The 209,670-nt window shown below is 43.2% G+C and overlaps 7 protein-coding genes across 10 annotated transcripts; 2 read left to right on the plus strand and 5 right to left on the minus strand.

The window, feature by feature from the left end:
• Positions 1–37,024: 37,024 nt before the first annotated feature.
• prkci (protein kinase C, iota) lies at positions 37,025–99,044 on the minus strand. The gene is made up of 17 exons (XM_041896794.2): positions 98,725–99,044; positions 71,564–71,685; positions 61,445–61,534; positions 60,742–60,792; positions 60,530–60,615; positions 53,895–54,032; positions 53,649–53,712; positions 45,802–45,857; positions 45,494–45,670; positions 44,868–45,052; positions 44,461–44,596; positions 44,217–44,304; positions 43,895–44,020; positions 43,531–43,610; positions 42,929–43,018; positions 40,380–40,495; positions 37,025–38,519 (listed from the first exon to the last, which is right to left on the minus strand). The coding sequence occupies exons 1-17, from the start codon at positions 98,805–98,807 to the stop codon at positions 38,432–38,434; spliced, it is 1,776 nt and encodes a 591-aa protein (XP_041752728.2). The 5' UTR covers positions 98,808–99,044; the 3' UTR covers positions 37,025–38,431.
• Positions 99,045–100,097: 1,053 nt separating this feature from the next.
• phc3 (polyhomeotic homolog 3 (Drosophila)) lies at positions 100,098–118,753 on the plus strand. Of its 3 annotated transcripts, none has more exons than XM_041896792.1 (13): positions 100,098–100,145; positions 102,118–102,375; positions 109,457–109,639; positions 109,719–109,871; positions 110,113–110,202; positions 112,135–112,369; positions 112,617–113,483; positions 113,624–113,895; positions 115,807–116,050; positions 116,141–116,255; positions 116,657–116,798; positions 117,345–117,603; positions 117,851–118,753. In XM_041896792.1, exons 2-13 carry the CDS (start codon positions 102,160–102,162, stop codon positions 118,003–118,005), a joined length of 2,931 nt encoding a protein of 976 aa, XP_041752726.1. In that variant the 5' UTR covers positions 100,098–100,145; positions 102,118–102,159; the 3' UTR covers positions 118,006–118,753. The 3 variants fall into 3 exon arrangements, with proteins under 3 accessions (XP_041752726.1, XP_041752725.1, XP_041752727.1); XM_041896791.1 differs by having other exon boundaries at positions 100,111–100,202; XM_041896793.1 differs by having other exon boundaries at positions 100,111–100,202; positions 113,624–113,736.
• Positions 118,754–119,902: 1,149 nt separating this feature from the next.
• Positions 119,903–141,012, minus strand: LOC121581277 (serine/arginine repetitive matrix protein 2-like). 2 transcript variants are annotated; one of them, XM_041896790.2, is made up of 12 exons: positions 140,934–141,012; positions 136,108–140,316; positions 135,443–135,878; positions 134,375–134,445; positions 134,204–134,289; positions 133,994–134,054; positions 123,121–123,196; positions 122,971–123,018; positions 122,564–122,808; positions 121,977–122,186; positions 121,125–121,213; positions 119,903–121,010 (listed from the first exon to the last, which is right to left on the minus strand). In XM_041896790.2, exons 2-12 carry the CDS (start codon positions 140,251–140,253, stop codon positions 120,932–120,934), a joined length of 5,547 nt encoding a protein of 1,848 aa, XP_041752724.2. In that variant the 5' UTR covers positions 140,254–140,316; positions 140,934–141,012; the 3' UTR covers positions 119,903–120,931. The 2 variants fall into 2 exon arrangements, with proteins under 2 accessions (XP_041752724.2, XP_045080683.1); XM_045224748.1 differs by lacking the exons at positions 119,903–121,010; positions 121,125–121,213; positions 121,977–122,186; positions 123,121–123,196 and having other exon boundaries at positions 122,718–122,808.
• Positions 141,013–144,089: 3,077 nt separating this feature from the next.
• Positions 144,090–146,588, minus strand: LOC121581607. The gene is made up of 7 exons (XM_041897099.1): positions 146,495–146,588; positions 146,013–146,199; positions 145,704–145,880; positions 145,417–145,513; positions 145,037–145,190; positions 144,842–144,867; positions 144,090–144,685 (listed from the first exon to the last, which is right to left on the minus strand). Exons 2-7 carry the CDS (start codon positions 146,166–146,168, stop codon positions 144,663–144,665), a joined length of 633 nt encoding a protein of 210 aa, XP_041753033.1. The 5' UTR covers positions 146,169–146,199; positions 146,495–146,588; the 3' UTR covers positions 144,090–144,662.
• Positions 146,589–147,584: 996 nt separating this feature from the next.
• LOC121581276 (death-associated protein kinase 3-like) lies at positions 147,585–164,727 on the minus strand. Its single transcript, XM_045224890.1, has 11 exons — positions 164,293–164,727; positions 162,080–162,186; positions 155,302–155,523; positions 153,299–153,437; positions 151,535–151,664; positions 151,151–151,197; positions 151,009–151,058; positions 150,572–150,724; positions 150,255–150,300; positions 149,842–150,053; positions 147,585–149,689 (listed from the first exon to the last, which is right to left on the minus strand). Exons 2-11 carry the CDS (start codon positions 162,139–162,141, stop codon positions 149,374–149,376), a joined length of 1,377 nt encoding a protein of 458 aa, XP_045080825.1. The 5' UTR covers positions 162,142–162,186; positions 164,293–164,727; the 3' UTR covers positions 147,585–149,373.
• A 416-nt stretch (positions 164,728–165,143) lies between these two features.
• LOC121581275 (U6 snRNA-associated Sm-like protein LSm7) lies at positions 165,144–174,483 on the minus strand. Its single transcript, XM_041896788.1, has 4 exons — positions 174,418–174,483; positions 166,601–166,715; positions 166,269–166,340; positions 165,144–165,989 (listed from the first exon to the last, which is right to left on the minus strand). The coding sequence occupies exons 1-4, from the start codon at positions 174,421–174,423 to the stop codon at positions 165,847–165,849; spliced, it is 336 nt and encodes a 111-aa protein (XP_041752722.1). The 5' UTR covers positions 174,424–174,483; the 3' UTR covers positions 165,144–165,846.
• Positions 174,484–174,738: 255 nt separating this feature from the next.
• Positions 174,739–195,017, plus strand: LOC121581274 (signal peptide peptidase-like 2B). Its single transcript, XM_045224891.1, is given in 12 exon segments — positions 174,739–175,022; positions 177,180–177,296; positions 177,502–177,684; positions 181,381–181,470; positions 181,865–181,942; positions 181,944–182,005; positions 187,755–187,897; positions 188,465–188,544; positions 188,546–188,562; positions 188,787–188,805; positions 188,807–188,904; positions 194,886–195,017. Coding segments are annotated over 12 exon segments (1,035 nt in total). The 5' UTR covers positions 174,739–174,974; the 3' UTR covers positions 194,986–195,017.
• The last annotated feature ends 14,653 nt before the right edge of the window (positions 195,018–209,670 follow it).

The following is a 209,670-nucleotide window of genomic DNA, read 5'->3' on the forward strand; positions in this document are numbered from 1 at the left end:
ACTATCGGGAACAAAAAGTCGGACCACAGAGCAGGCTTTGGTCGCAGTATGGTAATAATTACATAACTAACTATGCAAGGAGGTCTGCGGCGATGCAAGCTTCACTACCCGTGATTCCTGCGTGGATTTACAACCAAAACTGACATTTTCCCCACGCAACAATTTCGGTTTTAGACAGGTTTTTAGACAATATTAATATTCTTACAAATCTAACTATTTCTCAAAAAAATATATATCGTTGAGATTCCCTTGCTGTTTTTTTCTCCATCTCGCGCAGTGTCACCCCCTTCGTAGCTAGCAAGGACACCGCGCACAGCTTGCGCTCTGCTCCATTCCTCCTCTCTCCCGCCCCCTTCTCTCTGGCTCGCCACGATGGCACTGGTATGCAGACAGCACTGATAATGACATTCACTGGCGACTAGACGGTCTATCGACCTAGTTAGTTACCTACGATTGCCAGCTAACATTAGCTGAACGTAGAACCACATACCCGGCTTGTAGCAGCAAGTTTAGCCGACATGAGAATTAGCTAGCAAAGGCTGCTGTGTGGTGTATTTTACACCACGAACCCCGATAAATACTTGTCTTTCGGGAAATTAAACATAAAATAGCGAATATTATGATAATCAAATGTAAGGAAACCAATAACGTTACAATTATTATGGCAACACATTTGAGGACTGCGTAAAAGAAAACAGAGAAAGCCAATTCGATAGCTCGAATTAGCATTGCTTTAGCTACAAAAATGTATATCCGAGCTGGGCAAACGGGGATTAGCGAGGTTAGGTTAGCATAGCCACTTCTGTTACACACCCTGCGCTGTGTGAAGCCATAGTAAACTAGCCTAGGCTAGTTAACAATTAGCGAACGCTTGTTAAAACCCTCAAAGCATGCCTCTATTTCGTTAAACCGTAAAATAATCCAACACATGATACATAACATTACCCATTTCATAATGTACATAGACGCAAATAAGGACGTACCGAAACCCGATTAAAAAGACTTGCCTGAATGAGATCGTTTCGGCTCCTCTTCTCTCGGTTCTCCTCTGTTCTACCGACCGTCAACAAGATGCAGCTAGAAACCACTACATCTAGAGCACGGCAACGTCACATCACTAATGGAGATACGTCACCCAGACTCGAATTGGGCATGTCACGGAAACTGTGCAGGTCTGTCTGTCTCGCAGTCTGGTTGGTTTGTGTAGACTACATCTGCAGTGAACAGAGAGAATGTTGCGCTCTATCTCACCGGCCATAACGATTTGTTTTGATTCCCATTCGTTCTGTCCTTGATGTCCAGACCTGTAATGTATGTCAATAGGTTACATATTAACCAAGGTTTGTGTTCTTTGTAAATGCCCAACTATTAAGAATATATTTTATTTAAAACAATTCGCTGTTTGCCTTTAATAATCAACATATTGTAGCGATCTTCGCTAAATGAGCCACGTTACAAAAAATGTCAAACTTCAGAAGGCTTTTTAAACCTAAAATACACTACAAGTTTTACATTTCCTGAATTACAGGGCGATCAAAGGAAGAGAATAGATCACTGCTGCTACCTTGCTTTCCAACCAATATGCATGAATTGAGGAGCAAACTGAGGTAGAGGTCAAATGAAGATCCTACACCTGTATATAGAGAATAGGGTACCATTTAGGATGTACTCAATAATGATTTATGCCTCTGACTGGGTTGCTGCTGCTGTGGCTTCCTCAGACTCAAGCCTGTATCATGGATGAACCATTGGCTGGGTGTTTAAACATGACAAGTGGGAAGGGAAAGGGCAATGGAGGTCTGAGTTCAGCTCTATCTATTGTCCAGATACTGTTTAAAGCCCTACATCCTCCTCGAGGACCTGAACCAGAAGGGCTAGGGGAGTTTTATACTATATAGGTGTACGTAAAAGGACTGTGTAATGTTTCATATTGGACTCACTTTCTATACACTAGGCAATCCCTTTAGGGGATTGGCAGTAAAATGTGTTACTATAAAGAGGAAAGAAAATGTTAAAAGTTCACTCTTCTGTCAGGCAGATATAGATCATTACAACATATTTTAGGTCACATTTCTTTGATTGTTAATTGTTTAAAGTAGCCATAGCTGACTAAACTCCACTCCATGGTGAAGGAAGTTTCTGATGAACTCCACCAACGGTGTGGAGCAGAGACCACCCACTGGGCACAAACTGGTCAAATCAACGTTGTTTAAACGTAATTTGTCAACGTATTGTTCTCCTCTGGAGAATTGATCTATCTACGGCTACCTTTTAGTCTCCCATCCACAGCTATGTTTCAATTCAACCCAGAATTCAACTAAAAATAGACAATACATTAGACCTAGAGTATGTGGACAACTACAAATACCTAGGTGTCTGGTTAGACTGTAAACTCTCCTTCCAGACTCACATTAAGCATCTCCAATCCAAAGTTAAATCTAGAATCGGCTTCCTATTTCGCAACAAAGCCTCCTTCACTCATGCTGCCAAACATGCCCTCGTAAAACTGACTATCCTACCAATCCTTGACTTCGGCGATGTCATTTAAAAAATAGCCTCCAACACTCTACTCAGCAAATTGGATGTAGTCTATCACAGTGCCATCCATTTTGTCACCAAAGCCCCATATACTACCCACCACTGTGACCTGTACGCTCTTGTTGGCTGGTCCTCACTACATATTCGTCACCAAATCCAGGCCATCTATAAATCACTGCTAGGCAAATCCCTGCCTTATCTTAGCTCATTGGTCACCATAGCAACACCCACCCCTAGTATGCGCTCCAGCAGATATATCTCACTGGTCATCCCTAAAGCCAACACCTCCTTTGGCCACCATTCCTTCCAGTTCTCTGCTGCCAATGACTGGAACGAATTGCAAAAATCTCTGAAGCTGGAGACTCTTATCTCCCTCACTAACTTTAAGCATCAGTTGTCAGAGCACCTTACCGATCACTGCACCTGTACACAGCCCATCTGAAATTAGCCCACCCAACTACCTCATCCCCATACTGTTATTTATTTTGCTCATTTGCACCCCAGTATCTCTATTTGCACATCATCTCTTGCACATCTATCATTCCAGTGTTAATACTAATTGTAATTATTTTGCACTATGGCCTATTTATTGCCTTACCTCCATAACTTGCTACATTTGAACACACTGTATATATATTTTCTGTTGTATTTTTGACTTTATGTTTTGTTTTACCCCATATGTAACTCTGTGTTGTTGTTTTTATCGCACTGCTTTGCTTTATCTTGGCCAGGTCTCAGTTGTAAATTACAACTTGTTCTCAACTGGCTTACCTGGTTAAATAAAGGTTAAATAAAAAAAATAAAAAACTCTGGTTGATTTCAAATTGAATGATATTTAGTGATATTGAATTTTGTTTGGTTATCAAAACAACCAAATATCAACATTTGAAGGCATGGACTCCAAAAATCTGAAGGGGCACAAAGGAAATAAGGATGGCTAGGGGTGGTGGAGAATTTTGCATTTTTCAAACACCTTAAACAGCTTTTTCCTGCACTCTAGAGCCATAATCATTATGCTTAATTCTATGTAAAAAATATGTTAATTTTTTTGTAGTTCTTTTTAAAAAGAAACTAATATGCTCCTCTGATTGAAAGGAATGTGAGTATTTAGTACATGTACAGTGGGGGAAAAAAGTATTTAGTCAGCCACCAATTGTGCAAGTTCTCCCACTTAAAAAGATGAGAGAGGCCTGTAATTTTCATCATAGGTACACGCCAACTATGACAGACAAAATGAGAAAAAAAAATCCAGAAAATCACATTGTAGGATTTTTTATGAATTTATTTGCAAATTATGGTGGAAAATAAGTATTTGGTCAATAACAAAAGTTTCTCAATACTTTGTTATATACCCTTTGTTGGCAATGACACAGGTCAAACGTTTTCTGTAAGTCTTCACAAGGTTTTCACACACTGTTGCTGGTATTTTGGCCCATTCCTCCATGCAGATCTCCTCTAGAGCAGTGATGTTTTGGGGCTGTCGCTGGGCAACACAGACTTTCAACTCCCTCCAAAGATTTTCTATGGGGTTGAGATCTGGAGACTGGCTAGGCCACTCCAGGACCTTGAAATGCTTCTTACGAAGCCACTCCTTCGTTGCTCGGGCGGTGTGTTTGGGATCATTGTCATGCTGAAAGACCCAGCCACGTTTCATCTTCAATGCCCTTGCTGATGGAAGGAGGTTTTCACTCAAAATCTCACGATACATGGCCACATTCATTCTTTCCTTTACATGGATCAGTCGTCCTGGTCCCTTTGCAGAAAAACAGCCCCAAAGCATGATGTTTCCACCCCCATGCTTCACAGTAGGTATGGTGTTCTTTGGATGCAACTCAGCATTCTTTGTCCTCCAAACACGATGAGTTGAGTTTTTACCAAAAAGTTTTATTTTGGTTTCATCTGACCATATGACATTCTCCCAATCCTCTTCTGGATCATCCAAATGCACTCTAGCAAACTTCAGACGGGCCTGGACATGTACTGGCTTAAGCAGGGGGACACGTCTGGCACTGCAGGATTTGAGTCCCTGGCGGCCTAGTGTGTTACTGATGGTAGGCTTTGTTACTTTGGTCCCAGCTCTCTGCAGGTCATTCACTAGGTCCCCCCGTGTGGTTCTGGGATTTTTGCTTGTGATCATTTTGACCCCACGGGGTGAGATCTTGCGTGGAGCCCCAGATCGAGGGAGATATTCAGTGGTCTTGTATGTCTTCCATTTCCTAATAATTGCTCCCACAGTTGATTTCTTCAAAACAAGCTGCTTACCTATTGCAGATTCAGTCTTCCCAGCCTGGTGCAGGTCTACAATGTTGTTTCTGGTGTCCTTTGACAGCTCTTTGGTCTTGACCATAGTGGAGTTTGGAGTGTGACTGTTTGAGGTTGTGGACAGGTGTCTTTTATACTGATAACAAGTTCAAACAGGTGCCATTAATACAGGTAACGAGTGGAGGACAGAGGAGCCTCTTAAAGAAGAAGTTACAGGTCTGTGAGAGCCAGAAATCTTGCTTGTTTGTAGATGACCAAATACTTATTTTCCACCATATTTTGCAAATAAATTCATAAAAAATCCTACAATGTGATTTTCTGGAATTCTTTTCCTCAATTTGTCTGTCATAGATGACGTGTACCTATGATGAAAATTACAGGCCTCTCTCATCTTTTTAAGTGGGAGAAATTGCACAATTGGTGGCTGACTAAATACTTTTTTCCCCCACTGTAGTTATTGCTTGCTTTTCTAAAGTCTACTAACCTTGCTAGCAGGCATGCCAGCTAAGATATTTAGACAAGCTAGCTACTCTAACTTGATTGAAAGCCTGAATTGGCTTCTTGGTAGCTAGTTATGATTGGGAACCTAACTGGGCTAGCTAAAGCCAACTTCATAAAATTAATAGGTGGCTAGTAGTATTACAGAGAAACAACAACAACAAACAGGACAAATCTGAGGGGGCACATGCCGTGGTGCCCCCTATGGGCATGACACCTCTGTTTGAAAGAGATGTATCTTCTGCTTGGATAGTTCCATCTGTGCCACTGACTTACTCTGGCTTTGATTCTAGTTTGTCTACAAATTTATAGTTGATATGTCTCCACCTCAACGAAAAATCTAAGTTAAAGAATAGGACTAAATTAAATGTGCATTTAAAGTTTGATTTAATTTAGTCTATCCGAGCAGAAGATACATCTCCTTCAAATGTTGAGATTTGGTTGCGTTGACAACAAAATACATTTCAATATCACTTTTGAAATACAATAAATGGCCTACTAACTTGTCAACAAGTTAACAAATCATATGTTGGATTCATGTCTCCAAATCAACCAAATATAAAAGTTAAAGAATGGGATTAAGCCAGTGGCTCAGATGGAACTATCGAAGCAGTAGATATATTTCCTTTAAACATTGATATTTTTTTGCGTTGTCAACCAAACACAATTCAAAACGACTTTTGTAATACAGTAAATAGCTTAAAGTTAAGACTTTCTTACAAACTAATGTAACATTCACCCTAAAAATAAGTAACACATCCATGGCCACATTTTGATGTTACTGTAACTATACATTTCTTCTTATGAAATAATTTATGTTCAAGATAGCATTCGGAAAGTATTCAGACCCCTTGACTTTTTCCACATTTTATTACGTTACAGCCTTATTCTAAAATTGATTAAATAAATAAAAATCATCATCCATCTACACACAATACCACATAATGACAAAGTGAAAACAGGTTTAAATAATTTTTTGCAGATTTATAAAAAATAAAAAACAGAAATACCTTATTTACATAAGTATTCAGACCCTTTGCTATGATACTTGAAATTGAGCTCAGGTGCATCCTGTTTCCATTGATCATCCTTGAAATGTTTCTACAACTTGATTGGAGTCCACCTTTGGTAAATTCAATTGATTGGACATGATTTGGAAAGGCACACACCTGTCTATATAAGGTCCCACAGTTGACAGTGCATGTCAGAGCGAAAACCAAGCCATAAGGTCAAAGGAATTGTCCGTAGAGCTCTGAGATGGGATTGTGTCGAGGCACAGATCTGGGGAAGGGTACCAAACAACTTCTGCAGCACTGAAGGTCCCCAAGAACACAGTGGCCTCCATCATTCTTAAATGGAAGAAGTTTGGAACCACCAAGACACTTCCTAGAGCTGAGCAATCGGGAGAGAAGGGCCTTTGTCAGGGAGGTGACCAGGAACCCGATGGTCACTCTGACAAAGCTCCAGAGTTCCTCTGTGGAGATGGGAGAACCTTCCAGAAGGACAACCATCTCTGCAGCACTCCACCAATCAGGCCTTTATGGTAGAGTGGCCAGACGGAAGCCAATCCTCAGTAAAAGGCACATGACAGTCCGCTTGGAGTTTGCCAAAAGGCCCCTAAAGGACTCAGACCATGAGAAACAATATTCTTTGGTCTGATGAAACCAAGATTGAACTCTTTGGCCTGAATGCCAAGCATCACATCTGGAAGAAACCTGTCACCATTTCTACGATGAAGCATGGTGATGGCAGCATCATGCTGTGGGGATGTTTTTCAGCAGCAGGGACTGGGAGACTAATCAGGATTGAGGGAAAGATAAATGGAGCAAAGTACAGAGAGATTCTTGATGAAAACCTGCTCCAGAGCGCTCAAGACCTCAGACTGGGGTGAAAGTCCACCTTCCAACAGGACAACAACCCTAAACACACAGCCAAGACAACACAGGAGTGGCTTCGGGACAAGTCTCTGAATGTCCTTGAGTGGCCCAGCCAGAGCCCGGACTTGAACCAGATCGAACATCTCTGGAGAGACCTGAAAATAGCTGTGCAGCGACGTTCCCCATCAAATCTGACAGAGCTTGAGAGGATCTGCAGAGAAGAATGGGAGAAACTCCCCAAATACAGGTGTGCCAAGCTTGTAGCATCATACCCAAGAAGATTCAAGGCTGTAATCACTGCCAAAGTACTGATTAAAGGGTCTGAATAGTTATGTAAATGTGATAAATATATATACACTACCGTTCAAATGTTTGGGGTCACTTAGAAATGTCCTTGTTTTCGATGAAAACATACATTAAATGAGTTTGAATGGGAAATATAGCAAAATGCATTTTCGTTTTATTGGCCAGTCTGAGATATTTTACATTTACATCATTTAGCAGACGCTCTTATCCAGAGTGACTTACAAATTGGTGCATTCAACTTATGATAGCCAGTGGGACAACCACTTTTCTTCTTTTTCTTTTTTTATTGGGGGGTGGGGTAGGGGGGGGGGGGTAGAAGGATTACTTTATACTATTCCAGGTATTCCTTAAAGAGGTAGGGTTTCAAGTGTCTCCTGAAGTTGGTCAGTGACTCCGCTGTCCTGGCGTCGTGGGGGAGCTTATTCCACCATTGGGGTGCCAGAGCAGCGAATAGCTTTGACTGGGCTGAACGGGAACTGTGCTTCCGTAGAGGTAGGGGAGCTAGCAGGCCAGAGGTGGATGAACGTAGTGCCCTCGTTTGGGTGTAGGGTCTGATCAGAGCCTGAAGGTACGGAGGTGCCGTTCCCCTCACAGCTCCGTAGGCAAGCACCCTGGTCTTGTAGTAGATGCGAGCCTCAACTGGAAGCCAGTGGAGTGTGCGGAGGAGCGGGGTGACATGAGAGAACTTGGGAAGGTTGAACAGCAGACGGGCTGCAGCGTTCTGGATAAGTTGTAGGGGTTTAATGGCACAGGCAGGGAGCCCAGCCAACAGCGAGTTGCAGTAATCCAGACGGGAGATGACAAGTGCCTGGATTAGGACCTGTGCCGCTTTCTGTGTAAGGTAGGGTCGTACTCTGCGAATGTTGTAGAGCATGAACCTGCAGGATCGGGTCACCGCTTTGATGTTAAAGGAGAACGACAGGGTGTTGTTTCTTTGCAGCTCTGCCTAGAAGGTCAGCATCCCGGAGTCGCGTCTTCACTATTTAATACTATTTAATGAAGCTGCCAGTTGAGGACCTGTGAGGCGTCTGTTTCTCAAACTACAGTTGAAGTCGGAGGTTTACATACACCTTAGCCAAATACATTTAAACTCAGTTTTTCACAATTTCTGACATTTAATCCAAGTAAAAATTCCCTGTCTTAGGTCAGTTAGGATCACCACTTTATTTGAAGAATGTGAAATGTCAAAATAATAGTAGAGAGAATGATTTATTTCAGCTTTTATTTATTTCATCACATCCCCAGTGGGTCAGAAGTTTACATACACTCAATTAGTATTTGGTAGCATTGCCTTTAAATTGTTTAACTTGGGTCAAATGTTTTGGGTAGCCTTCCACATGCTTCCCACAATAAGTTGGGTGAAATTTGGCCCATTCCTCCTGACAGAGCTGGTGTAACTGAGTCAGGTTTGTAGGCCTCCTTGCTCACACACGCTTTTTCAGTTCTGCCCACATATTTTCTATAGGATTGAGGTCAGGGCTTTGTGATGGCCACTCCAATACCTTGACTTTGTTGTCCTTAAGCCATTTTGCCACAACTTTGGAAGTATGCTTGGGGTCAGTGTCCATTTGGAAGACCCATTTGCGACCAAGCTTTAACTTCCTGACTGATGTCTTGAGATGTTGCTTCAATATATCCACATAATTTTCCTTCCTCATGATGCCATCTATTTTGTGAAGTGCACCAGTACCTCCTGCAGCAAAGCAACACCACAGCATGATGCTGCCACCCCTGTGCTTCACGGTTGGGAGGGTGTACTTCGGCTTGCAAGCCTGCCCCCTTTTTCCTCCAAACATAACGATGGTCATTATGGCCAAACAGTTCTATTTTTGTTTCATCAGACCAGAGGACATTTCTCCATAAAGTACGATCTTTGTCCCCATGTGCAGTTGCAAACCGTAGTCTGGCTTTTTTATGGCGGTTTTGGAGCAGTGGCTTCTTCCTTGCTGAGTGGCCTTCAGGTTATGTGGATATAGGACTCGTTTTACTGTGGATATAGATACTTTTGTACCTGTCTCCTCCAGCATCTTCACACGGTCCTTTGCTGTTGTTCTGGGATTGATTTGCACTTTTCGCACCAAAGTACATTCATCTCAAGGAGACAGAACGCGTCTCCTTCCTGAGCGGTATGATGGCTGCGTGGTCCCATGGTGTTTGTACTTGCGTACTATTGTTTGTACAGATGAACGTGGTACCTTCAGGCGTTTGGAAATTGCTCCCAAGGATGAACCAGACTTGTGGAGGTCTACAATCTTTTTTCTGAAGTCTCGGCTGATTTCTTTTGATTTTCCCAGGATGTCAAGCAAAGAGGCACTGAGTTTGAAGATAGGCCATGAAATACATCCACAGGTACACCTCCAATTGACTCAAATGATGTCAATTAGCCTATCAGGAGCTTCTAAAGCCATAACATAATTTTCTGGAATTTTCCAAGCTGTTTAAAGGTACAGTCAACTTAGTGTATGTAAACTTCTGACCAACTGGAATTGTGATACAAATAATCTGTCTGTAAACAATTGTTGGAAAAATTACTTGTGTCATGCACAAAGTAGATGTCCTAACCGACTTGCCAAAACTATAGTTTGTTAACAAGACATTTGTGGAGTGGTTGAAAAACAGGTTTTAATGACTCCCACCTAAGTGTATGTAAACTTCCGACTTCAACTGTAGACACTCTAATGTATTTGTCCTCTTGCTCAGTTGTGCACCGAGGCCTCCCACTCCTCTTTCTATTCTGGTTAGAGCCAGTTTGCGCTGTTCTGAGAAGGGAGTAGTACACAGCGTTGTACGAGATCTTCAGTTTCTTGGCAATTTCTCGCATGGAATAGCCTTCATTTCTCAGAACAAGAATAGACTGACAAGTTTCAGAAGAAAGTTATTTGTTTCTGGCCATTTTGAGCCTGTAATTGAACCCACAAATGCTGATGCTCCAGATACTCAACTAGTCTCAAGAAGGCCAGTTTTATTTTTTATTTAATCAGCACAACAGTTTTCAGCTGTGCTAACATAATTGCAAAAGGGGTTTCTAATGATCAATTAGCCTTTTAAAATGATAAACTTGGATTAGCAAACACAACGTGCCATTGGAACACAGGACTGATGGTTGCTGATAATGGGCCTCTGTACACCTTTGTAGATATTCCATAAAAAATCAGCCGTTTCCAGCTACAATAGCCATTTACAACATTAACAATGTCTACACTGGATTTCTGATCAATTTGATGTTATTTTAATGGACAAAAAAAGGGCTTTTCTTTTGAAAACAAGGACATTTCTAAGTGACCACAAACTTTTGAACGGTAGTGTATGTTGGTCTGTGGTGTGTAATGAGGAGCAAACAGACACTGCACTTGACACATTTGTGAAATTGCTTATTCCCGTTACTAATAAGCTGCACCCATTAAGAAAATGACTGTAAAAACTGTTAAATCCCTGTGGATTGATGAGGAATTAAAAAAATTTATGGTTGAGAGGGATGAGGCAAAAGTAATGGCAAATAAGTCTGGCTGCACAACCGATTGGCAAACGTATTGCAAATTGAGAAAGCATGTGACTAAACTGAATAAAAAGAAGAAGAAACTACACTATGAAACAAAGATAAATGACATAAAGAATGATAGTAAAACGCTTTGGAGCACCTTAAATTAAATTTTGGGGAAAAAGGCAAACTCAGCTCCATCATTCATTGAATCAGATGGCTCATTCATCACAAAACCAACTGATATTGCCAACTACTTTAATGATTTTTTCATTGGCAAGTTAAGCAAACTTAGGCATGACATGCTTGCAACAATTGCTGACACTACACCTCCAAGTATATCTGACCAAATTATGAAAGACAAGCATTGCAATTTTGAATTCCATAAAGTGAGTGTGGAAGAGGTGAAAAAAGTATTGTTGTCTATCAACAATGACAAGCCACCGGGGTCTGACAACTTGGATGGAAAATTACTGAGGATAATAGCGGACGGTATTGGCACTCCTATTTGAAAATATTTTCAATTTAAGTCTACTAGAATGTGTGTGCCCCCAGGCTTGGAGGGAAGCAAAAGTCAAATCATGCTACCAAAGAATAGTAAAGCTTCCTTTACTGGCTCAAATAGCCGACCAATTAGCCTGTTAGCAACCCTTAGTAAACTATTGGAAAAAATGGTGTTTGACCAGATACAATGCTATTTTACAGTAAACAAATTGACAACAAATGTTCAGCATTTGGGGCTCCCGAGTGGCGCAGTGGTCTAAGGCACTGCATCTCAGTGCTTGAGGCGTCACTACAGACCACCTGGTTCGATTCCAGGCTGTATCACAACCGGCCGTGATTGGGAGTCCCATAGGGCGGATCCAACCACAAAGACCAGGTAGATTTTCAAATGCCTCGCAAAGAAAGGTACCTATTGGTTATTAATTACACTTTGGATGGTGTATCAATACACACAGACACAGATACAGGCGTCTTTCCTAACTCAGTTGTCGGAGAGGAAGGAAACCACTCATGAGGCCAAACAGTTATAGAGTTTAATGGCTGTGATAGGAGAAAACTGAGGATGGATCAACAACATTGTAGTTAATCCACAATACTAACCTAATTGACAGAGTGAAAAGAAGGAAACCTATACAGAATAAAAATAATCCAAAACATGCATCCTGTTTGCAACAAGGCACTAAAGTAATACTGCAAAATAATTGGCAAAGAAATGAACTTTTTGTCCTGAATATAAAGTGTTATGTTTCGGGCAAATCCAATACAAAACATTACTGAGTACCACACTCCATATTTTCAAGCATTGTGGTGGCTGCATCATGTTATGGGTATACTTGTAATTGTTAAGGACTGGGGAGTTTTTCAGGATAAAAAATAAACGGAATGGAGCTAAGCACAGCCAAAATCTGAGCGGAAAACCTGGTTCAGTCTACTTTCCACCAGACACTGGGAGATGAATTCACCTTTCAGCAGGACAATAACCAAATATACACTGGAGTTGCTTACCAATAAGATAGTGAATGAGTGGCCGAGTTACAGTTTTGACTTAAATCTGCTTGAAAATCTATGGCAAGACCTGAAATGGTTGTCTAGAAATGATCAACAACCAATATGACAGAGCTTGAAGAATTTTGAAAAGACTAATGGGCAAATGTTGCACAATCCGTGTGTGGAAAGCTCTTAGAGACGTACCCAGAAAGACTCACAGCTGTAATCGCTGCCAAAAGGTTATTCTACAAAGTAATGACTCAGGGGTGTGAATACTTATGTAAATAAGATATTCCATTATTTCATTTTCAATAAATTAGCAAACATTTCTAAAAACATATTTTCACTTTGTCATTATGGGGTATTGTGTGTAGATGGGTGAATAATCATTATTTTTAATCCATTTTGAATTCAGGCTGTAACACAACAAAATGTGAAATACGTCAAGGGGTATGAGTACTTTCTGAAGGCACTGTAAATATAGCATCAAAAATGTTGAAAATCTCACTTCCACCTAGCTGATCATTGTCTGCAGCCGGCCCTGATCGTAGTGTAGGTCTAAAGAAACAGGCAGGGAGAGCTGTTAGCTCATCCGTGGTGGTCGGCGAACCCTCAACCTTCTGGCCCGTAGCCCTGCGCGCCATCGACTGTGCCACAAAAACATGCTGAAGTGGCAAAGTTGATATCCACGTTTATAAACACAGCGTCACGACAGTTATTGTTATTTGTGGTTGTAAAGATTATTTTGAGTGAATTATATGAAGGGGGAGGGTGTGCAATTTTCTTTACAGTACAAGGGGAGGGACTTGTGAAAATATTTTTTTACGTTAGGGGGGGTGCTTTTTTTTAATGACACCTCCAGTTGAGTGCATCTCAAATGGAACCCTATGTCCTATATGGTACACTACCTTTGACCAGAGCCGAATGGGTTTCCCTATGGGACCTGGTCAAAATTAGTGCACTATATAGGAAAAAGGGTGCCATTTAAGACACACATTGAAGACTCTTTAGCCTATACACTACCACCTCAGCCAACAGCTCTGTGTTGTTCAACTCCTAATGAACAATCAGCGCAGGTCATGTTATTGCATGTATGAGATTAATTTACTCCAAGCAGCAGCACACAGTGATGTTATTACAGGGAAATCAATGTCTTCCTGCTTGTGCTTTGCGGATGGACTGGAAGAGAGAGTGTGTCCCCCAAATGACACCATTCCCATACAGTGACCTACTTTTGACCAGGGCCCATAGGGACACAGGGTGGATGCTACGCAACTTCGGCTAAACGCTGCTGCTCTGCTCTTCTCTCACAATATAACTGCTGACTTTGCTGTCGTAAGAGAGCCAGCCAGGAAGCCACATGCAGCCAAATGGTGGTGGCTGGGGTTGTTTATCAAACCTTTATCATGCTGCTCACACACACACACGCACGCAGACACACAAACACACGCGCACACACACACACACACACTAACGTAGATACATGCACACACACACACACAAACATAGACAGATGCACACACACAAAAAAACATACTTGCACACACACACTCACACGCATCAGACAGTGACACCAGTGTGGGTCAGACAGACAGACATTTCGTAACCTCTCTCTCCCAGCCACCGCCTGATGACCTATACATGACAAGTCTCTGGCTGAGTCCCAAATAGCACCCTATTCCCTATACATTTTACATTTTAGCATAGTGATAACACATTGGAAATTCAACTAACTTTTGGCTGTCCTTTTGAGTAGGTGAATATAGCTTGTAATCTCATTGATCAACGTCTCAACCAAATATTACCCAATTATATATGTTGAAATGACATAGTATGCCCAGTGGGAAGACTTTGTGGAATTCAGCTCTGACTACATCGATTCGCCCCAAGGTCAATACTTCCAAAAATGTAAATTAGGAAACGCTTACCTTGTGCCTATGTTTGTCCTTCATAGTTGCGTGCCTTTTTTGTTTGGTGAAATCCAAACTTTTTAAATAAATGTTAATCAAATACAACCACCGACGGTTTCCTTGTTGAGATTCAGTTGGCACATGTGCATTTCCACTGAGTTGCCATTTTAGAGCAACAGCAATGAGCGAACAGTAGGTGGTTGTATTTGATTGAAGTTTATTGAAAAAGTATGGAAGTAACGACCTTGGGCGAATTGATGTAGTCAGAGCTGAATTCCACAAAGCATGGTCTCTACTCCACTCCGTTTGTGGAATTCATTAGTAATACCTTTACCATGGAGTGGAGTTTAGTCAGCTAAAGTAGCCATTAACCTCAAATTGTTTTATGGTCAGTTATGACTAAATATACATTTTCATCATGTATTTTTGTCCAAGCAATTGAAGATCTTCCGGACATGTCCAAACCCCTTTTCTCCAAAATGGAACCCAACCCATTTCTCCTCCTGCTGCCCCAGCCGAGAGAGAGAGTGTGTCCCAAATGGCACCCTATTCCCTACATGGTGCACTACTTTTGGGGCCCTGGTCAAAGGTAGTGCACTGTATAGGGAATAGGGTGCTATTTGGGACTCAGCCAGAGACTTGTCATGTATAGGTCATCAGGCGGTGGCTGGGAGAGAGAGGTTACGATACATGCTCCCTCGCTGTCTGTCTGTCTGACCCACACTGGTGTCACTGTCTGATGCGTGTGTGTGTGAGTGTGTGTGTGCAAGTATGTTTCTTTGTGTGTGTGCATGTGTCTATGTTTGTGTGTGTGTGTGTGTATGTGCGTGTGTTTGTGTGTGTGCATGCGTGTGTGTGTGTGTGTGAGCAGCATGATAAAGGTTTGATAAACAACCCCAGCCACCACCATTTGGCTGCATGTGGCTTCCTGGCTGGCTCTCTTACGACAGCAAAGTCAGCAGTTATATTGTGAGAGAAGAGCAGAGCAGCAGCGTTTAGCCGAAGTTGCGTAGCATTACACCCTGTGTCCCTATGGGCCCTGGTCAAAAGTAGGTCACTATATGGGAATGGTGTCATTTGGGGGACACACTCTCTCTTCCAGTCCATCCGCAAAGCACAAGCAGGAAGACATTGATTTCCCTGTAATAACATCACTGTGTGCTGCTGCTTGGAGTAAATTAATCTCATACATGCAATAACATGACCTGCACTGATTGTTCATTAGGAGTTGAACAACACAGAGCTGTTGGCTGAGATGGTAGTGTATAGGCTAAAGAGTCTTCAATGTGTGTCTTAAATGGCACCCTTTTTCCTATATAGTGCACTAATTTTGACCAGGTCCCATAGGGAAACCCATTCGGCTCCGGTCAAAGGTAGTGTCCCATATAGGACATAGGGTTCCATTTGAGATGCACTCAACTGGAGGTGTCATTAAAAAAAAGCACCCCCCCTAACGTAAAAAAATATTTTCACAAGTCCCTCCCCTTGTACTGTAAAGAAAATTGCACACCCTCCCCCTTCATATAATTCACTCAAAATAATCTTTACAACCACAAATAACAATAACTGTCGTGACCCTGTGTTTATAAACGTGGATATCAACTTTGCCACTTCAGCATGTTTTTGTGGCACAGTCGATGGCGCGCAGGGCTACGGGCCAGAAGGTTGAGGGTTCGCCGACCACCACGGATGAGCTAACAGCTCTCCCTGCCTGTTACTTTAGACCTACACTACGATCAGGGCCGGCTGCAGACAATGATCAGCTAGGTGGAAGTGAGATTTTCAACATTGTTGATGCTATATTTACAGTGCCTTCAGAAAGTACTCATTGATCATTTCTAGACAACCATTTTCAGCTCTTGCCATAGATTTTCAAGCAGATTTAAGTCAAAACTGTAACTCGGCCACTCATTCACTTTCTTCTTGGTAAGCAACTCCAGTGTATATTTGGTGATTGTCCTGCTGAAAGGTGAATTCATCTCCCAGTGTCTGGTGGAAAGCAGACTGAACCAGGTTTTCCGCTCAGATTTTGACTGTGCTTAGCTCCATTCCGTTTATTTTTTATCCTGAAAAACTCCCCAGTCCTTAACAATTACAAGTATACCCATAACATGATGCAGCCACCACTATGCTTGAAAATATGGAGTGTGGTACTCAGTAATGTGTTGTATTGGATTTGCCCGAAACATAACACTTTATATTCAGGACAAAAAGTTATTCTTTGCCAATTATTTTGCAGTATTACTATAGTACCTTGTTGCAAACAGGATGCATGTTTTGGATTATTTTTATTCTGTATAGGTTTCCTTCTGTTCACTCTGTCAATTAGGTTAGTATTGTGGATTAACTACAATGTTGTTGATCCATCCTCAGTTTTCTCCTATCACAGCCATTAAACTCTGTAACTGTTTTAAAGTCACCGTTGGCTCATGGTGAAATCCCTGAGTGGTTTCCTTCCTCTCCGACAACTGAGTTAGGAAAGACGCCTGTATCTTTGTAGTGACTGGGTGTATTGATACACCATCCAAAGTGTAATTAATAACCAATAGGTACCTTTCTTTGCGAGGCATTTGAAAACCTACCTGGTCTTTGTGGTTGGATCTGTGTTTGCAATTCACTGCTCAACTGAAAGACCTTACAGATAATTGTATGTATGTGGTACAGAGATAAGGCAGTCATTCAAAAATCATGTTAAACACTATTATTGCACACAGAGTGAAATATTTACTCCTGAACTTATTTAGGCTTGCCATAACAAAGGGGTTGAATACTGACTCAAGATATTTCAGCTTTTCATTTTTAATCAATTTGTAAAAATAATAATTAAAAACATAATTCCACATTGACATTATGGGGTATTTTGTGTAGGCCAGTGACAAAAAGTGAAAATGTAATACAATTTTTATTCAGGCTGTAAGACAACAAAATGTGGAAAAAGTCAAGGGGTGTGAATACTTTCTTAAGCCACTGTATAATTATATAAAATATATGCAACAATTTTTCCACCAACAGGTTTCTGTGCAAATGCACCACCAATAAGCAAAGCATACCGACTTCGGGCTCTTCAGCATCATGGTTTGCATTTTCAACAGCACAATCTACACAGTTTGGATGCTAGAATTATATTTTGGACGAACGTGCGCAGGTAGCCTAATCAGATTAAAACATTGTGACTGGTTGTGTTTATGCTACACATAAAAGTTAAAACATTTTTAAAGTTAAATGAGAAATATTTAGGCAATAGGCTATTGAAGTATTATGAGTTCTAGGTGCGCGAGGAATCGTCACTCTGATCAGAGAGGAGGCAGAGCCGCTTTGAGCTTTCCTGAATCAGTGGTGTATATTCATGGATGCCAAGGGAAGCCGGGCTTCCCCAAAAAATTTACCAAGAAAAAAAGAAAAAGCATGTAAAATAATGTATATTTCGTTTCTCTGTGTTTTCATAATGGCAAGAGGCTGAATGTATCTCACCGGAGAAAGCATCCGAGCGAGCGAAACAGCGCCCCTCTGTCTCTGTATGTGTACGCCATCTATCTAATGCTGTCTGGTCATAAAGAGTATGACATTGTTGCCGCCCGTAGCATTGAATGCAAGGGAAGCCATCGAGTATAATAATAATAGACAATCAGCGTTGAGCTAAACTGAGTGAGCTCAACTGTGAATGGTCCTGAAACACCAAAAAAAAGTGTGAAGGGAAGCCAGTTTGGATTTGGCTTCACTCCTATCACATCGCATCAAGAGAAGTACGTAATTGACAGAAACAACTTGAATTGTTGCATCTTGTTGTGTTGTTGTCCTCCAATGACTAGCTAGCTCAAATTGTCCTTTTCCTAAATTAGCCATTTTGGACTTGTGGCTTTACTTAATTTTCCGTACTGGCCAATGATTATAACAGTGATTCTGATCCAACCATACATTTATACATTGTGCCCCTGGACTGAGAGGATGGAAGTTCAATATGTAGCTAGATGTAGAAGGCTAATGTTAACTAGCTAACATTGCCCATGAAAGGAAGTTAAGCTAACGAGGAAGCATTTTAGCCAGGTAGCGTAGGACAACAAAAAATAAAAGTGTGTACTGTATGACAGTCATTGACTGTTTCGTCAACATGAAAGAGAGAAGGATGGCATTGGCTTTTCTCTGCAAGTAGGGTGAGTCAACATGTTTTTTCTACTTGCTTGCACGCACGCACGCACGCACGCACGCATACGCATATACACACACACACACACACACACACACACACAAATCAGAACCACGGACAGCCACATCATATTTAGCTTACATTGATTGGACTAAATTGTTTTTGGTATATTTTAGCTGTTATTGTATTAGACTAAGCATAGATGATTTGATGATATTGAAATGTTGAAGTTGAAATGATGCTGGAATAGTGGAGGCAGCTCCTGTTTTCTTTGCGACTTGCGGTAACTCTCTGTGGTTCTAAATCAATAGTTGTTTAGTAGTCCGAAAATGTCAGAAACATTAACTTGCTTGACCATGCTGTAGGTCATGTAACTGTTTGTTACATGCAAAAGCTTTGTGGACTTCACCGGACAGAGGTTGCTCTCTGGTTTTGTGATGAAACAAAGGTGTGATTGAATTTATTCTGCCGCTGTGTCTTCTTATTGTCTCGGCATTAGGCCTATATACTGTATCATGGTGGCAAGGCATATGAACTAACAGGTTATAGAGCAAACAACACAATTATCACAACACATAGGTTGTAATATGACTTTTTTTTCTGGCTTCCCCAGTGATTTTACCCACGCACCGCTACTGCTATATTGTGCACTTATTTTGACTAGAATCCTATAGTCAAAAGTAGGGATTATATATAGGGAATAGGGTGCCATTTGAGACGTAAACACTGATTATGATAATAATAATCTAGTGCATACTAGATTATTCTAATTGGTAGGTGTATTGGATTTGGCCTTTACTACTATAGTCCATAGAAACATTGAATAACAAATTGATAAATGGCAAAAAAGACAGTTCAAAAATGTATCATAAGAAATAAGGTTTTGAAGTGTTTGTCCTATATCTAGGAGATATAAGAAAGCTCAGGAAATATTTTATTTTATTTGACACATATTTAACATCTTATTTTAGTTGGCACAAAACACCTCCATACTTCCATTTGTTTGGATGGGATGGAGAACACTATCTTGTTCCTGAGAGTCTCCCTTTTCCATAGTGGGGTTGGAAGCTACAGACAGAAGTTGCCACATCAGCGTTACCGACTTCAGACGAGTCAGTGACACTTTGTATTTATTATGGATCACCATTAGCTTCTGCCAAGGCAGCAGCTACTCTTCCTGGGGTACAGCAACATTAAGGCAATTCATACAATTTTTAAAACATTGCAATACATTCACAGATTTCACAACACACTGTGTGCCTTCAGGCCCCTATTCCACCACTACCACATATCTACAGTACAAAATCAATGTGTACATGTGTGTATAGTGTGTATGTTATCATGTGTGTGTATGCATGTGTCTGTGCCTATGTTTGTGTTGCTTCACAGTCCCCGCTGTTCCATAAGGTGTTTTTTAATCTGTTTTTTAAACCTCATTTTACTACTTGCATCAGTTATTTGATATGGAATAGAGTTCTGTGTAGTCATGGCTATATGTAGTACTGTGCGCCTCCCATACTCTGTTCTGGACTTGGGGACTGTGAAGAGACCTCTGGTGGCATGTCTTGTGGGGTATGTATGGGTGTCTGAGCTGTGCGCCTGTAGTTCAAACAGACAGCTCAGTGCATTCAACATGTCAATACCTCTCATAAATACAAGTAGTGACAAAGTCAATCTCTCCTCCACTTTGAGCCAGGATAGATTGACATGCATATTGTTAATATTAGCTCTAAGTGTACATCCAAGGGCCAGCCATGCTGCCCTATTCTGAGACAATTGCAATTTTCCTAAGTCCTTTTTTTGTGGCACCTGACCACACGACTGAACAGTAGTCCAGGTGTGACAAAACTAGGGCCTGTAGGACCTGCCTTGTTGATAGTGCTGTTAAAAAGGTAGAGCAGTGCTTTATTATGGACATACTTCTCCCCATCTTAGCTACTGTTGTATCAATATGTTTTGACCATGACAGTTTACAATCAAGGGTTAATCCAAGCAGTTTAGTCACCTCAACTTGCTCAATTTCCACTTTATTTATTACAGGATTTAGTTGAGGTTTAGGGTTTAGTAAATGATTTGTCCCAAATACAATGCTTTTAGTTTTAGAAATATTTAGGACTAACTTATTCCTTGCCACCCACTCTGAAACTAACTACAACTCTTTGTTAAGTGTTGCAGTCATTTCAGTTGCTGTAGTAGCTGAGATGTATAGTGTTGAGTCATCCGCATACATAGACACTCTGGCTTTACTCAAAGCCAGTGGCATGTCATTAGTAAAGATTGAAAAAAAGTAATGGGCCTAGACAGCTGCCCTGGGGAATTCCTGATTCTACCTGGATTATGTTGGAGAGGCTTCCATTAAAGAACACCCTATGTGTTCTGTTAGACAGGTAACTCTGTATCCACAATATAGAAGGTGGAGTAAAGCCATAACACATACGTTTTTCCAGCAGCAGACTATGATCGATAATGTCAAAAGCCGCACTGAAGTCTAACAAAGCAGCCCTCACAATCTTTTTATCATCAATTTCTCTCAGCCAATCATCAGTCATTTGTGTAAGTGCTGTGCTTGTTGAATTTCCTTCTCTATCAGCATGCTGAACATTTGTTGTCAATTTGTTTAGTGTAAAATAGCATTGTATCTGGTCAAACACCATTTTTTCCAATAGTTTACTAAGGGTTGGTAACAGGCTAATTGGTTGGCTATTTGAGCCAGTAAATGGGGCATTACTATTTTTAGGTAGCGTGCTTCCCTCCATGCCTGGGGGCACACACATTCTAGTAGACTTAAATTGAAAATATTTTCAAATAGGAGTGCCAATACCGTCCGCTATTATCCTCAGTAATTTTCCATCCAAGTTGTCAGACCCCGGTGGCTTGTCATTGTTGATAGACAACAATACTTTTTTCACCTCTTCCACACTCACTTTATGGAATTCAAAATTGCAATGCTTGTCTTTCATAATTTGGTCAGATATACTTGGAGGTGTAGTGTCAGCAATTGTTGCAAGCATGTCATGCCTAAGTTTGCTTAACTTGCCAATGAAAAAATCATTAAAGTAGTTGGCAATATCAGTTGGTTTTGTGATGAATGAGCCATCTTATTCAATGAATGATGGAGCTGAGTTTGCCTTTTCCCCCAAAATTTCATTTAAGGTGCTCCAAAGCGTTTTACTATCATTCATTATGTCATTTATCTTTGTTTCATAGTGTAGTTTCTTCTTCTTTGTATTCAGTTTAGTCACATGCTTTCTCAATTTGCAATACGTTTGCCAATCGGTTGTGCAGCCAGACTTATTTGCCATTCCTTTTGCCTCATCCCTCTCAACCATACAATTTTTAAATTCCTCATCAATCCACAGGGATTTAACAGTTTTTACAGTCATTTTCTTAATGGGTGCAGCTTATTAGTAACGGGAATAAGCAATTTCACAAATGTGTCAAGTGCAGTGTCTGTTTGCTCCTCATTACACACCACGGACCAACATACACTACCGTTCAAAAGTTTGGGGTCACTTAGAAATGTCCTTGTTTTCAAAAGAAAAGCCCTTTTTTTGTCCATTAAAATAACATCAAATTGATCAGAAATCCAGTGTAGACATTGTTAATGTTGTAAATGGCTATTGTAGCTGGAAACGGCTGATTTTTTATGGAATATCTACAAAGGTGTACAGAGGCCCATTATCAGCAACCATCAGTCCTGTGTTCCAATGGCACGTTGTGTTTGCTAATCCAAGTTTATCATTTTAAAAGGCTAATTGATCATTAGAAACCCCTTTTGCAATTATGTTAGCACAGCTGAAAACTGTTGTGCTGATTAAATAAAAAATAAAACTGGCCTTCTTGAGACTAGTCGAGTATCTGGAGCATCAGCATTTGTGGGTTCAATTACAGGCTCAAAATGGCCAGAAACAAATAACTTTCTTCTGAAACTCGTCAGTCTATTCTTGTTCTGAGAAATGAAGGCTATTCCATGCGAGAAATTGCCAAGAAACTGAAGATCTCGTACAACGCTGTGTACTACTCCCTTCACAGAACAGCGCAAACTGTCTCTAACCAGAATAGAAAGAGGAGTGGGAGGCCCCGGTGCACAACTGAGCAAGAGGACAAATACAATAGAGTGTCTAGTTTGAGAAACAGACGCCTCACAGGTTCTCAACTGGCAGCTTCATTAAATAATACCTGCAAAACACCAGTCTCAACGTCAACAGTGAAGAGGCGACTCCGGGATGCTGACCTTCTAGGCAGAGTTGCAAAGAAAAGGCCATATCTCAGACTGGCCAATAAAAATAAAATATTAAGATAGGCAAAAGAACACAGACACTGGACAGAGAAAGATTGGAAAAAAGTGTTATGGACAGATGAATCAAAGTTTGAGGTGTTCGGATCACAAAGAAGAACATTTGTGAGACGCAGACCAAATGAAAAGATGCTGGAGGAGTGCTTGATGCCATCTGTCAAGCATGGTGGAGGCAATGTGATGGTCTGGGGGTGCCTTGGTGGTGCTAAAGTGGCAGATTTGTACATGGTAAAAGGGATCTAGAAGAAGGAAGGCTATCACTCCATTTTGCAACGCCATGCCATACCCTGTGGACGGCGCTTGATTGGAGCCAATTTCCTCCTACAACAGGACAATGACCCAAAGTACAGCTCCAAACTATGCAAAAACTATTTTTGCAAATGGAGGATTCTTTGATGAAAGCAAAGTTTGAAGGACACAATTATTATTTCAATTAAAAATCATCATTTCTAACCTTGTCAATGACTACATTTTCTATTCATTTTGCAATATTTCCTATTCAAACTCATTTCATGTATGTTTTCATGGAAAACAAGGACATTTCTAAGTGACCCCAAACTTTTGAATGGTAGTGTATATTCTTTACATCAACAACATAGGAATCACTACAAAATGTATTGTATGACCTCTTATACACAATATTAGGCCCAGCCTTTGGAACTTTGGTTTTCCTAGATATGGCTACTATATTGTGATCTCTTCATCCAATGGATTTGGATACTTCATTCAAACAAATCTCTGCAGCATTAATAAAGATATGATCAATACATGTTGATTATTTAATTCCTGTACTGTTTGTAACTACCCTGGTATGTTGACTGATAACCTGAACCAGGTTGCAGGCACTGGTTACAATTTGAAGCTTTCTCTTGAGTGGGCAGCCTGATGACAGCCAGTCAATATTTAAATCACCCAGAAAGTATACCTCTCTATTGATATCACATACATTATCAAGCATTTCACACGTTATCCAGATACTGACTGTTAGCACTTGGTGGTCTATAGCAGCTTCCCACCAGAATGGGCTTTAGATGAGGCAGATGAACCTGTAGCCATATTACTTCAACAGTATTTAACATGAGATCCTCTCTAATCTTCACAGGAATGTGGTTCTGAATATAAACAGCAACACCTCCACCATTGGCATTTCTGTATTTTCTGTAAATGTTACTTGTGGGGGTTGTAGAGCAAAACGGAGAACACCATTGGAAATGGTCATAATAGTTTGTAGTGAAAATTACAGTAGTTTTAGCAGGAGCGGACTGGGACAAGAATTTGGCTATGGCATTATATCCACACCAGCCCACATCACTATGCACCGCCAACTCACCCCCAGCCATACACACACACCCTATCCCCACACATACAACCATGACCCTACACACCATACTTAGACACAGGCAGTAGTGCTGACACATAACATTAGCAGTACAGTAGTGTTTCTCAACCATTTCTGTACCACTGACTTGACTGGCCAGACATGTTCCTCCTCCTCTTTTTTAACCAGCTCATGTTTAAAAAAATATAATATGTAAAAACACCACTTAGATACAACTCACCACTATAACTGTACCTCTGCTCTAGCCATTTTTTTTGCCTCCCTGTTGTGCTGTCTATCTGTCTCAGCATCTTCTCTGCTGTCACTGTGCTTCTTCTTGTTCTCTGTCTGTCTGCCTGCCTGTCTCCCTAAGTGTGAATTACTATTGCAGGGCTCCAGACTAACATTTTCCCCAGGTGTCACTGGTGCCACTAACTTTTACAGTTATAAAGTCACTTTTACATCTCATAAAGTCATTCATAGTGCTTTATTAAGAAGTATAATAAATAGACTACTAAGGAATTCAATAAATAAGTTGTTTCATCTAACACGTCCAAGCAGGAATGCATGATTAAATATATTTAGTTATTGTCATGAATTGGGTTGACAATTAGACTATAGTTTAATGTCAAAATAGGACATTAATTAAAATTCCAGAATTTCACTTTTTCCCTCAGAACAGCCTCAATTTGTTGGGGCATGGACTCTACAAGGTGTCGATCGGGTTCCAAAGGGATGCTGGCCCATGTTGACTCCAATGCTTCCCACAGTTGTGTGAAGTTGGCTGAATGTCCTTTGGGTGGTGGACCATTCTTGATACACACAGGAAACTGTAGAGTGTGAAAAACCCAGCAGCGTTGCAGTTCTTGACACAAACCGGTGCACCTGGCACCTACTACCTATGCTACCCTCCAGTCCCTTGACTTCTTGGCGCTGACGGAAACATGGATTACCACTGAAAACACTGCTACTCCTACTGCTCTCTCCTCGTCTGACCATGTGTTCTCGCATACCCCGAGAGCATCTGGTCAGCGGGGTGGTGGCACAGGAATCCTCATCTCTCCCAAGTGGACATTCTCAATTTTTCCCCTGACCCATCTGTCTATCTCCTCATTTGAATTCCATGCTGTCACAGTCACTAGCCCATTTAAGCTTAACATCCTTGTCATTTATCGCCCTCCAGGTTCCCTTGGAGAGTTCATCAATTAGCTTGATGCCTTGATAAGTTCCTTTCCTGAGGATGGCTCACCCCTCAGTTCTGGGGGACTTCAACCTCCCTACATCTACCTTTGACTCATTTCTCTCTGCCTCCTTCTTTCCACTCCTCTCCTCTTTTGACCTCACCCTCTCACCGTCCCCCCCTACTCACAAGGCAGGCAATACGCTTGACCTCATCTTTACTAGATGCTGTTCTTCTACTAATCTCACTGCAACTCCCCTCCATGTCTCCGACCACTACTTTGTATCCTTTTCTCTCTTGCTCTCCTCCAACACTACTCACTCTGCCCCTACTCAGATGGTAATGCGCCGTCACAACCTTCGCTCTCTCTCTCCCGCTACTCTCTCCTCTTCCATCCTATCATCTCTTCCCTCTGCTCAATCCTTCTCCCTCCAATCTCCTGATTCTGCCTCCTCAACCCTCCTCTCCTCCCTTTCTGCATCCTTGGACTCTCTATGTCCCCTATCCTCCCGGCCAGCTCGGTCCTCCCCTCCAGCTCCGGGGCTTGATGACTCATTGCGAGCTCACAGAACAGGGCTCCGGGCAGCCGACCGGAAATGGAGGAAAACTAGACTCCCTGCGGACCTGGCATCTTTTCACTCCCTCCTCTCTACATTTTCTTCATCTGTTTCTGCTGCTAAGGCCACTTTCTACCATTCTAAATTCCAAGCATCTGCCTCTAACTCTAGGAAGCTCTTTGCCACCTTCTCCTCCCTGCTGAATCATCCTCCCCCTCCCCCCTCCTCCCTCTCTGTGGATGACTTCGTCAACCATTTTGAAAAGAAGGTTGACGACATCCGATCCTCATTTGTTAAGTCAAATGACACTGCTGGTCCTGCTCACACTGCCCTACCCTATGCTTTGACTTCTTTCTCCCCTCTCTCTCCAGATAAAATATTGCGACTTGTGACGGCCGGCCGCCCAACAACCTGCCCGCTTGACCCTATCCCCTCCTCTCTTCTCCAGACCATCTCCGGTGACATTCTCCCTTACCTCACCTCGCTGATCAACTCATCCTTGACCGCTGGCTATGTCCCTTCCGTCTTCAAGAGAGCGAGAGTTGCACCCCTTCTCAAAAAACCAACACTCGATCCCTCTGATGTCAACAAGTACAGACCAGTATCCCTTCTTTCTTTTCTCTCCAAAACTCTTGAGCGTGCCGTCTTTAGCCAACTCTCTTGCTATCTCTCTCAGAATGACCTTCTTGATCCAAACCAGTCAGGTTTCAAGACTGGTCATTCAACTGAGACTGCTCTTCTCTGTGTCACGGAGGCTCTCCGCACTGCTAAAGCTAACTCTCTCTCCTCTGCTCTTGTCCTTCTAGACCTGTCTGCTGCCTTTGATACTGTGAACCATCAGATCCTCCTCTCCACCCTCTCTGAGCTGGGCATCTCCGGCACGGCTCACTCTTGGATTGCGTCCTACCTGACCGGTCGCTCCTACCAAGTGGCGTGGCGAGAATCTGTCTCCGCACCACGTGCTCTCACCACTGGTGTCCCCCAGGGCTCAGTTCTAGGCCCTCTCCTATTCTCGCTATACACCAAGTCACTTGGCTCTGTCATATCCTCACATGGCCTCTCCTATCATTGCTACGCAGACGACACACAACTAATCTTCTCCTTTCCCCCTTCTGATAACCAGGTGGCGAATCGCATCTCTGCATGTCTGGCAGACATATCAGTGTGGATGACGGATCACCACCTCAAGCTGAACCTTGGCAAGACGGAGCTGCTCTTCCTCCCGGGGAAGGACTGCCCGTTCCATGATCTCGCCATCATGGTTGACAACTCCGTTGTGTCCTCCTCCCAGAGTGCGAAGAGCCTTGGCGTGACCCTGGACAACACCCTGTCGTTCTCCGCTAACATCAAGGCGGTGACCCGATCCTGTAGGTTCATGCTCTACAACATTCGGAGAGTACGACCCTGCCTTACACAGGAAGCGGCACAGGTCCTAATCCAGGCACTTGTCATCTCCCGTCTGGATTACTGCAACTTGCTGTTGGCTGGGCTCCCTGCCTGTGCCATGAAACCCCTACAACTCATCCAGAATGCCGCAGCCCATCTGGTGATCAACCTTCCCAAGTTCTCTCACGTCACCCCGCTCCTCCGCACATTCCACTGGCTTCCAGTTGAAGCTCGCATCTGCTACAAGACCATGGTGCTTGCCTACGGAGCTGTGAGGGGAACGGAACCTCCGTACCTTCAGGCTCTGATCAGTCCCTACACCCAAACGAGGGCATTGCGTTCATCCACCTCTGGCCTGCTGGCTCCCCTACCTCTGCGGAAGCACAGTTCCCGCTCAGCCCAGTCAAAACTGTTCGCTGCTCTGGCACCCCAATGGTGGAACAAGCTCCCTCACGACGCCAGGACAGCGGAGTCACTCACCACCTTCCGGAGACATTTGAAACCCCACCTCTTTAAGGAATACCTGGGATAGGATAAAGTAATCCTTCTACCCCCCCCCCCCAAAAAAAGAAAAACATTGTAAAGTGGTTATCCCACTGGCTATAAGGTGAATGCACCAATTTGTAAGTCGCTCTGGATAAGAGCGTCTGCTAAATGACGTAAATGTAAATGTACTACCAAATCCTGTTCAAAGGCACTTAAATATTTTGTCTTGCCCGTTCACCCTCTGAATGGCATACATACACAATCCATGTCTCAATTGGCTCAAGGCTTAAAAATCCTTCTTTAATATGTCTCCCCCCTTCATCTACACTGATTGAAGTGGATTTAACAAGTGACATCAATAAGGTATCTGTAACGCCCTGGCTCCGGGACTCTGAATATTGAGCCAGGGTTGTTCATTCTTTTGGGTGTATTTCTATGTGTTAGTCATGTGACTCCCAATCGGAGGTAACGAGTGTCAGCTGTCGGCTCGTTATCTCTGATTGGGAGCCATATTTATTCTGTTTGTTTTCCTTTGGGGGTTGTGGGTTTTTGTTCCGTTATCAGTCAATGTTACTGTGGACTTCACTGGTCGTGTTTCTTGTTTTGTCGTGCTTTAACTAAATAAAGTACCATGTTCGTTTCACACGCTGCGCCTTGGTCTCCTTCGCTCCTAGACGACCGTGACAGTATCATGAAAAGAGCCGGTGTTCTTAATGTTTTGTACATTCAGTGTATATCTTAATGTTCACTAACTAATATCAGAGGCTAATTAATTTTTGTTTTAACACCTGAGGAAGTGGAAACTCTAAACACATTAACTAGATAGATAACTTTAAATATAATACCCACTGCATGTAGCCATGTATTCATCCAACAGTAAATGTAATGACCCCAAAAAAACATTGCAGTTGTAGGCTACTACCCATGAGACACAGGCCTATGCCCTCGCAATGGCCGGCGTGCATTTAGGGCGCACACCGCTCCATATCAAATATCTTGGTTGAAAAAGAGTTGCTATTGAGCTGTATACCTACAGAAAGCTGAGACCCTCCTCTCTTCGACAAGGACAAGGGGACGAAACTTTCAAAGCTGTGTTTTTCCCGTAGTTGCGTTTTTAAATGTTATATGATCAGAACACATTTTTATCTCGGGGGGAGAGGAGAGTGGCTCGCTCATCACAGCAGCAGGCTGCAGCGAGGGCACAGGTACAGAGGTAGGGCAGACACTTTCATTACAGGAATCATGAGGATAATGCACTTTACTGTATGACCAAAATATTTGAAGTTTTGAGTGAGGTAACAATGTAGAATGTGTTCTTTCTATGTTTATAGGCACCCTTTCCGTTTTTTACAATCCATGATCTTGGCTGTCTAACTGAGCAGGTCTCTTTGCTGATGCCCCCTTTGACTTTGAAAGTGAGTTTGTGTAACCTCAGCTCAGCCTATCAGAAAACCGTTGCCCACTGATCAGCCAAAGGCTCATTAGAGATGAGTATAACAGAGAAATCTTTAAATGCTTTATTCTAACAGGCCCATGGACCTCACCTTTTTCATTGTTTTATTTTTACCTCAATTTTTTGGGCAAGTGTGTGTCCATTTCGACCAGCCCACCCAACTAAAAAATGGTCCAGCCTTTTTGGCATTTGCCAGAATTTCCAGATAGCCAATCTGCGGTTGCGTTTTAGCTTACCTTTGACTGAAATATGTCAACCAGCTTGTTGGCCTTTTTCTCTCCCCTTGCATCTGGCTATCAGGGGAATTTCGGAAGGTTGTGGCTGTTTTTACTTTATGACAAGCCGATTATTGTGGTCACAGGGAACATCTCCGCTAAACAAACCGACAAGCAAATAGGTCTAGTAGTGGAGATTCAGCACCATGGATAGCGGCGCGGTTGATCAAATCCCGGCGTATCTGACTAGTCAAGCCTGTGCACTCGCTTTTGTTATAGTAACATCATGGAACAATGTTGCAGATGTCTATTTCCTCGATCCTGTTTGTGGACAGAATGTACCAGACATTTTGTTTACAGTGAGCCTCTGCCAGTACCACAAAGCTAGTTTGGAGATTTGTTAATGTGAGATGGAGATTGCCTTCAGTAACTGAGTGGAGAGGTCACTTGTAGCCTAGCCTACACATGAGTCAGAAATGCAATTTATAGAAGTCATGCAAGTAGTTGATGTTTTCTATTGGGGACTTTACGTTGAGTAGGCTAAATATGGTAGGCGTTGTGATAACTGGTCTAATGTATGAATGAAGCCAGAGAGTTGATATGTCAGTTTCATGCAGATATTCGCAAGTGCATATTTTGTATTTTTGCATTAGTGCAGCATAAAAATGTTAGGCTATATTATTGGTCCACGGGACCATCATTATTTTTCTCAGGAAAGGGGGAAGAGCTTGGTTGGGAAGTCCTGGGATACCAGTCACCGGTATTAAACCCTAAATAGCATATGTGAAATGTATTTATTAGACTGTTAGAATGCATTGGCTCAGAACTGGATCGCTAGATGACCAGCCTTTCTAGTGTTAATACACGATGTTGTATGACTCAGGGTCAGAATTCTACAAAGATCCTGCAAAAAAAAGGACCATATGCATTTCCGATAAAATATCAACCGAATGTTCATCTTATCTCCCAGGACAAATTAGCTAGCAATGTGCTTTATCAATTTACCAGATTTTGCTAACCGTTACTATGGACAAAATCAAGACGTCAATATTCTTGTAATGCTTCTTATATAATTAAATAACAACCGAATGTGTGGTTAATCACAGCAAATCCTACAATTAGCACGATAACATTTTTCTATCATTCCATACAATTGTATAGGATATATTATATATAGGATATTGATAAACCTCTGTGTCTATGGGGAAGATGTCTATGGATAACAATACAGTCGTGGTCAAAAGTTTTGAGAATGACACAAATACTCATTTTCACGAAGTCTGCTGCCTCGGTTTTGATGATGGCAATTTGCATATACTCCAGAATGTCATGAAGAGTGATCAGATGAATTGCAATTAATTGCAATGTCCCTCTTTGCCATGAAAATGAACTTAATCCCCCAAAAACATTTCCACTGCATTTCAGCCCTGCCACAAAAGGACTAGCTGCCATCATGCCAGTGATTATCTCGTTAACACAGGTGAGAGTGTTGAAGAGGACAAGACTGGAGATCACTCTCTCATGCTGATTAGAATAACAGACTGGAAGCTTTAAAAGGAGGGTGGTGCTTGAAATCATTGTTCTTCCTCTGTTAACCATGGTTGTGCAAGGAAACACGTGCCATCATCATTGCTTTGCACAAAAAGGGCTTCACAGGCAAGGATATTGCTGCTAGTAAGATTGCACCTAAGTCAACCATTTATCGGATCATCAAGAACTTCAAGGAGAGAGGTTCAATTGTTGTGAAGAAGGCGTCAGGGCGCCCAATAATGTCCAGCAAGCGCCAGGACCGTCTCCTAAAGTTGATTCAGCTGCGGGATCGGGGCACCACCAGTGCAGAACTTGCTCAGGAATGGCAGCAGGCAGGTGTGAGTGCATCTGCACGGACAGTGAGGCGAAGACTTTTGGAGGATGGCCTGGTGTCAAGAAAGGCAGCAAAGAAGCCACTTCTCTCCAGGAAAAACATCAGGGACAGACTGATATTCTGCAAAAGGTACAGGGATTGGACTGCTGAGGACTGGGGTAGAGTCATTTTCTCTGATGAATCCCCTTTACGATTGTTTGGGGCATCCGGAAAACACCTTGTCCGGAGAAGACAAGGTGAGCCCTACCATCAGTCCTGTGTCATGCCAACAGTAAAGCATCCTGAGATCATTCATGTGTGGGGTTGCTTCTCAGCCAAGGGAGTGGGCTCACTCACAATTTTGCCTAAGAACACAGCCATGAATAAAGAATGGTACCAACACATCCTCCGAGAGCAACTCCTCCCAACCATCCAATAACAGTTTGTTGACGACCAATGCCTTTTCCAGCATGATGGAGCACCTTGCCATAAGGCAAAAGTGATAACTAAGTGGCTCCGGGAACAAAACATCGACATTTTGGGTCCATGGCCAGGAAACTCTCCAGACCTTAATCCCATTGAGAACGTGTGGTCGATCCTCAAGAGGCGGGTGGACAAACAAAAACCCACAAATTCTGACAAACTCCAAGCATTGATTATGCAAGAATGGGCTGCCATCAGTCAGGATGTGGCCCAGAAGTGAATTGACAGCATGCCAGGGCGGATTGCAGAGGTCTTGAAAAAGAAGGGGCAACACTGCAAATATTGACTCTTTGCATAAACGTAATGTAATTGTCAATAAAAACCTTTGACACTTATGGAATGCTTGTAATTATACTTCAGTATACCATAGTAACATCGGACAACAATATCTCATAACACTGAAGCAGCGAACTTTGTGAAGACCAATACTTGTCATTCTCAAAACTTTTGACCACGACTGTACACTCTATGACACCTATGCTTATTCTATTGCAATTTGCTGCCCAGCTATCATACCCATGTGCTTTATGAACTAAGGAAATTAAACCAATAGACTACAGACTAAATGAATTCACCCCATGTCTTCTCTTTTAACCCCCACTCCCAGTGGACCTCACCTTGTCTTGATACTGTTTTATATCAACTGATTGGTTATTCATCTGTGTGTGTTTTGAGAGGAAGAGAAAGATGGATCTGGAAAAGAGCTGTACTGTGTTTGCTTGGCTGTATGATTCAACTTGAGTATGAAGGTAAGAATAGTGTATACCAGGTAGGTGTGTTTAAACTAAAATGGCAATATTAATAACCATTTCAGATGCAGTGTCGGTAAATTGAATGACACTCACAATATTCTACTGGAGATGAGATGCTATTACTATATCATTACAATTACTGCAGTAGCACACTATTGCTGAATCCAAGCTGTGCATCTCACAGCTCTATGTGGTGTGGGGGATGTGACGAGAATTACTCATTGTTGATCCATTGACAAAGGTTAATCACATACACTGATTTAACTGAGTTATATAATTAAGAGTGCTATTGGTTATAACAGTGTTGCCTAGACTGTGTTTAGCATGTAGTATGCAGCTGTCACGGCGTCAGTGTAATGCGGTAGACGAAGTCATGCGCAGGACACAGAACTCAATGAAAACGTAACTTTACTGAACACGTAAAGAGACAAGAAAACCTCCACGCAGAGAGGAACAAACCCGCTAACAAACGACACCCGAAACAACAAACAAACACGCACAGAGCACAATGGGAGCCACAGGGTTAAATAGGGAAGGAGTAATTACAAGATGGGAAACAGGTGTGAAACAATCAGACAACAACAGGTAGAACATAGAAACATAGAACACAGATCGGCAGCAGCTAGTACTCCGGTGACGACGAACGCCGAAGCCTGCCCGAGCAAGGAGGAAGGGCAGCCTCGGCAGAATCCGTGACAGCAGCACCTTGAAGTACATACACAGCGCATCCCAAATGGCATCCTATTCCCTATATAGTGCAATACTTTTGACCAGAGCCCTATGGTGCACTATATAGGGAATATAATGTGAGTTTTACTAAAGGGGTTCTAGTAGAACACTATGAGTTGGATTTAATTCAGCAATAAAGGAATCTCTCTAGGAACAGGGGAGAATAGTAGACGAGCAATTAAAGCAGGATGTTTTTCAGATCCTCCAACGCGATGCGGCCAGTTCGTCAAATTTCTGCCCTGCTAGAGCTGCCCCGGTCAATTGTAAGTGCTGTTATTGTGAAGTGGAAACGTCTAGGAGCAACAATAGCTCAGCCACGAAGTGGTAGGCCACACAAGCTCACAGAACAGGACCGCAGAGTGCTGAAGCGCGTAACGCATAAGAATCGTCTGTCCTCGGTTGCAACACACACTATCAAGTTCCAAACTGCCTCTGGAAGCAAAGTCAGCACAATAACTGTTCGTCAGGAGCTTCATGAAATGGGTTTCCATGGCAGAGCAGCCGACACACAAGCCTAAGATCATCACGTGCAATGCAAAGCGTTGGCTAGAGTGGTGTAAAGCTCAGCGCCATTGGACTCTGGAGCAGTGGAAACGCGTTCTCTGGAGTGATTAATCACTATTCACCATCAGGCAGTCCGATGGACGAATCTGGGTTTGGCAGATGCCAGGAGAACGCTACACAATAATAGTGCCAACTGTAAAGTTTGGCGGAGGAGGAATAATGGTTCGGGCTAGGCCCCTAGTTCCAGTGAAGGGAAATCTTAATGCTACAGCATTCAATGACATTCTAGATTATTCTGTGCTTCCAACATTGTGGCAACAGTTTGGGGAAGGCCCTTTCCTGTTTCAGCATGACAATGACCCTTTGCACAAAGCGAGGTCCATACAGAAATGGTTTGTCGAGATCGGTGTGGAAGAACTTGACTGGCCTGCACAGAGCCCTTTTTTTTTTTTTATGTCATTTAGCAGACGCTCTTATCCAGAGCGACTTACAGGAGCAATTAGGGTTAAGTGCCTTGCTCAAGGGCACATCGACAGATTTTTCACCTAGTCGGCTCGGGGATTAGAAACAGCGACCTTTCGGTTACTGGCACAACGCTCTTAACCACTAAGCTACCTGCCGCCATGGCAGTGAGTATTTCAATTGGTTATATTCGACTCCTCTCAAATCAAAGTTTGAGTTAAGTCTCCTTTATCCGGGGGAGGCTGTAGGAGCCAAACAGGTGCCTACATCACATGACCACAGAAGACAAGCTGCAGCAAGTACTGAACAAAACAGAATCCTGAACTGCGATAACCCCCTCAGTTTCATTGCAAAATAAAATAGGTTTAGAAACAGACAGACGAACAGAGACAGAGACGGACTAACACAGGCAGACGGAAGAACAGACAGATGGGAAGATAGCGAGACGAAGGGAAATAAAATGTTTATTTTGCGAAATCTGGGTTTTTACATCCTGTTACAGTTCAGTAGGCTCCTCTGGATGAAATCACACATACTCATCATCATCCAAGTGTTTTCATACAGTTTTCACCCAATAACAATATTACCAATCAATGTAGAGATCAATCATTAGTTACAGCAAATTCGATAAAAAAAAAAAGACCCTACAATATAAAGTAGCATGGTAAACATTCTGAAGTGTGTTTGTTCCTCCAAATCAGTCACAACATGGCCCCGCTAAAAACACTCTGGATGCAACTCCAATGGCACCCTATTCCCCATGTAGTGCTACTTTTCAGGGCCCATAGAGCTCTAGTCAAAAGTAGTGCTCAATATAGGGAATAGGATGCCATTTGGGCCACATTCTCTATACTCTTAATGTTAGTTAAATTCTTCAGCTACATCTCAACAGGAGAAATGGAATGTGTCCTAAATGGCACCATATTCCCTACATAGTGCACTACTTTTGACTGCACTATGTAGGGAATAGGGTGCCATTTAGGACATTTACTTTAAATAAACTATTCGGGAATATTATTTTTTTGCTGTTAAATGCTTTGTATTGATAGTGTTTGTAATTACTCAGATTTTAAGAAAATCTCATTCAAGAAATGTATCTTTAGTGTTGTCAGAAATGGCCCAAGAATCAGTGATGGTCCATTGTTTGTATACTGTAGCAATCAGATTTAGACTGACACACAGACATGGAATAGAGAAAACAGTAGAAAAAAAAAAAAAACAGTGAAAACAGAAATAAGACTTTCAGAAAGGCATTGTATAGTTAAAAAAAATATATATATTCATACGTAATTTCTATGACTAATATTAGAAAAGCACATCTTCCTACTGTATATACAGTGAGGGAAAAAAGTATTTGATCCCCTGCTGATTTGGTACGTTTGCCCACTAAATTATCAGTCTAATTTTAATGTTAGGTTTATTTGAACAGTGAGAGACAGAATAACAACAAAAAAATCCAGAAAAACACGTCAAAAATGTTATAAATTGATTTGCATTTTAATGAGGGAAATGAGTATTTGACCCCCTCTCAATCAGAAAGATTTCTGGCTCCCAGGTGTCTTTTATACAGGTAACGAGCTGAGATTAGGAGCACACTCTTAAAGGGAGTGCTCCTAATCTCAGTTTGTTACCTGTATAAAAGACACCTGTCCACAGATGCAATCAATCAGATTCCAAACTCTCCACCATGGCCAAGACCAAAGAGCCCTCCAAGGATGTCATGGACAAGATTGTAGACCTACACAAGGCTGGAATGGGCTACAAGACCATCGCCAAGCAGCTTGGTGAGAAGGTGACAACAGTTGGTGCGATTATTCGCAAATGGAAGAAACACAAAATAACTGTCAATCTCCCTCGACCTGGGGCTCCATGAAAGATTTCACCTCGTGGAGTTGCAATGATCATGAGAACGGTGAGGAATCAGCCCAGAACTACACAGGAGGATCTTGTCAATGATCTCAAGGCAGCTGGGACCATAGTCACCAAGAAAACAATTGGTAACACACTACGCTGTGAAGGACTGAAATCCTGCAGCGCCCGCAAGGTCCCCCTGCTCAAGAAAGCACATATACATGCCCTTCGGAAGTTTGCCAATGAACATCTAAATGATTCAGAGGAGAACTGGGTGAAAGTGTTGTGGTCAGATGAGACCAAAATTGAGTTCTTTGGCATCAACTCAACTCGCCGTGTTTGGAGGAGGAGGAATGCTGCCTATGACCCTAAGAACACCATCCCCACCGTCAAACACAGAGGTGGAAACATTATGCTTTGGGGGTGTTTTTCTGCTAAGGGGACAGGACAACTTCACCGCATCAAAGGGACGATGGACGGGGCCATGTACCGTCAAATCTTGGCTGAGATCCTCCTTCCCTCAGCCAGGGCATTGAAAATGGGTCGTGGATGGGTATTCCAGCATGACAATGACCCAAAACACACGGCCAAGGCAACAAAGGAGTGGCTCAAGAAGAAGCACATTAAGTTCCTGGAGTGGCCTAGCCAGTCTCCAGACCTTAATCCCATAGAAAATCTGTGGAGGGAGCTGAAGGTTCGAGTTGCCAAACATCAGCCTCAAAACCTTAATGACTTGGAGAAGATCTGCAAAGAGGAGTGGAACAAAATCCCTCCTGAGATGTGTGCAAACCTGGTGGCCAACTACAAGAAACGTCTGACCTCTGATTGCCAAAAAGGGTTTTGCCACCAAAGTCACGTTTTGCAGAGGGATCAAATACTTATTTCCCTCATTAAAATGCAAATCAATTTATAACATTTTTGACATTAGTTTTTCTGGATTTTTTTGTTGTTATTCTGTCTCTCACTGTTCAAATAAATCTACCATTAAAATTACAGACTGATCATGTCTTTGTCAGTGGGCAAACATACAAAATCAGCAGGGGATCAAATACTTTTTTCCCTCACTGTATACTGTACCTTTTTCAACGTACCACCAAGACATCATTAACATCTTCTCTTAAAATTTCTAGAAAATATTTGTTGGTCCTGTGTGAACGATAGATTGCATGGATGGTCTAATGTCTGCATAGACTAATAGGTCCTGTCCCAAATGGCACCCTATTCCTTATATAGTGCGCTACTTTTGACCAGGGCCCATAGGCATCCCTAGACTTAGCTAGTGCTCCAGCCCTACCCTTGTCCTACTTGCCACACAGTCAATTATTCTATTCACAGTTTGGTTGCATCCAAAATGGAACCATATTCCCTTAATAGTGCACTTTTCGTAGTGTAGTATACTTTTGTAGTGCACTTGATAAGACATAGGGTGCCATTTCAGATGTACACTTTGTCAGAATCTACGTTAGTGTTGGTTGGCTGCTGAGGTTCCAGTCAGTCACTACATCCTGTAGCCGTCTCTGTACCAGAGGTTGCCATGACAACTACTGTAAACGTAAACAATAGTGGGCCAACCTATGTGGTTCTGACAGGACACCAGGCTTGAAGACGACGTAACACTTTGGGACATTGGCCATCATACATAGATAACAGCTATTTCATTAAATAAAATGAGAAAAATATATAGATTACTGTTTTGTTTTTAAAAGGCTAGTGTTGTCTTTTTCTTCCTTCCTCTATAAACATGGTGCTGCAACAAAGCTAATAATACAGTGGACATAAATCATTAAATTGTTTTCAACCATGTCCCCCTGGTAATCTGGCTTGGAGCTAAAAGGTCTTGTTGGGAACCACTGGTCTAAACATATATCCATCCTTAATGATTTTTTATATGTACAAATAAAATATCCATCATACACCACCAAGTAGAGAAGAAGAGGAGGGTTAGTTAGTTCTCTGTAGACTGTGTGTCCCTCTTTCCCCTGCCCCTTTGTGTCAAGTAACCTAGGTACCCAAACACCTCCAAGCCTCATTGGTTACTGAGAGCAGGCTCCCTGATGACCAACGAGGAAATCAGTGTGGATTTGATACATGATCCAAAAATAATTAAAGAGAGAAGGTAGATTTTAAGGACTAGTGGTTATACATGGCAGTGTGGCTTCCGTCCAAAATGGCCTCCTATTCCCAAATGCACTACGTAGGGTATAGGGTGCCAATTGGAACGCGGCCACACTATGGGAGATTGGTTTGGCAAGTTAGCATCTAATGTCTGAGAGTCCCGGCGGCTCTCTCTCTCTCCAACAGCAGGGTGCCCGATGGTGATGTCATCGCTGGGTTGTCTGGTAACCATGCAGAGTTAACTAGCAACGTCGTCGTCAAGGAGACACGGCGTGCATCGTCCACTCACACACTCCTCAGACACACTCCTCAGCTGACATCAGGAGAGGGTTGATGTACTCAAACCCTTCGAACTCCGACTGATCGATCTTCTTCACTGCATCACTGCAACACAGACAGGAAACAGTTATAGGGGGGCCATATGACTATATTGATCAGTAAGTAAATCTATTTTCATACCACCACTAACTAATCTAGTAACCTGAACAGGCATCATAAAGCATTGATTTAAAATGATCCATGAAGAATGATGGACAGACGGACAGACAGAACGACAGACTGTATGGGCCCAGGTAAAACTTACACTGAACAAAAATATAAACGCAACATGCAACAATTTCAAAGATTTTACTGAGTTACAGTTCATATAAGGAAAGCACTCATTAGGCCCTAATCTATGGATTTGACATGACTGGGAATACAGATATGCATCTGTTGGTCACAGATACCTTAAAGAAAAAAGTTAGGGGCGTGAATCAGAAAACCAGTCAGTATGTGGTGTGACCACCATTTGCCCTCATGCAACGCGACACATCTCCTTCGCATAGAGTTGATCAGGCAATTGATTGTGGCCTGTGGAAAGTTGTCCCACTCCTCTTCAATGGCTGAGATTAGTTGCTAGATATTGGCAGGAACTGGAACACGCTGTCGTACAGGTCGATCCAGAGCATCCCAAACATGCTCAATTGGTGACATGTCTGGTGAGTATGCAGGCCATGGAAGAACTGGGACATTTTCAGCTTCCAGGAATTGTGTACAGATCCTTGCGACATGGGGCCGTGCATTATCATGCTGAAACACGTGGTCCTCTGTAGCTGAATTGGTAGAGCATGGCGCTTGTAACGCCAGGGTATTGGGTTCGATCCCCGGGACCACCCATACGTAAAAATGTATGCACACATGACTGTAAGTCGCTTTGGATAAAAGCGTCTGCTAAATGGCATATTATATTATATTAAATATGATTATATTATGTGATAGTGGCGGATAAATGGCACGTTAATGGGCCTCAGGATCTCGTCACAGTATCTCTGTACATTCAAATTGCCATCACTAAAATGCAATTGTGTTCACTGTCCGTAGCTTATGCCTGCCCATACCAAACCCCACGGCCACCATGGGGCACTCCGTTCACAATGTTGACATCAGCAAACCGCTCGCCCACACGACTCCATACACACAGTCTGCCATCTGCCCGGTACAGTTGAAACCGGGATTCGTCCGTGAAGAGCACACTTCTCCAAGTGCCAGTGGCCATCAAAGTTGAGCATTTGCCCACTGAAGTCGATTACGACGCCAACCTGCAGTCAGGTCAAGACCCTGGTGAGGACGATGAGCTTCCCTGAGACGGTTTCTGACAGTTTGTGCAGAAATTCTTCCGTTGTGCAAACCCACAGTTTCATCAGCTGTCCAGGTGGCTGGTCTCAGACGACCCTGCAGGAGAAGAAGCTGGATGTGGAGGTCCTGGGCTGGATGTGGAGGTCTGCGGTTGTGAGGCCGGTTGGATGTACTGCCAAATTCTCTAAAACGACATTGGAGGTGGCTTATGGTAGAGAAATTAACATTACATTCTTTAACATTCTTGCAGTCAGTATGCCAACTGCAAGCTCCGTCAAAACTTGAGACATCTGTGGCATTGTGTTGTGTGACAAAACTGCACATTTTAGAGTGGCCTTTTATATTCCCCAGCACAAGTTGCACCTGTGTAATGATCATGCTGTTTAATCAGCTTCTTGATATGCCACACCTGTCAGGTAGATGGATTATCATGGCAAAGGAGAAATGCTCACATACAGTGAAGTAAACAAATTTGGGCACAACATTAAAACAATTTTTGGGATCTTTTATTTCAGCTCATGAAACATGGGACCAACACTATACATGTTTTGTTTCTATTTTTTGTTCAGTATAGTTCGCTATATATGGTGCATTTTGGGACGCATCCTGAGACAGACAGATACTCACTCGTCATCAGGCGTGAGCTGGATAGGCTCGTTGGTGAATTGGGCATCAAAGTTGTCTAGTCCAAACTCTCCTGAGATGTTGGGTTTGAACGGAGGAACCACCTGCTTCTGCTCCATCTGAAACAACACAATGCAACGAGGTCAGACACACACACACACACACACAGCATTGAGGTCAAAGAGACATCCACACATTCAGAAAGTATTCAGACTCCTTGACTTTTTGCACATTTTGTTACATTACAGCCTTATTCTAAAATTGATTAAATATTTTTTTCCCCCTCATCAATCTACACACAATACCCCATAATGACAAAGCGAAAACAGGTTTTTAGAGATTTTTGCTAATTTATTCAAAATAAATATTCAGACCCTGCTATGAGACTCGAAATTGAGATCAGGTGCATCCTGTTTCCATTGATCATTCTTGAGATGTATCTACAAATTGATTGGAGTCCACCTGTGGTAATTGATTGGACATGATTTGGAAAGGCACACACCTGTCTATATAAGGTCCCACAGTTGACAGTGCATGTCAGAGCAAAAACCAAGCCATGAGGTCGAAGGAATTGTCCGTAGAGCTCCGAGACAGGCACAGATCTGGAGAAGGGTACCAAAAAATACTACAGCATTGAAGGTCCCCAAGAACACTGTGGCCTCCATCATTCTTAAAATGGAATAAGATTGGAACCACCAAGACTCTTCCTAGAGCTGGCCGCCCAGCCAAACTGAGCAATCGGGGGAGAAGGGCCTTGGTAAGGGAGGTGACCAAGAACCCGATGGTCACTCTGACAGAGCTCCTCTGTGGAGATGGGAGAACCTTCCAGAAGGACAACCATCTCTGCAGCACTCCACCAATCAGGCCTTTATGGTAGAGTGGCCAGACGGAAGCCACTCCTCAGTAAAAGGCACATGACAGCCTGCTTGGAGTTTGCCAAAAGGCACCTAAAGGACTCAGACCATGAGAAACAAGATTCTCTGGACTGATGAAACCAAGATTGAATGAACTCTTTGGCCTGAATGCCAAGTGTCACGTCTGGAGGAAACCTGGCACCATCCCTACGGTGAAGCATGGTGGTGGCAGCATCATGCTGTGGGGATGTTTTTCAGCGACAGGGACTGGGAGACTAGTCAGGATCGAGGGAAAGATGAACGGAGCAAAGTATAGTGAGATCCTTGATGAAAACCTGCTCCAGAGTGCTCAGGACCTCAGACTGGGGCGAAGTTTCACCTTCCAACAGGACAACGGCCCTAAGCACACAGCCAAAACAACGCAGGAGTGGCTTCGGGACAAGTCTTTGAATGTTCTTTAGTGGCCCAGCCAGAGCCCGGACTTGAACTCGATCGAACATCTCTGGAGAGACCTGAAAATAGCTGTGCAGCGACGCTCCCCATCCAATCTGACAGAGTTTGAGAGGATCTGCAGAGAAGAATGGGAGAAACTCCCCAAATACGACTTACAGTCAACCTAGACCAGCAAGAACCATGTTTCAATGAAATGAGCCTTATTTAAAAACAATAATTAACGTACAAATTCCCCTGAAAATAGTTTACAACCATTTTAAACCACAGAAAAAAAATCCTCTCTCTCGCTCTCTCTCTCTCTCAGCTGTGAGGCAGCCTGTGACTCAGTGGAAACTCCATTGTTAACTCAGACCCCAAACAGACAGGCAGCCTAAAGGGTATTGACCCAGCACTGCCACCCCTGGAGGTAGGGTAGTGCAGGGCAAGGCTGCCTGTTACGTGTGAGGTGAGACTGATGGGAGCGGGAGCCAGCTCAGCAGGGTAACATGATCCCTCCAGACAGCCAGTCAGCAGACAGGGCACACCAAACTGGGAAAAGAGGTCAGGCTGGTCTGGGACTAGATGCCTGTCTGGAGGCCAGCCTGTCTGTATCAGGTTGGAGTCAATTCCTTTTCAATTTGCCCAGCAATAGGACAATAACACGTTTCTGAATTTGAACATTGAGGTTAGCCAAATGCTGCTTATTCTCTGGTTGTGACCCTCTAACTACAACAGAACCACTGTGACCCTGGCCACTTAGTGCTGGCTTGTATAGTCCAGGAATAGGCTTAATCTGGGTCTGGAAAACCTGCCCTTAGAGAACCCATACATCCATGGTTAAATCAAATTGGCCCGTCTGGCTGCCTGGTGGGAAAGGACACTTTCTGGGCTTGTCTAAGGTGATGACCCGCAACTATGACAGACTGTCTGGAGGAGAGATTCACTGTGATCCGCTCTGATTGACCTTCCCTTGTTTACTAGCTTTTTGCTGTTTTCTATTAAACTATGTGGAAAGACAGTATGTGAGTAGATTTGTCTCAAGGTCCGTCGTTCACAGTGTTTAAGTTCATTTTCGTTGGTGAGAATTCTGCTTCTGCTGCTATGTTTGAATGAAAACAATGATCCCCCTGTCTCTGTATATATTGGTCATGATGCTCACCTAAAGACTAGATACAGTAGGAGAGAGATCGACAGAGAGAGTTGCATTAAAGAGAGAGATAGAAGAGGGAGAGAGAGGGCAGCAAGAGATAATAGACAATGACTCACAAGGTCCCAGTCTACGTTTCGGAAGAAGGGATGACCCATGATGTCAGCAAAGCCCGTCTGGGGATGACAGCCTAGCCGCTCCTTAGGTTCCTGGGAAGAGAGAGAGAGGGAGGGAGGAGAGAGGGAGGGATGGAGGGAGGGGGGAGAGAGGGAGAGAGGGAGAGAGGAGAGAGAGAGAGAGAGAGAGAGAGAGAGAGAGGAGGGAGGGAAGGAGGGAGGGAGGGAGGGAGGGGAGAGGAGGGGAAGGAGGGAGGGAGGGAGGGAGGGGAGAGGGAGGGGGAGGGGAGGGAGGGAGGGAGGGGAGGGGAGGGGAGGGAGGGAGGGGAGGGAGGGGAGGGGAGGGGGGAGGGGAGGGAGGAGGGGGAGAGGGGGGAGAGGGAGAGAGGGAGGGAGGGAGGGAGGGAGGGAGGGAGGGAGGGATAGACAATGAGTTCAAGAGCATAGATATGAGACAGACGAGGAGAGAATGAGGGAGAGAGCATTGATAAGGGAGAGGGAGAGAAGGAGGGAAAATAAAGGTTTGTTACATCATGGTCACAGGGCAGTGTGACATGACCTTGTTAGGATTGATCTTCCTGTGTGTGTGTGTGTCTGGTAGTTACCTTGTTGAGGAAGCCCTTGAGAACGCTGGCAGCTTTGACTGACAACGACCGAGGAATCCTGATCTGTTTTTCCAATATTACTACAGAGAGGAGACAGAGGAGATTAGACTTTTTACTTTTCTGAAACGTTGCTCTTTATTGAAACAGCTACTTAGTTAGGACCTAACTAACAAGGAAACAAAGTAATATTTACACACACACACATTATCATCCCAGAGCACTCCCAGGAAGTGAACGAGTGCAAACTCGTTGGAGAGTAGGGTCCTAGAGAATAGGACCCAGCCATCCAGTGTGTCAGCTGATATACAGAGATATGTGTGACTTACTTTGGAAGAGGTAGTTTTAAGTATTGTGTGTGTGTTACCTTGGAAGAGGTAGTCTTCAGTGTTCTGGTCTGGGTTGTCGGAGCTCCCAACGATGTCGAAGGGCGACCGTCCAGCCATCATCTCAAACATCAGCACCCCCAGCGCCCACCAGTCCACACTGAAACCTGAACCCACACAATTGACAGAAAGTCATCTAAATGACTTTACTTTACATTTCAATATAAATACACATAAGAGAACATGCTTGTAGGGTGCAAACAATGATGTGCATGGATATCTATAATGATGTGCATGTAATATGATTGTCTTCTGCTTCTGAATCTGAGGCAAATGTGCATTATTTGTAGCAGACAGTCTTACCGTAGTCCTCTCCTCTTAGTATCTCAGGGGCGATGTAGTTGGGGGTTCCACAGAATGTACTGGTGGTGTCTCCCGGCCTCAAGCCCTCCTGGAGAGCACAGCAGTCAGCACACGCGTCTCACAACGTAGAGGCATAAACACACACACACGTCAGCACACAAACACAAAAAGATACACACACAGTACACAGACAGACAGAAACACACAGGCATAAGCACACCCAGGGTCAGACCCAGACACCCACCTTGCACATGCCATAGTCAGTGAGTTTGATGTGCCCTTCAGACTCCAGCAGCACGTTGTCCAGTTTGAGGTCTCTGTAGATGATGCCTCTCTCATGGAGGTAGTTCAATGCCAAGCTGATTTCTGCTGAGTAAAACCTGACAGAGAAAGAGATGGAAAATAATTGGTCAAGACTCAAGCCACACACCCAGATACATCACCGTCTAAGAGCTACACAACTAATCACCAAGCTCTTCATTAGTTGAATCAGGGTCGTGTTCATTAGACACCAAACGGAAGAAAATGTGCCGAAAGGAAGGGACTACCAGGACTTGTCCAATAAGAAACGCTCATTTTCAATAGCAAAAGGTTCTGTTGCGTAACCTAGTGAACATAACCCAAGTGTAGCTATGACATCATTGTTCAAACCTGGCGTGTTCCTCGGGTAGCTTCCTCTGTCTCTGCATGTGGAACATCAGGTCTCCTCCGTTAACATACTCTATGACAAAGAACAGTCTGCTCTCAGTCTGGAAACAGGAGTGTAGCCCCACTAGGAAGGGGTGGTTGGACGCCTGCTCAAACACGTGCTTCTCTGTCTGGACCCAGTCAATGTCCTACAACACAGGGAATAACACACACAGGATGCATTTGGAAATCCAGCACACTTGAAATCATATCAAACACTTGCTAAATAAGCAGACATAACCAGTCAGCCATCTGATGAGGACAGACAGACGGACAGAGTGAAAGAGTGGATGTGACAGATCTCTATTGACGGACAGATAGAAATAGGTCTGGACAGAGCAGCCTTAAACAGACAAAATGGACGTGAGGAGAGTGAAAATGTCTGAAAACACAGTGAGTGGTTCTGCTGACAGGCTTCTATTGACGAACAGGTAACAATAGGTCAAGACAGAGCAGCCTCTCAGACAGACAGAGGAGAGATGGCACAGATGATTGATCAGGTAGTGTCTGTCAACGTGTCAGACCAAGTGTGTGTGTTTCTTGAGTGTGTGTGTGTGTGTGTGTGTGTGAGTGCATCTGTGTACGTTTACCTCATCGTCGTTGACCAGCTCCTTCTTGACGACCTTCATGGCGTAGATCCTCTCAGTCTTCTTGAGTCGGACAAGCAGGACCTTAGCATAGCTGCCCCGCCCGATCACCCTCAGCAGGTCAAAGTCCACCAGACCCAGACTGGACGCTGACTTCCCTGTGTCTCTGCTGCTGCGCGCCTAGAGGACAGAGAGGTGGACAGAAATAGGAATGAGACAAAAAGACAGGTTGCCATCACTCTCCCTCGCCACAACTTTGGCAACAAACACACTTCTCTCACTCATACACAATCTCAGTCCATCTTCCTCACCTCTTTCTCTTCTCCATTGTAGTTTAGACTCTCACTGGAATCTTTGTTCTGAGGACCTGAGAGAGAGAGTGACAGAGAGAGAGATAGATAGGGAGAGAAAGAAAGCAAGAGCAGTCACATATCCTCCTAGACACTAGAGGGCAGACCTGCCAACATTGAATAACTTTTATGAGTACCACTTCAGCGGTACCCCCGGCCCCGACGACGGTGCGCGACATCCACACCGCACCTTTTATAGCCTAATGATGTTGGCAGAAAACTGCCTCAGTAGGAATGGTAGGCTATAGACTTATGGGTATTTGGTAATTGGCTGCTCTTCAATTTAAATGTGAAAATCAGGGCTCTCCCTAGGATTTTCTGACAAGGTGGTGCTGATGTAGGCCTAAGGTTGGGTAGGGGGGAGATCTGGAGGGGGTCAGTCAACTTTCCCCTAAGGAAGTTGGAGCATTTTTCATTTTAGAAAAACCTGTAACTGCCATTTCCTGAAACCAAGAGTCTTAAATTATATCAAACAATCTAGCCAACACAGAAGTCTTGTTTGATCCAAAATGAAATTGAGGTGGTCTCAATGACACTTTCAAAATGTTCTAGGTTCAATTTGGAGTAATGATTATTCTAATTATTAAGTGTCTTTATGTGGATAGTCTAGTGTTTGTTTCTGAATAATTCAATTACTGGATGCCATGTCGTAGTAGTCTAGCTTACTGTAGGCTATTTGGATTATGAAACTGAACTAGGCCTATATGAGCTGACTACTAGACACCCTTAGCGGAAAGCGGATGTTGCCGGTTTTCAGGGATACAGTATTTTCATCCCCACTTCCGTTTCCCCTGAAAAACGGAAGTGGAGACTCCGCTCTGGCGTCCATCTACGCCTGCTACGTTAGGTTAACTCCTAGGCTACCATTCATTCAACATGCCTTGTCATTGGTGAACTGACGATTATCAAATCATTAGCAGCCTACTGTTGACACAGCTATATGAATAACTGATTAATTAACATACGCCTACTAATCTTTAACAGTCTAACATAACTTTCTGTGAACGACTGTATTAGCGGAACAGCTCTCTCTGCCATGTCTGTTTCCATCCACGCAGTAACACGCACTGAACTACTGCAACACCGTACATGTTTCCTTGTTCGTCAATGTGCTCGTGCTTACTACCGTTGCGGAGATCAAAGCACGTGTGGGCAAGAAAGTGTTATTTCTTAGTTGACTAAACGCTGTAGCTACAGTGGCTTCAGAAAGTATTTGCATCCCTTGACTTTTTACACATTTTGTTGTGTTACAGCCTGACATTTTAATGGATTCAATTGATATTTGTCATCACTGGCCTACACACAATACCCCATAATGTCAGTGGAATTATGTTTTTAGATTTAAAAAAATATGAATAAAAAATAAATGTAAAACTGAAATGTCTTTAGTCAATTAGCCCTTTGTTATGGCGAGCCTAAATACAGTGGGGAGAACAAGTATTTGATACAGTGCCGATTTTGCAGGTTTTCCTACTTACAAAGCATGTAGAGGTCTGTAATTTTTATCATAGGTACACTTCAACTGTGAGAGACGGAATCTAAAACAAAAATCCAGAAAATCACATTGTATGATTTTTAAGTAATTTAAGTAAACTGCACGTTCTGCCCTTATTCACAGATTCGTTTTTTTTCCAGCTGAGACAGCTTTACATATTAATGATACAAAGTAAACAACCTACAAATATGTCTGACGGCGAAATACTTGCGAGTGATTTGATGGTGCAGTTGTGGCAATTGCGCTCCAATGCCGCAAAAGAGAACAAGGAGCAGTTCGTTTGATTTTGCGACCACAGGGATTTTGCTGCCCACATAAACTCAGGTGTCCAAAAAAATAAAAAAATATCCTAAACAAAATTGGAGACGCACCCCGTTCCAGCTGGGCCAAATGGACAGTTATCTAACTAGAAAGTAGCTACTTTACTTTATTGAATGATCGCTTGTCATAAACCTCTATGAGTGGGACGGTTAGTGGGTTTACATTCACATTAACCCAAAACACTACATAGCATACAGTGGGGGAAAAAAAGTATTTAGTCAGCCACCAATTGTGCAAGTTCTCCCACTTAAAAAGATGAGAGAGGCCTGTAATTTTCATCATAGGTACACGTCAACTATGACAGACAAAATGAGATAAAAAATCCAGAAAATCACATTGTAGGATTTTTTATGAATTTATTTGCAAATTATGGTGGAAAATAAGTATTTGGTCAATAACAAAAGTTTCTCAATACTTTGTTATATACCCTTTGTTGGCAATGACACAGGTCAAACATTTTCTGTAAGTCTTCACAAGGTTTTCACACACTGTTGCTGGTATTTTGGCCCATTTCTCCATGCAGATCTCCTCTAGAGCAGTGATGTTTTGGGGCTGTCGCTGGGCAACACGGACTTTCAACTCCCTCCAAAGATTTTCTATGGGGTTGAGATCTGGAGACTGGCTAGGCCACTCCAGGACCTTGAAATGCTTCTTACGAAGCCACTCCTTCGTTGCCCGGGCGGTGTGTTTGGGATCATTGTCATGCTGAAAGACCCAGCCACGTTTCATCTTCAATGCCCTTGCTGATGGAAGGAGGTTTTCACTCAAAATCTCACGATACATGGCCCCATTCATTCTTTCCTTTACACAGATCAGTCGTCCTGGTCCCTTTGCAGAAAAACAGCCCCAAAGCATGATGTTTCCACCCCCATGCTTCACAGTAGGTATGGTGTTCTTTGGATGCAACTCAGCATTCTTTGTCCTCCAAACACGACGAGTTGAGTTTTTACCAAAAAGTTCTATTTTGGTTTCATCTGACCATATGACATTCTCCCAATCCTCTTCTGGATCATCCAAATGCACTCTAGCAAACTTCAGCCGGGCCTGGACATGTACTGGCTTAAGCAGGGGGACACGTCTGGCACTGCAGGATTTGAGTCCCTGGCGGCGTAGTGTGTTACTGATGGTAGGCTTTGTTACTTTGGTCCCAGCTCTCTGCAGGTCATTCACTAGGTCCCCCCCATGTGGTTCTGGGATTTTTGCTCACCGTTCTTGTGATCATTTTGACCCCACGGGGTGAGATCTTGCGTGGAGATTATCAGTGATCTTGTATGTCTTCCATTTCCTAATAATTGCTCCCACAGTTGATTTCTTCAAACCAAGCTGCTTACCTATTGCAGATTCAGTCTTCCCAGCCTGGTGCAGGTCTACAATTTTGTTTCTGGTGTCCTTTGACAGCTCTTTGGTCTTGGCCATAGTGGAGTTTGGAGTGTGACTGTTTGAGGTTGTGGACAGGTGTTTTTTATACTGATAACAAGTTCAAACAGGTGCCATTAATACAGGTAACGAGTGGAGGACAGAGGAGCCTCTTAAAGAAGAAGTTACAGGTCAGTGAGAGCCAGAAATCTTGCTTGTTTGTAAGTGACCAAATACTTATTTTCCACCATAATTTGCAAATAAATTCATTAAAAATCCTACAATGTGATTTTCTGGATTTTTTTCTCTCAATTTGTCTGTCATAGTTGACGTGTACCTATGATGAAAATTACAGGCCTCTCATCTTTTTAAGTGGGAGAACTTGCACAATTGGTGGCTGACTAAATACTTTTTTCCCCCACTGTATGTTTACTTATCACAATGTTTTGGGGATATTCTATTCTGCAATGTAAGGTGAGAAAGTCTACTGTCTCTCAACCTCCCCATCATAAATACATATGGCACATATGCTAACCCAGGGGTTCCCACGACCCCATTTGATATATGAAAAATTTTGCGACCCCACCCATGTGAAAACAGCCAATGTTTACTTTTTTATTTGGGGCTATGGCATTCAATTGAAAAACATTTTAACAGTATTTCTGATTGTCTTCAACTCACCATCACATCCTTTGAATGTGGGGCAGTCAATCGCAAATTAGTTTGACAATGTCTTATCTCACCACCACTAATGAATGGGGGTGCTTGATGCATGTCGTGTAGTAGCTTCTCAAAGTCTGGGGGCGTGGTCGACAGTGCACACCTCATCTCTGCGGTCACATCCAACCTGGATCGATATTTGGTTTTAATGCAGACGAGAGCACTGAATCCAACTTCACACATATGAGATGGCGAAGGGTAGCCTACCATGAGTTTTATGGTGCTTTCAAGACAACTGCGAACTCTGAAAAATTTGAGGTCAAATCATGATGTCAGTGATCTTTAGGTCGTAAAGTCAGAGCTATAGAAAGATGCCAGAGTTCCCGAGTTGGATGAACGTTCAAAACGATCTTTCCCAGTCGGAGTTCGTTTCTTTCCAAGTTCCCAGTTGTCTTGAACACACTGAAGTCTGAGATTTCCGAGTTCCCAGTTCCCAGTTGTTTGAATGTGGCATTAATGCTCAGAGGAAGATGGCAGGGTATTCCCTTTGAGTCAAGAACCAAAACTCCTCCGTAGTGACCGTGAATGCATTGTCTGCAGCATTTGGTCACATGACAGCTCGATCAGCTGTTCGATTTCACTTACCGGCATTTCAACTGAGCAGGATCACAGTCAAACGGATTGGGAATTAGGTCCGTCCAAAGTGCTCTTCCAAGCGTTGTAGGTGAGAAGTCACTTTTTTTTTTACATCCATTGCGAATGACAACAGTTCCTCTCTCAATTAGAAATATATTTTCAACACTCCCCCTCGATAACCACCAAGCCTCTGTATGAAATAAAACATTGTCATGCTCTGATACCACATCTCCACATAGTTTTGCGAACAGGCGTGCACGCAGTGGATGTGGTTTGATGTAGTTTACAATCGAAGTTACCTGCTGCAGTATATCTCAGAGTTCTGTACTCAGCTCTTTTGCCGCCAGTTGCTCTCGGTGTATCATACAATGCGTCCATATGGCAGAGGGAGACACATTCATAACTAGAGCGCAGAGGCCTGCCCTCCATCCCGTGATAGATAGAGCCCAATCTGTGCAAAAGCCCACCATTCGATCCCATATGGAATCTGTTTTTTGTCAATATAGCCACGCAGCACACTGAACATCCCATATGTTGTTTCATGCTCGGGAATCGTGAGACAGAACAATATGTCCTCGTGAATAGCATCCCCCGACATGTATAGCTTAACAAAAGTCAATGCATGGGCATCTCTGCCCTCACAGCTAAAGTCCATTTGGAGAGCATAAGCTGAGGAATTTAAGTCATTCAGTCAGAGTTTCCGCTTGTTTGCTAGCAATAGCATAAATTATTTGTTTGACAGTGTTGTCTGACAAAGGTATTGATGTGAGTTTGTACCCCTGCTTTCCTACACATTGTTTTCACCGGTTGGCCGGTAATATCAAAGTCTCTGCAATAGTGTATGGTTTCATAGCGTAGCAGGTCTAGCCATTCACTGTGAGAGTTCAGCGGTCAAATGAGGCCTTTTCCCATGATCTAAGGGCACTCTCTGGTTGAATTTAATATTTTAGATTTGAATCACTTTCAGTTCGATTTTTAAGTTTAACCACATTATACAAAGACGATATTATAATATACATTATTTTTTTGTATATACAGTACCAGTCAAAAGTTTGGACACACCTACTCATTCCAGGGTTCTTCTTTATTTTTACTATTTTCTACATTGTAGAGTAATAGTGAAGACATCAAAACTATGAAATAACACATCTGGAATCATGTAGAAAACAAAAAAGTGTTAAACAAATCAAAATATATTTGATATATTTGAGATTCTTCAAATAGCCACCCTTTGCCTTGATGACAGCTTTGCACACTCTTGGCATTCTCTCAACCAGCTCCATGAGGTAGTCACCTGGAATGCATTTCAATTAACAGGTGTGCATTGTTAAAAGTTAATTTGTGGAATTTATTTCCTTCTTAATGCGTTTGAGCCAATCAGTTGTGTTGTGACGAGGTAGGGGGGGTATACAGAAGATAGCCCGATTTGGTAAAAGACCAAGTCCATATTATGGCAAGAACAGCTCAAATAAGCAAAGAGAAACGACAGTCCATCATTACTTTAAGACATGAAGGTCAGTCAATACAGAACATTTCAAGAACTTTTAAAGTTTCTTCAAGTGCAGTCACAAAAACCATCAAGCGCTATGATGAAACTTAACTCTGCTGCAGAGGATAAGTTCATTAGAGTTACCAGCCTCAGATATTGCAGCCCAAATAACTGCTTTACAGAGTTCAAGTAACAGACACATCTCAACATCAACTGTTCAGAGGGGACTGTGTGAATCAGGCCTTCATGGTTGAATTGCTGCAAAGAAATCACTACTAAAGGACACCAATAAGAAGAAGAGACCTGCTTGGGCCAAGAAACACAAGAAATTGACATTAGACCGGTGGAAATTTATCCTTTGGTCTGGAGTCCAAATTGGAGATTTTTGGTTCCAACCGCTGTGTCTTTGTGAGACGTGGTGTGGGTGAACGGATGATCTTTGCATGTGTATTTCCCACCGTAAAGCATGGAGGAGGTGGTGTTATGGTGTGGGGGTGCTTTGCTGGTGACACTGTCTGTGATTTATTTAGAATTCAAGGCACACTTAACCAGCATGGTTACCACAGCATTCTACAGCGATACGCCATCCCATCTGGTTTGGGTTAATGGGACTATCATTTGTCTTTCAACAGGACAATGACCCAACACACCTCCAGGCTGTGTAAGGGCTATTTTAACAAGAAGGAGAGTGATGGAGTGCTGCATCAGATGACCTGGCCTCCACAATCCCCCGACCTCAACCCAATTGAGATGGTTTGGGATGAGTCGGACCGCAGAGTGAAGGAAAAGCAGCCAACAAGTGCTCAGCATATGTGGGAACTCCTTCAAGACTGTTGGAAAAGCATTCCAGGTGAAGCTGGTTGAGAGAATGCCAAGAGTGCGCAAAGCTGTCATCAAGGCAAAGGGTGGCTATTTGAAGATTCTCAAATATAAAATATACTTCGATTTGTTTAACACTTTTTTGTTTGCTACATGTGTGCTATTTCATAGTTTTGATGTCTTCACTATTATTCTACAATGTAAAAATAAAGAAAAACCCTAGAATGAGTAGGTGTGTCCAACCTTTTGACTGGTAGTGTAATATTTTGTCTTTCTCTCAGGATTTTGGAAATTCTCCCACGACCCAATTTCATATCAGGCAACCCCACATGGGGTCTCGACCCCTAGTTTGGGAACCGCTGTGCTAACCTGTAGAGCACCTAGGCCTATATGGTGTAATGGTAACACAATAAGAACACCTCGAACGTCAAGAATCAGGCTAGGCTACATACCTCCGCGCGCTTGCTTTGTCGCGTTCTCTTCTTAAACGCGCCTTTGCATTTTGGCACTGCGCCAGATCCAGTCAACAGCTGTATCTTTAAGTATCCTTTCTGTCCCCAAAATGTCCTTGTTCATATGTATCGTCGCATGCTACACACACGCAGCGATGAAAAGTTGGCTGTTGTAGTATTTACAGTGAAAACAATGAAATTCCTAGCAACTTAACGAGTCACATGATCTGTTTTTGCAGCCGTTTCAATACAGCACTATAGGGAGAAAGGGGGGGAGATGGCAAACTCCACTGAACTAGTTTCAATGTATGGAATCAATTGAGAATTTCTGGATTTTGGGTAAACTTCTCCTTTAAACCTTCTAATTCAGTCAGCCACCAGTAGAGCACCTGACAGGACTTAAGGCTGTCTTAGTCCTACTGGATCCAGCTTAGTGACGGAGGTCTGGGGACACGGTCTAAAGAAATAATTAATTTCGTCAAAATGACTGATTGTTTATGAGGATCCATCTTAGCCTACCAGGGCTAGTTTTCCTTAAAAAGGCAGTGTGTGTGAGAGAGAGTGTGAGCGTATGTGTTACCTGGCTGTTCAGATTGGTCTAATGGAGTGATGGAGGCCCCCCTATCAGGCCCCATGATAGGCTCCTAAAAAGAGAGCGAGAGAGAGAAAGAGGACATGTTGAGAAATATTGTGTGTCAGTCCTTTCTTAATGAAAATACAATGTGTAGGGCCAGGAGTTTTTCCGGGTCAGGTCATGTGAAAAGACCAGGGTAAAACTCTGGGCACTAAGTATAAGAGGCGGCACTGACCACTCCCTGTTCCTCACCTGTATCATCTGTCGGCCACACTCCACGGTGACCAGTTTGTGACACTTCTTGTGGACCAGCAGTTTGCAGTTGATGCATTTGTAACCCTGTCGCCCCAGACCCCAGATACGGTCTGTGCAGATGGCGCAGTGAGCTCTCTGGAAGACAAAGAAAACACACCTTTAGAGAGAAAGAGAGAGGTGACGAAAGAGAGAGGAATAGAGAGAGGGATATAGAGGGAAACTGTTAGATTAATTTGTATTTTAAGAATAATGACTAAAGGATTTCACCCCAAATACAGTATAAATGTGTAAACTGTGTTAGAATTATCAACCCACTAACAGAGGGGGGCGGGACTAAACATTCCAGGGTGAAGGAGAAAGGTGGAAACTGTTTAAGAAAGCCTATGTGTGTATGGGTTTTGGCACCAGAGCTCTCCATGAATAAAAATACAGATCATTCTTGCTGGTTGTGGACCTTGAATCATTTATGATTAAAACCAGAGCCTTACAACCTCTGGTAATGATTCAAGCTTAGGGTGAATTAGAGATAGAAATTCTCTTAACAGAAACAGAGAGTTAAAAAGTGAGGAAGAGAAAGAGCGAAGGATAGAGAAGAGAGAGAAAGAGGTGAAGGAAGAGAGGAAATGTAAAATAGATGGATACAGTGCACTCTAAAAATGAGGGGTTCAACAAGGGTCCTTCTAAGATCCTCAAAGTTCTTTGACGAACCTTATGGTTCTTGGAACTGAAAATGGCCCCCAAAAGGTTCTTCCAAGAACCCCATAGGAGGTGGGATTCATCGAGGAACCTCCTTAGTTGGTGGGGGTTCTTGCAGGAACCTAACTGCCCAACTGAAACATTTGAATTTGAAAGAACAGCAGGTGCAGGCACTTAACTGAAAAATGTTAAGAGCTCCTTAATTTAAGGTAAGGTTTGTCCCATGTATGATCTAAATTCATATTGTTTTATGATACCATCCATCTTTTCATTTTTGCGCAAATCTTTCTAAAACAGAAAATGGACACAATTCAATGGATATCAATCAACAAAGAGGTAAGAATATGTAGGCTATAAAAATATGTTGAAGGCTAGCTGTATTGGATGCAGATGACTGAACTGCTCACTTTTGTGTCTGTAGGTATACAGACGAGGAGGCATACAAAGGGTATGTCAATTGGTATTGGTATGTTATGCTGATCACATTTACCATCCTCCTCCCTTACCTCTTCAATGAATATCCCATAGGCCTCTACATTATGGACAAGGTATGTGTATAAAAACCATTATCAAAACAGTTTATTTTTTCATTCACATTCACCACAAAAACCAAGATATGAATTATGTCGTGTGCATGTGTTGTTAATTATCTGTATAATTTTAAAAAAATGGATTCACAGACTTTACCCTCCCTACACCTCTGATGAATATAACAAAAAAAGAAACAACGCCAAGAATTAATAAATAAATGTACTAAAACAATAACTTCAAAAACAGTCCATTCATCACTGGATTTCTTTGCTGTGCGGGAAAAGGATTTCATCCATCGTGCCTGGTCGCAAGCTCGCAGCTGGCTTCTCTCTGAAACCACACATCCATCTGAAGGTGATGCTTTATCCATTGGAACCACACAATTACAAGGTGGACAGTAGGCCTCTTGAAGCTATAGAGGAAATCAACAAGATCCACAAGTATTCTTTCACAATAGCTGGCCTTATGTTATCTGCAGTGTTGAGCTGCACTGTCCCACTCCGTGGTGGATAACATCCACTCTTTGTTTATGCAATGGGCTGTAAGGCACAAGTATCATATTTTTCAAAAATCATCAGTCCACGTCAAGTGTAATTGAGCCATTGTATTTACCCAAGTTCTCGCTCAACTTTTTTTTGCCTGATGCAGGACTCTAGTGCGATAGGAGAGACTGACAAACATTCACACCTCCCTTAATTTACAAAAGGATAGTCTAATAGCTTGGCTAGGTGTGAAAAATCCCCCAATTTGTACCACAGTTTAGACTACAGATAGATGCTGCGGTCAGTCAGAGTTAAGTCCTATTGTAAAGTGTAGCCTAATGGCCAAAATAGGGCAAACTTGCAACGTATTCGAGGCTTAAGTACTCTAAAGTTTTACATTTCTAACTCAATATCACAGACGAGATTTGCCCTAACGAAAAATTCATCAACCTCTACATACATATTAATTTACTTTAATCCACCTAATTCAAACGAAATTAGCTGTAGTACGAGGAGAGACTGCATGCTAAAGACAATCAGAAAGAATGTGTCTTTAACCCTGCATTATAATATAACTTATTTTGAACGAAAGCCAGGAATGAGTGACTCACTCAGCCCTATGCTGTTCCTGCTTCTGTTGTCTATGAGTGTTTGCTTAATATCCTACTCATTCTGTGATCACCAAGCCTCATGCAACTGCAAAATGTTGGAAAAAGCAATTTCACAAATCTGGCTGTTTTTAAAAACTTTGCTATGCTGTATTAAAGGCTTTACTTTTTTTCTTCTTCATTAGAACAGACTCTCTGGTATTACTTTATTCAGTATTGTTAACACTGTTAGAAACTGGCAGATAAAATATATTGTAATCTAACAGCACCTGTTTGTCATGCAACAGTATCTCCTCTTGCACTTTTGACAATGATTTTACATGAGGCCTAATTCACATGTTATCCCTAAAACACTAGGCTAATAAATAATCACATTTTTCCTTTTGATTATTTAATTAACCTATATCATGTTATTTCAAGTTATCCATTTGGAGCAAAAGCGATTTGGAGTTATTGAACGGGAGTGGCAAAATGTATTACAATTGAATTTGAATGAACTGAATGATGAGGATGAAGAAGAGAGTGATTGAATTTAGATCAATAGTGTACGAATTGCTCTTCCTCTGTCCCACGTGCACAATCAAAAAGACACTTTTTTTGTTTCTACTTTGTCAGAAGCTGTAACTGGACTGTTGTTACTGTAAGAGTTGTATTCTAAGAAACGAAAATGGTCTGTTATATTCCATTATATTCTTAAAATATATGTGTTGACTGCTAAATTAACAACTTGATGGCGAAGGTTTAGACATTTTTGCAAATGAAAAATAAATAAAAAACTGAAATATCTTATTTACATAAGTATTCAGACCCTTTGCTAAGAGACTATAAATTGAGCTAAGGTGCATCCTGTTTCCATTGATCATCCTTGAGATGTTTATACATCTTGATTAGAGTCCACCTGTGGTAAATTTAACTGATTGGACATGATTTGGAAAGGCACACACCTGTCTATATAAGATCCCACAGTTGACAGTGCATGTCAGAGCTAAAACCAAGCCACGAGGTTGAAGGAATTGTCCATAGAGCTCAGAGACAGGATTGTGTCAAGAAACAGATCTAGGGAAGGGTACCAAAAAATTTCTGAAGCATTGAAGGTCCCCAAGAACACAGTGGCCTCCATCATTCTTAAATGGAAGAAGTTTGGAACCACCAAGACTCTTCCTAGAGCTGGCCGCCCGGCCAAACTGAGCAATCGGGGGAGAAGGGCCTTGGTCAGGGAGGTGATCAAGAACCCGATGGTCACTCTGACAGCACTCCAGTGTTCCTCTGTGGAGATAGGAGAACCTTCCAGAAGGACAACCATCTCAGCAGCACTCCACCAATCAGGCCTTTATGGTAGAGTGGCCAGATGGAAGCCACTCCTCAGTAAAAAGGCACATGACAGCCTGCTTGGAGTTTGCCAAAAGGCACCTAAAGACTCTCAGACCATGAAAAACAAGATTCTCTGGTCTGATGAAACCAAGACTGAACTCTTTGGCCTGAATGCCAAGCGTCATGTCTGGAGGAAATCTGGCACCATCCCTACGGTGAAGCATGGTGGTGGCAGCATCATGCTGTGGGGATGTTTTTCAGTGGCAGGGACTGGGAGACTAGTCAGGATCAAGGGAAAGATGAACGGAGCAAAGTACAGAGAGATCCTTGATGAAAACCTGCTCCAGAGTGCTCAGGACCTCAGACTGGGGCGAAGATTCACCTTCCAACAGGACAACGACCCTAAACACACAGCCAAGACAATGCAGAAGTGGCTTCGGGACAAGTCTTAGAATGTCCTTGAGTGGCCCAGCCAGAGCCCGGACTTAAACCCAATCGAACATCTCTGGAGAGACCTGAAAATAGCTGTGCAGCGACGCACCCCATCCAACCTGACAGAGCTTGAGAGGATCTGCAGAGAAGAATGAGAGAAACTCCACAAATACAGTGGGGAAAAAAAGTATTTAGTCAGCCACCAATTGTGCAAGTTCTCCCACTTAAAAAGATGAGAGAGGCCTGTAATTTTCATCATAGGTACACGTCAACTATGACAGACAAATTGAGAAAAAGAAAATCCAGAAAATCACATTGTAGGATTTTTAATGAATTTATTTGCAAATTATGGTGGAAAATAAGTATTTGGTCACCTACAAACAAGCAAGATTTCTGGCTCTCACAGACCTGTAACTTCTTCTTTAAGAGGCTCCTCTGTCCTCCACTCGTTACCTGTATTAATGGCACCTGTTTGAACTTGTTATCAGTATAAAAGACACTGGTCCACAACCTCAAACAGTCACACTCCAAACTCCACTATGGCCAAGACCAAATAGCTGTCAAAGGTCACCAGAAACAACATTGTAGACCTGCACCAGGCTGGGAAGACTGAATCAGCAATAGGTAAGCAGCTTGGTTTGAAGAAATCAACTGTGGGAGCAATTATTAGGAAATGGAAGACATACAAGACCACTGATAATCTCCCTCGATCTGGGGCTCCACGCAAGATCTCACCCCGTGGGGTCAAAATGATCACAAGAACGGTGAGCAAAAATCCCAGAACCACACGGGGGGACCTAGAGAATGACCTGCAGAGAGCTGGGACCAAAGTAACAAAGCCTACCATCAGTAACACACTACGCCGCCAGGGACTCAAATCCTGCAGTGCAAGACGTGTCCCCCTGCTTAAGCCAGTACATGTCCAGGCCCGTCTGAAGTTTGCCAGAGTGCATTTGGATGATCCAGAAGAGGATTGGGAGAATGTCATATGGTCAGATGAAACCAAAATATAACTTTTTGGTAAAAACTCAACTCGTCGTGTTTGGAGGACAAAGAATGCTGAGTTGCATCCAAAGAACACCATACCTACTGTGAAGCATGGGGGTGGAAACATCAAAAGGGACCAGGACGACTGATCCGTGTAAAGGAAAGAATGAATGGGGCCATGTATCGTGAGATTTTGAGTGAAAACCTCCTTCCATCAGCAAGGGCATTGAAGATGAAACGTGGCTGGGTCTTTCAGCATGACAATGATCCCAAACACACCGCCCGGGCAACGAAGGAGTGGCTTCGTAAGAAGCATTTCAAGGTCCTGGAGTGGCCTAGCCAGTCTCCAGATCTCAACCCCATAAAAAATCTTTGGAGGGAGTTGAAAGTCCGTGTTGCCCAGCGACAGCCCCAAAACATCACTGCTCTAGAGGAGATCTGCATGGAGGAATGGGCCAAAATACCAGCAACAGTGTGTGAAAACCTTGTGAAGACTTACAGAAAACGTTTGACCTGTGTCATTGCCAACAAAAGGTATATAACAAAGTATTGAGAAACTTTTGTTATTGACCAAATACTTATTTTTCACCATAATTTGCAAATAAATTCATTAAAAATCCTACAATGTGAGTTTCTGGAAAAGAAATTCTCATTTTGTCTGTCATAGTTGACGTGTACCTATGATGAAAATTACAGGCCTCTCTCATCTTTTTAAGTGGGAGAACTTGCACAATTGGTGGCTGACTAAATACTTTTTTTCCCCACTGTACATGTGTGTCAAGGTTGTAGCGTCATACCCAAGAAGATTGAGGTTGTAATCGCTGCCAAAGGTACTTCAACAAAGTACTGGATGAAGGGTCTGAATACTTATGTAAATGTCATATTTCCATTTTTTATAAATTTGCAAAAATGTCTAAACCTGTTTTGGCTTTGTTATTATGGGGTGTTGTGTGTAGATTGAGGGGGAAAAAAACAATTTAATCAATTTTAGAATAAGGCTGTAACGTAACAAAATGTGAAAAAAGTTGTTCTAACAAAAAAAGGTTTTAAAGTCTCTAATACAGCCAATATTAAAAACAGTCAAATGCATATGTGAATTCAATCGCTTTAGCCAACATTGTTATTTCGTTTTGTAACTAAAATGCTTGACTGTATTTAAAGACATGGATGACTTGTATGCTGTGTGATGACATGAACAAATGAATGAATGATTGATTGATATACTGTATATTGAAGTAGGCCTTAATGTCAATAAGTAAGTTACGCTAAAACAGCTACAGTAAACAGGACTCTTAGGCCTACAGCTCCATGTCATTTCAATAACTTAGCTTCTCAAACATGCCCTCTGGTGGTCAAACTAGCATTAATGGCAACAACGGCTGACAGTAGAATACTATGACGTCATGCACTCCAACATGCCATTCCATTCCGCAAGCTGTGCTGCGGTATGACGCAACTTTTAAAGGAAGAACCACTGTATATATAGAGAGAGGGGGAGATAGAGAGAAAGAAAGAGGAAGGAAGAGCAGAATATAGAGAAAGAGAGATGGATAGAAAGAAAGAGATGGATGGAGAGGTAGCTCACCCTGTTGAAGCGTTTTGCCTGGAAGGCATGGCCACTTGCGTAGTAGAGCTTCCTCCAGCGTCTAGCCCCACGACGATATATAGACTCTGAATAGGAGCAAGAAACGGGGGTTACAGGATCAAGTGTGTGTGTGTGTCAGAGAGAAACTCCCCATCTTCAGAAAACAATTATATGGATATAAGAGAAAAAGGGACAAGTAGTTGTAGACTTACTGTCCTCTCCTGGACAGGGCATGCCAGGCTTCTCTGGGACACAAGGAAACACTGAGAGGAGAGGGAAATAACACCATTATGCCTACAACATTGCAGTCCCTACATCACACAAGTGCGTGCGTGTGCCAGAGGTGAGTGGTGGATGCTCTCTCATTAACTAGCATACTTGGCGCCCCACTGTGCCCTTCCCCCTATCCTCCACCTCTTGTTTCATCTCCCCCCTCATCCCCCTCTAGTCTCCTCCACTTCCACTACTGTGACCTTCACCTTGCCCTTAACCTGTGACCCTCCCTTCTATCCAGTGTTGATCCAGTGCACACGTGCACAGACACACAGACTACTCAGTAAACCCATGCCTCGCTAGGAGATGGAGAGGATCAGTGTAGCAGACAGAGTGAGTCATGTTTGTTATGTATCCATTATGTTGTCTGCCGTTTTATCCTTGTCTGCAATGTCAGCCCAGCAGCCAACATTCATATTTATTCAATTAATAAGTTGAATTGAATGTAATGGAACGTGAATGTCCTTAAGTTGTCTGATGTTGAATGTGTGTCTACACTGAGGATAAATTAAGTTTATTGAATTGAACGCAAGGCCAATGTATGTATTATGTTGTCTGCATTGTCACTGCACTGTCAGTCAAGGAATGATTTCCCCTTGGGTATAAATAAAGTTTATTGAATATAATTGAAGGTCGTGTTACCATGGATGATGAGTTCAGAGTCTTTATTGAGTTCATAGAGCCTCAGGGCTTCCTCCAGCTCCAGCTGAGATGATACTGTACACGGGTCACCTGGGAGGACAGTGGACACAGCAACACAACCGGTCAGTACAGCAACTGCATCTCACATGACACCCTATTCCCCATATAGCGGAGTTCTGTAATCATTCACCACCACCTTCTGTCGGTCACAAAAGCTGCTGTGTTCCTCAAGATCTCTCTTAGCTGATACATTTAGCTGTTCCCAGTTTAGAACAGGCGTCTATGAGGGAGTGTATGTGTGTGTTGGTGAGTTATGTGAAGGCAGCGGCTCAGTCTTGGCTGAGTTCATTATGAACAGTTGCAGTGTGTTTTGCAGAGCCTGTGACGAGGCTATTGAAGTATGGCTGGCTGGTGAGTGGTGATACATTAATTACTTAGGGCAGCCTGACCTTTCACTGAGTCCAACAACCTGACATCTTCATCTATACTGTGACACACACAAGCATTACTGTGGTACGACCAGCCCGATACTGAGGCAGGGCCAGCTAGCTGGATACCGCATGACTAGCTGGACAGATACTGAGGAAGTACAAAGTCTAGCACAGCTAGCTTTCTCGCATATCATATTTTTTTTATTTAACCTTTCTTTAACTAGGCAAGTCAGTTAAGAACAAATTCTAATTTACAATGACGGCCTACACCGGCCAAACCCGGACGACGCTGGACCAATTGTGCGCTGCCCTATGGGACTCCCAATCACGACCGGTTGTGATACAGCCTGGAATCGAACCAGGGGGTCAGTAGTCAAATCATATCAAATGAAATTGTATTGGTCACATGCGCCGAATACAACAGGTGCAGACATTAGTGAAATGCTTACTTACAGCCCTTAACCAACAGTGCATTTATTTTAAACAAAAAAAGTAAAAATAAAACAACAAAAAAAGTGTTGAGAAAAAAAAGAGCAGAAGTAAAATAAAGTGACAGTAGGGAGGCTATATATACAGGGGGGTACCGTTGCAGTGCCTTAGACCGCTGCGCCACTCGGGAGCTGCACAGCTATTTTCAGGTCTCTACAGAGATGTTCGATCGGGTTCAAGTCCGGGCCATTCAAGGACATTCAGAGACTTGTCCCGAAGCTACACGTGCAACACAGCATTCCTAACCTAGCCCACAATGTCTGCTGTGTGGATCTATTTTGAAGTTTCAAAGGAAGGTAACAAAAAGGCCATATGCAATGTTTGCGCAGCTATTATTTCCCAAGGAGGGGAGAAAGTGAAATCTTTCAATACCACAAACCTAATTACTCATTTGAAAGTGCATCACCCCCAGACGTTCAGTGACTACTTCCAACAACTAAACAAGTTCAAGTCCAGCAGTCATTTGAAAGAGTAAGAACATTTTGGTGAAACTCAAAGGCGAAATCCATTAACGCCAAGATAATGGAATTCATTGCCCTTGACATTCTACCGTTCTCTGTCGTGGATGATGTTGGCTTTTTCGCCGACTGGTCGAGCACCGGTACACTCTACCAAGCAGGCGCTATTTTTCAGATGTTGCCCTACCGGAGTTACGCAGTATTGTTTTACATTTTTCAGTCATTTAGCAGACGCTCTTATCCAGAGCGACTTACAGTTAGTGAGTGCATACATTTTCATACTGGCCTCCCGTGGGAAACGAACCCACAACCCTGGCGTTGCAAGCGCCATGCTCTACCAACTGAGCTACAGGGGATTGTTGAAACGTACATCCGTGAGCTACTTGCTATGGGGGTCACTGCTATTAGCTTCACGACTGACATTTGGACCAGCGATGTCAGCCCCATGAGCATGCTGAGTCTGACAGCACAGTGGTTCGAAGAGGATTTCGTACTGAGGAAAGCCGTATTGCATGCTCAAGAATGTGCTGGTTCTCATACCGCTGCTGCCATTTCAATGGCATTTGAGAACATGTTTGAAACTTGGAAAATCCCCAAGAACAAAGTACACGCTGTGCTATGTGATAAAGCACATAACATGACAAAGGCTTTGGAAGAATGCGGAGTTGCCAGTTTGCCATGCATGCCACACACGCCATTGGCAACAGGTAGGAAGATAGTGGGTCATTTTAAACACTCACAGCTAGCATACAGCCGCCTGCAAGCAATACATAAGCAGTACTGTTTACATGAAAGAGAGCCTGCTGGAACAAAAACGAGTGCTTGGCGTGTACGCAGCCGACTGAGTTACCTGCAACAATCAGTACTTTTTATTTTGTTTTATTTCACCTTTATTTAACCAGGTAAGGCAGTTGAGAACAAGTTCTCATTTACAACTACGATCTGGCCAAGATAAAGCAAAGCAGTGCGATAAAAACAACAACACAGAGTTACATATGGAATAAACAAAAATGTACAGTCAATAACACAATAGAAAATAGAAAATCTATATACAGTGTGTGCAAATGTAGTAGGTTATGGAGGTAAGGCAATAAATAGGCCATAGTGCAAAATAATTACAATTTAGTATTAACACTGGAGTGATAGATGTGCAGAAGATGATGTGCAAATAGAGATACTGGGGTGCAAATTAGCAAAATAAATAATGTAAATAACAATATGGGGATGAGGTAGTTGGGTGGGCTAATTACAGATGGGCTGTGTACAGGTGCAGTGATCGGTAAGCTGCTCTAACAACTGATGCTTAAAGTTAATGAGGGAGATAAGTGTCTCCAGCTTCAGAGATTTTTGTAGTTCGTTCCAGTCATTTGCAGCAGAGAACTGGAAGGAATGGCAGCCAAAGGAGGTATTGGCTTTGGGGTTGACCAGTGAGATATACCTGCTGGAGCACATACTACGGGTGGGTGTTGCTATGGTGACCAATGAGCTAAGATAAGGCGGGGATTTGCCTAGCAGTGATTTATAGATGGCCTGGAGCCAGTGGGTTTGGCGACGAATATGTACTGAGGGCCAGCCAACGAGAGCGTACAGGTCACAATGGTGGGTAGTATATGGGGCTTCGGTGACAAAACGGATGGCACTGTGATAGACTACATCCAATTTGCTGAGTAGAGTGTAGGAGGCAATTTTGTAAATGACATTGCCGAAGTCAAGGATCGGTAGGATAGTCTGTTTTACGAGGGCATGTTTAGCAGCATGAGTGAAGGAGGCTTTGTTGCGAAACAGGAAGCCGATTCTAGATTTAACTTTGGATTGGAGATGCTTAATGTGAGTCTGGAAGGATTTAAGCTCGTTTGGAGGTTTGTTAACACAGTGTCCAATGAAGGGCCAGATGTATACAAAATGGTGTCGTCTGCGAAGAGGTGGATCTGAGAGTCACCAGCAGCAAGAGCGACATCATTGATATACACAGAGAATAGAGTCGGCCCGAGAATTGAACCCTGTGGCACCCCCATAGAGACTGCCAGAGGTCCAGACAACAGGCCCTCTGATTTGACACATTTAACTCTATCTGAGAAGTAGTTGGTGAACCAGGTGAGGCAGTCAGTTGAGAAACCAAGGCTATTTAGTCTGCCAATAAGAATGCGGTGATTGACAGAGTCAAAAGCCTTGGCCAGGTCGATGAAGACGGCTGCACAGTACTGTCTTTTATCAATCGCGGTTATTATATCGTTTAGGACCTTGAGCGTGGCTGAGGTGCACCCATGACCAGCTCGCAAACCAGATTGCATAGCGGAGAAGGTACGGTGGGATTCGAAGTGGTCGGTGATCTGTTTGTTAACTTGGCTTTCAAATACTTTCGAAAGGCAGGGTAGGATGGATATAGGTCTGTAACAGTTTGGATCTAGAGTGTCACCCCCTTTGAATAGGGGGATGACCGCAGCAGCTTTCCAATCTCTGGCGATCTCAGATGATACGAAAGAGGTTGAACAGGCTAGTAATAGGGGTTGAGACAATTTCGGCGGCTAATCTTAGAAAGAAAGTGTCCAGATTGTCTAGCCCAGCTGATTTGTAGGGTCCAGATTTTGCAGCTCTTTCAGGACATCAGCTAACTGAATTTGGGTGAAGGAGAAGCGGGGGGGGGCATGGGCAAGTTGAGGCGGAGGGTGCAGAGCTGGTGGCCGGGGTAGGGGTAGCCAGGTGGAAAGCATGGCAAGCTGTAGCAAAATGAAATTCTCGATTATTGTAGACTTATCGGTGGTGACAGTGTTTCCTAGCCTCAGTGTAGTGGGTAGCTGGGACGAGGTGCTCTTATTCTCCATGGACTTTACAGTGTCCCAAAACGTTTTGATGTTTTCTGTTTGAAAAAGCTAGCCTTTGCTTTCCTAACTGCTTGTGTATATTGGTTCCTGACTTCCCTGAAAATTTGCATATCGCGGGGTCTGTTCGATGCTAATGCAGTACACCACAGGATGTTTTTGTGCTGGTCAAGGGCAGCCAAGTCTGGGGTGAACCAGGGGCTATATCTGTTCTTAGATCAACTTTTTTTGAATGGGGCATGCTTATTTAAGATGGAGAGGAAAGCACTTTTGAAGAACATCCAGGCATCCTCTACTGACTGAATGAGGTCAATATCCATCCAGGATACCCGGGCCAGGTCAATTAGAAAGGCCTGCTCGCTGAAGTGTTTTAGGGAACGTTTGACAGTGATGAGGGATGGTCGTTTGACCGCGGACCCATTATGGACTCAGGCAATGAGGCAGTGATCGCTGAGATCCTGGTTGAAGACAGCGGAGATGTATTTAGAGGGTAAATTAGTCAGGATGATATCTATGAGGGTGCCCATGTTTACGGATTTAGGGTTGTACCTGGTAGGTTCCTTGATAATTTGTGTGAGATTGAGGGCATCTAGTTTAGATTGTAGGACGGCCGGGGTGTTAAGCATATCCCAGTTTAGGTCACCAAGCAGTACGAACTCTGGAGATAGATGGGGGGCAAGCAATTCACATATGGTGTCCAGGGCACAACTGGGGGCTGAGGGGGGTCTGTAGCAAGCGGCAACAGTGAGATACTTATTTCTGGAAAGGTGGATTTTTAGAAGTAGAAGCTCAAACTGTTTGGGCACAGACCTGAATATCATGATAGAGCTCTGCAGGCTCTCTCTACAGTAGATTGCAACTCCGCCCCCTTTGGCAGTTCTATCTAGACGGAAAATGTTGTAGATGGGGAAAGGAATTTCTGAATTTATGGTGGCCTTCCTAAGCCAGGATTCAGACACTGCTAGAACATCAGGCAGAGTGTGCTAACGCAGTGAATATCTCAAACTTGGGGAGGAGGCTTCTGATGTTAACATGCAAGAAACCAAGGCTTTTACGGTTACAGAAGTCAACAAATGATAGCGCCTGGTGAGTAGGAGTGATACTGGGGGCTACAGGGCCTGGGTTAACCTCTACATCACCAGAGGAACAGAGGAGGAATATAATAAGTATACGGCTAAAGGCTTTAAGAACTGGTCTTCTAGTGCGTTGGTACAGAGAATAAACGGGGCAGATTTCCGGGCGTTGTGGAATAGATTCAGGGCATTATGTACAGACAAGGATATGGAAGGATATGAGTACAGTGGAGGTACACCTAGGCATTGGGTAACGATGAAAGAGATAGCATCACTGGAGGTACCGATTGAGCCGGTCTCCGCGTGTATGGGGGGTGGGACAAAGAAGCTATCTGAGGCAGGTTGAGCGGGACTGTGGGGCTTTACAGTGAAATAGTACAATAACAACTAACCCAAACAGCAATAGGCTAGGCATATTGACATGGGAGAGAGGCATAACGCAATCACAGGTGTTATTCAAGAGGGCTAAGACAACAACTGGTAATGGTGACGAAAGTTTGGGCTGAGGCTAAACAGACAAACAGGATGGGGTACCGTGTAAGGGAACAGTCCAGCGGGCATCAGATGTGTAGCTGAGTGATCATAAGGTCCAGTGAACAGCAATAGGTAAGTCCGGGAGCAGTTCGTGTCAACACTAGGAGGTCCCATCCGGTTGACAGAGAGGTGGATAGCCGGGAGATGGGCCTGGCTCGAGGCTAGCTCAAGTATAACTGGTGCTAGCTTTGGGACAAGTAGTGATTAGTGGTGATTAGCCAACAACAACATAAATTCGGTTGCAGCTAGCTAGTTGTGATGATCTGGTGTTAAGGTCCAGTGATTCAGTGATTCCGGCAGAAAATCCGAAATGCTCTGGGTCGATAATTGTCCAGGCTAGAGCTGGCTGGTAGGTAGTGCAGGCCACGGACAGTGGTGAAGACCGCTAACAGTGGCTAATAGCAATAGCTAATAGCAAGTAGCTGGCTAGTTTCAGCCGTGTGTTCTTGATAAAAGGTATGAAGAAATAATAGAATCCGTTCCACATTGGGTGAGGCGGGTTGCAGGAAAGTATATTTAGTTAAGGATGGAAAGTGAGAGAGAAATATATACGAAAAAAAAGTATATTTACACAAGGACGCACTGCTATGCCATCTTGGACTCTCATTGAAAACATGAACACACTCCTAGCTCCATTCGAACAACTGACTTGAGAAATAATCTCATCAACTGCGTCTGCAGCAGACGTGATACCCTCTGTCATGGCATTGAAACGCCTGCTCAACAAAACTGCCGACACAGACCGTGGGGTTAAAACTTGCGAAAGTACTCTACTAGAGGCTGTGAACAAGCGATTCGGTGGCATTCTCTCTGAGCCTCTTTACTGTGTCGCCACCATGCTCGATGCTAGGTACAAGGACCACTACTTTGATGCAGACAAGAAACAGTGTTTACGTGAAATGTTACAGTCACAGCTGGACAAGATGGAAACGGACACAGTGACAGTGCACACCAAGGAAGAGGACCCACGACAGAAGAGGCCACGGACAGACAGAGCTGAAACTTCACTGCTTGACATGTATGATGAAATTCTGGTTGAGAATGGAACGACTGAACAAATGAACAATGAAACAGCACAGCAAGTAAGTGAAAGAAATAAGTTTTGATTATGTTTTACTGGTAATGGGGACATACGTAAATGCCAACAAAATAATTTTTGGGTCAGTGTGTGTGTACAGTGGGGGAAAAAAGTATTTAGTCAGCCACCAATTGTGCAAGTTCTCCCACTTAATAAGATGAGAGAGGCCTGTAATTTTCATCATAGGTACACGTCAATTATGACAGACAAATTGAGAAGAAAAAAATCCAGAAAATCACTTTGTAGGATTTTTAATGAATTTATTTGCAAATTATGGTGGAAAATAAATATTTGGTCACCTACAAACAAGCAAGATTTCTGGCTCTCACAGACCTGTAACAACTTCTTTAAGAGACTCCTCTGTCCTCCACTCGTTACCTGTATTAATGGCACCTGTTTGAACTTGTTATCAGTATAAAAGACACCTGTCCACAACCTCAAACAGTCACACTCCAAACTCCACTATGGCCAAGACCAAAGAGCTGTCAAAGGACACCAGAAACAAAATTGTAGACCTGCACCAGGCTGGGAAGACTGAATCTGCAATAGGTAAGCAGCTTGGTTTGAAGAAATCAACTGTGGGAGCAATTATTAGGAAATGGAAGACATACAAGACCACTGATAATCTCCCTCGATCTGGGGCTCCACGCAAGATCTCACCCCGTGGGGTCAAAATGATCACAAGCAAAAATCCCAGAACCACACGGGGGGACCTAGTGAATGACCTGCAGAGAGCTGGGACCAAAGTAACAAAGCCTACCATCAGTAACACACTACGCCGCCAGGGACTCAAATCCTGCAGTGCAAGACGTGTCCCCCTGCTTAAGCCAGTACATGTCCAGGCCCGTCTGACGTTTGCTAGAGTGCATTTGGATGATCCAGAAGAGGATTGGGAGAATGTCATATGGTCAGATGAAACCAAAATAAAACTTTTTGGTAAAAACTCAACTCGTCGTGTTTGGAGGACAAAGAATGCCGAGTTGCATCCAAAGAACACCATACCTACTGTGAAGCATGGGGGTGGAAACATCATGCTTTGGGGCTGTTTTTCTGCAAAGGGACCAGGACGACTGATCCGTGTAAAGGAAAGAATGAATGGGGCCATGTATCGTGAGATTTTGAGTGAAAACCTCCTTCCATCAGCAAGGGCATTGAAGATGAAACGTGGCTGGGTCTTTCAGCATGACAATGATCCCAAACACACCGCCCGGGCAACGAAGGAGTGGCTTCGTAAGAAGCATTTCAAGGTCCTGGTGTGGCCTAGCCAGTCTCCAGATCTCAACCCCATAGAAAATCTTTGGAGGGAGTTGAAAGTCTGTGTTGCCCAGCGACAGCCCCAAAACATCACTGCTCTAGAGGAGATCTGCATGGAGGAATGGGCCAATATACCAGCAACAGTGTGTGAAAACCTTGAGAAGACTTACAGAAAACGTTTGACCTGTGTCATTGCCAACAAAGCGTATATAACAAAGTATTGCAATATGTTATAATGCAATATGTTGTATTACATTTTAATTTCCTAAATGAAAGATGAGATGTGTTGTAAATTTGCTCGCATTTTACTAGTCAAGTCAGTTGCGCACATTTGAAAAGTTTAAGTTGTGCCATTCTTAGCAGTTTATGACATAGCCACGAGCCAGTAATTTTTTCAAGCAGTTAAAGCTAAAATGATTAACTGCATTTTAGTTTAAACCAATATTTATTTCTAAGCATTTTTAAGTTTCTCCATACAGTCAAGATTGGATAGTAAGAAGAGCCAACCAACAACCATCTTTGTAATGTGGGGCAGCTAAAATATTTGTGTCATGAATATATGTTGTGCGATAAAATACATTCATGGATTTGTCATTTTTCTCATTTCTCATTCTCAAGTTATTAAACAATCTGTTCCTAACTGAACAAATGAACATATGACACTTTATTTCAACAATTTAACTGTACTAGAATGCTTAAAAAGGCCGCTAAAATGTTAAGTGGTCCTCTGTAGCTCAACTGGTAGAGCACGGCGCTTGTAACGCCAAGGTAGTGGGTTCGATCCCCGGGACCACCCATACACAAAAATGTATGCACGCATGACTGTAAGTCGCTTTGGATAAAAGCGTCTGCTAAATGGCATATTATATTATTATTTATTAAATATCGGTTATCAGCATTTTTTTTTGGCAAAGAAAATATTGGATATCGGTATCGGACAAAAATGCTAGCTAAGTAAGTGAAAAATATACTACGAATGATAGCTTTCTCACTTCTCCTTAATTTTGGAATAAATTAATTTGTTGAAAATAAATAGGGCTATGAACAATGAGTCCTAGGTTTTGTATTGAAGTCAATGTACCCAGAGGAGGACAGAAGCTAGCTGTCCTCCGGCTACACCATGATGCTACCCCACACAGTGCTAGAGGCTACTGTAGACCTTTTATTGCAAAACAGTGTTATTTGGTGACGTGAATATATTAGTATAGTTTTATATAAAAAGGATAACTTTTATGAATGTTCCACTATTTTTATTTGTATGAAATTCACCAAGGAGGACGGTCCTCCCCCTCCTCCTCTGAGGAACCTCCACTGTTTGGGATGCTCTGGATCAAAGTGTACGACAGCGTGTTCCAGTTCCCGCCAATATCCAGCAACTTCGCACAGTCATTGAAGAGGAGTGGGACAACATTCCACAATCAACAGCCTGATCAACTCTATGCGAAGGAGATGTGTCACTCAACGTATTTTTGTTCAGTGTACGTTTTTTCCTCATTGGACCTGTGTTTACAATGCATCCAATTTCAGTTTGTGTAGTTGTTGGTTTAGCTTTCTGTAACTGTATTGCAGTTCTGTAAACGGACATGCAGTACGGTCTGCATGTGTAGCAACATATTGCGTCATGATTGCAAGGTGTTCCAATATCTTTTCCAACTGTCCCGTTATCTGGTTTTAATATCCATTCTAGAATTCCCATTCTAGAATGCCCTTCTAGAAAATCAGAACCAAGTATTCAACAATGCTGTGGTATAATTTTTTATAGTATAATCTTTGAGAACTAACAATCACCAAAATAAAAGCTAGACAGTCAGGGAGAATTGAAAATTCCAAAAACAATGAATTTAGCAGTATTTGTTATTATGTTTGAACAAAAGAATAGCATTAGCCATGGCAAAATGCATATAATTGCAGGAAATTAGCTTAGATGGAGAGATGGATGAGAGATTGCTATATGGATGGAGGATAATAAAAACTTTAAAAAACCTTCTTCGTCGATCCACTTCATGGTGAAGAGCTGGTCATTGTCCATGGAGCACATGTCTTTGACCTCCCCGTACAGACCCTCGTAGGAGATGGATGGCTCAAAGTGTGTGATCATGATGTCCCTGGGAGAAGACCGGAGAGGGGGGGGCGACAGTCAGGGACAATACACTAAGTACACACACTTATTTACAGAATTGTTATTCTGTCAGACTTGGGCCCTGACAGTGAATCTCAGTAAGACAAAAATAAAGGTGTTCCAACAAATGTCCAGTTGCCAGGACAACAAATACTAATTATATCTAGACACTGTTGTCCTAGAGAACACTAATAATTATACCTACCTCAGCCTAAACATCAACACCACAGGTAACTTCCACAAGGCTGTGAACGATCTAATAGACAAGGCAAGAAGGGCGTTCTATGCCATCAAAAAGACCATAAAACTCCACATCCGAATTAGGATCCGGCTAAAAACTCATTGCCCTCTATGGTTGTGAGGTCTGGGGTCCACTCACCAATCAAGAATTCACAAAAAAATTGGACAAACACACAATGGAGGCAGCGCGCAGAATTCTGCAAAAATATACTTTGTGTACAACACAAAATCCCAAACAGAGCAGAAATAGGACTATACCCGCTAGTTACCAAAATCCAGAAAAGAGCTGTTAAATTCTACAACAACTTAAAGAGGGCGATGCCCACATATTCCACCACAAAGCCCAAACCTACAGAGAGATTAACCTAGAGAACAGGACCCTCAGCCAGCTGGTTCTGGGGCTCTGTTCACATACCCAAACAGACCCCACCGAGCCCCAGGACAGCAACACAACTAGACCCAACCAAACTATGACACGGCAAAAAGATAACTATTTGACACACTGGAAAGAATCAACCAAAGAAACTGAGCAAATTTGGAATGCTATCTGGCCCTAAACAGAGAGTAGACATTTGACATTTTAGTCATTTAGCAGAAGCTCTTATCCACAGCGACTTACAGTTAGTGCATTCATCTTAAGATAGCTTGGTGGGACAACCACATATCACAGTAAGTACATTTTTGCTCAAAGTAGCTAATAGCAAGGTCAGAGCTAGTAAGAAGAAGAGAAAGTTGAAAATTAAGGTGCAAGTCTTAATTCACAAAAGGCATTATTTTTTAAATGTTAGTCTTTTTTTGTTTTGTTTTTTTGACCACTGACTGACCCAAAATTAGGGAAGTCCTTATGTACAGACTCCGTGAGCATAGCCTTGCTATACTGCTGCACCACAGAGCATCTTTACTGGTTGCATCACCGCTTGGTATGGCAACTACTTGGCATCAGACCGCAAGGCCCTACAGAGGGTAGAGCGTACAGCCCAGTATATCACTGGGGCCGAGCTCCTTACCATCCAGGACGTCTATACCGGGCGGTGTAAGAGGAAGGCCCTAACAATTGTCAAAGACTCCAGCCACCCAAGTCAGACTGTTCTCTCTGCTACCGCACGGCAAGCAGTACCGATGCACCAAGTCTGGAACCAACAGGACCCTGAACAGCGTCTACCCACAAGCCATAAGACATCTAAATAGTTAGTGTTAGATTAATTTGTATTTTAAGAATAATGACTAAAGGATTTCACCCCAAATACAGTATAAATGTGTGAACTGTGTTAGAATTATAATGTATTGTCAACCTACTAACAGAGGGGGGCGGGACTAAACATTCCAGGGTGAAGGGGACTGAGAAAATGGGTTACAGGGGGCCTCCTAGAGGTGGGCGGAGCAGGGTGCCTTTGTGTGGAAGGAGTATAAAACAGTATGTATGTGTTTTGGGCGGGAGAGCTCTCCATGAATAAAGATACAGATAATCCTTGTGGGTTGTGGACCTTGAATCATTTATGATTAAAACCAGAGCCTTACAACCTCTGGTAATGATTCAAGCTTAGGTTGAATTAGAGATAGAAATTCTCGTAACAGTTAGTTACATAGCAAAATAGCTACCCGGACTATATGCATTCACCCTTTTTGCAACAACTCCTGACTTATCACATACGCTGCTGCTACTGTTTATTGTCCATCCTGCTGCCAAGTCACTTTCTCCCTACCTACAGTGCATTCGGAAAGTATTCAGACGCCTTGACTATTTCCACATTTTGTTACGTTACAGCCTTATTCTAAAATTGATTAAAATGACAAAGTGAAGAGGTTTAGACATTTTTGCTGATTTATTAAAAATAAAACAGAAATACCTTATTTACATAAGTATTCAGACCCTTTGATATGAGACTCGAAATTGAGCTCAGGTGCATCCCGTTTCCATTGATCATCCTTGAGATGTTTCTACAACTTGATTGGAATCCACCTGTTGTAAATTCAATTGATTGGACATGATTTGGAAAGGCACACACGTGTGTGTGTGTGTGTGTGTGTGTGTGTGTGTGTGTGTGTGTGTGTGTACAAATACAAATTTATATATACACATACATACATATATACACACACACACCACACACTACCGTTCAAAAGTTTGGGGTCACTTAGAAATGTCCTTGTTTTCGAAAGAAAAGCAATCTTTTTGTCCATTAAAATAACATCAAATTGATCAGAAATACATTGTAGACATTGTTAATGTTGTAAATGGCTATTGTAGCTGGAAACGGCTGATTTTTAATGGAATATCTACATAGGCGTACAGAGGCCCATTATCAGCAACCATCAGTCCTGTGTTCCAATGGCACGTTGTGTTTGCTAATCCAAGTTTATCATTTTAAAAGGCTAATTGATCATTAGAAACCCCTTTTGCAATTATGTTAGCACAGCTGAAAACTGTTGTGCTGATTAAAGAAGCGATAAAACTGGCCTTCTTGAGACTAGTTGAGTATCTGGAGCATCAGAAATTGTGAGTTCAATTACAGGCTCAAAATGGCCAGAAACAAATAACTTTCTTCTGAAACTCGTCAGTCTATTCTTGTTCTGTGAAATGAAGGCTTTTCCATGCGAGAAAATGCCAAGAAACTGAAGATCTCGTACAACGCTGTGTACTACTCCCTTCACAGAACAGCGCAAACTGGCTCTAACCGGAATAGAAAGAGGAGTGGGAGGCCCCGGTGCACAACTGAGCAAGAGGACAAATACATTAGTGTCTAGTTTGAGAAACAGACGCCTCACAGGTCCTCAACTGGCAGCTTCATTAAAATAGTACCCGCAAAACACCAGTATCAACGTCAACAGTGAAGAGGCGACTTCGGGATGCTGACCTTCTAGGCAGAGTAGCAAAGAAAAAGCCATATCTCAGACTGGCCAATAAAAATAAAAGATTAAGATGGGCAAAAGAGCACAGATACTGGACAGAGGAAGATTGGAAAAAAGTGTTATGGACAGACAAATCAAAGTTTGAGGTGTTCGGATCACAAAGAAGAACATTTGTGAGACGCAGACCAAATGAAAAGATGCTGGAGAAGTACTTGATGCCATCTGTCAAGCATGGTGGAGGCAATGTGATGGTCTGGGGGTGCTTTGGTGGTGGTAAAGTGGGATATTTGTACAGGGTAAAAGGGATCTTGAAGAAGGAAGGCTATCACTCCATTTTGCAAGGCCATGCCATATCCTGTGGACGGCGCTTGATTGGAGCCAATTTCCTCCTACAACAGGACAATGAACCAAACCACAGCTCCGAACTATGCAATAACTATTTAGGGAAGAAGCAGTCAGCTGGTATTCTGTCTATAATGGAGTGGCCAGCACAGTCACCGGATCTCAACCCTATTGAGCTGTTGTGGGAGCAGCTTGACCGTAAGAAGTGCCCATCAAGCCAATCCAACTTGTGGGAGGTGCTTCAGGAAGCATGGGGTGAAATCTCTTCAGATTACCTCAACAAATTGACAACTAGAATGCCAAAGGTCTGCAAGGCTGTAATTGCTGCAAATGGAGGATTCTTTGACGATAGCAAAGTTTTAAGGACACAATTATTATTTCAATTTAAAAAATGTATTTCTAACCTTGTCAATGACTACATTTCCTATTCATTTTGCTATATTTCCTATTCAAACTCATTTCATGTATGTTGTCATGGAAATCAAGGAAATGTCTAAGTGACCCCAAACTTTTGAACGATAGTGTATATATACATACAGTGCGTTCGGAAAGTATTCAGACTCCTTGACTTTTTCCACATTTTGTTACATTACAGCCTTGTTCTAAAATTGATTAAAATTGTCGTCCCCCCCTCATCAATCTACACAATACTCCATAATGACAAAGTAAAAACAGGTTGACATTTTTGCAAATTTATTTAAAATAAAAAACGGAAATATCACATTTACGTAAGTATTCAGACCCTTTATTCAGTACTTTGTTGAAGCACCTTTGGCAGCGATTACAGCCTCGAATCTTCTAGGGTATGACGCTACAGGTTGGTACGTGTGATTAGGGTAATTGTCCTGTTGGAAGGTGAACCTAAGCCTCAGTCTGAGGTCCTGAGCACTCTGGAGCAGGTTTTCATTAAGGATCTCTCTGTACTTTGCTCCATTCATCTTTCCCTCGATCCTGACTCTCAGACCCTGGCGCTGAAAAACAGCATGATGCTGCCACCCCATGCTTCACCGTAGGGATGGTGCCAGGTTTCCTCCAGACGTGACGCTTGGCATTCAGGCCAAAGAGTTCAATCTTGGTTTCATCAGACCAGAGAATCTTGTTTCTCGTGGTCTGAGAGTCTTTAGGTGCCTTTTGGCAAACTCCAAGCGGGCTGTCATGTGCCTTTTACTGAGGAGTGTGTTCCGTCTGGCCACTCTACCATAAAGGCCTGATTGGTGGAGTGCTGCAGAGATGGTTGTCCTTCTGGAAGATTCTCCCATCTCCACAGAGGAACTCTGGAGCTCGGTCAGAGTGACAATCGGGTTCTTGGTCACCTCCCTGACCAAGGCCCTTCTCCCCCGATTGCTCAGTTTGGCCGGGCGGCCAGCTCTAGGAAGAGTCTAGGTGGTTCCAAACATCTTCCATTTAAGAATGATGGGGACCTTCAATGCTGCAGACATTTTTTGGTACCCTTCCCCAGATCTGTGCCTCGACACAATCCTGTCTCGGAGCTCTACGGACAATTCCTTCAACCTCATGATTGGTTTTTGCTCTGACATGCACTGTCAACTGTGCCTTTCCAAATCATGCCCAATCAATTGAATTCACCACAGGTGGACTCCAATCAAGATGTAGAAACATCAAGGATGATCAATGGAAACAGGATGCACCTGAGCTCAATTTCAAGTCGCATAGCAAAGGGTCTGAATACTTATGTAAATAAGGTATTTGTTTCTTATTTTTAATACCTTTGCAAAAATGTCTAAAAACCTGTTTTCCCTTTGTCATTATGGGGTATTGTGTGTAGATGTGGAAAAATCATCAAATGTGAATACTTTTCCCGAATGCACTGTAGGTGCGAAGATGCATTCAAAATCCAAGTCCAGGCACTCGTGTGGGTTTGAAAGTTAAAAAGCCTTTAATGTGTGGCCAATAACCAATTGGCTTACACCTTCATCCTTATGCTTTCAATATATTACTGTGTGTTCTATTACATTCTGATGGAGTGTGAGCCCATAGTACTTTCAAATAGAGCTGGGACGATAAACTGAAAATTACCCACACTGCCCTCTTCCCCAAGCAATTTTGCTAACGTTGGTCATTTCGGAGATTAGGCAACAATGTTTTTTGGCTCTAAAACCAATTTTTGGTCAACAGTACTGTGCATGAACATGCCATGAAATAATCCCATAGAAAATCTGTGGAGGGAGCTGAAGGTTCGAGTTGCCAAACGTCAGCTTCGAAACCTTAATGACTTGGAGAAGATCTGCAAAGAGGAGTGGGACAAAATCCCTCCTGAGATGTGTGCAAACCTGGTGGCCAACTACAAGAAACGTCTGACCTATGTGATTGCCAACAAGGGTTTTGCCACCAAGTACTAAGTCATGTTTTGCAGAGGGGTCAAATACTTATTTCCCTCATTAAAATGCAAATTAATTTATAACATTTTTGACATGCGTTTTTTCTGGATCTTTTTGTTGTTATTCTGTCTCTCACTGTTCAAATAAACCTACCATTAAAATTAGACTGATCATGTCTTTGTCAGTGGGCAAACGTAGAAAATCAGCAGGGGATCAAATACTTTTTTCCCCTCACTGTATCTGGGCCTACAAATGGAACGTTTTTGAATGACATTACATTTACTGTAAGTCCAATAGCATGGCCATCTAGCAACAATATCACATTTACAGTTCGCAATCTAGCTAATGTGTTTTGAGTTCCCACTTCCTTAGATGGTAAATCTAGCATATAGCCTAGGCCAGGGTTGCCCAACTGGTGAGCTCATCATGTTTTTTGTTTGTTATCGTTTTTATAAAATGGAAATACCAGTCGATGTAAATACATTTGACTGGTAATGTTTATCGGTCTAATTTGCATAATTTCGTGGAATTAGCGTGTATACAGTATATACGTTATGTATCTTATTTACCACACTTTTTTTATGTAGCCTACTGGTTGTATGAATTTGGGATCTATCGTCCCACAACTGTCCCAGAATCTGTTTGGAATAGGCTATTTCTTTCACGATAAACTGACCAATAGAATAGGTCAACTTTTCTACTAAGGGGGATAGTAGATTGACATAGGATAGTGATTTTGCTGTTCGTTACTCATCTTGTTGGCTGACGAAAAGTAAACGTGGACAGTTATTCTAAAATCACATTTACATAAAATCTTCAAAGTGCACATCTGAATTCATTGTTACATCCTCAACCTGCATGTTCTGTTAACATGAATTACCATAATCTATGATTTCTGTCATTCTGAGCACCGTGAGTGGACACCATAATCAGGTTAAGTACCAAATGCATATGGGTCCGGTAAATTAAAATGCTGCCGGTGAAATTTCCGGCGCCACATTTTCCTAATGGAAACCCTATTCTTGCAGTCAATTTGCAGTCAAAAATTATTTGTAATTATGCACGCAGCTGAATATAGTTGATGATCCCTGGCCTAGGCCAATATGCACAAAAAACATGCAGGCAATTTAATTTCTAAAGAGACAAATTAAGATATGATTATTCTGGATCCTATTTTGACATGTTGCACATAAAAATATCCATCATGCATTCCCTGGACATGTTAGATGAACTAGCTAACTTCTTTCACGTCTTACTTGGCACTGGAAAAAGTCAGTCTAGAGCCCTCCGGCTAATGGAAAGGAACTGTGCTTAATTGCATTTAAAAAAAAAAAATTTGTTGCATTTATCGTTAGAGCAAAATTCGTCCATTTATTTTACGATATGACTTTTTGTCCATATTGTCCAGCTCTACTTTCACATCACATGTCAGTCAGGTAAGCAGGAGCTGAAGGTAGTAGAAGTAGGTATATCTGAACACTGCATGCTACTGCCATATGTGTGGCAATAAAGAATATGGCAGTGTACAACAGCGTGTGCAGATATTTCTACTCTTTAAAATTGTTGTATAGGCCTACATTACTTTGAAGTTCATAGGCTACTGTAAGTGAGCAACATTCTAGCCTTGGAATGACAGAGGTTCTGAGCTGGCAGAAAATTGGCTGGTATAGGCCGTCTCATAATCCCTCCCCCGCCTCCCTCTCTCGCTTCCTCCTTCATATTCTCTCCTTCTGCCTCCCTCTCTTGATTCCCTCTCTTTTTCTCTTCCTTAGTCACATTTTCGCTCCTCTCGCTTCCTCCCTCGCACTCTCTTCTACCTCTTCCTCCCCCTCCATACAGTTTGTGTTAATTAGTGACAGCACAGGAGGAGTGTTGACCCTCATTCTGGTAGCTACACTCCCACCTCTACAGGCCCCCACGTCCTTCTTAGCACCATGGCTGGTAGGAGCAGGAACAGACACAGACAAAGACACGTGTTTTCTCTCAAATGACACCCCATTCATTCAGCCACACAGTACTGTTACTACACTAGCAGAGCCAGTATCAATGCCAGTGCACTGCTCCATCTACGTGACGTCCAGCCAGGTAACTGGGCCTGGGCAGTAGCTGTTCATTAAAGTCGAACTGACCGTGTTTTAGCAACATTAAATCTTATTATAATCTGTTCATATACACCCCCAGAATGACAGTTTTTAAAACATTTTCTGACAAGCAAGCACTTAGATATGGTCATTTTCACGTTTTCATAAATTAATAGAATGTTTGGGAATAACGTATAGTATGGCATTTGTGATAATTATATAGCGGGCGTGCATTTGGACAACTAATAGAGACACTGAAGTAAATAAAACCTAATAAAAACATGTCATTACCACGACCGGAGTCTACGCAGACCGGTGCGCCATAGCCAATCAGAGCTACAGTAGGCCTATATGCAAATAAGCCATTTGCCACACGGGTCTGCCATCATTCACTTTGAACTGGGCACTTTGAACTGGACATCTTTAGAACGCATTCACCAAAAGCCACAAAATACACCTGAATGGATTTTTGCAAATATGTAAATACCACGGGAGGCCTCTTACATTTGGGAACTTCACAGTCCTATTGATCAAACAACCATGAAAAGGTAGGCTCTCTCTCCCTCAGTTGCGTATGCACACCTACAAGATCAACAACTAATGCTAGCCAGAGAGAGATAAGCTAAAATCTAACGAGGGAACATTAGATAAACCCTCAAGAAAGTTGGCTGTCAAAATTGCACTGAAACGATGGGAAATAGTAGCCTGCTTGTCCCTCTATAGCTTGCCTGCCTATGCATGCTTGTCCCAACCCACGTTTTGACAACTGAATGGGAACTTGCCTGCCCGCCCTTTTGATCGATGCCAAATACATTAGATTGACAATGAAGCGATATGCTAACTGTGGCTAACAGTTGTTCAAGTTCAGCATAGCTAGCTAGCAAAGTGATTCACATTTCTTGCTAGCTAACCAAATGACACCTGCATCTCTAGCTGTAGCTACGAAAAACGGATATCAGGGGGAAAGGTTTGTCCCCCACTGCGCTAACGACATGACATCCTCCCAGTAGCTAGCTAACATTAGGCTCCGTGTTTTTAGCTTGCTAAATAAATAACTACATAAATAGATACGATAGCCCAGGGGTGTCAAACTCAAAATCAGCCCCCAGGCCATATAAAAAATAACAATATAATAAATGAGGGCCAGACATAGCCTATTTGTTTTTACAAAAAAAATGTGTAACTGCGATCCAAACTGGCCATTGTTGTATTACAAAAAGTATGGTCCTTTATAACTTTTGTACACTTATGTACAAAGGATGCTGTATAGTATTTTAAGATATTAAAACAAAATATAAATAATATATTTGTCCAGCCTTTGCTGCTATGCTTGCAGATGTGCATAATATGCTGTGAACCTAATCAAAAAGTGTTTAATAACTCCAAATAACAAAAACTTAGCTATAGGTTTGTTGTAACATTTTTTAAAAAATGTGCACTGCATGGATCACCGGTGCAGTTGAATGCAGCATTGCTGTATGGCACACTCAAAATGTATTGGAGTAGCCAGCCTTGTCTACTGCTCAAATGTTGCTGTAATAGGCCTACATGTTTCTCCTTTGCATGGTGTTTTGTTGCAGGTTTTGCTTTGGTTATTCATTGTCAAGCTTTAAAAACCGAAGCCAGACTGCAACATTTTAGTAGCCTAGCTAGGACTGTAAACATTACACACGAAAGCAGCGCAATTGAAGTTGAATTCTCCAATGAGAGCGCATCAGGCTGTAATTTCATAAAGTATTTGACTCAACTGTTTATACTCGCTTGTGGGTCCTATTCGGCCCGCGGGCCTTGTGTTTGACACATGCGCTAGCCTGTTAGCCACGTTATGATTGACTTGTGATCATTGCCCTTGCTAGTTTGATTGTATTGGCATTCCCAGCCTCAGCTCCAGTCGGCCATTTTTGTTCAAAATATTAAGTCATTGAAACTGAAACAGTGCATACCGAATGGGTGGAGGCAGAAAACAATGTACCAGGCCAGCTATTATTTACAATCTAATAGCAATATTTTTGGGACTATCAAGAAATGAATTGGTAAATTATATTAATCATGCGTTAAACTGCATCCATCTAGTCTGCCAACAATGCCTGGAATTTTTAGTCAAATAGAACCCATTTTTAAATCCTCTTATAAAGGCGGTTTTGAAGTATAAACTGGACATTTTATATTTTTGACTGTTCCATATCGGCAAAGTAGTTCAAACGATGTCAGTTCCACTTTAAACACCTAGCTACTACACTGTGGTTAAAGTTTACCCAGCTAGCAGAAGCACTCTAACAAAGAAACTGCTGTTACTCCCCTACACAGAGCAGGTCTGCAGGCACTAGCGCTAAAGTCTCACACAAAACTAATGGATATTGACATGGATGGACAGTAAAAAACTAAAACAACCTCTAAGCCTAAATGAAACTGTTGACCTGCCTTGGGGCTGTGCCTGTGCTGTGGGGATAGCTACATTACAGTGACAATCACAGATTGTGTAATAGTTGCTCATCACTGGTGAGTAACAGAAGAAATGCCATTCTACAGTGAGGGAAAAAAGTATTTTATCCCCTGCTGATTTTGTACGTTTGCTATAATTTTAATGGTAGGTTTATTTGAACAGTGACAGACAGAATAACAACAACAAAAATCCAGAAAAACGCATGTCAAAAATGTTATAAATTGATTTGCATTTTAAATGAGCCTGTCAACTATGCCTCTGCCTATCCCTGTTCTCTCCTCTCCGCACAGGCTACACAAACGCCTCACACCGCGTGGCTGCTGCCTCTCTAACCTGGTGGTCCCTGCACGCACCACTCACCTGGAGTTCCAGGTCTCAGGCAGCCTCTGGAACTGCCGTTCTGCTGCCAACAAGGCAGAGTTCATCCCAGCCTATGCTACCCTCCAATCCCTCGACTTCTTGGCGCTGACGGAAACATGGATTAACACTGAAAACACTGCTACTCCTACTGCTCTCTCCTCGTCTGACCATGTGTTCTCGCATACCCCGAGAGCATCTGGTCAGCGGGGTGGTGGCACAGGAATCTTCATATCTCCCAAGTGGACATTCTCAATTTTTCCCCTAACCCATCAGTCTATCTCCTCATTTGAATTCCATGCTGTCACAGTCACTAGCCCATTTAAGCTTAATATCCTTGTCATCTATCGCCCTCCAGGATCCCTTGGAGAGTTCATCAATGAGCTTGACGCCTTGATAAGCTCCTTTCCTCACAGTTCTGGGGGATTTCAACCTCCCTACGTCTACATTTGACTCATTTCTCTCTGCCTCCTTCTTTCCACTCCTCTCCTCTTTTGACCTCACCCTCTCACCGTCCCCCCCTACTCACAAGGCAGGCAATACGCTTGACCTCATCTTTACTAGATGCTGTTCTTCTACTAATCTCACTGCAATTCCCCTCCATGTCTCCGACCACTACTTTGTATCCTTTTCTCTCTCGCTCTCCTCCAACACTACTCACTCTGCCCCTACACAGATGGTAATGCGCCGTCGCAACCTTCGCTCTCTCTCTCCCGCTACTCTCTCCTCTTCCATCCTATCATCTCTTCCCTCTGCTCAATCCTTCGCCCTCCAATCTCCTGATTCTGCCTCCTCAACCCTCCTCTCCTCCCTTTCTGCATCCTTTGACTCTCTATGTCCCCTATCCTCCCGGCCGGCTCGGTCCTCCCCTCCAGCTCCGTGGCTTGATGACTCATTGCGAGCTCACAGAACAGAGCTCCGGGCAGCTGAGCGGAAATGGAAGAAAACTAGACTCCCTGCGGACCTGGCATCTTTTCACTCCCTCCTCTCTACATTTTCTTCATCTGTTTCTGCTGCTAAGGCCACTTTCTACCACTCTAAATTCCAAGCATCTGCCTCTAACCCTAGGACGCTCTTTGCCACATTCTCCTCCCTGCTGAATCCTCCCCCCCTCCTCCCTCTCTGTGGATGACTTCGTCAACCACTTTGAAAAAAAGGTTGACGACATCCGATCCTCGTTTGTTAAGCCAAATGACACTGCTGGTCCTGCTCACACTGCCGTACCCTATGCTTTGACTTCTTTCTCCCCTCTCTCTCCAGATAAAATCATGCGACTTGTGACGGCAGGCCGCCCAACAACCTGCCCGCTTGACCCTATCCCCTCCTCTCTTCTCCAGACCATCTCCGGTGACCTTCTCCCCTACCTCACCTCGCTGATCAACTCATCCTTGACCGCTGGCTATGTCCCTTCCGTCTTCAAGAGAGCGAGAGTTGCACCCCTTCTCAAAAAACCAACACTTGATCCCTCTGATGTCAACAACTACAGACCAGTATCCCTTCTTTCTTTTCTCTCCAAAACTATTGAGCATGCCGTCTCTAGCCAACTCTCTTGCTATCTCTCTCAGAATGACCTTCTTGATCCTAACCAGTCAGGTTTCAGGACTGGTCATTCAACTGAGACTGCTCTTCTCTGTGTCACGGAGGCTCTCCGCACAGCTAAAGCTAACTCTCTCTCCTCTGCTCTTGTCCTTCTAGACCTGTCTGCTGCCTTTGATACTGTGAACCATCAGATCCTCCTCTCCACCCTCTCCGAGCTGGGCATCTCCGGCGCGGCTCACTCTTGGATTGCGTCCTACCTGACCGGTCGCTCCTACCAAGTGGCGTGGCGAGAAGCTGTCTCCGCACCACGTGCTCTCACCACTGGTGTCCCCCAGGGCTCAGTTCTAGGCCCTCTCCTATTCTCGCTATACACCAAGTCACTTGGCTCTGTCATATCCTCACATGGCCTCTCCTATCATTGCTACGCTGACGATACACAACTAATCTTCTCCTTTCCCCCTTCTGATAACCAGGTGGCGAATCGCATCTCTGTATGTCTGGCAGACATATCAGTATGGATGACGGATCACCACCTCAAGCTGAACCTTGGCAAGACGGAGCTGCTCTTCCTCCCGGGGAAGGACTGCCCGTTCCATGATCTCGCCATCACGGTTGACAACTCCGTTGTGTCCTCCTCCCAGAGTGCGAATAGCCTTGGCGTGACCCTGGACAACACCCTGTCGTTCTCTGCTAACATCAAGGCGGTGACTCGATCCTGTAGGTTCATGCTCTACAACATTCGGAGAGTACGACCCTGCCTTACACAGGAAGCGGCACAGGTCCTAATCCAGGCACTTGTCATCTCCCGTCTGGATTACTGCAACTCGCTGTTGGCTGGGCTCCCTGCCTGTGCCATTAAACCCCTACAACTCATCCAGAATGCCGCAGCCCGCCTGGTGTTCAACCTTCCCAAGTTCTCTCACGTCACCCCGCTCCTCCACACACTCCACTGGCTTCCAGTTGAAGCTCGCATCTGTTACAAGACCATGGTGCTTGCCTATGGAGCAGTGAGGGGAACGGCACCTCCGTACCTTCAGGCTCTGATCAGTCCCTACACCCAAACGAGGGCATTGCATTCATCCACCTCTGGCCTGCTGGCTCCCTTCCTCTGCGGAAGCATAGTTCCCGCTCAGCCCAGTCAAAACTGTTCGCTGCTCTGGCACCCCAATGGTGGAACAAGCTCCCTCACGACGCCAGGACAGCGGAGTCACTCACCACCTTCCGGAGACATTTGAAACCCCACCTCTTTAAGGAATACCTGGGATAGGATAAAGTAATCCTTCTACCCCCCCCCCTTACCCCATCCCACCCCCCTAAAAAAAAAAAAAAAAAAACATTGTAAAGTGGTTGTACTACTGGCTATAAGGTGAATGCACCAATTTGTACGTCGCTCTGGATAAGAGCGTCTGCTAAATGACGTAAATGTAAATGAGGGAAATAAGTATTTGACCCCCTCTCAATCAGAAAGATTTCTGCCTCCCAGGTGTCTTTTATACAGGTAACGAGCTGAGATTAGGAGCACACTCTTAAAGGGAGTGCTCCTAATCTCAGCTTGTTACCTGTATAAAAGACACCTGTCCACAGAAGCAATCAATCAGATTCCAAACTCTCCACCATGGCCAAGACCAAAGAGCTCTCCAAGGATGTCAGGGACAACATTGTAGACCTACACAAGGCTGGAATGGGCTACAAGACCATCGCCAAGCAGCTTGGTGAGAAGGTGACAACAGAACTGTCAATCTCCCTCGGCCTGGGGCTCCATGCAAGATCTCACCTCGTGGAGTTGCAATGATCATGAGAACGGTGAGGAATCAGCCCAGAACTACACGGGAGGATATTGTCAATGATCTCAAGGCAGCTGGGACCATAGTCACCAAGAAAACAATTGGTAACACACTACGCCGTGAAGGACCGACATCCTGCAGCGCCCGCAAGGTCCCCCTGCTCAAGAAAGCACATATACAGGGCCGTCTGAAGTTTGCCAATGAACATCTGAATGATTCAGAGGAGAACTGGGTGAAAGTGGTGGTCAGATGAGACCAAAATCGAGCTCTTTGGCATCAACTCAACTCGCCGTGTTTGGAGGAGGAGGAATGCTGCCTATGACCCCAAGAACACCATCCCCACCGTCAAACATGGAGGTGGAAACATTATGCTTTGGGGGTGTTTTTCTGCTAAGAGGACAGGACAACTTCACCGCATCAAAGGGACGATGGACGGGCCATGTACCGTCAAATTTTGGGTGAGAACCTCCTTCCCTCAGCCAGGGCATTGAAAATGGGTCGTAAATGGGGATTCCAGCATGACAATGACCCAAAACACACGGCCAAGGCAACAAAGGAGTAGCTCAAGAAGAAGCACATTAAGGTCCTGGAGTGGCCTAGCCAGTCTCCAGACCTTAATCCCATAGAAAATCTGTGGAGGGAGCTGAAAGTTCGAGTTGCCAAACGTCGCCTCGAATCCTTAATGACTTGGAGAAGATCTGCAAAGAGGATTGGAACAAAATCCCTCCTGAGATGTGTGCAAACCTGCTGGCCAACTACAAGAAACGTCTGACCTCTGATTGCCAACAAGGGTTTTGCCACCAAGTACTAAGTCATGTTTTGCAGAGGGGTCAAATACTTATTTCCCTCATTAAAATGCAAATCAATTTATACAATTTTTGACATGCGTTTTTCTGGATTTTTTTGTTGTTATTCTGTCTCTCACTGTTCAAATAAACCTACCATTAAAATTATAGACTGATCATGTCTTTGTCAGTGGGCAAACGTACAAAATCAGCAGGGGATCAAATACTTTTTTCCCCCTCACTGTATGATTCCACTCCACTCTTCTTGTGCAAAGGAAATTGGTATAGGCCTACTACTACTGTCGCCTTGTAACAGTCAGTCCAACCAAGCTGTATGAACAAAATAAGACTATACACTGAGTGTACAAAACATTAGGAACACTTTCCTAATATTGAGTTTCACCCCCTCCTTTTGCCCTCAATTCATCAGTGCATGGACTCTACAAGGTGTCGAAAGCATTCCACAGGGATGCTGGCACATGTTGACTCCAATGCTTCTCTCGTGTCAAGTTGGCTGGATGTTCTTTGGGTGGTGGACCATTCTTGATACACACGTGAAATGGTTGAGTGTGAAAAACCCAGCAGTGTTGCAGTTCTTCACACAAACCGGTGCACCTTGTACCTACTACCATAACCCGTTCAAAGGCACTTAAATATTTTCTCTTGCCCATTCAACCTCTGAATGAATACACAATCCATGTCTCAATTGTCTCAAGGCTTAAATCCTTCTTTAATATGTCTCCCCCCTTCATCTACACGGATTGAAGTGGATTTAACAGGTGACATCAATAAGGGATCATAGCTTTCACCTGGTCAGTCTATGTCATGGAAAGAGCAAGTGTTTCTAATGTTTTGTACACTCAGTGTACATGTGAGAGGTATAATATTCAGACACTCTTGGAGAAGGACATTGAGAGAATGTATTTTCTTTGTAGTTTCTGAGCAGTGTTTCTGCATTAGCCTTCATAGGGGTACTTCATTAGTTACCTATGACAAAAGTCATTACTGGGGAAAGTGGGATTCAGCCCCTTGCCCCTGTCGCCACCACCCTCTAAAACCCCAGCGGCAGCCCCATCTGCTTCTGAGCAGGTAGGTCATCGGTCACTGGTGAGCACCCAAGCAGGGAGACTGTTGATCAGTGTGCCCCTCTCCCCAGGCAGCACACCTAGGAACATCCATCTCTCTGTCACCACTGGGGGCATGTACCCTCAATCTCCATTGCAGTTATAACCACCCTGCTCTTCTGCACCTCTACAGTCCCTGTAGAGGTACTCCACCCACACCCACCAGTTTCACCTATATGTATTTAGCAGTGATGCACCGCAAAAAAACAAAAGATTTTAAAATAACCATTTTAAACATAAGAATGTAGAACATATATATTTTTTAATAAGAGCATCTCTGAGAACTAACAATCACCACAATAAAAACTAGGCAGTCAGGGAAAATCAAAAATTCATTATGAGATTATTATGGATAAGAGCGAGAAGATTTATTGGAAAGGAGCATCAAGCTCATAACCCTGCACTTTTACCACCCTGTGAAGTTCATCATAACTTCTCATCTGTAGCCTAATTAACTGCATGCTTTCCCGACGAGTCGTAGTAGGAGGACCACAACACATGTCTTCGCGTGACTCCAAGTTTACTTCGATATGATAGTTATTATATCAACATTTGCACATAAGTGTTTCCACCGACGTTTCTCACAATTAATTTAACATACAAAAAGATCTAGCGTATTTTGTTTTGTCGACATTTGGAAATTTAACTGATAAATGTTCTGTTTCCATCAGACCTGTCATGACATTTTTTTATCCAACATGTACTTTATGCACATAAAAAGGTCAGATGGAAACCTGGTTAATGTTAGAAAAAAGTTCGGTCCAAATCCGATGTTAGGTACTATATTTATTGAATATTAAAAATTGACAATTTGGGTGCAATCAATTAACTTAATTTCTCAGAGATCAAATTATATTTCAAAAATAATGCTGCAGGAATGCTAATGTTATGTTTCTAACAGAAACAATTTCAGAACAAATCAGATGGTTGGTGTCAAAAACCTCTTTCTTGTGCTTTTTGAGGTGGAACGACCCAGCTGCTGTAAATCTCAATTTGCCTACTCAGGAGCCTAGAGTTTCATTAACTATCTCTGTCAGTGATTTCAATCTTACAATCATGTTTTGGCATGATTATATGTCTCATTTCAAGTAACTAGCTGCAGGATTAAAGAAACATTCAATCATATAGCCTACTTCACATAGAAACCCAAATAGTATATAGATAGAAAGATGTGTGGGTGTCATGTATGCTAGAATGGAGGTTTAAAAACTACAGCTGCATATGCATATTAGCCGAGACAGCATATCTTACACATGACATACATTGCAATACAATCTTCTCTAAAAACAGCTGGGCAAAATGTATACGATGTGCTCTGCAATAAGATGACCAGAGTTTGATTTCTAAACAAGATGAGTTCTCAAAATGTCAGCAGCTGCCTAATACCCTGGTGGTCATGCATAATGAATATAAGGTATGGAGAACGATAGAGTCAGCAGGATTATAGAACAAGTTCAGAAATGAATGTTTGAGTTTCAAATACTAAATGTTCAGTGAACGTGAATACATTTAGGTGGTTTAAATGATTAGCCTCACCTAAAAGTTGACGGTGCCAAATTCTTGGCAATCCATTATTCTACTACTAACCATGACTGAGTGAGGCTTTCCATAATGTACATTTCATACATTCGAACAAAGAACACCCATCACATTTAGTGTTTCACCATTTATTGAGTACGGAGACAAATAGCAAAAGGTGTCTCAGGCAGTATTTTAAGTATCTAAATATAGCGTAAACTACCAATCAATGCATATAGAAAGAGAAGTGCTGTGGAGGGCATAATCTTACAATGTTGTAGTCCAGAAATGAGAGCTTTACCATCTATGCCAAAAGCCTGAGCCTCTGACGGAGACAGTAGAACTGTCAAAACTTGGAAAGATAGTAAATTCATGTTGAGCTTCCTTGACATCTTAGCTGCTGCACATTTAGAATTTGCCGGAACGAGTCGTTTCTATGCGACACGGCAACGCGTAGAAGCAGATAACAGCGCGTCATACAGTGCTACCAAAACAAAGATCTCCACACATGCAAGAGGCATATCTCACTCGATACAAAACACTGAGTTTTCAGATTTCTCTCTGGGGTTTGTAGAACCACCTGCAACTGGACACTGACATTTATAAAGATAGCTGTTTTCCAGAATCGAAAACGAAGAGATTCTCGCCAATACCAGGTTAGTTGAAGAATCTATCGTGCCGTTTTGTATAGGTGAACCTGTAACATCCAGTAATGGATACCAAAAAACTTTGGTTACATCACATTATCTGTTGTATAATCTGTAGCTAAGTCCAACTAGGCCTATTGACAGGGATAATTTGGCATTTCTTGTTTGTCAGTATGAATGAAATTAGTGAGTCCTGCCTTAATGACTGTGTTAGCTTCATAATACTTGTCCTATTGATTTTTGTAGTTTTAAAGTATTACTTGGAGTTGAAATAATGATAGCTAGAGCTCCCTGTCCCGGAATGACATGCTAGTGATAAAGCCATCTGCTCCTGCTAGCTAGTAACAGGTCTGTTCCTTGTAGCTGGCTATTTAAATTGCTACGGTTGCTGCGTTCTAAGTAAAGTTGGGAGTTATTTTACAGCTTGCATTGATAGTATTATGTTTCTATAACTAAATAGCTAGATTACAAATATAAAAAAAGACTTTACCCATGGCAGTGGTTGAACGGAGGTCTCTCTCGAGCTGTCACACGCTGTGTTTAGTACCTTAGCTACGGAGAACGTGATTGGTAGACGTGATCAGCAGAGTTGGTACCTGGATAGTACAAGTTTTGATTGGTTTGCTGTTTTGACACTGCCAACAAACGGAAATGTGTTCAGAATAAATATACACCTTAAACATTAAGAATACCTGCTCTTTCCATGACGGACTGACCAGGTGAATCCAAGTGAAAGCAGATATGATCCCTTATTGATGTCACTTATTAAACCCACTTCAATCAGTGTAGATGAAGGGGAGGAGACAGGTTAAAGAATGATTTTAAGCCTTGAGACATGGATTGGGAGATACTCAATACCAGGAAGGTGTTCCTAATGTTTGGTATACTCCGTGTATATGAATGTCATTCTCTTTATGGTGATGTATCCTAAATAGGTACACAAAGGCAGAAATATGCAATATCCTCCTTTGCATATCTGGATATTATTTTAATGAGCTCCGCCACCAAACAAGACCAAATTTGGTTGGTCCGGACCAAAACTGAACCAATCACAGACATCTATGTTTAACAACTTTAGACATCAACGCACAGCAAACTCAGTAGAATAGAGTAGAGTTCAGTACAGTATATTACAGTGTACTAAACTGTAGTGTGCTCTACTGTGGACTGTACTATACTTTTCTTTACCGTACTCTACAGAAGAACCGGACGGGGGAAGGAAAGAAAAAAGATACCAAGAAAAAAAAGACAGCAATAGAGTCCAGACTTCACACACTCTTGCTTTGACCACCAGACGACAGAAAGAGAAAGAAAACAGTTATCAGCTGAACATAACAGTATGCCAGTGGAAGGGAGGACAGTAGCAGGTGACCAAACTGTGATTTCTGACTACTATGATTAAGGCTTTTGCTGGTAGATGTTTTCTAAGACCTTTCAGGTTATGTCGTTATAGGACTCGTTTTACAGTGGATATAGATACGCTTGTACCGGTTTCCTCCAGCATCTTCACAAGGTCCTTTGCTGTTGTTCTAGGATTGATTTGCACTTTTCGCACCAAAGTACATTTATCTCAAGGAGACAGAACGCGTCTCCTTCCTGAGCGGTATGATGGCTGCGTGGTCCCATAGTGTTTATACTTGCGTACTATTGTTTGTACAGATGAACGTGGTACCTTCAGGCGTTTTGAAATTGCTCTCAAGGATGAACCAGACTTGTGGAGGTCTACAAATTTTTTTCTAAGGTCTTGGCTGATTTCTTTTGATTTTCCCATGATGTCAAGCAAAGAGGCACTGAGTTTGAAGGTAGGCCTTGAAATACATCCACATCTCCAATTTACTCAAATTATGTCAATTAGCCTATCAGAAGCTTCTAAAGCCGTGACATCATTTTCTGGTATTTTCCAAGCTGTTTAAAAAGGCACAGTCAACTTAGTGTATGTAAACTTCTGACCCACTGGAATTGTGATACAGTGAATTATAAGTGAAATAATCTGTCTGTAAACAATTGTTGGAAAAATTACTTGTGTCATGCACAAAGTAGGTTTGTTAACAAGAAATTTGTGGAGTGGTTTAAAAACGAGTTTTAATAACTCCAACCTAAGTGTATGTAAACTTCCGACTTCAACTGTGTGTATGTATGTATATATATATATATATATATATATGCCTTAGCTCCTATGAACTTCACGTTGGTGCTCATGGGTCCTTTTACATGGAAATTACCTTAGGATTCTACGGTACATTTGTATACTTTTCAGCCAGTAGTTCTGAAAGTAGCACTCACGAGCCAAAAGTGCTTCCTCAAAATTGCGTACTACATCACATACGTATATATAGTGTATGTGGACACCCCTTCAAATTAGTGGATTCGGCCATTTCAGCCACACCCGTTGCTGACAATCTCCATAGAGAAACATTTGCAGTAGAATGGCACAGTCATAGGATGTCACCTTTCCAATAAGTCAGTTCGTCAAATGTCTGCCCTGCTAGAGCTGCCACGGTCAACTGTAAGTGCTGTTATTGTGAAGTGGAAACGTCTAGGAGCAACAACGGCTCACACAAGCTCACAGAACGGGAACGCCGAGTGCTGTAGAGCGTAGCACTCATAACCGAGTTCCAAACTGCCTCTGGAAGCAACGTCAGCACAAGAACTGTTAGTCGGGAGCTTCATGAAATGGGTTTCCATCGTCGAGCATCCACACAAGCCTATGATCACCATGCGCAATGCCAAGCGACGGCTGGAGTGGTGTAAATCCTGCTGCCATTTGACTCTGGAGCAGTGGAAACGCATTCTCTGGAGTGATGAATCACGCTTCACCATCTAGCAGTCCGACGGACGAATCTGGGTTTGGCGGATGCCAGGAGAACGCTACCTGCCCCAGTGCCAACTGTAAAGTTTGGTGGAGGAGAAATAATGGTCTGGGGCTGTTTTTCATGGTTTGGCAAGGCCCCTTAGTTCCAGTGAAGGGAAATCTTAACGCAATAGCATACAATGACATTCTAGACGATTATGTGCTTCCAACTTTGGGGAAGGCCCTTTCCTGTTACTCCCCCATGCAACAAGTGAGGTCCATACAGAAATGGTTTGTCAATATCGGTGTGGAAAAACTTGACTGGCCTGCACAGAGCCCTTACCTCAACCTCCTTCGGGATGAATTGGACTGCGAGCCAGGCCGAATCGCCCAACATCAGTGCCCAACCTCACTAATGCGCTTGTGGCTGAATGAAGCAAGTCCCCGCAGCAATGTTCCAACATCTAGTGGAAAGCCTTCCCAGAAGAGTGGAGGCTGTTATAGCAGCAAAGGGGGGTCCAACTCCATATTAATGCCCATGATTTTGGTATGAGATGTCCGACGAGCAGGTGTCCACATACTTTTGGTAATGTAGTGTATGTGCAGAGATGTGCACCACGTCATTGCTCTCCCTCTACTGTGTTTGCATCTTGCTAGCAGTCACTCAAATGGCGAGGGGCTGAAACTCATTGGTTGGAACTCGAATTGCAAGGGGGCTAGCCAACATGGGGGAATATGGAAGGGAAAATGGCGCTGCACAGATACCAGTAAACAGTCTCTTTCAAACAAGGGATTTTGTGGATAATTGCATATGCACGTATGAACTACACATTGACACATCCAGCCCTAAGCACGAGGTAAAAAATAAAATAATCCTAGTCGCCAAATATCAGGAGCATGTCTTTAACCCTTTACACTTGTGGGAATTGGCCTATATGGATAGGGCTAAATTGAAATGTTTCTAACAGAAGAAATATGAAAAGCATGGTAGTAATAGAAAGCGAACAGTTTGGAGATCATGTGAAAATCATTAGACCAAAGTTGAGGACACCAGAGTTCACCTGACAAGACTGAATCCAAACATTACACTGTTGATTTTATGTGCATTTTACATTTACGGTACTTTGCGCCACATTTGTTGATAACGAAATCTGAAAATAACCTGGATACATTCAGTAGCATAAGAATATTCCTGGAAAATGCTGGGTAGGGGCACCATAAGACAAAATTATCAAGGGCTTGAGTGAGAGGACTAACTAGTGTCTCCAAGTGGCCACACACCTCTCCAAAGTGTGCAGAGTTCCTAAGTCATTTCCATGCACTTTTATGACTCAAAGAAGAGACTTCAACTATACTGACCAAAACTATAAATGTAACATGTAAAGTGTTGGTCCCATGTTTCATGAGCTAAAATAAAAGATCCCATGTGTAACCACGCCAGCCCAGGACCTCCACATCCGGCTCCTTCACTTGCGGGATTGTCTGAGACCACTGTAAAACATTTTGACCAATCGATTGGTCGAAAGAAAAGACTCTCGGTGCGTTCAAGTGCGTGTTCCGCTGCAAATTTTCTCACAATAGACAAACACAAAGGCTCATTATGTTCAGAACCACCCAGGGTATGACGCCATGTCATCTTGCAACTGTGCATCAAACATTATAAACTTTGACACTGTATTTGACATGAGTTTTATGATATGGAAATGTGAAGTGCACATGTGGACGGGTGTTTGGCTTGCTTGTATGATATCAAAGTGGTATTTATTAGAATCCTCAACGTCTCATCTTTCAAAATCCATAGAGTCCTCTTAAATTTACAGCAATTCCCTCACTCAGACTACAAAATGTTTTCAGGGAGGTATGGGGGTAAATTCTTGTTGCGTATGGTGCACAAGTTCAGAACAGCTGTCAGTCAAAACCAATACAGCACTATGAATCGCAAAGCCTGAGCTATGACGTAATTTACGGCATGTTACTGTACAGTCACTGCGTTCCAATTTAGACGCTTATCAGTGTCCAAATCTGCCATGTTCAACCCTTATATGGGTAAGAGTTTTATATGCTGCATCAGTTGGGCTACAGGTGATAATGCTTATTGCTAATAGCATACATGATAATATAGACCATGCATGGTCCAATATGGTAAATTGTACCAATATGTTTTTGGCATCATTTCTGGAGGTGTACATTATACATTTTAGATGGGGAGGGGGAGGGTGGGGGTGGGGGCCCCCCGCCCCGGCTAAACATGGTCGAAATGTTTTTACTTGTATTTTTCCATATATAGACAAACCCAATGCGTTTTAATAAAATCAACTACATGCTTGTCTGATGAAATAATACACAAATGACTCAAGAGGAAGCCAGAGATCAAGATAACCAGAAGACAAAAACCTTAACCTAACCATCCTCCTCCCACACCTGCTGGCTTTCGTAGATTCTGCCATTACTCTCCTGAAGTTGCCGGTAATAGGCTACACGAGGAGTTGGCAACCTTTCTCATGTGGAATGCCAACTTATCTTACCATTTCTACCGATCTGCGTGCCAGTTATAGTTTTCATATGCACATTTTCGTGGAACAGTTTCATTTAATTTATAATAACGTCTTCGTATCTCAATCATTGTCATGTGGTTAATCAAAATTCTATCCAAATGATACAAACCTAAAAAGTAACTTTTTTGCCCACGGGATAAGAGCTCATCAGGTAGGCCTATTTTATGACATTGTTTTCACTTTACCGGTGAGTGGTTATCGAAAGGGAGAGCTGGAAAGATTTTTCAAATAGGCTACACTGAGGAACTACTGTCATTCTCAATGGATGTAAAAACAGACTTCATTTACTTGCCGTTTGAAGTGAAGAAAAAATTACTTAGTGGTGGTGAGTTAAGACAATCAGAAATACTATCAGATCACCAAATGGGCACAATTATAGGCCTACATTTGCACGCAGGTCAGGTATCCTAGGCCTACTTCTATGCGTAATCAGGTGTGGGTCCTTCCTCAACATTGACAGGAGCGCTCCAAACAAAAGACAATAAATAAATTGACAAAACTCGTAAATGGAATGAAATAAACCAAAACTTGTTTCTCACAAGTGTAGCATAGGGTGTGCGCGCTGCAAACAATGTGACCACTCCAACAATGAGAATGGTAAAAGACTGTAATAATAATAATAATATATTGAATGCATTAACAGAAATTACCGTAACCAAACAAACATTGCTGATTAGAAATTATGGGAATGAACAGTAAATGTACTACTGGTGTGCCATCCCCACGGCCTCCGGAATGGATTAGTCCTCTGAAACAGGCGCAAATCAGACAGGTGTCTCATGTGCCATAAAAAATATATATATATTTGCGACTGCTCGACAAAAAGATCTTGGTCGACCAACAGCCTATTGACAAAACAATCAGTCGACTAAATGGGGTCAGCCCTAGTGCAGTGTTTCCCCTACATGCATCTAGCAGAGGTGCACCGCCGCTGCTAAATTGTGGCCACCAAATATTCAACATTTTAAAATGTTTTTGTGTGTGTTTTTTTATAAACCTTTGGGATGGTACAATGTTTTCAGTGTAAACTTAAAACGACTAAAATCTGATATAAAGTATGAAGAAAAGATAGTGGAGCAATATATAATTAAATAAGATCATCTTTGAGAACTAACAATCACCTAAATAAAAAAATAGACAGTCAAGGATAATCAAGAATTCCAAAAATGTCATGTCATGGGGCCCCCATTGATTTTGTTATAATGTTTGAGTCACTCAGACAGCATAAGAACACGGCATAAGCCATGGCAAAATGTGTAGAATTGCAGGAAACTAGCTTTAAAACTGTAAAATGTTATCTCAGCCCCACGGCAAAATGTGTTGAATTGTGTAGAATCTCCCCCCCCCAACTTTGCCACTGCTGCTGAATAAAATCCTAAAGGAATTCATTGCTCATGCTTCATAATGTTTACTTTACAAAGAGGAAGTTGATAACAGCTGATGTTTGGTGGTGACATTGAAACACCTGAGACAAATTGATGTTGCGTTAAAACTAAGACAGCAGACAGGCTTACAAATAGGCCCAGAGACTGAAAAATATTTTTAAAAGCATTAAAACCAGAAACTTGATGAGTGATGTCTATGAACATTCCACTGTCAGTGTCGGTCGGGTGACTTAAAATAATTGGAAAAAGGTTGTTGTATCATTACTCAAATGTACTATACATTAATAGTTACTAAGCTTATTGTATCATCATTGCATCCAGTATCCGTTCCCAGCCGCCATGCCTCTCTATTCTAACCACTACTCCCTCTATAGCAGTGTTAATGAAGAGTAATGACAGAAACAAGCAGAGCCTGCCACAGCCTGACACCACATATCACCAGACCAGACCCTGCCTGCTGCTGGCCTTGACTGGAAGGCTGGCTGACAGCAGTGTGTGTCTGTTTGAATGAGACTATGAAAGTGAATGGAGATAGAGGGCAGTGCTCGTTATTGCCATCTCTCTTCTGTCAAACTGGCCATTATTCTACTGCAGCGTTTCCCAAACTCTTTCTTCAGGACCCCAAGGGGTACACGTTTAGTTTTTTGCCCTAACACTAAACAGCTGATTCAAATTATAAAAGCTTGATGATTTGTTGATTATTTGAGTCAGCTTTGTAGTGCTAGTGCACCCCTAGGGGTCCCGAGGACTGAGTTTGGGAAACCTACTGTGTAGTCAAAGCAGAGCCATGAATACATTATATGACTCTGATACAAAGTGCAGCAGATATAAAGGACCAGGCTTGATGGTTAGAATCAAAAATGAGTTTCGGATGAGAGCCAACTAGTGTATGATGTAAGCCTGGAGCCAATCTGAATTGTTCTGTTTTATTCATGACTGAAACAGTAAAATTCTGATTGGATCTAGGCTAACAGAGATTAGCTTTTCCACTCAAATTCCCTTTACCCCTATCCTTCGCAAATGTATATGTACAACTGCCAATGCTGATTTAGGCCTTGCCTGGCTGGCTTGATGATGTGTGACCTATCACTGCACTTGACCAACCAATGAAATGTTTCATCCCAGATTCCCCACATACTCGACCTTCCAAGGCATTGTTCTCAGAAATAGTTAGGATGCTTTTATTTTTTTTAACCTTCATTTAACCAGGTAAGCCAGTTGAGAACAAGTTCTCATTTACAACTGCGACCTGGCCAAGTTAAAGCAAAAAACGTTATCTGTTTCCAGAAGAAAAAAAACGTTTTAGTATCCAGGGACAATACAGTGCTGGCAGGGCAGTAACTACAGTGCTGGCAGGGCAGTAACTAGAGTGAGTGGGAAATACAACAGGTCTGGCAGAAGTTACTGGTAATACACGTTTGGTCAGTCTCTCTCTGGGAAAAACAACAATCACAGACTCCATCACACAACGAGGAGTGTCATGGCAACTCCTGTGTGTGACAAATGATTTCCATCTCTGAATACAATTACTAGGTCCACTATTCACCGACTATAAATAACTAGCTACAGCCCAAATAGTAGCATAATCATGTAATCATGAACATTAGGTTTATCTAATTGTTGTAGGCTCTCACCTATCTATGTCAAAGAAAATAAAACAAATCCGAGATTACATCCAATAATAATAATAATAATCTCACAGGATGCTGTCAACGTTTGTTTTACATCAATGATTGAAATACTGTAATTTCAGCTGTGACAACAATAACTCACCAGGTTCAGTACAGTAAAGTTAGCTGGCTATGAGGACACATGATGAGTATCAAACATCCAGCTAACTAGGCTAACTTCATCGTCAAAAACATCAGCTAGCTGGTTAACGTTAGCCACTTAGCTAGCTAGCTAAGTAAATTCAATGTAGCTTAGTCATGTCTCAGAACCTGTAGCTAGCTACCAAGCCATAAACAATGGAAGCTTCACTTGCTAAAAATAGATTCATATTGAGAACGTGCATAAATTATACTGGCCAACATTAAGTAGCTAGTTAAGTTAGCAACAGCTAGCCAACTACATTTCTTGACAGTTTCACTTGTCTGTCAAGTTTATAACGTTATCTATTTAGCGAGCTAACTTAGCTAAAAAGCTAACTGACTGGCTAATAAAGCCTAGCCCAACTTCCTAACGAGTCAAATAACGAAGTGCTTTATTCCGATACAAATTACACAAACCGTAACAGTCTACTTACCCTTTGTAGTAAGCTTTTACCCGGACTTGGTGAGGGTTTTCGCCGGGGTGAGACATGGTGCTGTCCCGCAACGTCGGCATCATAAACTCTCGGATTCCGAACTCCGCTCGCAGAAGATGCTTTCCTTCTGGCTGCGACTAACTTAGCTGTGTACCACGCCCAAAACGATCTCCTCTGTAACTTGCCTAGATAGACAAAACAATTAGATAGCTGACTAGCTATGGAAACGAACAATTCGAGTTTTCTTAATTTTACAAAATCCAGACAAAGTAATGTACAACTTCAGGAGTCCGCCAAACAACATTCCCTACTGCAAAAAGGCCTCACGACGGACGAATCCATTAGCGGAATGTAGGAGGGGCCAAAAACTACTTGAATCAACAAACTAAACAAGAAGATACACTGTCTGATCGTAGATAATATTCGGTAAATGGAACATATAAATACAAGGCGAATCATATGAATGTCATATATTGTAATGATAGACAAGGAGTAAATGTTATTTTTAACACAATGCTGTAAATGTGAATGTGTTCAGCATTCCGATTGTACCAACTGAAATGAAAGGGGGGGGGGTCAATGGGAAACATTGTACATGGCCATTTATACATATAATTTATTTTCTATAAAAATATAATGTGGTAGTTGGAAATGTAGTTCTTGAAATAAAATTCATATTTTGGAAATACAAATGGGTCGTTTTGGCTACATTTGCCATACAAAACTAAACCACTTTACAGTCATAGAAGACTGTAAAGAATGCACTCACTAACTGTAAGTCGCTCTGGATAAGAGCGTCTGCTAAATGACTAAAATTTAAAATGTAAAATGTAATACATGAGCATGACACATACCAGCATTTCTCTGTTTGATCATCATGGACTAATCATTATTTATGTATGGTCATTATATATGTAAAAACAAGACATTTGCACCAATCTGTACCTATCCGGTGTATGTGACAATAAAACACACACATACATACATATATGTATTTGTGTATATATATATAGGCTAATGAAGCTGAGGACTGAGGAAAAGCTGGGGCCTCTTTTCCCGAGTCTTGTGCCCCCTAGTGGTGATAGTGTTACAGTAGATACTGCCAGTAACATAATTAATGTGTAGGTATAGGTCCCCAGACTCCACAAGGCTACCTTTAGACTGCGTTTCGTGACACAGCTTGAACTTGACTTGATATTTGTTGTTTGTTGCATGTTGAATAAAACCTTGACTGAGTCTCCAAAATGAGAAATGAGCTTTTCACACTAACCCCTCTTGCTCTACTGTGTAAGGTCCTCCCGCACTGCAAGTGGTGCTGTGTCTGGGTTTTCATTCCGTCCGGCCTATTTGTTTTTCTCTCCATTTTAGCAGTACAGGCTTGACGCATTAGAACATGACTGGGATTGTGACAGTCTGAACCGGTGGGTTTTCGTTCGGTCACTTCGCCATGGGTCAGGTCTAATAACAAATCCAGCCAGGTAACGCTAATGATAGGTGAACGATTGTGCATGGTGCATATATAAGGCTCTTATAGGTGGCTATAGAATTGGCCGAGGAAATAGAGGATGATGCCCAAACAGAATATATTTTATGTAGAATTATTATACGATTTTGATTTAGAATAATGAATAAATAAATTATCGTATAGGTAGGTTACTGCAGCCTATAGTTGCCAGCACTGTACATCCAGCGAGAAAAGGCCAAAAGGGGTGCCTGTAGCCCAATGCATGAATTGCCCAATTAAATACATTCCGCACATGATTTAACGACAATTGTTCAAAGATTTTAAATTGCATAACGGATTTGATGCATTGCTATTGTTGAATGAAAATGTTTGTAAAATTCAGCAGTCTGCTTGTCAGTGCATGTTTGTGGCTATAGGGTTTGGAATATTTTCTCGGTCGAGCGTTAGGTGTGTGTTGCACAAAAACTACATACATGTTTGAAAATGAAATAGTATAGCATCAGGAATTGGAACATAATCAATATCAGCAATCTATTCTGTCTCAAATGGTCCCTTTTTACCAAAATGTTTTGAGCAAATTAAAGTAGGCTATACTTTATTTACACAAATTAGGCTACATGTAAAACATGTGGACAAAATAGCCTATTTCAAACTAGGCCACTTCATTTTGAAGGTTTGTGTAATTTTCTTTAAATTTCATTCAACAATTCAAATGCTGGATACATTTAATTTGATATAGCCTGTTTTTCAGATTCTTCCAGTATTTTTAAGTGTAGGCTATATAAACCTGATGAGTAGGCTATACTAATCAACATGACATCCAAGCGCAGAGGCTTTATCAAAATAAATTTCTGATCTGATTGCAATGTATATTGATTGCAAGGCCTATATATATATATTAGGCTATAGGCTATTGAATTTCGATCATTTCAAACATGGAAAAACTTGGAAAATGTCAAGGTCATATGGGGAAAAATTCAAAAACAGAAATGTACTACCATTATGACAAGGAAATTAACAAAACTGAATGATTTCGTTGAAAACGCAGCAGATCAAAGGAAAAAACCCAACGAACAATTGCTCGATAAGAACTTAATGTCGACCTGATTTTAGTACAATTCCTTGTTTAGGCGTATACAAGACCCGGTTTCTGATTTGCTATTTCTGGGCTGATCATGAGCTTCTTTCAATAAATTGAATAGGTCAGTTGAAAACCTAAAAACATGCAATTAATACAGCTCGGGTCTTATTAAACAAACTTCATTAAAATATATTACACTTTTGCAAAGAATTCTTTATAACTAAGACAAATAGCCTACTCTAGTGACCAGGGTCCAGGGACATAACTTGGGGGCCTTCATATCTATAGATCTTTAAAGGATTCTTTTTTTTTCTGAGGTCATTGGCCCCAATGTCTCGTTTGTGAATTTAAGACCTATGAATGTAAAATAATACTTTTCTTCGATTTAAGGTTGTAAGAAATGAGCAGAATGTGCACACAGAGCATGGAAACTCTTCACTTCTATCAACCTCTAGATTTATAGCCACGTGAGGAGCACTCTGTCTTGGTCCAGTCAAGCGATCTTCATCACATCCCTTTGATCCAGTGGGCCCCATTTCTCAAGTGTATTCAAATGAACCCAGCACGAAATTGTCATTGACATTGTTATAGATAGGCCTATGCATCTATGATTAGATTTATTTTATGATGGGACAATTTATCAGAAAAATTACATCCCAACAAATATTATCTTAGGGATGTAGAAGGTGGGATTTTTTTTTTTTTTTTTTCATGAACAAAGTAGGCCACCAGATATAAATGTTATTTTCCAAAAAATACATCCAGCATCCCATATGTCAAATCAAATCAAATATGTTTAGGCTATTTACAAACTTTAAGAGAGGTGTTTTCTGTGTGTCCTTTCCAGTTGGCCCAGTGATACAGACAGTAGCCTAGTTTTATCAGTAGCATGATGGACAGGCAGAGCCCTGATAAGACAGAGGGAGGAGGAGAGCGTGAGACCAATGGAACTGCTGCTACTGTCACTGTCACCTCTAACACCAAAGCAATTACAGCGGTTGCCAACAACAACGCCATGACGACAACAGCCAGCACCACGCCCCCACGCAGTCAGGCCCCTCCCACCTCTCTGGGCACCGCCCCTATAGAGAGCCAGGCGGTTCAGGTGAGATAGGGGACAGGGAGGGAGACAGAGGGGACAGTGTCAGTGTGTGTGGTGAACTTCAAATAATGAAGCCACTAGTCTGGGTTTCAGTTTTAGCTAACATTCCATTCCTTGCCACTCCTGTCATTTTCCAAAGAGACTGGCCTTTCGGCAATCTCAATGTTGAAAATGTAGCCGAATTTACTGCAGTTGCTGATTGGTAGTTGAAAACAACACTCATATTTTCCATAACAATGTTATGGAACATGGGGTGCGCGCAAATTTGGCGCAATAAGAACACCAACAAACAATATCGTTATGACCTGCTGCGATCATTCTCTTGTGAGAAGGCAGTGTCAATGAAGATCATGTTGTTCAAAGTGTCTAGAGGACTCCATAATGAGAGAGATAAATAATGATGTGGAAAATATTAGCCTACAAGATTCAATCGAGCCAAGTTTGCTTCAGTTGCATGCCATTAATGAGAGGAAAGAAACGCAAACCTGCCACCTGTCGTCATTCCTCGCACATATGCTAATCATCATGACTTGCTTAGGCCTACATGTGTAAAACGTTGTAATGCTCATTTCAGTTATATTATTTGTCCCTCCTCTCTTGTTAAGAGATGGAGTCCAGACAGGCTGCTTTAGGAAGTACACACACACCCTGAAAGGACCAACCCAGCAAATTGGTCAGTGTTGATTTTTCAGTGTAACATTTCTAGTGTTGATTCAGGAGTTACATTCACTCTGTAAGAGTGAAATTAACACTCAGTGGTCTAAAATAACCCCTAGTGTTGGTGTTAATAACCAGAGTTATTGTTTTACATTTTGGAGAGTAAAACAGCCCATCAAAACCACGCCCATCATTATCATATTTCCCAGCATGCACTACAGCAAGTAGATATTTTAATTCTTGTTTTTAATATCTGTGTTTTTGCATGTACATTGATTGATTAATCATATGCTACACAAAGATAAATAACATATATATTTCTAAACTAATCCAATCAGTTAGTTAGAGTTTTTGCACCCGTTACTGAAATTGTTTTTCCAGGTTTAATGGTTAGGTAGTCTTCTTATCAACTATCCTAACTCTGACAGTCATTCTGAATGCAGGCTGCGGGTGAATAAAAATGCCAACTTTTGGATATCCTAACGGTGTCTCATATTGAACTGCATATTAAACGTTGAGATTGCTGAAAGACCCGTCTCTTTGGCAAATGACAGGACTGGCAAGGAGTAGAATGTTAGCTAAAAAGACTGTCTTCATTTGAACACCACTTTGCAAGCCAACATAATTTGACTTTGAGGCCTGATGTGGCCTGTAAACCAGGAGTTTCCTAACACCACTGGGTTATGGTAAAACTAGGCCATCAAAGTAAGGCCTTATGACAGGGCTGCCCAACCCTCTTTAGGGAGATCTACTGTCCTGTAGGTTTTCAGTCCAACCATTATTTAGCATATCTGATTCAGCTAGTTAAGGTCTTGTTGAGCAGCTAGCTAATAAGTAGAATCAGGTGTGTTAAATTAGGGTTGGACTGAAAACCCACAGGACCGTAGATCTCCAGGAAAAGGGTTGGGCAGCCCTGCCTTATGATATACAGTATGTATGGTATTGTCATAGTTTAATTTGAATGGTAGCATTCGCCTAGGTACTCACTTGGTGAAAGTCACAAGCCTTTATAAGGAAATAATTCAATAACCATGTCTCTGTCACAAAAAAGTACAGTCATGGGTGGTAACTCAAAACATTCCCTAGAAAAGAAAAGGCAAATTAGGCTTTACACCATACAGTTTTAAAACAACACCCAAAAATGATTTACTGTAACACTACAGGTGTTCATTTCTTGCACTGAGAAAGTTTAACAGCGTCAGCACTAAGCAAAGTGTGTCCAGTTTACTCTAAATGAAGTGTTGTGTTTTACACTGTAGTAGAGCTACGCAAACATCACAATCGAGTTAATTTGAACACTTTAAGAGTTGAATGGGGAACACTGCAACAGAGTTAAATCTTTAACACTTTCAAACGTGTTATGTTAGTAGGCCTACAGTGGGACGCATATGTTCACTGAAAATAGTGTACATTTTACACTTTCCGAGTTAAATGGGGGACAATGCAACAGAGTTAAATCTTTAACACTTTCAAACGTGTTATTAACACTGGTACAGTGGGACTTATATGTTCACTGAGACAGCTATAGTATTACTAGAGACGTTGGTTATGTAATTATTATCCCAGATTGTACCTTATTCCAGAGGAAGATTTGTTTTTAGTTTTTCCAAACAGCCCCCTGTAATAATTGTTTTATTCAATTGAGTCTAAGACGGAAGCCTGGTGGGTTTTATTCTAGGTGTGAAGATATTTAATCATCATGACGATAAAAGGCTTCAGTGATCACTTGTGCTTGGCTGCAAAATGTATACAGTGGCTGTCCCTATAGGTCTTATTTATAAATTGAGGAAATGTGATTGATCATAATCATTATTTTAGCGATCCACGTTAGACGTCCCTCGTAATGAAAAGGCCCCCCATTCTGCTGATGTGAGCTGCTGGGCTCCAACGCTGGACAGCGCAGTTGGTCACTAACGTTATGGATGAGAAAGTGAACTTGCCATTTCCAAAAAGGAGCTCAGTGGGAAATTGGGGAAGTCTTGCTTTGTGATCTGTTGCCTACGCCAACAGCACTAGGGTTTCATTAAATAGGCCTAGGCACTATACTTTTTTTATTGCACAATTCATTAAACTGACGCATTTGGCAATGGTCAAAATCAAATAAAATTGTATTTGTCACAAGCGCCGAATACAACGGGTGTAGACTTTACCGTGAAATGCTTGCTTACGAGCCCTTCCCAACGATGCAGAGTAAAAATATATATATATTTTTTAAAGTAATGAAAGATGAATAAAAACACAAGAAGGAAGCTATATACAGGGAGTACCAGCACCAGATCAATGTGAAGGGGTACGAGGTATTTGTGGTAGATATGCCCATAAAGGCAGAGTAAAGTGACTAGGCATCAGGATAGATAATCATAAGAGTATGAATAAAGAACAGAGTAGCAGCAGCATATGATGAGTGTGAAAGTGTGTGTGTGTGTGTGTGTCCATGTATTTGTGTGTGTTGTGTCAGTATGCGTGTGTGTGTTATGCGTGTGTGTGTGCATATGTAGTGTATGTGTGTGTGTGTGAGTGAGTGGGTATATAGTGTGTATACTGTATATAGTCTTGTGAGTGTTCATAGAGGGTCAATGCAGATAGTCCGGGTAACCATTTAATTAACTATTTAGCAGTCTTATGGCTATTGAGCAGTCTTATGGCTTGGGGGTAGAAGCTGTCTTGGAGAGCCGAAGCTCCGGTACTGTTTGCCGGACGGTAGCAGAGTGAACAGTCTATGGCCATTTTTGGTGCCTTCCTCTGACCAGCATGATATAGAGGTCCTGGATGGCAGGGATCTCGGCCCCAGTGATGTACTGGGCCGTCCACACCACCCTCTGTAACACTTTGCGATCGAGGGAAGTGCATTTCCCATACCAAGCAGTGATGCAGCCAGCCAAGATGTGCAACCAGAGGCGTCTTGCCCATAGGGGACACAAAGGCATGTGGCCCCTCAGATCTGTCCTGTAAAAAAAAAAAAAATGTTTGGTTGTTCATTCTCTGTAATACTACTAGCCACCTAGCAATTTTATGAAATTGGCTTTAGCTAGCCCAGATAGGTTCCCAATCTCATAACTAGCTACCAAGTTAGAGTAGCTAGCTTGCTAACTATCTTAGCTGGTATGCCTGCTGGCAAGGTTGGTAGACTTTAGAAAAGCAAGCAATTACTAAATGTACTGAATAATACTCACATTCCTTTGAATCTTTTACACAGATTTTAGCAGAGATGCAAATTTAGTTTCTTTAAAAAATAAACACCTGTCAGGAGGATACAGACAGCTCAAGAGGTATGCTTAGATATGCAGAAAAATAAACATATTAACATAGAATTAAGCATAATGATTATGGCTCTACATTACAGGAAAAATCTGTTTTAGGTGTTTAAAAAAATGCCAATATGCATGACGCCCCTGTGTGCAACTATAGAACCTTTTGAGGATCCGATGGCCCATGCCAAATCTTTTCAGCCTCCTGAAGGGGAAGAGGCGCTGTCGTGCCCTCTTCACGACTGTGTGGGTGTGGGTGGACCATGTTAAGTCCTTAGTGATGAGGACGCCAAGGAACTTAAAGCTCTTAACCCGCTCCACTACAGTCCTGTTGATGTGGATTGGGCGTGCTCTCCCCTCTTTCTCCTGTAGTCAACAATCAGCTCCTTGGTCTTACTGTTAAGGGAGAGGTTGTTGTCCTGGCGCCACACTGTCTCATTGCCGTCGGTGAAAAGGCCTACCAGCGTCGTGTCGTCAGCAGACTTGATGATGGCGTTGGAGTCGTGCATGGCGACGCAGTCGTGGGTGAACAGGGAGTAAAAGAGGGGACTAAGTACCTGGGCCCCCGTGTTGAGGGTCAGTGTGGCAGAGGTGTTATTGTCTACCATCACCACCTGGGGCTGGCCCATCAGGAAGTCCAGGATCCAGTTGCGGAGGGAGGTGTTCAGTCCCAGGGTCCCGAGCTTGGTGATGAGTTTGGAGGGGAGTATGGTGTTGAACGCTGAGCTGTAGTCTATGAACAGCATTCTCACATAGTTATTTCCCCTCTTGTCCAGGTGGGAGAGGGCAGTGTGAAGTGCAATTGAGATTGTGGATCTGTTGAGGTGGTATGCGAATTGGAGTGGGTCCAGGGTGTCTGGGATGATGGTGTTGATGTGTGTCATGACCAGCCTTTCAAAGTACTTCATAATTACAGATGTAAGTGTTACAGGGTGATAGTCATTTAGGCAGGTTACCTTGGAGTTCTTGGGAACAGGGACAATGTGGGTCAGCTTGAAACATGTTGGGATTACAGACTGGGACAAGGAGAGATTGAAATTGTGTGTCCCAGAAGTAGCAATATAGTTTGGTCACTTATTTTGAGCAAATAAAAAATAAATATATATTTGAGGAAAGAAGCACCTTGCTTGCTGCATATAAAATAGGCTACAGCGTTCACAATGAACTGGCGGGGAAGTTTGAAGGGCAAGAGCTTCTCTGGTGCGATGTGATCACATTGGCTGGTGGTAAAAATGCAATAAATGGGAATCCTGTGTTCTCCCAGCGCCCAATGGTTATGTTTACAATGAAATGTATTACGTCAGAATGCCCAACATTTTCCTATCAGTCTAATTTGCATAAACATTGGATGATAGCTGTGAGGGTTATCGAATCAGGATCAAATCCTCTGATCTCCTCAAGTTCATAAATTATATTTGGCAAATGACAGGAGTGGCAAGGAGTGGCATCAAATGTAGCTATGAAGCCATATCTGTATGTAAAGCAAAGGCTAGTCTTCTAAGCATAACCAAGCTAGCACATACAGTAACGTTCTGAGAACCATATGTTTCTTAGAGCTTGGTGAGAGCGTGGTTGTCCTATGGTTCTTTTGCATACAACCTTCCCACAAAGTTCTGGGAATGGTGCAGAATACCCAGCTAGCGCATAACATTCTGAGAACCATATGTTTCTTAGGTAGGAATTTCAGTACTTCAGCATAACGTTTTCTGCAGGTTTCCTCATTGTTCTATTTAAAGTCATGTTCTCAGAACATTAAGAAAATGTTCCATTAAAACCACAAGAAAACATTACTAATGTTCAAAGAACGTTATTTAAAAACATAAACATTCTCTCTATCCTCTATCTTGTTAAGTGTGTTCAGGTGTGTTGGCCATGCCCACTCATTGGCCACACCTGATCTTAATGAGTTATTGTTTCCTTTGAAATGGGGTCTGTTTGAATAGACTAAAATCAACGTTTCGAACGGACCCGAGGACAACTAATCCCGTTCCGTATAGACCTGGTTGGATCCAGACCCGGTCCGATCCGAGTGAGGGAAGCAGCAGAAAAGTCATTTTTTAAGTTACTTTATTAGACAGAGCTGGGAGAGTGATGCAGCCAGCTCTAGCAGGCGGGGGTGGGGCAATACTGTGATTGAGTGACACAGGGAGCATGGAGGATTCGATATCTCCTAACTTAGCCTATTGCCGCTATGATGACTTATGTAGCCTATTGCCACTATAATGACTTATGATTGGCTAACAACAAGCTACACGCTCCACTCTCGTGAAAAGCACGAGCAGCCGCATAAATTATAACATTTCTCTCTCTCTCTATTGCAGCTGTCACGTTCGGATCTATACGGATCCTTCCGGAAAAGTCAGTTAAAATTACACATACCCAAGACCCGTGACAATAATATCAGATCCGACCCAGACGTGTGACATTATTTTGAATTCTGGATCCGGACCTGCTCAGGTCTCGGGTATTCGGGTGTAGGTGGATCCGTAAAGACCTCTAATGCTAGCTCCATCCTGGTGGCTCAGTGGACTAATTCCATAGATAGAGAACAGAAGGTAATAGGTTAGAATCTCACTGACGCTGTGCCACAATAAAAAAGAAATGTGTTTGCATGATTAATGCCTAAGCAAATGAATTTCCATGTGTCCTATCTGTGCTTCAAAACTGTAAACCCAAACTAAGCTAGCAGTGTTATTAAAAGTCTTATTGAAACATGTTCTCAGAACGTTATTTAATTACCTTCAAATGATTTATATTCTCAGAACATTAATAAAACCTCCCAGGAGAACATTCTCAGAACCTTCCTACAACCTAAAAATGTATGTTCCCAGAACAGGCAAGATATTCACTTCCGTTCTCAGAACGTAAAAAAATAACATTCAGTTTTACCAGTCAGAAAACGTATGGCTTCGTTCCCTGAACCAATGGGAAACCAAAAAAAGACATTCCCACAACTTCCAAGGAACCAAATGTGCTAGCTGGGAAGAGTGTTATCTTGACCAAACCTGGGTCGTTCAGCATGCCTGGTATCGAACCCTGATCATGCACGTGCTGAGCTAAAGCTGAGGCATTAGTTCTGGGAGCTAACATGAGTCATCAGCTCTGGTGAGCGTAGTAGTCACCGAAACATTCCCAGCGACACAATATGAGTATTGTTTCTCTGCTGTCTCTCTCTCTAGCCCATCCACAGCAGGTCCCAGACCATGGCAGCTCAGTACCTGCAGCAGATGTACGCGGCCCAGCAGCAACACATCATCCTGCAGACAGCTGCGCTGCAGCAGCAACAGCCACCCAGTAACAGGCAGTCCCCTTCCTTACCCCCTGCTGCCAACACCACGGTGCCCCAGTCAACTGGTACCTCTGTAAGTTGAGCACTCTGGTATCATGACTACCAAGACTACCAATGCCTAGTAAGATCACTCCAATTCTGTCTGTCCCCAGATCACCCTCCCAGCCTCTCCAGTAACAGGCCAGCTGATTGGTTGTTCTCAGAGTTCCAGCTCCACCACAGGCACGATTACCCAGCAGGCCATGCTCCTGGGGAATTGCTCTGCTTCCTGTAACCAAGCCCAGATGTACCTTCGCACCCAGATGGTACCTACCTTCTCTCTCTTATTGTAACAGCTTTGTAGCGCATGATAAACTATCTACTTGCCCAAAGATCATGGGAAGTAAAAATAAGTAAGCATGTCTCCTTTTCCACTGATGTTTTCCAACATTTTTTCTTTCCCGTTGGGTCTTTCCACTAACTTTTTCCTGCTCTATTCTCTTTTCTCTTTCTTCTTTGTCTTTTCCCTTGCTTCTGTCTTCTCTCTCTCTCTTCTGTCTCTGTAAGTTGATTCTGACCCCTGCGGTCACGGTGGCAGCAGTTCAGTCTGACCTCCCTTCTGTCTGCTGCAGCTCCTCTCAACTCTCCGCTTCACAGGTCAGCAACCGCCACCAGGGGCAAGGGTCAAAGGTGAAAGGTTAAGCATTGCTAGGTTTTACATGCCTGGCAAGCGAACTAGGCTGTCATCCGAGGACAGCACAGCAGGAGTTTACATCTCAATGCTGCTGACATGTTATTTATACAAAAAATGTAAGCCTATGCACTCACTGCACTGTAAGTCGCTTTGGATAAAGGTGTTTGCTAAGTGGAATGTATCTGACTTGACATGTCATTGCTCGACATGATTAAGTTGCAATTACCTGAATATACAGTGAGGGAAATAAGTATTTGATCCCCTGCTGATTTTGTACGTTTGCCCACTGACAAAGACATGATCAGTCTATAATTTTAATGGTAGGTTTATTTGAACAGTGAGAGACAGAATAACAACAAAAAAATCCAGAAAAACGCATGTCAAAAATGTTATAAATTTATTTGCATTTTAATGAGGGAAATAAGTATTTGACCTCTCTGCAAAACATGACTTAGTACTTGGTGGCAAAACCCTTGTTGGCAATCACATAGGTCAGACGTTTCTTGTAGTTGGCCACCAGGTTTGCACACATCTCAGGAGGGATTTTGTTCCACTCCTCTTTGCAGATCTTCTCCAAGTCATTAAGGTTTCGAGGCTGACGTTTGGCAACTCGAACCTTCAGCTCCCTCCACAGATTTTCTATGGGATTAAGGTCTGGAGACTGGCTAGGCCACTCCAGGAACTTAATGTGCTTCTTCTTGAGCCACTCCTTTGTTGCCTTGGCCGTGTGTTTTGGGTCATTGTCATGCTGGAATACCCATCCACGACCCATTTTCAATGCCCTGGCTGAGGGAAGGAGGTTCTCACCCAAGATTTGACGGTACATGGCCCCGTCCATCGTCCCTTTGATGCGGTGAAGTTGTCCTGTCCCCTTAGCAAAAAAACACCCCCAAAGCACATGTTCCCCCCCTTGACAGTGGGGATGGTGTTCTTGGGGTCATAGGCAGCATTCCTCCTCCTCCAAACACGGCGAGTTGAGTTGATGCCAAAGAGCTCGATTTTGGTCTCATCTGACCACAACACTTTCACCCAGTTATCCTCTGAATCATTCAGATGTTCATTGGCAAACTTCAGACGGCCCTGTATATGTGCTTTCTTGAGCAGGGGGACCTTGCTGGCGTTGCGGGCGCTGCAGAATTTCAGTCCCTCATGGTGTAGTGTGTTACCAATTGTTTTCTTGGTGACTATGGTCCCAGCTGATCATTGCAACTCCACGAGGTGAGATCTTGCATGGAGCCCCAGGCCAAGGGAGATTGACAGTTATTTTGTGTTTCTTCCATTTGCAAATAATCGCACCAACTGTTGTCACCTTCTCACCAAGCTGCTTGGCGATGGTCTTGTAGCCCATTCCAGGCTTGTGTAGGTCTACAATCTTGTCCCTGACATCCTTGGAGTGCTCTTTGGAATCTGATTGATTGATTGCTTCTGTGGACAGGTGTCTTTTATACAGGTAACAAGCTGAGATTAGGAGCACTCCCTTTAAGACTGTGCTCCTAATCTCAGCTCGTTACCTGTATAAAAGACACCTGGGAGCCAGAAATCTTTCTGATTGAGAGGGGGTCAAATACTTATTTCCCTCATTAAAATGCAAATCAATTTATAACATTTTTGACATGCGTTTTTCTGGATTTTGTTGTTGTTATTCTGTCTCTCACTGTTCAAATAAACCTACCATTAAAATTATAGCCTGATCATTTCTTTGTCAGTGGGCAAACGTACAAAATCAGCAGGGGATCAAATACTTTTTTCCCTCACTGTATATCAGGTACAGTAGTGCCCCAGTATGGAACCCTGTGGGACACCACATGATATCCACATGATATGTTTTTATATCAAGCACTTTCTCAGAGACATTTAGATTTACGTATATAATAATACTGCGTTTCCTCTCTCAGGTCCACAGCCTCGCTGTGCAGGCCCATCTCCCAGGGGCTTTGGCCACTGCCCAGAGTGTCCTGTTGAAGCCGTTCTCCACCCAGCCCCAGACGTTGGTCTCCTCTCTGCCCAAGATGTCCATCTGTCCCCTGAGGTCCAGTCAGCAGTATGACCCCTCCACAGAAACCTCTGGAGCTGAGCCTCGACTGGCTGACGTCACCAGGCTAACATCAGCAAACCAGCTTATCGCGCCAGGTAAGTCAGTCACCATGGCAGGGTCACAACTTTTGTGCTCTGTTGGTTTCGTATCAGTGTTCTTAAATAATACTGGTCCTGAGGCAGGCTTTTGTTCCAGCCCAGAGGAGGTTTACAACACATATTAATGTCTCAATCACTTTCGTCTGTTAACATGGTTTTATTTCAACTCCAGCGTCGTACATTTTGTTCCAACCTAGTGCAGGTTTAGACCACCTTCAGGTATAATCATGTGGTTCTATTTCAGCGTCGTACACTCCTGTCCAATCCCATGCTGTGGTTAGGCACCAGCTGCACTGTCCTCCGAGCCATAAGGGGGCACCCCACCAGCACCAACACCAGCTCATCATCCAGCAGACCATAGCAGGATCCCACCGGCAGCTGCACCCTATCGCCCTGCGCCTTGCACCCCAAGACACTTCCCCCTCTCTCTTCCCACTTACCCTCCAGCCCCTGGCCACTCCCACCCACACCACCACCACTGTCCAATCCCAACCTGGGGATGGCCTTCCAGTCCTCTCCTCTTCCTGTGAGCCGCCCACCCCTCCCCCTACCCAGCAGACAGTGGTAGTATCCTCATCATCAGCCCCTCCACCTCTTCTGTGTCCCAGCCTGCTCCAGCCCCAGCCCCAGCTCCACCGCCAGCCCCAGCTCCAGCCCCCCACCCTGCGTCTTGGCCCCATCTCCCAGGCCTCTCTCCCCAGGCTGCTCCAGTCTCCACCGGCCTCCCTCCAGAGGTTGTCCCTGCGCACAGTCCAAGCCCTGGCAGTGCAGTCCACTGGGGTTCTGGTGTCGGAAGAGCTGCCTGTGGCAGAGGCGCTGGTCCAGATGCCTTTCCAGAACCATCACCCTCCACAAACTTTCCAGAATCTATCACAGACGTTCCAGAACCCTCCCCAGACGTTCCATAATCTCTCCCCGCCCCAGACTGTAGCTGTGGACCTGAAGGTGAAGCCAGCCACACTACGCACCCAGAACCCAGAGGAGAGGACAGAGGAGATGAGAGAGGAGATGAGAGAGGAGAGGACGACCCCTCCACCCACACTCTCTCCATCGGCTGGTTCAGACAGACTCTGTAAAGACATACAGCCCGCCCATACAGAGAACTGCACAGGTACACGGCACAATAGCATTTACTTTTTTTATTACTTAACTTTACCTTTTGCACTATTTACTATTTGTATACTAAATCGATAAAGCACACTGACATACATTAACTGCCTCTCTCTATCTATGCTCGGCTCCATCTACCAGGCAGGTTGGATTTCCCCTGCGTCCCTCCGTCCAGCCGCTCCGTTATCCACTCGTCCCAAGACTCCTCCTCTTACACCAGCTGCTCCCCCCCTCCCCTCCTGCCCTCGGCCGCGGTAAGAAGCCCCGGCCAATCCCCCTCAGCCTCAGCCACCCTACCAGGGAGCCCTGAGAGAGCTAGACCTCTCATCCTCACTCACATCATAGAGGGGTTCGTCGTCAGAGAGGCCCTGCAGCCGTTCCTCCCGGTACCGTTCCCGGTATCGTTCATCCCGGTATGTCCACTGGTGGGTGTGTTAACCAAGCTCCACAGTGTACACAGGCACTGGCCTGGTTCATTGTCACCAAAGGCACTGAGGCCAGTGCCAGCTCTAGCCTTTTGGGGGCCCTAAGCGAGATTTGGTTGCCCCCCCCCCCCAACAAGCGGGCAAAATCGTATAGTGGTCCCCCTCTTGACGGCGGAGAGAGATTGATTTCCTGCAATTCTACACATTCTGGCATGGGGTGTAGAGAAAATGTTGCAGTTTTAAACCAAGTTTTCTGCAGTTCCACACATTTTGCCAAGACTTATGACATGTTAATTATATCTGAGTGAGAGTGACTAACATACACCTTGTGTATTCTACTATTCTAACTCTCAACAGCAAGTTGAGACCCCGACTGAGTTCCTTTTTTGGGGTCGGGGCCCCCTAGCGGCCGCTTATGTCGCTTATGCCTGGAGTCGGCCCTGCGACTGAGCCCAGCTAGCACATAACGTTCTGAGAACCATTTGTTTCTTAGAGCTTGGTGAGAGCGTGGTTGTCCCATGGTTATTTTGCATGTTCTTAAATTGTTCCGAGAACGTTAAGAACATTTTCCATAAAAACTTTAGTAACGTTCTAAGAATGTTATTTAAAAACATATACATTCCGTTCTTAGCATCAACAAAACTCTCTCTATCCTCTATCTTGTTAAGTGTGTTCAGATCAGATAGGTAGGACTGGTGGAGTTATGTCGCACATGCAGCTAACAAAAATATATGGAAATGTTTGCTCTAACCAAAATTACAACCAAATAATTGCAGCATTACCGCAAAAATGGAAGAAGAAAATGGAAGGGGGAAAAAGTAAGGAACTGAAGATCTCGTACAACGCTGTGTACTACTCCCTTCACAGAACAGCGCAAACTGGCTCTAACCAGAATAGAAAGAGGAATGGGAGGCCCCGGTGCACAACTGAGCAGGAGGACAAATACATTAGTGTCTAGTTTGAGAAACAGGTGCCTCACAGGTCCTCAACTAGCAGCTTCATTAAATAGTACCTTCAAAACACCAGTCTCAACGTCAACAGTGAAGAGGCGACTCAGGGATGCTGACCTTCTAGGCAGAGTTGCAAAGAAAAAGCCATATCTCAGACTGCCCATCTTAATCTTTTATTTTTATTGGCCAGTCTGAGATATGGCTTTTTCTTTGCAACTCTGCCTAGAAGGTCAGCATCCAAAATGTCCACTTCCATTCTCAGAACGTTTAAAAAAACGTTCAGTTTTACCGGTCAAGAAATGCATCTCCCGAGTGTCGCAGTGCTAGCTGTGCCACTAGAGATCCTGGTTCGAATCCAGGCTCTGTCGTAGCCGGCCGCGACCGGGAGACCCATGGGGCGGCGCACAATTGGCACAGCGTCGTCCAGGGTAGGGGAGGGAATGGCCGGCAGGGATGTAGCTCAGTTGGTAGAGCATGGCGTTTGCAACGCCAGGGTTGTGGGTTCGATTCCCACGGGGGGGGGCAGTATGAAAAAAAAATATATATATATATAAAAAAAGAATTAAAAAAAAGAAGAAAAAAAAAAGAATGTATGCACTCACTAACTGTAAGTCGCTCTGGATAAGAGCGTCTGCTAAATGACTAAAATGTAAAAATGTAATGTAAAATGTATTGCTTCGTTCCCAGAACCAATGGGAAACCAAAAACATACATTCCCACATCTTCCAAGAAACCAAATAAGCTAGCTAGTAGCTTAGTCCCAGTCACACCTCATGCGTCACTCTCCCTCACTGTGAGAGCACTGCATCAAGAACCCCCAACCTCCCAGATATAAAATGTCCGCTTGAACAAGCAGTCTCCCACTGGTAGTGGATTAGTAAGCATTATGTTCAGCCCTCTATAGTGGTATATGTTGTGTATGTGATCCAGTGGTGTGTTCCTGCTTCAGATGGGCCGTTCCTCTTTGGGGGCGGACCAGCAGGCCACGCTTCCTGAAGCCCGGGAGGTGAGAACCAATGGGGATCCAACGCCTGAGATGAGATCCAATAAGGATTCGGCTCCTGAAATGAGAACCAATGGGGATCGAGTGTCTGAGATGAGAACCAATGGGGGTCTAGGGCCAGAGGAGAGCCTGATGGATGCTGAGCAGCCAGACAATGACTCAGACATGGATGATACCCCTACCCAGGACGGTCAGTACCGGTGTGTGTGTGTGTGTGTCTGTGTCCGTCCATCTGTCTGTGTGTCTGTCTAACAGCTTATCATCTCCTGCTGTACTATAGAGCCTACTGCTGAGAGCCTGGTAGATGTGCTGCAGTGTGAGTTCTGTGGGAAGAGAGGCTACGTTCACACCTTCCTCCGATCCAAACGATTCTGCTCCATGACCTGTGTCAGGAGGTGAGTCCTGTTTCCCCTATAGGGTTGCAGAATTCCTGGGTTTTCCAGATATCCCAGTTGGAAGATTCCTGTAGTTCCTGGTTATTCACTCCTGATTCCAGGAATCTGCCTATCTGTTTTCTTGAAAAATCTGAATTTTGGTAACGTTACCAGAATTTTGCAACATTATTCCCGACCCAGATTAAGCCCCTGAAGCCGAGATGTGGACTTGTATTTAAAAACCATATGTAACTGTTCTCTTCCAGGATCAAGGGGAATCTAGACACCCCAACTAGAATTTTTGGGATGTTATGGTGTTCTGTGGAATATCTCCCCTGGATGGCTAAACTCCAGAAACCTTATCTACAGATCTCATCTCTCTCTCTCTCTCTCTCTCTCTGTCCCCTCCCCCCTCCTGTCAGGTTCAATGTGAGCTGTACGAAGCGTCTGAGCGTGTTGAAGGTGGACAAGGCCAGTCGTTGGGGCCACAGGCCGATGGGCCGAAGAGGACGACCCCCAGGGAGGGTCAACGGGGGCACCAGAGAACACTTCCTCCTCAGACAGGTCAGATGTCATAGCCTGGTCCCAGATTTAGCATATCTAGCCAGCTATCCTATGGTCATTGTCAACGCCAGTCATGACAAGACAGTTTGCAAAACAACACAAACAAGGCAACAGTAAAAATGTCATCCCCCACGAATGATGCAGCCTTGGGCCAATTGAGATATCGCGTGTAACTAAGACATTTCTGTTAATAACTATAGCTCCCGTCTTGGGGCAATCAGTGTAATTTTGTAAATGCCGGATCTCTATGGCAAGATGCATAATTCACCCAAGTTTAGTCAAAATCGGGCCAGTGCTGTCTGAGATATCGCGTGTGACTAACGCACAAATGAATGGCCGCACAGAGACAGATCTACAGTCCCCTCCCCAATTTCATCCTGGGGGACAACAAATCTGAAACCAGGCTAGGTCAATCGGACAGACAGAATGGATAAACAACTTTGCAATTCTCTGGTCTACTTACAGTATGAAACCCCAAACTGTTATCACTCAGAGTGTTACATAGGTAAACGTCTGATCATGGTCATGTTGGGTTTTCCACTGCAGGTGCAGGGGCCCTACGGCTCTGAGGAGACACAGAGAACATTGAGGGGAGAAGGGGAAGAGGAAGATGAGCCCCCTGTCCCCATGATCACCAGGCTGCGCCGGCAGGAAGAGAGGGAGAGAGAGAGGGAGCAGGGAAGACAGAGAAAAGATACGTTCATATCCTCTGGTGAACAGACCGCAGGAGGAAGACAAGAATGTAGTGACAATCCAACACAGTGGAGCGTGGAACAAGTCTGCTCCTACATCAACTCTCTACCAGGTATCATGAATATGTCATACCAGGGGGGACTTAAAGCTGCTGTAGCCAATACTGTAATGGATGTACATATCATATCTTATACAATATCACTGGGGCCAGGAGTTTTTCTTGCTCAGGTCACATCTCCTGGCCCTAAACTCCTCTCTTTCCACCTTCCTCTTCCTCTCACCCCAATTTCTTCTTTCTTCCCCCTCTCTCTCCACCCTCTTCCTCCTCTCTCTCCACCCTCTTCCTCCTCCTCCTCTAGGTGGGCGGGACATATCAGAGGAGTTCCGTTCCCACGAGATTGACGGCCAGGCCCTCCTATTGCTGACAGAGGATCACCTGATGACAGCCATGAACATCAAACTAGGACCCGCCCTCAAACTCTGTGCCCACATCAACTCTCTGAAGGAACCATGAACACAGGACAGGGCCCATCTGGTCAAAGGTAGTGCACTATATAGGAGATACGGTGCCATTTGGGATGCGAACGAGAGGAGCACCCTTATCAGACTTAGAGGATATGGGATTCTAGGAAGAAATAACACACACACACACACATACACTTGCTCTCTGCCTTTTAACTCTGTGAGAAGCAGCGAGTTGTAAACTGTTCATCTGTGTGCCAGTCATCATTCAACACATTAACAACCGTGTATCACTGTAGTGATTGTAGCAATAAGGCTCAAGGTGGCCTTCTTTCTGTGTGTTACATTGTAAGTACTGTACATGCTGTTTAAACATACAAAGGTTTAAAGAATTGTATTTAAATGTTTTCAAAATGTTACTCTCTGAAGACTGTTTTCCAAGCCTGAGAGGAGTTGGGATTTAACGGCTCAAGGTGTGTCCCCCAAATGCCACCCTATTCCTTTTATAGTGCACCACTTTTGACCAGGACCCATAAGGCTCTGGTCAAAAGGAGTGGACTATATAGGGAATAGGGTGCCATTTGGGATGTATCCAGATTGACTTAAATTGCATATGAGGAAATCCACTTCCAACCCCTGTAGCATAGCAACTGCATAGCAACCAGGAATTGCCTTGTGAATTCCAAGGTTGATGAGACATTAGATCAAGTAACATGTTTATTATTGCTATAATAAATACACTGAACAAAAATATAAACGCAACAGTGTTGGTCTAATGTTTCATGAGCTGAAATAAAAGATCCCCGAAATGTTCCATTCGCACAAGCTTATTTCTCTCAAATTCTGTGCACAAATTTGTTTACATCCCTGTTAGTGAGCATTTCTCCTTTGCCAAGATAATCCATCCACCTGACAGGTGTGGCATATCAAGAAGCTAATTAAACAGCATGATCATTACACAGGTGCACCTTGTGCTGGGGACAATAAAAGGCCACTCTAAAATGTGCAGTTTTGTCACACAACACAATGCCACAGATGTCTCAAGTTTTTAGGAAGTGTGCAATTGGCATGTTGACTGTAGGAATGTCCACCAGAGCTGTTGCCAGATATTTTTATGTTAATTTCTCTACCATAAGCTGCCTCCAACGTCATTTTAGAGAATTTGTCAGTACATCCAACAACTGCAGACCACGTTGTGGTAAACCGTGGGTTGTTGGGTTTGAGCGCAGAGAGATGGACACAGAGACAGGGAGGTTCTAGTCAGAAAACACACCTTTACTGGGCAACATAAAATAAACGTAACAACAAAATAACTTAGGGCCGCCTCCTCGTATTCGGTTCCGTGCCCCCGGAGCTTCGTTCCCGTCTGTAGGCCCACTCCCTGCCTCTCTTTTTCTCTTCCACTGTGTTCCATTTATGTGGCCTGCACGGCTGGTTGGCACTCTCCCCTAATTGGTGCCATCAGCGTCGTGGTGCCCAGCCTGGATACTCCCAGCAGAGGGAGCCAACGTCGCAGCTCGTATCTCCCCTCTATCACCAACCCCCAGGGCAGACCTTCCGGGATACCACAACGTGTATGGCGTCGTGGGACAACATTCCACAGGCCGCAATCATCAGCCTGATCAACTCTATGTGAAGGAGATGTCATGAGGCAAATGGTGGTCACACCAGATACTGACTGGTTTTCTGATCCACACCCCTACCTATTTCTTAAGGTATCTCTGAACAACAGATGCATATTTACATTTACATTTGAGTCATTTAGCAGTCTCTTATCCAGAGCGACTTACAGTTAGTGAGTGCATACATTTTTCATACTGGCTCCCCGTGGGAAACGAACCCACAACCCATATCTGTATTTCCAGTCATGTGAAATCCATAGATTAGGGCCTAATGAATTTATTTCAATTGACTGATTTCCTTATATGAACTGTAACTCAAATCAAATCTTTGAAATTGTTGCATGTTGCATTTATATTTTTGTTCAGTATATAATACAAATAAAATCCTTTATCAGACTTGCATGTATTCATTATTGATCTATCATAGGGGAATAGTCTCGTTCCTGTACTGTCATTGCAAGTCATGGGATGCGTCCCAAATGGCACCCTATTCCCTATATAGTGCACTACTTGGGCCCTGGTCAAAATAAGTGCACTAAAGGGAATAGGGTGTCATTTAGGATTCACTATAGATGAGTTGACATGATTCACATTCAGAATGTTGTATAGCTTGATTTTCCAAACACTGTCACCAGAAAATTGGTACATTAACTTACTGACAAGCTAAACTTACATGACCATAGAATAAGGCTGGAACATTCAAATATGACTATTTATTTAAAAAAGAGCAGACTTTTCCATATAAAAATAGAGCGCTTTCTTTTATGTCCTGAATTTACAGTCGACCAGCCTAAACGGGCAACCATGTTGGAACAAATACTGTTGCAGTTGGTCTAAAATGAAGTCCCAGGTTCAACCAGCGGCGCACGTCTGTCTGAGTGATACGAGGTCCCACCCTCCCAGGAGTTTCGTGTTGAAGCTGTAAATCTTGATCAGTCGATCACAGATGATTTCACAATGATTCGATTCACTTGGTAATTCAATGTACTTTTGTTCAGTCACACCACTGCTAGCATGTACAACAGCAGTTGATTGTCCTCAGAGCCACATTTAGAGAGAGTTATATATGGCTCTTATTCTCTGCGATAGACCAGTGTCCTGGCCAGAGGGTGTACTTGTACTTCAAGCTGCTTCACGGTACAGAAAAAGGTGATAGCCTCCTACGTTACTAGCGGTTCTTGCTTGGACAAGGCTCCTTACTTACGTATTGTCCTATAATGCTTAGAAGGATCGTTTGATTAGGACACCAGCATTCTGAGGCTGCATCCCAAATGGCACTGTATTCACACTACTTTTGACCAGTGCCCTATGGCACTCTTAGTCTGAGGGTTGGAAGCCAAGTAGGCCGTGTTACGTTCAGTGTGCAGGACGCTGACGGATCGATGCTTTCATCTTCATCTGTTGCTCGATCATCGCATCAAACTCCTCTCTTTCCCTGAGGAGAGAAGCAAGGAGAGGAAAACAGATTTAGAACCAGAAATAAGTGTAAACGGAAACCTGATTGCGTTAGCTCCCCAAGCTAATGCCTAGGCTTTAACTCATCACTTACCTTTTACTCAGACAGGGCCCTTTCAAGTATTTGTCCTCTGCCTTCACCAGTGACAACTCGTCCACTCCAGCTATGGCATAGATAATAGCCTACACAAAAAGATCAAATCAAATTGTATTGGCCACACGCGCCGAATACAACAGGTGCAGACATTACAGTGAAATGCTTACTTACAGCCCTTAATGCATTTATTTTTAATAAAAAAAAGTAGAATAAAACAAAAAAGTGTTGAGAAAAAAAGAGCAGAAGTAAAAAAATAACAGTAGGGAGGCTATATATACAGGGGGGTACCGGTGCAGAGTCAATGTGCGGGGGCACCGGCTAGTTGAAGTAATATGTACATGTGGGTAGAGTTAAAGTGATTATGCATAAATAATTAACAGAGTAGCAGCAGCGTAAAATGATGGGGTGGGGGGGGGGCAGTGAAAATAGTCCGGGTAGCCATGTTTAGCTGTTCAGGAGTCTTATGGCTTGGGGGTAGAAGCTGTTGAGAAGTCTTTTGGACCTCACCCTTCAGAATAATAACTAATTTATGAGGAATGTTGTGTTTTTTAGACAACTGCACACTTCAAGGATTATGGCATTCAAGGAGTTGGTCTGATGGTCTGATGTGAACAAAAGAGGAAAGGCCCATCCCCCCTACTTGTGCCAAGTCATGTCATACCTGGACCACCTATTGACATGTGCCTTTTGTTAAGGAAATCAGGTGTTAAATGAGGTGAAAAGGAGTCTGGAGTAGGACTTTTAACGTCACTTCAACAATAAAGAATGGTAATAAAAACAGACAGCAAAAATCCACATTTGTGTTTCGATGGGACAATAAAGTTGTATTCTATTCTATTGCATTCGGACCTCTGGTAAGAGCACGTCCAGTACCAAGCGGATGCGGTCTACATCGGCCAGACAGGGGGCGGTGAGGGGGGCGGTCTCGTACACCCCTCTCAGGTACTGGTACACCTGGTCCAGCTGCTCCTCGTCCTCCAGGTAGGTGTCCACTACTGACCGACTGGCCGCCAGGAACCAACGCAGCCACTTAGACTGCTGCTGACCGCTGATCACACCCTGGGGTTAGAGAGAGGGGTTATTTACATGTACATTTTAGTCATTTAGCAGACGCTCTTATCCAGAATGACTTACAGTTAAGTGAGTGCATAAATTGTTTTCATACTCTCCCCCCGTGGGAATCCAACCCACAACCCTGGCATTGCAAGCGCCATGCTCTACCAACTGAGCTACTCCAGTTTGGAGACCATATTACATACAGAGAAAGATGGAAGGAAAGAGAGAGAATGGACAGAGAGAGGGGGATGGAGAGAGGGATGGAGAGAGGGAGAGAAGATACTGACAGACGAAGGAGAGGGATGGACAGATGGAGGGAGAGAACAACTGCTATACTGAGTGCCTGGGAGAGTGAGAGAGGCATCAGCATGGTTACTCACCAGAAGGTGCGTCTCCACCCGGCGCTGCCTGACGATGAAGTCTACCAGTTTCTCGTTGGCACGGTTACGTGCAGCCTTCGAACGGTCAGGCAGCAGCTTCCTCCTCCTCTCCTCCTCCTGCCGTTTGCTGCCCTCTTGATCTTCCCCTTCCGGATCAGAGGTTACGTGCTGCTCCTCCAGAATTAGCTTACTGGGGAAGGTCAGGTCTGAGGTGCCCTGGGGGTAGCGCCTTCTCACTGGGCAGCCTGGGGGAGGTTGGGGAGGGATCAGAGAGGTAATGTATTGATCTATCTAACCTTTATTTAGTCAGGTCAGTCACGGAAAATATATGATGTTGTACTAACGACCTGTTTAAACTGAGGACAGACAGCAGCTGAGATGTCTTGAGTGAATGGACGTGAACTTACTTATGTCATCAGAAAAGTATTCAATGAAGGAACCGGTGAAGCCGCATCCTGCAAAGACAATACAAACATCAACGACAGTAATGGGCAATATAACACCGAGTTTAATCTGGGTCAAGGTGCTCATTCTAAGAGAAGTGGAGAATAGTTTACCGATACGGATTCTATAGTCGGCTATCAACGCAAGACACCATTGGATGGCAGCATCATACTTCTCCCTGGCTTTACACTACAGACAATAGGAAACATCAACACAACAGTCACCAGAAATATTTTAAAAAATATACACTGAACAAAAATATAAAACGCAACATGCAACAATTTAAAAGATTTTACTGAGTTGCATACAAGGAAATCTGTCAATTGAAATAAATGCATTAGGCCCTAATCTATGGATTTCACATGACTGGGAAAACCAGTCAGTATCTGGTGTGACCACCATTTGCCTCATGCAACGCGACACATCTCCTTTGTATAGAGTTGATCGGGCTGTTGATTGTGGCCTGTGGAATGTTGTCCCACTCCTCGTCAATGGCTGTGCAAAGTTGCTGGATATTGGCGGGAACTCAATCAATCAATCAATTTTATTTTATATAGCCCTTCTTACATCAGCTAATATCTCGAAGTGCTGTACAGAAACCCAGCCTAAAACCCCAAACAGCTAATAATGCAGGTGTAGAAGCACGGTGGCTAGGAAAAACTCCCTAGAAAGGCAAAACCTAGGAAGAAACCTAGAGAGGAACCAGGCTATGAGGGGTGGCCAGTCCTCTTCTGGCTGTGCCGGGTGGAGATTATAACAGAACCATGCCAAGATGTTCAAAAATGTTCATAAGTGACAAGCATGGTCAAATAATAATCAGGAATAAATCTCAGTTGGCTTTTCATAGCCGATCATTAGAGTTTAAAACAGCAGGTCTGGGACAGGTAGGGGTTCCATAACCGCAGGCAGAACAGTTTAAACTGGAATAGCAGCAAGGCCAGGCGGACTGGGGACAGCAAGGAGTCACCACGGCCGGTAGTCCCGACGTATGGTCCTAGGGCTCAGGTCTCTCAGTTGGCTTTTCATAGCCGATCATTTAGAGTTGAAAACAGCAGGTCTGGGACAGGTAGGGGTTTCGTAGCCGCAGGCAGAACAGTTGAAACTGGAATAGCAGCAAGGCCAGGCGGACTGGGGACAGCAAGGTGTCATCATGCCCGGTAGTCCTGACGTATGGTCCTAGGGCTCAGGTTCTCAGAGAGAAAGAGAGAACGAGAGAATTAGAGAGAGCATACTTAAATTCACACAGGACACTGGATAAGACAGGAGAAGTACTCCAGGTATAACCAACTAACCCCAGCCCCCGACACATAAACTACTGCAGCATAAATACTGGAGGCTGAGACAGGAGCGGTCCGGAGACACTGTGGCCCCATCCGAAGAAACCCCGGACAGGGCCAAACAGGAAGGATATAACCCCACCCACTCCGCCAAAGCACAGCCCCCGCACCACTAGAGGGATATCCCCAACCACCAACTTACAATCCTGAGACAAGGCCGAGTATAGCCCACAGAGGTCTCCACCACAGCACAAACCAAGGGGGGGGCGCCAACCCAGACAGGAAGATCACGTCAGTAACTCAACCCACTCAAGTGACGCACCCCTCCCAGGGACGGCATGAAAGAGCACCAGCAAGCCAGTGACTCAGCCCCTGCAACAGGGTTAGAGGCAGAGAACCCCAGTGGAGAGGGGAACCGGCCCGGCAGAGACAGCAAGGGCTGTTCGTTGCTCCAGCCTTTCCGTTCACCTTCACACTCCTGGGCCAGACTACACTCAATCATATGACCTACTGAAGAGATAAGTCTTCAGTAAAGACTTAAAGGTTGAGACCGAGTCTGCGTCTCTCACATGGGTAGGCAGACTGTTCCATAAAAATGGAGATCTATAGGAGAAAGCCCTGCCTCCCGCTGTTTGCTTAGAAATTCTAGGGACAATTAGGAGGCCTGCGTCTTGTGACCGTAGCGTACGTATTGGTATGTACGGCAGGACCAACTCGGAAAGATAGGTAGGAGCAAGCCCATGTAACGCTTTATAGGTTAACAGTAAAACCTTGAAATCAGCCCTTGCCTTAACAGGAAGCCAGTGTAGGGAAGCTAGCACTGGAGTAATATGATCAAATTTCTTGGTTCTAGTCAGGATTCTAGCAGCCGTATTTAGCACTAACTGAAGTTTATTTAGTGCTTTATCCGGGTAGCCGGAAAATAGAGCATTGCAGTAGTCTAATCTAGAAGTAACAAATGCATGGATTCATTTTTCTGCATCATTTTTGGACAGAAAATTTCTGATTTTTGCAATGTTACGTAGATGGAAAAAAGCTGTCCTTGAAACAGTCTTGATATGTTCGTCAAAAGAGAGATCAGGGTCAAGAGTAACGCCTAGGTCCTTCACAGTTTTATTTGAGACGACTTTACAACCATCAAGATGAATTGTCAGATTTAACAGAAGATCTCTTTGTTTCTTGGGACCTAGAACAAGCATCTCTGTTTTGTCCGAGTTTAAAAGTAAAAAGTTTTCAGCCATCCACTTCCTTATGTCTGAAACACAGGCTTCTAGCGAAGGCAATTTTGGGGCTTCACCATGCTTCATTGAAATGTACAGCTGTGTGTCATCCGCATAGCAGTGAAAGTTAACATTATGTTTTCGAATAACATCCCCAAGAGGTAAAATATATAGTGAAAACAATAGTGGTCCTAAAACGGAACCTTGAGGAACACCGAAATGTACAGTTGATTTGTAGGAGGACAGACCATTCACAGAGACAAACTGATATCTTTCCGACAGGTAGGATCTAAACCAGGCCAGAACTTGTCCGTGTAGACCAATTTGGGTTTCCAGTCTCTCCAAAAGAATGTGGTGATCGATGGTGTCAAAGGCAGCACTAAGGTCTAGTAGCACGAGGACAGATGCAGAGCCTCGGTCTGACGCCATTAAAAGGTCATTTACCACCTTCACAAGTGCAGTCTCAGTGCTATGATGGGGTCTAAAACCAGACTGAAGCATTTCGTATACATTGTTTGTCTTCAGAAAGGCAGTGAAGTTGCTGCGCAACAGCTTTTTCTAAAATTTTTGAGAGGAATGGAAGATTCGATATAGGCCGATAGTTTTTTATATTTTCCGGGTCAAGGTTTGGCTTTTTCAAGAGAGGCTTTATCACTGCCACTTTTAGTGAGTTTGGTACACATCCGGTGGATAGAGAGCTGTTTATTATGTTCAACATAGGAGGGCCAAGCACAGGAAGCAGCTCCTTCAGCAGTTTAGTAGGAATAGGATCCAGTATGCAGCTTGAAGGTTTAGAGGCCATGATTATTTTCATCATTGTGTCAAGAGATATAGTACTAAAATACTTAAGTGTCTCTCCCGATCCCAGGCCCTCGCAGAGCTGTGCAGATCCAGGACAGCTAAGCCCTGGAGGAATACGCAGATTCAAAGAGGAGTCCGTAATTTGCTTTCTAATGGTCATGATCTTTTCCTCAAAGAAGTTCATGAATTTATCACTGCTGAAGTGAAAACCATCCTCTCTTGGGGAATGCTGCTTTTTAGTTAGCTTTGCAACAGTATCAAAAAGAAATTTTGGATTGTTCTTATTTTCCTCGATTAATTTGGAAAAGTAGGATGATCGAGCAGCAGTGAGGGCTCTTCGGTACTGCACGGTACTGTCTTTCCAAGCTAGTCGGAAGACTTCCAGTTTGGTGTGGCGCCATTTCCGTTCCAATTTCCTGGAAGCTTGCTTCAAAGCTCGGGTATTTTCTGTATACCAGGGAGCTAGTTTCTTATGACAAATGTTTTTCGTTTTTAGGGGTGCAACTGCATCTAGGGTATTGCGCAAGGTTAAATTGAGTTCCTCAGTTAAGTGGTTAACTGATTTTTGTCCTCTGACGTCCTTGGGTAGGCAGAAGGAGTCTGGAAGGGCATCAATGAATTTTTGTGTTGTCTGAGAATTTATAGCACGACTTTTGATGCTCCTTGGTTGGGGTCTGAGCAGATTATTTGTTGCGATTGCAAACGTAATAAAATGGTGGTCCGATAGTCCAGGATTTTGTGGAAAAACATTAAGATCTACAACATTTATTCCATGGGACAAAACTAGGTCCAGAGTATGACTGTGGCAGTGAGTAGGTCCAGAGACATGTTGGACAAAACCCACTGAGTCGATAATGGCTCTGAAAGACTTTTGGAGTGGGTCTGTGGACTTCTCCATGTGAATATTAAAATCACCAAAAATTAGAATATGATCTGCTATGACTACAAGGTCTGATAGGAATTCAGGAAACTCAGAGAGGAACGCTGTATATGGCCCAGGAGGCCTGTAAACAGTAGCTATAAAAAGTGATTGAGTAGGCTGCATAGATTTCATGACTAGAAGCTCGAAAGATGAAAACGTCATTTTTTTTTTTGTAAATTGAAATTTGCTATCGTAAATGTTAGCAACACCTCCGCCTTTGCGGGATGCACGGGGAATATGGTCACTAGTGTAACCAGGAGGTGAGGCCTCATTTAACACAGCAAATTCATCAGGCTTAAGCCATGTTTCAGTCAGGCCAATCACATCAAGATTATGATCAGTGATTAGTTCATTGACTATGACTGCCTTTGAAGTGAGGGATCTAACATTAAGTAACCCTATTTTGAGATGTGAGGTATCACGATCTCTTTCAATAATGGCAGGAATGGAGGAGGTCTTTATCCTAATAAGATTGCTAGGGTGAACACCACCATGTTTAGTTTTGCCCAACCTAGGTCGAGGCACAGACACAGTCTCAATGGGTATGGCTGAGCTGACTACACTGACTATGCTATTGGCAGACTCCACTAAGCTGGCAGGTTGGCTAACAGCCTGCTGCCTGGCCTGCACCCTATTTCACTGTGGGGCTAGAGGAGTTAGAGCCCTATCTATGTTGGTAGATAAGAGGAGAGCACCCCTCCAGTTAGGATGGAGTCCGTCACTCCTCAGCAGGTCAGGCTTGATCCTGTTTGTGGGTGAGTCCCAGAAAGAGGGCCAATTATCCACAAATGTTATCTTTTGGGAGGGGCAGAAAACAGTTTTCAACCAGCGATTGAGTGCTGAGACTCTGCTGTAGAGCTCGTCACTTCCCCTAACTGGGAGGGGGCCAGAGACAATTACTCGATGCCGACACATCTTTCTAGCTGATTTACACGCTGAAGCTATGTTGCACTTGGTGACCTCTGACTGTTTCATCCTAACATCGTTGGTGCCGACGTGGATAACAATATCTCTATACTCTCTACACTCGCCAGTTTTAGCTTTAGCCAGCACCATCTTTAGATTAGCCTTAACGTCGGTAGCCCTGCCCCCTGGTAAACAGTGTATGATCGCTGGGTGATTCGTTTTAAGTCTAATACTGCGGGTAATGGAGTCGCCAATGACTAGGGTTTTCAATTTGTCAGAGCTAATGGTGGGAGCCTTCGGAGTCTCAGACCCCGTAACGGGAGGAGTAGAGACTAGAGAAGACTCAGACTCAGACTCCGACTCGCTACATAATGGGGAAAACCGGTTGAAGGTTTCTGTCGGCTGAATGAGCGACACCGGTTGAGCATTCCAACAGTATTTCCCTCCAGAAGCCATGAGAAAGTTGTCCGGCTGCGGGGACTGTGCGGGGGATTTATACTAACATTACTGTCTGTACTTACTGGTGGCACAGACGCTGTTTCTTCCTTTCCTACACTGATATTACCCTTGCCTAACGATTGCGTCTGAAGCTGGGCTTGTAGCACAGCTATTCTCGCCGTAAGGCGAGAATTCTCCTGTATATTATGAGTACAGCGACTGCAATTAGAAGACATCATGTTAATGTTACTACTTAGCTTCGGCTGTTGAAGATGTTGATGAACCATGTCCAGATAAAGCGTCCGGAGTGAAAAAGTTGAATAAGGGAAAAAAGTTGCGATGGAAAAAAGGAAAATAACGTAAAGTTGGCAGCTAAAACGCACAGGAAAATGACTCTTCTGTCTCGGGATAAACGTCCGGGGTGAAAAAGTTTAACGAAAAAAGATGAGTGAGGACAAAACTAAAAAGTTGGTAAATTTGTTGAACACAGAGATTGATTAAACGTTTATTAAAAGTAAAACGTGAATAGTTTGTTAGGTAGCCAAGTAGCAACAAACAGCAGAGCAGCACGGAGACAATGCGGAAGCGAGAACTGGAACACACTGTCTTACACGTCGATCCAGAGCATCCCAAACATGCTCAATGGGTGACATTACATTTACATTTTACATTTTAGTCATTTAGCAGACGCTCTTATCCAGAGCGACTTACAGTTAGTGAATACATATTATTTTTTATTTTTTTACTGGCCCCCCGTGGGAATCGAACCCACAACCCTGGCGTTGCAAACGCCATGCTCTATCAACTGAGCTACATCCCTGCCGGCCATTCCCTCCCCTACCCTGGACAACGCTGGGCCAATTGTGCGCCGCCCATGAGTCTCCCGGTCGCGGCCGGCTGCGACAGAGCTTGGATTCGAACCAGGATCTCTAGTGGCACAGTTAGCACTGCGATGCAGTGCCTTAGACCACTGCGCCACTCAGGAGTACATGTCTAGTGAGTATGCAGGCCATGGAAGAACTGGGACTTTTTCAGCTTCCAGGAATTGTGTACAGATCCTTGAAACATGGGGCTGTGTATTATCATGCTGAAACATAAGGTGATGACGGCGGATGAATGGCACAACAATGGGCCTCAGGATCTCATCACGGTATCTCTGTGCATTCAAATTGCCATTGATAAAATGCAATTGTGTTCGTTCTCCGTAGCGCGAGCGGGCGGATTTTGGACAGAGCGCAGAGTGGCATTTTTAAAAGGACGGAGCGTCGCCCTATGTCCCGCTCCAATTTCGCTCGCTCACACCACGAGTCTGAAGCATGCTCAAGCCTGACCAAGAATCCATCTGTGTCTTGCACAGTCATCAACAGTAGACTATTTTCAGTCAAAACTCGGCACAATAATGGAGTTCACCAAGTACTTCAAAAAGGAAAATGAGAAATCATACAGGTGTACTATTAATATAAATATAACTAACAATGATAATGTGGTACAAGAAAAAGAATGTGGTGACATCCTTTCAGTCAGTAAAGTTTCATTTTGGAATCTAAAAATACAGATCTCTCGAAAACACGAAAGTGTGCTACGTCAACACGCTGGGAAGAAAGCAAAAGGTTAGCAAGTTGAATACGGTAACTTGTTACAAAAGTGTAAAGTAAATATAGCCTAATATTCAAACAAATTTGTTTTGTCATTTAAAGTAGGCCTAATATATGGTTTGTTTAATTTAATTTGTGTCGTCCGTGAATTTGTATTTTATAGAGCAAGAGGAGCAGCAGCAACAAGAGAAAAGGGTTGAGGAATCCAAAAGTTTCTTCACTGCACACAAAGGCCCAACCATAACAATGGAGAGAAAAAGAGAGCTGGATGTAGCATTTTAAAAAATGATTTACATGGACTATGAACCACTGAGTAAAGGAGAACGCGAAGGGATGCAACACTTTGCCAGCGCAGCTCAACCGGGCTACACCCCCCATGCTACAACACCGTACGGGACACGCTCATGCCACATGCCCTGGAAGAGATGGAAGCCAAACTGCAAGACCTACTGAAAAATGGTGATGTGCTCGTTCTGTCAGCGGACATTTGGACCAGTAGAAGAGGGCACAGCTTCCTTGGCATCGTGGCCAGTTTCATTGATGGGACGATCCGGGGGCACACGGTTTTGTTGGGCTGTGAGCACATACAGGGGCACCATACCGCAGATCGTATTTACCAAAAGTATGAAAGTGTACTGAAATATTGGAACGTGCAACGACGTGCGATTCGGGTCGTCACTGACCGTGCCAGCAACATGATCAAGGCGTTTAACCTCCTCCCTGGCACTGAAGAGGAGGCGGAGGGTGAAGTGACTGCGGATGCCAGCAGCAGCGCAGAACATGAAGAGGAGGATGAGGGACCACCTGCGCCCTCGCAAGTTCATGTGGAAGTGATAACCACTAATGTAGAAACTATGATAAATCAGTACTTTACTGTGTCAAATTTACATCTGAGATGCCCCATTCACATGCTTCAGCTGGCGATCAAAGACGCCGTTAACAAGCACGAAAGTCGGGCACCTGGTGAAAAGTGTACGCAAGAGCACCCTGAACACAGAGGAAACCGACCAATTAGGTGTCCGCCCCACAAATGCCTGCGCCACTCAATGGAGCAGCCAACTGCGGATGATTCAGTCGTTCATCCGGTTGTTCCAAAAAGACCCGTTATGGCAAAACAAACTCAAGTCTAATGTTGCTAACATCACCCTGAATCAAGTACGGCAGCTGACGCACCTTGTCAGTGTGCTGACACCACTGGCAGACCTCACAGACAAAATGCAGAAGGAGCTGGGGAACCTGGGGATGATCCTCCCTGCTGTCACAGAAATCAAATCCCTGCTCTCCAATGACATTCACGCTGCACTTCCAATGGGCATCGCTGCTTTTGCAGAAACATTGGCAAACAACGTGTCAATTCGCTATGGAATATACTACACTGATAAACATCTCATTTTAGCATCAGTGTTAGATCCCCGTTTCAAGACAGAATGGATAATCCGACATGAGTCTGTATGCAACAAACTCGGGGAGATCCGCGACCTCCTCATAAAAGAAGCTGAGGAAATTAACGCTCCCAGCGGGACACCCGAGACCGACACCCCACCTGCCGCTGACCTGAATCCCGAGCCTGAACCAAAAAGAGCTCACCTGTTCGGGTCATACTTCAGCGAGCAGCTACGCATAACCGGAGACGCCAAAGGTGAAGTCGAAAATTACCTCTCATCCCCGAGACAGAACCCGGACGCAGATGTTATTCGATTTTGGAAAGAAAACGCCACGTATTTTCCCCGCCTGGCTAAAGTAGCTTGCATTGTGTTCAGCATCCCAAGCGGGTCTGCGAGCGCAGAGAGGGTTTTCTCTGCTTCTGGCCTGCTGTCAAGAAACCACCGCGTGAGTCTGAAGCCTCAGACATTGGCCAGACTTGTGTTCTTGAAGGTGAACTCAAAAGAACTGTAGATAAGGAAGCAATTCATTAAAAAATATATATAATAAAGTTTGACAATGGATATAAGCCAATTTAAATTTTATCCACATGCACGCTGCGCAAAAGTTCAGTTATCAGAATTTTGGCCTAATAGTTAATTTACTTTTAAAACTTTGATGTATAGCCTGTATATTTTTATTTATATAATTAGGCCCATTGTTTTCGTTTAATTTTACAGGACTTTTTGTGTATATTTCTTCTTACATAGGCTAGGCCTAATTTGTAATTTGAAATAAAACATTTATATTTGGAAAATGTTGTCGTTGCTCTTTAGTTCTTTGGGAGGTAAGGCTGTGGTTTAAGCTAAAAGTGAAATACATGCAGATTTCTTTCCTTTTTTGGAGGGGGGGGGGGGCGATTTGAGTGGAGAGTGATGCAAACTGCGTTGAGCGCTGAGCGATAATGAGCGGACTGGCCTGATGTGGCTTTGAGCGGGGGGAGCGGAGGGGTGAACAGCTCCGTGAGCGAGGAGCTGAGATTCTCACCGCTCCACTCCGCTCATATGCTCTGTCACCCACACGACGCCATTGACACTGTCTGCCATCTGCCCGGTACAGTTGAAACCGTGATTCATCCGTGAAGAGCACACTTCTCCAGCTTGCCGGTGGCCATCGAAGGTGAGCATTTGCCCAGTGAAGTCGGTTACGACGCCGAACTGAGGTCAGGTCAAGACCCTGGTGAGGATGATGAGCACGCAGATGAGCTTCCTTGAGACGGTCTCTGACAGCTTGTGCCGAAATTCTTCGGTTGTGCAAACTCATAGTTTCATCAGCTGTCCGGGTGGCTGGTCTCAGACGATCCCGCAGGTGAAGAAGCCGGATGTGGGGGTCCTGGGCTGGCGTGGTTACACATGGTCTGCGGTTGTGAGGCCGGTTGGATGTACTACCAAATTCTCTAAAACAACTGTAAGAGCAAAAATCACTAGATGACGTTATAATACTATTATTGCATCAAATGGTTGTTTTCTGCAATAGAATAGGGTTCTTAGAACTCTCATGTGTCTGTGTTAACACTGACAGTAGATTTACGATGCCTTAGGTGATAAAACCTACAGCATGCATTCCATAAAATTAGTTGGTGTTTGTGTAATGAGGTACCAGGTAGAGATGGCTTGGGTATGGATAATGATGAGAGGAAGCTATCTGGATGGGAGATACTCCTTTCTCATATATCAATTCTCACCGTGTGACCCATTCCATACATCTGTTATTTGTCATGTAGACTAAGAGGGTGTATCTTTCCTATAAAAGATCTTTGTATTCTTTGTGTCGGGGCTCTCAGCCAACAGTCAAGACTGTTGGGCCAACCAGCCTCGCTTATTACCTTATTAATACGTTTTGAATAAAGTAATATCCTGATTGGTGATTGACCCTGTCTCTCCTCATTATTGATAAGAATTTCCACTACACAACGTCAAAGGTGGCTTATGGTAGAGAAATGAACATTACATTCTCTGACAACAGCTCTGGTGGACATTCCTGCAGTCAGCATGCCAATTGCACGCTTCCTCAAAACTTGAGGCGTTGTGTTGTGTGACAAAACTGCACATTTTAGAGTGGCCTTTTGTTGTCCCCAGAACAAGGTGCACCTGTGTAATGATCATGCTGTTTAATCAGCTTCTTGATATGCCACATCTGTCAGGTGGATGGATTATCTTGGCAAAGGCTAAACACTCACTAACAGGGATGTAAACAAATTTGTCCACAAAATTAGAGAGAAATAAGCTTTTTGTGCATATTGAACATTTCTGGGATCTTTTATTTCAGCTCATGAAACCAACACTTTACACGTTGCGTTTATATATTTGTTCAGTGTATATAAAAAAAATCAGCTGTATCTATATTATATATTTGTTCTGTGGAGTCAGTATTCTTAAGAAACTGTTTTCCTCAGTTATCCTTACCTCTAGTTGAGCCGCCTCTTCACAGTCAAAAGGCTTCAATGTTTTTAGGGCCACAGAAAAGCTTTAAAAGAAACACAAAAAGACGACAGTTTATATTGGAGCGCAGAGGGTAATCGGGCAATCAGGGAATGGACACCAGTTACAGCTCAAAGGGATGACTGTAGGAAGAGCTGAACATAGTTTTGGTTCCTACAGAGTTTTGGTTCCTACCCTTTTCGTATCCTCTTCTTGTCAAACAGCAGGTCGTCAATAAACACAATGCTGGCTTTTTTCAGCTTATGGTTCACACTCTTCACCTATGGAGTCAAACAGTTTCTAGTTCAGTTACTACTGATGACTATTCCAAATTAATTTAGTTGGAGCACAGCGATCAATACTCACCATTGCCGGCCAGAAAGGATAGCTTCTAAATTTGCACCAAACACATATTCCTTCTGTTATGGACAGCGGCTCTGAAAGATAAATAACTACGGGTTATTTTAGTTTTAGTATTAATTAACAACTCAACATAAGCTATAGTACACATGCAGGAAGGCATCATATCAGCAAGGGAGTTTACCAACACACGCGCACACTCTCGCTCTCTCTCTTACACCTTGACCAAACCGGCCCCCACGTGCATGTTGATATTGGCTATCCCCACCAGACGTGTTCATGACACGCATGTTAAAATACCAAAACCAACTGTGAACCAACTATATTAAGTTGGGGACAGGTCGAAACACACATAAAACATTGATGGACATTTAGCTAGCTTGCTGTTGCTAGCTAATTTGTCCTGGGAGATCAACATCGGGTTGTCATTTTACCTGAAATGCATATGGTCCTTTTTTTTTTGCTGGATCTGTGTTCTCTACTCCGACAATTAATCCACAGATAAAACGGGAAACCTAGTTAGTTCTTTGATTAATCTCTCCTCGTTCATCTTTCAATCTCCCATGCTGGTTAGTATGATTGTGAAAACCAATGAGTAGATGGGCGATGAGGGACTTGCAGTGCTTCAAGCATCTCAAATAGAACCAAGCTCTATTTAAGTGCCTGGCTATGCAGACGCCCGTTGAAGCGTGCGAGCAGTTTGGATTAAATGATTGAATAACATGTAGGGCCGGGACGATCCCTGTATCACAATATTTTTCCAATGGCAAAAATGAAAACACAAAGCAGTCAAACTCTTTGGTCCTTTAAAAACCTGCTTTATGTCAAATCTTCTGTGCTATAGCTTGGAAAACAAATAAACGTTACTCTGGATGACAAACATAATGATATTTGTTTCCAACATTAGGGCTGTTTTCCTACAGAAATTAAATCTGCTTTGTGTTTTGTTTCCTTGCCACGATACTAACAAGTACAGCAATACTGGTACGTTCCACCCTAATAACATGCATGTGTACATTTATTTAGCAATGCTCACGCACACAACGTAGCCAGTCTAGTCAGCATGTTACTCACTTGTGTTATTTAAGAAACTGGGTAGGTCTTCCTCATCCTCTTGCTCTTCCTCCTCTTCCTCTTCAAGAGTCAGTGATGTTACATGGTCTTCCTGTACGCTTAGCTCGATGGAGAGGTCTGAGGACAGGGCGGCATCTCCTGTGTCTTTGTCTGGTGAGTCTGACTCCTGCAGCTCAAACCTGGGTCTGGAGCATTGGAGAGGCTCAGCGCTGGTAGTGCCGTCGCTCTGCAGGCCAGCTCCCTCTGCTGTCTGGCCCTTCCTGCTTCTACGCCTGCGTTTGGCTGGGGGGCCCTCCTCAGAACTGAAGGTCTGGGACCCTCCCTCTGCTGCAGCCTTCACCTTCGTCTTACCACCCTGAGTCTTCACTCCCTTCACAGTAGCCGGGTTCTTCCTTGGCCTACCGCGAGGTTTACTGCCGGGTAAAGCTAAGTGTGTCTGGGAGAGATGACATACATTTTTGTGAACAATTTTGTATTGAACATATAAATACTGGGATTTAATTGAAACAGATTGAAACGCAATAGGCAAGAGAGACGGTTATTGAATGGTGATTACTTTTAAACACTGACCACAATCTAGAGCACTATTCAGTGTATGACCATTCACCCGACAACGTATTATATGTTTCTAATTAGTGATGAAGATGATGATGATGATCCAGTACCTTCTCCAGAGGGCTTAGTTCCAACAGATTCCAGGGAGTGATGGGTGAGGCGTTCTGGGGGCCCTCCATCTCGGAGCCCAGTCCCATGTGAGACAGGGAGACAGAGAAGGGGTTGTCTGTTCCTGTCGAGGATCTGGGGTGAGGGCCTGGCGTGGAGCTAAGACAGAGCTGCTGCTGGACCCGCTGAGGTCTGCCTCTGACTCTCTTAGGTGTGTTTGGTGAGAAGGGGTTGCCAGGAGGGCTGAGAGTAGGAGAGAGGCTACTCTGCAGGCTGGAGGAGAGGTCTGCAGACAGTACAGGGAGTGAGGAGGGGACATCTGAGTCTACCTTGTGGGTCTGTGATTTTTTGGTACATTTTCTCTTTGGGACCCAAGGAGGACTGAGTGTGGGAGAGGAAAGGTTGGTGGAGAGGTCTGCAGATAGCACAGGGAGTGAAGGGACCCCTGAGTCTACCTTATAGATACTTGATTTCTTAGTATATTTCCGATTTTTTATAGTTTCCTCCTGTGACTGTTCCGTGTCTCGTAAAACTACCTTATGCTTCTGTGATTTTTTTGTTGTATTTTCCCCATTTCTCACAGTCTCATGTGAGTGCTCCTTATGGCGCTGTGATTTTTTTGTATAGTTCCTCTTTCTCACAGTCTCCTGTGATTGGTCAATCCCGAGTGACCGTTCTACCGTATGGCTTTGTGATGTTTTAGATGCCGCCTGGTCTACTCTATTCGTCTGTGATTTCATAGATGTGATTTTTCCAGTCTCCTCCTGTGACTGGTCAGTCTCCTGGGTCTGTGATTTTTTTGTATATTTCCCCTTTTGCACAGTCTCTTGTGAGTGGTCTACCTTGTGGGTTGAAGATATTTTAGACATATTTTTCCTTTTTGTTACAGACTCTTGTGACTGGTCTACCTTATGGGTTGGTGATTTTATAGATGTATTTTTCCCATTTCGCACAGTTTTCTGTGACTGGTCAGCCTCCTGTGACTGGTCAGCCTCCTGTGACTGGTCTACCTTAGGGGTCTGAGAATATTTTGTATACGTCCTCTTTCTTACCGTCTCCTGTGACCAGTCTATCTTATGGGTTGGTGATTTTATAGATGTATTTTTCCCATTTCTCACAGTCTCACTCTCCTGTGACTGGTCAGTGTCCCTTGGCTGGTCTACCTTATGGCTCTGTGATTTTTTTGTATATTTCCTCTTTCGCCCAGTCTTTTGTGTTAGGCAATTCTCCTGTTCTACCTTAATGGTCGGTAAGGGTTTAGATGTATTTTCCCCATTTCTCACAGTCTCACTCTCCTGTGGCTGGTCGACCTTATGAATTTGTGATTCTTTTGCCGCCTTTCTCCCATCTCTCAGATTCTGTGGTGACTGGCACAGAGTCCTTTGCTCTTTGGCACATTTGCTTAAAAATATCCCAGAGGCTGTGATACTGTCATTCTGGCTGGGTTTATCCCCCAGCACCCTGGCCCCAGTGGCCTGTGAGTATCTGTATCCACCAGTGATTAGAACATTAGGGCCTGTTGTGTCTCCATGTCCAACAGAAGCACTGGAGAGATGGGGCCCGTTCTTACTCTGTCCCTTATTGGGGCTCTGTAAGTCCAAGGTGGGGCATGGTGGTTCAGAGGTGGCCTCAGTTGACTGGCACCTATCCTCAGGCACAGGTGAGCTGGGTGACAGGAGCTGTGTCTCAGCCTTTGTTTGGGCATCAGGTGACTGACACCTGTCCTCAGGTATCACAGGCAAGTTGGGTGTCAGTGTCACAGCCTCTATTTGGTCCTCTGGCTGTAAACATGGATGTGAAACTGTAGGGGACTGGGCCTGATGGATCTGGTGTTCTGTGTCAGTCTGGGGTTTCTTGTGTTTGGGTGGCCTCCCCCTCTTGCGACGTTCACCCTGTGGCTGTGACGCATCAGAGGTTATTTTCTCTGCTGTCCTCTTTTTTTGGGGTGAAACAAGTGTTTGAGACAGGCTAGAAGGGTTGATTGAAACTGGTGTTTCAGATGGGGTTGCAGGGTTGGTTGAAACAGGTGTTTCAGCTGGCTTAGCAGAGCTTGTTCCTTCCCCATCCCCAAAGCAGTGTGTGGGAGACGGAGGGCTAACTCCTGGCTGTGGAGTGGCTGTTTGCTGGTTGGACCAATCCGAGGTCTTCTGTGTGGAAGAGGAAGAACTGTCCTCTGGAGAATTCATGTTCAGGGCCAGGCAGTTCCTCCTCTGCAGGCTGGAGGAGAGGTCTGCAGACAGTACAGGGAGTGAGGAGGGGACATCTGAGTCTACCTTGTGGGTCTGTGATTTTTTGGTACATTTTCTCTTTGGGACCCAAGGAGGACTGAGTGTGGGAGAGGAAAGGTTGGTGGAGAGGTCTGCAGATAGCACAGGGAGTGAAGGGACCCCTGAGTCTACCTTATAGATATTTGATTTCTTAGTATATTTCCGATTTTTTATAGTTTCCTCCTGTGACTGTTCCGTGTCTCGTAAAACTACCTTATGCTTCTGTGATTTTTTTGTTGTATTTTCCACATTTCTCACAGTCTCATGTGAGTGCTCCTTATGGCGCTGTGATTTTTTTGTATAGTTCCTCTTTCTCACTGTCTCCTGTGATTGGTCAATCCCGAGTGACCGTTCTACCGTATGGCTTTGTGATGTTTTAGATGCCGCCTGGTCTACTCTATTCGTCTGTGATTTCATAGATGTGATTTTTCCAGTCTCCTCCTGTGACTGGTCAGTCTCCTGGGTCTGTGATTTTTTTGTATATTTCCCCTTTTGCACAGTCTCTTGTGAGTGGTCTACCTTGTGGGTTGAAGATATTTTAGACATATTTTTCCTTTTTGTTACAGACTCTTGTGACTGGTCTACCTTATGGGTTGGTGATTTTATAGATGTATTTTTCCCATTTCGCACAGTTTTCTGTGACTGGTCAGCCTCCTGTGACTGGTCAGCCTCCTGTGACTGGTCAGCCTCCTGTGACTGGTCTACCTTAGGGGTCTGAGAATGTTTTGTATACGTCCTCTTTCTTACCGTCTCCTGTGACCAGTCTATCTTATGGGTTGGTGATTTTATAGATGTATTTTTTCCATTTCTCACAGTCTCACTCTCCTGTGACTGGTCAGTGTCCCTTGGCTGGTCTACCTTATGGCTCTGTGATTTTTTTGTATATTTCCTCTTTCGCCCTGTCTTTTGTGTTAGGCAATTCCCCTGTTCTACCTTAATGGTCGGTAAGGGTTTAGATGTATTTTCCCCATTTCTCACAGTCTCACTCTCCTGTGGCTGGTCGACCTTATGAATTTGTGATTTTTTTGCCGCCTTTCTCCCATCTCTCAGATTCTGTGGTGACTGGCACAGAGTCCTTTGCTCTTTGGCACATTTGTTTAAAAATATCCCAGGGGCTGTGATACTGTCATTCTGGCTGGGTTTATCCCCCAGCACCCTGGCCTCAGTGGCCTGTGAGTATCTGTATCCACCAGTGATTAGAACATTAGGGCCTGTTGTGTCTCCATGTCCAACAGAAGCACTGGAGAGATGGGGCCCATTCTTACTCTGTCCCTTATTGGGGCTCTGTAAGTCCAAGGTGGGGCATGGTGGTTCAGAGGTGGCCTCAGTTGACTGGCACCTATCCTCAGGCACAGGTGAGCTGGGTGACAGGAGCTGTGTCTCAGCCTTTGTTTGGGCATCAGGTGACTGACACCTGTCCTCAGGTATCACAGGCAAGTTGGGTGTCAGTGTCACAGCCTCTATTTGGTCCTCTGGCTGTAAACATGGATGTGAAACTGTAGGGGACTGGGCCTGATGGATCTGGTGTTCTGCGTCAGTCTGGGGTTTCTTGTGTTTGGGTGGCCTCCCCCTCTTGCGACGTTCACCCTGTGGCTGTGACGCATCAGAGGTTATTTTCTCTGCTGTCCTCTTTTTTTGGGGTGAAACAAGTGTTTGAGATGGGCTAGAAGGGTTGATTGAAACTGGTGTTTCAGATGGGGTTGCAGGGTTGGTTGAAACAGGTGTTTCAGCTGGCTTAGCAGAGCTTGTTCCTTCCCCATCCCCAAAGCAGTGTGTGGGAGACGGAGGGCTAACTCCTGGCTGTGGAGTGGCTGTTTGCTGGTTGGACCAATCCGAGGTCTTCTGTGTGGAAGAGGAAGAACTGTCCTCTGGAGAATTCATGTTCAGGGCCAGGCGAGCTCCAGTGCTTCAGCTCCTCAGGAGGGCAAAGCTTGTCATCTTGAGCTGTGGTGGAACCATGCAGGATGAGAACAGGTTTATTCTTTGTGTTGATCAAATAACAGCCATGTGAATTTCAGAGAGGGGTGTAATCTGTAGGCTTGTAGTGTGCATCTAAGAAACACTTTAGCAACAATCTAGTCAGCTAACCACAGCTTGTGAATAATTGAAAGTTCTGCTTAGCTAGCTATAACTTTAACAACAGAGCTAAATGCATTTGCATGTAACTAGCTAGTTGTGGGGATTGTGGGTTTACCATAGACAACAATACCAACACAGTAACACATAAAGTAAATTAGCTAGCACACATCTGTTAGTCGACACTCCACTGATCAGTCTCGTCGGACATTTTACAACAAAAATGATCGAATGAGATTACAGACAGTTGCCTAGCTTTGATAGCTTTATGTATTGACTTTGCATCCGCATATGCATGCCCACCGTGCTTGCTGGTCAAGCAACGGTAGCAAGCTAATGATAATTATATCGCCTACTCTGTACTGGCTAACCAGCTAGCTAGCTACTGTATCCGATTGCAATTAATATTTCGCTTACAACCTAGCAAGAAATAATAGTAGCATAGTAGGCTCCAAATACTGATTTGCATAAAGATGTATACATACACATAGACACAGCAAGGTAGATGGAATACTTTCTTCTAGATACTTGAAAGGTTGCAACTCCTCTCTGCATCTCGTCAGCAACTTTAAAACAAAGTACTTCCGGTTCACGGAATTTCGGACATTTTCAAAATAAAATTCACCCACTTTATGGTAGAAAAGTGCAAGTAACCTGTAAATAATTGTTTAAACATTAACAATGATTCATATTTATTCATATTTAAGTGGCATTTGCATTAAATTAGGGTTTTAATACATGTTCCAAGGTCAAATAAATGCCCCCAATGCGAATCACTGTATATGGAATACGTATTGGCTTGTAGAACAAAAACTATTCTGGGTGCCGCACTAAAAGTATTGTAGGGAATAGTCAGTAGGGTCTGTAGAATGGTGTCATTTCACGGGGCTCTAAATAATACAGAGTGTTGCTGGCCTTTTACTGTGGTCAAACAGCTTAAAATGGGGTGCATGGACACTATTTGTATACAGTACAAATATAGCACTGTACAGGAAAAACTTTTTAATTTTTTTATTTTTTTAAGGGGGTAGATCAGCTTTAACATTGCAGATAGATTGTAACTTCCATAAAAGTAATTGTCTGCATCATTTCCAATCCCCCATATGTTATTTTTCTTCTTGCAAATACATACACATACACATACACATACACATACATACATACATACATAATATATATATATGCATACATACATATATATATATATATATATATATATATATATATATATATATATATATATATATATATATATATATATATATATATACATACACATACATATACATACACATATACATATCCTTTAAAAAATATATATATTTCCCTTTATTACTTTCCAACCCCACCACCCCTTCCCTAATTGGAGTAAACTAGTGAACAACAATGCTTAGGCCTCTACTTCCAGCTTATACATACTATATACATTTTATGGACAGTCAATTTTACAATAATTATATTTTGCTTGTTTTTACTCCTGAACTTCCTTTACCCTCAACCTCTCCGATCATTTTCATAATGTCCATCCAGTTTGCTTCTATATGCCATATCTTTCTAACTGTGCTCTTTCACAAAATAAAAAACTTTTATTTGTGCCGATGTAAAAGTGGGGTGCAGAGTACTTAGTAGAGTCTGTAGAATCTATATATGGTGTTATTCCGTGGGGGTCTCTGGTCTATATGCCCAGCAGCCCTTTCTACTCCACCCATTTCATTTGTCCCAATGCAACACACTGTAGGCCTATAAATTAAATATTGGCTTAGAGAGAAAAAAGTATTCTAGTAGAGTCTGTAGAATCTACATTTAAGCAATAAGACCCGAGGGGGTGTGTTATTTGGCCAATATACCACAGCTATTTGGCCAATATACCAGGGCTGTTCTAAAGCGCGACGCAAAGCAGAGTGCCTGGATACAGCCCTTAGCCGTGGTATATTGGCCATATACCACAAACCCCCGAGGTGCCTTATTGCTATTATAAACTGGTTACCAATGTAATTAGAGCAGTAAAAAAATAAATGTTTTGTCATACCAGTGGTATACGGTCTGATATACCACGGCTGTCAGCCAATCAGCATTCAGGGCTTGACCACCCAGTTTATAAATGGTGTTATTTCATGGGGCTCTGAATAATACTGAGTGTTGCTGGCCTTTTACTGTGGTCAAATAGCTTAAAATGGGAGCTTATATAGAAATAAATTATTATATGTGCAGAGGTAAAAGTGTGTTTGCGAGTACTCAGTAAGGTCTGTAGAAACCATCTTCAAATGACCCGGTGCTATCTATGGTCCTGAAGTCAATGCCGATATACACACTAAACTATTAACACTCAAATAACAAACGCATAAGGCAAACTTTTCAGTCAAAACAAAAATCTAATTTATTTACAGTTTAAACGTAATGAACATCAACCAGGCTATAGGCACACAGTCACTACAGTCACCAATTTTATCAAATGTGTCAGTTACAATTCATCGTCAAACACACTCTAGGATACATTCATTCATTTCCATCCCCCATTTCATAAAATGTTTTGGCAAAATATTTATGGTCTAACACACTTTATGATACATTCATTCATAGCAATCCCTCATCGAATAAATCCATTAAATTAGTGATGGCCACCAATATGGAAAATCGGTATCAGTTGCATTTTTCGATTCAATATTGATATCATATTGGTTCGTAGAAAATACATTGCAACTGTGTGAATGTTCACTTTTCTGTGAAGTCCAGACAACTGCTTGCGGATTTGCCCATTGGGCCAGGTGTGTTCTGGTGGTATAAACCTACCTAACCCGTTTTAATACAATGGGAAGCCCATTCACAATTGATGGCCTATCAGCAGGCACTTAAATACTACAACACTTTTACTGCAGCACCCAGAATAGTTTTTGCTCTATAAGCCAATATGTATTCCATATACAGTGATTCGCATTGTGGCCGCCAATGGAATGGGTGGAGTAAAAGGCCAGCAACACTCCGTATTATTCAGAGCCCCATGAAATGACACCACATATAAATAATACAGACCCTACTTAGTACTTCTTTCCCTACTTTTACATCATCACAAATAATCGTTTTTCCTGTACATTGCTATATTTGTACCGTATAGTGGCCAGGCACCATTTTAAGCTATTTGACCACAGTAAAAGGCCAGCAACACTCAGTATTATTCAGAGCCTCATCAAATAACACCATATATAGATTATACAGACCCTACTAGATTATTTTTTTCTTTATAAACCAATATGTAATTTATAGGCCTACAGTGTATTGCATTGGGACCAATGGAGTGGGTGGAGTAGAAAGGGCTGCTGGGTATTTAGACTACAGTCATCCAAGAAATAACACCATCTATAGACGCTACATCAATAGTTACATTCATTTACTTAAGCTCCAAAAATGTATCAATATGCTCCACCTTATAATATTATGTATCTTATATGAAATAGTAATTCTCTTTAGTTTTAACATGATGCACTATGCAAAGCTGCAAAAATAATTGATTTCATATCATACACAGTTTTACCGCATACTTTTATTTTGAAGGCAAAATCGGAAAAACGGAAGTCTTAATGCTGCTGTCGGGACACTAATGTTGCAGCCGTGACGCTAATGCAACTCCTGAGCCAAAACAACTTCTATCGTCAGGTTTTGCGCCCTTTGATTCATGGCATACGTAGCACATTACACTGAATTTAGGAGCAACGCTATTTTATTTTCCTTTATTTCAAGACAAGTTGACAACATTAAATATTTTGGCAGAAAACTATATACAAATATAAACAAAGAAACACAACACATACACAAAAGGCATTTACTGTAACAAACTAGTGATTGAACATTTCAGTCTGAGCCTATATCTATAGGGTTCTGGTCATGGCTTGAAAATGTTACATGTTATTCCATCACGTCATGATTTTAATACTGTATTGTGAAAGATATATGGGGGATTAGAAATGATGCAGACAATTACATTGATAGAACCCACAATCTATCTGCAATATTAAAGCTGATCTACCCCCAAGAGTGTTTTATCCACAGAGGAATAATTCAACACAGACATATGGCAAAGCAGTGCAAAATGTTTCCAACCCTACAGAAAAATATAATATATAACAGTACACACAGAGCACAGTGGTATAAGTATGTGTTAATCACATTACTAAACCCCTCAGATTCACGAGGAGGCCATCCTTGTTCTCTCCTCACAGTCAAAAAGCTATGGTTGACAATCCTGAGAGAAAGTAGGAAAAAAGACAGTAGGACACAGATAAACTAAAGCAATTGCAAACTATTATGCCATGTTGGTTTGATACAAGCCTACTTATATGAGGTTATCAATCATAGTATGTATGAGCAATAAACAGAAGTGATTCTTGTGGTGAATTACCATTGATCTTGCAACCTCTTCTTTCCCTGTAATACAAAACATCATGTACTTTTTAAGATCTTTGTTTAGTGGAAATTAAACTTAACAATAATGGGATTGCTGGTGTCCACAGCACAACTACACCTTTTAGTTTAGTTTTTTGTATGTATGTATTATTTTATTTTATTTTTTACATATGAGCTGCTGTATACTCACATTTGTGTCCTCAAATAGTGTTTGTTGGACTCGCAGGCTTTCATTTGACTCATTGCTGCCACCTCCTGGCTATTTGAAGCATCACATGAAGCAGAGCAGGAGTGGGACTGGTGGACAGCTTGGGTGAAGTTGAATTGTAACCACTCAAAAAGGTCTATAGAAAAAAAAAACGGAACATTATTAAACAACATCTTCCAGTTCCATAAAATAACATTTATAATGTAAGACCTGTTGTTTATTCTGTAATCACTATCACGGGAGTGATATGATTCATGGCCAGGTCTCCCTTGTATAAGAGACTCTGTGTCTCAATGGGACTTTGCTTAAATAAAGGTTAAATAAAATAATAAACAATATTATTTGATCCAGTCCTACTGTACCTCTCTGTAGACTCAGATCGAGGGACAGATTTCTCTGTGTCTCTCTGTGCAGGCAAATAGCATTCCTTAGTGCTGTTTCATTCTCATGCAGCATCGCCTGTATACAAAGCAATACTAGAGTCACTGACAATCTACATGGATATGTTGTTTTAGAATGGATCAAAAGTTTTGATTCCAAGGAGTTGTATTCTGAACATGAACAGCATACAATCTATAATCTATGTATTCTGAACATGAACAAGGATGTCAAACATGCAAATGTCATTGAAGGCTACATGTAAACACACATTCTCCTGCAGGCTGAGGCTCAGGGACACATTAGTCTCTCTCAGTCTTTCAGCGACAACCTCCATCTCCTGCTGCAGTGTGGTTTGGTTCTCCTGGCTCAGCCTTATCGCCTCCAGCAAGGCCTGCTTTTCCTTCTCCCACACAACCTTTGCCCCCTCCATCTTCTCCGTCAGGGCCTGTGTAACAGAGTTAAGATTGTACCGGTAAGCCCTGGCTCGAGCTATTGTACAGACAGCGTACCCTGGGTTGTACCCAGATAGGGAGGGCACCATACTGCTAAACAAGCAGGCACACTGTGGTCCACACACCTGTTGGGCTACCTTGCACAGGGCCACACCCTTCATGTGAGGAGAGGTGGCCCACACCACGATAACAATGAGGGAGACTATGGACCACAGGGTCAGCAGAGCCATCACCAGGTTACAGCAGGTCCCGGATGACTTGGAACTCTTGGACCGAGCCATGGTGTTGAAGGGAGCAGGAGCTGTGGTTGCGCTGGGAATGACAAAGATCATATCCCTTGTCAGTTATGTTTGCCAACAGAGACAGACAACAGTTGTACAAGCTCCAGGAAGGACTCTTTTGTGTCCACTGTGATGAAAACAAGATGAGAATTCTGAGTCCCAGAAGTTGTGCCTAGAGAAGAAAAAGCCAGCAGTAGCTCCAGACAGAAGTCTACACTTTATCAACTGAGCCTAACGACCCTTGTTACATAGGCTGAAGAAGAACCGTATATTGTAAGGTTTTCCGTTTAACTGTAGTCCTTTTTCAACAAAAACACCTCACTTACCTTTGTCCAAATGTCACTATAAAACCAATACCCAGTCTTTCGCCACTTCTTAGTTCGAATGCTTTTACGGAGGAAGAACCATAGCAGCCTCTCTGTGTTTATTTTACCATGCCAGGACTAGTGTACAGTACACTCTGTGCTCATCACTGCACATTCCATCTCACTCGTTTTTAAACAAATCCTTTTGTAGAGGGTTGTTCACGTGCCAACTACTTCTAGAAATAAGCCTTTACTTTGCCCTGAGAAATGGCTGTAGACTCCTATGGCATCACAGTGCCTAGAGATAAATACATAGGGCCCATAGAGATGAGATTTTAGCTGGTCAAATGTTTATTAAGTTGTAATAATTTTTCCCTAAACTATTTTCCACATTCCTTCATTTGACCTGAAATGTAAACTCATCTCAATGGACACAATAAATATGCACAAGGAAAGTTAAGTTACATGTATTTAAGCTTGTTTATTTAAAACAAACCTGTCATCGTTCAAACTTACCAATACATACCAATTATACGTTTTACGTACATAAAAATAATTGAATAGGAGATAGTTTGGAACACTGCTGTATTCTTAAGTGCAAATTAGTATATTAAAGCAGTGGTGGAAAAAGTACTCAATTTTCATACTTGAGTAAATGTAAAGATACCTTAATAGAAAATGACTCAAGTAAAAGTCACCCAGTAAAATACTATTTGAGTAAAAGTCTAAAAGTATTTGGTTTTAAATATACTTAAGTATCAAAAGTAAATGGAATTGCTAAAATGTACTTAAGAATCAAAAGAAAAAGTATAAATCATTTCAAATTCCTTATATTAAGCAAACCAGACGGCACAATTTTTTTTATTGAAGGATAGCCAGGGGCACACATAATTTACAAACAAAGCATTTGTGTTTAGTGAGTCCGCCAGATCAGAGGCAGTAGGGATGTTCTCTTGATAAGTGTGTGAATTGGACCATTTTCCTGTCAAAATGTAATGAGTACTTTGGGGTGTCAGGGAAAATGTATTGAGTAAAAAGTACATTATTTTCTTTAGGAATGTAGTAAAAAAAAGTTGGCAAAAATATAAATAGTAAAGTACAGATACCCCCAAAACCTACTTAAGTAGTTCTTTAAAGTATTTTTACTAAACTAGGGAAATATACAGTATATAGTGTTCTATAGTTCTATGGTGAACATGGAATGTGATGCATAGATTTAATGACTAACTCGTGGAATGTCTGAAGTGTGTGGGTTATTATGGTCGTAATGAAAATAAGTATATGTTTTATACTTTACATACTTTATCATGCAGATAATTTGGTATGAAGCTTATGTGCAATAGTTGTACTCAAACAGGGCAGTTTCCCAGACACAGATTAAGCCTAGTCCTGGATTAAAAACCAAATTCAATAGAGAACTTCCATTGAGCATGCTTTTATCCAGGAAACTGGCCCAAAACGTTTTGAGGGAAAGTTACTACACCTGCATTTTCACTAACATGTCTAGCCATTACTACATATTTGCTTTTGCTTATGTACAGGCAATAAGGTCTTCTATATCCAGGCAAAGCGTACAAATGACAAAACAGGTTTATACAATCTATATAGCTTAAGACTACTCTCTCCATACGGAAGACAACTATAGCGTTTGTATTTGATCCATTTGCATCGCAGTACAACAAGTCAGCTGAGTGACATATGGTATCGAATAGATAGCCTGCTGTCAATAAGATGAAGTACTGGGATCTCCCTATAATACATCAACATTCATTTCCTGTTATTTCTGTGCAATTTGTACTATGTTGTTACCTATAACAATGTATGCACTCACTAACTGTAAGTCGCTCTGGATAAGAGCGTCTGCTAAATGACTAAAATGTAAAATAACAGTCAGCTGTGAATGATACATGTTATGAGGCGAGGGGAATATTGCTTACATGAAATTGGCATACCAAGCCAGACTAAGGCTGTCGCACAGGAACAGACTTATACCACGTATTCCTTCAACTATGGGACTTAAAACTCTTTAGGAAAATGATTGCATGTGCAGAAATCCAAATATACTGCAAAAACTAACAGCATATTTGACAAACAATGTGTCAGTATTGTGTATAACAATCAAAATCCTTACCTTCAACGTAAAAATTAATTTAGAAAATGTATTATTAAAATAATATGTATTTTGTTGACCAAACATATTCATAGTAGGGACTCTGCATTGCTAGTTCTCTCATTACAAAGTGATACAGGAGGAGCAACCTTTTTCCCGATAAAATGTCTGAGGGGCAGCATGGCTTATGATCGAGGGCCCAGCATTTTCTCTAACCCGAAGAACTCTCGACCCTTGTTCTGAATCTGATGACAGCTGGTGTAAATATGAGCCCTGTTTGTGCCATAAACACACAGACACAGAAAGAAGAAGAATAATGTCAGTGATTCCAACAACCACACCAACACCAGAAAATCTCTGGGCCCTACTTCCAAATGTGATGACAACTGGTGTACATGTACAGTCCTGACTGTACCATACAAACATACAGACACAGTAGGAAGTTAGCTGAGAGCTACAATAATGTAATTCAATGATTCCAGACCCAGCCCGGTTGGACTTCGCCTTCAGGCCATGACCAGGGCCTCCTGTAGCTCAGTTGGTAGAGCATGGCGCTTGCAACGCCAGGGTTGTGGGTTCGTTTCCCACGGGAGGCCAGTATGAAAAAGTCGCTCTGGATAAGAACGTCTGCTAAATGACAACAAAAAAAAAATGACCAGACCAACCTATAAGGAAGAAGCTGAGAGTGTAGATTGAGAATAATGTCAGTGATTCTATGAGAATAATGTCAGTGATTCTAGAAGGCAGGCCAGGCTCAGGACAATTCTAAAAGTCAAGCTGGAGCCAGGTCTCAGGGGATGACCAGACTGTCCTTCTCCCGCTCTATCCCTCTGACCAGCTCCTCCACCCAGCGCACCTCCGACGCCGCCTGCTCCGCCAGGACCTCGTAGCGGTTCTCCAGGCGCCCAAACTTCCTTTTGAGTGAGTTAGCGGCCAGCATGGCGGCGCGGGCGTCTTCCTGGCTCTGTCTGCACTGGGCCTGGGTACACTGCAGCGCCTGGCGGATGTGACCCAGGTCGCTGGCGATGCTCTGGTTCTCCTCCTGGTACCAGCCCTCCTTCTCCTCATAGAGAGAGAATAGAGCAGCCACGTCCTCCTGACATGACCTGGAGAAGAGAGGGGGATGTTAGAATGAATGGATAGATGTATTGTTGTATCTAATTAGAGCGGCTTTATATGTATTTTTAATAATCACATAAATTAATTAATCCTCCCATTCATTGAATCATCCATCTATCCATCCGTTTATCCCTCCCACCTCTGGTTGTGCTCCAGGTCTCTCAGCCCCTCCTCGGCAGCAGCGATCTCCTCCAGCACCTGGGAGAAGCATTCAAAGTTGACGTAGGTGTTGTTGGGGGGCATGGAGGAGTGGGACTTGATGGTGTACTCCTTTAGACGCGTCGTCTTCAGGCGCCTGCGCTCCGGCTTCTTTTCGCTCTCCTCCTGGCGCACGTTCCGCCTCTTGATCACCTGGGAGGAGAGGGGGTTTAATAGATAGTAGATAAAAGGGGAGCGAAATGTGCTCAATTATTTTGTCTAGCCAAAAAACTTCAGTATAATGGGTGCTATAAGCCAGGAGTTGCATATATTTTGGGGGATTAGTGATATATTTTGGGGGATTACTGATATGTGAAATACAGTATGTATGAGGAGATGGTGAGAGGTGCCTACCTTGATCCAGGGATGTTGAAGGCTTTCATCAATGGTCATTCTCTTCCTGGAGAAATAAGAGCATTTGTAAATGATTAGATATGAAAATCAATGACTCATTTCTTCCTTACTTTTATGCCTTGTTATTTGCAATTCTAACATTTCCACCCAAGACCAAGGTTCACCTAGGCTATGGTGCAGAAAGGTACAAACCTTCATTTCTTGCTAGATTCCCTAAGATAATATGCTATTAAAAAAGACAGACAAAGTGCATGGTTCCTGTGTATGTTATTTTAAGCATTCCCTGGCATATTCCGTCCAGAGTAAACCAGGCTTACTTGGGATCCTTGACCAGCAGCCGTCTGATGAAGTCCTTGGCCAACTCGCTAGTGTTGCTGAAGTACTCCTCGTCAAAGTCATAGTTGACTACTGAGATGTTGGTCAGAGTCTCCTGCTTGGTCTCCCCCAGGAACGGAGAGGCACCACTCAACCTGAGGACCAACAGACAGCATGGTGAGACCACCATACCGGAGGTAAAACAGTAGTATTATGTCATCTTTCAGGCCATGGCCAAACATTATATCCAGTATATTGGCTTACTTGCTATGTCATAACTTTGACGATGGAATTACTGAGAAATAACTGTCACTTCTATAGTTGTCATTTGTAATGCAAAAATTGATATAGATTTGAAACACTTTAACATAACACTGTTTATGTTGCTCAACTGACTGTATGAAAAGAGACTAACATTATAATGTGAACCAGTACTTACAGAATGTATGTGATAACTCCAATACTCCTGGAGAGACAAGAGGGACAGAACTTAGTGAAATTTACCCTCAGAGCAAAACAACAAGAAAACATTCTCAAAAACATTTAAAAAAAACATTAAAAATAATCTTAGTCCATTTTACCACGTCAGCCTCCAGGCCTAGCGGTTCATAGTTGACTATCTCTGGAGCTGTAAAACAAGCAGCATTATTACCGGGATCGCTTTAAAGCCTTAATTCAACTCAGATGGTCGTCAAGGATATCCCAACACACAGACCTCCACTTAATAAGATAAATGTGAAGGAATATTTACCCCATGTGGGCATACCATAACAATAAGATATTTGTGTAAATATACATTTTATGGATACTGTATGTGTTAACAAGGAATGTGTAGGATAGAATAGAACAACTTTATTTTTTCCAAAGGGAATCTGAACCTGAAGTGAAAATAATACATTTGAACATAAAAGCCATACTGACAGTTCATGGCTCTTTTGGTCTTGAGGGGTAGGAGAGGGTCTCACCAACGAATTCTGGCGTTCCGAAGATGCTCTTAAACTCGTTCCCAGCTTTGATCTGATGAGCGATGCCGAAGTCGATGAGTTTGATCCTGGGGTTGGGAATATTCTTATCCAGCAGCATAATGTTCTCCGGCTGAAACAAAAACAAACAAGCATTCCATAATACAAGTTAGAAGAGAATGGATACACTACAGATGTTTTGAAATATAATAAAAATGTCAAAAATACCTGACCGGAATTATTATTATATCCTAAACGGTATACTATCATGGTACACTACATGACCAAAAGTATGTGGACACCTGCTCGTCGAAAATCTCTCTCCAAAATAATGGAAATCAATATGGAGTTGGTCCCCCCTTTGCTGCTATAACAGCCTCCAATCTTCTGAGAAGTCTTTGCACTAGATGTTGGAACATTGCTGCAGGGACTTGCTTCCAATCAGCCATAAGAGCATTAGTGAGGTCGGGCATTGATGTTGGGCGATTAGGCCTGGCTGACAGTCGGTGTTCCAATTCATCCAAAAGGTGTTCGATGGGGTTGAGGTCAAGGCTCTGTTAAGGCCAGTCAAGTTCTTCCACACCGATCTCAACAAACCATTTCTGTATGGACCTCGCTTTGTGCACGGGGGCATTGTCAAGGGCCTTCCCCAAACGTTTGCCACAAAGTTGGAAGCACAGAATCGTCTAAAATGTAATTGTATGCTGTAGCGTTAAGATTCCCCTTCACTGAAACTAAGGGGCCTAGCCCAAACCATGAAAAACAGCCCCAGACCATTATTTCTCCACCAAACTTTACCGTTGGCACTATGTATTTGGGCAGGTAGCATTCTCCTGGTATCTGCCAAACCCAGAGTTGTCCGTCGGACTGCCAGATGGTGAAGCGTGATTCATCACTCCAGAGAACGCGTTTCCACTGCTCCAGAGTCCAATGGCAGCAAGCTTTACACCACTCAAGCCAACGCTTGGCACTGCGATCTTAGGCCTTTGTGCGGCTGCTCTGCAATGGAAACTCATTTCATGAAGCTCCAGACAAACCAAACAGTTCTTGTGCTGACGTTGCTTCCAGTGATAGTTTGGAACTCGGAAGTGAGTGTTGCAACTGAGGAGACGATTTTTACGTGCTACAGCACCATTCTGTGAGCTTGTGTGGCCTACCACTTTGCGGCTGAGCCATTGTTGCTCCTAGACCTTTCCACTTCACCACAGCCCTTAGAGTTGACCCAACAGCCCTTAGAGTTGACCGGTGCAGCTCTAGCAGGGCAGAAATTTGACGAACTGACTTGTTGGAAAGATGGCATCCTATGACGGTGCCACGTTGAAAGTCACTGAGCTCTTCAGTAAGGCCAATGTTTGTCTATGGAGATTGCATGTCGGTGTGCTCGATTTTATACACCTGTCAGCAACGGGTGTGGCTGAAATAGCCGAATCCAGAAATTTGAAGGTGTGTCCACATACTTTTGTATATATAGCATATGTGTTTAATAAAGACAACTGTTGACTGTTTAAAACACCAGCCTGGATCGTGTTCACTAGGCACCAAACAGCTAACCAGGCAGAGACTACCTGGACTTAAGAATAAGAAGCGCTCATTTTCGTATTCCATTGCAAAACATTTTCTGTTGAACATGACCCTGGCTTACCCAGCTCCACAGCCTACAGTTCACCTTGTGATCAAAGTGTGCAATGTGTTTTCAGTGCAGGTAGTAGACCTCATCTGAGATCTGTGTGTGTGTGTGTGTGTGTGTGTGTGTGTGTGTGTGTGTACCTTGAGGTCAAAGTGAGCTATGCGTTTGGAGTGCAGGTAGTGGACCCCAGCCAGGATCTGTTTGAGGAAGTGTGTGGCCTCCTCCTCTGTTAAAGACTCCTTCTCTGCCAGGAAGTCAAACAGCTCCCCTCCAGACACCCTGAAACACAACACACACAACTAGCATCTCAACAGAACCACATCAGGATGTTTTTGGATTTTTCACTTTACAAGAGAGCAGGAACAGACTGGCACCCAGGCTAATTTGAACCCAGGTTTGTGGCCATACGTACAGTGAGGGAAAAAAATATTTGATCCCCTGCTGATTTTGTACGTTTGCCCACTGACAAAGAAATGATCAGTCTATAATTTTAATGGTATGTTTATTTGAACAGTGAGAGACAGAATAACAACAACAAAATCCAGAAAAACGCATGTCAAAAATGTTATAAATTGATTTGCATTTTAATGAGGGAAATAAGTATTTGACCCCTCTGCAAAACATGACTTAGTACTTAGTGACAAAACCCTTGTTGGTAATCACAGAGGTCAGACGTTTCTTGTAGTTGGCCACCAGGTTTGCACACATCTCAGGAGGGATTTTGTCCCACTCCTCTTTGCAGATCTTCTCCAAGTCATTAAGGTTTCGAGCCTGACGTTTGGCAACTCAAACCTTCAGCTCCCTCCAGAGATTTTCTATGGGATTAAGGTCTGGAGACTGGCTAGGCCACTCCAGGACCTTAATGTGCTTCTTCTTGAGCCACTCCTTTGTTGCCTTGGCCGTGTGTTTTGGGTCATTGTCATGCTGGAATACTCATCCACGACCCATTTTCAATGCCCTGGCTGAGGGAAGGAAGTTCTCACCCAAGGTTTGATGGTACATGGCCCCGTCCATCGTCCCTTTGATGCGGAGAAGTTGTCCTGTCCCCTTAGCAGAAAAACACCCCCAAAGCATAATGTTTCCACCTCCATGTTTGACAGTGGGGATGGTGTTCTTGGGGTCATAGGCAGCATTCCTCCTCCTCCAAACACAGCGAGTTGAGTTGATGCCAAAGAGCTTGATTTTGGTCTCATCTGACCACAACACTTTCACCCAGTTCTCCTCTGAAACTTCAGACGGCCCTGTATATGTGCTTTCTTGAGCAGGTGGACCTTGCGGGCGCTGCAGGATTTCAGTCCTTCACGGCGTAGTGTGTTACCAATTGTTTTCTTGGTGACTATGGTCCCAGCTGCCTTGAGATCATTGACAAGATCCTCCCGTGTAGTTCTGGGCTGATTCCTCACCGTTCTCATGATCATTGCAACTCCACGAGGTGAGATCTTGCATGAAGCCCAAGGCCGAGGAGGATTGACAGTTATTTTGTGTTTCTTCCATTTGCGAATAATCGCACCAACTGTTGTCACCTTCTCACCAAGCTGCTTAGCGATGGTCTTGTAGCCCATTCCAGCCTTGTGTAGGTCTACAATCTTGTCCCTGACATCCTTGGAGAGCTCTTTGGTCTTGGCCATGGTAGAGAGTTTGGAATCTGATTGATTGATTGCTTCTGTGGACAGGTGTCTTTTATACAGGTAACAAACAGAGATTAGGAGCACTCCCTTTAAGAGTGTGCTCCTAATCTCAGCTCGTTACCTGTATAAAAGACACCCGGGAGCCAGAAATCTTTCTGATTGAGAGGGGGTCAAATACTTATTTCCCTCATTAAAATGCAAATCAATTTATAACATTTTTGACATGCGTTTTTCTGGATTATTTTGTTGTTATTCTGTCTCTCACTGTTCAAATAAACCTACCATTAAAATTAAAGACTGATCATTTCTTTGACATACAAAATCAGAAGGGGATCAAATACTTTTTTCCCTCACTGTATAAAATGTCTGAGTAGTTGTGCTGATCTAGGATCACATCCCCCCTGTCTATGTAATCGTATTAATTGTGAACTTAAAGGCAAAACTAATCCTAGATCAGAATTTCTACTTTGACACTATTTATGAATACGACCCTGGTCTCATCTAGTCGCCCTTACAGCTCCAGGATGAGGATGACGTCAGTCTTGTTCTCAAAGATGTCGTGCAGCGTGATGATGTTGCTGTGCTGGATCTCTCCCAGGATGTTCACTTCCCTCTCGATCTCCTCGCGGCTCACGCCCCGGCGGCTGGACGACAGGCGACGCTTCTTGATGAACTTGGCGGCGTACTCTGAGCCAGAGGGCTTCTCTTTACACTTCCGTACGATGGCAAACTGTCCGCTGAGGGGAGAGGGGAAATTACATAATGAGAATGATGATACAAAGTAAAACATGAACATAGAATACACAGGAAAGAGTGACTGGGCCACAATCAGATAGCTCATCTAGAAAAATCCAGATTTGAAGCAATATACCAATCTTGACTACAGATTGTATAGGCTAGTGTTCAGTGGCCGCATTGCAGCACTGGCTGGCAGTTTCATAACTTTAATGTAATAAGACGAAGACCCTAAGCAAATGTAAAGTGGGCGGGAAAAAAAACACCCAACATTTGATTTAGTGCATGGTAATGCTATAGGAAGAATAAGCTATGAATGCTGCATTCCAGTGAGTCAATATGTTCCTATAGAAATGTATTGGGTTATTGTCTGTCTGCAAATAACTGAATTTTCTGCTCTGACATTTAATGTGTCTGCAAGCCCTTTCCCAGGGGTTAAAACAAAACTCCCATGACTGAAACTTAAAGGCATCCACCAGTGATTTTTGAACTTTTCCTGTTGAAAAGTGATATTACAAGTATAAACACAGTAAAGTACACACTAAAGAGTAAAAAAAAAAGTTTAGCAAAATACTGTTTTTTTAGACAACTGCAAACTTCAAGGAGGAGGGCATTCAAGGTGTTGGTTTGATGGGTAGTCGTGATGTCACCGGCCTCCCCCTTGCTGAGGAACAACCCCCCCTCGTGCTGTGTCATGACTGACCTGGACCACCTATTGAGCCAGGTGTTAAATGAGGTGAAAAGAAGCCTGGAGTGCCACTTTAAGTCGATCTCAGATCGATTGTCTGGGGCCAATTTAACCTCCCCTTTCATGTAAGAAAGTCATGACCATCATGCTTTTAGGGGAAAAGGATAGTTAATTAATGTACAAAACTATGTTTGACCAATTCCAGTCCCCTTGTTTTGGGGGTCCGGGGTCCTCCCTGGGATAATTATCATGTAGAAGGACAATCTACTCCAAAATGAATGAAAATAAAATTATGCTGATAACATCTAAAATATAATTTCCACTTCTAGAAATGAGTCAAATAACATATTGGTGAAACATTTATTTTTATATTGGACCATGCATATAGCCTATGCATGGTCTATATAATCAGACGTGCTATTAGCAATAAGCATTATCACCTGTAGCCCAACTGATGCAGCATAGTGGCTATAAAATGTACAGTGGTGAATTTTAAATGAAAATATCGGTGGGGCAAACTCAATCAACAAAGCTCATAGGCATCGAAACCAGTACACTACACTGGCTACACATTGAGTCCCAGAAAAGAGTTGAGCCACACACAAACGTTATAACATGGGTTATTATCAGTTTATGGCTACTTCCCATATCTTTAGCTCTTATTGCACGGAAGACCACGGTAGTCGAGCATACTTTTATAGAGTTAACTAGCTAGTAATCTGTCTGCAATATTATGTGCGTCTGCCTGCCTGATACAAAGGGGCCCAGTTAACAATATGCAACGTTTATAAGGCTATTCTCTTGCTTAATCTATTGCACAGTTCCAAATACATTTATAACTAACCCTTCCTTTACATGTGGTTCCATGCGTATTACAGTCTGCCATCAGCAAGGGCATTGAAGATGAAACGTGGCTGGGTCTTTCAGCATGACAATGATCCCAAACACACCGCCCGGGCAACGAAGGAGTGGCTTCGTAAGAAGCATTTCAAGGTCCTGGAGTGGCCTAGCCAGTCTCCAGATCTCAACCCCATAGAAAATCTTTGGAGGGAGTTGAAAGTCCGTGTTGCCCAGCGACAGCCCCAAAACATCACTGCTCTAGAGGAGATCTGCATGGAGGAATGGGCCAAAATACCAGCAACAGTGTGTGAAAACCTTGTGAAGACTTACAGAAAACGTTTGACCTGTGTCATTGCCAACAAAGGGTATATAACAAAGTATTGAGAAACTTTTGTTATTGACCAAATACTTATTTTCCACCATCATTTGCAAATAAATTCATAAAAAATCCTACAATGTGATTTTCTGGGAAAAAATCTCATTTTGTCTGTCATAGTTGACGTGTACCTATGATGAAAATTACAGGCCTCTCTCATCTTTTTAAGTGGGAGAACTTGCACAATTGGTGGCTGACTAAATCCTTTTTTCCCCACTGTATGTAGCCTATAGGATATTATAGTTAGCCTACCTCAAAACAGATGTTAGCAACTGCTACATGATCCACCACCAACCACTCGACTTGAATATTCTTTTCCAGCTTGCTTTTTTTTATTGGATGGACATATTTTTTAAGTTTAGGAGAATAATGAGCACCAGACGTTCTCTCTACATTTCCTTTATAACGCTAAGTTAGAAAAAAAATTGCTAGGACATAGCTTAGCTAGTCGACATGTTTCAGCTAGCTTAGCTACCTAGCTTGAAGACGTGGTAACAGTGCGTGGTAAACAGCTAGCTAGCTATGAAGTTAACACATCAGTCCAATCAGAGTTACCGGGCATAAGACATTGATTTATCTGTAGCCAATGACAATGTTGTTGTGACATGAAATAACAGAATTGAATGCAAATCTGCTGGAGCCCAACGTGACGCATCACCACTGAAAATTTACATAGGCTAAAGCATGGGGTTTGTCCATCTGCATTTACCCCATTGGACACAACATTTTAGTCATTTAGCAGACGCTCTTATCCAGCGCGACTTACAGTTAGTGAGTGCATACATGTATTTTCTTTCATACTGGCCCCCGTGTTGTTGATGTTTCTATTACGAAGTAGGCCTACGTCATTGCCCTTTTAAGAGGCCATTTCCCCTTTAAGAGCTCTGTTATGCAGCTGTGCCTAACATGCTTATAACTGCATTTGTAAAACGATGCCACTTGCGCAATTGAAGGAGTAGAGAAATAAACGTAGTAGCAATGGAAAACTGTGTTGCCCCTCTTTTTTTAACAAAGGCCAAAACTGCTTTCAAAATACATTTGCCAAAACTGCTTTTAAAAGTGTTTTCCTGTAATTGCATTAAGAATTATTGTGCATTGACTGCTTGCCAGAATACGTTTCCCTGTAGGCTACACACCACTTGTCACAGTGCGTAGTTAAGGGACGGTAGACAGAGCGCTCGTGGAGTGACATCCTTTTCATTTAAACTTGTCACACTAAGTATTCAAAAAATAAACAAGGAGAGAAAAGCACCAAGTGACTTACGTGCTGTGAACACAATTGCAGACAGGCACAAACACGAACAATGATCCACACACAGGTGGATGTGAGAGGTGCCTAAATACTATCCCCAATCAGAGACAAACTCTAGACAGCTGTCTCTGATTGGGGATCATAAACCACCCCTAGTTATGATGTGAAGACTGTGGTCCTACCCCTCCCCCTAGTAGGAGTAAGGCCTAACCACAGTCAAACCCTCACACCACTGTTTGAATTGAGCGCTGAGGTGGTGCGCATTATAGACTATTTCATTCCCTTCATCTGAACATCGGAGTGTCAGCAACAATCACGCATGTCAGTTCAGTGCACACAGCGTAACAGAGAAAATAAAACACTTGAGAAAACATTTATTTAGGAAAATATTTCGTAGAACAGACATGCTTCTGTATTAGGCCATGTCACACCCCCCAGAGATTTTTTATAGCGGATCTATGATGTCAATGATGTCATTCTTCTGCTGCAACGCTGTAGCAAACAACCCTACTTCCATATAAAGGTATGAAGTCAGGTTTAGTGTGTCCCAAATGTCACCCTATTCCCTTTATAGTACACTATGTTCAAGTAGAGCGCTATGTAGGGAATAGGGTGCCATTTGGGATGAAGTCAGGTTTAATCCTCTACAAGCATATGACTCATTCTATTGCTCTAGCTCTGTTTAGTTTACAAGGACTTGTTAAAAACAGAGCTTGCATAACAAGGCAGAGTGCGATGCAGTTTAATAAACAGTCCCACAAATACACTGGGGATGTGCCAATGGATGTTTTCCTCCAGCTATGCATTTTCAGGTTAAATAAGTGGTATTATACTGGTATATCATTATGAGAGTCAAACAACGGATTCTATATTAAAAAGATTGTTTGGAGAAATTGTGTTTCACTTAACATGCAAGCGAGAACTAAAAGGTGACAAGAGATCTGCATTATTCTGCCACCTCATTCAAAACATATTCATTAGTAGGCACACTTGATTGAGCTTGTCTGCTGTGCTGGGTAGGCCAGGTTTCGAGTTTCCCTCACTTGCCCTGAAGTGCGAACTCTACTGATAAAGAAATGTGTGAGTAAGATATGACTAAAATGTCACACCCTCAGTTAAACTAATAATGTATGACTATTAGAAGACATATATACATATATATATATATATATATATATATATATATATATATATAAGATGCATATTTGCCCAGCAACAGAGTATTTGTGTCTTGTAATTAGGCAAGCAGAAGTGCAAACGTTGAAACCAATAACAGGAGACCGGTTTCAAAAAACAGATGTCCCCACACAGGGAGGGGGATTGAGAGGCTTGCAGAATATTGTGAGAACAGCGATAACTATGTATGGGAATAGAGAAAAAAATGCAGCTTGCCCGAGCAAGGACTAGGCTATGATAAGAACATGTGTGTGTGTATGTATATATGTATGTACAGTGGGGGAAAAAAGTATTTAGTCAGCCACCAAATGTGCAAGTTCTCCCACTTAAAAAGATGAGAGAGGCCTGTAATTTTCATCATAGGTACACGTCAACCATGACAGACAAATTGAGAATTTTTTTTCCAGAAAATAACATTGTAGGATTTTTAATGAATTTATTTGCAAATTATGGTGGGTAATAAGTATTTGGTCACCTACAAACAAGCAAGATTTCTGGCTCTCACAGACCTGTAACTTCTTCTTTAAGAGGCTCCTCTGTCCTCCACTCGTTACCTGTATTAATGGCACCTGCTTGAACTTGTTATCAGTATAAAAGACACCTGTCCACAACCTCAAACAGTCACACTCCAAATTCCACTATGGCCAAGACCAAAGAGCTGTCAAAGGACACCAGAAACAAAATTGTAGACCTGCACCAGGTGGGGAAGACTGAATCTGCAATAGGTAAGCAGCTTGGTTTGAAGAAATCAACTGTGGGAGCAATTATTAGGAAATGGAAGACATACAATACCACTGATAATCTCCCTCGATCTGGGGCTCCACGCAAGATCTCACCCCGTGGGGTCAAAATGATCACAAGAACGGTGAGCAAAAATCACAGAACCACATGGGGGGACCTAGTGAATGACCTGCAGAGAGCTGGGACCAAAGTAACAAAGCCTACCATCAGTAACATACTACGCCGCCAGGGACTCAAATCCTGCAGTGCCAGACGTGTCCCCCTGCTTAAGCCAGTACATGTCCAGGCCCGTCTGACGTTTGCTAGAGTGCATTTGGATGATCCAGAAGAGGATTGGGAGAATGTCATATGGTCAGATGAAACCAAAATATAACTTTTTGGTAAAAACTCAACTCGTCGTGTTTGGAGGACAAAGAATGCTGAGTTGCATACAAAGAACACCATACCTACTGTGAAGCATGGGGGTGGAAACATCATGCTTTGGGGCTGTTTTTCTGCAAAGGGACCAGGACGACTGATCCGTATAAAGGAAAGAATGAATGGGGCCATGTATCGTGAGATTTTGAGTGAAAACCTCCTTCCATCAGCAAGGGCATTGAAGATGAAACGTGGCTGGGTCTTTCAGCATGACAATGATCCCAAACACACCGCCCGGGCAACGAAGGAGTGGCTTCGTAAGAAGCATTTCAAGGTCCTGGAGTGGCCTAGCCAGTCTCCAGATCTCAACCCCATAGAAAATCTTTGGAGGGAGTTGAAAGTCCGCATTGCCCAGCGACAGCCCCAAAACATCACTGCTCTAGAGGAGATCTGCATGGAGGAATGGGCCAAAATACCAGCAACAGTGTGTGAAAACCTTGTGAAGACTTACAGAAAACGTTTGACCTGTGTCATTGCCAACAAAGGGTATATAACAAAGTATTGAGAAACTTTTGTTATTGACCAAATACTTATTTTCCACCATAATTTGCAAATAAATTCATTAAAAATCCTACAATGTGATTTTCTGGATTTTTTTCTCATTTTGTCTGTCATAGTTGACGTGTACCTATGATGAAAATTACAGGCCTCTCTCATCTTTTTAAGTGGGAGAACTTGCACAATTGGTGGCTGACTAAATACTTTTTTTTCCCACTGTATGTGTGAGTATAAAGAGACTGTGCGCCCATTTTGTGGCAGAGCGCTCTCTGAATAAATACTGATCATTGTATGTTGGGACTCTGTCTGATTCATTGAACTGGAGCTTTTACAACCTTCAGGACTCAGACAGAGATATAAAATAGTTCCGTTTGAATATTGAGATACATCATTCTCGTGACATCTACCCACTGATGCAACGGGCAAGCTGAATTAAAGTCAAGGCTAGTATCATCCAGCAATACAGTATCACACACACACACACACACGTCCGATCTTGAAAAGGCAGAAGAATCTGTGTGCTCTCAGATAGTAGTAGTAGTAGTTAGTCCTACACTTGTCAGAACTTACCTTCCCAGCTCCTCCCCCATATCGTAGAATACCTCCACATCCTCTTGCCTGAAGCCAGCCATGGTCTGACTGGGTTGCTGCTGATAGAAGCTGTGTCTTGAATCCAACTGAAATACAGAACAGGGGGAAAAATGAGTTTTAGTAACTGCCAGAGAAAGAGCACAACGGTTTAAGACCAATATCATAACAATGACAGATTCATGCGATGTTGACATGAGCAGAAATGCCTAAATGAACTACAGGTATGATTGTTGTTGTATACATGTTATAGCATCATTAGGTGGCAGGGTTAATCAAATCAGCTCAAACAAACACATACAGTATGGATGTATGACAGTGAGCACATTCAACCCCAACAGCAGTGGCCGTCCTTATTTGGCCAAAGTCAACACAGCAGGCTGATGATTCCACAGTCATATTACGTCATATTCTTCCATCAACTACCTAGCTGATTAAAGGCTCTCAATGCGGTATTAACATGACATTAGATAACCATTTGCTCACTTCTGTCATCAAGAAACAAACCTTTCTAGCTATATCTAGATAGAGTTCAATGTGTCAAATCGGATGGCCTGTTGTCTGGACCTATGGCAGTCTCTATGGGGGTGCCACAGGGTTAAATTCTCGGGCCGACTCTTTTCTCTGTGTATATCAATGATGTCGCTCTTGCTGCTGGTGACTCTCAGATCCACCTCTACGCAGACTACACCATTTTGTATACATCTGGCCCTTCATTGGACACTGTGTTAACAAACCTCCAAACGAGTTTCAATGCCATACAACACTCCTTCCGTAGCCTCCAACTGCTCTTAAACACAAGTAAAACTAAATGCATGCTCTTCAATCGAACGCTGCTGGCACCCGCCCACCCGACTAGAATCACTACTCTCGGCGGGTCTGACCTAGAGTATGTGGACAACTACAAATACCTAGGTGTCTGGTTAGACTGTAAACTCTCCTTCCAGACTCACATTCAGCATCTCCAATCCAAAGTGAAATCTAGAATCGGCTTCCTATTTTGCAACAAAGCCTCCTTCACTCATGCTGCCAAACATGCCCTCATAAATCTGACTATCCTACTGATCCTTGACTTCGGGGATGTCATTTACAAAATAGCCTCCAACACTCTACTCAGCAAATTGGATGTAGTCTATCACAGTGTCATCCATTTTGTCACCAAAGGCCCATATACTACCCACCACTGTGACCTGTACGCTCTTGTTGGCTGGTCCTCACTACATATTCGTCGCCAAACCCACCGGCTCCAGGTCATCTATAAATCACTGCTAGGCAAATCCCTGCCTTATCTTAGCTCATTGGTCTCCATAGCAACACCCACCCCTAGTATGCGCTCCAGCAGGTATAGCTCCCTGGTCATCCCCAAAGCCAACACCTCCTTTGTCTGCCATTCCTTCCAGTTCTCTGCTGCCAATGACTGGAACGAACTGCAAAAATCTCTGAAGCTGGAGACTCTTATCTCCCTCACTAACTTTAAGCATCAGTTGTCAGAGCACCTTACCGATCACTGCACCTGTACACAGCCCATCTGAAATTAGCCCACCCAACTACCTCATCCCCATATTGTCATTTATTTTGCTCATTTGCACCCCAGTATCTCTATTTTCACATAATCTCTTGCACATCTATCATTATTTATTGCCTTACCTCCATAACTTGCTACATTTGCACACACTGTATATATATATTTTCTGTTGTATTTTTGACTTTATGTTTTGTTTACCCCATATGTAACTCTGTTGTTGTTTTTATCGAACTGCTTTGCTTTATCTTGGCCAGGTCGCAGTTGTAAATGAGAACTTGTTCTCAACTGGCTTACCTGGTTAAATAAAGATGAAATAATAATTTAAAAAAATATCTAGCTAGTGAACGAGCTAGCTAGCTACGTCTGGCCACTCCTTTTAGATTAAAATAACAACTCACCGGCAAACCTAGCTAATGGGTCGAATCGATAACTATTCATAAAATGTAAGCTATAGTTACAATTTGACAAAACTATGTATCTAGTTAACTAGTTAGCTTCTAACTTACATTTGCCAGCCTAGCTATCCAGTTTAGGAACTGCTGCAAGCTAGCAGTGCTTGTTATCCAGAAGGTCGGGATTCGAAGCGAACATTTGTGTAAAACGACACCATAGCACTTTTATTTATAAAAAGGGCGTCATTAAATCACAATAATGATAGATAGCTACTTACATTATAACTTTAACTGGCTACGGGTCCCGCATTCCTCTCCGGAGTCAAATATGAGATGGTTAAAGATAATTACAGGCAGCATGTTCAGTTTCGGGATGGACCATATGGCGTGAGGGTTTTATAGGGGTTTTGGCGTACTATAACCCCAAAATGTGTATTGCCGCCACCAATTGGACGGGTTGAAAAAACAAGGTAAAAAGAAAATCCATACGTGATAGGGAAAACTAACCTAATCCACCCAAATAAAAATAGTACATTGACAAAAACAAAACAAACTCCCACTTCTTCCTTCAAATCTCCATATGGCTTGGCATGTGACAATACTCCATGCAACTCCTCCGCCGAGAACTCTTTCAGTCCCAGGAACCGCACCACCACAGCCACAATAATCTATTTTCCTGGACCTTCTCTCCACCTTGGCAGTGCCATTAATCACCATAGCTATAAAGGCCACAAAGTCCACCTTCTTAACCTTTAAAATAGCTGGGTCCTGCTGGTGAAAGATAACCCCTGCAGCCTGCAGTGAAGGCTTATCCACCACCATGGACTCTTCTGGAACACCTTTTGAACCCTCAGCCCTTTTAACAGCAGCAGCATATGAAATGCTCTGGACAGCCCTGACTTTGGCCACCTCATTCTCCTTCACCCTTGTCAAGCATTCCAAAGCTGTGGCTTCATGGTTCCCACCACAATTGCAACATGTCACATTTTCATCACTTTTAAAACACATTACATTATGTTTTCCACAACTTGGACATCTTGGCACATGTATGGGTCTGTCTTTAATCACAATTATTTACTCCAGTTCCATTGAGGCTCAAAGACAATGCAAAACACAGAAGACACGTCAATAAAGAAAATAGTCAATTTATTACATTTGGAATGCAAAAACATAATATGCCATATCGTTCAATCCTGGCCTGACTGGGAAAACAGTAGTAAAAAGTAATAAAACCATTTTCAGTGTTTACCATCACAGCAAAAATGTTTTCTGCAGTCAGAAAAACTTCCCCCAACAAAAAAAAAGAACATTTAAATCACCATTCTTCATTTATAAACAAAACACACGCTATCACACCATTCCCTGCTAGATCAATATTCAGGTTGGCAACACCAATTAAATTACAACAAAATTATTTTCCTGATTATAGGGACTCAAAGATGTGTGGGGCTGATGGTGAGAGTAAACATGAAGTACACCTTGGGGAGATGGGACAGGGGAGCATAGGAGTTAACATTTTACATTTACATTTTAGTAATTTAGCAGACGTTCTTATCCGGAGCGACTTACAGTTAGTGAGTGCATCCATTTTTTTTATTTGTATATATATATTTTTCATAATAACTGCAATAATATTTCATTGAGTCCTCACATCCTCCCTCCTTCTCAAAGCACATTGGAGTAGATATTTGGTTCCTCTCCTCTGATCTTCTCCTCCAATGCATTTTGAGAAGGAGGCAAGTAGAGGATGCAAGGAATCAAGGAAATACAATTAACATACACACCAGGAATTGGACTACTGTGAGGTCATCCTAGAGAACGAGGCTGGCCGACTATCCGTCCTGCTGCTGGATGAAGGGGTTGGGGATGGCTTCCATGCCGTCCTGAGGACAGATGAGCACCACGGACGTCCCTCTACAAACCACCAGGCCCAGCTGCCGCGTGTCCTCGGTCAGCTTGAACTGGTCGTCAGGATCTGGAAACAACAGAAGGAAGTGACATAACAGGCCAGAGGTCATTGACAGTATGTGCAACTTCACCATGAATGACCCAGCACAACCTTCTTTATAAAATTAGCAAATTATATGACCTTTTGGTTTCATTGTCAATTTTTTTATACTGAGGGGCTACATCACAGATATGTGTTCCATTTAAGTCTGTGGGCAACAGTCTCCTCACCAACCCAGGAGTGCATTTTCAATTCTGTAGAAGTGATATGAGATCATACAATCAAGTCTTAGTTTCTGCTACATACCCCGCAAGTACTCGATGGTGCTATCCAATACCAGGTTCAACAGGGGGTCAAACCCCTTCAGAACTCCACTGGCTGAGACAAATAAATTAGGATTATTATATTGAATGGAATCATGGAGAAGAACACTACAGAAGAAGATGAGGAATGTGGCCTGTCATGGAACAGCATTTCCAGACAGGCAAAAGTTTGTCAGTGTTCTCTTCTGAAAGCCGCATGTCACTGTATTATTTTTTTCATGTTTCACATAGTAATGAAGCGGACTAAGTAAAATGTTATCTTCACTTTCTTTTCAATAGCTTGATCAAAAGGCAAAAACTGTGATTTAGGCCTACCCTCTCGTCCTCCCTGAAACTTCACACGGATTTGTTTATCAATGTACTTTGACAGGTCAAAGATACTCTCCTTCTTCTTCTTCTCTCCTTCCTTGTTTCTGTCCTGGTTTCTGTCCTGAAAGGAAAACATTTAGTATAATTTAGGATTGGGCTGAGATAGAACCCTATGGCCTAATCACAGGCAGAGGTCCCTGCCCTCCGAACTTCTCATCCAACGCGAGGAATCAAAGAAATGCAATAGAGATTCTTCCCTGGTATAGGCCATGGTAAGGGGTTCGTCCTCCCCTCGCCTCCTCTCCTTCATTGCACTGATCTGAAAGCATTGACCAGGGAACAGCCAGCCAATCAAAGTTGAGTTCCACCATATTGTTTTCACCTGTCAAGTCCTTTCCAAATCAGAGCAGATGACGGGAAGGAGATGAGGACTGGATGGATTTTTAACAGAAAACATCTAGGTTGTGCGGTTTATCTCAAATGTAGTCTAAAGATTGAGGTGGGGAGAACTGAACTACAAACATGGCATGACATTTATTTAGCACGCTGCTATGAATCAATCACAAATTTGCACCTCACGCTAACAAAGATCTCAACCCACTCCATCTCTCGCTAGTAGTGGTCAGAATACTGTAACTAGATTGAAAGACACCTATTTTAAATTTGTAAGAACTAGAGAACAGATAGTGGAGGGTAACTTAGGTGGTTTTGGATAAGTTTATGCAGGGCTGGTTCCAGGCATAAGCGGTCGCTTAGGGCCCCTGGCCGCTAGGAAGCCCCGACCAAAAAACACCACTAGCAATGATAAAATGTGGTTGTGCATAATTAGTTTATCTTGTTATGTCAGTCACTGAATTAATTAGCCATGTCAGCTAACAATTTTAGTTAGTCTAGCCAGCTATCTAAACTTGTAGTAATCATCAACGAATACCAACAGGCATGCAGGGCACGTGCTCAGGGGCCCTGACCTCCAGGGGGCCACCATTGATTTTGTTAGTCATTCTCAATCAAATATCATATTAACATGGCATAAGTCATTACATGTGTAGAATTGCAGGAAATTTGCTGTAAAACTGCAAAAAAAATCTCTGTCCGATGGCAAAAGGAGTAGAATTGCACAAAATGTGTTATAAAATTGCAACAATTTCTCTCCACCCCATGGCAACATGTGTAGAATTGCAGAAAACTTAAAAACTACAACATTAGCTAAGTCTCCATCCAATTGGCATCAGATTTTTATGTGAATATTCTAAAATCTGCATTAAAAACAATATGCACATTTGCCATCAAATTGACTTGTAGCAGATAAAAGGCTGTGTGTGATGACGTAGTGCACATAAAAATAACTTTTGTGGTTAAATTCTCATGTACCGAATAAAAACTTAAAGTTTTTCTACTCTACTGATGGTTTTGTCACAAAAAAAATTGCTTTAAAAAGCGATCGTGCACATTCTGGTATTGGCACGTGCACTCTAGCCAACAGCTGGCAGATACAGTGCGGGTTGCCTACTACATGATGAAATTAGTATGGACAAAATAGCAACTTTTTTTTTCATTTGTCAAACGGCAGCCAAGCATCTATCATCATGTCACCAGAATAAGACCCTCAATATTTATTGGAAAGGAGTAATTTATTAATTTGAGAGGTATTTGACCCAGTTATGTTAGATACATGAATACTTAAATACATTTTGTCAATCTGACAATCATTTTTTATGATTATTTCTCAATTCAATGATGGTAGAGCACGGCGCTTGTAACGCCAAGGTAGTGGGTTCGATCCCCGGGACCACCCATACACAAAAATGTATGCACGCACGACTGTAAGTCGCTTTGGATAAAAGCGTCTGCTAAATGGCATATTATTATTATTATTATTATTATGTTTGAATAACACAAGTAAATTAAGTAAATCTGCAATAATAATTTAAAGTCAAAATAACCTGTTTCCAGTAGGTCTAAATACTTTTTGAGTGCATAAGCTCATCCAAGTTTACTTCGATATGATGGTTATTATATAAATATTTGTACATAAAAGCGTTTCCACCGGCATTTCGCGCATAATTAATTTTACTGATAAAAAAAGATCCCACCTTGTCTAGAGTATTTTGTTTTGTTGACATTTGGAAAGTTTACTGACAAATTAGCTATTTCCTTTAGGCCTGTCATGACATTTTTTATCCAACATGTACTTTACTCGCATAAAAAAGGTTAGCTGGAAACCTGGTTATATTCTCTACGCCCCATGGCAAAATGTGTAGTATTGCAGGAAATTAATGTCAAGAAGGGGGCGAGGTGGGGGGCCCCACAATCACATTGTATTTGTCACATGCGCCGAATACAACAGGTGTAGACCTCACCGTGAAATTCTTACTTACAAGCCCTTAACCAACAATGCAGTTCAAGAAATAGTGTTAAGAAAATATTTACTAAATAAACGAAAGTAAAAAAAATACAGAGTCAATGTGCGGGGGTATAGGTTAGTCGAGGTAATTTGTACATGTAGGTAGGGGTAAAGTGACTATGCATAGATAATAAACAGCGAGTATCAGCTGTAAATAGTCCGGGTGGCCATTTGATTAATTGTTCAGCAGTTTTATAGTTTGGGGGTAGAAACTGTTAAGGAAATCAGTCAATTGAAATAAATTAATTAGGCCCTAATCTATGGATTTCACATGACTGGGAATACAGATATGCATCTGTTGGTCACAGATACCATTAAAAAAAGGTAGGGGTGTGGATCAGAAAACCAGTCAGTATCTGGTGTGCCCACCATTTGCCTCATGCAGCGCGAAACATCTCCTTCGCATAGAGTTGATCAGGCTGTTGATTGTGGCCTGTGGAATATTGCCCCACTCCTCTTCGATGGCTGTGCGAAGTCGCTGGATATTGGTGGGAACTGGACCACGCTGTCTTACACGTCGATCCAGAGCATCTCAAAACATGCTCAATGGGTGACATGTCTGTTGAGTATGCAGGCCATGGAAGAACTGGGACATTTTCAGCTTCCAGGAATTGTGTACAAATCCTTGCGACATGGGGCCGTGCATTATCATGCTGAAACATGAAGGCGGCTATCAGGATCTCGTCACAGTCTCTATGTGCATTCAAATTGCCATCGATAAAATTCAATTGTGTTCGTTGTCCGTAGCTTATGCCTACCTATACCATAACCCCACCGCGGGGCGCTCTGTTCACAAAGTTGACATCAGCAAACCGCTCGCCCACACAATGCCATACACGCTGTCTGCCCGGGATTCATCCGTGAAGAGCACACTTCTCCAGCGTGCCAGTGGACATCGAAGATGAGCATTTGCCCACTGAAGTCGGTTACGACGCTGAACTGCAGTCAGGTCAAGACCCGGATGAGGTCGACGAGCATGCAGATGAGCTTCCCAGAGGCGGTTTCTGACATTTTGTGCAGAAATTCTTTGGTTGTGCAAACCCACATGTTCATCAGCGTTCCTAGTGGCTAGTCTCGGAAGAACCCGCAGGTTAATAAGCCGGATGTGGAGGTCCTGGGCTGGCGTGGTTACACATGGTCTGCGGTTGTGAGGCCGGTTGGACATATTGCCAAATTCTCTAAAACGACGTTGGAGGCAGCTTATCAAATCAAATTGTATTTGTCACATGCTCAAATACAACTGGTGTAGACCTTACCGTGAGATGGTTACTTACAAGCCCTTAACCAACAATGCAGTTGAATGCAGAAAAATAAGAGTTAAGAAAATATTTACTAAATAAACTAAAGTTAAAAAAATAAAAAAGTTACAATAAAATGACAATAACAAGGTGTATGGGGGTACAGGTTAGTCGAGGTGATATGTACATGTAGGAGGTAGGGGTAAAATGACTATTCATAGATAATAAACAGTGAGTAGCAGCAGCATAAAAAAAAAGGGGGGGGTCAATGCAAATAGTCCGGGGAGATAAATGAACATTAAATTATCTGGCAACAGCTCTTACCAATTGCACACTCCCTCAAAACTTGAAACATCTGTGGCATTGTGTTGTGTGACAAAACTGCACATTTTAGAGTGGCCTTTTATTGCATACCGGCTCCTCTATAAAAAACAAAGTAGCCTATCACTGGCCCCAGATGCAGACACCAAGGCCAAAAAGGTTGATCAAAGCTAAATGAATGCGGGATCTTCATTGAATAGCAATGGAGAGCGGGCATTCATTTCTTGATTCTGCTTTGTTCAAGTTTATTTGCCGCTAGTCTGTGAACCTGTGAGTGACAGTAGGCTGTTCCAGATCGCCCAGATTGAAAATGTGCCAGCCTGAATGGCATGGTGCGCTGTTCCAAATGGTCAAATTAGGGTTTGTACGGGCATGAAAAGTCATGGAAATGAGTTTCATAATTGTTGTTTATGTAATTCATGAAAGCACACTTTTAAATATGATCAATCAATTTAAAAAATGACATATCAGCCATTATCGGAATTACCCTTCAGTGCAGGTCTGTGTTGCTGCGTGTGTGCCAGTGCTAGTGGGCCGTTGCCCGAGGAAAGAGAGCGAGACATTTCAGCAGTAGGTATAAAATAGAGACAGAGACTAACTAGATCACCAATTCAAAACATAACTAGTAGCAGTTATCAGGCTAGGTAACTATAGCTAACTAAGCATTCATTTCGTTGTCGCCTTTCCACCGGCACTGTAGAGCCTAAATAAATCTGCACCGTTGGAAAGCTGGGATTCTTCTCTATTAAACAGTAGCAATGTAATTGCAACATGAAAAATATTATAATAGCCTAATTGACAAATATCTTGCTGTGCATAGATCTCCCCCAAAACATGAATATTTTAGCCTTATATATATAAACATGTCTAGTGAGATACCTTGCTTTGAAGTAGCCTACCGTATCCATTTGATCCCTGATTTATTGAATGAGGGAATCATTTTATAAAGACAAAAGTATTTGGTTGTAATGTTGAAAAAGCCTGCACACCCTGGAGCTCTCTAGATGGAGGGTTGACCACGTGACTAACAGTGCAGTTCTAAACTCAGCAAAAAAGAAACATCCCCTTTTCAGGACCCTGTCTTTCAAAGATAATTCGTAAAAATCAAAATAACTTCACAGATCTTCATTGTAAAGGGTTTAAACACTGTTTCCCATGCTTGTTCAATGAACCATAAACAATTAATGAACATGCACCTGTGGAACGGTCGTTAAGACACTAACAGCTTACAGACGGTAGGCAATTAAGGTCAGTTATGAAAATTTAGGACACTAAAGAGGCCTTTCTACTGACTCTGAAAACACCAAAAGAAAGATGCCCAGGGTCCCTGCTCATCTGCGTGAACGTGCCTTAGGCATGCTGCAAGGAAACATGAGGACTGCAGATGTGGCCAGGGCAATAAATTGCAATGTCCGTACTGTGAGACGCCTAAGACAGCGCTACAGGGAGACAGGACGGACAGCTGATCGTCCTCGCAGTGGCAGACCATGTGTAACAACACCTGCACAGGATCGGTACATCCGAACATCACACCTGCGGGACAGGTACAGGATGGCAACAACAACTGCCTGAGTTACACCAGGAACGCACAATCCCTCCATCAGTGCTCAGACTGTCCACAATAGGCTGAGAGAGGCTAGACTGAGGGCTTGTAGGCCTGTTGTAAGGCAGGTCCTCACCAGACATCACCAGCAACAACATTGCCTATGGGCACAAACCCACTGTCGCTGGACCAGACAGGACTAGCAAAAAGTGCTCTTCACTGACGAGTCGCGGTTTTGTCTCACCAGGGGTGATGGTCGGATTCGCGTTTATCGTCGAAGGAATGAGCGTTACACCAAGGCCTGTACTCTGGGGCGGGATTGATTTGGAGGTTGAGGGTCCGTCATGGTCTGGGGCAGTGTGTCACAGCATCATCAGACTGAGCTTGTTGTCATTGCAGGCAATCTCAACGCTGTGCGTTACAGGGAAGACATCCTCCTCCCTCATGTGGTACCCTTCCTGCAGGCTCATCCTGACATGACCCTCCAGCATGACAATGCCACCAGCCATACTGCTCATTCTGTGCGTGATTTCCTGCAAGACAGGAATGTCAGTGTTCTGCCATGGCCAGCGAAGAGCCAGGATCTCAATCCCATTGAGCACGTCTGGGACCTGTTGGATCAGAGGGTGAGGCCTTGGGCCATTCCCCCCAGAAATGTCTGGGAACTTGCAGGTGCCTTGGTGGAAGAGTGGGGTAACATCTCACAGCAAGAACTGGCAAATCTGGTGCAGTCCATGAGGAGGAGATGCACTGCAGTACTTAATGCAGCTGGTGGCCACACCAGATACTGACTGTTACTTTTGACCCCCCCTTTGTTCAGGGACACATTATTCAATTTCTGTTAGTCACATGTCTGTGGAACTTGTTCAGTTTATGTCTCAGTTGTTGAATCTTGTTATGTTCATACAAATATTTACACATGTTAAGTTTGCTGAAAATAAACACAGTTGACAGTGAGGAGGTTTCTTTTTTTGCTGAGTTTATGTGGGGGGCTAAATGCCTTGATCAAGGGCACAACCACAGCAGGAGGTGGTAGCTTTACATGGGATCAGACACAGCAGCTTTCCAGTGCCAATAATGCTTACTTTTTCATGTAGGCTATAATAATAAGTCATGAAAATGAGGTTATGAAGTCATGGAAAACTTGTATAAACCATTAACAGTGAATAATCAGAGGTCTCTAGCATAATGTAATTTGTGAATTTCGGTTAACATAGTCTAATGGACTGATTTGGAAAAAGACAGCTCCTGCACTTCTTCCATCCCAAGTCAAGCACTGCCTAACAGGGATGTAAACAAATTTGTGCACAACATTTCAGAAATAAGCTTTTTGTGCGTATTAAACATTTCTGGGATTTTTTATTTCAGCTCATGAAACATGGGACCAAAACTTTACATTTTTGTTCAGTATAAGCCAAATCTTCCGCAACCTGCTGCCGCCTGTCTGAACTGCCCTGTTTTGTAGTAGATGCCCATCATTCTCAGACAGCTTGAGTTCATATATTTTATTTTTTATATATTTAGCAGACGCTGTTATCCAGAGCGATTTACAGAAGCAATTAGGGTTAAGTGCCTTGCTCAAGGGCACATCGACAGATTTTTCACCTAGTCGGCTCGGGGATTAGAACCAGGTTACTGGCACAACGCTCTTAACCACTAAGCTACCTGCCGCCCATTTTTTACATTTTTAGTCATTTAGCAGACGCTCTTATCCAGAGCGACTTACAGTTCGTGAGTGCATACATTTTTATATACTGGAATCGAACCCACAACCCTGGCATTACAAATGCCATGCTCTACCAACTGAGCTACATCCCTGCCGGCCATTCCCTCCCCTACCCTGGACGACGCTGGGCCAATTGTGCGCCGCCCCATGGTTCTCCCGGTCGCGCCCGGCTACGACAGAGCCTGGATTCGAACCAGGATCTCTAGTGGCACAGCTAGCACTGCGATGCAGTGCCTTAGATTGATGCTTATGTTTTTTTTTAAATGATGTCTATACGGCATTTTCTTATGTTGCACGTTTTGCTGAATATATTGTCGTCTTCTGCAACGTCCCAACAGGGTTTCAAGTGATATATTCAAGTGAGTGGATTATTTTCTTTTCTTTGTGGGTTTCATTGACAACACGATGCAGTCTAAACAGCACGCTATCAAATATCTCTACTCTGCTCTTTCTTGCACTTGCTTGTTACCAGAATACTGTAGCTAGATTGAAAGAGACACGTATTTTCAATTGCTAAGTAAATAACATAAAATAGACAATAAATAGCTAAAGACGTTTTAGAAAAGTTTATGGAAGATACGATTGACTCACCGCCATTTTTAACCTGTTCCAGCCACGCCTTTCGAACTCTAACCTCTGACCCGGAAAAAGCTAAAATAATCTATTTCTCTCAGCTGTTTCAAGTTGGTTCTATATACATTCAATAACATTTTGCCTATATTTAGACCCTTTTTAAGGCCTCAATATATTGTAAATCACATCTTTAGCTAGTATGCTGACAGAAAACCTCTGGATTTTATCGCAATAATTTAATTGACATCCATGTAATCCAATCCAAATGTATGTACCTCGGCGCTGGATCCAAATTAACCAATGACAAACGCATTGGATAATATGGGCGGGAGCTGGCAAAACAGCTGGTGGCAGCAATGTGTGTGCTGAGCAGTGGGTATCGTAAAAGTTCATGAAAACTAAAATGAGCTTTTGTGTCTTAATTTAAGGTTAGACATACGGTTAGCAGGGTAGTTAAGGTTAAAATCAGATTTTAAGAAGATACTTTTTAGAAATAGGCGGGGTTTAGCCATAATTGTGTGACAACCGGACCCGAGCAGTGCGGTTAATGGGGAGACAACAACAAGCTTGGCAACATGAAGGCTTCGCGGAGCCTGGTTTGGGCAGTTTTTCTCATAAAACAGGTGAGATTGGTCTCATGTCTATTCACCCAAGATAATGTGGCTTATCTAAACAGTCAGTACTCGTACTTTGTTGTTGAGGTAATTAGCTTGCGTGCTCTCATACATAACTGTTAGCTTGCGGAGATCACCAACGATTGAGTACAGTCAGTAGGGAGCTAAGAATATTCCTAGCTAGGGCCTATCTGCAAGACATAGTCTGTAAATCCTTATGTAACATGACTTTGATCCTTTTTTTAAGTATCGCGGTGGTTGAAGATTAATTTCCTAAACGTTTAGACGCCTCTCATATCGTTTTTGCGGGTATTATCAGTTTGGGAAATTGTCTAGATAAACTTGTGCATAAGAGTAAAGCTAGTTAGCTAACGTAAACTGGTGGTGAAATATGCAGTATTGCACCCACAGTTAACGTTAGTGTGGCCAGTCTTAAAGCTAGTTTATGCTTGATCTGGAAATGCGAACCAGAGGCGCCATACGGAGGGTTTGACGCAATTGCGGAGCCTCCAGATGCTTGCAAAGGCCAAATCTAGCTCTGTACCGCATTGCTTTGCGCCTACCAAATATTGTCAGCGTGCATGTAGATTTTTCCCCCAACACCAGACGCGATCAAGGACACGCAGGTTGAAATATCAAAACGAACTCTGAACCAACTATATTAACTTGGGGACAGGTCGAAAAGCATTAAACATGTATGGCAATTTAGCTAACAACTTGCTGTTGCTAGCTAATTTGTCCTGGGAAATAAACATTGGGTTGTTATTTTACCTGAAATGCACAAGGTCTGTCTATGAATTTGAGGGTGGTTACATTTCTCCAGCCCTAGCCATCAGCATTTTACCGAAACAGGGCGGGGATCACCTTTGTTATTGTTTCTAATGCTGATTGCCACTTTAAGGTCCAATGACCTTGTTATTTTCAGAGGTAGACTGGCTCTGGCAGCCAAAACAGCCAAATACTCCATCTAAACGCCAATCGATTCTCAATTGCGATACCGTTCTAGAAACATAAAGCCCTTTACTTTAATATCACATCAAAATAATTTGCCAAATGCAAAATATACACTTATTGTACAGTGTTAAAACCGCTTCTTCTGTTACCCAGGTGTTCGGAACATGCTAGATAGCTAATTAGCACAGGTGGTCCCTCTGTCTTCTGTCTGTCTTCCGTAAACGCGCTGTAACATGGAGATATGGCTGTGTGGGAACACTAACCCTATAAAAGTGTGTATCAATTTAACCTGTAGTTTAAAAAAAATGTCTTGCTTATATTACATTTACATTTTAGTAATTTAGCAGACGCTCTTATCCAGAGCGACTTACAGTTAGTGAGTGCATACTTTTTTTTTTCATACTGGTTCCCCATGGGAAACGAACCCACAACCCTGGCATTGCAAACGCCATGCTCTACCAACTGAGCTATGAAGGATATGGTCCTTTTGCTTCCAAAACCGTACCACGAGATGGGTGTTAATGTTCAGATCAGTGGGGGTTGCTGAGGGGAGGACGGCTCATAATAATGTCTGGAATGAGCCATCCTCCCCTCAGCAGCCTCCACTGGTTCAGACTGAGCGTCATTCATTTCATTTTCGTCATTTAGCAGACGCTCTTATCCAGAGCGACATACAAATTGGTGCATTCACCTTATGATTGCCAGTGGGACAACCACTTTACTATATATATATATATTTTTTTTTTCTTCTTCTTTGGTTTGGGGTAAGGGGGGGTACATTTTAGTCATTTAGCAGAAGCTCTTATCCAGAGCGACTTACAGTTAGTGAGTGCATACATTCTTTTTTATACTGGCCCCCCGTGGGAAACAAACCCACAACCCTGGCGTTGCAAACGCCATGCTCTACCAACTGAGCTACATCCCCTGCCGGCCATTCCCTCCCCCTAACCTGGACGACGCTGGGCAAATTGTGTGCCGCCCCATGGGTCTCCCGGTCGTGGCCGGCTACGACAGAGCCTGGATTCGAACCAGGATCTCTAGTGGCACAGCTAGCACTGCGATGCAGTGCCTTAGACCACTGCGCCACTCGGTAGAATGATTACTTTATCCTAGGCCAGTCTATGAAACAAGTTGTTCTGTCACATCTATGTTTGTTGCTCTCACCCCTCTTTAAGGCACTATCTGTTATTCATTTTCATTCTCTCATGCCAGGTTGTGGGGGAATATGGCATGGCCCATTTCAGAAACAAAGGCCAGAGCAAAGGAAAAGATTACTGCATCTTCTTCAACTCCCAGTGGGCTCGTCTACCTCTGGACCTCAACAAAGCAGTAAGTGGTGGAGTAACCTAACCTAACTTATGACTACTAAGTCATTGTCACTTCTTGAGCAATGTTGGACAAACATTTGTGTGTGTGCTCTCTGGTGGATAATCTCAAAATACAGCTGCCCTGACAAGTTCATCAGAATACTGATGTGTGTGCATGATGAAATATTGCGAGCGGCACCCATTATTAACCTATCCTTTGTCTCCAGTCCCATCTCCAGATCTATGACCTGACACCGTCAGCCCTGTGTTCCTCGTCGGACGTCCCCGTGGGGGGCTTCCCCAATCGTATCCCCATGGTAATGAGGGGGAACTGCACTTTCTATGAGAAGGTCCGCCTGGCCCAGCTTAACGGAGCTAAAGGCCTGCTCATCATCAGCAAAGACAGGCTGGTAAGAGTCAAACCATATAATTCTTCAAAGAGGCTGGTAAGAGTCATATCCAAGGGTGTAGTGGAGGGTAAAACCATTTATTCTGCACAAGCGTTTACCTACCTTTTTGCAAAAAAAGGCATTGAAAGTATAGGGAGCTCTACTTTACATACAGCGAATGCAATCAGCGTTTACCTCTACATTACTGGTCATATCATTCAGCAAAGACAGGCTGGTAAGAGTCAACTCATTATTTAGCAAAGACAGGCTGGTAAGAGTGAAATCATATTATTCAGCAAAGACAAGCTGGTAAGAGACAACTCATAGCATAGACAGGCTGGTAAGATTCAAACCATATCATTCAGTAAACAGGCTGGTAGGAGTCAAGTCCTATCATATTAGCCTTGTGGTTCCAGACTTGTCTATGTGCTTTAGCTAGCTCTCCTGTTCCCTTTGAACTTCACTACTGCAGTTCTAATTGGCTTGGAAGGAGAGGAGCAGAATAAGAGCATTGGGACACACCTTAGTTTTCAGGTTATATACAGTCACCACAAATTATTGGCACCCTTGATAAAGATGAGCAAAAAAGACTGTATAAATAAATAATATAAATACTGAGCTATATTGTATGCAACAAAAAAAAAAGATAATATTTTATTATAGTAATACAATTGCTCAGAGAAAGATATTTTATTGGCACCCCTAAAGATTATTATAAATTAAATCAAACAAAATTAAATCTGCTATAATATTCTACTTTATAAAAATGAAATCTCTGTTTGTACTGTATTGTGGCCTTCCATGCCTTCCCGGTTCACTGGGGGTATAAAAATGAGGTAACGCATGTACAACGTATGTCATCCATCACCATGAGAAAAGGCAAAGAAGACAGGCAAATGGTAACACACATGTAAACTCAGCAAAAAAAGAAACGTCCCTTTTTTCAGGACCTAGTCTTTTAAAGATAATTCGTAGAAATCCAAATAACTTCACAGATCTTCATTGGAAACGGTTTAAACACTGTTTCCCATGCACCTGTGGAACAGTTGTTAAGACACTAACAGCTTACAGACGGTAGGCAATTAAGGTCACAGTTATGAAAACTTAGGACACTAAAGAGGCCTTTCTACTGACTCTGAAAAACACCAAAAGAAAGATGCCCAGGGTCCCTGCTCATCTGCGTGAACGTGCCTTAGGCATGCTGCAAGGAAACATGAGGACTGCAGATGTGGCCAGGGCAATAAATTGCAATGTCCATTCTGTGAGACGCCTAAGACAGCACTACAGGGAGACAGGACGGACAGCTGATCGTCCTCGCAGTGGCAGACCACGTGTAACAACACCTGCACAGGATCGGTACATCCGAACATCACACCTGCGGGACAGGTACAGGATGGCAACAACAACTACCCGAGTTACACCAGGAACGCACAATCCCTCCATCAATGCTCAGACTGTCCGCAATAGGCTGAGAGAGGCTGGACTGAGGGCTTGTAGGCCTGTTGTATGGCAGGTCTTCACCAGACATCACCGGCAACAACGTTGCCTATGGGCACAAACCCACCGTCACTGGACCAGACAGGACTAGCAAAAAGTGCTTTTCACTGACGAGTCGTGGTTTTGTCTCACCAAGGGTGATGGTCGGATTGGCGTTTATCGTCGAAGGAATGAGCGTTACACCGAGGCCTGTACTCTGGAGCGGGATTGATTTGGAGGTGCAGGGTCCGTCATGGTCTGGGGCGGTGTGTCACAGCATCATCGGACTGAGCTTGTTGTCATTGCAGGCAATCTCAATGCTGTGCGTTACAGGGAAGACATCCTCCTCCCTCACGTGGTACCCTTCCTGCAGGCTCATCCTGACATGACCCTCCAGCATGACAATGCCACCAGCCATACTGCTCATTGTGTGCGTTATTTCCTGCAAGACAGGAATGTCAGTGTTCTGCCATGGCCAGCGAAGAGCCCGGATCTCAATCCCATTGAGCACGTCTGGGACCTGTTGGATCGGAGGGTGAGGGCTAGGGCCATACCCTCCAGAAATGTCCGGGAACTTGCAGGTGCCTTGGTGGAAGAGTGGGTAACATCTCACAGCAAGAACTGGCAAATCTGATGCAGTCCATGAGGAGGAGATACACTGCAGTACTTAATGCAGCTGGTGGCCACACCATATACTGACTGTTACTTTTGATTTTCCGGCCTCCAGCTTTTCCTGCTGGAGCCCGCCGCCTAAAGGTGGGGCGCGGACCGGTCATAGAGCCCATAGAGTTAAAGTTGGTGGACTGTAACCTGTAAAATCCATAGATTTAGGAGGTCTTCTAGTGGCCGTTAGCTGTAAAAATCCATAGATTAGCCGCACCGCTATATAAGCCGCAGGGTCGAAAAATGGGAAAAAGGCGCGGCTTATAGTCCGAAAATTACGGTAAATACTTTTTTCCCCCACTGTATGTCATCCATCCCCGTGAGAAAAGACAAAGAAGAGACAAATGGTTGTTCACTTTCATAAATCAGGCAATGGGTACAACAAAAATTGCTAATAAGAAACAAACAAATATACCACTTACCACTATTAGGGCAACAATTAAGAAGTTTAAAACCACTGGAACAGTGGTAAACTTGCCTTGGATTGGACGCAAGTGTCCCTACGCAAAGTGAAGATGGTTTGGGAGTCAACGAAAAATCCAAGGGCCAAAGTTGGAGAATTACAGAACTTGGTCGCATCTTCGTGTCATTAAGTCTCAAAATCAAATCTACAATTAGACGCCACCTCCATGCCAATAGGCTTTTTGGAAGGGTTGCCAGAAAAATAGCCTTTATTGAGAGCAACCAACAAATGTAAACGCCTGGAGTTTGCTAAATGGAATTGACACTTGGATTGGAACCGGTGCTATGGTCAGATGACCTGAACATAGATCTCTTTGGCCATGCACACCAGTGGTGGGTTTGGCATCAAAATAAGGATGCAGGAAATAACCTCATACCTACTGTAAAATATGGTGGTGGATCTTTTGATGTAATGGGGCTGTTTTGCTTCCACTGGTCCTGGGGCCCTTGTTAAGGTCAATGGCATCAGGAACTCTACCAAGTACCAGGACATTTTAGCCAAAAACCTGGCTGCCTCTGCCAGGAGGCTGAAACTTGTGGATCAATAACCCCAAGCACACTTCAAAATCCACAATGAAATGGTTAATTGACCACAAAATCAACATTTTGCAATGGCCATCTCAGTCTCCGGACTTGAACCTGATGTTAAATCTGTGGTTTAAATGGAAGAGGGCAGTCCATAAGCGCAGACTGAAGGATATCAAGGATCTGGAAAGATTCTGTATGAAGGAATGGTCTAAGATCCCTCCCCATGTGTTCTCCAATCTCATGAAATATTTTAGAAAAAGACTCAGTCCCGGTATCCTCGCAACGGGAGGGTGCCGGAGTATTAAAAATAGGGCTGCCAATAATTTTGACACCTATTTTTTTGGGGGTATTAATTGTTAAACAAAATATATTTCTCTGAGCAATTGTATTAGTATAAAATAATATAATTTTAGCATACAATATAGCGCAGTATTATTTATTTTATACTGTATTTTTGCTCATCTTGCATCTTTGCTCAGCCAATTATTTTGGAGGTGACTGTAGGTCATCGTCTGTCCTAGTAGATTTCCGAAAGGCTTTCTGTTCTGTACAGTATTTGCTAATTCATTTCTGTTTTTCCTATCACAGACCCCACCAGCAGGAAACAAGACTCAGTATGAGGAGATTGACATCCCTGTGGCGCTGCTCAGCTACACGGACATGCTGGACATCAGTAAGGTGAGAGGAGAGACCAACCAATATTAGCCTGGGTACCAGTCTGTTTTGGCCATCATGCTTGTTTGGGATGACAAGGAGTGTCAAGGAGTAGAATGATGGCACAAACAGATCTGGGACCAGGCTACATCAACACTAGTTCACCAGGGCACAACGTTGGGTTGTGCAATGTTCAGTTACAAATATATCCTATAGATCAGAGATACCTCTGACATGTAGAGTAAACATTGAGGGTAATGTACCAGGTCAGTTCTATTTAGGACATTTCTATCTGCCACGGTTGGTATGTTGTATCCTCCTGTATGTGACCCTGTTCAAACAAACTTCATGTTTGTAACTAACTTAACTAACAAATATCAATCAATTGACCCAAATGCCATGTTCCTGTCCCCTGCAGACGTTTGGACAGAGCCGAGAGGTGGCCATGTACGCCCTCAGCGAGCCCTTCCTGGACTACAACATGGTCATCATCTTCCCTCATGGCTGTGGGGACGGTGGCCATCGGAGGATACTGGGCCGGCAGCAAGGACATCAAGAAGTAAGACTGGCAGTAGTCTGGTGGTGGTAGTTGTAGCAGCAAGGACATCAAGAAGTAAGTGTGGCAGACATTAAACAGTAGTCGCTCACCAATAGATGTGTGTGTATATATATATATATATATACACACATACAGTTGAAGTCGGAAGTTTACATACACTTAGGTTGGAGTCATTAAAACTCATTTTTCAACCACTCCACAAATTTATTTTTAACAAACTATAGTTTTGGCAAGTCTGTTAGGACATCTACTTTGTGCATGACACAAGTAATTTTTCCAACAATTGTTTACAGACAGATTATTTCACTTATTATTCACTGTATCACAATTCCAGTGGGTCAGAAGTTTACATACACTAAGTTGACTGTGCCTTTAAACAGCTTGGAAAATACCAGAAAATGATGTCACGGCTTTAGAAGCTTCTGATAGGCTAATTGACATAATTTGAGTCAATTGGAGGTGTACCTATGTATGTATTTCAAGGCCTACCTTCAAACTCAGTGCCTCTTTGCTTGACATCATGGGAAAATCAAAAGAAATCAGCCAAGACCTCAGCATTTTTTTGTAGACCTCCACAAGTCTGGTTCATCCTTGGGAGCAATTTCCAAATGCCTGAAGGTACCACGTTCATCTGTACAAACAATAGTATGCAAGCATAAACACCATGGGACCACGCAGCCGTCATACCACTCAGGAAGGAGACGCGTTCTGTCTCCTAGAGATTAACGTACTTTGGTGCGAAAAGTGCAAATCAATCCCAGAACAACAGCAAAGGACCTTGTGAAGATGCTGGAGGAAACAGGTACAAAAGTATCTATATCCACAGTAAAACGAGTCCTATATCGACATAACCTGAAAGGCCACTCAGCAAGGAAGAAGCCACTGCTCCAAAACCGCCATAAAAAAGCCAGACTACGGTTTGCAACTGCACATGGGGACAAAGATCGTACTTTTTGGAGAAATGTCCTCATCTGATGAAACAAAAATATAACTGTTTGGCCATAATGACCATCGTTATGTTTGGAGGAAAAAGGGGGCTGCTTGCAAGCCGAAGAACACCATCCCAACCGTGAAGCACAGGGGTGGCAGCATCATGCTGTGGGGGTGCTTTGCTGCAGTAGGGACTGGTGCACTTCACAAAATAGATGGCATCATGAGGAAGGAAAATTATGTGGATATATTGAAGCAACATCTCAAGACATCAGTCAGGAAGTTAAAGCTTGGTCGCAAATGGGTCTTCCAAAATTGACACTGACCCCAAGCATACTTCCAAAGTTGTGGCAAAATGGCTTAAGGACAACAAAATCAAGGTATTGGAGTGGCCATCACGAACCCCCTGACCTCAATCCTATAGAAAATGTGTGGGCAGAACTGAAAAGGCGTGTTGCGAGCAAGGAGGCCTACAAACCTGACTCAGTTACACCAGCTCTGTCAGGAGGAATGGACCAAAATTCACCCAACTTATTGTGGGAAGCTTGTGGAAGGCTACCTAAAATGTTTGACCCAAGTTAAACAATTTAAAGGCAATGCTACCAAATACTAATTGAGTGTATGTAAACTTCTGTGATGCGCTCCCTTTGGCTCAGCTCAGGTGCCTACATAGGTTTATTTTTTAAATATATATATATATATTTTTTTAACCAGGTAAGCCAGTTGAGAACAAGTTCTCATTTACAACTGCGACCTGGCCAAGATAAAGCAAAGCAGTGCGATTTAAAAACAACAACACAGAGTTACATATGGGGTAAAACAAAACATAAAGTCAAAAATACCAAAGAAAATATATATACAGTTTGTGCAAATGTAGTTATGGAGGTAAGGCAATAAATAGGCCATAGTGCCTATTTCAGCCACGCCTGCACAGTACTGTTTATTATCGATCGCGGTTGTAATATCATTTAGGACCTTGAGCGTGGCTGAGGTGCACCCATGACCAGCTCGGAAAACGGATTGCATAGCGGAGAAGGTACGGTGGGATTCGAAGTGGTCGGTGATCTGTTTGTTAACTTGGCTTTCAAAACTTTCGAAAGGCAGGGCAGGATGGATATAGGTCTGTAACAGTTTGGATCTAGTGTCACCCCCTTTGAAAAGGATGACCGCGGCAGCTTTCCAATCTCTAGGGATCTCAGACGTTACGAAAGAGAGGTTGAACAGGCTAGTAATAGGGGTTGCAACAATTTAGGCGGCAAATTTTAGAAAGAAAGGGTCCAGATTGTCTAGCCCAGCTGATTTGTAGGGGTCCAGATTTTTCAGCTCTTTCAGAACATCAGCTGTCTGAATTTGTGTAAAGGAGAAGCAGGGGGGCATGGGCAAGTTGCAGCGGAGGGTGCAGAGCTGGTGGCCGGGGTAGTGGTAGCCAGGTCAAAATGCTTGTTGAAATTCTCGATTATTGTAGATTTATCGGTGGTGATAGTGTTTCCTAGCCTCAGTGCAGTGGGCAGCTGGGAGGAGGTGCTCTTATTCTCCATGGACTTTACAGTGTCCCAAAACTTTTTGGAGTTAGTGCTACAGGATGCAAATTTCTGTTTGAAATAGCTAGCCTTCGCTTCCTAACTGCTTGTGTATATTGGTTCCTAACTTCCCTGAAAAGTTGCATATCGCGGGGCTATTCGATGCTAATGCAGTACGCCACAGGATGTTTTTGTGCTGGTCAAGGGCAGTCAAGTCTGAGGAGAACCAGGGGCTATATCTGTTCTTAGTTCTGAATTTTTTGAATGGGGCATGCTTATTTAAGATTGAGAGGAAATTACTTTTAAGGAACAACCAGGCATCCTCTACTGACGGAATGAGATCGATATCCATCCAGGATACCTGGGCCAGTTCAATTAGGAAGGCCTGCTCGCTAAAGTGTTTTAGGGAGTGTTTGACAGTGATGAGGGGTGGTCGTTTGACCGCGGACCCGTTACGGACGCAGGCAATAAGGCAGTGATCGCTGAGATCCTGGTTGAAGACAGCGGAGGTGTATTTAGAGGGTAAGTTAGTCAGGATGATATCTATGAGGGTGCCCATGTTTACGGATTTAGGGTTGTACCTGGTAGGTTTGTTGATAATTTGTGTGAGATTGAGGGCATCTAGTTTGGATTGTAGGATGGCCGGGGTGTTAAGCATATCCCAGTTTAGGTCACCAAGCAGTACAAACTCTGAGGGTAGATGGGGGCAATCAATTCACATATGGTGTCCAGTGCACAACTGGGGGCTGAGGGTGGTCGGTAGCAAGCGGCAACAGTGAGAGACTTATTTCTGGAAAGGTGGACTTTTAGAAGTAGGAGCTCAAACTGTTTGGGCACAGACCTGGATAGTATGATAGAGCTCTGCGGGCTATCTCTACAGTAGATTGTAACTCCACCCCCTTTGGCAGTTCTATCTAGACGGAAAATGTTGTAGTTGGGGATGGAAATTTCTGAATTTTTGGTGGCCTTCCTAAGCCAGGATTCAGACACTGCTAGAACATCAGGGTTGGCAGAGTGTGCTAACGCAGTGAATAACTCAAACTTAGGAAGGAGGCTTCTGATGTTAACGTGCAGACAACCAAGGCTTTTCCGGTTACAGAAGTCAACAAATGATAGCTCCTGGGGGAGTAGGAGGATACTGGGGGCTGCAGGGCCTGGGTTAGCCTCTACATCACCAGAGGAACAGAGGAGGACTAGAATAAGGATACATCTAAAGGCTTTAAGAACTGGTCTTCTAGTGCGTTGGGTACAGAGAATAAAGGGGGCAGATTTCCGGCCGTTGTAGACTAGATTCAGGGCATTCTGTACAGACAAGGATATGGAAGGATATGAGTACAGTGGAGGTAAACCTAAGCGTTGGGTAACAATGAAAGAGATAGCATCACTGGAGGCACCGATTGAGCCGGTCTCGGCGTGTATGGGGGGTGGAACAAAGGAGCTATTTGAGGCAGTTTGAGAGGAACTTGGGGTTCTACAGTGAAATTGTATAATAAGAACTGACTGGAACAGCAATAGGCAAGGCATATTGACATGGGAGAGAGGCATAAAGCAATCACAGGTGTTATTAGAGAGAGCTAAGACAACAACTGGTAATGGCGATAAAGTTTGGGCTGAGGCTAAACAGAATAAACAGGACAGGGTACCGTGTAAAGGAACAGTCCAGCAGGCATCAGCTGTGCAGCTGAGTGATCATAAGGTCCAGTGAACAGCAATATGTGAGTCCGAGAGCAGTTTGAATTGGTGCTAAAGCACAGCGAGCAGGAAGCACGGCTGTTGTTTGCGTGTGCTAGCATGCCGGGGCTAGCAGATGGATCTTCGTGGTCGTCGCAACGGGAAGACTGTTGAAACCACATACGATTACGTGCGGGCAGACCAGTTGTGATGGATCGGCGGGGCTCCGTGTTGACTCTAGGAGGTCCCGTCCGGTTGACAGAAAGGTAGATAGCCGGGAGATGTGCCTAACTCGAGGCTAGCTCAAGGCTGATTAGCCAACAACAACATCCATTTGGTTGCAGCTAGCTAGTTGCGATGATCAGGTGTTAAAGGTCCAGTGATTTTAGTGATTCCGGCAGAAAATCGGATTATGTTCTGGGTCGATAACGCGCTGTGCAGACTGGCCGATAATAGTCCAGGCTAGAGCTGGCCACGGACAATGTTGAAGAACCGCTAACGTTGGCTAATAGCAAGTAGCTAGTTAGCGGGCCACTCCCGTCCGGTAGACAAAGAGGTAGATAGCCGGGATATGGGCCTGGCTCAAGGCTAACTGGTGCTTGCTTCGGGGGCAGTGGTGATTAGCCTACAGCAACATCCATTCGGTTGCGGCTAGCTAGTTGCGATCCGGTGTTAGGGTCCAGTTATTCCGGCAGAAAATCCGATGTTCTGGGTGAAAACCCTAACGGTGGCTAATAGCAAGTAGCTAGTTAGCTGGCTAGCTAGTTTCAACTGGAGATTCTAGATAAAGGTGAGTAAATAATAGAATCCGTTCCACATTGAGTGAGGCGGGTTGCAGGAAAGTATATTTAGTAGAAGGATGAAAAGTGTGATAGGAAAATATGTACTGAAAAATACAAAAAACATATATACATGGACACACAACAAAGAACACGACCGCACTGCTACGCCATCTTGGAAGTATACACCGTAGACATTCTGTACATAATTTACGCACACACACACACACACACACACACACACACAGAAGTCAGCTCAGGGAGGCCCAGCTCATGAGCTCCATCAGCTGCAGATTTTAATTTAGAATGGAAAATGAATGTGTTTATGCAACAAATGTTAGTGCGTCGATTCGTTTCTCTAATCAAGCCGAATCGTTTTTAAACTAAAATAGATCGTTCCTGTATCGTATTGGAGCCCATGTATAGAGTCCTTTTGAAAAGGAAAGATGCACATCCCTAGTTATCATCTCTGGGGAAAACACACCCACTCTCTCATCTTGTTGTATGTTATTCCATTGCATTGCAGTCTGAAGACCCATTCTACTGTGTGTGGAGGCAGTGTCACAGGGCAAGGCTGAGTGAATCCTTATGTTGTCTGAAGAGACATTCTATGTGGAGTGCAAGGCTGTGTGACTGGTGTTGTCGTTTAGTGACTCCATATTGATGTTGACCAGCGAGACAGCGCCAGCTACACTGCAAGGCTGAGTGGCCATTGCTGGGGTGACTAAGAGCAGACTGGAGAGAGCGAGAGATGGGTAGAGTGAAATTGCCTCTACTGATCAGAGGTCAATTTCGACATCCCAGGGGCATCCTCCCTCCCTCACATGTCCCTGTTGTGTCCCTCTGCAGGCGCTACATGAAGCACAAGCGTGACGACAGCGCGGAGAAGGAGGATGAGGAGACGGTGGACGTGACGCCCATCATGATCTCTATGTTTGTGGTCATGTGCTGCTCGATGCTGGTGCTGCTCTACTTCTTCTACGACCACCTGGGTACACACCTAGATATGCACCTGTAGCTGTCGTTATCTCTACCTGTAGCTGTCTCCTCTCTACCTGTAGCTGTCTCTCTCTACCTGTAGCTGTCCGTTTGTCTCTAATCTTTTTGTCTGTCTGTCTGTACCTGTCTCTCTACCTATAGCGTTCTGTCTCTCTCTTTTTGTCTGTCTGTCTGCCTCCTCAGCCTTTCTCCATGTCTCTCTACCTGTCTTTGCAGTTGTCAGTGAAAAAATAAGTAATTACATTATAATAAGCTAGTTGAAATACACTGCCCTTCCTGCAGGGGTTAAAGTTATCCGTCACAGCAACAGATTTGTCAAATTTGTTCTTTTTTTCCTATTGAAAATGACTGGCATTGGTCAAACGCACAGTTTAATACATGTACAAGATGTAATCCTCTTTCCCTAAAAGCATGATGGTCATGCCTTTTTTACATGAAAGGGGAGGTTAACTTGGCTTCACAGAAAATCTGAGTTAGACTTTCTTTTTGTTGCTTTAACCACAGCCATCCTGTTCATGTCTCTGTGTGTGTATGCTAATCCTCGCTCTCTGTCGGTTTAGTGTATATCATCATTGGGATATTCTGCCTGGCCTCTTCTGTTGGCCTCTACAGCTGTCTCTGGCCCTTTGTGAGGAGACTCCCCCTTTGGCAAGTGCAGGTGAGACTTATCATATCAACCCTAACAAAGATCTGTTTATAATCACAGATTAAGGAGTACCCAATCAACCTAACACAAATCACAAGAGGAGTAGGCCTATACAATCAACCAATCAAAAACACAAACTGAATCAATGCAAATAGTTTTACTCTTCTCTAACTATTGTCGATTTTTAACTTTTTCCAACTTCTAACTTATTCCTGGTTTTGTGTGTGTGTGTGTAGGATCCCAGAGAACAACCTTCCCCTACTGCCACAAGAGGCCTCAGGTCCGCATGCTGCTGTTGTCAGCCTTCTGCATCGGAGTCAGTGTTACCTGGGGCGTGTTCCGCAACGAAGACCAGTGAGTTTACATTTACGTCATTTAGCAGACGCTCTTATCCAGAGCGACTTACAAATTGGTGCATTCAACTTATGATAGCCAGTGGGACAACCACTTTTTTTTTTTATGGGGCGGGGGTGGGTAGAAGGATTACTTTTATACAATTCCAGGTATTCCTTAAAGAGGTAGGTTTTCAAGTGTCTCCGAAGGTGGTCAGTGACTCCGCTGTCCTGGCATCGTGGGGAGCTCGTTCCACCATTGGGGTGCCAGAGCAGCGAATAGCTTTGACTGGGCTGAGCGGGAACTGTGCTTCCGTAGAGGTAGGGGGGCTAGCAGGCCAGAGGTGGATGAACGTAGTGCCCTCGTTTGGGTGTAGGGTCTGATCAGAGCCTGAAGGTAAGGAGGTGCCATTCCCCTCACAGCTCCATAGGCAAGCACCATGGTCAACCATGGAAGGTTGAACACCAGACGGGCTGCAGCGTTCTGGATAAGTTGTAGGGGTTTAATGGCACAGGCAGGGAGCCCAGCCAACAGCGAGTTGCAATAATCCAGACGGGAGATGACAAGTGCCTGGATTAGGACCTGTGCCGCTTTTCTGTGTAAGGTAGGGTCGTATCTGCGAATGTTGTAGAGCATGAACCTGCAGGATCGGGTCACCCGCTTTGATGTTAGCGGAGAACGACAGGGTGTTGTCCCGGGTCACGCCAAGGTTCTTTGCTCTCTGGGAGGAGGACACAATGGAGTTGTCAACCGTGATGGCGAGATCATGGAGCGGGCAGTCCTTTTCCGGGAGGAGGAGCAGCTCCATCTTGCCGAGAGTTCAGCTTGAGGTGGTGATCCGACATCCACACTGATATGTCTGCCAGACATGCAGAGATGCGATTCGCCACCTGGTTATCAGAAAATGAATTGTTTGTCGTCTGCGTAGCGTAGTTTCTGTGGGTGTGTGGTTTGGGAGGGTGGATGTGGCAGTCAGCATCACCAGGGGCGTGTTCCACAACAAAGACCAGTGAGTATTAGGGTTGCAAAATTCCGTAATTCCGAAAATGGTTAAAGGATTCCCAGATTTCCTGCTTATTCTCTCCTGATTCCGGGAATCTTTCAATTGTCTCACTGGTTAACTATGCTAGAGGGATGAGTAACGTTGCCTGAGACTTGAAGACTGGCTTTAGCCTTTAGCCCTTTAGCTCCCAGAGCTAATGAATGCATAGGCTTCAGGTGGTTTCAGCTCAGTAGGCTAACATAGTCTTCTTGAGGTCTGTGTGTGTGTCAGGTTTCCGTTGGGAGAATGTGTCGCTGGACATTTGTCCGGAAGCATTTTAATTTACCAGACATTTGAGAAGTTTACGGACCCATATGCATTGGGTGTGTAACCTGATTAGGCAGAATGCCATATCACATTTAGATTAATTCCCATAATCTTAACCGAACGTGCAACTCAAGGATGCAACGGCACGTTCTTCTTACCGAATTCGATGCGCACTTTGAAGACATTTACTTTTCCTCAGCCAACAAGACGAGTAGCAAACAGCAAAATCACTATCCTATGTCAATCTACTATCCCCCATAGTAGAAAAGTTGACCCTATTCTATTGGTCAGCTTGTCTTTCTGTGCGAAAAAGGAATAGCCTATTCCAAACAGACTCCGGGACAGTTGTGGAATGATATATCCCAAATTCATACAACCAGTACATAAAAAAAAAGGTTAAAAAGTAATAAGACTGATGCAACAGATCAGAACATTTAGCTTAAAATGTGTTAAACTATTATTTCTGCACATTGTAAGCGCAGCAGTAGGCTATGCACTGGTTTGGATATGACAGCCTCATATGGTATTTTCTTTTACGCAGTGTGCACTGAACTGACATGCATGATTGTTGCTGACACTGATGTTCAAATGAAGATAATTAAATAGTCTATAACGCGCACCAATGCTGTGCTCAACTCAAACAGCGGTGTGTAGCCTACTGTAGGTGCTGGGAAAGTAATCCAAAGCCTATACTTAGCCTAATGACTTCCACATGTAGCATGTTAACATGAGACCTTCCTTTGACATTCAACACGTCCCAATTCTCCACCCTCTCCCGAAGTGTGCACTTGAACACTCACTCCCTGTCATGGATTTAAAAAATCTTAGGATTGGTTTAAGCATTGGCTGGTGGGACTTTCCACTATTGCAAGTGCACACTTCTGGAAAAGGGAGGAGAATCGAGACATAGCCAGTCTCTCGCCCCAGGCCCAATTCAAACACTACCTGGAAGGCTGGATGTCTCTGGATGTCTCTGGATGTCTCTGGATGTCTCTGGATGTCTCTGGATGTCTCTGGATGTCTCTGGATGTCTCCATTGATGTGAAAATGGTCTCATCCAGGGGTGCAACTTTGGTTTTAGAAGTGTGTGGGGGGGACATAACTTAAAGTATAGGCTTTAAATATATATATATTATCACTCAGGATGTAACTTTCCAGTGCTACTATTTTTGCCATGTAATGTTGTTATTAAACCTAAATCAGACAACCCCATAGTAGAATAGTTGACCTATTTACCTAGTCTGCTTGTTGTGTGTTCTATGCGAGAGTAATATTCCTCTCGAGGTGCATTCAAGTTGGGAGACCCATAGAGGGAAACATGTATTCTGACAAGCAGTCAGTGCTGTGTGCAACAATTCTTAATGCAATCGCTGGAAAACACTTCTGAAAGCAGTTTTGGCATATGTATTTTGAAAGCAGTTTTGGCCTTTGTTAAAAAAGAGGGGGATCCCAGTTTTACATTGCTACCACGTTTATTTCTCTGCTCCTTCAATTGTGCGCGTGGCATCGTTTTACAAATGCAGTTTTACAACCAGAGTTTCAGGAATGGTTTAGGTGCAGCTGCCCAACAGAGCTCTTAAAGGGGCAATGACATCTTAAAAGGGCAATGACATACTTTGAAATAGAAACCAAAAAATCTAATTTTTTCAAGTGAATAATAATTAATATATGTAAAAAAAATATATATAACAATCAGGATGTTGTGTCCAATGGGGTAAATGCAGATGGACAAACCCCATGCTTCATCCTAAGTACATTTTATAGCCACTGTGCTGCATCAGTTGGGCTACAGGTGATAATGCTTATTGCTAATAGCACATCTGATAATATAGACGCATAGGCTATATATGCATGGTCCAATAACTTAATAATTTTAACATAGTTTTTACCAATATGTTAATGGAGCCATTTCTGGAGGTGGAAATTATATTTTAGATGGTGTCGGCATCCATTTTATTTTCATAAATTTTGGAGTAGAATGTCCTTTTAAAAAGTCACCAGAAATAAGTTTTTCAGTCCTTCTACATAAAAATTATAACGGGAGGACCCCGGACCCCATAAGCAAGGGGACTGGAATTGGTCAAACTCACAGTTTAATAAATAAAGAAAGGGGTTGTACAACTGAATGCATTCAACTGAAATGTGTCTTTCGCATTTAATCCAACCCCTCTGAATCAAAGCATGATAGTCATGACTTTCTTACATACATGAAAGGGGAGGTTAACTTGGCCCCAGACAACTTATGTTTCAGTCATGGGATTTTGAGTTGTTGCTTTAACCCATGTAATATAAAGTAAAACGTTCAGGTTTCACACAATTAGTATGCATTTTGAAAATATATACTTGTCTCCAACTCGCATTGTAAAGTGTGACTCGCTGAAGCCTGTCACGCCCCTGGCTCTGGGGACACTGTTATGTTGAGCCAGGTGTGTAGTTCTATGTTTGTATTTCTATGTTGGCTGAGGACTCCCAATCAGAGGCAACGAGTGTCAGCTGGGGCTGGTTGTCTCTGATTGGGAGCCATATTTAAACTGTGTCTTTCCCTTTGTGTTTGTGGGTTTTTGTTCCAGTGTGGTTTTGTGTTAGACCGTGGACATCACGTTATCGTTTATTGTTTTGTTAGTATTCACTATCGCTAAATAAAGAATATGTTTGCCTTCAACGCTGCGCCTTGGTCCTCTCCCTCCTTAGACGAACGTGACAGAAAAACCCACCAAAACTGGACCAAGCAGCGTGTCCAGGAGCCATCGCCAGGGGGAATCGCTTGCAGATCTCCGTGGCAACCTCGACTGGGTCCAGCCTTGTAAAGAGCAGAGTGGATGGACTTGGGAACAGTGGAGGAGGAGTCTCGACTGGGTCAAGCCCTAATGAAGAGCAGAATGGCTGGAATTGGGGGCAGAAGAGCGAGAGTTGGGCGAGAACGATAGAGGCCTGGCCCACGGGGAGGAGAGAGCCCCCAGAACATTTTTAGGGGGGCTCACGACGGCGGGGCAGCAGGAGGCCGCGATAGAGCGGTCCAGCGGGTTGGCAGAGGAGGCCGCCAGGTTACGGGGGCCACTGGTCGAAGAGGGGATGGAAGGTGGAGAGGCACGGCAGAGGTACTGGGGTGTGTTACCAGTCCGGTCCGGCCCGTTCCAGATCCCGGTGTAGGGCCAGTGGTGTGTGTCCCCAGTACGGTCCGGTCTGTTCCTGCTCCCCGCACCAAGTCAGTGGTGCGCTTCCGTCAGCCCGGCTCGGCCCGTTCTGCTCCCCGCACCAAGTCAGTGGTGCGCCGCCAGCCCGGCTCGGCCCGTTCCTGCTCCCGTACCAAGTCAGTGGTGCGCTTCGTCAGCCTGGCTCGGCCTGTTCCTGCTCCCGCACCAAGTCAGTGGTGTGCTTCGTCAGCCCAGTCCGGCCTGTCCCTGCTCCACGCACAAGCCTACGGTGTGCGTCGTCAGCCTGGTAAGGCCGTTCCTCCTCCACGCACCAAGCCAGTGGTGTGGCTTCGTCAGCCCAGTCCGGCCTGTCCCTGCTCCACGCACCAAGCCTCACGGTGTGCGTCGTCAGCCTGGTAAGGCCCGTTCCTCCTCCACGCACCAAGCCAGGGGGTGCGCGTCGTCAGTCCAGCGACAACCCGTGCCTGGGTCACCGGTGCCTGGTAAGGTCCCGGTCAACTGCTCCACTACGGAGCTGAAGCTATCCGCTCCACCAGTGTGCAGTCCAGCTCCGGTCAGCAGGGCCAGACCGGACCAGGGGTACTTTGGGGGTGTAGAGAAGGAGTGGGGGGTCATGTCCGGAGCCGGATCCGCCGCCAAGGCGGAGTGCCCACCCGGTCCCTCCCTGTGGTATAGTTGGCGCGGTCGGAGTCCGCGCCTTTAGGGGGTACTGTCACGCCCTGGCTCTGGGGACACTGTTATGTTGAGCCAGGGTGTGTAGTTCTATGTTTGTATTTCTATGTTGGCCTGAGTGACTCCCAATCAGAGGCAACGGAAGTGTCAGCTGGGGCTGGTTGTCTCTGATTGGGAGCCATATTTAAACTGTGTCTTTCCCTTTGTGTTTGTGGGTTTTTGTTCCAGTGTGGTTTTGTGTTAGACCGTGACATCACGTTATCGTTTATTGTTTTGTTAGTATTCACTATCGCTAAATAAAGAATATGTTTGCCTTCAACGCTGCGCCTTGGTCCTCTCCCTCCTTAGACGAACGTGACAAAGCCTTCCTACTGTTGCCTATGCACTTAAATGGCGAATGGGAAGCTCTTTTTAATCGTAAACATCAAAACTGTTTTTAACATGAGATTTCATTTAGAATTGTTGCGCAATGATTGGGCTTATAAAAGCATGTTTCACTCCAGCAGCAGTTCTCGCGCTGTCTGATGAATAAAATGCACGTGTGATGAATATAAATCATAACGACTAATGAAAATACACACACCAATTTAATTCCACTAAATTATGCAAATAAACCCATAGACTGATAAGCATGACTGATCAAATATATTTATCATCAACTGGTATTTTCATAAATGAATAGTCGAAAAAGCAGTATTTTGCTATGTGATTTTTTTTATTCTCCTTGACAATTGGCCTGTGGCGATTTTATTTATCGGCTTTTTATTTATTTTATCGGCCAAAAGCCGGCTATTACCGACTGTGTGCATGCTTGTGTGTGTGCCAGGCTAACTCTGGTTCCTTCCATCTGCTGTGTCCTCACCTAGGTGGGCGTGGGTGTTACAGGACGCCCTGGGCATATCCTTCTGTCTCTACATGCTCAAGACTATCAGACTGCCCACATTTAAGGTGGGTACACCTGTATAGAGATCCTATAATAATAATATGACTATATGTTATTCTATGGGTACACCAGCATAGATGGAGCTCTATAATGTACTGACCATAGAAGTAGAATAACTAGAATGGGTATCCCGATTCAAGTTGTTAGGTTCTAAATTCTGGTTCAATAATCCAGATGGATACCAAAGAAACCTCAGGCTAGATTTATTCACCACACTGGGCGTTGTTGCTTCCAAGACAAGATGCAACGTCACAAGCACATATATTTATAACCTCCGACTAGGCCCCCTTCCCCAAACAGACCCCTTTTTCTGGGTCTAGGATGAACAATCAGTCTCTGTGGCTGGGCAGGGGGTGTTATCGTCCCAGCTTGAGTCCGGTACTCCTCCACGCCTCTCAGGTCTTCTTATCAGTCAGTAGAGGCCTTGCGTTAATGAGTACATATTCTTGAAGTCTACTGCAGTCCACTAGATAATTACTCTTCTCATACACAAAGAGCTTAAACCTAACACGACTTTCCAATCCCTAAGAATATATACAGTGCATTCGGAAAGTATTCAGACCCTTCCCCTTTTCCACATTTTGTTACGTTACAGCCTTATTCTAAAATTGATTAAATACCTTTTTTTCCCTCAATCTGCACACAATACCCCCATAATGACAAGGCAAAAACAGGTTTTTAGAAATGTTATCAAATTTATAAAAAATTAAAAAACAGAAACACCTTATTTACATAAGTATTCAGACCCTTTGCTATGAGACTCAAAATTGGCACCATCCCTACGGTGAAGCATGGTGGTGGCAACATCATGCTGTGGGGATGTTTTTCAGCGGCAGGGATTGGGAGACTAGTCAGGATCGAGGGAAAAGATGAACGGTGCAAAGTACAGAGAGATCCTGCTCCAGAGCGCTCAGGACCTCAGACTGGGGTGAAGGTTCACCTTCCAACAGGACAACGACCCTAAGCACACAGCCAAGACAACGCAGGAGTGGCTTTCGGGACAAGTATCTGAATGTCCTTGAGTGGCCCAGCCAGAGCCCGGACTTGAACCCATCGAACATCTCTGGGGAGACCTGAAAATAGCTGTGCAGCGACGCTCCCCCATTCAACCTGACAGAGCTTGAGAGGATCTGCAGAGAAGAATGGGAGAAACTCCCCAAATACAGGTGTGCCAAGCTTTGTAGTGTCATACCCAAGAAGACTCGAGGCTGTAATCGCGGTGCCAAAGGTGCTTCAACAAAGTACTGAGTAAAGGGTCTGAATACTTATGTAAATGTGATATTTCTAAGAACCTGTTTTTGCTTTGTCATTATGGGGTATTGCGTGTAGATTGATGAGGAGAAAAAACAATTTTATCCATTTTAGAATAAGGCTGTAACGTAACAAAATGTGGAAAAAGTCAAGGGGTCTGAATACTTTCCGACTGCACTGTATATGTGTGTGTGCTGTATATTCATTTTAAGAGTATATAATGGTACAGTAAAGATATAAGACAGTGTTATAGAACAGTAATTATCAGCTCTAACTCCAGACAATTGGCTCCTCAGAGACGGGCCCCCTTTGTACTTTCCCTCTGCCCATATACAATGCATATAGAACATTCCATCTAACCCATAACACAATAATTACTACTGCTAGGCTAATTAAACAATTATATTAAAAACGGGCTCAAGTCCGTATCCAACAGTCCCTCATCTGGAACAGTGAACACTAACGTGTTCCACACCACTTGAAAAACCCGACTTGAGAAGAGAAGAGGGAAGGAAAATACATGTTTAATAATTTCACACCGCTTCTTGATTAGAATGAGATTGGGGCCAGGACCATCCATCTGATCTGTTCTATGCCAATGGGATGCTAGATCTTCTGCTGAGCTCCGTGAAAATAGGACCCCCTATTGGTTTCTCTCGCACGTTCCCTCAGACTTCCCCCATTTGCTTCAGATCATCAGAGACAGCTCACTCGCACCCTCCCCTATATCCTCATCCTCGGGTGTCATAGAAAGAGCAAACTTATAAGTAATTAATTGGACTGTATCGTCTGGCAAGCCCATATGTATTAATGCGCTTTATCATTCGAGCTTTTATGGCATGGTAGAACAAAGCCCCTACCATCAAGATCCCAATTATGGTTAGCATTGCCCAAGCTGCAATCTAGAGTGGGTTTTCTGATAACCTCCCTCTTGGAGGACATGAAAGGGTTCAGTGAGGTTACTATCAGTGCCGTTACACAGGTTTGGTTTGAGTGCAGGCAGGAAAGACATTCTCGTCTGATCCTTCAGTCATGAAGTGCCATTTTGCTCACCAGATTCCTTCCTGGAAAACAATTACTCCGTCTCGGGCACAACCCACCCTCAAAAATGCTGGTTTGATTATCTCCCGGAACCACCCACACAACATGACTTCTGTGATTAATGCTCTGCTTGCCCGTGACATTAATAGCACTTCTCCCCCATTTCACCCACTCATCCTGCCCACTCTCCTATCCATTGTACTGGCAGTGAAATGTTGTCATTATCATTGTTCCAATAGATCACTCACTACTGCTAGTGCTAGGAATACTGTTATCAGTACACAGATGGATGCTGTTATGACAACGCTTTTCTTAACATAAACTCCTACTCTCCAGCTTACCCATTAATCAGACGGATCTCGTTTCATGTGAGACTTCCCCCATTGCCCAAGCTGTAATCTAGAGTGGGTTTTCTGATAGCTGTAGTTTTCACAGCTGTAGGCATGGTGAGGAGTACCGGACTCAGGCCGTGCTCGCGGTCATCTCCTGGGATCCGTTCCTTGTGTGCTACTTTTACCTGTGAATACACAGGCATGGGTACATTTCTGACAGTATGACAACATTGATTTACCCATCGTGGAATCACCTCCTTTAGGAGAGTCTGAAAACTGGTCCACAATTACCAGTGCGTGAGTCTTCCCCTACTTTGAGGAATTGGCCCTATAAAGTCCATCTGCAATGATGTAAAGGGTCTGTCTGGTAGTGGTAGCTGTTTGGTGGGTGTAGGCAACACTTCCCGCCCCCAACAGGCAGTCTTGAACTGAGAGTTCCTACTGCTATTTTATCAGCACAATTGGTGTTAGCTTCACATGTTACCACGACTAATTGACTGGGTAATGGACACGCTTCTAATGCCTCTACTTCATGCCCATTTTAAATTGGAGTCCCTGTCGCCGTTAACATGCCCCTTTGTGACCACAGTGTCCCGAAATCATGAGCTACCTAAAACCCATAGCGAGAGTCTGTGTATATTGTAACCCTCTCCCCTGCCGACAACCTACAGGCCTCTGCTAGTAGAGCTCAGCACCCTGGGCTGAAACGGAGGCTGGCAATGGGCCAGCTATCACTACTCCCCCATCATCACATACAGAATACCCAGTTACTCACTTTCCTCCTGTTGTCATGTAACTAGAGCCGTCTGGGTATAGAATTCTAGTTCTGGTTCTTTTAAATTGGGGTTTTGGAGTAATTTGGTCTAAACTGCTCTCCCAAGGCAGTGACCTCAGGAAGCATTTCAAAGGGACACCCCATCCTCTCCTGGAATAGAGAATAAACATTTTGTTAGTTTTCAGTATGCAAAATCTTAAATCAGTCCTAAATACAGACAGAACAAAACATGATAACTTCTGTTTTACAAGGAGGCCACTGTCCACCTTTACTTTCTCCTTATTGGAAGGTATTGTTTGTGTTTTAATCTACCCTAAGTTTTTGACTGTGTATATACTGAACAAAGAGATAAACGCAACATGCAACAATTTCAACGATTTGACTGAGTTACAGTTCATATAAGGGAAATCCAGTCAATTTAAATAAATAAATTAGGGCCTAATAGATGGATTTCACATGAATGGGCAGGCCCACCCCACTTGGGAGCCAGGCCCACCCACTGGGGAGCCAGGCCCAGCCACTGGGGAGCCAGCCCAGCCAATCAGAATTAATTTTTCCCCACAAAAGGGCTTTATTACAGACTAAAATACTCCTCAGTTTCATCAGCTGTCCGGTGGCTGATCTCAGACGATCCAGCAGGTGAAGAAGCCGGATGTGGAGGGCCTGGGCGTGGTTATAGATGGTCTGCAGTTGTGAGGGCCGGTTCAAAAACGACATTGGAGGCGGATTATGGTAGAGAAAGGAACATTAAATTATCTGGCAACAGCTCTGGTGGACATTCCTGCAGTCAACATGACAATTGCACTCTCCTCAACTTGAGACATCTGTGGCATTGTGTTGTGACAAAACTGCACATTTTAGAGTGGCATTTTATTGTCTCCCAGCACAAGGTCCACTTGTGTAATGATCATGCTGTTTAATCAGCTTCTTGATATGCCACACCTGTCAGGTGGATGGATTATCTTGGCAAAGGAGAAATGCTCAAAATTGGAGAGAAATATGCTTTTGTGCGTATGGAACATTTCTGGGATCTTTTATTTCAGCTCATGAAACATGGGACCAACACTTTACATGTTGCGTTTTATATTTTTGTTCAGTATATTTATTACCGATCTCCGTTGGATAGTCACTATTTGCTTCACACTTATTAATGTCTATCATTTTGAGATTAATATGTAATGCGCCCAAATTATAAAATATATCAGCCAGATACCAATGTTTTCCACATTAAAACGTTCTGTATCGATTGAACTAACCCTTACCGCTTTCTGTGTCGTTTCCCATTTTGTCCAGCAGTCTAGTAACATGTTGGGCTTTTGTAATGTTAACTATAGTCCCTACTGCATGTGGAACATACAAATCTACTTTTGACCCATAGCAATCGAGGCGGTGTTATGCAGAACCATCGGTTGCTTGTACTGCTCTTAAGCACGGTGGCATTTCTCTTACCACTGAGTCTAAAGATTTAACTCCAATACATGACAGGTCTGTCTTTTCCTCATTTGTTTTTGCGTAACTGCTGCGCTTTACAGTGCCCATCCTGTTCATGCACAAACATTTTAAAGGGCAATTTTAGGTTACCAAAATGCAGAAAAAGTGCCAACACACTTGTTTCTTTAACTCTACAAAGCTTCCTCACTATCTTAACTCCACTCTATTCCTATTCTCTCGGTGGTGAACCTCTCCCCCTTTCACTTAACTTCTGCAAGAGATTCAGTTTCCGAAAGTAAGACGAATTAAAGTGTTTAGGTGAAATTGAAAACCCCTGGGTTTTTTTGTGAGCGTGATAGAGTGTTTGGTCGCGCCAGTGAACGAATAGTGTTCGATGGATGCTGGTAATGTTTTTCATGCCCCCAGATAAATTAACTACTGTTTTTGCCAATTTCCTTAATTTTTTACGAATGCTTTATGAACCCTCATCCACCGGCAGGACCAAAATCCGTTCTTCCTATCTATCACGCTGTACCATTCCGAGTCGAGGGAGATAGATGATAATAGATCTGCCAAATCAGGCCACTATAGGTGTTATCCTAACTGAATGTGTTATCCCACTTCCTTCCCTTTCTCACAGGGAATAAAGGGCTGTTACAACGGTTTGACTATTGTATAAATATACCCCTTTCCATTATTTTGCCCACAGTTCAAGCAAAAGATGATCCAACCCAAAATCGGTTCTACCGCAAGCTACCATAAAGAATGAGCCCGGTATTGTTATTGGACCTATTGTTAAGTGGCATGTGGGTAGTAGTTGCATAGCTTTAGATACCACCCCACTTACCTTCGCTGAACGGAATGCTTTCCCGTCGAAATTGTTAATTTTCATTGTAAGGAATCAGTGATATTTGAGCTCTCGTGTCTACTAGAAGTTGTGTCTGACGTTGCCTCCTACGTTGCCTTCCACATAGAAACCGTTGTCTCCAACCGAAACCTAGAGCGGACGCACAGAGGCTAAACACCCCATGCATTACTCTCAACCGTCTGTTTTAAGAGGGCATAGTCCGTGGAAGAAAAATGTCTGCACTGCATCACTTACCCCCGAATGAGTCGGCTCAGAGGGCTCAGGCACCACCGTACCGTTTTTCACACAAATGGCCAAATGCGCCACGTTGGTGAGCAAGGGTTTTGTTTCCTCGCATGCAATGGATTTTCTGTCAGATTGACCTCTGCTTGCTTTTATTTCCCTTCTCTCTAATCCATTACCGTTGCTTGGGGTATGGGTAGCAGCGACTACACGACTGCTGCAAAGTGAGCGGAATTAGATTCCGTCGCAATGCAGCTTGCACTATCTGTTCCCAGGTGGGAGTGTTGATCCCAGGCGGAGGTACAAATTCCTGCATTAAGCATCAAAATTGCCAGCAAGAGCCAAATTCTTCCATCCTATCGCTGTATTCAGGATTCCCTCTTTTGGACCCTGAATACATTTACTGATTTTGTTCACCATTCTGAACAGAAGATTCCCTACAGTTAAGAATCCTTCCACCGCCACACGTGAGGTTGCTGGATCACATGCCTCGTGGCTGGAGGACAAAGCAGGGTTTTGGTGAGGTGCCAGGAGTTGCGCCAACATTGCTCTGGGTAGGAGAGAGCAGACTACGTGATCATAATCGCCCCGCCATGAAAACCAAAAATCTGCGCCCTGTTTCCTCATGAAGCTGACAAATTCCTGACCCTCTTTAACTGGGTCAGGCGCTTCGCATTATGCTGCGCATTTCTCCCAATCCTCAACGGGCTGATGTTGGTGTTGCATTTGGAGCCGTGTTCTAGGCTGGCCATCTGGCGGTATGGGGTTTCCTCCATCTGGGAGTACCGCCCAGGATAAAAGTAATTGCAACTGCATGGGTACGAACCGGGCATACCTCTATGGTTTCCTGGATCTCCCGGCTATATGGATCCAGTCTGGGACCACTATCTGGACTAGTGATACCCCATCTTCTGCCTCTCTCGAGCCACTAACACTCCTTTTCCTCTTTTGAGAGCGGGACATAAAGGAGGTGTAATCTTTCTAGTGTGGGATACATGATATCCCGGGACGAACAGCGGGGGTGGCTAAGCGTAGGATGCTTAATTCGTGTGAGCGAACGAGTGTGCAGCCACATACTTCCCTTAAAAGACCTTTGCTTGGAAAAACTTGAAAAAAGCTGCAATAGTACTGTTTGTCCATTTTGGAGACGCCGTAGCCCACTTCCTCAAAATAGTCTGGATTAATCTTGGAAGATAACTCAAGAAATCTGTCATTAATTTTGACATTTTTGCCTAGGAGATCTTAGTCGCGCCAATTTAGCATCTGACTAGGATGTTTGATGCAGTATTTCTTAAGTGGAATAAATGTGCATGAGGATGAGTCGTCTCTCGTTGAATGACAATAGGCACTTCATTGAAAAATCCTACTGTTGCCCAATCACCGACAAGGGGGCAATAGACTTCGCCACCGACTTCAGCTTGCCGCAAACATTTTTTGTGTGTCCGAACAGCAGAAAAAACCTGTGCCGAAGTCCAAAACGAACAGAAAAAAATCACTAAATGTCATCATAATGCACCAAACTGTTCCCAACTATTTCGGCTGGGAAGCATGCAGACACCTTAAGCCATATACCCTGTCCACAGGTGTTCTGATACTGTTGAGGGTAACTGTAAGTAGTTGAATTAGTTTGACACCTTTCCAGCACACATCTCCAAGATCCTTGTTCCATTCATTCACCCGTGTGTGCGCGCCACCCTCTGCTTTTCCTAGTTTTTTTTATTTGTCTCATACTTGTCAGTTGTCTGGTGTAGCTGACCGCAGATCTTTAATTTTAGCTTTATTTGTTTTACCTTTCTTTTGATAAAACATCGACATCAAAACGCTTGTTGCTTGTGATTTCTCCTTGATGTCACTGTGACACACCACAATAGCATCTATGAGTTCTTTATTAGATCGGAATCTTCCATCAGCAGGGAAGTACTTACCAATTTGTTAAACTTTCCCCATATTCAAGCCGAATTGGTAGATTACTTGTGCGCCTCTTTTAGCGCCTCAATGGCTTTGTTAAAAATGTTCCTCTTCTATCCCCCATTTTACAGGAGTGTCAGGAACCCCGGATGCCATTTCAATAGTTATTATTTCTGCGCCCCTCCCGATGTCTAGGGTGTTTTTTAGATCACCCACAGGCTCTAATGCACGCCCTCTATTAACTGTTTTTCCCAGGTAGTGATACCCATTTCTCCGGAGCGTAGTCTACGGATACAGTATGTGCCTTAATAATTTGGTCACAGGACGTGATACCTTGTGTTGAGAACGGCGCACTGAAGCGTCTGCCCAATGTTACTGGGGAATACAGGGAGACCTAATGTCCTATCACCTGTGTCATGCCTCAAGTTCCATTACTAATATTGACAACCAATGTTATTTTATTGCACAGTCAATCTCTATTACCCACCCCAATGAAGGCACGAACGAAATCAAATAACTTCTTAATACTGCTGTTATTTTCCAACACACAGAGGTCAGGTTCGTCCAGAACTCACAGGCAACGGTCTAACTCCATACACAACCAGATACTGACAGTTTCTTATGCCTAAAGGGTGCTGCTAATGGAAAACTCCTAGGTCTCACTCCCGGTATTAATTCTACGTGACTTATCAAATGACTTATACTTTACATGTACTTCTCTACATTCCAGGGTTTTTCTTGATTTGTACAATTTTCTACATTGTAGAATAATAGTGAAGACATCAAAACCATGAAATGACACTACGGAATCATGTAGTAACCAAAAAAGTGTTAAAACAAATCAAAATACATTTTATATTTGAGATTCTTCAATGTAGCCACCCTATTGCCTTGATGACAGCTTTGGAAACTCTTGGCATTCTCTCAACCAGCTTCATGAGGTAGTCGCCTGGAATGCACTTCGAATTAACAGGTGTGCCTTCTTAAAAAGTTAATTTGTAGAATTTATTTCCTTCTTAATGCGTTTTGAGCCAATCAAAAGTTTGTGACAAGGTAGGGTGGTATACAGAAGATAGCCCTATTTGGTAAAAGACCAAGTCCATATTATGGCAAGAACAGCTCAAATAAGCAAAGAGAAAACAACAGTACCATTACTTTAAGACATGAAGGTCAGTCCAATCCCGGAAAATTTCAAGAACTTTGAAAGTTTCTTTCAAGTGTAGTCGTAAAAACCACCAAGCGCTATGATGAAACTGGCTCTCATGAGGGACCGCCACAGGAAAGGAAGACCCAGAGTTACCTCTGCTGCAGAGGATATGTTCATTAAGTTACCAGCCTCCAGAAATTGCAGCCCAAATAAATGATTCACAGAGTTCAAGTAACAGGCACATCTCAACATCAACTGTTCAGAGGAGACTGTGTGAAGTAGGCCTTCATGGTCGAATTGCTGCAAAGAAACCACTACTAAAGGACACCAATAATAAGAAGAGACTTGCTTGGGCCGAGAAACACAAGCAATGGACATTAGACCGGTGGAAATCTGTCCTTTGGTCTGAGTCCAAATTTGAGATTTTTTGGTTCACCGACCGTGAAGCATGGAGGAGGAGGTGTGATGGTGTGGTGATGCTTTGCTGGTGACACTGTTCTTTGACTTATTTAGAATTCAAGGCACACTTAACCAGCATGGCTACCACAGCATTCTGTAATGATATGCCATCCCATCTGGTTTGGGCTTAGTGGTACATCATTTGTTTTTCAAACCGGACACGACCCAAAACACACCTCCAGGCTGTGTAAAGGCTATTTGACCAAGGAGAGTGATGGAGTGCTGCATCAGATGACCTGGCCTACTAATCACCCTAACCTCAACCCAATTGAGATGGTTTGGAGGATGAGTTGGACCGCAGAGTGAAGGGAAAAAGCAGCCAACAAGTGCTCAGCATATGTGGGAACTCCTTCAAGACTGTTGGAAACGCATTCCAGGTGGAAGCTGGTTGAGAGATTGCCAAGAGTGGTGGAAAGCTGTCCAGTCAATCAATGAAATGTATTTATAAAGCCATTTTTAATCAGCAGATGTCACAAAGTGCTATACAGAAACCCAGCCTAAAACCCCAAACATCAAGCAATGCAGATGTAGAAGCATGGTCGCTAGGTAAAACTCCCTAGAAAGGCAGGAACCAGGATGAAACCTAGGAGGAGGAACCAGGCTCTGAGGTGGCAAAGTCCTCTTCTTGGCTGTGCCGGGTGGAGATTGTAAGAGTGACATGGCCATTTAAGAACCAGATTGCTTCTTCAAGATGATCAAACGTTCATAGATGACCAGCAGGGTCAAATAGTAATCACAGTGGTTGTAGAGGGTGCACAGGTCAGTACCTCAGCAGTAAATATCCTGGGGACAGCCAGGAGTCATCAGGCCAGGTGTACTGATACTAGGGGCTCAGGTCCTCCCGGGAGGAGGGAGAATTACGGGAGCATACTTAAGAATTCAGAAAGGACAACCAGATAAGACAGGAGAATTACACCAGATAATAACAGACTATTGCAGCATAGATACTCGAGACCTTTGAGAGACGGTGGGTCGACACTGTGGCCCCATCCGACGAATGCCCCGCAGGGCCAACCAGGCAAGGATATAGCCCCACCCACTTTGCCAAAGCACAGCCCCTACACCACTAGAGGGATATCAACAGACCACCAACTTTCTACCCTGGAGACGAGGCTGAGTATAGCTACTCCTCCCATCGCACTAGCCCGAGGGCAAGACCGGACAGGAAGATCACGTCTGTGACTCAACCCACTCCAAGTGACGCACCCCTCCTAGGGACAGCATGGAAGTTAGCACTAGTAGGCAGTGACTCAGCCCCGTAATAGGGTCTGAGGCAGAGAAATCCCAGGAGAGAGAGGGGAGCCGGGCCAGGCAGCGCTACAGCAAGGGCGGGGTTCGTTGCTCCAGTGCCTTGCCGATCACCCTTTCTACCCCCTCAAACTACACTCAATCATAGGGACCTATCAGAGATTGAGTCTTCAGTAAAGACTTAAAGGTTGAGACCGAGTCTGCAGCTCTCAAGATGGTTAGGCAGACCATTCCATAAAAATGGAGCTCTATAGGAGAAAGCCCTGCCTCCAGCTGTTTGCTTAGAAATTCTAGGGACAATAAGGAGTTCTGCTGTCTTGTGACTGTAGCGTATGTAGGTATGTACGGCAGGACCAAATCGGAGAGATAAGTAGGAGAAAGCCTTGCTGATAATGCTTTGTAGACTAGCAGTAAAACCTTGAAATCAGCCCTTAACAGGAAGCCAGTAGAGAGGCTAGCACGGGAGTAATATGATCAAATTTTTTGGTTCTAGTCAAGATTCTAGTAAATGTGGTTTAGCAATTAACTGATGTTCATTTAGTGCTCTAGCCAGGTAGCCGGAGAGAGGGCATTGCAGTAGTTAATCTAGAAGTGACAAAAGCACATGGATGAGATTTAACATCATTTTTGGACAAAACAGTTCAGATTTTTGCAATGTTAGAAGATGGAATGTTGAAATATTGATATGTTGGGTAGATAGAGTCAGAGTAACACCAAAGGTCTTCAGTTTTATGAGAAACTGTAGAGCCACATCAAGATTTAATTGTGGGATCCAACAGCAGATCTCTTTTGTTTCTTGGGACCTAGAACTAGCGTCTCTGCTTTGTCAGAGTTTAAAAAGTGAAATGTTTGCTGCCATCCACTTCCTTATGTTAAAACAGGTTCCTAGTAGGTGGTAATTTTGGGGCTTCACCATGTTTCATCGAATGTACAGCTATGTGTCACATAGCAGTGATTGACATTGTGTTTCGAATAACATCACCAAGAGGTAGAATATATATAGTGAAACAATAGTGGTCTAAAGCAGAACCTTGAGGAATGCCAAATTGCTATTGATTTGTCAGAGAATAAAACCATCCACAGAAGAACAACTGATATCATTCTACAGATAAGATCTAAACCAGGCAAGAACTTGTCGTGGTAGACCAATTAGGGTTTTTAATTCTCCAAAATAATATGGCGATCGGGCTTGTGTCAAAAGCAGCACTAAGGTCTAAGAGCACGAGGACAGATGGTGAGCTTTGGTCTGACGCCATTAAAGGTAATTTTACCACCTTCATGAGTACAGTCTCAGTGCTATGGTGTTAAAACCAGACTGAAGCATTTTGTATATATTATTGTCTTCAGGAAGGCAAGAGGGTTGCTGGCGCAACAGCGTTTTCTAAATCGAGAGGAATGGGAGATTTAATATAGAAAGATAGTTTTACATTTTTCCGGTCAAGGTTTGGCGTTTTTCAAGAGAGGCTTTATTATGCCACTTTTAGTGAGTTTTCGGGAACACATCCGTGGATAGGGAGCCATTTATTATGTTAACATAGGGAGGGCCAAGCACAGGAAGTAGCTCTTTCAGTAGTTTAGTTGGAATAGGGTGCAGAATGCAGCTTGACGGTTTAGAGGCCATTACTATTTTCATGAATGTGTCAAGAGACAGAGGATTTAAAAAATATTGGTGTGTTCATTGATCCTAGTCCTGGTAGTTCTGTGCTGACTAAGAAACTGAGTTGGAGAACATACTTCGGTCTCAAAAGTAGAGTCCGAAATTTGCTTTCTAATGATCATGATCTTTTTCATAGAAGAAGTTAATGAATTTTTCACTGCTGAAGTGAAAGCTATCCTCTGTGAATGCTGCTTTTTAGTTAGCTTTACAGTGCATACAGGGGGATGTTTTATTCTCAATTAGGTTGGGAAAATAGGATGATCAAGCAGTGGTGAGGGCTCTTCGATATTGCACGCAATCGCCTTTCCAAGCTATTGAAGACTTCCAGTTTGGTGGGAGCGCTATTTCAGTTCCATTTTTTGGAAGCGTCAGGGTAGGGGTATTTTCTGTATACAGGGAGCAACTTTCAGAAAATGGTTTTTTGTTTTTAGGGGTGCGACTGCATCTAGGGATTACGCAAGGTTAAATTAAGATCCTCAGGTGGTTAACCGATTTTTTGTACGCTCGACGTTGAGCAGGTTGAGGGAGTTGGAAGGGCATCTAGGAATTTTGGGTTGTCGAGAATTTATAGCACAGCTTTTGATGATCCTTGGCTGTGGTTGGCAGATTATTTGTTGTGATTAAAAACTTAATAAAATGGTGGTTGATGAGGAAGATACAATATTATTACGACAACCCAGATCCCAGGTTATGACTGTAAGTAATGAGTAGGTCCGGAGACATGTTGGGCTAAACCCACTGAGTCGATGATGGCTCCAAAAGCTCTTTGAGTGGGCTCAGGGGATTTCCATGTGAATATGAAAGTCACCAAAAATTTGGAATATTATCTGCCATGACTACAAGGGGTCTATAGGAATTCAGGAACTCGTGAGGGAACAGACGTAAACGATTATAAAAGTGATTGAGTAGGTGCATGATTATGACTAGAAGCCCAAAAGACGAAACGCAGTATTTTTATTTTATTTTAATTGCAATTTGCCGTATAAATGTTAGCAACACCCACCTTTGCCGGAAGTGCAGGGAATGGTACCAGTGACCAGGAGGAGAGGCCTCATTTAACAAAGTAAATTCATCAGGCTTGAGCCATGTTTCAGTCAGCCAATCACATCAAGATTATGATCAGTGATTAGTTCATTGACTATGACTGCCTTTGAAGTGAGGGATCTAAATATTAAGTAACCCTATTTGAGTGGATATCACAATCTCATTTCAATAATGACAGAATGGAGAGGTATGTTGCAGTGAGATTGCTAAGGCGAATACCCATGGATGTTGGTTTTGCTCAACCTAGATCGCAAAATGTGAACGGTTCAATGGGGTTAGCTGAGCTGACTAAGCACTGATCGTGCTACTGGCAGACTACACTAAGCCGGCAGGCTGGCTATCTCATTGTGGAGATTAGAGCCCTGTCTATGTTCATTGATAAGATGAGAGCAACCTCCAGCTAGGATGGTGTCGGGCTAACTCCTCAGCATGGCCAGGCTTGGTCCGGTTTGTAGTGAGTCCCAGAAAGAGGGCTCACTTTTAAATACAAATTCTATCATTTGGGAGGGGGCAGAAAACTGCTTTCAACCAGCAATTGAGCTGTGAGACTGCCGTAGAGCCCATCACTCCCTCTAACTGCGAGAGGCCAGAGACACCATGAGATGCCGACAAATCTTTCTAGCTGATTTACAAACTAAAGTTTTGTTGCGCTTTGGTGATCTCTGATCAGTTTCATCATAATAATATCGGCAGCGACGTGGATAATAAATATCCCTATACTCTCTACACCCAGCCTTGCCAGCACCATATCTTCAGATTAGCCTCACGCCGGTAGCCCTGGCCCCCTGGTAAGCTATGTATGATCGCTGGATGATTAATTTGAAGTTAATATTGTGGGTAATGAGTTCCAATGACTAGGGTTTTGGGTTTGTCAGAGCTAATGGTGGGAGGTTTGACGGCTCAGGACCCTGTAATGGGTGGAGGAGAGACCTGAGAAGGCTCGGGCTCTGACTCCGACTAATTGCTTAATGGGAGAACTGGTTGAAAGTTTCCCTGTGGCTGAATGAGCGATACACCGGGTTAATGATGACAGCATTTCTTTCCAGAAGCCTGAGAAAATTGTCGCTGCAGGGAAATGCATGGGGAACGATAGTACTATCTTTACTTACTGGGTGGGCACAGACGCTGTTTATTCTTTCCTACACCTCTTAAATTGCCCTTTGCCTAATGATTGCATCTGAAGTTGTGTTTGCAACACGGCTATCCTCACCATAAGGCGATAGTTCCTGTATATTATGAGTACAGCGACTGCAATTAGATGGCATAAAGTTAATGTTATATTACAGTGAGGGAAAGATTTGATCCCTGCTGATTTTGTACGTTTT

The sequence above is a fragment of the Coregonus clupeaformis genome, chromosome 14 (genome assembly GCF_020615455.1).
Source record: "Coregonus clupeaformis isolate EN_2021a chromosome 14, ASM2061545v1, whole genome shotgun sequence".
Lineage (NCBI taxonomy): Eukaryota > Metazoa > Chordata > Actinopteri > Salmoniformes > Salmonidae > Coregonus > Coregonus clupeaformis.

What these genes read in the sequence shown, in the direction of transcription:
- prkci (XM_041896794.2), bottom strand. Translation starts at nt 98,807, where the DNA reads ATGATGCCGACGTTGCGGGACAGCACCATGTCTCACCCCGGCGAAAAC. An exon ending in GTAAAAGCTTACTACAAAGG is followed by an intron (nt 71,686 to 98,724) that starts GTAAGTAGACTG and finishes GTCTTCTCCCAG; the next exon opens with GGACATCATGATCACACACT. An exon ending in CTCTGAACTCATCATCCATG is followed by an intron (nt 60,793 to 61,444) that starts GTAACACGACCT and finishes CTCTCCTCTCAG; the next exon opens with TGTTTCCTTGTGTCCCAGAG.
- LOC121581277 (XM_041896790.2), bottom strand. Translation starts at nt 140,253, where the DNA reads ATGAATTCTCCAGAGGACAGTTCTTCCTCTTCCACACAGAAGACCTCG. An exon ending in CAGTTTCTTAAATAACACAA is followed by an intron (nt 134,446 to 135,442) that starts GTGAGTAACATG and finishes TTTATCTTTCAG; the next exon opens with AGCCGCTGTCCATAACAGAA. An exon ending in AAGAAGAGGATACGAAAAGG is followed by an intron (nt 134,055 to 134,203) that starts GTAGGAACCAAA and finishes TTTCTTTTAAAG; the next exon opens with CTTTTCTGTGGCCCTAAAAA.
- LOC121581275 (XM_041896788.1), bottom strand. An exon ending in GTTTCAGGGAGGACGAGAGG is followed by an intron (nt 166,341 to 166,600) that starts GTAGGCCTAAAT and finishes TATTTGTCTCAG; the next exon opens with CCAGTGGAGTTCTGAAGGGG. An exon ending in CACCATCGAGTACTTGCGGG is followed by an intron (nt 165,990 to 166,268) that starts GTATGTAGCAGA and finishes TGTTGTTTCCAG; the next exon opens with ATCCTGACGACCAGTTCAAG.
- phc3 (XM_041896792.1), top strand. Translation starts at nt 102,160, where the DNA reads ATGATGGACAGGCAGAGCCCTGATAAGACAGAGGGAGGAGGAGAGCGT. An exon ending in TAGAGAGCCAGGCGGTTCAG is followed by an intron (nt 102,376 to 109,456) that starts GTGAGATAGGGG and finishes CTCTCTCTCTAG; the next exon opens with CCCATCCACAGCAGGTCCCA. An exon ending in CCCAGTCAACTGGTACCTCT is followed by an intron (nt 109,640 to 109,718) that starts GTAAGTTGAGCA and finishes GTCTGTCCCCAG; the next exon opens with ATCACCCTCCCAGCCTCTCC.
- LOC121581276 (XM_045224890.1), bottom strand. Translation starts at nt 162,141, where the DNA reads ATGGCTGGCTTCAGGCAAGAGGATGTGGAGGTATTCTACGATATGGGG. An exon ending in ATGGGGGAGGAGCTGGGAAG is followed by an intron (nt 155,524 to 162,079) that starts GTAAGTTCTGAC and finishes CTCTCCCCTCAG; the next exon opens with CGGACAGTTTGCCATCGTAC. An exon ending in GTCATCCTCATCCTGGAGCT is followed by an intron (nt 153,438 to 155,301) that starts GTAAGGGCGACT and finishes GTTGTGTTTCAG; the next exon opens with GGTGTCTGGAGGGGAGCTGT.
- LOC121581607 (XM_041897099.1), bottom strand. Translation starts at nt 146,168, where the DNA reads ATGGCTCGGTCCAAGAGTTCCAAGTCATCCGGGACCTGCTGTAACCTG. An exon ending in TGTGCAAGGTAGCCCAACAG is followed by an intron (nt 145,881 to 146,012) that starts GTGTGTGGACCA and finishes TCTGTTACACAG; the next exon opens with GCCCTGACGGAGAAGATGGA. An exon ending in AAGAGGTTGCAAGATCAATG is followed by an intron (nt 144,686 to 144,841) that starts GTAATTCACCAC and finishes ACTTTCTCTCAG; the next exon opens with GATTGTCAACCATAGCTTTT.